A 288,358-nucleotide genomic window follows, 5' to 3' on the forward strand; every position below is an offset into this window, starting at 1 on the left:
GGCTGCATCCTCCTGAGGATGCATTTGTAGGCCGATTACATCACAGCAACGCGCCGAATGCTGTCCAAATTCGTAGACTCCTCCGAATGCAGCCGACAAATGCGTCCTCCTTTTCCCCGAATTTGAAGGATGGGTCGGGTGTGTCCTTCGTGGCCCACCATATCCCAGAATTCATAGCACAGCCCAGCCAAACTCCAGTTTACATGGCGGCCGCTACTAAGTTTTAAAATTACTGTTATTAATCTTTCTGGGTCACAAAATAAACTTTTAACATATTTTCAGGCGAGAATGTGAGTGTGTAAACTTCAAATATCTGCTCGGTCAAGATATCGCATATTTGCAAAAGTGCTACAGCGTTTTCGGAGACGACCAGCTCGACAGCTAGCCAGGAGCTCGAGGGTCACTGAAGCCGCCGAGAACGGCACAACTCCCGGCACATCATTTTCAGATCACCGCGGACTTTCACTACTCAGGTTAAACGTAATATATAAGTCACTTATTTTATTGTTTGGCTTTTTTCAGTGTTTTATTTGTTTGTGAGTAAATCGGTTTGGCTGAGATTAAAGGTATTAGATTAGATTAGATAAAATGAAACTTTATTAATCCCCCGGGTGGTTTTCACACAGCTGAATAAACGTCAAACAGAAAACTGATTAAACAGAACTGTAAGATGGTCGAGAATTTACGCCAGTGTCCTGTTATATTTTAGATAGCAAGGAGCAGACGGCTGAGTTTATTAAACTCCACCGAGACAGTGGTGACGCTAATCAGAAGGCTAGACCGTCCACAGCCGTTTACTTCCGGCCTACCCAACCATCTGAGGACCCGGCCCACGTAGACCGCGAAGGCCGGGTCCTCAGGAGGATGCAGCCCATGAATTTGGACATGACCAATGACATTAAGGACACTGACTTAAAAAAAGGGCTACTGTCATGGAAGTCTTGCAATCTCAGCAGCCATCTTGGAAGTGATGGTTCGTGGGTATTCTCAGACACCTGTCGAAATTAATACAAAGAGAACTGTAAGTGTAATTAGTTTAATTAGTGTCACGTGGACATAAAAACAGCATGAAGAGGATTGGCAGTCAACTCTTTTGCTTCTAAAGTTTTTGTTTCCACAAACAATTCATGCTTTCACAGTATTACAACTTCATTAATAAACTCCCAGAGAGCAGCCATTTGGCTTTTCTACCTATAAAACCCGGAGAGCAGCCAAATGGCTGGTAGGCTTTTAGCTAAGCTTTAGCTTCAGCCAAGTGGAAGCTAAATTGGCTAGTCATTCATATGTATATTAGGTTGTTACCTGGGAATTCTGGAGGGAGGGGAGTGGGGGTGTGTGATTGAGGGGGTGGGGGAGCTGCTAAAAGCTGTGCACTTCCTTTTGTGTTTCGATCGTGGCTCAAGAGTTAGGAGTTCGCCTTGTAATCGGAAGGTTGCCGGTTCGAGCCCCGGCTCGGACAGTCTCGGTCGTTGTGTCCTTGGGCAAGACACTTCACCTGTTGCCTACTGGTGGTGGTCAGAGGGCCCGGTGGCGCCAGTGTCCGGCAGCCTCGCCTCTGTCAGTGCGCCCCAGGGTGGCTGTGGTTACAATGTAGCTTGCCATCACCAGTGTGCGAATGTGTGTGTGAATGGGTGGATGACTGGATATGTAAAGCGCTTTGGGGTCCTTAGGGACTAGTAAAGCGCTATATAAATACAGGCCATTTACCATTTTTACCATTTCATCTTGATGCATTCTCAATCATCCAGGGAAATAAATCTCCAAAAGTCACCAACTTGGAGTGTTTCAGTTTGCCATCTTAGGGAGAAATCAACACACATGGGTGTAGGTCCTTTGTTGCTGAGATTTATTGATGAAAACTGTACAAAAAACCAACCATTTGTACACATATTTACAAATGGCCTGCTGAGTGGTGCACGGGGCATGTTCATTGGTTCATGGACCTCCCTGAACTAATGGCATTTATTGCAATTGTCATCTTGCGGGGGGTTAACAGGGTTCCATCTCTAAATGACTGCTGGTCAGCAAACCTGGGAAACCCACAGATAATTGGAACTATGGCACGAAACCGCTTCCAAGACATCACGCTAAAGCGTAGGTGTTGCATGATGTCTTTCTGTGGCTGTGGATAATGGCTTGGTGTTGTCTGCTCAAAGGACATCGCTCCAAATGTCGTATTGTCTGTTCAAGTCCAGCTTTGCGACTCTAAACTGTTCTTTCTAGACAGAAAAGGCTTTCTCCCAGCAACTCTTCAAAACAAGTCATATTTGTTCAGTCTTTTCCTAATTGTACTGTCATGAACTTTGACTTTTAACATACCACCTGAGGCCTGTAGAGATATAACTCACAGCATCCAATATAAACAATACCTGTATCCCTCATTTTAAGAGGAACTCAGTCTTTCAACATACAATATTGCTGCAGCTGGTGCATCAAGACATCAACGGTAAAAGAAAGTTTTAGCCATTGAAATGCTTATGAATGACATATCTGATGCTCATGTCACTGGTTGCATCTTGAGGCTTCAAAACAGAATTTAAGAAAGCATTGTGTTATGTTCATCTTGCTAAAAGACAACTTGCTCAGATCACTGCGAAGTCAGCAGCATTTCACAGATAACCTTGATGTGTCTAAGGTTACAAAATACACCTATCTAGCCCTGGCAGAGGCTCATTTCCTTGTAGCAATAAAGGCTGCATCTGCCATTTAGACATTTTCCTCTCCAGCCCTATCTAACTGAATCAACACCAGATGTAAACCCAAACCATGAAACATTTTACAACTCCTTTGATGAAGAGAAAGAAGTCCATAGATAACAAGTCCATAGTACAGAGCCTTTACCTTGGCTGTGAGGATCCTCTTGATGCTCTCTCCATTGAGAACATTTTGCAGTTTTCATTTTTAGACTGCATACTCAATAACAGCCGCAGAAACTATCGTGGGAATCTTTTCATATTTCATGAGCACTCTTGCTGGAAATCAAGTTGTAATCCAGCTGCCTGCGAAAGAAATACAACTACTGTTGTTGCTTCCTTTATTTTCTTCCTCCAAGGCTTACAAAAAGGTGTTATTTCATCAGTGCCATTTTTTTTGTAAACACAGGTTTGTCTGAACCCCAGCACACCACCTCCACCACCGTGGTTGCCACACTGACTGATTTCTTTTGTCTTCCCAACAATACCGCCTTTGGCATTTTGATCAGAGCTTCAAGGTCCCTGATGCCCGGGCTTATGTTAAAAGCAGCAAGAGAAAGGAAGTCCAATTAGTTTTCCTTTCTCTTCTCATAATTCATTTTCAATCAAACAAAAGACTCTGTATAAAAAAGAAGAGGATAACATCAGATTATGTACAGCTGCAGCTGAATAAGTTTGTGAAGCCTTTAGAAGAAACCAGGATTTCTGCATTGATTCCTCGTATAATGTGGTGTGATATTAACAACAGCAGACAAACGATCTGACTAAATAATGACACAAACTGTGAAACCCACTGAGTAATCAAAGTGCCAGATGGAAAAAGTAACAACTTCCATCAGAAACTGGAGACTTGCACAAAAAGATTTCATTTTTTTTGTATCATTCCTCCAAAAACTGTTTCAGCTCTTCAGCATTTTGTTTTAGTGATTTGATTGTAAAGCCCTCGTCAGAAGCCTGTATTTCGATGAAGCAGGATTTAGGCTTATTCAGGTAACATTAGGGTTAACCCTGCTTTCTCAGTATTACAAGTTCAACCTGCTCCCAAACAGGTAAGCTTCAAGATTAGCCACAAAATCACCATCTACTGACCGGTCAGTTTTCCAGAAAAAAGTGTCAGTATTGTTGGATGATCCCTCAGACCTCTGTGCATGGATAATGTACATTTCAGGTTATTTTTTTTAATGATTAAAATGCCTTTCTATTTCCCTGATGAATATAAGCAATAAATATAGATTCTTATAGATGCAAACTATTTTATAGCAATTTTAAAGCACTATATGTATTCATATCAATTGTACAACAGAGCAGCTACACTCACTGGATACAAGTGACACCTTGTTACTACCTAGTTTGTTGAGTTTTACCTTGAGAACTGCCTTAATTATTCATAGTATAGATTCAAAAAGGTGCTGGAAACATTCCTTTGAGACTTTAGTTCATATTGACATGAAGCCATCATACAGTTGCTGTCGATTTGTTGGTTGCACATTTGTGATGAGTATTCCATAACATTCTATGGAGGTCGTTTGAGTACAGGGAATTTCTTTAATAGTTTAAGAAACCAGTTTGAGATGATTTGAGCTCCATGCTTTCATGAAATTCGTGCCAAATTTTGACTCTACCATCATAAAGTTGCAGAAAAAAGAAAAACCGAGATTCATCAGATCAGATAATGTTTTTGGTGAGCCTACGCCATCTCGAGCATCAGTCTTCTGTTCTTACCTGACAGAAGTCTGGTCTTCAGCTGCCTCACCCCTCTGACATCAACAAGGCATTTTCATCCACGGAACTACCGCCGACTGCAAGTGTTCATTTTTTACAATAAATTTTGATTTATATTTAATCATAGTCTCTTGACACTATACGTTTATATTTTTTAGTTTTAGTAGACTAAATCTGAAGTTGATTAAGTTCACTAAAAGTAAAGTGTTTGGTGTGTTTTTACCTGTGAGAGTTGTTCCACAGTTTCCAAATATATTTTGCTTGACATCAAATGCGAAATGTGTCCACGTGTCTAATCTTCTCTCCCTTCAAACCTTTAACATGTTTTCGTATTTTCATGAGAAACAGGGAGCATGGAAGCTAGCTGCATTGCTTGCAGGGTGCAGATTAAATGTGCACATCTAACCCTACTGCACAATGAGATTACTTGGATCACTTCCTAACTTGTACCATTTTCCACAAAATTTAATTAGTTCTGATTGGATCTCCTTTCACCTGAATGTTCTCACTCAAGTGTCAATACATTTCATCATAGTTTTTGTCCGTGTTCGTCAGTTTTTATTTGGGTATCATTTTCTTTTCATCAGAAAAACGAAGATTGTTGACAAAAACTATGACAAAAATTATTGTTCGACAAAATTAATACTGCTGTTAACCATGGAGATGGTTCTAGGTGTATGTGGAAAATCCCAGCAGATCAGTGGCAGATGGCCGCGCCTCCCTGAGCCTGGTTCTGCTGGAGGTTTCTTCCTGTTAAAAGATTTTTCCTTCCAACTGTCGCCAAAGTGCTTGCTCATAGGGGGTCATATGATTGTTGGGTTTTTCTCTGTATGTATTATTGTAAGGTCTACCTCTATAAAGCACCTTTAGGTGACTGATGTTGTGATTTGGTGCTGTATAAATAAAACTGAATTAAACTGAATCAGCAGTTTTTGAAATACTCACATCAGCCCGTCTGGCACCATGTTCAAAGACACTTAAATTGCCTTTTTTCCGATTTTATGATGGTACTTAAATTGAATTGTCCTGCAATGTGATTGGCTAGTAAAACATTTGAAAAGTTAAACACATATAATAACGTGTCTGATGAGTTTATTTGTACTTAAATCACATTTGCACAACCTACCTTTGAATTCTCTGATTATATTTATTCATTACTTGCTCTCAGACTGTTAAATGTTACCAAGGCTGCAGCTGTAAGAAAAAAACTGAAACTGTCTTGGACATTAAATGAATATTTTCCCCATTATAGTCCTTCAGCTTCTCCTGAGTCTCAAACAGAGCTGTGATACTGACTCTTTCCTTTCACGTTGGGTATTTTTGCCTAGTTTCCTTCCTAGCTTCACACTAAACTTTATTAACATATTAGGTCTTTTCCCATCTTACTGACTAAATGTTTTTAAACCACACGCACATATTGATACAACACTTTAGCATGTATAAACTACTGTTCAGTCTTTTCCCTAACACACAAACTTGCACTCTTAAGCTCTTCTTATTTTTTTTTTTCTTTTTAGAGTTTTTATCTTCCTTTGTAAAAACCAGCTGGTCCGCTCTCAGGATACTCACCAGACAAAACAACTAAAGGCAAACATTTATTAGGCCAGTGGCAAAAATCCTAAAAGGCTGAATGAAGCCCCAAAGAAATTAAAAAAAAAAAAGAAAAAAGAAACACAATTCAAAAGAAGAGGCACAATAAACGAGAGGTGGGCTACAGGAACACAATGAGAAAGTACAACAGACAAGACAAACACAGGAGGGGAAGCAGGAATTCATGGAATACTAATTAGGGGAACAAGATGGACGTGAGGACAAAAACACAGCAGGAAACCTAACAGCAGGTGAAAACTACAATATCTGGGAAGAACAGGACATCACAGAGGAGGGAAAGGCAGAAACCAGAACTAGTAAGCAAAGGACAAATAACACAAATACACTACATCTTCTGTTTACTGTTGTTGTATTTATATTTATTCTTATTTTATGTTCAGCACTGCTTGGCTGAGTTAACCTTCTGTCACAGCGGGGCGCACCGATTGTGTTTACGTGAGGACGCAGACGCTGACAGAGGAATGCAGTTTGAACAAAAAGCGATCCTTTAGTTGGATGATGGCAGGAGTTAAACATGAAACACTGTGAAACAAACACTATGAAACTCTATGACTGACTCTGACTATGGCGGAGAGAACAGACAACCTGACGATGACATACAGAGAACACAGGACTTAAATTCACACAGGAGGCGATCAGGGGAAGTGGGAACACAATAAGTGGGGAAACAGCTGATTGACATGAACCTAATGACAGGACAGGGGAAGTGAAACTAAATACAATGAACAAATAACACAAGACTGCTTCACAATAAAACAGGAAACATGGAGAAAAATACAATAATCAATGAAATAAAACTAAAAAACACACAACACTGGGTCGCAAACCCAGTACCATGACACCCAGTTGATCGTTTGCTCTGGTCCGAATGAGTTGATGAGTTTGGAAACTTGTAGCTTTCCCTGTGATTAGTTTCTAAACCCAAGTAAACTCCTAGCGAAACAAAATGCAAACCAGTGGCTCATTGGCCAGATGTGCCTGGGTGGGACCAACAACAGCTGCTGTGTTCTGGACTCTGGATAAAAAGAACTGAAGCTCATCATGACCCTCATTAAAATTAAATCAAAACAGAAATAATCCAAACTTAAAGGCCACAAAGAAAAGAAAAATGTGACACTGACCTCTGGTAAGAGTGAAGTTCTACACTTGTCTTTTCCTGTGTTTAAAAAAATAAAAGAAATGACTGATAGAATTTTGAATTCATTGTTCCTTCAGAAAGTCCAGATTGAGACTGGAAAGAGGCCCAAACTTGCCAACAGTGTTCTAAATGTTCCCTCATCTGTCCTTTGATTTCACCTTGATTGGTAAGATTGCACTCTCTGTGTGATCTTTCAAGGATACTTACTCACAGGAAGAGCAGCAATAATCCTGAATTCCCTCCATTTGTAGAAATTTTACCCTATTTGAAATTTAGTACTAAGGTCTTTGGAGATGCTTCTGTAGCCTCTCTTTCATATTTCATACAAAGACTGCACTCCTTTTGTGCACACTTTGTATGCGTGTTATTTATAGGGAGGCCACCTCAGTAACACACACTTCCACTCTTATTTTCTTAACTTGAACATCTGCCCCCAAGTAAATTTCGAAAAAGTCATTAGCTTAACAGGTTGTACATTTTTCATCCTGGACTCTGAATGATTACTCAATTTGTGAAATAAAGATATAAAAGTTGCCGCTGTTAATGAGGCACTGAAATCCGGGCAATATCAAACCTTTTCTTACATTTGTATGTGACTATAGCCCATCCCAGCTCTAAAATGACTTGCACTGACACCTGCAGTGAGGAGCTCTGTGTTGGTATTATTTCACAGCATTACTATTTGTTGCAATTTATCGGTCTACTGTGTAGTGGGGGGTTGCTTTTCCCCCACAGGAAGCCTGGGGATTTCTACACTGAACAAATTACATTAAAGAACTCAGTTATTTTTTGCTAAAGCTTTTAAATACAGGAATTTGAGCCAGATAATAATTTCCCCAGGAGCCTGGATCAAATCCAACTTTAAAACAATAGAAGACACACTTGTGTAACTGCACAGAGAGGTTAAATGCATTTATAGAAAAGTGCTATATTTTTGAAGTTTGGATTTGATTGCTGCAAAGCAACAGGTTTCAGCTGGCCTGCATCATTTGTGTGCCTCTTTCAGGCACTTTGAATTATGAAAGACTTATATTGACTTAGATGTTGAAAACTGGTAAGATGGAAATGTTATCAGCCGTTCCACCGTGATGAATGTGTGTGAGTGTTATTATTTTTTATTGAATACAACGCAACATATTAATTTGCAGCTGCAATATGGTTTTAGCAGGGTTTACAATCCAGGATGTATTTGCAGGTTATTTTAATGAGGATAAAAATTCAATCATGACTTCTTATAGTGAAAATACAGGAGCACGCTGGACAAACATATGCTGAGTAAAAAAAACAAAGTGCAACAATCCCGTCTTTTATGAATTTGCATTGTAAATATGTTCCTTTCAGTCCTTAAAAACATGAAATCTTCAAAGGAAGATGAAATTAAAGTGCTCTTTTTGGCTCAGTTAAGCTTAACAATTATTTAGAGATGGAAGCACAAACTTCGCATGCACTTTCTTGACTTCTCTAATTGAAGGAGAGAAATTGGCTTGTTATGATTCAGTGCAAAGAGTAGACCCAACAAAAGAAAGACTAAACAGAACTTAATGGCAACAGAAAGTACAGCATGAAACTGGCAAGACAGTCCCAAACTGAAATAATTCACAAAAACTAAAAGAAGCACCAAAAACAGCAAGCTTACAAAAGCACTGGGAGTACATGAATTTAACAGGATGTTAAACAGAGGAGGAGACACAGGTGGGAACAATTAAGGTAAACCAGATGATCAGAAAAAGGTGGATAAGGAAAAAAGGCAGGAAGTAAAAAAGAAAAAGAAAATAGAAAATAAAAAAAACATTCACAGTAGACGTGCCAAACAGAAAGACATGAGAACAGAGGGCAGCAGAAAAGTGAAAAAGTAGAAACAAAAGAGGTACTTGCTCAGGAGAGTGATTGGCTTGCTGAATACAGGTCTGTATAAACCTGATATAAATCTGCCCACTTGTAGATGTGCTCAGTCTTCTGTGAAAATGCAATGACAAACCAGAAAATGAGGCGCTGTCCTTCGAGGTTGAAGTTGTCAAAGTAATTGTTCAGCTGGTTTTCTCTGAAGCTAGCATGAGAAGAAGCTCTGAAATTGTTTTATTGCGGGAAAATGAGTACAGTCCTCTTGATCTTCCACGTTATAAAAGTCTCCAACTCCTGCTGGACAGACTTGAACAGTTGTTACAAAATAATCCCACACAGAGTCCACTCATTTTAAGCAAACGGCAATCTCCGGTTCAAGGTGTTGACCAAAACGTTATTTTATAAACAGCCTTTAATTAGCAGTGATAGCATGGCAACCTACTGTACCATAATATCCTTTTTTTTTTCCATCTTTCAGAAACGGATGTAACTGGCCTCATGGTTCGTCTGTTGTGCCAAGAATATTTTTTATTTTTCGTTTAATGTTGCAGTGCAAACGTAAGTCTTTAAAACTGCATCAACTTCTGTCGGGAATTCTTAAAGCAGGCAATGCTGATGGGATAAGGAAGTGGATATGTTTCATCACTGAATTTATTACCTCTCCATGTTGGAGAATAGGGGTAGATTACACTGATGGATAATACATCTGGGTTATCCTGTCTTATAAGATGCACCTCTTTTCTTTTCCTGTTATCGGAAGGTCTTTCAGGATCCCGTATACTCTTGAGTGTTCCACTCCCACTCATGTGTGTTGGAAGTGCTGTGTCCTCAGTGAAGCATTTCATCTAATATACAACAAAAGCTGAGCATTGTCATTAGTTGATTCATCGGCCTCCAGAGCTATGTAAGGTGCACTCTAAAAAGCATCATCAAGCAATGGCTGCACATCCTGTGCTGATATTTTTGTTCTTTTTGTGGCTGAAATGGGGATTTTGTTAATGTTTTCACAGTTCATATCTTTTCTGTTTTTCATAACAGTCTCCAAGCACTGCTTTACTATTTCCCTATCAGTAAAGGTCTTCTTATATAGTCCTAAAATTCATGTTATTTGCAGCAGACACTTGTGTGTTTGTCCTGTGAGGGAAAAATTGTGGCCCTTTGAAGAAGACTCACATTGGCCTTGGAAGCAGCTGAAGATTCACTTACAGACTCACTTTTAACCAGTTTGATGGTGCATGATATATGTATTCTGTTTCATGCTTTTGTCTTCTGTGTTTTCTTTCACGCTGGTTTTTACTGTAGAGCATTTTGTGTGGGGTTTTTTTTCACCTATGAAAAATGCTGCATAAGTAAAATAAACTTTATAATTTATTTTTTGACTGTTGCCCTTCAGTTTCTTCAAAGTATCTATGTCTAGCCTCAGTGTGAAAATTATTATTTGCACAATTACAAACAAGCATTTCGTTCTCATAGAGTGCAGAAGGAATAAATGTTTCTTTTTTTCTCTGTTTATCTTACATACAGTTGTTAATAACTGCACATGTTTTCATGTTTAGTTACTTTTTCTCATACTACAATATGCACAGGACACGACACTGCAGAGAGGGAAGCATTTACAGTGGCTATAAAACATTGTTGCAATGTCAAAGTACAGTAATATCCTCATCACTGGTACACTTCACATTTAAGCTTCCTTTCAAATTACTATGATTTACTTGGTCCCAAACAAAGTCCAGCTGTTCTCAGCTGACCTTTATGACAGCTAATACATAATACAGTTAACTTGATCATAAACACACCAGTTTAACAGATTCTTAAACAAAGGTGACTTCTTTATCTTCAAAGAAAGGAAATTCTGCTAAAAACTCACCAAGAGTTTGTCCACATTGCTAAATTTTGGGGATAATATTTCAGTACAACACAATATAATACCCCCCCACCCCCAAAAAAAAACAAAAAAACCCCAGCATAATAATTACAAACTTAACAACCAAAACTGATCGTTAATAACCTTCATCTCTGCAAGATTTATTGCATGCTCGCCATATTAGACAGCATTTGTTTCAGTTAGCTGAACATAATAAAGTGGAAACTCTCTTTAAGCCTTAAAGCTGCACTGATCAATATATAATATTAACAAACTGACTGATAGGTATGAGTAATGTTAAAGAGTTGCTCGTAGTGTGAAACCCACAGGGGATTATCAATAGACCTCACAGTGTGGAGCAACATTAAGGCTTATTATTTTGGTTTCCTCACCAAACTTATTGGAGCTTCACAAACAAAAAATAAACAAAACATACAACTAAAGGGAAAGTAAGTCCCTAAATCAAATCTATAAATGTACCTTTGTATTAGTCATCCTTTCATCCATCCATCCATCCATTCATTCATCTAGATGAATTTGGTGTGAGTTATATGATTTTGGAGATAATGCAACCACTCCCAACAATTATGTAATCACCACACATGGAGGATGTTTATTCATTTTTTAAACCTTTGTTTTTTTGGTGATTCATACTTTTCCCAGCAGCTGAAGCCATAATGTCAGCATCTTCAGTGTCTCAGCATCCTATTTTACTCAATAAATAAAAAAAACAAGAGCAGCAGATCTAGACCGAGATATCTTTGAATGCCTGAGCTCCTCTCTCTAAGTCTGATCCAAGAGGAAACTCTCCCAAACCTTACCCGTTACCCTTAATTTCATGACCATTGGTCATGTATCTGGGATCTAGATGGACTGGTAAATCAAGAGCTTTACCTCACCTTCGGCTCAGCTCTCTCTTCACCATGGCAGTCTGGCACAACACCCACATTACTGCTAACACCGTCCCAGTCTGACAGTACTCACGATACAATTTCCTATCAGTTATGAAAAACTTCCCAAGATACTTGGGAGCCCACAGGAGTGAATCCAAACATTTACATACCATTTATTAGCTTTATGTATAAAAATACAGAAGTGTGGTAAAATCCTAATGTATCCTGTGGTGTGTTTATAGCTATTTCTACAGCCCCCAAAACATCAATTAATCGACCTTTAATAGTTTCTTATTGAACAGTAGCATTCAGAACTGGCATCACATATTTGTAAGAAGTGGAATTACCTTCTGAAGTCATTCCCACTAGTGTGCAAAATTCCCCCTAAGGGCCAAATAAACTCATCTGGAATATCTCTGTAGAAAACTTGGCAATTGCTACATACAACAGACTATATAAAGAACAGCTTCTGAGGGTCCCTCAGTATTTAGATTATTGTATTTTGGTCTGCTTTTATTAATTACCACACCATTTCACAGTACTTGTTCTCCCCATTCGCTGTATAATAAACATCATCCATTTGAATTTCTCTTCTCCTCACAGTTGCACCCTAAGTCTATCTTCTTATCATGTTTGGAGAGGGAGAAAGATAGCAGGCTGAAAAGTCTAAGCCAATCAGTGTTACTCGGTTCCTTGCAGGATGTTCACTACAAGGTAGCCCGGAAAGCTGACAGAGCCAATCATCGCCAAAAGACCACGCATACCGCCGGAAACTTCCCCCTCCCTATTTTGAAGCAGGCACCTCGTCATCTCATATTAGCCCCCTGCAAGGAGCAAAGACGTGCACGCACGCACCCCCAACCCGGAGTCATCTGGCATCAAGCTCTATCTGAGAGCTTTCATGAGCCAAATCAACACGCCGCACCTCTTCAGCCCCGGAGGCGAATACTGTACCTCCTCTGAATTACTTTGTCAGATGTTCATACTGCCTCAGAACAGGTAATGTCACTCCTGAGATCATCCAGCAAGTCTTTCATGTCATCATGATTTGTTGTTTGGAAAAAACTGAATTCAAATACCTAACTTGATGTTATGTTTGCAACCCACAAATTTGAAAATCAAAAATGTTTGTTTGCACTTTTTTTTTGTTCAGTTTTATAAGAAAACCAGGGAAGCTTTGCAGCTCTTTATGGCTGCTTTAAACTGCTATAGTTGAAAATATTCTTCAGGGAACAGAAAGCGTTTCCACGCAAGATGCTCAAGGAAATTCAACTTTTTCTCATGATTTACTTAGATAAGAAAACAGTGATTCATTGATAGCTGTTAGTACATCTAATGGTAAATTGCAAAAAAAGAAGTCTTGAGAGTGGATTCTGAATTTTCCGAAATGTCACCTGACTCATCCTGCAGCCCTCAGTGTAGCTCGCAGCATCCACGGCAGCACCATACATCCAGTTGCGTTTAAAGGTTTACAAGATTGAAGCCCACTAATGTGACACAAAAATAAAAGCATTTGATATTCAAGTTCATATCCATTTAATGAAATCATTGCATTAATTATTTAAAGATCTCTTTTTGAGTCTGACTGGAAGTGAACACATAAATTAGTTGCTGTCGGGAATCGACATTTTGCTAACTGCATTAAGGAGATCAATTCAGGGATACTTGCTGTCCGACCTTATCATCCTCCATATTTATCCAACGAGGCCAAGTTACTTACAGTCTTGATGTTCGTTTTGTTTTTTTTACACTGTTCCCTCTTAAATAACCCAACAAGCCACAACATCACCTTGACTATCACCTGGTTTAAATTTGAATTCGATTTGGCTAATTTTTTTGGTGAACGTGTTGGTCATGACATTAAGAATACACCGGCTCACTGACAGCACAACACATAAGATAAAATAAATACTGTATTTATCACAGAACATGAAAAACAACCAACACCTCAGAAATGTAAGAAAACACATTAAAATGAAGCAAGCATTACCTGTAAACCACTTTTGACAAACAGGAGTCACAAAGTGGTTGCACAAAAAATATAAGATAAAAGTTAAAACAGATAAAAGCTAAACACAAATGTAGAAAATGTATGAACGTAATTATTAAAAATGATTAAAAGCAGTATGAGAATCAAAGTCAGCATGTAAACTGTGCAAAGGCAGAACTGGCATAGAGTGTTTTACTGAGAGGCCTGAGTAAACAGATACGTCTTTAGCTGGCTTTTAAAAGATTTCACGGGATCAGCAAACCTCACCGGAACAATTAGAGTGTTCCTCAGCTCAGGCACCATTGCCTCAAAGGTTCTTTTACCAAAGGTCCTTAGACAAGTGAGCTGAACAAACAGTTTGCAAGTGAACCCGAAGAAGCAAAAAACAAAACAAAACAAAAACACATCACATAAATTAATTTGAATGTTCTTGAATGAAATAAGTATTTGATCCCTGAGCAAAACGTGACTTTGAACTTGATGGAAAACCCTTGTTGGTAATCACAGCTGTAAGGTGTTTCTTGCAGGTCGCCACCAGGCTTGCCAACGTCTCCGACAGGATTTTGGCTCAGTCCACCGTAAAGAAACTGGCAACTTGAAGCTTCCGCTCCCACACTGGATTTTCTCTAGGACTGAGATGTGGAGACTTACTAGGCCACTCAATGACCTTAATGTGCATCTTCTTTAGCCACTCCTTCAGTGCCTTTGCTGCTATTTTGAGTCGCTGCCATGATGGAAGACCCATCAGTGACCAGTCTTTCTTCCCTCAGTGTTCTGGCTGAGGGAAGAAAATTGCCCATCCATTGGCCCCTCAATGCAGTGAAGACATCCTGTCCCTTAGCAGAAAAACACCCACAAACCACAATGTTTCCACCTCTGTGCTTGACTGTGGGGATGGTGTTCTTCGGCTCAGCATTCCTCTTGTTTCAAACACGACATGTTGAGTAGGGCTGGGTATCGTCACTGATTTCTAGAATCGATTCTGATTCACAAGGTCCCGAATCGATTCGATCCATGATTCAATTCAATTCGATTCGATTTAAATCTGGGAAATTTTGCCTCAGACAGTCAGAAGTATTATAATTCAGATCAGTACATTTACATATTTTTGTATCTATAAAAAGGAAGCTGACACTCGCAAGACTTTATCAAAGGTGCAAGCATCACAGCAGATGCCTTTGTGTCAAAGCAGCTGAAGATAAAACAGAAAAACATGAAGGTGATTTTCCTGGCCTGGGATTTTATAAAAATATTCTGCAGTACATCAAAAATGAAAGAAAACCATTAATCAACTTATGAACATTACCTCTGAAGTTACAGCGGTTTTATTAGAGACACAGCTAAGCATTTTGCATTTTGCATGATTTTAAAAAGTTTACATTTGTTCAGAAGCCCATTGAACGGCAGAAATGAGTCTTTCTTTTTGGAAGTAAGTAAAAGGGGAAAAAACAGCGGCCGACAGCGCTGTAAGAACGGTAGACTTGTGCGTAACAAGCAAGAAAATAATGCAGAAAACAGATTTTTAGATGGGAAACTGTTCTTGAAGTATACAGAGAGAGAGAGAGAGAGCTGTGCATGAAGAGTGGTGGCAGCAAAACCGCAAAAGTCAGAGTGAATTCATGACGATGTTTTTGTGAAACGTAGTTTGGATCTTCTTTTGCTGCTGGTTCGGTCAATAATGTTTGGAGAGAGATAAAACTAACAGCTTTAGGATCAGCGAAAAAATGACGTAAACACAAAGCGCGGAGCCGCCGAAACATCAGAATCAGTGAGCTGTCGGCTTTCAGCCCCGACCGTGTCCGTGCCGTCGGGTGAGAAAGGCGACCTGCTCTCATTTACTGTTTTAGCTGTTTGGTGGTTGTTGAAATTTTGTGAGGTTTAACCTGAGATTCTGGCCTTTCGGGCAAAATAAATTAATATTAAAAAAAAATCGATTCAGGATTTTAATGAATTGATATCACGTTATCCAAGCCAGAATCAATTTAAATCGATAAATCGATTATCAAAACCCATCCTTAATGTTGAGTTTATGCTGGAAAGCTATACTTTGGTTTCATCTGACCACAGCACTTTCTCCCAAGACTGAATCATTTAGATCTTCACTGGCAAACTTAAGAAAGGCCCAGATATTTGTCTTGTTGCCTTGTTTTGTTTTGGGATTTTTTGTGTGGGGATTATAGTAAGTGAGAAAATGTATAAATTCTGCAGGGGATCAAATAATTATTTCCCCCACTGTAGGTAAAGATGAGGATTTAAAACTGGATCCTAAATGTTGCAGACAGCCGGTGTGGGATGATATGAGACTGTTTGATCTAGCGAGCAGCAACATTTTGAGTTACCTGCAGTTGGTGCAGGTCAGATTTACTCAGTGTGAAGAAAACTATGAATTACAGAAGTTTATACGAGAATAGAAGTAAGCACAGTGATGCAAATTTCCAGCTACTCTTCATATGTGTTGGAGCAGCTTCCTGTGTGGAGTTTGTATGTTCTCACCGTGCCTGTGTAGGTTCTCTCTGGATACTCTGACTTCCTCTCACACTCGAAATCCATTGTGTACCCGAGCCTCTCACCTAATGATAGCTAGGAGAGGCTCCAGACTGAATTGGATAACCAGAAGAAAATGGGGATGAATGAATATGAAGAGCTATTTGTAAGATGGGTATGAAAGTGATAGCTTAAAGATAACCCCTAGATTAGATGACAAGCAGAGGACAGAGGAACTATATTTTTCTATATGATCTATATGAGAATCTCAGTCTTATAAGTTCTAAAGTGGGGAATTTGTCACTGTCCAGTCCCTGACATTAAGGTGAATTAGCCTAGAGAACTTCTAAACCTCGACTGGTGTGAAAGAGAATAAACCTGGATACCATCAGCAAATAACTGGCACCACCAAGCTGTCCAAATAGTCCAAATAGATATAAAGCCACCAGTACAGATAGTGAAGCTAATGCAATTAAAAGGCTTGAGTCTGAGGAGCTTGATAAACAGTTCTTAATAGTTTGACTTTTTAAACTAGGTCAAAGCACTTTAGTTAAGTTTTATTGCCAAAAGGTGAAAAAATGGGGAAAAATGAAGGTAAAAACCTTCCATCCACACCTGAATGACAACACTTTTACATGCTGCTTATTTCTTTTTTTAAATCTCTATTCATCTTTTAATCAGTGGAAAAAACTTTTCATTTTCCACTTACAGTATTTCACATAACATGGGCTCCAAAGAGAAGTGTTTTCTTTTTTTATCTGGCTCTTTCAGCAGCTAAAACAAATACATGTTTGTTGTTTTACCTCATTTCACACTTTCTGAGGAGAGTTGAAGTATCTGTTAATAAGTAAGACAAGCGGCGGGTAAAATTCCGCCTGTGTTTCTTCTTTTGTTTGTTTTAGGGAAACATTGTTATTGTGATGTCTCTACGGTGAATTGGGAAAGCATATCGAAGACAGGTCACAGCTCTCCTTGTATTTGCACATTAAAAAGGCTTGCGGTTTCTTCTCATTATTATTCTTTTTTTTCCTCCTGTATAACAGTGAAAAAGGTCCCTCGGCTTTCATGGCAAAAGCTATCTGACTGATACAAGGAAATGTCAGCCGAATCCAAAAGTTAAAAAAAAAGAAAAAAACAACCTGATTATTCCTTCCCGTGAAAGGTCAGCGGCGACATGGGATCTCAGAAATGTAAGATAAATTTGTGCAACATTAGGTGTACCGAGCCAAACCTGAGCTGGTTATATGTGTCTGTCCTCACCCCCTTTTTTTCATTTGTTTATGAAATCTATGGGTTTCTGATAAACTCCACGCAGCTTGACAGCATCTGCAGCTCATCTCGGGACTTCTGTTTTGCCTTCACAGTGAGCGGACACAGTTTATAGCAGCTGACACAATCTGACGTCTCCATCAGGCTGATAGTTCGCATGCAGTCATTCTGTTTTCTTCCACAGGTGACCGCTTTGCTCGCTCACACAGGCAGTGGAAGATGTAAGAAGCTTGCTTTTTATGGATTGCATTCTTAACAGTTGGGAGTGTTTTTTTTTTTCCTCTTTCCTTTTTTTGGATGCTCTTTGCAAAAACACAAAAACACAGTGGGTGATGGAAAATGTTTTGAGCTGTGCATCACTTGAGGAGCTTTTAAAAAGGTTCTCCTCTGATGGCCAAAGGCAATTTCAAGTGGCATATGCAACCACCTTATATTATCATGCGTATTTTTTAACAGTGTTCTCTACTCTGGGTAATAACAGAAAACAATCTAGGACCAGAGCAGGTAGATGAGAGTGTCTCGTGTCACTCCCTGTTGAGGATCTTCACAAATTTCCACTGGAACTTGGCACAGCATGCCTTTGCTCTTGCCTAATGATGCAAATTATTAAAATGCTTTCTCTCCACAACCTGTTTCATCGCGTTTCCTTCCAGAAATAATTGAGGAATCTTTTTATGTTTTCAATTAGCTGCTTCACCCTCCTCTCTCCCCGTTCTTCCTCGCCAGTTGACATTCCTTCTAATTGCCAAAGATTCAGGCTTTTCTTGGAAATGTTGCGGGGCATCACAATAGCAGTCGCTTTATTTTCCCCGTCAATCTTCTACAATGGAAAGGAGGAGTGAGAAGGAGTTTACATATAATTACTTGAAGAATAAAAGCTTTAATTTTTTCCCCTTTCTGCATCAAAAATAGTGCATACATATTCCTCTCAGGGAGTAATTACACTGAATGTTGACACAGTTATATTTTTGTTGTTTTCATATATCACTGGGAATCCTGCCGAGAGCCTCCTAAAATAATCCCTCATGTTAGCTTTTCATAAGTTAAAGTTTGATACCTAGCAATAGACTTATTCTGGGGAGTTACATAATGCTGTTTAGATCAATGCTGTCTGTGTCTCATCATGTGACAGACAGCCACAAGGCGGTTTGGGGTTTGTTTTTGTTTTTTTTGTTTCTTTTGGCACTGATGCCTTGGTGCTCTGGCTGAGAGATAATGGCACCGTTTTATAGCCCTAAAAAGTCCATGTTCCATAGATTGGTGGAATGAAGATGGCATCAGATGTTTTCCTCACTCACTGATTAGGTTAAGGCACTAAAAGCTACTTAGTTTGGGTTATCAAAAGATTTTGGTTTGGGGCATTGACAGTGGTGTTTCCCTCATACATCAGGGGCCAGCACAACAGGCTTCCTTGTGTATAACTGGCATGTCTCAGTTATGCACAATTTGCCTGAATTCGCCCTCTTCTAATTAAAACTTGCGTTTAACTTCTCTAAGGACCTCATTTTTTCCCCAACTTGCATTCTTGGAAGATCCAGCCCTCCCCTGCCTCTGTTTGTCTCTAATACAGTATCATCTCCCTCATATGCAGCTTAGCCATAATGCAGTAGGGAGTAGGGCAGATTTTCCATAACTTAAACGTTGCTTGTTTGGCCTCTGAGGAGTATTTCCCATCTATCATAACAGCTCTGAGTGAGATAGATCCATCTCCTCTACCTGGATATTGAATTTGACTGACAGGTTTCCCCACCATTCACCAAATCAAAGATGGAAGCAGCTACTATGACATCACCCATGAGTTTGTGAAGTCTTGTTATAAAGTCTTGAGATGAATGTTTTTGTCGTTAGCATCTTTGTGTTTTGAAAACAAATTTGCTTGCAGAGCAGTCTATGTACTCATTCTTAAACAGCATAGCTCAGATAATCCTCATTTATGACACGTAAAATAATGAAATAGAAATAATGAAACAAACAAAGTCCCAACATTTGTCAGGAAACCGTTGATAGAGGTCAGGGGCAAGGGCTTTTCCCCCATAGACTCCTGTAAGGCCCTAAACCACAGGTATCGCCCTCTGGTGGACGCTGAAAAGAAGCTTCTATGTTGGCTTAACTTTTCAGACTCAGAGGCCATCGTTCATACCTCTATGATCTCCCAATCGAGGGCCATTCTAACTTTATCTTAATGAAAACTAAATCTGTCAGAAATTATATTACACATTAGATATGCACATGCACCGAGCCTGTTTTCTGTGAATCCCTCTTCACACAAATCTAATCTCCCTCATGTGAAAGAATGGTTAGTTCTGCCAGTGACAATTAAAACTCAAACCCAAATACCCTGAATGGCATTTGCAGAAGTGTCGACTATAAATTCTATCAAAAAATGTTTTATATATTAACAAACTTGCAAATTATAACTTGTAAAAAGCTGTTTAGCATTTCCAAGACACCATGCAGACTGCCATTCATTCATTCAATTATTTGTTTCCCCCCAATCCTCCCTCAGATGAAGACTTATTGGATAATTTAAATGTTCCTGCTGCTGCCCCAGTGCTGATAACGAAATTAACCACTCTGGATGGACAGTGGGCTCGTGTCACTGTAAAATAGCCTTTGTAGACCCTGTGTACGGGCTCCATAATATTGTGTCTTTATAGAAAAGTAAGACAACTCTAATAAAACCTTTTTACGGGGTTGCTCACTGCACTGGGGTTGATCTGTGATTTCTTCCACGGTTGGAGGCTTTAAATCTGCACTCTGCGACTGCAACAATTTGTTTGAACCCTTGTGGAAAGAAGAAACAACTTGTAACACTACACAGACAGATTAACACATTAAATTGATTGTGGACTCATTCAGCAGTTGTGGAGCAACATAATCAATGTTTTGTTCCATTAGTATATCCAGTATATGCATCTATATGATTATTGCCTTTAAAATCTGTGACTACTCTAATGGTGTTTTTCTTCCAGCTTTTCTCTTTAGTGCCTGCTGTAGTTGATTATCTGCCTCCGTCTCACCCTATTGCCAGCATGCTGCTCTATCACACCATCTCTTTGCATGTCCTCCTTTACTACATCCATCAACTTCCTCTAAGGGTTTCCTCTTTTCCTTCTGCCTGACAGCTCTATATTCAACATCCTTTGTCCAGTATATTCACTATCCCTCCTCTGCACATGCCTCTCTAAGTTTGTCTCCAAACTTCTCAACCTGAGCCGTCCCTCTGATGAGCTCATTCCTAATCCTGTCCATCCTGATCACTCATAATGAAAATCAGCTCTGCCACCTCTGGGTCAGCCTGCTGTCTTTTTGTTAGTGCCACCATCTCCAAACCATACATCATAGTAGGTCTCACTACCACTCTGTGAACCTTCCCACTTGCTCTTGTTGGTATCCTGCTGTCACAAGTCACCACTGACACTCATCTCCAGCCTCTCCACCCTGCCTGCACTCTCTCTCTCTTCACCTCCTCTGTGCACAGTCCATTGCTTTGGATAAAAACACAGTATTTATTTAAAAAGAAAGGATAATAATCTGACAAAAATATATAGATAAAATAAAGGCTACACACGGGGCACAAGAAAGTCAGATTTACACAAGAAACAATAATAAAACACCAACCACTGGTTGCTGTTTGCTTGTGTGTTTGCTTAGCAGATAATTTGCCTGTAAATAATAAAGTACAGAACCAGTATCCCACTGAAGCTGTGCACTAGTTGTTATCAAATGTTTGCAAAATATGTCGATGATAACAGCATCCAACAACCAATCCAGTTATGTTCACAAGGAAAGCAAAGGAGCGTTACAGTATGCTGGAAGAGCATGAAAAACTAGCGTTACCTCATTCTTACAGTGCGTACAGAAAGTATTCACAGCCCTTCTTGTCCACATTTTGTCATGTTACAGGCTTATTGCAAAATAAATTAAATTCTTTTTACGCCTCAAAATTCGACACACAATACTCCTTAATGACAAAATGAAAAAAGGTTTGCTTGAATTACCTGCAAATTAATTAATTCAAAATAAAAAACAAATATATATCATGTACATAAGCCTTTGCCTTGACACTCAAAATTGAGCTCAGGTGCATCGTCTGTCAGATAGCTTGATTAGAATCCATCTGTGGTAAATCCAGTTCACTAGACATGATTGGGAAAGGCTCACAGCTGCCTATAAAAGGTCACATAGTTGAAGTCTAATTGTCTGTAGACCTCCAAGACAGGATTGTATGGAGGCACAGATCTGGTGAAAGGTACAGAAAAACTTTTGCAGCATTGAAGATCTCAATGAGTACAGTAGCCTCCATCATCTGTAAATGAAAACGTTTGGAAACCACTTGGACTCTTCATAGAACTGGCTGCCTGGCCAATCTGAATGACTGGGATTAGAGAGCCTCAGTCAGGGAGGTAACCAAGAACCTGATGGTCACTCTGACAAAGGTGTCAGATTGCTCTTCAGAGAGGGAAACCTAACCTTTGCCAGATGGAAGACAGTCCACTTGGAATTTGCCAAAAGGCACCTGAAGGATTCTTGCACCACGAGAAACCAAATATCTAGTTTGATGAAACAAAGACTGAACTCTTTGGCACAAATGCCAAACATCATGTCTGGAGACCAGGTACCGTATCATCACCTGACCACTTCCATTCCTTCATCCATCCATGTTGTGGGGATGTTTTTCATCCTGGAAGATTGATCAGGCTCAAGTTAAAGATGAATGCAGCAACATTCTTAATGATAACCCGCTCCAGAGCACTCTGAACCCAGGACAGCAACTGAAAGCACACAGCCAAGATAACAAAGGAATGGCTTCATGACCACTCTGTAAATGTCCTTGAGTGGCCCAGCCAGAGCCCAGATCTGAACCCAATTGAACATCCCTGGAGAGCTCTGAAAATGGCTGTGCACCGATGCTCCCCATCCAAGCATATGGAGCTTCTGCAAAGAAGAATCAGAGAGACTGCACACAAACAGGTGTGCTAAGCTTGTAGCATCATGCTCAAAAAGACTTCAGGCTATATTTGCTGTCAAAGGTGCTTCAGAAAAGTAACGAGCAAAGGCTGTGGATACGTATGTACTATGTTATATTTTTATTTTTCATTTTTTAAAAACTTAGAAGAATTTTAAATGATTTCTACTTTGTCATTATGGGATATTGAGTAAAAGTTTGAAGTAAAAAACGAATATGATCCATTTTGGAACAAGGCCTTAACATGACAAAATGTGGATCAAATGAAGCACTGTGAATGCTTTCCGGATGCACTGAACTTCCCCTGGCTTTTGTTTAATTGCATCCTGTGCTACTCTTCACTGGGCATCTTTCTTCTCCCGCTCATCTTTTTCTATTCTTAAGTCAAGCAGGCTGAGCAGGGATGACAACTGCTGACTGAAACATTCATAATAAGAAAGAAGCAGTTAGAACATTATAAATCTCTTTGACTTCAAGTTCACCACACCAGTCTGTTCCTGCCGACTCTGTGGCATCAGTGCTGCAATGCAACTAAGAAAGCTACTAAAATAAAATGAAAGGTATTTTTATATGTCTGCTTTATTATATTTGAGAGGAAAATGTAAATAAGTTTTTTAACCAATTAAAATTCATTAGCTTATTCATAATATAGTATTTTTGTCTCATTTTTAGCTTGGAGATGCTGCTTTCCTTCTTTTATTATTGAAGACAGTAGTTAAACACTTTAATAAACTGTAACATTTCCTGACAGAATGCTAACACTAACTGTAAAGCTTAATAAAGATGAAGGAAACCGTAGTAAGTAGCAGTAGTAAAAACATCAGTTATAGCAGTCTAATTTTAGGCAAACCAACAGGCCCTGAAGTAAAAACTGTATTTGTGACTGTAATTAATAAAGCAAACACATATAGAATCCTAGTGGGAAAAGCACTGAGCTACACGTGCCATAATGAAATCTAACTAAGAGTAGTTTACTGTACATCCTCTATAGTCCCAGTTGGTGAGAATAAATTCACCCTTCTGTCTCCTGCAGTGTCCTGATGGAGGTGAAAACTAGGCTAACCTTCCTGGCACTATCCCCTGGGAGGAAGTGGCAGATGTACAGAACCCTACTTGCCCTCCCCAGCACAAATGAAGCACACATACACACTCACACACTTCTAACCCAAAAGCTCTCCAGGGTTCTGTCTCAAGCCGAGCCAAATACCCAAGCTAGGGTAATCCCAAGGGAGCTCAACTCCACCAGCGGCTCTCCCTTCAAATCCGTGTGGGTCAGAAAATCCAAAGAGCAACTGCTGAACCTCTGGAGAAAGGGGGTGAGGGTGGGGGGGGGGGGGGGGCTTTTGCTTTGTTCACCCTCCTATGTAGCACTGCTACTCCTGAGGAGAAAGTAAGGATAGCAGAGGGAGCCTGGCCAGCTATGTGCACCCTTTGAAAAAGCACACATATTGAATATACAGGCCTCTGTGGCCTCTCTCCTGGGGTTCAGCAGCACATCACAGATGTTTACCATTAGAGATCCATCAGTCATGATTATGCCACACAAGTGAACTGGAAGGAAAATCAACACTCACAGCATCCTGGAAGTACAACAATCAATTACACACTAATCCCATAAATCGCTCCAGTCTTCTGATCAGAAACAAGGCTTCAAGGTTCGCTTTTAAACATGGCAGCATTGTGCTGGATGCCACATCAATGAGCCATAATGTTAAACAGCTGTCAAAGAAACTAAAATGGAAGAAGTCAGAGTTACAATTGCAATCAGCCAAGCTGGTCCCCACCCCCAAACCGTCCTTCAAAGCAAAATCATCAGGATTATGGTAAAGATATTTTGGACTTTTTAAAAAAGTATTTATTCATGCAGTGACTATCATCCATCCTTCCATCCATTTTCTGGTGCATATCCAGGATGTTGCAGCAGCAGCCTTGAGCAGATATGCCCAGGTCAGTGCGGCCATCTCATCCAGCTCTTCTGGTGGGACACAGAGAACACTAGGAGGAAGTCAGGTCCCTGAACCACCTCAACTGGCTCATTTCAATGTGGAGGTGAATGGCTCTACTTTAAAGGGGGCATGAGACGCAACACATATAAAGGCTAATTTACAGCTTTGAGCCCTGCTCTCAAAAACTGACATAGATCTAACTCTGTCTGCGAAGCTGGATTTAAGAAATAAGTGCTTAAAATTGAAGTTTTAAAAACATGTTTAGTGCCATCTTCTATCGGTACAGAACGTGACGTCATGTGGTTGGTTGGAGCTAATAGACTTACTTTAGTTAGCTAACTAATGACAGAATTGATAACTCAGAGGAAAACAACGACACTAAAACTAAAAATCTGTTTAAGAAGGTCACTTTTGGGCTGTCCCTGGCTGCAACAATGAGTTTTATGTTAACACGCAAGCATATACTGTCCACTTTCACTCTCTGTGTCTTTAGCAGTAAGTCGCTGTTCGTTTGGCTAGATGCACTCAAACAGGAAAATGTAGCTGTTAGTCATAATGTTTGGGTTTGTAAAGCACTTAATAAATGAGGACTGTGAATAGCTGTATATTAGCCTTTATTTGTGTAGCATTTCATGTCCCCTTCAATTATTTTGGTCACTACCCAGCGCTCGTGACCATAGGTGTAGGTGGGGATATAGTTTGACTGATAAATTGACAGATCACTGTTGAAGTTTGGTGCAAATATTCAGAGCACTGCAGATAGTGCAGCAATCTGTTTGTATCCAGGTCCCTTCTTCCCCCAGATACTTAAACACCTCCACTTGGGCAGAAACTCATTCTCAACTCAATGTGGGCAAAGTCAGAACCACGGCCTCAGACTCGGAAGTGCTAATTCTTATCTCAGCAGCTTCACACTTGGCTGCAAACCTTGATGAAGCCAACAGAACAGCAACAAGAGTTAGATCCTAAGACCAACAAACCCTCGACTTTAGACATTCTGTCCATCAATATTATGAATAGAATTAATGAAAAAGGGCAACCCTGCATAAAATCAGTTTTTGTTTACCAAAATATCCTGAAGTAACAGGAGAATATTTTCCTTATCAAGAAAACCACTGTAAAGGCACTGTAGAAGGAATCAGAAAAAAATAGCTCAGAAGTCAACACATGTAGACATGTTAAATTTGTGTTTTGCGGTGCATAACACAGAAATAATTTTTGGTTGAATATAAAAAGAGTAAAGCGATTTTATTCCTTGTACCTCATCCCATATTTTGATCGGTTCCTGGACAGGATCATTCTGACCAACAATGCAGCAATAATGTTTAAAATTTACAGGGATATTAAAAGTAAAAGCCTTCATACACCAAAGAAAATTAGGCTCCCAAAATGGAAATATGCATGACTGAGTCAGCTTTCGGGAGTAGCTCCTAAAGACTGAGTCAATATGGTTTGCAGTCATGAAATATTTACATCCAATATCCACATACAAGCTGTGAACTGATGGAGTGGCCTAATAACACCTCATTCCCCGATCCCCCTGTGCAAAGCAGCCAAAGGTCAACATCTGCTCTCACCAGTTTGGAAAACACTGGGATGCACAGGATGACTGGGAGGAGGGAATGCTGTCATTAACTGGAAACCAGAATCAGAATTGTAATCGCTTCATTTGAGCGCTGTGGCAAATGGATCGATGTCAGTGGTGGGGATAGTGTTGCAGGGATACATGAACAATATGCAGATGGATACTTAATGTATAGCGTGCTTATCAACAATCCTGCAGGATCATACTATCTAAATCTTAATAAACTGACATTAGATCTACGGAAATAAAACATTTGCTATAAATTTCATCAATATTTGTTTACTGAAATGAGCAAATCACATCACATTATCCTAAAAATGGTGAGTGAAACCTACATTCTTTTAATCCAAAACACTGGTCACACATTTTCAAGTAACATTAAGTCACATTTTTTTGCTCATTTTTCTCCATTTTTCTCTTTCCAGTAATGAAATGTAAAACTTGCTTTATTCTTAACAAAAAAAAATAAAATCTCTTCCCTTTCTGGTTAAGAATGTCTAATATATATCACCAGTTGAATAGAAAATTACATCTTCCTCTTCAAATCAACTCCATATTGGTAAAGAATGTCTTTGAAACTAATTTCATTGCAATGAACAAAAATGCTACTTTAAAGAAGAACTGTAAAAAAAAATAATGAAATGTACAAATATTTGTATACAAGGTTAGCGGTACTATGAAACTCAGTCTACATATTTTTAACAGTATGCACGTCTAAAGAGATATTATGAGTAACAGCACTGTTTCAGCCTCAGCTCATTATCAGATGTCACTCATATGGCCAGTCTGTGAGGCCTTGTAACAAATGAAAGCGATGTCTAAGATACACTCATAAGATCGAGGTTTATTTTTACAGGCAAATCTTTTCCTTTGTTTCCCCCATCTGCCTGGGTTGGCAGTTGTATTCAGTAAGTCTGATCCACCATGTAACATTTATTCCAGTACAATTTTAGATATTGGATTTGATTTGCATCCTCATGTGCGCAGCATGTATGGATCAGTCTGCGTGGCATCTCGCATTTCACACATCTCATCTTTGTGGAGGAGAGAGACGGTCCCCGCGGTGAGACGCAGCAGCTTCTGCCAGGGGTCCACACACCCGTATCATAAATACACAAACACACCCGAGCACAAACACACAATCGCTCAGTCACGCTGAGATACGTGGAGCAGACTGACGGTGTTTAGCTAAGGAAGAAAAAAGGCCATTCAGATTATTTGCTTGTTGATTGACAGGTTGTTGCATATCAGTTCTGTGGTGCTGACAGCTAAACACCAGCAGACTAACAGTAGAAACGGGTTATGATCAAAGCCTAAAAATCTCAGCTTGTGCCATATCAAGTCTGATCTCTTCTGATTCGTCACCTGCAGGACCAACGCAGAACTCCTCTCTGAGCATTATTCATCGCACCAACACCAGACGATCCACTGGAAAATGGGAACCAAGAGAATGGTAACTAACTGTCAAGAAAGAAATTTGTGCAACCCTTTTTTCTCTCTCCTCAAGCTGAAAAACAAACCAACACATCAATCTTGCATGTGTTGCTGACGGATTTTGGACACCTTTTCAGGGAGATTTTGTTTGTCATTTGAATTTGTGCCATTGTTGTTTTACAGCCGGACCTTATCAACAATTTACAGCGCCTCTGCGGGTCTCTTTTCTCTTCTCTCTTCAAACTATGACAAACTTCATGTGACAGTTGTGTTTGCAGTGCAACACTGATCCAATATAGAAAAGTGTGAGGCTTCCAAACCTAATTTGCTGTATATGTTACCCTGGTGGCTCACTTGTTTCTTGTGCTAACTGACGATTTTGATTTATTTTCTGGCTACACAGCCACGACTCACATTTCACACCACAAATTTCAAATTTTCCTTAAACTGTGAAAGCAAGATGGGCTTTACGTCTACCAACAACTGCTCACACTGCCAAACCAATTCACCGGACAATTATATCCACGCTCTTTGGTTCTGTCCACCAGTTCAGAAGTTTTGGCGCGAGATATCAATCAATCAATCAATCTTTATTTATAAAGCACTTTTCATACAGAAAAAATGTAGCACAAAGTGCTTTACATACAGTGGGGCAAAAAAGTATTTAGTCAGCCACCGATTGTGCAAGTTCCCCCACCTAAAATGATGACAGAGGTCAGTAATTTGCACCAGAGGTACACTTCAACTGTGAGAGACAGAATGTGAAAAAAAAAATCCATGAATCCACATGGTAGGATTTGTAAAGAATTTATTCGTAAATCAGGGTGGAAAATAAGTATTTGGTCAATAACAAAAATACAACTCAATACTTTGTAACATAACCTTTGTTGGCAATAACAGAGGTCAAACGTTTACTATAGGTCTTTACCAGGTTTGCACACACAGTAGCTGGTATTTTGGCCCATTCCTCCATGCAGATCTTCTCGAGAGCAGTGATGTTTTGGGGCTGTTGCCGAGCAACACGGACTTTCAACTCCCGCCACAGATTTTCTATGGGGTTGAGGTCTGGAGACTGGCTAGGCCACTCCAGGACTTTCAAATGCTTCTTACGGAGCCACTCCTTTGTTGCCCGGGCGGTGTGTTTTGGATCATTGTCATGTTGGAAGACCCAGCCTCGTTTCATCTTCAAAGTTCTCACTGATGGAAGGAGGTTTTGGCTCAAAATCTCACGATACATGGCCCCATTCATTCTGTCCTTAACACGGATCAGTCGTCCTGTCCCCTTGACAGAAAAACAGCCCCATAGCATGATGTTTCCACCCCCATGCTTCACAGTAGGTATGGTGTTCTTGGGATGCAACTCAGTATTCTTCTTCCTCCAAACACGACGAGTTGAGTTTATACCAAAAAGTTCTACTTTGGTTTCATCTGACCACATGACATTCTCCCAATCCTCTGCTGTATCATCCATGTGCTCTCTGGCAAACTTCAGACGGGCCTGGACATGCACTGGCTTCAGCAGCGGAACACGTCTGGCACTGCGGGATTTGATTCCCTGCCGTTGTAGTGTGTTACTGATGGTGACCTTTGTTACTTTGGTCCCAGCTCTCTGCAGGTCATTCACCAGGTCCCCCCGTGTGGTTCTGGGATCTTTGCTCACCGTTCTCATGATCATTTTGACCCCACGGGATGAGATCTTGCGTGGAGCCCCAGATCGAGGGAGATTATCAGTGGTCTTGTATGTCTTCCATTTTCTGATGATTGCTCCCACAGTTGATTTCTTCACACCAAGCTGCTTGCCTATTGTAGATTCACTCTTCCCAGTCTGGTGCAGGTCTACAATACTTTTCCTGGTGTCCTTCGAAAGCTCTTTGGTCTTGGCCATGGCGGAGTTTGGAGTCTGACTGTTTGAGGCTGTGGACAGGTGTCTTTTATACAGATGATGAGTTCAAACAGGTGCCATTCATACAGGTAACGAGTGGGGGACAGAAAAGCTTCTTACAGAAGACGTTACAGGTCTGTGAGAGCCAGAGATTTTCCTTGTTTGAGGTGACCAAATACTTATTTTCCACCCTGATTTACGAATAAATTCTTTACAAATCCTACCATGTGGATTCATGGATTTTTTTTTCACATTCTGTCTCTCACAGTTGAAGTGTACCCCTGGTGCAAATTACTGACCTCTGTCATCATTTTAGGTGGGGGAACTTGCACAATCGGTGGCTGACTAAATACTTTTTTGCCCCACTGTAGTTAAAAGCAGCCCACCCCACCCTCCAACTCACTCCCCACACTCTCAATACACATATATCCCCCCCCCCCCCCCCCCCACCCCCACACACACATACACACACGCGCACACTTAAAGAGTAAAAATTGGGCTGGGCTCGCATGAGCCAAGTGAGGAAACATTATAACAGAGAGCCGTCTGCACCGGGAGCCGGTCACAGACCGCAGCCTCCGGGCTGGGCACACAGCAGGAGGGAGGCCAAGGAGCCCCCCAACCAGGCTGAGAGGACCCCAGAGACCCAGCAGCCACGGTCAATAACAGCCCCGGTGCAGAGAGCGCCCTCCGAGGAAACACTGGAGATATGACGCAATACGATATATACAGGGTAAAATGATAAAATAAATAAGAACAGGATACAATATAAATATAAATATAAATATAAATAGAGTAAGAAGATTAAAAAATGAATAAGAATAAAATCAAAAAATATTAGGTAAATCCTAAATTAATAATAGAATAACAGGATAGAATAAATAAGCATAAAATAAATAAACGCTAAGTAAAAGCTAAATTAAAAAGGTGGGTCTTGAGCCTGTTCTTAAAAACATGTACGTTCTCTGCGGCCCTGAGCTCCTCCGGCAGGCTGTTCCACAGACGAGGACCATACCACTGAAAAGCTGCCTCTCCGTGAGTATGTGTCCTGACTTTAGGGGCAATCAAAAGGCCAGTACCAGAGGACCTGGGCCAATGGCACTGGGTTAAATAAATGATCTATGGTGGAAAAGAGGACCTTGGGATTATTTTTGTTATTACTGATTATTTTGGCGAAGTATGAATTTCTTGACTTCCTTAATGTATTATTGTACATTTTAAGTTGCTCGGAAAATATTTGATGGTTGATATTATTTTTATTTTTCCTCCATCTCCTTTCTGCTGCCCTGCAATTTCTTTTGAGTTTTTTGACTTCTTCGTTTCTCCAGGGTGATGCATGTTTTACGTTAATCTTTTTGGTGGTGAGTGGAGCAACGGAGTCAAGGCTTTTCTTCAGTTTGCTGTTAAAATAACTAAAAATCAAATCGCAGGGTGCAGGTAAAATCACAGGGGGGCATTTGACTAAAACCCTGGTAAAATTTGCAGCCACTTCAGAGGTTAGATAGCGCCTCCTCACAGTTCGCACTGAGGTCTTCCGCTGAATAAAACCGGTGATGTTAAAAAACACACAGTAGTGGTCAGAGACAGCCAAGTCAACAACAGAGGACACGCTGGTGGACAGCCCATGGGTGATGACCAGGTCCAGAGTGTGTCCTCTGTTGTGAGTCGGCTGCGTGACGTGCTGGATAAAATCCAAACAGTGAAGAATGTTTAAGAATTCTTTTGTTGCAGGGTCAGAAGGATTATCTATGTGCAGGTTAAAATCACCAGTTAAAATTATCATATTATATTTTGAATGTATGTTTGTTAAAAATTCTGAGAATTCCTTGATAAAAGCAGCGCTGTCTTTAGGTGGTCTATAAATTGTGACAGATAAAACTGGAGGGCTGCTGAAAACAATAGCATGGAATTCAAAAGTGGTAAAATGATCAAATAAAATTTGTTTGGTGGTGAGTGTGTTGTTGGCTAAAGATGCAGTCCCACCACCTCTCTTACCACTTCTAATAGAAAAAGAGAAATTAAAATTTGGTGGGGAGGCCTCAGTGAGAACAACTGGTGCATCCGAACCCAGCCATGTTTCAGTTAAAAATAAACAGTCAAGTTTATTATCTAAAATTAAATCATTAATAATAAAAGACTTGTTCGACAGAGAGCGTACATTTAAAAGTGCCATACTGATTGAGACTGGTGGATTATTGACAATAGAGTTGAATGGATGTTGATATTTTTGAAGAGGCCGGAGGTTATTAATGTTTTGGGAGTTACTGGATTTATGATAATTCTGTTGCTCTCTGTTTGTGATTATGACGGGTATTGTGTTGACTGTGGGAGAGAAAGGTCCTAGTCCAGAGTTTTGTGTATTACTGTTAAAAGTGGAACAAATATAGGAGCTGGGACCAGGAGGACATCAGTCAGTGGCAGACAGTGGCGATGTGCGGGAGTGCTGTACGCCAAATGCCAAATTGGCGGACAGCAAACGGCGTCCCCAGGCGTTGAGGTGGAGCCCGTCTGCCCCCAAAAGATGCCTCCTCTCCCAGAAGGCATCAAAGTTGTTAATAAAACCCACGCCGTGGGAGACACAGGCAGAGGAAAGCCAGGTGTTAAGGCTGAGCAGCCGGCTGAAACGGCCTATCCCTCTGCCACAGGTGGGGGTGGGCCCAGAGATAAAAGCACTCACCTGCAACTGACCAAGGAGGCTGAAGAGTTCGAGGAAGTCCAACTTCAGCAGCTCAGATTGCTGTTTGGGGATGTCATTGGTGCCGATGTGGATGATGAGCCGGTTAACCTGTGGGTGGGAAGCCAGAATGTTGGGAATTCTGTCCACTATGTCAACAACAGTGGCTCCCGGGAACGACAGCGTGAGCGCCCCCCTCATCCGCATGTTCCTGACGATGGAATCCCCGAGGACCAGCGTGGAGAGAGGAGGTGCCACCGAGGGCTGTTGGCCATCTGAGACGCCCGCGCCGCGACACCGGGGGTGTTCAGATGGAGATGCGCCAGCCGGACTGCGTGAGTGACTCCCAGGTAGCCGCGCCGTGGGTCCTCTTCTCCGAGGAGCCGGGGTAAAGCACAGCTCTCCGCGGTGGGTTTGCACCACAGCGTCGGGTTGCCCGCCGCGGCTCCGGGGGCGTAGTGGTGGAGATGGCGCAGACCTCAGCGACACAGCGGGATGCGAGGGCTAGCGGTCAGAGGAGGAAAGTCCACAGGATCCAGGACATTGAATTTATTCTCCAATACTACCGCACCGGAGGGGTAAGGGTGCAAGAGACGGATCCTCCTGCCCCCTCTGCAGCCACCACGCGTCTCAACCATGGTCCATGGCGCTGGTTGGAGTGGAGTGGAGCTGACCAGAGCCTTGGGTCTGGCCCCTAGCTGAAACCAGGAGTTCTCGTCCTTGGCAGAAGCACCAGCGACGCAAGTTGAGAGCCTGTGTTGACTGTTGGCGGGATCTTGGGACACAGCAGCTGGATGGTGCACTGTGTCGGCTAGCTCAGCGCTAGTAGCGGTGGTTTGAGCTTTGCCAAGGAGGATCGTGTCAAGTTCGCATTCAGCCCCCTGGATTTGGTATAGCGTGGATATCCTTTGTTCCAGCTCGATCACTTTTTGGCTCAGGTTGATGCAGCTTTCACAGCTGGATGTTGAGGTAAGTGGTGCCATTCCGGAATCTCGTACCGGCGACAGCGTCAAAAACAAAAACAGACACTGCCACTTTAGCTTACGTTAGCTAAAAAGTCAGTTGTGACGCAGCAAGAAAAGAGTTTTCAGATCAATATCCAGCAAATGCAAAACCAAGCTTTCGTCAGCCTTGATAACTTTTAGCCGAGCAAAATATCACAGATCCGCACGGAGGTTACGGTGGAAGTCTACCTCCTCTTCATGTGAAGACTTATCGAAGTGTCTGAAATGTAACATTCCAACTTCCCCCTTAGTGTGTTTCTTGGGCAGCTTAGATAATGTCACTTCAGAAAAGAATATCGCCCATATGGTTTTCACTGCCCTATGCATAGCCAAGAAAACAGTCCTCATGAACTGGAAAAATAAAAATAACCTTAATTCTAACCAATATAGAAATTATCTATTAGATTACATTAGTCTTGATACAGCTTCTGCCACCACATCAGATCAATTGCTCTGGGCTCCTTTGATCAGCTCCATCACCTAGTGGGGGTGGGGGGTCATAGTTTGGTCCCGCCTTCACTGTTGTGATTGGTGTGGGGGTAGGGACAGGCTTAGGGCGTCGGGGGGTTCCCCGGAGGCATCTTCCTTGGGGGGCTCAACCCGGGGTAGCGGTCACGTCCGGTTAGGGGCTCTGTTGGCTCTCAGGTGACTGTTTCCTCGCGGCTGCGTGCAGCGGGGCTAGGGGAGGGTCTGTGCTGACGGACGTGGGTTACTGACCTGGTAGCCTGGCTGCCCCTGGGTGGGTCCGGGATGGGCGTGAGGTTCTGGGGGCGCTCCGTCTCTGGGCTGGGGCCCGGGCCGGGCCTCGGGGGCTTGGGTCCTGGTTGGTGTGTTGCCGGGGTTGTGGGCGGGTGGGTGCATGGGGGCCCAGCCCTGGAGCAGGGTGCCGCCGGTGCATCGAGCCACCTGGGGGGCTCTTCAACTGGTGGGGGAGATTGTCACATCTTGCAGGAGCTTTCCTCTCCTCAGGGGCTCTCTCTGCAGGAGGGGGAGATACAGGAGAGGTGGAAGAAGATCTCAGCCTGGGTGTTTATTGTCTTATGTAGTCTGGAAGAAGAGTGGATGGTGGGGTGGGTGCAGTTTTCTCTGTGGTGGGGTTGGGTGGACTGTCCCGGGCTCTGTGGGGCCGGGAGGCGCTGCTGCGCTGGGCCCCGGTCTGGATGGGCCTGGGCCCCCTTTCCCTGGCGGGTCGCGGAGTATGGGGGTGCCTACTGGGGTAGGCGGGGGAGCTGGCCCCAGGGAGGGGTCAATTGGTGGTTGGTGGTTCTTTGTGTCCGGGGATGGGCGTCCAGGTACACACCGGCTGACTCCTTGGCGGCCGCTTATCGGGGCCTAGGGCCTGGGGCTCGCTCGGGCCACTTCGGAGGTGGGGTGCCCCCGGCCTCTCGGCCTGTGGCTCGGTCACTCAGGCACGGCTGGCTGCCGGCGGAGCTCACGGGCGTGTCACTGCAACTCCCCCTGGCTTCTGCTCCGTGGCTGCTGAGTGAGCCCTCATCTGGGACTCTCCTCAGCTCTTTCTGGGACAGTGGCGCGGCTGCCCCTCTGTTGGTCTTCCTTGGTCTCTTGTGTTCTGGGGGCCTCTGGATGTCTGGAGTTTTGATCTCCTCCATACCTGCTTCATACCCTGGAGGACGGGGCTGTGGCCCCCCCCACACCCTCTAGCAGATTATTACATGAAGGAACCTTTTAAAAAACAAAAAACAAGCGCGTCCATGCTCACAGGTGTACACACGGGTGATCACACCCACAAACTACACCCTTTTTGGCTCCTACCTCAAAGCACACTGTGTTCTGTTGATCTTATGTGCTGCACAATAATGTTTAATATTTAGTATTTACTGTCATATTCCCATATATCATTGTGATGTTGTTTATTCTATTACTCTTGTTCTCTTCTGCTTGTTTTCTTTTTTCTTTCTCAGCAGGTGACCCAGGTGATTGATATATGCATTTTTTTTTCTTCTTTTTTTTTTTCTGCTCATTCTGTTGGTTTTTGTCTTTTGCCCTTCTCCCCTGTCCCTCTTCTCAGCTGTTTCTCTTTCCTTCTTTCTTTCTCCCCTTCTTTCCCCCAGTCAAGTCTGTCCCGTATTCAATAAGTGAAAATAAAATGAACAATAAAAGGTGAATCAAATGGACCATTACGGCAAGGCTGGGATGGTCAATTTGGTAAAGTAAATCCGTTGGGCATCTTTCTTTGCCTTTAGACAAAAATTCTGATGGCAAAAGAGCCAAACGGGACAGGCAAAAAAATAAAAAAATAAAAAAAATAAAAAAAAATAAACTGTGAAAACACTGGATGTTTTTCTGTTTTCATTCATATGTACCTTGAAACTTTTTGTTGTGTATTTTTCAAAGCTTCAACACTCAGTGAACAAGAGCTTGATTTGACGGGTTCTGCACAGAGGCTTCTAACAGTAACAAGGAGCTGAATCAAGAATCAGACAGCCAGGACCGGCAGCCACTGCACATGTCCATCACAGAGAAAATGGCAGCTGGCCCAAAAAGCCGCCGTCAAAACGCCAGCCAGTCCCCAAACATGCAACTGTCACGAGGAAAGAACTACAGCTGACAATTAGGAAGCTATCGTCATTCCCAAATCATTCTTATATGAGATTAGCCAGTGGTCCAGAAACAGAGGATGGATTTTAACCAATCATGTTCAATCATTATCGCTCACTGATGCTTCACAGAAACTTTAACCACCTGTCAATCCCGGAGATTTGGTCATCAACCACGACACCCTAGGGGCATCTGGCACATCCTCAGTGCTTCCTCCATGTGACTTTCAGGGAAACTGCAATGTCCCTGCACAGCGGGCAAACCAGCAGGGAGATGTATGATGTCATTTAATACCAGCCTGATCTCTGCACATCTGCATTAACTCACAGAAGATGTGAGAATTTGAACGAACAGCTTTATGTTGCTCAGCATGTTTTCTGTCTGGATTGATGATGCCCGATGCAGTGTTGTGTCAAAATACTGGATTTTATGGCGACAGTCAACATAAATCTCTACAGTGGAGTGCATCTGCAGCTACTGGTGACGGGTGCCACAGCACACAAGTTGTGGTAGGAGCAGCAAACTTCACAATATTCAAGCCAATCAAAGAAATGTTGATTTAGAGTTTTTAGTTTTCAGTTGTTGCTCATCTGCAAGCTGCTTTGGAATATACCTCCACCCCAGATCCTTCTGCTCACACTGTGCCAGACTTAATTAGTATCATATCTGTTGACAGCAATACCTTCCCTTTTCAGTATGTGAGTTTTGCCTATGCTCTCTGAGCCATAATATAAAATGCAATAAATCAAAATAGCTTTATGTATACAGAACTTCAACAGTAGCTCTGACGACAAAAGCCAGATCACTTTTGTTTGCGAGCTGAGACCTTGGAATAATCAGCAGAGCCCCCTTCACCAATCTAATTAAACACCCAGGCACAAAGGATTTATAAGTTATTTATTTATGGGATAAGCTCATTGAAAGCTTTAAAATTAATTTGTGACAGTTTAAAATCTTAGTGTACGTTTGTCACGGCAGGAGTTATGTGGTGATGTTTCTTGGTGCCAGTTGAAATCTAAACATCTGAATTAGCTGATGTCAGGCAAGTGAGCTTTGACTGATGATGTGGTGAAAATCCTTCCAGGTTGAATGAAGACTGATTGGATGACATTTAAATTTTTTTTATAAACATACAATTTTAAATTACTGGAGAGGAAAACAACAATTTTCTTTTGACTGTAGTAGTCCGGCATGAATACAAGACACACACTACAGTGAATCTTCAGATTCTAATTGATACTCTTTGACCACTACAAAATCTCTGCTCTAATAAAGGCTTTCGGTTGCTTCTGACCTTGTTGCATTGTAAGATCTTAAAATAAATAGAGCATGCAATGTTATGAAAATGTATGAGCTGAGCTGAGAACTTCTTGCATTGTTTTATTCAGAGAAAGTTTGTGAAGCCTGAAGAGGGAACCCTCTCACACAGGACACGAAAGAAAACGAACCTTCAAAGTAAAACTGCAAACAATCAAAAAGACATACTAAGAATGGAGACAAGGAAACACTCAAGGAACAAGGCACAAATCCTATGGAAGATACATTTAGGGAAACACTAAGGGCATTAAATCCACAGGAAATAACAATCTCAAACTGTGGTTTCATGCACTAGAAAACGTAAGATAAACGGTAATTCTAATTCAGTGAGTAGCTTCTGTACAACTGTAACAACCAAATAAATAACCTTGGGCTCTGTGAATAAGACACTTGAGAGTTTTTTTTTTCAAATACATCTTTTTAAATTAGTGAGTAAAAATGAACCTTTTAACAAAGAATCAGTGCCATCAATATTGAACTCGTCCCCTGCAGCTCTACTAAAGTGAAGAACAATTTATAGTAGTTAGTAATAGAAAGCCTCACCAGTGAGTTCACCATGATCGGTCGTTTGGAGTGGAGGTCGTTTGGAGTGGAGGGCCCACTCCTGAAGAAATTCTATGACTCTGTTGTGGCTTCTGCTATCTTTTATGGCGTGGTCTGCTGGGGCGGCAGCATCTCTGCTGGGGACAGGAAGAGACTGAACAGGGTGATCCGAAGGGCCAGCTCTGTTCTAGGATGCCCTCTGGACCCAGTGGAGGTGGTGAGTGACAGGAGAACGGCGGCTAAGCTGTCATCCCTGATGGACAACATCTCCCACCCCATGCAGCAGACTGTGACAGCACTGAGCAGCTCCTTCAGTGGGAGACTGCGGCACCCACGGTGTGGGACGGAGAGATTTCGCAGGTCTTTCCTCCCCACTGCTGTCAGACTCCATAATAAAGACTTTAACTGATCAAGCACACACATCCATACATATGCAATAATACTAAGTGCAATAATCCTTTCTGTCATCGTTGTATTTTTACTCAGTTGTATATAGTATTTGTATTCTATTTTTATCTTATTGTATATTTATTTTATTTTATTCTACTGTATATAGTATTTTATTTTATTCTATTCTGTACAGTTGTGTACTGTATTTATTCTTACTGTATTCTAATTTTTGCCTCATAACTTTTGCACTGTCCACTTCCTGCTGTGACAAAACAAATTTCCCACGTGTGGGACTAATAAAGGTTATCTTATCTTATCTTATCTTATCTTATGATCGGCAACTTTTTCCAAATAGTTTAATATTGAGTTTCAAACAGTGATACAACCTTTTGCAAGGTTAGAGGGTTAAATGAGGTTATATGAGCAAAATAGTGAGGACAGGCACAGGGTGTACCAAGCACACAGAAACAGTTGCAGGGCCTTTTACTGTAGAACGCCAAAACAAAAGCTTGCAAGCAGGAAAAATGAAATGATAAAGTAAAACTGAAACTGCTGGAACAAACAATGCAAAGGCAAAAACCAGGCTGGTGAGAACTGTTTGCTGTATAAGGCAGCAGGTGAAGTGGGTGTGGCAGATGACTACAATGAACGTGCAAACATGTGGTGGAGTGCTGCATGAGCTGAAAGTCAAGCTTACAGAGAAACTGTAGCACATGGTTGGTGTTATCTTACATATTTTTCTTATTGTCAGTAACTGTCATTATATAACAAGAGTGTCATGTAGATTTGGGACTTTCCAAGTCACAAATACAATGTCCTGAAAAGTTTCCATAATATTCAGAACACTGCTGGGAGCAATTCCAAGATAAGAAGATGATGCACTTGATATTTGGCAGCTCAATGAGGTGGTTTTTATTTCTTTTTGGACACTACAGCTCTATTGCATACACATTGGACTAACATAAAGTGGCAGGAGGTTTGTTACCAGGTATTGGTGTGTGATACAGAAGCTTTGTGAATGTGACATGTAAAGCGACATGAGTGCCTGTGTTACACCGCTGAAATGATGGGCCAACTCATCTCCCGTGCAACATATTTATTTTTACAGAAAACTGTGAAGACAGAAAAATGTCTGATTAATCAGTTCTTCCGGCGCGCGGGCCGTACGCTGCCTCTTCACCACTGACACTACTTCTTCTAGTGTAGCTGACATTACTTTATACAAGTAACTTATACAGTTCCATATTGTGTATGATATAGTGTGTGAATGTGTGCGTGAATGGGTGGATGACTGGATATGTAAAGCGCTTTGGGGTCCTTAGGGACTAGTAAAGCGCTATATAAATACAGGCCATTTACCATATTCATATGTACCACTTCTGTAAACTGCTTAAATCACAAAAATACATTTTACTATACACATGAATAACATAGTGAACTCTCATTAGTTTTATCTTGTTTTTACTACTGTTTTAATCTATTTATGAACCTGTCTTATTAACTGTATTTATCCAACTCTATCCCTTTCAAATAAACATTTTTCTTAACATATTTTTACAGCATTCACTTTTCATGAACTAAACATAAAGCAATTCACATTTTCTCTTATTGTGCAAAATATATATCTTGTGGCTTTAACCCAAAAATACACCTGCAATGGACTCACAAGCTTTAGGTACAGTCTAACACTTGGGTCGGCACAGGCTAACAACTGGACCAACTTGGAAATTAGCTCTTTAGCTTAACATTCACCACAAACAAGACATTTATCATTAATCGCCACTGCTGTCTGTCACGTTTAGAACCTCTGTTTTACATTATCAACCACCCAGCTTACCTGTAAAGACAGAAAAATGTCTGATTAATCAGTTCAGCTACCGATGCGTACAGGACTGAGCGCCCTCTGCTGGTGAAACTTAAACCACAGTAAAACTGACATTACAGTGGCCTTACTAAAAGAAAATGTCTCTGAGCATCAAATAAAATGGGGGGCTACTATTTTCATGTCTCTGTCTTTAACATAGTGCCACACCTGATTATCACTAAGAGTAAAAGAAGCACTGGATAAATGCAGTCCATTTATTTGCTAGAAGAATACATGAGTTATTGATTTGTGTCTTTTCATAGGATTTTGTTGACAGCCATATGCTTCAACTGAGAGGGCCTTTGACGTCAGAAAACCAGAGGCTATTAGGCATCTTCAGATCTCATTTACTAAGGTACTGAAATGATAAAACTAAAAAAATAACATTTTGTTACAAGAAACATTCAACACTCGTGTGAAAAATAAAGTATGCTCTGCTTCAAGTCTCAGGTTTTATGTATCAGGACCAGTGTTGGTCAAGTTACTTGAAAAAAGTAATCAGTAACTAATTACTGATTACTCCCCCCAAAAAGTAATCCCGTTACTTTACTGATTACTTATTTTCAAAAGTAATTAATTACTTAGTTACTTAGTTACTTAGTTACTTTTTAAAAACACGATTTACAACCTGAAGAGGTGATAAAGTGATAGATCTTTCAGCCCAATTCTACTTTTTCTACATAATCCATCATACAAAATGTAATCAAATGGAAAAGTCTCTTTTTTTAACTTGTTTTATCAGTTTTAATCTTTTAACTTTATGCATCAAGCAAAACATTTAATTATATGCAACATTCTCTGACTTGAATAAATTAGTTTAACATTTAAACCTATTTTCTACACATTCCAGCACATAAAATAAAATATTTTTTGTGTTTTCACTCACTCTTTCAAACAGATGCAAGTAAAACACAGCAGAAAATAAATAAAGTCAAAGACTCAGCGGTCCTTTTGCTCTATTTTCACCTGTAAAGCAGGAGCAGGGTAGGCGGAGGGTTACCCTGGTGTAGGTGTGCTGCGGTCAGTTGAGGAATCCGCGCGAGTGTCTCTGTGAGTTTCCCATCACGTCGTAGCTACTCGGTGCTTGCTCGGAAGTTTAGGGGTTTTTTTCGCTGTAAAAAGAAGTTTTCTTCCCACGCACGATGGACGCTAATGTTTTTGTCACTTTTTATGGAATCAAACTCAAAGTAAGGTCAGTACTTCCACACTTTAAACGCTGCACGCTCATACTCTCTCCCGCACTCGATATATTATCCATTGTTGATCTGCACACAGCTGCTGTCACCAACGTCGCACTTGCTTACGTCACTGTCATGAGACATTCTCGCAAAAAAAATCACGGTTTTAGTAACGCAGTAACGCAGCGTTCCTACGGGAAAGTAACGGTAATCTAATTACCGATTTTGCAATAGTAATCCCTTACTTTACTCGTTACTTGAAAAAAGTAATCAGATTACAGTAACGCGTTACAAGTAACGCGTTACTGCCCATCTCTGGTCTAGGATATAATAAAAACTGTCATCTGGTCCTTCAGGTTCTAAAATTACTTAAATGCAACCTCAGATGAACAACAACACATGACATATTACACCATGCCATTATTTCTTAACAAAAACGCAGTAGCTAAAATGCAGAAGTGTGAAAAACTAGCTTGTAGAAACACCTTTAGCAGCAATAAATTACAGTGATCACTTTCTGTATGACTTTTTCAGTCTCTCACATTATGGAGGGATTCTAGTCGACTACTTGTCACAATGTTTCTTCAGTTAAGTGAGGTTTGTTTATTGAGTTCATTAAGGCGCTTGTTTATGCACAGCTCTCCTAAGGTTCTTTTCAGTCAGGTTGATGTTTGAACTTTGATGGGGCCACTGCAGCACCTTGAGTCTTTTTTTTTCAGCTCCAAAACAAGCCCAAATCATCACCCGTTGACCACTGTGCTTGACAGCTGGTATTAGGTGTTTGTGCTTATATGTTGATACGAACTGTGGCCAGAACCTCCAACTTGGTCTCATCGTTACAAAGATCATCATTGAAGTCATGTGGTTTATTCAAGTACAGCTTTGCAAACCTAAGTTGTGTTGCTATGTTCTTTTCAAGAGAAGAGCATTTCTCCTAGGAAGCCTTCCAACCAAGCCATCTTTATTTTTTCGTATTATTGTACTGTCATGGACTTTAAGAAGCCAAGTGAGGTTTGTAGAGTTGTGGGGTTTTTGCAGGTTCCCTGAGTATTGCAGAGTCTGACCTTGGGATAAATTTGCCAAGAAGGTTGCCGACTGTCTTGATTATTTTTCACTTAAGAATAATCTTGATGAGCAGCAACAATCATTGTTGTCTGTCCTGTTTTGTTGTTGTTGTTTTGCATTTTGTTGACACATACCTGAATACTCCAGACCTACAAACTGCAAAAACGTCTGATTTTAAAGAGGTGCGCACTCTCGCTGATGATCAGGTGCATTTGATTAGCAGCACCTGGCTGCTACTTTTCAGTCCTATGGAAGCTGTAGGGGTGTATTAAGTTTTACACCCTTTGCTTCCACTTTTGGATTATTTTGCATGAAACAACACTGTTAAATGTCACGTGTTACTATTCATCTGAGATTAAATTATTATAAATCCTATTTAATTATATGCACACAAAAGGTGTACTGTCTTTTTACATCACTCTATATAAATATCAAGTAAAACACACAGTTGTGTATGTATATATATATATATATATATATATATATATATATATATATAAAATATGCTTATTTCACACTTTCTTATTTTGCAGAAAGTCTCTGCCTACCATTTCATATCTAGACTACAGTATTTTGAGACAAGTTAGACAGACTCCACAGGTCAGGGTTAGGAAAAAATGTCAGCAACAGTGTGAGAAAGATATAGAAAATAACCCGCTCTGCCCTATATTTAATGGCTCCTCTCTTTGACACGTTCTGTTTCTGAAACTCTTGACAGCTTGCACCAGCATCATCTTCATTTTGCCTTTTTTCTATTGCCTTTATTCTTTATCCATCTATATATCTATTATCTATCTATCTAGGTCTTACTTCTGTTCCATCGCTGTCTTTGTGTCTTCCACGCTGCTCTAATTGTTTTCCCACCTCACTCTCCGGGGATGTGTAGGCATGGCCTTGTTATCCCGGCTGATCGATGTGATTTATAGGTTTAGGGAGCGAGACATGCAAACTTTCTCATCTCCCGGGGATAAACCGGGGAAATCAATCACATGCTTTCACTTTGTGTGGGCCAATTCAGACCCGAAAACTACTTTCTCCAAAGACTATCAGGGAAGCTTTTCAAATCAAGCTCTTTTCTTATCCCAAATACTCAATTTAATAATCGTACTCTGAGCTGGGTTTTTTTTTCCTTTTTTATCCACATCTGCTAAAAATATATCTTTATTCGCTTATGACTGAAGCACATTTCTTTCCAAACGTACCATTTTGTGATTGTCTCTACAGTTCCGCTGATTAATATCCTCATGCAACTGTACTTTGTGCTAATTTGCTATGATGCAGTTGGCCTTCCTAACATTATCGCTCTGGCCCTCATGAGGACAGCAGAATGTAAAATACTGTAGCTGTGGAGAAATAAATCCACCAAGGTTGGATGATAACTGCTGTCATTTTTTAACAAACATTTTTTTTTCTTTAAGGAGCTCGGCTTCATTAGAGAAAAAAAAAGGAGCATCGCAACTGAGTCAGGCACACATCGACTGTAGATTTGCAGCTTGTTTTTTTTATCGATCTTACACATGACTCAGGCTGATAAAGGCTTCAGGATACAACAGCATTATCACATACTGTATTGGATTAAAGATGGTGGGATTTTTTTTCTTAAGTCTCTCTTGTCCTCGATAATGCATCACACTGAGTACCTGTCAGAAAGGTATGTCAGATAAGCCACTGGATCAATACCAAACAGTTAAGCATTCAGAATCAGCCTTTAGGCTCAGCAGAAGAGTTGTAATGTTTGATGCACGTACTAAAAAAAAGAAAACATCCCCATCAAACTCAGCAAACACTTTAAAGAATATTAGAAAATAGGAGGCAGAAGGATGAATATATGTCAGTCTGATTTCAATCTGCTGTATATTTTATTTTTGTCAATGCTTCTGCAGTAAAACACAGTAAATGTCTCAGTATGGCTTTGCTGAGAAGGAGGAGAGGTGCAGACACCAGCACATAACAGAGCGGGCATCAGAGACCAACAGCCATGATTAAGTCGGGCATTGCATAAAATTTGCCTCCAAATTTGCTTGCAGGCTGTGTGTGCTTAAATACTTGACATTTGCCAATTGGAAGTGTAGAATAACTTTGGCTTTGTGGCCTGCTTAAATTTTTTATCCAGGCTGATTATGCCTCAAATGAGGAGAAAATCTATAATATTCTTTTCACATTTTACTTTTGTGACCATTTGTAAATTTGAAAAATACCAAATATTGACATTCAAGCTTGTCAGAATATAGCCTATGGCTCATGTGTCTATATATAAGCCAGGTTTTAATAATAATAATAATAATAATGATAATAATTTTGGGAACTAAGCAGAGCCGAGACTTTAGTCCTTCCATAAGCAACAAGTACTTGTTTCAGTAATGCTGCTTTATTTGAGCTTTTCCAGGTTTAAAAGAGTGAAATCTAACAACCACACAGCATGAAACAGGAGACACAGTTAAGTGGAATTTATGGTCCAGTGAAGCCAGTGGGCTCGCCGTCCACTCCACTCCAGGGCCTGTCCACCTGCCTGGAGTGAGGTCTGTAGTCAGATGGAGCCAGTGTAGAAGTACGACCGGTCTTTGGGTCACTTTGCTCGAGGTGTAGTTGGTCGTGGAGAATATCGAAATTATAACACACAAAGAGAGCGAAACCGAGAGATAAAAACAATGAAAAGTGTCACTGCAGCTGCTTTCTGTACTCGTCGTGCTTTGCTTTGCTTTATGATCTTTTAAGATATTCAAAGGTGGTGGAGACCAAAATAGAGCAAAACCTAAAGTTTCTATGGGTTTCTGTGTGAACAGAAAATTAGATATTATAAGTTTATAAGATTCTGCTGCCCTGAAGTGAACAAAAATAAATTCTTCTTCAATAAATCAAACACTTTTTGTCATGGGGTATATCTGCTTTTTCAAAATGCTTTCACAATTAACTTTGGTTTTCAAGCCGTCTCCAGCTTGTCGTTTCTCTCTTTTGAGGCATCATTGATTCTCCAACATGCACTTTCACTTTGTTTGTTACATCTGCACGTTGGTGGTAATGGCTTGTTATAATAGCTTTTGATGCCATGCAATTGATCAGTCGAACTAGGATTTATGTCCTATTCAGATCAAGTGGGATGGATGGTAGAGACGGAAAGGATTTCCATGTTGTTTGTCTAAACATTATATACTATGTGTTGTGCACAGACAATACATCAGTTTGGATATACCAACAACAACAAATCTGATGTGAGGCACTCGCAGTGTTTGGTTTCAGGTATTTGCATTGCATTACATGCCACATTGGACACTTTGAAGGAAAAATTTGCTTTTTAACTTAAGGAAACAACATTTACAAGTCAAAACCTGCTGAAACTACCATGACTTCAATGTGCGGTATAAACTTCAGATAATGGTTCCAGGAAGTTATCCATAAAACATGTGGAAAGCAATGCATATAACACGTGAGCTGCAGCAGAACCCTGCAGTGTGTATGTAATTCATTTGCTCCTGCTAGAATTATGTGTCAGAACACCAGTAAGCTTAAATATTGTGAAAATTCCCAGACAATGTGAATAATGTTGATTATCTCTAGAGAATACCAAAGTCAACTTCCTTGTATTAATCTTGTTGTGGGAGAAAAAGTCAGGTTTAAAGGCCTGAAAGTGAAATTTTGATGACCAGACTACTGAGGGAAGCATCTGTGAAACAGGCGAGACTCATGGTGACAGTAGCCCAATGAGAGAAAAACTGATGACAGGGTGTTACAGGACCTAGAGGATTTTCTGCTACCATCTGGTTGACCAACATGACATGGAACACTGCAAATGTTTTGTCAGATGGTGCTGACATCTCATAGATACAACTCATAAGGTGTTCTCTGGCATCTGTCCCTCGACACAACAACCAAAGAAATGTCAAGAAACTGGTCCATTTAAAGGCTGGAGGGGTGGCATTGAAGTAATTTGCATGTTTTGGGTTTTACACTTTTCTTGCTGTTTTCACTTCCCTTTTACTGTCACAGTAAGGGTTAGGCATTAGGCACCAAAAAATTGCTGTAAGTTTTGAAAAGCATTTTGTTTTGTTTTTTTGTTCTCAAACATCCACCCATAGTGATTAAATGTGATGCTAAGAGCTCATTTTTTGTAAACATTGATTTGTGATGAGTTGGGCGTGAGAAATTTATCCCGGTATTACCAAAAACAACATTTAACACTTTAGGGAGGAGGGTGGGCTGGACTGCCAGTTACCACAGGCAATCAATAGGTATTGTTCATTGTCATGTTGGATACTCGTACTACAAGTTTCAAAGAATAAGGTCTCAGATGTATTTTGCCAATACATCTGCAGGAATATATAGTAGATTTGGCAGTGTGGTTCTATTCTGTGGTCTAGCATGGAGCACATGATGCAGGGAGTATGTTGACACCAATAATCCAATTAAACAATGTTAATTCTGTTAATCTGGATGCAATGGTTTCAGTAGGAGAAACATTTTATCACTTGTCCAAGTGACCTCTTCAGTCATCTAGCTTATGGTTACAATCAAAACCAGCACCATTGCATCACCCGTGCTTCTTAAATTGAAACCCATTGCAATACAACCAGCATAACATTGCATGAGGCAGGAAGAGTATCAAAGACCAGATGATGTATCAGAAACCAACAACACTGATGCTGATTAAGTCAGGTGGAGTATGAAAAGAAGAAGGTGAAGGTCAGGTGGGTTGCAAAGTGGCTTGTAGGCAAAGGAAGCTTAACTTGGCCAACCTTCTACATATACGAGCTGAATAAATTTCTGAGACTAGTTTTAGAGTTTGTTTTTTTACACTTGTGTCTATATAATCTCAAAGAGAAAATCCTTAATATGGTCATTCCCAAGCTCCCAAGGAGAAGTGGAGAGGAAGGTCAGCTTAAATAGAAAGGAGCTAAAAGGTCTGGCTTCAGGCAGTTAATCAGCCGATGAACTTCACCAAGGCTTAGTAGACAATAAATACGATAATAAATTATTGTTTTAAGCTGGGACTCGTGCAAAGCCACCCTAGTAGAGACAAAAATATAGACCTAAAAATAAGCAGGTCTCCTTTTTTGTTATACGTAGCTAGTATGGTAATACTGTTTTTGCTGTTGCAGAGAGAAAGAATAATCAAACAGCAAAAATCTAAAGTATAGGATCACGTGTACACATGATGCTTTAAGAACACCTTTAACAATACCTTCGTTTGTTAGTGGGAATGAAAGCTAGGAAGTGTATTTGCTGGAAAGCTAAGTGCAACACAAAGATTTAAAAAGTCCCTATAGATGACAAAAAGGGCAACAATTGCTGCAGCTGCTGCTGTTATTGCTGTGGTATTGGTATCTGAATCTAAAAGGAGGTGTGTTTTCAAGCGATGTATAATATGATGCAGAACGGGCCAATGCCATTCAAAGTACAGCAGCAGAATTGTCAGCGGGGTTAAGGAATTGAAGCTGCACTTATCTCCGGTGACTTGACATAAATTGATGTAAGACTTTAAATCCGGGACTTCTTCAGACTTTGATTCGGAGGCATATGACGAGCTCGGCTTTCATTTGACTCATCGGAAACGCTTCTGAGCCCGCGGGGACATGAGCGGTTTGATTTTTATCTGTTTTCCAATGACTCAATACCTTCAATTAAGCCCAATTAGACTTGTTTAAGGACAGTTAATTATTAATCAGCCAAGGGAGAAGCAAATATTTACTTATTCATCATACATATTTCTTGTTTTGTTCATGATTATTTGATTATGAGTCATGTGTGCTGCATTCTAATGTAACAGGCTGAAGTCTGCTGGGGATGTTCGAGCCGCAATCCTTTAACCAAGCTTCAGACGGTCTGTTGATAAAACCCAGTAAAGAGAAAAGACCACAAAGTTAATAGACTATCACTCCCCCTAAAAAGAACTGATTGTGCTGCTCAGGGGGGTCACATACACAGTGAGAGGGGTTGCAGCCAATGCGAGAACAAAAGAATAAAGTGGGGAAAAGTGAGTGGAGCGAAAGAGTGTATTTTGAGTCCTGCGGGTTAATTCAGTGCCTTTCAGCTACAATTGCCGTGTCTAAACATTCATGAGCCGTACAGGGATGGATGAAGGGAGAGAGGGAGGGAGAAATGAGGGGAATAGATGGAGCAACAGCACAGCGCTCAGACACAAGAGGGAGAGCTGTGTGTGAGCTCATCCACAGCGCTCTGAGCAGGTAGAGCGAGAACAGGACACAGAGAGAGAGCGTGCAGGAGGAGGAAAGTGAAAGAAGGAGAGAGAAAGGGAGTCTGTCTCCTCACCTGAAGATTACTTTGTCTCACACTTCATTCACCCCGAGTGCTGGAAGGAGCAGCGAGGTAGAAGCTGAGTTCATCAGGAGTTGCCAGCGCTTGCTCTCTGGTCTTTTTCTTTTCTTTTTTTTAAATCCCCTCTTGCCTGGTTTTCCCTGCGCAGGGGGTCAGCTGGACTTTTCTCTGCAAGAAAAAACCCACAGTGGAAAGACTGAGATAGAGAAACCAACACGTCGGGAGGGAAAGTGAGAAAATTGCAGTAAATCCCAGTGTCTGCGAAGGAAAAGAAGTTCAGAGAAGCTCCAAAAGGTAAGGATTTTAATTTATTCCTCTCTTTTCCAAATCGTCTAATAAAAACATAATTATCAGAACAACCTGTAACAAGGTAAGTCAAATCCTTGCATTTTAAGAGCTTGTGCAGAGTGTGTCTTTGTGCAGTGGGTGTGTATTACAGCCATCATTTACGGACTTCGAGGAGAAGCAGCAATGTGCACTTGCGGCGGCAGGAAGTTGACTCAGGAGGATGGGTTAATAATACAAGAAAAAGCAGAGGGACAGCTCGAAGTACAGTGACAGAAACAGGGGAAAAATACATGAGTGTGAAGGAGAGTTGAACTGAACGACTGAGAAAGAGAGAGGGGAATAGGAGGAGGAGGGATAGAGTGGAGTGGCGGGGGCTCGCTGGCAGCCAATTCAGTAACCAAGGCAGCTGACATGAGGGAGAGCCAACAGGGGGACAGTGGGATTTCTATTTTTCACCCTTGCTGAGATACGCCGGGGCTCTGCCAAGTCCCCTGCCTCATCCCCCATGGATAAAGATTCCATTGTGTGCTGCTGTGACTGAATTCATTAAGCATCTACATGTACTCTCCTCTGGCCGCACTACTCTCGTACGCTCCTTCCTCTCTCCAGCTTATACTCACTCTACACGACCGCTCCTCCTCTCTCGCTTTCATTGTAGTCTCAATTGGCCCAGCTCAACTTGTGTTGCATCAACAGTTGTATTTTTCCCCCCAATGCTCTGCAGTGGATGATACTGTGAACACAATTTTGCCAAGAATGACCCCAAAGTTTATTTAAGCCTGGCTTCAGGATGCCACATGGGGTCGCTCAATGTAGGTGGGGGGGTGTGGAGTGGGGGGCATGGGAGATTTATTAGATGGCAGCTTGGGAACTTTGCTGGCATTAATAACAAGAGGGGCTGTGAAATCCTGCTAAAACATGAAAGAATTTAACATTACAGTGGCTACCAATTATATCAGTAACACCTTTATACTACAGTGGATCACATAAGTGTGTTTTTGTGTTCCTTGGTCTTATTTAGCTCATGTCCACAAAACTGCTTTTGTTTGCTGTCATCAGTTTTTAGCTTATGTCTCAGGGCAAAAGCACCAAAACGCCACGTGATGAAAATAGCAGATTTACAAGAGCTTATAAATAGATGTAAATGAAAGCTAATGCTGTTCTGTTTTTTTTCTGGGTGTTTGCATTTGCTAACAAACAAATCAGTGTGTTGCTTGCAGCTCGTTTGTGCTGCCCCCAAGTGGACAAAAAGCTTGTTGCTGTAGGTTTCGGTTGGTGTTTTACGTTTTTTGTTTCGTTTTGCTCATTTGTGTGGTCAACTCACACACACACAGAAAAAAACAAAACATTATTTGATAACTGACCTAAAGATTGCTATTGGTTGTCAAGTAATTGGTCCGAAAGAAAAAGATGAGTTTGCCTGCCAGCAAGCTCACGCTAAGGCTAACAAGAAGAAATTCATTAAATTTAGAGAAAAGGTAAAACAATGCACTGAATTAAAATTTATCTAATAAAAAATAGTCAATAACTGAGCTCAGAGCTGTTTTATCATCCCAGAATTGTTTATGGCAGCACATACATTGTGGGCTCTTTTTCTGCCAAGCATGCCATTTATTTTCTTCTACGCACTTAGGCTAGTCCCCCGGAGTTTATGTTAATTTCTCAAACTTTTATTCGACCCCATCTCTGACTTTAGGGAATCTTTAATTAGTTTCTAGAAGCAGTGACACTAGTGATTCTTGACAACATTAATTAAAAATTGTTTTTCTTAAAAAAAAGTCACAATTTATTCAAAAGGTCACGCTGAAAATGAAGGTACTGCTTCATTAAAAAGGAGAACGATTGAAGTAAGAGAAAACACAATTCAGATGTTGTTCACTTTTTGTGCATTAGCCTTTCCCTGCCTTTCTCTCCACACTGAAGACCATGTCATCACCCTTTAGGTAAAAGGCTAGTATAGCCTTTATGGGCTCCTTATTGTTTCCAAGATGTGAGGCGCTTCGCTTGTGGTGAAATCAATAGCCCAGTAAATTCTTAATTGAATGACTGCAGGGCTTGGAGCCTGATGGTGCTTTATGGGCTACCAGAAGGCGCCTTTGAGAACAGACAAAATAACAAGGACCCTGCTGGCATTGTTGTGGTCTGGGAAGCAACGTCATGTCAATCAGCCAGGCCTGGCAGGCAACAGCGGCTGTGGGACGGCGTTAGTGCTTGTACACCTGCCATGTTATGCTTGAGTTGAAGCGGGTGTCACTTTACCTCTAATTAGCTTTTCTTCCTTTGAAATACTTTTTATGGCTCATTTGATCATCACGCAGTACATTTCAGTGCTATTTGACACCGGGGAGCCGTGTCACAGGTACCGCTGCTGTGATCGAAGACAGAAAACCGCCTTTGGGTTTAAAATTTGGAACACGACCAGATATGTTTCGTGCACAGGAAACACCCGTGTGGTATTGTGTGGTGGTGCGGATCCTTTTGTCATCTGTCTGAGCTACGGATGGATTGTCTTGACCTCGGGGCGCTCGCTGCCACTTCAGCAGAAACAAAAGACTACGATGCACACTTTTGGCCAATTTGTTAAATGTCACACTCTTTTAACACTGCAGTTTTTCACCCATCAGTTTGTTAACTAGTTGGGATGAGACAGTTATATGCAATTTTTAATCAAGTCCAAATCTTCAAATATTTTCTTTATTCGGAATAAAAAAGCTGTTTGCTAATTGTTTTTTTATTATCCTCAACAACATCATCATCATCATCATATTGTAACAAAATAATTCCTCAAATCTGGGATAAATATAGTATTGTATAGTTGATGCATTAAGTAATAGCATGAAAACTGGTATTCTCTGAGCCATTCTTGCTCAATGGCGAAGAGCTCTTTTGGCAGAAGAGCTGCTCTGGTAGTCATAGAGTGCTGAAAAGCTTATTTCATGCGGGTCCTGCGTGAGCCAGTTTCTGCAGCTAGTATCCAGCATTAGTTCTCAGCTCTCTCACTCTCAGCTGCAATCGGCCAGCTAGAACAGGTATGAAAACGGGCAGAGCTCCATTTGCTTCTGGTGTTTATTGCTCATTGCTAGTCGTGCTGAATATCAGGTCATGAACAAAAGCTGCAAACTTCAGAGAAACTCTAGGCAGCAGAGTCTGTCACGACACCTCTCCTTCACATATTTAACACACTCCAGCGATGTGCACTAAGTTGCTGGGTGTTATCTTTGAAAGTGAATATTGCCCGTTTTTGTGGGCTGTTTACTGATCTGAACCCAAAAAAGGGAAAATACTAAAACTATTCATTTAAATGTGTTTTATGTTTTGAACCAAATATCCAGAAACCATAAAATGATGAAAACCGATTTGGTAAATGGTGTTAAAACAAGGCTCTTTACTTCATTCTTTAACGGCAGAAACAATAGAGCTCACACCGGTACATTCACATTTGATGCTTTAGGATATATTTGCTAACTTTGTGTTCATTGCACTTACCAGTACATAGCCTTATCCATACCAGCCAAGTGCAATAATATGCAAAAACTGGAAATATCCATAGAAAACAGGCTGATGAAAACCAGTTTCATTCAACAACCTCACACCGGCTGCGATTAAAAGAGAACATTTTATAACAAACTGTAGCAAAGAGCAGGACTACTTATGCTTTGGAATTTGCATTTTCTTTACAAAAACAGTCACAATTTACAGTTTAGACCCTGAACTCTAAAGTAGGCAAAGTTTCTCGATATTTTGTGTCCTCGTTAGCTCGATTGGCACCATGTAAGCAAAGAAATTATGTATTTCTTAAGCCACACTGGTGTGCCTTGACGCACCATTGGGAAGCCACTGCATGAGGGGGCACAGCTCAATTGGAGGTCAATCCATAGCAGGTGTAGCATCTTTTATGTAAGGGATATCATGACAGGAATGCAATAGGAGCTTGGTAGCACCCGCAGCATCCATACGACAAACAGCTACATGAATATATGTGTAAAATGTTAATGCTGTATATATAAAGTATACACATATAGCGTGACTACTCAATGGCACACAGGAAAGCCTGACTTATGTGGCAAACATTTATAATAAAACAACCACGATCAATACTGTAATTTACACCACACACACTTTTTTTAAAGCATACCACTCAACAGCACCGTTATCTGGAAAATCAACAATGATCCAATAACAAGCATACCGCAAAGTAAACAAACACGAGACAACAGCAGCTATGCACTGGCTGTTATGAAAGCCCGATTTAATAAATAGCCATCCATGAAATAGTCTCGAGCTCTACTGATTTGTCTCCCGAATATGATTTCTCATTTGTCCGGTCTCATATGTGCTCATTATCCTTTTCCCTTTATTTATAGGGTGAAAATGGCCACCTTCAAAGGTTGAGGCCTTGGTGGTGGATCTATTTACACCAGAGACTCAAGTTTAAGTCTTCAGATTTCACAGATGTTCACACTCCATTTGCATTGGGTTTTTTTTGTTTGTTTGTTTTTTAAAATATATTACAAAATAAAAATATGTCACTTGGTTAACTTTAGGCATTAAAAACTACAGGGTTAGGTTTAATATAGAAAAACTACCGTATTTTCCGCACTATAAGGAGCACTTAAAAGCCTTTAGTTTTCACAAAAATCGACAGTGCACCTTATGAATGAATTCTGGTTGTGCTTATTGACCTCGAACCAATTTCAGGTGGTACACGGCACTCAAAAATCTGTCAAAAACGTTTCAGTACGACTTTGGTAAGCTATGAAGCCGCACTGCTTGATGGATTGTCAGAACATTACGGCTACCGTAGTCAGGAGCCTCGCGGAGTAATCTGGGTCCAAAACTCCGTCTTCTTCAGGTCCCAAAGTCAAACAAACACTGCGGCATCACTGAGAGGTAAAAACTGCCTAAATTCTTTCATCTTTAACAAAATGATCAGTGTTGCTGCTTTACCAGGTGTAACAATTAAGTTTAACATTCAGGCATCCGTGAAAACAGGATTTATTAAATTTGACGGAGTTAGAAGTTAGCAGGAAGTTAGCTCGCTAGTTTCCACCTAAACATGATATAGCATGTTCTGACTGAGAGATTTCTGAAATAATTAAAACGTACAGCTTTGCTATCACTTCCAACATAAATGAAGACAGAAAACTAAACAGCAGTGACGTTTGTAGGGTTACGGAAGTTGGGCTAGCTGGTATATAATGATGTGCTACCTGATCGCTAGCTAACACAGCTTTGTTAGCATAATATAACCAGTGAAGCTGGAGGATGAATACTAATGCTTGTTTCGCTTAATGCGCCTTATAGTCAAGTGCGCCTTATTGTCTGAACAATACAGTAGTTGGTTGAAAGTCACTAGGGTTGGTTTTGGCACAAAAAATTAGTCGGTTTGGCAATAAAAATGACATGGTTATGTTTAGGCACTGAAACTACCTGGTCAGATTTTGCAATGAAAACTACTTTTGTACAAGAAATTCCTCTGTTTATGCATTACAAGGACGTAGTAGATTTTGCAATTGGAAAAACTTTGCTATTTCTTTACGAAGGTCTTCTTTAAAACCTAACAAAGGTACTTTGGCTGTAATAATGTGGACTAAAAATGGCCCTTTTTTCGCTTCATTGAAAAATCCCAAATCGGCGTTCGGATAGATATTTACAGTTGCACCTAACTAAACCAAAATACAATTTGCACTGTTAAACATCCATCCATCCATTCTTTTCCACTTATCTTTATCAGGGTTGAACCCAGGCTGGAGCCTATCCCAGCGATCACAGGGTGAGAGGCGGGGTACACCTGGTCTGTCGCAAGGCTAACACAGAGAGAGAAACAACTATTTACACTCACATTCACACCATTGGCAATCTAGAATTACCAATATCACTTGACAAACTACATGAAAGTGGTTTTATTCATTGGCTTCTCTGAAATAAGATGTGGATATGTGGTTCTCTTTGATCACTCCACACTCTATGATCACTTCACATCCCCAGAGACTTTGGACAAGTTAAACTTGGTGCTCTTATTCAAGTTAACATTTCCAAGTTCAGTAACTGTCAGCTGACAGGTTGACAGTTGACAAGGTTGTGCTGACGTTGGAAATGTAACTTTGTTGTTGGCTACATGTACTGCTACAGTTTCACAAAGACGTTTTTGTTAGAGTTTCTGCTACAACCAGTTCTGCCCGGGGAGATGCTGTTACTGTTTTAGCCATGATTGCTGGAAGCAGTTGTGCATCTACACCTGCTTATGATTTCAAACAAATAAGCAAAAAAACTTTAGGACCTCTGTTCCTGCACCACATTAGCAGTCAGAACCTGCACATTGCCAGAAGCATCTGTTTAGCGGTTAAAGAAGAGGCACATAGTGAACAAATGGACTCAGGCAGCTAGAAAGTACAACTACAATTTAAACTGTCAGTGCCAACACAGCTAATATAGCTCTGCATCCTTAAAGAACACCTACAGCAAGTAATAAGTCCATTCCCATGGTATTCAGAGTTTTTAAATACAGAAAATATTCTCACTTTCCACCTCAGTGTATATACACTGCTATATTATCCATCGCTTTGTGCCACATGTGTGCACACAGCTGATAGTTTGGTTGTTCATTGGAACAAATTCTTCAATACCTGATCATGCACCAAAAGATGCAGGTTTTCATTTCACTGAGCTGGTCCTGCAGCTCCCTCCAAACTCAGATGGTGAATTATTCCATGCCCTCCTGAGTTAAAGAAAGCAATCATGTTTTTTTTTTTCTTTCTTTTTTTTCTGGGACTGACTCTCAGGCAGTGGATCTATTTAAAATGAGAGTTGCTTACAGTAATAGACAGAAACACCTCATCTTGAAAAATTAATTTGAATTGATTCCCCGTAGTCTTTCCCCCCACTGGTCTGACAGGGTTTTGAGAAGGAAATTTTCAATATTCAAGGCCACATGTAAAAATCAATGTCTAAATGAAGCTGATCGGAGATATGAGCTTTCTCTCTCAGTGGTCCTCACTGGAGCCAGGAGGGAAAACTGAGCACATAAACTTTCCTTAACTGTTACATTGTAGAGCCCGTAGAGCTGTTTTCACAGAGTGCTTGATAGATATTAATCAAACATTTGAGCATTTGTGAACCATATCCAAAGCCCACATATTTAATTCAATTCAGTTCAGTTTTAATTATATAGCACCAAATCATAACAGCAGTGCCTCAAGGTGCTTTATATTAAGTTAGAGACCCTACAGTAATATGTGATGTTCAGTATGTGTGTTTCTGGCTTTAGCTAATATTAGTTGATATTAGTTAACAGTGTTGGTCAAGTTACTTGAAAAAGGTAATCAGTAACTAATTACTGATTACTTGCCCCAAAAAGTAATCCCTTTACTTTACTGGTTACTTATTTTCAAAAGTAATTAATTACTTAGTTACTTAGTTACTTTTTTAAAACGTGATTTACAACCTGAATAGGTAATAAAGCGATAGATCTTGCAGCCCAGTTCTACTTTTTCTGCCTAATCCATCATATAAAATGGAATCAAATGGAAAAGTATCATTTTAAAACTTGTTTTATTAGTTTTAATCTTTTAACTTTATGCATCAAGCAAAAATTAAATTGGATTACTGCCCATCTCTGTTAATATTAAATATGCATGTTTCTAACATTAGCTAAGTTTTGCTAATGATAGTCAAAATGTTTCTGGCAAAATGAACATAACGAAGAAGGGCAATCACTCAAAGTACACCTGACAGAATTGTAATTTAAATGGTGATTTTTGAAATAAAACAAAATGTGAGTAAAAAGAATCTCAACTTCTCAGCTTCTATGTCTATATTTTTATCAGTTCATTCTAATGATGTCTTCTGGAAAACAACATTTTGAGTGGTATTCAGGGTACTACAAATCCCTATGAAAATCCCTATGCAGCTTCCTTTTACCTTTAATTTCAAGGTGAGTGGCAGAATTGGGAAGATAATCATAATATTTCTAAGTCTAGTTAGAAAAACACTGGTGGGGGTTTCAGGCTTAGATCATGGAGTTTACAACACAGGCTGGTTTATGAAGAGCTCTCACAAGGGATAAGAGTCAACAGGATGATGTCAGACTGGCTTACTAATGCCAATAGAGGATTTGAGGAGACCATCACCACAATGAAATTTCACAAGTGTAATTCATGCAACAGGAAATGTGTTCACTGTAAACCTGTTCAAACATCCTATCTGCTCAGTTATCACACTCTGGATTAGATCATCAGGAAACAAATAAAACACCTAAACTATAATCTACAATTTCATCAAAAGCAAACATCCCCTATTTAATTTTTTAACAATCCATCTTACAGGCATAGGGAAAAAATAAACAGCCAGTCGACCTTCAGAGAGGGCCAGAATGATCATCGCATTGCTTTAGGAACATAGTTCGACCTTGGTCCTGGCAGACAGTGATTACATTTTATTGGCCCCGAAAAAAGGAGCCCAATACTCACCAATGTACTCTGGCTGAATAAAATGGAGTGAGATGGCGAATGAATTATAGTCTCTGGAGTTGGTGTGCTCCAGTCAAATTTTTCTCATAGCAGTGGAGGGGATGAGCTACCATAAATCTGACCCAGACATCCATTAGGTTTCTGTACTCTGCAGTTCTCAGCATGGTGCTACTCTCTGTGAATTTCTGGTGCATTTTTCCCATACATGCAGTACGTAGTGTGCTCATATGGCTGTGCTCATTTTGCTAATGAATTACTTGAATTGTTCATTGACCACTTTTTGGATTCAATCCATAGACTCATTTTTACAGAGAGAGAGACTAAAGTAAAAGGAATCCACACTTGGATAATTTTCAAACACAGACCCGTAGAAGACTAAATGCTAACCAGAGTTAGAGCGAGATCTCTAACACTACAAACAGCATGATGCACCACCAATTAGCCAGCATTTGAAAATAGTAACTATTTACTGTGATTTGACACACAGCATGATCAAAACTGATCTAGTCTATTAAAAAAAAAAAAAAAAAAAAAGCAGGGGCATGTTTCACCAAAAAGCAGCAAGAGCAAATTCCTGCTCCTATCATAATGCTTCATTTCTCCAAAATGATTTAAAATGTACTAAAATGTACTGCAATACATGCAATACATTCGAACTTTCAAACATTCACTCAATATGATTTGGATTTTATCAAAAATACATTTAGATGCTGTGTGTATAATTTCCAATGGACTTTTAAAAGCAGGAGCTAAAAATTTCTAGATGACTTGGAGTAATAACCATAAAATAATGGCTTGGGTTTATACCAACTACTGAATGCCTGGCAACCTTGGGGTTAAACTGATCACCCACAAGATATGTTATTTATTTAAGAGTTATTTTTCTATATAGAGAACAAAACACAATAAAGATGTCAACCACAAACATAAAAAATTATGTAGCTTCCAGAGTGAATTCCTTAACCTAAAGGGTTAGAGAGCTGTGATTCTACAGAAACGTGATACTAAATCACATATCTAATTTAGTGAATACATAAATGTTTGTTGTATAACTGGAGATACCAAATTGCATTCACATTGTATTTTTAGCAAAAATTCTGTAAAAGTTCACAAGTTATTAGTGTGCTTTGAGTTGATATAGACGCCCAAAACTACTGAAGTCTTTCTTGGCTCATGGGTGAACTTTTCATTAAACACGAGAGGCAATAAAAAGAAGATTTATTTTCTGAGATACATTGTGCTGCAACTGAAGCTGTTTTCACCTTCTTTTCATGTCCAAGCTTGATGTGAAACTTGTTACTACAGTCCTAAGCATGAGAACATTTCTTTTTGCCCGTCATCTGTTCTCAACTTCACACGTGTGTGTGTGTGTGTGTGTGTGTGTGTGTGTGTGTGTGTGTGTGTGTGTGTGTGTGTGTGTGTGTGTATTTGAATCAGCGCCGATTGCTCATGAAATACGACCTCTGGAAAAGTTTCCTGTCCGCATTCTCCTCTTTGAACTCCAATCCATTATCTCCAGGTATCAAATCCATCCCAACAGGTGTAGTGTGGTAAATGATACGGGCTTGTGGCAGCTTGCCACAGATGCAAGGATGAAAGAGAGGATCGGGTGTCCGGTGTTGGATGCTCACAAGCACACATATACACAAGCATACCGTACACATTTCACAGGGCCCCTATATTGCATTTATCACCCGCATCATCTGTAGTTGTGAGACAAGCGTGTTTTCTTTTTTCTGCAGAATATGTACTCAAGGCTTAAAGATATATATTGTGTTGTATGATAGTTTGCTCTCTGATTGGCTAGAAAGCTTTTATCTGAACTTTCCTCGAACATTGTTTTTCCTTCATATCCCGAAGCTTCCGATCGATACAGCAAGGACCATGCAGACAAAGTCAGAAAACTAGACGCTCACATGTGTTTCTTTCCTGCTGTTTGCAAAGACGAGCTACTTGTTTGAGGTAGAACAATAAATCACTGGAAGTGAAATAGTTGTAGTTCATGCACTCTTCCCAAACTCTGCTATAGCAAATAATATCTGATCACAGTGTTGATCTGTAAGCAGCCCTCAGATATGTAGTCTGAAATTCTCCTGGCTGTGTCTCGTTAAAGCAATAGCTTTTGGGCTTTTAAGCTTTAATACATTTTTTAAAACACGGTGTATTAAATGCAGGCATCTAGCTGGTGAATGTAGTCAAGCATTTAGCAGACAAAGAGACAGATTATTTTTTTTATTTTAAGCCTCTAAATGCACAGCAGAAGACTTCTTTACATCCAGGTCCAGCTAAAATGGTAAGAAAAGATTTACAGAACAGTCCGTAAGAGGTCTGGGAGTCACTGTTAGGCATCATTTGAAGGTGAGACCTCCAACCTTCAATGTTTGTTGGAGGTCTTATTTTAAAAAGCCATGAATCTGAGGAAAAAGTTCCAACTAGAAGTAATAAAATAGTATTTTAACCCTTTCCTTGTAATTTAAGAGAAACAATTTCTCTTGTCTTCTAATCTCTGCCTTACTAGAGCTGCCTTTAAAAAACCTGGAACCTGTTCTTATGGTTGTCAGACAATTATTGATCATCATTAAGGGTATATGGGAGGTTGTCTAGTCTTTTTGAAAGAAAGAGTCAAATATTGCTGAACTCATTTGCACACGGCTAAATAAATGTTGATTCATTTTATGTAACAGGTGTTCTGACTGTACAACCAAGGGTCATTCTAATAATGATTTATAGCGTAGACAAAACAGGGGTCAGTTACATCTTCATGTGTTTTTGCTGGCATTGAAAAATTACATTAGATTTTATTTTACAGAGTGTATAGGTTGCAGTCTCTTTCATCTATAAAAGGTTGCTTCAGCTCATCGAGGTTTTTCGGTATTAATTTATGCACAGCTCCTTTAGGTCCCACCACAGTATTTCAGTTAAGTTTTCAGTTTATTAAGAACCTTGACTGAACCACTGCGCCACCCTTATTCTTTACTATTTCTGCCATTATGTTGAAGCTTGCCAATGGGCTTGGGATCACTGTCTGGTTGCATGGCAAAGTTTAAGCTGTTAGCCAGATGTCCTTACATTTGATCCTGTATGACTTCATGGTCAACTTAGTGAGTGCAATGTCCTATGGCTGCAAAAGAAATCACCCATCCACCAATTTACCCAACAGTTCGTATGTGGTGTTTGTGCTGATTTACTCTGTTTGGTTTTCTCCAACCATGTTGCTGTGCACTATAGCCAAACATCTCCACTCTGGTCTTGTCTGTCCAAAGTGCATTGCTAGATAAGTCTTGTGGTTTGTTCAGAATCAACTTTGCAAACCTAAGATGTGCTGCCATGTTCGTTCTCCCAGAAAGAATATGGCAGAGAGGACGCGTTCTCCTGGCAACCCAAACAACTTCTAATTGTGCTGTCATGAACTTTAGCTTTTCACAAGCTAACTGAGGCCTGTAAAATCTGAGATGTTGCTTTTGGTTTTTTACAGTTTCTCAGTGCATTGCAACCTCTGACCTTGGGTTGAATTTGCTGGAACATCCACTGCTAGTAACCCTGTGGTGTTAGCACACACCTGAATGCTTCAGACCTGTAAACTGTGAAAGCTTCTGATCTCACATAGGCATTCACGTTTGTTGATGATCAGTTAATCAGGTATATTTGATTAGCAGCACCTGGCTGCTACTTACCCTCTTAAATCCTGTGGAAGCATTAAGTGTGTACTTTACAGGTTTTTCACACTGCATCCACATTTTGCCTTAGTTTATGTTAAACAGTGACATGGTGTAATATGTCAAGTTGTTGCTCATCTTATTTTAAGATCTGCTGTGGAGATTATTTTTTTTATTATATTCTGATACGTAAAACCTTAGAACCAAAAGAGAGTGTACTTTCTTTTTCAAATGTACTTTATAAGCTGGTGCAATGTAAATGTTATGTTTGAGGCTGGCTGCCGAGCTTCAAATGAATTAGTTATAGCTCATTTATGCACCTCAGTTCGGCAGCTACATGGAGATTTTTTGGCATCAATAGGTCCCACCAGGTTCAAGAGGTGATTGTCGTTCTGCCTCTGTCCTGTCCTCCATATCCCATCTTCCATTTAATTTAGCTCCTCATCTTTTTAATGCAGCCTGGGGAACATGCCAGAATGATCTATGGGATAATCTGCCATTGCATTTAGCTGTCGAGTTTCCAGAAACTGTGCTTCACATATGTAAACAAACCAGGGTGATTAGGTCCGCTGGCAAGTTGTCCCTTATGGACATCCCTAATTCAGCCAGCAAAATGGCTGTTCCAGGCTGTTAATTTCTTTATTTACTTTCAGTCTCACTCTACGCACCAACACGGATGAGCCGTTTGATCTCACTCCACTCAAGTTAAAAAAAAAATCCCTACCCCTGAACCGCAGGCACACCGCTCCCCTGAAATCACTTCAACACCCATCCCCTCCCTCTCCCTCCTTCCCTCCTCCTGGTATCATTATTCTTCCCTTTGAAATCACATTACCTGTGTTCTCTTTGTGAGCTGAGGAGTGTATGCTAGTAGATGAGACAGAATGGAAAATGTAGAGGAGGAGTGAAGTGAGGAAATAACCACAGCTTGAGTTTTATATCACCCGTCTACAGGAATTCCCAGTCAAGTGGGTGGATCAGTTTCTCGTCTTCTTTTATTCAGGGTCTCATATGTCTCCTGAGGAGACTTATGTCTCGTGTGGTTGCCATGAAATCAAAAGTAAAGGAGAACTCTTTAACATTTCCCAGGAAGCATGGTTTTGATGTCTCACGGGTCAAAAATGTCTAGACATCTAGATTACATCTGGCCCGAATTCAGTTCAAAAGTGGATGTTTGGGGGTTGTTTTTAATACAGTATATATTGAATATATCAATATTTAACGGAAACATCACTTTGTTTTCATTACATGAAATCACCTTATGTAGTCGACATTGCTATCATGGCAGTGAACAGCTGCCTATTCAATCAGACACAACATTAGCAACATTATCATTAAGCTCACTGATTTTCTGCCATTTTAGTGGTAATTTTGGACATTTACTGGTTTAATTTTTAGTCAGTGAAAAAGCTGGTATACACAACACTGTACACCTGACATAGAAGATTAAGAAACTTTTATGCCAGATACAAACCTTACAACATACCCGGGCTTTGTTACATACACCTATCTAATCAGCCAACCACATGGCAGGAATTTAGTACATGAAGGCATGTACACGTGGTCGAGATCACCTCCTGAATTCCCACCTGAACACTGAAATGGAGATGAATGGCGATTTAGGTGAGTTTAATGTGGCATGGTCGTTGGTGCCATGGCTGGTCTTTTTCATAAACTGCTGATCTACTGGGTTTTACCCAAAGAACCATCTCCAGGGTTTATGAGAAAACGTGCACTGAGCTACAGTTCTGCAGGTGAAAATGCCTTGTTGATGCAAGCAGTCGTGACAGAGCACCCAGATTGCATTAAGCTGATAGGAAGCAAACTCAAATAACGCTCGTTACAACCAACGTATGCAGAAGAGCATATCTGAATGCAAAATACAAACTTTGAAGCAGATGGACCAAAGCTACAGAAGACGACAATAAGTGCGACTGCTGTCTGCTAAGAACAGGACATAGAGGCTACAATTCACACGAAAATTAGACAACAGAAGATTGTAAAACTGTTGCCTAGTCGGATGAGTCTTGATTTTTGCTGCAACGTTTACATGGAAGGGTCAGAATTTGGTATAAACAACATAAAAAGCATGGATCCCTCCTGCCTGATATCAGTCAGTGTTTCAAACTAGTGGTGGTGATGTGCTGATGCAGTCGTGTGGGAGATATTTTTTTGGCATCACTTTGGGCCCCTTAGTACCAACTGAGCCAATGCTGATTTTTATAATAATATTAATAAAAAATAATAATAATATTGGATGTAATTACTTTGTACACTTTCAAGGACAGAAGCACAGTGGTTTGGCATCCATTGTTCAGTGAAAAACTCTCATGGCCGTATGTTTGAGTAAGCGTCTGTCTTGTACAACAACCTACAACCACTTCATCAAGTGGAACCAGGATCCATGTTTGCAGTCTCTTCAGTTCTTAAGTCCTACCTTTAAATATTTGAAGAGCCAGACGCAAATTAAGAACAAGGAGATGAGAGGCTTTGCGGTGCACATGCAAGAATAGGACAGCATTCATAATGAATGTGCTTCGGCTCCCGCTCTTGATTTATTTCAAGGCGAACGAGCACGGCAAGTGAATAAACTTGTTTCACACGTTTAACATGCAATGTGAATAGCAATTATTTTTCCTGATCTGGAAATGCAAGGAGTGATGGTTATTTAAAAAAGAAGAATTAAACATTTCATTTGTCAGTGAAGAGTTCAGTAGATTCCAGGTGTGCAGTCTACTATAGTATTTTTGAACTCTTAGCCACTTTCCCCCTCTTCCTGCAGAGTATGTCAACTTGAGTTTGTCATTTCTGACATTTCCCAGAATATGTTTTTGAAAAGTGCCAGACAGCATGCTGCATGCAGTCGGGGGTTACATACAGTCAGGAAAAAAATGGGAGTCGTGTAGTGCGTTCATGTCTTGTAGCTGTATGGCACCATGGTCTGCTGAACCCACTGTTGTTTGAGAAATTGGTCTGTGTCTTACAATAGATTTTTCTCCGTATGATGCTTCAAATGGCTGTCAATAACTCTGAGGGTTGGGGTATTTTACAGATCACAACCCATTTATTTGGAGAATATATGTTAAAAAAAAAAAAGAATACAGCATCACAGATTTTAGGATGGACTTTTCCTGTGGATAACAACATGTCTTTTCAGAGATTAGACATGGAATTATCTGCCTGGCATGCTGGTTACATTTTTCAATCTCCGGTGGTCAAACCAACCAAAAACTAAAACAATAATAATAATAATAATTTCCCCCTTTTTGTGTTTGTTTTGTGATGGGAATTGAACGTGTCTATAATCATGAGAGAGCTGCTATTTTGAAAAGCAGCTCGCAGCCTTCAGAGACGTGTTTTATTGGCTCGGTGGACGCCCTAATCTGTCATTTCACCGACGACAGCTTTACACATTTGGCGTCGCTGGATGGATTTAATGTTTATTTGAGCCCCTGAAGTAAATTACTTCTCAAGGTTTATTTCCTTCTCCAACAATTACCCAGCTTCGTATGCAGCACTTTCTTTGGTTGCACTGCAGCTCTGAAACTATAATCTGCAACTGTACATGATGATCTGTATTCAAAAACACAAGGAATAGAGTGTGTGTGAAAGAGAGAGACTGCAAAATGTGCCAAGAAAAAGTGAGGAACGTTAAGATGGTGTGAGTCAGGAAGAGACAGCAAGACAGAGACAGACATATGTAAACAAAGCAAGCAGAGAAAAAGCGAGGTGGACGCCTGCTGAGTGTTGGACTGTGGAATTGTCTCCTCAGCTGCTGGCTAAGTCTGTCATCTGTTCAATAGTTGACTCAACATCTGGTGAATCCTGCATAAATACAGCTCTCTGAGCCACCGACAGAGAGGCAGCGAAGGATATTTAAAAGCTTATACACTCGACTGTGTGTTGTAAAGCACCTACACAGAACAGCAGAAGCCAATGATGGAGTATTTTCAGTGCATCATAGTCAATTCTGGTGGAAGTAATGCATTATAAAGCTGTAATCTCATTACTCCTTTCTGTAACACAGTAATGCAGGATATTAAAGCTCTAATTTTAGTTATCACATTACATTTACTGATCCTATCGACAGGTCGTGACTCAAATTACACCCACAGCATTGTAAATAATTGTGAAATATCATACCTGTTTAAGTCTTATTCGTTTATGGGAGTCTTTGTTCTCGCCCCTGCATTACAACAAGGAGCACAGAAGTAGAGGATACATGCAGGAAAAATGAGAGGCTAATAGCCAGAGAAACAGATTTAACTTTGTTTTATTGGCTCAATGTGCATTTTGCAGGACTTAAGGACGCTAAATGAGTGAGTGGAGCTTTATGACTTTTTCCGGCTCCTGGTTCATCTGAGATCCAAGTCTGTTTTAGTCCTGGGTTTATTTGTTGAGTTTAAACCATGGATGCTTAGAAACGATGGACAAAGATATCGTAGCATGATCTGGCATAGCAGTTTCACCAGTGAAGGCAGTTCTGACTGAACGTCTTCTTGTTTGTCATCTTTTTTGACACTAATGGGGACAAAATTTTGAAGCAAAGAAAATCATGTTATATCCAATTAGATGTGAGACTAGCAAGTATTACTGTAAACTGTTTTCCAAGGTCACATATCAACAGAATATGAATGGAAATTGAAACAGGACAGTTTTCCCACAGACTTCCACAGCACTGTGCAGAAGTCTTGAGTCACACCTCATTTCTTTAAATTTTGTTTCGTGGTCTTAAGCTACAGTTTTTGAGGTTTTCTGAAGGTCTTTCAAAGTTTTTCTTGGGACATTAAAGGACCCGTCCCGTCTCAGCAACAAACTGTCCCAACTTCTGCAACAGCCAGAAGGTTCCGCACCATCCAGGCTAAAACAAAGAGGCTCAAGAGGAGCTTCTACCCTCAGGCCATCCGAGCCCTAAACTAAAACATGTTTTAGGGCTCAAAACATTTGTACATAATTCACTTACTGTATATAATGTTCTCTTTTTTGCAGAGTCGAGGAGCATTTCAGGACAGATTTCACTGCGTGTTGTACTCGTATAACTATGCATGTGACAAATAAAGAATCTTGAATCTTTTAACCCAGAACAGACAAGCAAGGAAACCAATTCCAAATTCTCTAGTGAGCTTGACAAAGAAGGCAGCTGGACTTTTTTAGGTTTGTGAAGTTCTTTCACAAAATATAAGAAATCAAATTCACTTAACCTGCATTCTCTTTAATTAATGCATTCAGGTTTAAGGCCCAACCCATCATCCTATATGGGATATAGCCACCCATTGGCTTGTCCCTACAAAGCAGAACACCAAACAAATGTTTTATGCCATCTTGGCATTGTGAAATCCAATGCAATAAGCAAGGAGTGAATCAGATTGAGAAACACTGCAGGGGAACACTGCAGACCCTTTGGCTAACAACCTAACAGTCAAGAGTCATAAGCCTTTTAGCAATTACAATCCACACCACAGTTATTTTGACCTGAAAGTAGTGTTCACAGAGATCACAGAAGACGAGATGGCAGGGCCATTTCCTTACAGACGTCTGTATAACTGTAAGTTTTTGGCAACCAAGCCCTTTCAGCTTGCAAGCAGGAAGCTTCAGCAGGCTTTAACAGCTTTCAACCATCACATTATAATTTATCTAGGAATTGCACTCTTCAGTTAATAATTACTTTTTTGTTTGATAAAAGGGTGGCCAATAAATCTGGAGCCAAAGTGAAATCAAAACAATCCACAAATTCGCACTTTAAGTGAGCGAGCAGGCTGTGTTTCATTCAGCCATCAGGGCCATCCTCAATGCATTAGGCTGTCATTCTATTTCTGGGCAGTGGGTAGAGAGAGATGTCCTATATCAGCGCCTGTTCAGGCTGGCTTTATGGGAGACCTCCTCCTCTTGCAGTTCAAGTCAATTGTCAACATGATTTATGGAGATGTGAGCTATCTCTAGACTGGCTCCTCAATCTTCCCCCTGACGAATTGGTACCGTTGGCCCATGCAACTGCCGTTTGTTTTCCTCACTGGCCAATTTTCATCCAAGCTGACAAATTAAATCTGCCATGTTTTTGAGGAAGCTATTTTCCCCTCCCTCCTCCCGTTTTCCATATATGACCTGCTCCACAATTACCAGAGATATGAGATTGACACCAGCGTATAAACTTTCCAGAGCAGTTTAGGAGTCTAACATGAGTAATATCCGCACTTTTAATGGAGGTATAGTGTCATAACGTTTAATGGGAAGGAACGTGGCTAGGATGACATGCATCTCTCAAAGACACGCACCACTTATTGTCCCAATCATCTCATATGGCTCACCAACACCAGTACTGCCTGATTAATGCGACTGGCTTTTATGAGCAGGATAAAAGGCTCTGCATATTACCCAGGCAATTATAATACCTGGGAAAGTCTACTAAAAACAATGGAAAGCTCATGCAATCAACTAAGTGACAGTAACTTTTTAAAAAGTTTGGCTATTTAAGTTTATAATTGACTCCTCTCCACGACCACTAAAAAGGAAATGAGAGTCCAGTGAGCAATCAGCCGTATCTTTATCCTGAACCTTTGTTGCCCTGCTCTGCCCTGACCTGCCTGCAGATTAAGGGAAATTAACAGCCAGTGGCAAGGTGGCTGAAAGGTTGGAGAGAGCTGAAAAGCCAGCAGGTTTGACCCCTGCATCTACAGCCAATGAGAGTCCCCAAAAGTAAATGTCAATATTGCTAAGAGGTTTTAATCCAGACCCAAGTAAACAACATGCTACTCAGTAGTTTAGTAGTGTAAGGGTATGTTCTCAATAGTGTAGCTACATAACCATGTGGCATTTGTGTGGCTTAAGGGGATCATAACGGTATTCATCCAACATTTTTCTCTAAGTTTGTAGTTTCATGGTGGCACTGTACTGTATGTAAATATTCATGTGATCACGGTGGCATCACCTGTTAGTAAAGCCCCTTTGGTTACCTTTGAGGTATCTTGAAACAGATGAATACCGCTCTAAGCCTAGGCCGACCCTAAAACACATCTTGTTTATTGTCCTTTTTGAATCTAAATTTGACCATAGCTTATAAAATAGACATCTTGTTATGTTTAACAAGTAGCTAAAGTTTCCATAGACTTCCATTTTACCAGTTGTGAAACTAGAGCAGTCGACGTATTCTTCTATATCGTTTTCAATGGTGAATCCACAGATTATCCACTGGTTTGTGAAGTCTTTGCTGTTTTGAAACCAGATATGATGATCTGTCACTTCTGACTGGCTAAAGCCTTGTCAGTCACGAATCTTGAGCCAATGAGGATACCAGGAATAGTCCTATTTTCTGAAACTTGAAATTACCAAAATTAGTAAATTGCACTTATTTCTTCCAAAATGAGACACTGGGGCAATAAACTCAACAGGAAATGTTTACAGAGGTCAAGTCTGAAGACATGCTTAAGTATTTTTGCAATCACAATTTAAAAGAATGCAGGGTTCAGGCTATTCTGCATTGGCTTCACTTTTCAAAAAGTTTACACATGAGGTGTTTGGAAAAGTAACCAACTGATCCAATCAAAATCAGGCAGTATGGATCTATGACTCGTATATAACATTTAACAAATATTAGGAAATTGTTTTGTGTGTCTGAAAGAAAAATATATCAGCCAGTATATCAGTTTTTTTTTAAAAATAACCGTATATATGTTTCAAAAGTACTATATCAGTCGGGGTCTAAAATAAGTACACAAGCAAAAAGACAACATTCACGAGACATTCTTGAGAAATGTGTTAAAAAGACCCCCATGCTTACTTTTATACTACAGCTGATTAAAAAGCTATTTTGTGTTTTGTTTTGGGGTTTTTTTTTCTGAACACCCGTTATTCAGGAGAAGAATGGAGTGCCCCCACCAATGGATCTTGGTGGGTGTAACAACCAATGTAGTGACTGACTCTTTTTAGGGATTTTATTAATGTCAGCACAGGAACTTAAAAACAAAGAAACTCCACAATAATAACTTTTGATTTTTTCAATGAAAATGTGTTTAAAGTGTGCAATATATAGAAATTGTTACCTATTCCATGCATAAATGAAATAATATAATTTATTATCATAGCAAAAAACTAATGCAAATATTAAGAACATTTAAATGATACTGCAAGCTCTATGTTTATGTTTTGCTGTTGAAGACATTTACTCAGGGGAAAAGCTGTTTTTCATTCTTCAGTGTGAAAAGCATCTCTTATGAAAACAATGTATGATTCCTGCACAGGCAGAATTATTAAAAATGACTGTTCACTTTGCTCAAAGCCTGCAGATCCACCAGCAAATACTGTCAGACTTAACCAAACAAGATGCTAACTGTCAAAATTTAGGATATTTTGTATGTTACTGCTCACTCCTTCCACTTCTGCATGAGGCACAAACAACACGCACGCATTACGCACAATCCCACTCAGGAGCACCACCATCCACAGCGCCAACTGAGAGGGAAAGGTGGGGCGGCAGTGCTTTCTGATTTAGTCCGCACAATGTGGAGGAGTGATTTTCTCTGAGGCACATTTGTTGCTTCTTTTAACCCTGCGAGGGGGATACACACCCTCCCAAATAAACCCAAGCCCTCCTCCTTCCTTGCTCCAACCTCCTTGCTGCTAAGAAGATTGCCTGAGTTTTTCCCGGTGTGATTGGGGCGATAACCACTAATGGATTTGGAGCCCCGGGCACATTAAAGAGGAGAAGTGTTGGTGAATCTTGTTTTAACTTCAATAAGAAGGAAGCACTGGTAAAAATGTTAATTCAGTGCTGTAAGGTCAATATGATCAAAGCAAGATTTTAAAAAGGTCTTATGGTTTTGCATCTGAGGATCTCTTTTATTTGTGATTTATATCTTCTGTACAAATCCCTTGAATCTTCAGGATAAACAATAGTTAAGCGAGGGAAAACATGAAGATATACAGCCATAAATCTGCATATGCACACGCCGAAGACAACAAATGTGTACAAACACTGGCATGCTTGCACAGTACTATCTGTGTGCAGGCGTATTTCAGCTTGCCCTGGGGTTGGGGAACCCTCATTGTCATGTTTAACAAATGTGCCGTCAAAGATGCACTTTAAAGATGGGACATGTCACAAGGGGCATGAGAGAAGCCCGCTCGCCTGGAGGTAACAGAGACGAGCGGTCTGGAACAGAAGGAAAGGGAGGAGGAAGTAAACACAACAGGCGGCAGCAACAATCCTTGACATTTCGCTATGAGCACATGTCTTAGTTTCTGCAGAATAAATCATCTAAACAGCTGAGGAACGATAAAGATCCTGCAAGGTGGCGAGAGAGAACTTTGGGTTTGGGGTCATGGAGGAAGTAGGTCATTTTACATAGGTCTAAACAGGACAAAACCAGCAAATGCCATGTTAAGGTGATTAATTGGTATTAAACTTGTAATATCTTTGGTTTATGTAAGGCAAAAAAACATAAATTAATTAAGAAATATCTGAAAATTAAAGAAAACTATTCAGAACAAAATGTAAAACTCCTCAAAACTAGAGAAAGCAGCTTGACTCCAAATTCTAGTTATTTTAAACTACAGTAAATAAACCAAAAATAAAGCAGATTTTTGTCTGTGCCTTCTATAATTGTTTGGAAAAGATTGAAGTTTATGGTTGGGATTATACAGCAATCTGAGACTGTGGAAAAGCAGGAAATATATTATCATGTTATTAGTGTTATTTGCATGAGTCTGTGCTGTCATTGTTTCTTTGAATTCAGTGGTAATTTTTCCCTCCCTATCTATTTGTGACCACATCTATCAATCTATCAAGTCAATTTTACTGACAACCACTGTCATCTCAAGTACTTCATACTGTAAGGTCAAGGCCCACAAGACTAGAAAGAAAACCCCAACAATCAGACAATCCCCTATGAGCAATTGGTTGGTGAAAGTGGGAGGGAAGAACTCCCTTTCTATAGGAAAAGACCTGCAACCGAACAAGGCTCAGGTTCCAATATCTCATTGTTGTGATGGGTTGTGAATGAGGGGAAAAACGAGAGAAAAAAGGAGGGCAGTGAGACAAGGACAAAAGACAAACAACATGAGAGAGAAGGCAGAAATTAATGACACACAGTAGTGGCAAATAAGTCCTCAGTGCATGACGGGAAGTCCTCCAGCAGCCAGATGCTATAGCAGTATAACTGAGGGATGGGTCAGGGTCACCTGATCCAGCCCAATCCAATATTGAAAAACTGCTTTACACTGCCGTTCTCTCAGATAACGCTGGCATCACTGACATAAGGAGCTGTTAGGTGTTGTTGCCTTGAAATTCACCGCAATCCTGGATGCTGAATCCTGATAATCCTTTTCCATTACATGAGAAAATTTGGAGGTGGGCATTACCTTTTGTCTGTTACAATATGTCATCATACTTCATTACCTGAACCGCGCTAGTATTGGGTTACACCCCTTTTGCTTTCAGAACTGCCTCACTTCTTTGTGACATAAATTCAACAAGGTGCTGGAAACATTCCTCAGAGATTTGGTCCATATTGACATGATAGCATCACACAGTTGCTGCAGATTTGTTGGCTGCACATCTGTGATGCAAATCTCCCAGGGGCCTAAAGTGTGCCAAGAAAATATCCTTCACACAATTACACCACCGCCGTCAGCCTAAACTGTTGGTACAAGGCAGGATGGATTCATGTTTTCATGTTGTTCTGACCCCATAATCCAAATGATAGATAGATAGATAGATAGATAGATAGATAGATAGATAGATAGATAGTAGTTGATGGAAGTAGGCGTGGTCTTCTTTTGTTGTTGCCCATTTGCTTCAAGGTACAGTGTGTTCTGCATTCTGATATGCTCTTCTTCATACTTGTTGCTACAAGTGGTTATTTGGATGTTCTTCTCTGACCTCTGGCATCAACAAGGCACTTTTACTAGGAGAACTGATGCTCATGGGATATTTTCTCTGTAAACCAATGATATGGTTCTGTGGGAAAATCCCAGTAGATCAGCTGTTTCTGAAATACTCAGACCAACCCACATTCAAAGTCACTTAAATGACCTTTCTTTCTCATTCTGATGCTCAGTTTGAACTTCAGCAGGTCGTCTTGACCATGTCTACATGCTTCAATGCACCGAGTTTCTGTAATGCTATTGGCTCAAACCTATATAAAGCTGGCATAGAAACACACTTGGACTCTGTTAAAAATAGTAATTCAGATTAAAAAAAATTCAATCGATGACAAATACACAATAAAAACACTGGATTTTATTCATTCCATTGTCTTTAATCTGAATCCACAATTCCCTCAAATATCTCCTCATATTGCCTCAAGACAAGTTTCTGAGTAAATATTTTCCTCCTCGGTCCATCCCTCACACAGTGAGATCTCCAAACTTTCCAGCCTCGACTCCTCTGCTGATGTGAGGCTCAGGCTTTGAGTAAAATTAGCATAATTTAGAGCGATTGTGCCTTCCCCACAAACTTCTTCCCAACGTGCTCCAGCGAGCCCCCTCTCGCCCTGGCTTGCTCTGATCCGACGTGTATACAAAGCACAATGTTTCGGAGGCTTGTTTTTCTTGTTCTTGAGCTCCACAGAGGAAAAAAAGATGAAGAGGAGGCAGGGCAGATGTCAGAAACTTATCCAAACATCATTGATTTCCATGGGTTCTTGCTGGAGCTGGCACAGGTTGGTTTCCCGATCCGATGCCGAGGTATTTGACAGAACAACCAGGAAACCTGTCAGGATGATTAAAAATGATATGAAGGCGCAAAAAGTTGTCCGCCCACACCTTTCCAGCTTGCTAACACATATTTCCGTTCAGTCCAAAAGCCTTTAACAAGAGAGAGGTACTTTGATGCAGGACTCTCTGGAGTGTTTGTACACGTGAAGAAGAAGAAAAGGAAAGAAGCAGGCATAGGCCAGAGGAAAGAAATAATTGGCCACACTGGTCGTGTGTCCAGCTCTAGACCCTGTGTTGACTACACTCCTGCTTCTGTAAGTGTTTGACCTATCTGCCCGTTTGAAAAGCTCTATCTAGGTATATGTGCACCTACTGAAGCATGAAAGCCCTCAGAGGCAGCGTGTTAGACAGCCTGAATGGAGAGAGGTGCAAAGGGGGCATACGAATAGGATAACAGGAGGAGACCTGTCGAAGAAAATACCCATCTGGACAAACAGTTCAATCTAGCAGCAAACTTTTCCAAAAACAAGTGAAATAATCAGACGCTCGAATGAGATAATATCACTGCTTCATGGTTCGAGGAGAATCAAATGATGCAATCTTGACGCCACAGTGATATAATGTCACTTGTTTCCAGAAAACAACTGGTGCTGCATTTAAAAGCAGTCTCAACCCCCTGACTGATTGTTTTACTCCTTTTTTAAAAAAGGATGCAGGCTCTGCTGTCTGATTTCACTAAATGACCCTAAATGAACCAACAAGTGCTTTGCCAGGTGTTGAGATCAGCGACTCCCCACCAGCCTCCTTGTATTTTGAAGTGTTCAACAAAAGAGGCAGGTGCTTTTGTGCTGCAACAGATGTCAACGACATTTTATTTGCAAGCCAAAAAAACAAATGAGACAAATGCTGTTTTACAGCTGCCTCCATGATCACAGATTTTTGCTGTAATTCTGCTGCATCTCTGCTTTAATTATAGACTATATTAATCTGTCAAGGAGTCGACATGCATTTGGTCACTGGAAGATGGAAATTGAAGTTAAAAGCATGTTTTTAAAGGAATTTAAATGTTAAAAAAGGGGGGTCTGTTATGCTTTATTTTCTCTCATAGATACCCCGTTAAGATGGTGGACATTCGTATTAAACACAAAGTAAATTTCCAACAATGAGCTCGCTGAATGTGTGAGAGATCCCTGACTTCAGACTGCTCCAAACAGCTTTTTTTAAACTCATGAATCCGTATGATCAAAGAGAAAGGACTTCCTTATTTGATCTGAAGCACATTCTATCCTCCCACCTACTAGAGCCAATGATACCATATTACACAGATTCTTAACTCAGAGAAGACACTTAACCTGTGGAAGATATATTGTGAAATATTGCGAAAAATTGAGAATTCTGCAAATCATGTTCCGAAAGGTAAACGCTGTCAATATTTGTAATGTTAATTAGACAAAGTGTGTTCGTCTCACCTCGGCCATTTTTATTGCTCCAAAATAGGATCATAAAGCACACAGGCTGGCCAATAATGTCAGTAAAACCTGTCATAAATGTTGCATGCACCTGGCAAACTGAACTGTTTGTATTGCAGTCTAGCCCAAGTTAACTGAATGCGAGCATGTGGGAATATTGGACTGTAACAGGCATTCTGAACGTGAGAAAGCAAGTCACCAGTGCTCTGAGATAATGAGCTGTTGCACATGAACCCCGCAGCCCGTGACGTTGTCCAGGTGTTGCAAGTTAATGCAACCCTTTCCTCTGTTCGCAAACATTCCTCGACTTTAAGCTTCACTTCTCTGTGAGCCTCGGTACTGTGAAAAAACACTGTAACTGTCTGACATACCTGGGCTTTTGTGTTTTTTAAAAAAACAAGAAAACCCACCATGTCTTTGCACACGAAGGATGTGAGGTGTACGTGATATTGTGCTATCTTCTTTGCTGGTACTGAATTAGGAGATGTGTCCAGTGTTAGTTAGATTTTTGGTTGAGCTGATTTAACATTAGCTTAGCTGAGCCTTATCTCAGGGCAGTGGTGTTCATAGTATTCACAGAGTAGTCTACTTTCAGATGGCACTCCTTCATCCCATCCCATCCGCTGTTGACTTCACTAGGAAAAGAAGAAAAAAACCTCACAGTGCCAAAGTGAGATGGGTCTCACTTCTTACTTATCTTCACGCCCTCATCCAGGAACACTGACTTCATTTTATATTGCTGAGCATATTTCAGTTTTTAAATTAAATACTTTATTTTTCTGTAATTTTTGCTCATTTGAATACAGCATAGCTGCACTGATTTATTTCTATTGCTATTTCCATGTGTTCCTGTTACTATTATTTAGTAGCAGCGCATTAAGAATCAATCATGTTCACCTTACATCCCAGACAAGTCACGTCTGCTGCTTTTAGAAGTCATTGCCGACAAGGATCAGAGAACATATTGCAGCATTTAAGCACAGAGCGTTCTTTTATTCATCGGCTATCCCTTCAGCCTTGCTTCATTTCGGATGTGCTGAGAAGGGGATTGAGACCCAATATTGGCTCACCCCACCCTCCCTCTACAGTACTTACAGAAGGACAAGAGACATGGCAGGAGGTTGAGGATTGGAAGATTCAGCTGCTGTGTAGCATTAGGACTCACATTCCCAAATAGATTAGAAACAGCATCTGAGGTACACAACAGGCCTCTCAGGGATCGGAAATACCTGGCGTGAAGAGCTGCACTTCAACATTCGAGTGTGTCCGAGAGCTACAGCTGCATATGAGCCTCGTGACCTGTGGCAGATGTGGAATTGGACGTAATGAGGGATGAGAACAACTCAGTGCAGACTGGCTGATGGGCTCGGGGGGCAGTCAGAGTGAAGGATAGCAACCAGAGAAGCAAACGCGTCTCTCAGAGCTCATCAAAACACCAAGTTTCGGATGAGAGATGGAGTATCCTGCTGTTTTTTAACATGGTGACTGTAGTCGTTATACGGATGAGTAGAGCGGGAGGTGGACAGAGGACTAAATGAGGAGTGAAGATGTAATCATGGTTGGACAGCTGTGGAGGATCTGAAGAGGCAGATGACTCTACAGCTGTGCTGTTACAGTACTTCAGCTTCATTTTTTTGAGGTGTGTAGCCAGAGACTGTCAACAACCTTCTCTCAGAGGCAGAGAAAAGTGGTTCTTTGCAAAGTTTAGTTAAAACCACAAAGACAAGATGGGAGCTCCTGTATGACTGGATGAAAGGTGCATGCTGTCTCAAATTGTATGAACATGTTTTGATTTTTCCTGATCCTAATGGCTTCACTGATCACTCAATTTTACACTATATACCAATTTATCAAGTTCGCGCCGAGATAGCAGTGTTATTCACGAGTAGAGATGTTCAAATTGCAGTATTGTCTTTCAGTCTTCCATGTTGTCTTCCCTGCCAGCTGCCTGCACCAGTACCAGTGAGCTCTAATTACATTACTGATAAAACTTAACGTGATGTAGAGATGTTTGAAAAGTGCTCCAACTCATTCCTGAATGTAAACACAGACAAACTAGTCAGAGTATCTCATGACAGAGACGCATGAGCAGGATTATCTGAGAATGATGCAGCAAAATGTTGTTGAGTGAGTGGTTTCTTCACTTACTGTGGATAAGTGCAGGAAACATTTTAACTTTTAATTTGTTTAACTATTTTTTTTCCCCAAATGCTCCAAAAGGTTTCTTTTGTTTTTTGTTTTTGGTGTAAATGTAAAGTTTGCAACTATAGAAAGAAATAATAGCCATGTACTCACATTCCTTATGTTAGTAAGCTCTGTGATGATTAATATAACCAGTAGTATGAATATAACCAGAATCTACTGGTGCTAGCATGCCTACAGGCTGGACGTTTAAGCTTTAATCTGTTTGAACTTTTAGACACAGTCGTAAAGTTTGCATAAGCTTACTCGGGCAGATCGGCAAATACAAATAATGAAAATGAGGCAGACAGTAAAGTTGTAGATTTTCACAGCTGTGCTTTGACCCCACCCTATGGGGAAAAAACACCATTAAGGTGGGGTTTTGCTAGTAATACCTCATTTCATTTGATTTAAAAAAAATATTATTTTTATTCATCATATAGTGAACGACAATATTAACGTTCAGGTATTTGTGTTATATTTGTTTTATTTTAGGAGTATAACATCCGGTCCACTCCTAAACATGTGCTGTGGTAAACCTAAATGTAATTTGCCCTTCCGGTCACATGGAAGTGGTGTTTTACGTCACCAAAAACTGAGCTTTTAAAAATGTCTTCCAAGGTGAAGAAACTCAGTCTCAGCCAACTCAGTTTCTGCTTTTAGATATGTACGAGGAAAAACAACATTTTATCTTAGAAAGTCAGATGTGCGAGTCTCTATCTACATTTGAGACAAACTGTGCCCTTGTATTGTTTGATGGCTTCTGATTGGCCAACAGCTATATGGTTGGAGTTACATAGCAAAAAGCACCTCCCATGGTGTGCTAAACAGGTACAGGCTATATGGCTGGGATTTAATGTAGACAGAGATATTTTTGAAAAGGAAAAGTGGTCAATTTTAAAACATATCCATTCACTTGTAGATTTATCTTTAGGTGCATGTAAATGAGTAAATGAGGAAGGTTGCTGCTTGTGCAGATCAGCCAGGTAACCTCAGATGAACTGAACATAAAGTTCAGAGGGTGGACAACTCAACCAAACAGGCGAAAAGAGAAATATGCAGTGGATTTCAGGCCTGAAGAGCACAGCTGAGGAGGTGAAGGGCTCCACACTGGGGTAGAGCCCAGTGGAAAGTCAAAAAAGAGAGACTGGCTGCAGGTAGACAGCGTGAAATGTTTAGAATAATTAATTTATTAAAATGAGTTCCTTAATTTGTTGGAGCCAACTGTGTGGTGAATTTTAAAGGAAGACTCTTCAATTTGTTCAAGTGAGCACTTTGATTTTTATGCCTTGTTTATTTTTGTTTCACTGAACTTAACTTTTCCATATTTTTGCTGTGTTGCTTGTTGAAACCTTTGATATGCTTTGCTTTTACACCTCTGAAACGAATCTAAAATTTGATGAAAATTAGCAACTTTAAATGGTAAATGGCCTGGTAGGTATTTAGTGCTTTTCTACTCTGATTGAGCACTAAAAGCCCTTTGTGTAAGAGCTTTAAAGCACACAATCACACTCTGATGGATGCATTTGGGCAACTTGGGGTTCAGCATCTCAGCTGAGGACACTTTGACAGGGAGACTAGAGGAGCTGGGGATCAAATAATTGACTTTCTGATTAGTAGATAACCCACGTCCTCATGAGTCACAGCAGAGATTTCCTTTCTTGAAACCTCTTTCTGCTATTGGTGCAGAAGGGAGTCAAAATGATAAGGGGGTAGTAAAACACGCTGTTGGGCTTAGGGGACATGCACAGTTTCATATCTGAAGGGTGGGACATCATAATAAAGTTTAAAAGTAAGAATTAAGATTTGAAGGGAAGCAGAAACAGGAAGTCTTTGGCACCCTATGAGCCTGCTCTGTGCCAGCTCTCACTCGCTTCAGGCTCTATTACAGCCTTGACCAACTCCTTCTGTCAGGCCAGATCCAACCATAATCCCTCTGTGGCACACTGAAGCCAGGAGCTTGGGGCTGGGAGCATGTTTAACATCTCGAGTTCTCTTATTCCACTATGGGGAAAGCCGTCTTGGCATGACTGCGCTCCAAGATCAACACAAGGTTGACGGCCATCTGGTCTACAGCGCTGCAAATCCTCAAATGGCAAATACCACCCACAGCTTGGGCTCTGTCTCCCCAACAAACACAGCAGCAGCAGTAGCAGCTCCAACAATCAGTCAGTCAGGCCGGCGGCCTCAGACCAAACGAGGGAGATTAGATCAAACAAACGCTCCTGTGTGTGGGAAGGTGGCACGTCTCTTTAAACAGAGAGGTGATTGGCTTTGTGTTCTTTTATTTATAGCAGCGTTTATCTGAGGGAGGAATAGACTCAGTGAAGGCCGCGAGGCTCAGTCATCCAAGGGGACAGGGTTTGTGAGGCAGTCAAGGCTCTCCACACCACATGGAAAGGGGCTGTGGGCACAAGGGTACTATTATCCTCCTTCGTCGACATGCCCTCTCTGGATAATCATTTCTACGAGCGCCACTATAAATCACTTTTAGTGCAATGGAAACATCTATTGTGATTGCCTGCCCTTCTATTGGCAAATGTCATCATCATAATAATACCTGGGAGGGTTGGCTTTACTGTGATTATGAGCACCATGCTGATGCGGGTAGGTGCGACACCAAATAAGTGAAGAACATCCTCAGGGGGCGGATGACTTTTATACAGCAGTGACACGCTCATGTGTTCAGTATGAAAAGTTCTGTCGAGTACAAACAGAAGGTAATCCTCAATCATCTGCTTTTACTCAGCCACTGGGATTAAGTTTTGTCACGTTGAGAACATCATTTTACTTTTATGGCTCTGTCACAGTAAATCAGCCACTTAGTGATAAGAAAAGCTTTGGGTCTTTTTAGAGGTTATGAAATAAAACACATTAAATTTTATATAAATTGTATTCAGATAAAATTTTATTATGGCTGTGGTAAGGTGTGAGTAGGGACTGATTGAACCCAAAATTTAACCTTTAACCTCCTAAGACCCGAACTCTTCCACAGCATGCATTTTTAATTTCTCTTTGATATTTGGGCTGATTGGGACCCGATAAATGTAAAAACAAAGAATTACCAGATTTTTTTTTTTGCCTGATTTTTGTTCTAAGAAAAGTTAGGGGCACATATGAGGATATTCGTTTAAAATTTCGATAGAACAGTAGCAGTATAATGTCCTCATAAGTGGATATCAGGCCCCTGTAGAGCAAAATTGAGTATTTTGGTCTAAATAACCCAAAATGTGATGTTCACATATGTGGACGCCAGGTCCTAGGAGGTTAAGCGTGTAAAATGAAGCCACAGGAGATGAAAAAGAAAAGCTGCAGTTCCATTAATGTCCACATGAGGCTGTCTCTAAATTTGAGTCGATCTCCATAGACGCCAGAGTTAAACTGCCAAACTTTACAGGTAAAAAAAAATCATATTTACAGCCTGCAACAAAAAGCAAATGTGCCTATTGTGACCACTTTTATCTTTCTTAAAACGCAACAAATTATATTTTCTTGTATTTATTAATTTTTGGTGCCATTTTTGTCCGATGTCTCGACATACAGAGCTGTAGCTATCCCCCCAGGTCCTGACAGCATTTTTAATCAACAAAAAGCAGACTGCTGGATGGTTGAACTGTCAAAGCACTTTTTTAGGTTTAATTAGCAGGCATCTGTTAGTGTGCATTGCATTTGCACAGTTTATGAATAATAATAACAATAATAATTCTGACTCCAAATAACAAACAATGGCCAAACATAACCCTAACACAATAATGTGTTCACACCAAACATGAAACAAAGGAATTCAATCCCATTAAAAATCGCATGGCACCACCACCTGAAACTGTCAAGCAGATTATATGGATTGTTCAGTCTTTTAAGTTTTCAGTGGCGAGAACAAGCTTACATAATACACATAATTGAAATACCGCAAGACACTGACATAATTAACGAGCTAACCATGCTAACGCGTTGACGCTGTGCAGCCCTCGCACGGGGCGATCCGCGTTAACTCGCTGACGGAGATTTTCCGCATTAATGCGGTTATGGCGTTAACGTCATTTTGACGAGATTAACGCTGACAGCACTAATCCCAACACTAACCGAAAGCCAAGAATTTAAGAAGAACAAAGAACCCCAACCAAAATCGGCCAGTTACCGTGGCACGGACTGCCGGTGGGATGAGGATTTCAGTCAAAAGCTGAAATCAACTACAGAAACATATTTTCAGAAGCAGTCATACAACTTTACTGGCTTTTAGTCAAGCCCTCCTCTGTTTCCCTGATCTGTCAAAGTGCAAACCTGAAAAAGACAGCAATAGCAAAGCTTGTCCTCTATTTTCAACTGTTGGTCTGACCAGGCGAAGGCTGACAAGTTTTTTCAACACAACAGGAAATGTTTAACTTGCATGAACAGTTTGCTTTACCTCACTGGAAAGACTGTATATAATCACACCTTCATGTTTAGTGTGAACTCACCGTAGGGCTTCAAAACTAATCCAAAGCCATCTTTTGTATACATTCTTTGATTGCACCTACTCACCAGAGTCCCTTCTGCTAATGTACAGCAGCATAACTCGGACAAACCACACACAGAACATAGTGAACCAATACTTTTAATTGCAAGTATTTTTCAAGTATGATTATAATTAACACATGTTGTGTTGATTCTTATAAAATAGCATAGGAAAAAAATATTTATACTTTTATGTAAGTAGAGGATAGAATGTGAAGACTGCAATTACAGATTTGAATGTTTTAAATAAACATAGCATCTGTTTCCCAGTATGGAAGTATTGGATAGTTATGTTGCATTTTTTACATTTTGGCAATTAGTTTACCAGAAATCTAAGAGAAGATCAGTTAAACTGCATGGCAAAGAAAAATTGTCCTTAAGGCCTTGTTGCTGCTTTTTCTAGTGCTTTAACTGCATTGAATGACCTTCTGCAGGAGATAGTGTGCTCCTTTCATGGAGATAACCAGCTGTCATTAATGCCTGGATGGGAGACTCAACCCGTGCATTGGTTCATATGTGATTTATTTTTTTTTGTTTCCTCTCTGGTCAGTGCCTCTGACCTGCACTTGCCTGTTAAATTGCTTAGAATTAGCATGTACGACAGAACTGGGACACATAAAAGCTGCTATTTGCTTAAGTCCAATGTGCCGCGTCAAACAGGCAAATCTTATGAGCTGCATGCAAAGAAAAAGAGAGAGAAATATCTAAGTTTGAAACCAGCTCCCAACAGTCTTTTGTAAACAGTATCTTCCAGGACCCTGATGTCAAACATTACCAAGCACAGAACTAACAAAAGGAGTTCTGTTGTTTGGGATCTGGGATGCATCAACTGCGTTATGTGTCAGCTACCAGTGTAGTTTCCTGCTCCCCTATCATCCTCCCCCCCAAACCCATTACACCTATCTTATCGCATTTTCCACTCCCAAAGCTTTGCAGTCACATTTTCTTTACTTGCCTTCCTAAAATTAAGGATCTTGCCTGCCTGCCAGGTTAGCTGCTCGTAGATCAATCCCCTGCCTGTTTAGTTAATTGTCGGCAATTGTGAACTGTGTGTAATTCATCCCTCGACGTAATCCATCAGCTGATCGATCGTATTGACGCACAGGAGTCTTCCTGTTTCGACGTGTGTTTATCACAGCGGTGTGGAGAACACGTGTGGAGAGAGGCTGATGGATGTTTGTCATGTTGATGAATATGAAACAAAGCACTGAAGCAAGGCATACGTTAACATGACTGTGACTTGTGCTCACTGTAATATTATCAATTAAGTTTAGTTTAATTGTTTTTTCTAGGACACTTAATCACACTGAGGCTTATATAAAATATAGATTTTTTTTTTTATCTGCTGACTCAAAATCTTCAATCAAAATCCATGTTAGAAAAGCAATGGACAAACAAATAATTGAAAAAGTATATGCTTTCATTATTTCATATATGAAAAATATTCATATTCACTCATTCTGAATGCCTGATTGTGATTCTTTGCTGTTTTCCTTTTTTTTAGACACCCTGAAGTCACCTGAAGTCGGTTAAGGTTCACATTTCGGACGGCGCCATCTTGAGCTTGACATCTTGAAACCAGGGACACGGCAGACTCATAAGGTAAGGTCGCCACTCCTTAAAACAGCCTTCTTTATTGTCTGTGTTACTCTAAATTGAAAAATAATTTCCAAAATGCACACCGTGATGTGTTAAATAAGGACTGGAATTCATGATTGAGACCATAAATATATTTGTTTAAGTGTGAACGAATGAACATGATAACTGCCATGGTACAGTAATAAAACAGAATACTTTTAATGACGAGTATTTCCAATGCCAGCTACTAAGAGCAGCAATGTTTAAACATATAGTCAAATATTTGCGCACATCCTTAGTTAAAATTGCAACTGATGAAAAAGAGTGGTTCGTGTGCAATAGTAACCAGACCAGCATTATTTGTTGACCTAAGCTAAGAACTTGGGAAGGGATACTTTTATTTTGTGGAACAAGGAATATTATTTATCTGAAAAAAGTCACCATAACAACTGATCACTAAATGAAAATCTGTAGATACCAATTAAGGGGCTTTTTAAATAAAAATATTGTTTGTAATCAGTGATGGGAATAACAGCGTTACAAGTAACGGCGTTACTTTTTTCAGTAACGAGTAATCTAACTAATTACTATTCCTATCGTTACAACGCCGTTACAGTTACTAACAAGAAAATCCGTTACTATTTTACAACAAACAGACGGTTGAAGCTGTGTTCAGTTTACCGCATCTTATCTCAGTTGCAAGGAAGTAGCTGTAAGTAATCTGGACGCTACAGCTTTAAGCAGCTGTGCACTCCCGTGGACGGTGTTGAAAACAAGCAGTTCTTTGAATCTTTGGGCTGAAGGAAGGACAATACTCGGTGTATATATGCTCAATCAACAAACATTTATTTCGGTACAATTCACAACAAGAGCATTACAACGTCCGGACGGGAGAGATGCCACCAGAGGGTCAGGCACACGCCTCAAAATGGTGACGGGTTGCTCAGCTTTTTATAGTCTCTAGTGGCCCCCAGCTAGTCGTAAAAGCCAAAACATCACATTTTTTCTCTGTTACAGCGCCTAAGTTATGACCTCGGCAGTTGTTTCTCTGCTTTCTGTAAGGTGGGGGTGTGGAATGTAGTCTATCTATCTCCCCTGTCTTTAGACACAGAGTCTCCTGCTTACAACCTTCTCTTCATGATTCAACAATTAAGCATGTCAAGAAAACAGTGTAACACATTCCCAGCAGATCAAGGATACAGAGTGATGCACATTTATCCAATGGACTAATATGTGAATATGTTCTGTTAACTCAAAAGTATAATGAGAACTAAACTACATACAGATCACACACTCTATTTTAAAGGGTATAATATGATCTACAGCAGTATTCTAATTCAACTACTTTGATTACATATATAAGGTAACATATAATAACAGAATAATATCACAACGGTAATCACGATCACTGTCTAGCACAACACCTGGAGCTAAGGAGGCAAAACAATGGCATGAGTGCTGCTGTTTGACTGAGGAAGAGTAAAGTAGTCGTGGTAAGCCAATCACATGACCACTTAAAGACAAAGCAACAAGGTGATATATACCAGTTTTTAAATTGTGTTGATAAGCCACGTAAAACCAGAGTCATGATAAACAATATATATGCGGCGTTTTTTCCTGAATAGTTTTGTCACGTTTACTGTCTAAGGACAGCGCAGCGAGACCTCTCTGCTTATGAGCTAAAAGACAAAAAAAAACAGGGGAAGTTTTAGGAGTGACGGCAAGAGAGAGAGAAAGACATTAGAAAAAGAGAGAGAGCAAGTTTTGAGATGTGTGATTTAGCATGTTTGGAGTGTGTAGTTAATGTGTTGTCTTGTGTAGTTAGTGTGTAGTGTTGTGGATAGTTTTGTGTTGTGTGTCAGAACAATGAGGCGACTGCTGTCTCCAGGTAGAAACAGGAGTGATACACCTGCTGCTGTCAGACCTGCAGGTATCAGGCTGTGATGTTCTCCTTTATAGTGGACAGAAATTATTTTTTTGGAGTGGCACAAATAATTTGTGTGGCATCTTATTGAATGCAGAACAGCTGATTGTTCTGTAAATAGTTTGAAATGGTTATTTAAAAAATCAACGTAAACATGTTTGTGGTTCTTACAGTAAAAATATATAACTTTTCTACTCTGATTTTATGTTTTTTGTCTGATTTTAGATCAACTGTGTTAATACAGTATGTCAAAATGAAAACATGACTGTAAATTCAGACACGTTAGATTGTGCTGAAAAGAATGATACCAAACAAGGCAAAGGAAATAGTTTTTAAAGGTAAAATGTTGAGGTAAAATCAAAAGTAGTTAAAAATGGCCAATTATACCCTGGACCCCAGAGGGTTAAACGTTTTTTTAAAGTAACGCAATAGTTACTTATCAAGTAATTACTTTTAGAATCTTGTAACTCAGTTACTAACTCAGTTACTAGTTAGTTCTTCAAAAAAGTAACTATAATTAATTACTTTTTCAAAGTAACTTGCCCAATACTGTTTGTAATAACGTTGAACAAGAAATTTGAATACATCACTTTAGGTTTTGGGAAAGTGAGGACAAGCTATACAAGTTTACAACTGATACTTTAGCAGCAAGTTGATTTTAAAATTCACAACTGTAACAGCACCTGGTTTTCTTTCATGCGGAACGGGTATCGAGACAAATTTGAATTGGATGATCAAGGACAACCAAAGGCCAGTTTTTACAAGTGGTGTCACAAAGCATTTATAATGAATTCTAAGCACCTCAAATGCAGGGTCTGTTCAGTGAATGGGTTTCACAATTCTTAAGTTTAAAATGCTCACACTCTCACATGTGACAGCATCTGTTGTGCCAGTGATACACACAAGCCCACAGCAACAGCTCACGGTGTGAGCAAGGTGATGCCATGCATGCATAAAAACGGAATTGAATAGATTTCCCTGCATTTGCAGCACTGTAATAAAGTATTTATTTAGTATTTTTCTTGATTTCTTTTATTTTTTTTGTCACACTTGTCGCACGTTACAGCGAATAAAACAAGCTTTATATCAGACAAATAAATAAATATATATTTATAGTTTTTTTGTTCATTTCTCAATGATGATTTCATTTATTATTGAGAAAGGGGTTATCCAAACCTGGTTATAAAATGGCCAGCTTCCCCCTCCGGTTAAATCATGAATTCTTTCTAATAACCACATGTTTTAAAAAAAAAAGCTATCATATCAAAGTTTCACCCTCGAAATTCTTCCAGTTGTGACAACCCAATTATTTTCTGACATCTCATAGAAAGAGCACAAAACAGCAATTAACAGAACTAATAAATTTTGATTACTCGATAAGAAAGATGAATATTAGTTGCAAAACTAATCCAGCAGTCCTATTGTATCTTGCTAATGAAAGAAACCTGAGCTCACCTCTCTTGACAGACACACTGTGCTACAGAAAACCTGAAACTGTTCCAAAAATCATTGTGTGAGTAATGAACAGGATAAGGCCTGAGACTCGTTTTTTGATGGAGATGAATTACCGAGAATGAAAGAAAGAAGACAACGAAGGGGAAAAAACCACTACAAAAGCAGCAGAAACACCGACTGACAACCCAGACTCGGCGCTCAGATCTCAGAGTCCAAGTCTCTGACAACACTGATGGCAGTGTCTGCACTGGGTGACAGGCCCGATCCATTTGGCGCAGCGCGTGAAGACACAAACACAAGCTGTCTAAAGAGAGTAAGGTAGACTTCAATCAGCTAAAAGGTGATAAAACATAATTAATTCAATCACCCACTCAGAGGACAGGGAGGGTAGAGGAGAGAGAGAGGCTGAGAGGAAAGCAAAAACCTGGAGGGATGCATTCGCACGGGCACGTTAATGGGAAACTGCACTTACTTTCTTTCAAAGCCCTTTCTACCTATTTATCCACTACTCAATAAGGAGCTTGCATCTGATTCTGTGTGGTTTCACAATACAGCCATTAAACACACAGTCGTTCAGCAGCGCTTGTGCATGCAGATAAAAAAGAGAAGGGATCCATGTTAATATAACTCATACTTAGACACCTTTATTCATTAACAGTAACCCGGATCATGATAAATGACTAACAGAGGGGACGAGTGCATATGTATGCCTGCCTGCGTCGTCCTAAAGCTGCCCGAGAGACCATTAACACCTCGACCAGTCCAGCTTTCTGTATCAGGGTCAAGTAGGCTGCGATTAGTCCACCACAACATGCACCGCACCTCCTCGAAAAGAGCCTGAAAAACAGGTTTCAATAAAAGCAAGAGCATCAGATTCCTTCTTGTCAGCCTGGTGTGAAATATACACCAGGAAAATTAGTAGTTTGTGTGTGAAGGTAGATGACAGTGAGAGACGGAGATCAGAGAAGTGAGAGTGAATCCGTGAGGGGAAGTAGATGTTCATTTCATGAAGTATATTCCTGAGAAATGGCGTACTGGTGAAAGTCGACTCCACTTCCCCAAGGCACACCGGTCTCCCACAAGAGGAAGGTGTGAGGAAGGAGAACAATAGCTCCTCAAAGGCAGAGTCAGGTTTCAGCACAATTGCTGCCCGCAGTTATACAAGGCCGTTACATCCTGTCTCCCATGACAACCAAGCCCCAAGCTCCGGGGATTGACCTCGCCGGTCTTACCTGACCACAGCAGGTAGTCGCTACTAGAGATGAGCTGATGACACAAACAAGCTCCTATTAACAAAACATTTAGCTTTCATTAGTTTGACATTTAAAGTCCTCATACTTCCATAATTTAGCTGCCAGTGGCAGCAGTTTCTTATCAGCATGTTTTGATCCTTTGTAGGTCTCCACAAATCAATATTAATTAAATAAATATTTCATACTCACAGTGAATCAAATAACAAATGTTAAGAAAGGGCTAGTGTGCAGTTGATGAACCCAGAGAAAATTAGGCTATCAGACAGTCTCTGAATTTAACATTGAGAACAAAGTAATTTGATTCCTAAATAAAAACATTAAAGATGCAAAGGAAAACTCCTGTTACCTGTTAGCCCAGTCTAACAGCAAATCATGAAACAATCTGTTCTCGTTCAGTAAGTAATATAATATCATGTACTTTATTGTGTCCTAAGATGAATTTGTTGTGCTGTTACAGAAGTTGCTTTAACACAGAGTCAGTAAACATGGAAAGAAAAGAGAAATTTCAAAGTGCTTTAATTTTGCAAGTTCACCTGCAACAATCGAAACATGAACTGTTTGGAAAAGCGGATTTCAAAATCAGAGAACATCAGGGATAATTATCAAGGAGCACAGAGAAGGAAGACACAGCTTACCAAGGTGACCTGACAATGACTGAGACAGTGTTTAAAAAAGGTATACAAAGCACAGCTGAAGACAACGTAATGAGACGGGTGGAAGGTAAACTTAACACAAGACACAGAGAACAATAGCTACCAAAATAAAACAGAAAGTAAGACACAACTGAAACAAGATTAACTTGAGACAGGAGACACCAAAAGACAAAAATCACAGAGACTGGAACAGAATGGAACAAAAAAGGGAGCAAACTAAGTACTACCTGAAAGTCACAGTAACAGAAGTCTTAACAAGACTAGAAAATAAACCATAAAGAACCCATGAAATACAGAAGATACACAACCACGAGTGAGTAAAAACAACTCTGTTAATAGAAAACTAAATACTGACTAATTAGGACACTCATGTAGTTCTTTATGTTTGAAAAACCCACAAAAAAAGAAAACCTTAATACAAGGCCCAGGGACTAACAAAAAAGCCTCTGTAAGAGCACAAAACGAATTCAAGGAGGCAAAATACCGCACATGTATTGTCACATGGACACAAAAAGCATGCGCTACAATACAATACAAAGTTTTATATGGGTAATGTTTTGTCTAGAAAACTAGTATTATGTGTTACATCCTACAGAGAAACAAGATCTACAAGAAGATTGGGAAAAATACAAGCCGCATAATCCAGACACAAAAATACTCGACTTTCAGAAACGGTGTATTTATAATCTGCTGCTCTTTAGAGCTGATGACTCAGTCTGTTGGCTCAGTTCTAAGGACTTTGAAAATATTTGTCTCTGTCCAATGCCCCTAACTGTCTGCTGCAGCTTTATAAAAGCATAATTAACCTTGTTAGCCATGTCCAAAACCTACAAGCTTACACGAAATCTGCTATTCTGTCTTGTTAAAGTACTAGCAAATGGCACAGATAACCACCTGAATCCACCTTGCCACCTTCAATTTGCAGATGTGGGACTAAAAAGAACATAGAAGTGCTCACGTTGGCATTGTAAATCGTAACAGCTGTGAACTTACTAAATCAATAGTTCATTTGTATTCGCGCACACGTGTTAGCATAAGAGAACTGAGTTCACTTGTTACAGTGTGGTTATCTGTATTTTGGGGTTTTTTTTGTGAAAGCAAATTTTCCTCTGGGATTGTAGATGTTGTCTTTGATATGAGAGCAATTAGATGAAAAAGAAAAATTGAATAAAAATTGAATTGGGTCTTGTGTGGATTGATTTTATGTCACTGATGATTAAATCTTAATATCTAGCGGACTCGTAGATCATTTTAAACTCACTTGACGCAGATTAATGGTGAGGCTTGTTTGATTTTTCTTTTTTTTTGGTGCGACTGAAATAACATGTAAACTGACATCCACTAGATTTACTTTCGACCTGATGGCAGATTACAGCATCGCAGTCCAATGTAACGTAGCTGGCATACAGGACGGCACGCTATAATCCCGTTACAAGCTGGTTTGTTGTTGTTTGTATAAACCCCTTATAATCTTAATATCTGCCGGTCCTGCCATCATAATAAATAGCTCCTATCAAACTGTATCACTTTCTAAAGCTGCTTTGTCTGTTATGAGAATTTTGAAGCCGTAATAAATGGAGATAAGGCGGGCCACATGACAAAAATCCCCATAAATTTGTTTTAGGGACAATTTATATAATGATATGGATGGTTTCCAAAGACGACACACAGCTTTTGTTTCCTTTTGTGCGCCAGTGGATAATGTCGCTCATCAAGAAAAAGACCTGTAAGAAAAGCGAGGAAGCATTATAGTTAAAAAGAGACACAAACAATGAGACAGAGAGCAGAAGGGAAACACAGAGCAGCTTCTGTCTCAATGTGGATAATTACATTTCTACCTTTCTCTGGCAGTTGCATAGCCTTAATGCTCGTAATTAATTTCATTATTTTTGGCCCTGGCTGTTGAGTGCAGATTAGTTCTCTCTGAGTTGTGGGGATAAACACACAGTAATTGCTTATTACTCTCAGAGCCCACATTAGATTATACTAAAGCCAATGAATTAGAAAATATCCAATCACCTTTAGCTAAAATTCAAAACCCGCTTCTGTTATTGCCGGCGCTTGTTTTCATTTGTCCAATACATCCTTCACTGTGTGTGGATCAACCTGTAATGATGCTCCAGGCCCAGATACTCTGAATTACTTCTGTATTTGTTCTTTTAATGTCATCTTTTCCTGGCTTTCCCAAATTTACTGCAAGATTACTCACTTAGAGACTTTCTGCATAGGTCTATATGAGCAAGAATATAGTAGAAATACAGGTTTTGATGGTTTTTTGAAACACTGTTCTCTCGTATAGAGCAGCAGTGTTGGCAAAGATGAAAAGCCTTACTCAAAGTGGACCTCCGTGGTTGTTGCTTATCAGCAGCTCCCAACTGAGATTTTACCAGCTGGACTCGAATTGAGTGCCTACTGCTTTTAATAGTGGCTCCCTGGCATTTGTTTAATATTCACCGGGCTTGTAAAATAAGTTACTCTGTGTTTGTCACTAATTCTTCAGAGAAAACTTTAGGAGGTATTAATAGTGTGAGAGCCAGAGAAGCTTTTTTTTAATCATCCGACTAATTAATTCTCACCAAAGTTCTCGTTAAGTTAAAAATGAATTTATGATTAACCACTTTACACCCACACATCTGTTTTCACTTATGTTGTTTTCCCTTATGTTGCTCTTCCCTGATTAGATCTCACAACTTCAGCATTCCTGTGAGTTTTCTTACACTTCAGAGCAAAACTGGTGGGACTGACAGGGCCATCAGAGCTGTTATTTGTTAATGAAAAGCAAGAGGTGATGGAGATCCTCCAGATCCTCCACTGGTATCCACCGGAGCCAGGTTGAAACCCATGTTGGTGCCATTCCTTTGGACATTCAGAGCCTGGACATGCCACCTGAAAATCCCACCTGGGCTAGCACGTGCAACTTTACACAATGCTATAACAATATGTATTAACAATTAAAAACATGTGGCCCAGCAAGCCATATATTATTATCATTACCTCCTTTATTTAAACAAGTACTCTCATTGTGATCGAGAACTTAAAAGACACCTATACAAATACACATATACAAAAATTGAGACAAACAGCTACATAACAAAAGGACACATATACACAAATGTTTGAATAGCTGCAGATGAACTAATGCAACCTTTAAAATGTTCCAGTGAAGTCAAAGAATACAGCATCACAGCTGTTTCATTTATAGGCAGCACGTTATTTAAATCCAGTTTTTCCCATTTCAGTATGAACAAGAGGTACAGCTAATGTTAAAATGTCCTACAAACTGACATAGTAAGTACTGTATTTAAATTCAAGCAAGGAGTGGAGGTAAGCAGGGAATCTTTGCAGCGAAGGCTTGAAAATAAGCATCATACAATGCTGCTCTTTTCAAGTTACCAGGCGGAACCATCTTTCTTATTCATATAAGATGCAAAGGTGACTAAGAAAAGAATCGCCAGTGATGAATCGTAACGCACTGTGATGCACAGAATCAAACGGCTTCAAGGTGGATATAGAAGCACGAATATAAACAATATCACTCAATATGAGCTCAAGTGCAGACTAAATCGTGGCTTGTACAATGATCTTACGACTAGTGAATGACAAACAGGATTGGGTTCTACATAAAAATCCAGTCTTCATCTTTAGTTTTCTTGAGATTACGCCCACACATGAACAAAGATCAGGCAGCTACGTCATTAACATTATGACACTTTTATTCTAAACTACTGCGTAATCCAAAAGCACATAGTTCTTCTTATAAAGAACAAAAAGACTTAGTTTCGAACATTTTTACCGTCACTACTGCTCACTCTCCTTTTCACTCTCCTAAGAGCCCTAGCTGATATTCCTGGCACTTCCCTCCCTCTTGGTGCGTAGTGGGGAATATTTCATAATTTTATTTTTGTTTTTCTATTTATACACAACTTTTGAAGAAAGTACTTTTTGCATAATTGTTTAAATTAGGTTTTAGACACTCTAAAGCTTTAAGTACTATATTTTTTTTTAAGTATATTTTTGGGGGCTTTTTGCCTTTTTTTTTGATAGCGCAGCAGTGACTAGATCAGAAAGCGGGGAGAAAGAGGGAAGACAGCACAGGGCCTTGGGTTTGAGATTAACCCAGGCTGGTGGATATTTTCCAGGGAAGGTTTGCTGTGGTTCAACCTCAGCCAATGACAAGCTGTTGGTAGTTTCGAAAGAATCAGATCACAATAGAAGCAACTGGAGGGTGCCTGAGCTCCCCCTTAGAGACAAGGTGACGAGTTTGGTTGTTCAGTAAGATAAAGTCACAACTTTTAAACATTAAAAACACCAAGTTGACGTAACTTACTTATTGCCTCCTAAGTGAGGTGTTTTGAGGAGGTCTCAAAGAGACCTCAAGATTATGCCTCTACAGCTGGAACACCTAAGTGTCCTCCCACAAGAGCTGCTGGAGCTGGCTAGGGAGAAGGAAGTCTGGGTATCTTTGCTTGAATTGCCGGCCTCATGACATGACAAAAATGGAGGGATGTTGCCAGTCAATAACAAACTTTGCTTAAAGCTACGTGTTCTGCAGAAAGCTTTATAGCTCTATAGTGCAAAAAGTGGACGTGGAATAAAATACACAAATGAAGCGTGAGTAATTATATCGGTGATGCAAACACGGTTAAACACAGAAATGGAAGGATAAAAGTGATGTGAAGCAACTAAAACCACTGGAGTTAAATACAGGTGTAGGGATCCAAAGTTAAAATTTATCCATAGGAACAAAAGCTAGTAGCAATCCAAAGCAACTCTTTTCTAAATTTCAAAAAGTATCCTAAAATATAACTTTGCAGTCACTAGTGTGGCAACACTTGGACATATCTCTGACTCAGAGCTCAATATGTGGTTACAGAAATGTGCTTATCTGTCACGAACAGGAGAAAATCTACCTGAGAAGCACATCAGAGCACAGGCTGTTATGAATGGGTCATAACTCCTGTAACAAGATCTCTGCAGAGAAACCTTGTGTTCCATCAGGCAGGGTGAGAGTTTGACGGGGACTGAGGACAGGACTTCTGACAGTGCTTCTTTTGATGAAGCCAGTTTTCAGTGTGACTCAGTGAAAAGCCAACATAACGAGATCTAGTAGTTAGGAGGGTAGGTGAGACAGACACCCAATGGAAAAGAGAGGAAAGATGAATCACTGTGGCAACAGAAAAAAATGGTGCTTCAAAGAATATTCACGCGCCTGCTCTCGAGGTCCTCATTTCTGCATCGTCGTGCTTTGTTTGTTCACTTAGGAGCTACTCGCCAGAGATTTTTTTTCCCTGCTCAAGGGTTCTTCAGGGGACTAGAGCAAGATTTTAATGATAGAGGGTGTCCTGTGGTGTGTGCTTGTTAATCTGATGTTGTCTTATGATGATGTGCTGATGACCACAGTTCTAGTCACAACCCTAAAAGGATATTCTGATAGCATAGGTCTAGGTTTAGGATAATCATAGATGGTGACTTAGGTTAAAGTCCAGTTTACTTCACCCTGTTTATTTCCCATTATTGAGTTGACTGTGAACACCTGCAGACATATAAGACCAATTCAAGATGGTTTACCAGCAGCTTATAAACTTTCATGAACAGCCTTTTCTTTCTTAATTCTCTTTTTATAGAGACATTTTCTCCCACGTTCTGTCTTTTAGAGAAACAGGATTTATAATAACTGGGAATTGCAGTGAGACCAGGTGTACCCTGTCTATCATCTATAAGTTTATAGTGGCATAAAATACAGATGCTATTTATTATTTAAATGCTCAAAATCAAGGAGTGGACAGCTGAGGACAAACACGGGGGTTCTGTGAGTTGTCTGTCTACCCAACACCTGACAAGGAGCCACAGCTAGCTTTTATCAGTAAGCAGCTGGACTGTCCTTGAGGTCTTTTGTGGAGACAAAACAGAAGGCACCAAAACAGTCAGGTCATCATGCTTCACGCAGGTTCCACAAGGACTGAGATGTCAACTCCACCTCCCGAAAAATCTAATCTAACTTTGTACTCTCCATCACCTTTGTGAAAAAAGTAAGTCGTAAGTTAGTAACTAGAAGGCAAACTGTTTATGGTCGATCCATATGCATACAATTACACAGTGACCAAAAAAATCAATAAGCACAAGCAGTAATATATGGAAACATAGAAGGCAAACAGATTATCTGACAACTGATGAGGGAAGACGTAAGACTATTTAGAGACAGAGCTGATGAGACATAGGGCAAACCACAGAGTACTTCAGTTGAAGACAACTGGACTTGGAAGTCTTTCTTTCTTCTCCAGAACTGAAGGAACCTTTTATGGGATTGCTCCCATGGAAACAAACCAGCTACTTTAGTATTGGAACTGCCAACATGATTCAGAGACTACTCTCCAACTGGTCAAGGAATATACATTTCTCTGAAGAAATGTGTGTGACGGGTTTCTATAATTTACTACAAAAAACATGACTGAAATTGCACTTGAAAAAAGGGGATTAAATATGTAGCTAAAGTTCTTGGTTTCCTCTAGATTATTAGGGAGAAGTCTAATCTCAGTTCATTTTGAGTTGTATGGAGTTTTAAAGGTTTAAAGTTTGCAAGGTTTTGCATCAGCCACAATACAAAGCAGATAAATGTATTTTTAAAAGGTGCTCATTAGTTAGTTATAGCATCTAGCATGGCTGCATTAATCTGCTACAAGGCCCCAGGGGCAAAGACGAGGTGCTGGTTCTCTCATTAACTGCCCATTACTCCCACTCCGTGCGCAATGTTTTTCAGTAATGGAATACCCCCTGACCCAAGGTTGATGGTCTCTAAACTTGATTTTTGACACGGAGATCTGCTTAAATATGTCAGCTGATACTGCACTTTAAACCTGAAAGTTGATCTTACAGCACAGGTGAACACGTCGGCTAATAGTGGGTTGATTACATATCAAGCGCAGAATGGGCCCCATTATCGTTCATTCGTAAGGAGTCGTGTTTGAGTCCAACATTCACTCTTCTTTTATCACTATCAGATTATAGAACTCCTAAGGGGGATATCTCTCTCTTTAGCTGATAAATGCTCAAATATCTTCAATCTGTTTGGATGCAAGTTTGCTAGCAGTCACTTTAGCAATAGGCATAGTTGTTGAATCTCACTGATGTGACCTTATTAGTAGTTTTTCATTTACAAAAATGAACTGGGAAAGTCTCATACTCCTGGTTTCTTCTTTAATGTTTGTGTTATTCCATATCTTTGTTACTTTCTTCTTCTTCTTTCTTTGCACTTCTGGTTTTTTTTTTGTTTTGTTTTGTTTTTTTACTTTTTCAACTTTTTGTCCATCTCCTGTGACTTGACTTGTTTTCTTTGGGTGCAGTTGAATGCTCGGTTTTGCTTAGGAAGAGTTAGTGAAGTTATCATGGATTTTTGAGTTTCAGTATCCAGCCATAATCACAACTGTATGATATCTAAAAGAAGACTTATTTGGCTTTTGGAATATGTTCTGCAAAGTCTTGACACACAGGATACCAATGATTGACATATGACCTGGTAGTAATTATATTAGAGGGTTACCAACCCAAGTTAGTCTGGAATGAACGATCAGCTTCAAAGCTCTGAGTGTAGATGCAGAGCGAGACCACATTTTCTTATGTATGTAACCCAAACAAATTAAACAAAAGAGATTTTTTTGGAGCAAGTAGAAGTTAAAGTTGAGAGAGAATTGGGTACTTACAAATGGAGGGAGTTTTTTCTTCTTTCCCCATTGTTGCCTTTCCCACTGTTTGTACCCCCGTGCTCATAGGGGCTCATATGATTGTTGAGGTTTCCTCTGTATTTTGTCGGGTCTTTACCTGACAATATAAAGTCCCTTAAGGCACATGTTGTTGTGATTTGGTGCTATATAAATAAAATTTAATTGAAAATTGAATTACAAATAAGCAAGATAATTTCCACTGTTAGCTCCAGCCGATTTTCTTTGTTGGCAGGCTGACCTGTGCTGTTTCTGCTGCTGCTGCTCTGGGGTTTACTAATCCTTGTGGATTCTACAATATATATACTGCATGATGTATGCAGGTGTTACATGAGCAATCACATCTAGTTTCCAGCCCCTGCAGTTCCCAGTAAAAACTAGTATAAAGGTGGACCTTGGCAAGCGTTACTAAAGAACATTGCCAACTTAAATTCAAATTAATGTCCCCTAACAGAGCCCTTCCAGAAGCTACTCTTGTTACTCAGCACCCATACTAAAATGCATTTAAAGCACTAAATTAACTTGCTTTCAGCGGGACATAAAATCTGCATGTGCAGGCCTATCTAGTCAAATCTGATATAAAACGCTTAAAAGTTTGCTGCGAATTAAAGTAACCCCGACCCCTATTAACCTTTAGTTCTCCTTGGAAAATACAGCAACTGTGTCTTTGTTGTGTGCTGAGCTAGCTAGATTCTGAGGTTCTGTGACCACAACTTTCGTTATATTTGCGTCTGCTGACACATGACAGGGATGAGAAGTTAAAAAATGATGTGCAGAGTGTGCAGGTAGGGCCTGGGGTGACATTATTTCCTCCATGGCTCGCTTGACAATGTTTTGTATTAAACTGTCTATCAGATTTAATTACTCATTAACTGAAGGTGATGTTCTGGATCGCTGCAGTCCACTTTAAACCCTCAATCCAGATACAAATACTTGTACAGAATGCATGGAGGCATGTTTAAAAGCCAGACTAAATTTCTTCTGAAGGACTGGAGGAGTTCTGGGCGGCAGCAGCCTGGCCCTGCCACTAAAGGTAATAGGGTCAGACAGCTGCATATTAGCCGCGGATCATCTGCTTTGACACAGCCTTGGATCTAACTGGCGGCAGCAACCCAGATCCCATACCTGTCCCAGCAGGCATATCCCAGAACTCGCTGCATATACAGGGGACTCAGTTGCATGCCTTTTCCTCCCCAGCTTCCCAGGTACACTTCACGCCTCGTGGATTCTCCGTGCGGGCCTCATCTTCGAAGACATCCACACTCTCTTCTTGCGAAGGTTGGCAGATACATGCAAAATGCACCGAAGCAGATGAGTTGCAGAATGTGCTTGCTCTGATATACAGCACCTTCTCTCCAACCACGTGTTTTGTTAGAGGTCCATAAGTCCTGAGGAGATGGGAGGTCTGGCCATTTATTTCACAGACACTAGAGCAGATCAGACTGAGAGAGCTCCCTCTCCCCACGGCCCCTCATTTGAACAAGACAAACACAAAGCCTGTAATTAAAGATGTAACAAAAGCTCTGTCAATTGTTTTTCCTCTCATCTCCGCTGGCGTGTCGCCTTGCATTACGGCACAAAGCTTAGTCTGGCGTGCTCCGGGACTGAAGGCTGCTACGCAAGGTTCAGCTGTCCTCATATCCACTTGACTTAAAAAAAATAGCCCAGTGCCCCTTTGAAACAAGAAACACACATTCATTTGTGTTCTTCTTTTGTTTTAAGCTTCATAATATCAGGGATGGAGATAATGAAATCCTTTGGAGCTCACAGTGATTTATATTGCATGACTGAGCAGTTTGGGATTTGTTGTCTCGCTCAAGGACACTTTGAAAGCACGCATGGTTGTTGATGGACGTATGCTGGCTGTAGAGGGAATTGAACCTATGAGCAAACTTGAGTTTGTTTTTCTGCTTAAAATATTTCTTGACGACAGAGCTGCTCTGAAAGCAGAGATAATCTAATTGATTACTGGACAGAGTCGAAGATCTGCAGTGGTTGTTGAAGTAACAAAAGATACAAAGGGGACAACAAAGACACAATAACTTGCATGTTTTCGTAGGAGACCACTTGGCTTTGATGGAAGGTGCATCATCTCTTACTGTCACTGTCTGTCAAAGGTGTTCATTTGCAATTGGATTTGGAAGGATAGTGTTACTGAACTCCTATAAATCATCTTCACAAAGCACTTATTAAATTAGGATAAAATTCAATGCACTATCCATTGCCAGCTCACATCTCTTACAACATATTAGACAATTCTGAACACCAAATAAATTAAAAACCTAACTACTTCTGTCCTTTTACTCCTGGAACTACACCTGCATGTAATTTCATTGTCACTGCAGCAAGGTGAAAACACTGGAATTCAGCAAAGATTCAACTTTTATTTGCAGAATGTGCAACAGAAAATTACGTTTAATAAGTCCAGTGCATCAGAGTCCAATAAGGGAATTCAAACGCCACAAAGGAATTTGACCAGGAGCAGACGTTGTGACAAAGACAGCACTACATAAACACTGACGATGAACTGGGGATTACACACAGAACAAGACAAAACCTTGTGGTGAAGTCAGCTAGGAAGCAATCTTTTAAAGTAGGATATAACAAGTGTTGTAACTACCCTAGAAAACAAAGGAGTGAAAGAAACCCAAGATAAACTCTTAGGACAGGGTCTTTGATTGATTGATTGATAATACTTTATTCATCCTGAGGGAAATTGGGTTAAGGCTGCCAGCCTTGCCAGCGCCATCTTACCCTTCCGACCATACATACATTACACAAACATCACATGGGGAAGACAGGTCAGAGGGGTATAACAATGGAAAATGCACAACACGAGGAAAGACGGGGAGAAAAAAGAACTCCCCCCAGACTCAGCTCCAACAGGGGGATCAGTTTGAGAACAGAAAAAAACACTTCAGCACATGAATCATCACATCTCACAACATAGAAGACATAAGCTTCGAAGGCATTTGGAGGGGATGGGGGAGTGAGTTTAGGTCTGTGTCAGTGTACATACATATGTGTGTGTGTGTGTGTGTGTTTTGTGTTCAACCGAGAGAAAGTGTCCCTTCACCCGGTTAAGCACAAGTCAACAATCTTCGATCAACGCGGATGGCCTTGAAGGAGGAACAAAGAGTTCTGACAACAATCCTGTTATCATGGAGAATTTTGTTGTTCCAGTCAGCTTCGACCTTGGCAGGCCTTCAGCTGGTGCCAGTGGGATAGCCGCATGAGTGAAGATGGTGAATGTTTGGGTTTAGTGCGAACAACTGCATCCAATTTTTCCAGTTGGTCTAATGTCCAACACTGGTCACCAATTCTCTCAATTCCCGTTGTTCTTCTCCAAGATCTTATCCATATTGCTTTCAAAACACAGTCTGAGTACTCACAGCCCTGCCAATCGTCTATCATGTCAGCCAGCCTTATGAGATTTTGAACAGCTGTAGCCGCTTCTTGTTCTAAGCCAGGTCCGAGCCAGCTCCAGTCAACCAGAACTCTGTTATCGTGGTTCCGAAATGGTAGATGTCGTTCAATGTCTTCCATCGAGAGTGTCGCCAGACACACGACGCAACCGAGCATCGAGTACCCGGCAGCAAACGTCTCCACAGGACAATCGGGCTCTCCCAAGCCCAGGAGGGTGTCAATTCCGTTATGAGACCAGTTGATCAAATCCATAATTCTTCTTTAGGTTTTAGAGAACAAGACTGAGAAACTCTTTGAGGGTTAGAGAATAAGCGAGACTATACAAAAGACATGAGAAGCCAAGCAAGATAAAGATAAGGGAGAGGGAGATGGAGAAAAGTGCGACCGCCTCCATCAAGAGCCAAGAGAGAAAAAAGTAATCTTTGTAATCTTTATACTGCAGAAAAAACTGTCTAGACTAGAGCATGTCATTATAGCAAACCTACAGCTCACTAAAGGGTCAAAGTTCTCACTGCCAGAGTTTAGGTTTGTCATCACCCTTACCTTCTGCCCACTGTCTATCCTCTTTACTATCCTAAAATCCCCAAATAATTCTAAAAAAAAAAGCATCTCTATGAATGAATATCTGCATATATGGTGGAATCAAAGGGAAATGGCCAAGAATTTTAGTTCCCTAAGTTTTCTGATTCCACTTGTAGTCTTTCAATTTGCATTCTTGCAAAAAGAAAAGTGTATTATGAGTGTGAATGTTTTCACCAGAAGCAAATCTCAAAACCACTTGTGTCATCTGATAGTAATTTAGGTTTTTATTAGCTCTTTCATATTTATCTCCATTACTAAGCAAACAGGACGTCTAGAACCTAGATGCCCTGAAAAACGCCGATGCTGCCATGAGTAGGCAGACTAGCTGATGGGCTTCCTGACTGCTCGATTATAAACACAGATGAGTTTTGGAGTTCTTTGAGATTAGATTCGATTGATGCTCCACTGCAGAATAAAGTGCAAAACTTTGATGTGCTTTCTGTGATGCATTTTCTTGATCTGTTTATAGGTAATGAAATTTACCATTACTGAAATAGGTTTAGGAGATGGTTCATGCACTGGGTCACTTTTCCAATGAACTTTAAAGTCCCCTGACACGATTCTGCTCCTAATAGGCCATGTCACACTGACTCCCTGACTTCAGCATCTCTACTAAATTCGAAGATGTCAATTTGGTGAATGTGGAGGTATCATATTATCCCATTTTGTGCACGGGGGATGAATTCTGGATTAATTTTCCTACAGATAATGCCAAGATCAGTCCCAGAAGTGTCACGTTTAAAAAAAACTCATTCATGGCAGCAGCCAAAGTGATGGCAATTAATTCTGACTTTAGGAGCGTAGGCCTGGTTTCTTCCACGTTCGTCAATACCAAATGTTTCCACATCTCAGGATAGTTTTTGTCAGCTCCGTAAATGAGGTATTAAAATTCTTCTTTGCTTTCCGTGGCTGTCTATCCAGCACAAAAAAGACTGTTCTTTAGAAATAACTGATGGTGACGTCTCAGCTACGCCTCCAGATTCAGCAGCCCAGATTCCTACTTCAGTGTAGAGCTGAGCACAGCAGTAGAGTCATTAGAAGAGTCAGAGAGAGATGATTTCAGATCAGTCTGTCACCAACCTCTGGGCTGTCAACCGGGCATGGAGTTAATGGGAACATTATTAAATCAGCTAGAAAAACAGGTGCCAGATTTTTCCACAAATCAAGCAGCACTTCAAACCTTTGTTTTCCTGTGCTCCTTCACTTTTGCCTGTTCACTCCATTTCCATTTTCTCTTTGTAAGAATCAGTGTAACTATACAGTAAATTCATTATTCAGTATGCACTAGACGAAAACCTTTTACTACAACTTGAAACAGACTGCCAAAAACATATTAATTTGTCTTGAAAACACTGAAATAGAAAGAAACTGGCAGCTTTCTTGCCAGTTCAGTTCATTAGTTATTTATATGGCACCAATTCACAACAATAGTCAAGTCAGGGCTTTTTAAAGGGTAAGCTTAAGCCCTACGTTATAGATAGAAACCCAGCAATCCAATAATCCGCTATAAGAAGCACCTAGATCAAAATACATAAAACTACACTGAAAAATGAAATAGTCCTGATTAAATTTGTCCTTGTATAACTTTTTTTCTTTTTTAGCCAAAGTAGCTTCTCAAGCAATGAAAATGTTATCCTTTCAGACATTTAGCCCACAACCTTCAGACATTCATGTTTCCCAGAGGGTGAACCCTAACAAGTGCTGTAATCCTAAAACATTTTCCCTAAAGCCACCGTGAGGTTGACATTTGCCATGAATAGAAAGGTCAACTTTCTAATAGATAACCATGACATCTGGTGCAGGCATTCATGTTCCCCTGAGGGTGAACCCTAATGATTTTGGTTATTAGTGATTTCCCAATCACACAATTATAGGTTTCAGGTTTGAAGAGAAATGCCTCAGCAACTGTTAAGTGACTTGCTATGATATCTGCTTCAGACATTCATGTTCCCCAGAGGATAAATTTGAGTGACTATTGTTTTGTCTGATTTTGTTTTACTTGATAACCATAAAATGTTATATCTATTCATGTCCCTTTCCGGATTAGGGTTGTTTTGTTAATTTGAGAATAAACATCCAAATTTTAGGATGATTTAGTTATGATTACGAGTATAAAAACAATTTTACTACAGACAGTAAAAATAGTGGATGTAGCGTAAAAAACAGGAAGTCATTAGCAAAGGTGAGGGTAGAATCCTTGATTTTTCAGTCAGATTCACCCCTTTTATCATCACATTGTGCATCCATTCAAATATAGTTTCACTATAGCATGTATCCCAATCTACAATTGCGTCGCTACCCCTTTATGGCAAGCAGTGATATTCTCTGATTCCATTGTTAGTCGCTTCAGTCACTCACTTCATAGTTGAGTTCAGCTTAGGGCTTGCCCACTTTGTGCTATTCAGCTAAATTTTAGGGTCTCTTAGTAGGCTACCTAATTAACGAAATTTTTAGCTCATCCAGCCAAATGGCTGATGAGCACTTATGATGTTGAGGCATCATTTCTCCGTCCACAATTCACAAAACATTACTTCTCCCACAGGATTGGTAAGAATTTCACACTTATACACAATGATCATCTAATGGGTCTTCAAAGTCGCATTTGTTACTTTCATGGGCACTTTCTCATGTTCCAGGTAATTGCTACTTCTTATACATTATTGGTCAGACTTTAGTGAAACAAGATGAATTTGTACCGGATTTGACTGTGTGGGTGCTTCCTTGACTTCTCAGTGGATTTTAATTCCTATTCGTTTGTGCAATACTGCCAACCCATGACAACAAAATCCATCACTTTCTTTCTGTACATCACAGATTACATTAACCTGTGACTTGAGTTGGACTGTGAGTCAGACATTTCTGGTATTTTTAGCCTGAGCATGTCAGCATGCTCACATTAGTGTTACCTTTAAGCTCCAAATGTGACTGTTGTAAACTGGTAGCTCATTTACAATTTTGAAAACGTATCTGTATGAGGGTTTTTGACTTCACTATATGCAAGCTGAAATGATTATCCCTTAATTTATAGCTGATTATTATATTCAGCTCCCTGATGCATCACTATTTACTGTTATCTGTGCTTTACCTCTTTCTGTGTCTTGTTATTCCCCCCTTTTCGTGCAGGAAGTTTGACACTAATGCCGTTTGGCGTACACTGCAAGGCTGCACAGAGGCTGGTTGTTGCTTATGAAGCTACACGAAACCAGACACACATATAAAATATGCGAGTACCTTTTTATTCCGTAGCAACTTGAAAAGTCACCAAAATGGGATTGTTCAACTTAATTGTTAAGTGCACTGATGAAAAAGTCATGTTCTTTGGTAAAAGGGTTCACTGCTGCAGCCCAAGAATCTCTGACCTCCAGACAGTCTGTTTGCTAGAATAAAGCAGCAGGCACAGCTCGGGTTTTTTGGGTCGTAGACCTTCTGAGATGAACGGGTCCTTTGAAGCTTTTAGTTGCCAGGTGACAGGGGTAAAAAATGTTATGCTGTGACAGACCTCACGAGTTAGACTTCAGCGAGGACTTCATAACCAACCTAATTGTTTTCATTTTTTCCGACTAACGAGGAGTCAGCCAAGACTGGGCAGCACGAGTTTTAGAAGATGATTCTCTGTTCTTCTTTTTGGATTCATCACATTTATTTTGCCGAAAAACTTTTCATGCACAAAGCTTTGAAAGGAATCACTATGATAAGCAGAGTTTGTTTCAAGGCGGAAGAAAGTGGCGGATGGTGTTGTTTAAACCCCCGCTGAACTATTTCTTTTTCTCTGATTAGTGGATCAGTGTGGAACTACAAACACACAGAAACCTACAAAAGAAGGCATTTGTCATGTGTGTCGCTGCCTCTGGCATACCTAACATGTAATGGAGCGCGCACACCTAATTGTTATTTTGTTTACTCTAGGAAGGGGAGATCAGGACTCAGACTCAGTCAAACATGCTTATATCAGCGTCGTGAGAATTTCTTAACCAGAGATGTGTGTCTATTACTTCCACTAAGTCCTGAAGAAAATATTTTTTATGCTTATGCAAAAGTTACCAGATGCTGCCAGCGTGTGATTTAAAATACTGTTGAACAGGATGCTATTTTTCATTTGGAGAAGCATGTATTCCTTTCTTCTTTCTATATTCATTTTGTTGGCTTCGTGTAAATAATTAAGCAGGAGTAGCATTGCAGACTGGATACATTCATAATTCAGGCATTTCATGTTTTGCACGCATTCGCGTTTGTTGCTTGCATCAGTCACAACGCATGTGCTCATCCTTAATTCCTACTTCAAAAAGTTGCTCCAGTCTTTCAAATTCAGCCTCGCAGACAGGGTCACAGGGACAGAGCGCAGAGTAGGGGTTATGGGGAATGACAGAACTAGGAGGGGTAAATATCAGAGCAAGACACACTGTTCCTGAGGTTTGTGGTCCTGCTGCTTCGAGGCCCCCATGTCTCCTCAGCTCCTGTCAGCTCATCAAGGCCAAGTCGCTGCCTATTCCCGCTGGAATACCTCATCAAACAGCCCGGGGAGCCTTTTATCCCAAACAGAATGCCGCCTCTTGTCACAGCGGAGTCTCTGCAACAAGGCGTACACGGATGGTGAAGTTTAACACGGTGGAGTGAAAGTCAATACCCTGCTGAGGTGGCGTAGCTCAGACACGAGAGGGGGAAATGGTGAAAAGGTCACCGGGAAAATGGGATCTGGAAAGAGGCAGCTTATCTGAGACAATAGCACGAGAAGCAGGAAGCCAGATGAAGCCAGGCAGGCAGGCACTTAATGTCACGGTTCACTCTTTCAACCCCGTGCCAGTTCTGATGCCTCACAATTAAGGCCAAACATCTTATTTTTGTCTTTTCTACCAATTACTGTAAAGGTTACCGCATCTTGGCTTGCGTACACAAATCCTCCTTCACATGTGTGTGTGTGTCTCTCTCTACAAAGACACAATGACTTCCCCGTCTAATTTCCCTTTGTTTCGACCCGTAGCCAAAATCAGACATGAAAAGGCTTGACTGTGCACCCCAAAGACACAGAAGAGCTCTTTGTACTCAGGCTTGTTCTGCTCCATGCCATTTCTAATCTCGGGCAGAAGGGAAGAGAGCTGCTCCTCTTATCTTAGATGACATGGAGGCTTTGCTCCCTCTCTCTGGAGCTCTCTCATCTTGTTCTTCTGAAACCTAACCCTCTTTCATGCTTTCTCCTTGTGGTGGTTGTGGTGGCAAAGCGATACGCTGAGTGAGACTGGCTGAATTTTGTTTAGGTTATTCCGTCTGAAAGCTGTTACATGATAAGTGAGAGTAAAGAAGCCGGGTTTTACCTTCCCGGGATGGTTTTTTTTCCATCACTTCTTTGGACCTTAGCTTTGTCATTATTTTTTAATCGGCTCTCTGAAGCATGGCAGTATTGAGAGCCGTTTGAATGTGGAAGACTAGGGTTTATCAAGTGTAGGTTTCTCTACTTTCCCTTCTAGAAGGGTGGCCTTGTGAATGTCTGTCTCCCAGCCAACCGAAGGCTTTTTCTGAGAAACAATATTTGGGCTATCTGAAAAGTTGTTTTCAGAACTCTTCAGCTTACACAAAAGATAGTGCTGTGTGGATGCAGTCGGAGAGATGGATGCAGCCAATTTCTCCTGGAGAGCACTTTTACTAAAGCAACAAAAAGAACCCCCTATGGCTCCAACCCTTTCACTAATAGATCACTATTAAAACCAAACAGTAATTTTTAACTTAGAGAAATTTGGTTTTATTTATTTATTTATTTTGGTTGTTTTGTGTCATCACAATGTGGTGTTCAATTGCAGTCAACCTAATCACTATCCCGTGAGTGCTCATAATATCTCCTTGTATTATCTAATATATTTAGTTGTTTTCTTGTTTGCACAATAATTACAGAAACATGAAGTGCGACATGTGACTGCGTGGTAAATACATGAGAGATGGCGCCTGCAGACCAGCCATTAGATACAAAGTGATGCGCAGCAAGCAAACAGCTTCCTGTGTGGACGGGGCTTTACGTTGCATACCTTTAATACTTGATCGAATTTAAACTGGATGAATAAGAAAATCAGCCCAGAAAGTTTTTTTTACAGTGGAATATTAGCTAGCATAGGTGTCAGGGGTTGACTCACTTTTGAAAGCAGCTCCTGGTGGCCAATTGATGAACTGCATTTTATAATTTTGGGGGTTGTCACTCATTGCAACATCAGTCAGGTGATTGTAAAATGTTGTAATCAAGAACAAAGCTAGTGTGACTGTTTCATGTCATTGTGTGTAAGACAAACAAAAGGCAAGCAACAAAAGGAGGAATCAATAATGCAGCTTTGTTTTGAGTTGCTTCTCTAAAGATTGGCGAAAGACTGAAAAACAATCAAACAATCAAAGCGATTAGTGGTGTGGTACCAAAACCTTTAACTTCTCTGCAAGTCTAACAACCATGACATCCGCTTTCCTCACGGACGCCTCCGTTTATTGTAAGTTGTGGCAAAAGGTGCACTGAGGTGACACAGCACGTCACGGCTTTTAAAAACGTTTAGAGAAGGCGTACTTTATCCGATGCATGAAAAGCAGCGTATCCTTATAACATCCCGCATATCACAACAGAACCAAAGTCTGGCAACATGCAGAACATAGCTGTATCCAATCTATTTAAACAGCAGGTCTGGGCCATTGTGACGGGTGCCCAAAGGGACCTGTTCTCCAGACGTCCACCAACACAGACAGAGGCCCTTCCATAAGTCCTATAGGTTCAATTTGTTCTGCCAATTATTATCCTCTGCTCTGCCACAGTGATGGAAGGTGTTGTTCAGTGTGCCTGAATGCCACCCTCTCCAACAAAGAGGGAGCCCCTGCCTTTTTTCCGGGGGTCCAGTCAAGCATTCGCTAACAGATTGGCCGGGGCGCTAACCAGTCAGGTCTTCAAAGAGACAAAGACGACGGGGAGGGCAGCAAAGGAGGGGAGAGGGGTCGGTGGTGAAGAAGAATGACCTGCCAAATGAGAAAGAAGACATATTGAAAGGGACAGAGTGGGAGAGAGAAAAAACATATTGAACCGATGGAGAAGTGCAACCTTTTGACCATCTGGCTCGGTGGGTGACAACAGCCTTCATCTGTATTTTTAGAGCTGTACAACACACCAAATTACTCTGTCAGGAAGATTAAGGAGAGTCAAAGGGCTGTCGAGTGGAAAAAAAAAGAGCAAAGTTGTCCCAGAGGGAACAGTGGATAAACTTTGCTCCATCACTTTACTTTGTCTGTAAATACAATATGTAAACAGTTCAAACTGTGTAATGAAAGAGGAAAATAGGAAGCCAAGCAGCTGCCTAGAACACTTTCTGTGCAATATATTCTCATTTCTGTTTAAACATGGTTGAGTACATCTCCAATATGATTTCACTTTCGCTGTCCTCCTCCTGAGGAGAAATATGCAAGAGACCCGACTCCGAGAACCTCTGCATTAATTCCATGATTGCTTAAATGAAACGCTGCTATTTTCTCTCTGTCGGCGCTAAACAGGGATCAGATCTCCGTGACCATGACTAATCTTCCGCTGCGCTTATTGTGTGTATTGGTGTGCGCCCGATTTTTTTCTGGCTCTTTTTGCCAATTTGGAAAACTAATTGCTTTGATTCTGACCGCGCGAGCAGCGGAATATAATGCAGTGTAAAGCTTCATCTTTCATGCCCATAAATCCCTCTACAGATCCAGCGGTGTACAACACCGGCTCATTAAAATGCATTAGGGCAGGTTTGCCGGCATTTTCCTCTTTGTCCTCCATCCTTTTTCTGCTTCTAGTCGGTGATCTTGCACCCCTGGCAGTTGCCACACTTAGCCCATGTTGTTCCACTCCACACTGGCCACTTTATTCACTTGCAAATACCCCGAAATGAAATGGGTTGCACGCCCCTCCACAGCATACTATCTACCACCTACCTCATGCCTCTCTCGTCTCATTCCTTCATCCTTTGCTTGCTTGATTTTGCACCCCCCCCGCTGTAATTTCACCCCTGTCCTGCTCTCAGAGCCCCCACCGCTCCCGTCCTCTTTCTCCACCTCTTCTCTACCCACTGACCAAGGTTGTAGATTGCTGGATTACGCTGGAGCCGGGGGGAGGTCGTCCCACTGATTGTAAAGAGAGGGACAATTGGTCCTTTAGTCTGATTGGGTTCCCAGATAAGCAACACCCGGGATGAGAGTGTGCAGACAGGCATGAGAGGCAGAAAGCAGTGGAGACGGAGTACACAGGCAGCACCAGAAGATCTATATTTATTTATATATACGGATGGAGAGAAGGGAAACTTTACAAAGAGGCCAGTGAGAGACGGAGTGTGGACTCGGGGTGACTTTAGGGAAGCTGATTCACTGCAGGCAAAAGCTCTCACAACTTTTACAAGGCAAATTTAGCAAGCGCGCAGGGAAAAGAAGAACAAAGAGATAAAAGGAGGAGAAAAACGAGCAGAAGGAAGAATAAAGTTAAAAAGGTAAGGCATAGATTTTAGTGTGTGTGTGTGTATGTGTGTGTGACTTTCACCGGTCACGTTTTGAACTGTGCCAGTAACACTTTCAAGCTGTAAACAGGGTACAGTTAGGGATGGTGTAGGTGCCACTGGGGATTCCTCAGCGATAACTGCACCCTCCGATCAATAGTTGGAATTTCTTTTGGTATGCATTAATTAATAGGGAGTGCTTAGAGAAACACGCATGTGGCTGTCAAAAGTAGGTCGTGGTGAGTATTTTTTTAGCAGAGGAGGGGGCACAACAAACTTTCCGTAGCTCCAATTCTCAGCACGTCTGTGCTGTCGCTGCTTCAAACAAGTCATGCCGAAGGAGAGGAATGCCTATCTGCTTTTAAAGGACCACTGTTTGGCATTCAGACCTCATTCGACAGCCTGAGTCGAGGTTCTAGTTTCTCAAGATGCGGGCTTTTTTTCCCTCCCCACTATCAAACCCATTAAGCTATCGCCTCTCTTGTAAGGCCCACAAATAAGATACTAGATTGGCAGGTGCGTCCTCGCAGGAGCTGACCGGCTTTTCTTGCCATTATCAGAAGCAGGATTCTCTGAAAGATGAGCATCGAGCGCTGGAATCCAAATTCACAACACCGTTCAGGTTTCTCAAATTACATTTCCAGCACAGGAAATGGGCCTAACGAGGAGCGGGGGCTTCTCCAGCTGCTAATTTGAAAGGATCCGTCCCCAAGACGCCGCGGTTTAATTTGTGACACTGATTGCAAACTTTTCCAGATGACGCTTATGAACTGTGACATCATTTCCATGCACCAGTGCCCGGGATGAATGCCAGTTTGTGTGATTTAATTTCTCAATAAATGACAAGGCTCCTTTTATGGCCTCTACTGAGCGATGAATGAACTGAATGTGCATCGAAGGAGGAGATAGAGGCTAAAACTACAGTAGAGATGGAATGAAAGAGCCTTACGGAAAGTTAAAAATAAGCTGGAGCGGTACAGTAGCACAGATGTTCAAAAAGAGGGAAGAATGATGAAAGGGTGAATGGATTAGTTTTGTTACCAAGCTTCTGAAGCTCAGCCAGAACACAAAGAGAAGCAGAGTGTGGAGGGAGGGAGGAGTAATTAAAAACACCTTACAGTAAATGAGCTGCAGGGAGGGAGACGCTCGTTGCGGCGCAGCGGTGGCGGCGTGCACAGCTGCACGGGCCGAGCATCCCACAATTAAAGAAGCGGGTTCAAAGCCGGGCCCACGCCAGCATCTGTGTCCTGAGGGGGTCCAAGGTTGGAGGAAGGAAGGCGAATACAGGGTAGCAGCCTGATGGGCACACACACACACAGGCATGCTGTGAACTTATATTCATACCAGCACACAAACAACTGTGTGATCTTGAGAGAGTTCGGCCAGATTGCACACACCCCCCCTCTCTTAGCTCGATGCTGCCTTTGAAGGCTCACCCTGTGAGCCAGCTCAGGAAACTGGGTCTTTGCTCCAGGCAGTGACGGTATAGAAACCACAAGAAGTGGTCAGCTTTATCCACACACATACAAACCACACCAGAGGCCACGCTGAAGTAAAGGCCTGTTTATTAAAAGTTAGCGCACGCAGCAGCCGAGTCTCCGTTTAATTACACGTAAATCAGTAAATAAACATTCAGAAATATACAAAAAACGACACTTCTATAGGGAATACAGCCCGTCACGCTCGGCCCTGGAAGTGAAATTAGATTCAGAAAGCCCTTCTGCATTTTGTAACAGCAGCCGCTCGGCTTATTGTGTTCGGCTTAGTGAAAGACACTTTCTCATGCCGGTTCTGCATCTCAAAAAAGTGCATCAAGGCAGCAACCTCGCCTGGGTCGGCGATATTCAGACCTTCCACATGACCATCGCTCTTCACCATGCAAAATCAATTGTGGTTAACAAATTGGCCGTGACGTTTTGCCCTGCCGGGGTGGGTGGATCCCTTTTTCATGGGTCCACCCAGTTTTTAAGAACCTTTTTCCACAGTCTGGGAGGCCTCTTTTTAAAGCTGAGGTGAGTGGAGCAAAGACATGGCCACTGTGAAATTAACACTTAATAATGCTCCACATAACACTTGAACAGGGTGAACCCATACTAATGTGCCACACACTGAGCTGGCCCCTGGTAACCTCACAAAGTAAAGGGTTTGAAGAATTGAAACGTTTCTGGAAAGTATTTAATAGCATTTAAAATCAAATTAGCCACATCTTTTTTATTATCGACGAATAACTGGCCTATAAAATAAATAAATATATGAAAAATGAAAAAGATGACTTTCGAAATGTTTTTAATATTGCTTGTTTTTTACATAATGTAAAGTTTAGATCCCAAAAACAAGTTAACTTTTTGGAACTTTCCCTCAAAAATAATGAGGTTCCAAACTTGGAATGTCATGCTGTCCGAGCTTTGTTACAGGCATAACCAACTATGTGCTAACTTAGTGACTAAATAGTAGCTTTGTTGTACTTAGTTGTGTAGTATGTTCTATTTTGACAGGGTTGAGTCAAAGTGAACACAGTGTGTTGTGTACTTGCCAGAAGAAACTTTTGCAAACATTTGACTGTGACCGTCACGCTCGGTACTACCTTTTATAAGCTTTTGCAGCTTGTTGTGTCTCTCTGAACACTATATTATTCTATATATCAATATAGATGAACATTTAATACAAAACAACACGAAACAACACATGTAATGTGCAGTCTGTAATTCCTGAAACTACTTGTAGGTAATGAAGCATGCAATTTGGTATGGTTGCTATGGGCTCAGCATCTGCAAGCCTCTAGCGCAAATTTTGTCATGCACAGTATCCGTGTCAGAAAAGCTATGCAGATGCTTGATTTTTGTTCTGTAAACTTTTCACTGCTGCGATTTCCAGAGGGTGGGCCACGGCCCCCTGGAGTACTGTGAAGGTACTGCAGATGGGCAAAGAGTGGCCATTTACAATAAATATGTATTGTTTAAAGTCTGTTCACTGAAAAAAAGAAGCTTTTAGTCTATATGCAGAAGTGCAGAGGTAGTTTTTAGACAACGTTTTTTCCACCTAGATCGTTTAACTGATTGTTAACTGGTAAAAAAAGAAAGAAAGAAAAAGGACACTGAGTTACCTCCAACAGCAGTGTACCATTCAGTTTATATGCTCTTAAAAGAGTAGCATGAAGTAAAAATGTAACTTATTTAATCCTATTCATTCATTTTGAGAAACCTCTGTGCACAGGAAAATAAAAACGAATGTCAAGAGGATGCCAAAGCAACAGGTGTATAGAAATGTTGAACAATCAGAAACCTGCAAATAATAACCCTATGAAGTCTGACATCATGAAAGGAGTTAAAGACGCACGCGTTTGAGGCAGCGAGACAACCTTCAGTTTCAGCTTCGTTACTGAAACTTTACAGAGTTCTCAGTGACCTAAAAGGCGGCTTACATGCGGACGAAAAGACAAAACATGGAAAAGACTATATGGTTTAGCAAAATACCAAATACATATGGACACGGCCTGTAAGGTAAAACTCTGAGGAATCAAATAAATTCTTCTATTAAAGATTTCTTGTGGAATCCTAAAAGACTTTTGACTAGAAAGAACTTAACTTGGGAAATAAAGCTATGTCCTCTTCACCTGCTTCTGTTAATTTTCTCTGGGGTCTTCCTCTTTTCCTGCTCCATGGCAGCTCCATCTTTAACTTCCTTTGTGTAATAAATCCACTATCCCTTCTCTGGACATAACCAAACCATCTCAGCCTTGCCTCTCTAACTCTGCCTTCAAACAGCTCAACCTAAGCTGTCCCTCTGAAAAGTGTGTTGATTCAAACCGGATTGAAACAGCATTGATGGAAGCTAGCAGTTCAATGGTCAGGCCTCAGAAGCATTCCTTCACAGTAAGTCTGTGATTAGACTAGTTTTCAATTACAGCTAGTGCAGTTCCTCCATATCTCTTCTTACCTCTCAGATTTATCTGGTACAAATTTACATGCACTGTATTTCAGGTGTTTTCTGCCTGCTGACACTGAAACCTTTGCACAAGTACCCAAAATGACCCTAAAAGTGTCTCCAAAAGCCTCTCGTAACTAACTTTCGGGACTTCTTAACTTTATGATGGCTCAGTCGGGTTTAACACCCACTCCTATGAGCACAAGTTCCACCAGTTATTTCACCTGGATGGAGGTGCTTTCTGAGTGTATTCAAGCAGCAGTGACTCAGTATGAACAGGTGGAGGTACAGATTCTGTCCGTCAGTCATACCGCAGCAGTTTGTTTTCCTCCATTGGAAGAAATCACTCACCTCACTCCCTCACGCAGGAACAGTTTGATATAGTCTGTTGTTGTCAGATCGCAGCTAATGGAGCAGCAGGTGGACTCTGAGTACGATGATACGACAATATGGTCTATCATTTTCTCACACCAGCTGCTCCCTCTGACAATCACTGTCACTCATTTTCTTCCTCCAACCCTTCCTTCCAATGCTTTCTTTCATTTTAAGACAAACACTGGACAAATTGGATGTTTCTGTAGCTTCTTTTCTATTTTGATTTGTTATTTTTCTTTTGAATACAAAGGCAGATTTTTCCACTTGGAGGAATGCTTCAGCCCGGTGGGAAAATACCTCTTTGCCTTAAGTCTTGCAAAGCTTTTTCATATGATTGCTCTGCCGCCCTCCGCCTAGCTCCTCATCCCCTCAACCCTTCATCTTCCCATCCCCTTCTATCCGCTGTTCACACCAGCTGCCGTTTTGCTTAAACAGGTGAAATGCCATAAGATTAACAGAACAGAGATGTGAAGAATGTTTTGCCAGCACAATTGCGTAGCATGTCACCTCATTAGGCACGACAAAATGGAGCAAAATGCCCGGGTGCAAGCTGCGACCTTTGAGGGGAGGAGCCGAAAGGGGAGGAAGGTCTGGGAGCTAATTTGACTTCATAATGGCAACCAGTCGGCTTGAATAGGCAGAAAAGAGAGGAGCAGCGAGGTCAAGTGTCAGTCGTCCTGCCAAGCGGCCCTCGCGGGGATTGTCTTAACACACACACACACACACACACACACAGCTCAGCCTCCCGCTGACAATGCAGCCACGCCTCCCACCCTTCCCTGCCTTTTGTGCCTCTTCAACAATGATTAACTGAGTTTGGCGATTCAGGGACTCCACGGCAGCACAATGCACTCTCTCTTACAAAACATAATGGAGTCAACCAATGAGTCAAACAGTCTCTCTTTCTTCCGTTGCTGCAAACTTTCTGCTAACAGCCTCCTCTCTTCTTGCTTTTCTTTTCCTTTTATCCCCTCCCCTCCTCGCTCCCTTTTTCTACTTTCAGACCTTAAATCTGCCTATTTTCCCCTGAGCTCATTAATGCAGGAAGATGCGGGCAGATGCAGCCGTCCTCCTAATACATAAAACCAGGATGCAGATGGGAAGAGGCAGCGTAGGTGCCATGCGCTGCATGTGAAAAGGTATTGATTAACTCAGATCAATACCTTAAAAAGCATCTCCTGCAAAAATTCACAGACGTGACCTCGCTGATCTTAAGGATTCCTGTGATGCTCGTATCAAAAAGAGCAACATGGAGGAAGATGGTATTTAGAGGCATGAAATCCTGCAACCAGGCAGCACCATAGGGGCATTCAAAACCTGCGATATGGAAGGAAGAAGAAAAAAAAAAACGTACACAGCACACTTGTAATGAACGGTGTGCAGCGCTGAAGGGAGCTTGTTGAACACGGTGTGAGTAGAGCTGAGCAGGGGTGTTAACAGAAACACTACAATCTCAGAACATCACACCCCCGGGTCTTTTACAGGAGGTGTGAAGGAGCTCACCTCTCCTCATGACAGGAAGAGGAGGAAGGAAGAGAAAGAGTGTGCTTACACTTGCTGATGTTTTGTGTCCCGAGCTGGAGGGAAAGAAGCTGGAGCTGGTGCTTCATTATTTCTGTTATCTCCTCCAGGCTCCAAAACCTTACATTGCTTTAACATTTTTAGGGGAAGTTTGGGCAATGTAATATGAAATGTGCAGGCTTTTGTATGACTATATAATATGAGATAAAAGATGAAATGCCTGCATATAAAAGATGGAATTAGCCACCATTAGCAACAAATTAGCTTTTTAGGTGACTCCATCTTGGGTTTTTGTAGCCAAAAATAACCTTGTTTGTAAGAGAGGGTGGAGTGCTACAGCTACTGTATCACACAAACACAGATACCTGCTAATTGCTGCTAAGAAACAAAAATAAAGAAGTACGATTGATGGACAGATAAATGGATTAACCGTGCAGTTCCTGAGTCCTTTTCCTTAGTTGGATGCTGTGTAGCTAAGAGTGCTAATCAGTATTAATTGAAGCACGGATTAAGTTAACGATAGAAAGCAGTAGTCTTTGTTCAATAATTACAATAACAATGAAGTGGAAAATGAAGCCAGCGACAGAAACTGCAGTTCTAGTGTTTGCCCAACTGGAAAGTAAACTAAACTTCTGAATAGCATGAGTAGGGTGAAACTTTTTCTCACTCATCCACCTGCATGAGTGTAGCTGCTGTTACTGACAGGAATCCTGGCATCTGCTTGGGCCCATCCACTAATATTGTACTGGCTCATCGTGGCTCAAGAGTTGGGAGTTCGCCTTGTAATCGGAAGGTTGCTGGTTCGAGCCCCGGCTCGGACAGTCTCGATCGTTGTGTCCTTGGGCAAGACACTTCACCCGTTGCCTACTGGTGGTGGTCAGAGGGCTCGGTGGCGCCAGTGTCCGGCAGCCTCGCCTCTGTCAGTGCGCCCCAGGGTGGCTGTGGCTACAATGTAGCTTGCCATCACCAGTGTGTGAATGTGTGCGTGAATGGGTGGATGACTGGATATGTAAAGCGCTTTGGGGTCCTTAGGGACTAGAAAAGCGCTATATAAATACAGGCCATTTACCATTTACTGGACCTCTCCACGGTGTGTTTGTGCTGTTGGTGCCTTTTCGACCATTTTATGTGACTAATATTGCGGCTTGCTGTGTCGTGCAGACCATCCAAGAGGTCTGTGCATTAACTGAAATGAAACGTTTATGGAGGTTGCTTTGTGGAGGAAGCTGATAAATTAGGCTGACTAATTTTTGCTGCCAGCCTCAAGTGGCCATAAGAGGAACTACAGTTTTAGTGACTTCATCTTGTTGTCATGACTATTAAAGCTGGTTGGCTGTTGGCCTAGCTTGGTACTGGTTGCCTTACTATTAAAATTTAAAAATGCACCTGCCAGTGCTTCTGATGCTCCCTACTTTATATAATACATTCAAGTAGAAATGACAAACAGTGGTTTGGAAGTTACATTAGTCTGTTCAGTTCCTGAATTTTGTACACCTACGGACAGATTTGATGTACTTAAATGACCCATAAAAACCACAAAAGGTCATCTTCATTCTAAGGCAATCCTCACTAGAGATGTTATAGTTACACATACCTGTGACATCAACAGTCTTTTTGTTTTCATTTTATAACTTTTAAAAAGAAAAAATACAGCACAACGTTTATTTGGTTTACCTAAAAGCAACAAAAAAAAATCTGAAGAACATGTACCCATTCTCCTCATTTCTTTTCAACTCCACATTGCCAGTACAAGAGGAACCCTCTCATTCAGCCGTTATAAGGCTCACACAGATACACAGCTCATCATAAATCTACAAAAGCTCAGTAGTAGAGAAATAATCTGGAGTCAGTGGAAATGTCCTTGTTGTATCCCGTGGCACTGTTGGAGACCTGTGGATGACACATATTAACAGAAATGAATGTGTCCAGAATCTGAGACTCATCTGTGCTCTTCCTTTTTTCTCTTCCAGCAGCCACAAAGACGAGACCCAGGAAATAGCTCCACTTGTCAAGAAAAAGGGAAAAGTCTTTTCAAATACTACTCCGTGTTTCACGATGGGAGACCGAGTGCATCTTCCAGCAGTTGCGTGGACCTTGCTCCCCGTGGCTCTTGGCATTTTGACCCTTCTGCCTCATAGCCTTCTGGGTACGCCGGCAGAGGAGGAACATGTAGGGAGCTCAGCACTGCTGCAACGGGCAAAGCGAAGCTGGGTGTGGAATCAGTTCTTTGTCCTGGAGGAGTATACTGGACTGGAACCACTTTATATTGGAAAGGTCAGTCTTCACTATAAGTTGCACTTTACATGTGGAGGTATAAGATGCAAAGAGTGTGGGTTTCTAGCCTTGCAGAGAGCATGGTTTCTAAGTAACCTTTGAACTGATAGGTGCTGCAAAGTGAATTTAACTCCAACTCCTTCAAACAGAGCAAACTAAAAGATCTATAGGGGAGCTCTACTGCTGGAGGTCATCAGCAGCTTGGCTAGAGCTGAGCACATGAATACAAAAAGAGAAGATCATGGGTGGGCAAAGGCAAGCTTCAATAAACACAAGAAGAAGAAAAAAGAAAAAGAAATTCCAAATTTAATCCCTGGATGCACTGAGTTCTTCTGAGAGACAGCCTCTCTTCTGTCCACTTTGAACCAGAGCCAGACAGCAGTGATTGAGTTAATTGACTCGAACCGAAGCTTCAGTCGGTCTCCGTTTCTCAGAAGTGGACGGCACATCTGCAGCACCGCTGACATGCTCTCACAAGAGCAGAGGAGAGGTGCTCACAATGGAGCACTTTGATTGCTCGCTTGCTAAAGTGAATTGAACATTTGATCAATAGTTGTAATTCTAGTCATCATCGGCAGAGAGAAGCATCATTTCTGCAAGCTCAAACTTAAAAAAGAAATGCCATTATATCACTAAAAAAGATTTCTCTGGAAAGAGAGAAAGCAAAAAAATAATTTAGTGTCAAGTGCCTGCACAAATCTGAGTCGATTTAGGAGCCATTTCACTGAGTATTACTCTCACAGTATAGAAATTGTCTGCAGGAGCACATGTTTTCTTTTAGTTTCAACAAATACAGAAGTAATAATGTATCTAAATTTAAACAAAATGCTCAAGCCTGCTATTTTTTCTTACTGTGAAGCCAATTTTATCCAATTTACGAGCAACAAACAAGTATTATCAGTGCAGCTAACACCACAGACACTATGAAAGATGGATGTGAAGCCAGTGCTTATTGAAGTCTTTCTTTTTTCTGAACTCAACCACCAGGTTTGGGTCATTCTGAGTAAAATATTAACTCAATTGTGGAAGTTTTGGTCTTTCTGAGAATGCTGATTGGCTAATGACTTGTGATTGATGAATCACTCACTTATCACAGCTGGTTTCAAAACACCAAGAAAATGCTTTTTGCTATTCCTGAATAGCTAAAAGTATAAAGCCCCGATTTCAGAACTACCACTCCCTCAATATCCCTCATCAGCTTTTAAAGCACTGCAGTATTAACTGCTCATCCTCAGAAATCACCCTTTGGGAGTGATGCAAACCTGCTTTAATTAGTCTTCTGGAATAATTTCACTACCACCGCTTGGGAATACTGAGGAAAATGTCAGATTCCTAAAAGCCATGTGCTTATGCAGACAGAGAGATCTGCAGGAAAAATATTACTTCCACTTAAATATGGCGTGAAAAATTTCCATACCGTGTTTCTCCTCATCTCTAATTTTTTCACACTGAATGGATAAAGTGATTCAAGTCCGGGGCAAAGCAGAAGATGTATTGCAGCCTCCGTCCTTAGTTTGCTTCTCCTCAGTTCTCCCTACCTCTGCTGAGGAACTTTGTATTCAGAGCCGCTGGGTTGTTGGAGGTTTGGGGGTTTGGGCCAAAGCTGAGAAGGAGCAGGTAATTGATAGCCCGAGTGTCAAACTTGCTACTTTCAAAGGCTTTGAAGGAAAGGAGGCACTGGAGCCGGAGAAGGTGGATAAGCAGAGGAAAGCTGAGCCTGTGATATATCACTACCAGACACAGGGCTAAAGTCCACAATGAGGTGCTGATTAGGAAATCTATTCTGGGCTGAGCTGGGCTTTGCAGGAGAGCGTGCAGGTGGGCATGTTGTCGGCAGTGATAGGAAAAGCTGTATTGTCTGCTTCTCGGCAATGAAAGATATTGTAAAAACTACTAGTGCATTATCACTGGCATAACAAGTAGCAAAACTTTTAGCCGTTCAACCACCTCGGCTCAGCCCCAGATGAGAAAAACAGCCAAAGGAAGTGTGTCTTGAAAGGAGTGTTTGCAGATTTAGTGCTGTGTTGTGGCCTGGCTGCACACCTGTTGATTATATATGAGACAGACTGGGGGGCATTTAATTTCACTCCGCTAGTGTGATGGCAGCAAGCACTCATCATACGCAGAGGCCCTTTAAGTACAAAGTAAAGTCTGATTGCAGATCAACAGGATGACATTTGCTCTTAGAGGCTACAAAAGGCTTCTGATTGCACTGCAGGGTCTCGGGCAACAGGCTGTAAGCTGTGATTACATGTCTACTTCCAGCAACAATATTAAGAACAACACATAAGCACACACCATCCCTGGAGGTCAAGAATTTTACAATTTTGGGGGACTCAAATCAGTTTGACAGTAATGCATTAATTTATCATAAGGACATTTCATGTTTTTCCAGATTATTTAGACTACAACGTAAAAACCATTAACAATGAGCCCTGGTGAGGTCAAAATTAGTTAATTGCTAATCACATTACATCAAATTACATCAGGAAAAGCTTAGATCCATGTGCCAAAATCATCACATACCCACTGATCTGAAGTGGGCCAGACTGGGAACTCTATTGGTACATATCCTACATATCGCAGAAAACATTCAGTGAAAAGAAGTTTAACTACAAATTGTAGTGCAGCGCAAACCCACCAGCATAGCTCGACATGCTTGTCAACACAACAAATTACAGGACAATGTTAATTTGCAAAAAAGTGCTGAATTTATATATCTATTTGTTTATTTGTTTTCTTTTTTGTTTTTCTTTTACTGTGACAAAAACTGGAAATTTTCTGTTATTTAATGTAATACGAACAATAATAAGCAATTTAACTACAACCAAAGTACTTTGATGCAGTACAACGAGCAACGTGAGGTCTTTGCCAGTGAGACATTCTGGCCCCACCCGGGTCTTAGGTTTGACACCCCTGGCTGAAGCCGTGGAGTAACCTCTGGGGCTGAAAAAAGATGAAAAAAAACTGATAAAGCGACATCACTTGAATTATGTTCTTCTGATTTTATTTTACCTACTTTTGATTCAGAGCGTATCTTATATTCCATTACTGACGAGAGAAGAGGGAGTAAAACGGAGCAGGTGGTCAAATGAAAGCTGTTAATGAAGAATCATCTTCAGCAAGCAAATCATCAGAAGATCAAAATGAATCCCTGACAAAGGCAAAGATACTTTAATTCATCTTGTTCTCTTGAATCAAAGGTTTGAGTGCGCTGCAGCAGATTTTAGATAACAAATTACTTACCCAAATTTGACAATATCCATGAAGCATCACCTTAACCATTGTCAACAATGCCAGCATATGCATTGATTTTTTTTTAACCTACTCAACCTACTTGCTATTCAAACCGTCTCTTTGTTAGGGCCAGTCAATAAGACTAAAGCTGTTTACAGGGGGAGGGGCTTAAATGGCTTGTTTCAGACAGAGAATCCAAAGCCCCTGACAGAGCCCTTCTAATAAAAGCCCCAAATAAAAATATGGAGCTGGAAAGGAGCACAACAAGTCCACTTTAAGAAAGTTACCCTGTAGCTGTGTTGTGCACACTGAATCTTGGCTACTCTTACACTCCTAACAGTCAGGTTGCAAAAATGTGAAATAGCAAATTTTCATCACATACTTTACTGTTCTTTGATAACTTGACTAATTCCCTTAATAGGGAGCCACGTTGTTCCAGGCATGTACTACAGCCTCTTTTCTTGTGTATCCTCATTTCTGGGTGTGTGGTTTTTTTCTGCAGCAACTATAACACATGTTTAGTTGGACTGAGATCATGAGGTTGACTTGGACGTTGCTTCATTTGTCCCAGTAAAGCTGTTTGTTTGTCATTTCTGTATGCTTAGGATCGCTGTGCTGTTGCATTTTTCTAAAATTGGAAGATACGACCTAATTATCATTCCCAAAACATGTCAATGCCCTAATACTTTTGGACTGCACCATTTGTCTGTTGTACTGTCAACTTATGACTGGTCTTTCATGCTGGTCATGAGAATTTCACTTTTAACTAACAACTCTGAACCGCACAGCTCCACTCAGACATGGACAAAGGTGATGGCTCCATTAAGTACATCCTCACGGGGGAAGGGGCGGGCACCACGTTCACCATCGATGACAGCACGGGGGACATCCACGCAATCCAGAGGCTGGACCGAGAGGTGAAGGCTCAGTACATACTCCGTGCACAGGCCCGCAACCGCCTCACGGACAGGCCCCTAGAGCCCGAGTCCGAGTTCATCGTCAAGATCCAGGACATCAACGACAACGAGCCGAGATTTCTAGATGGCCCATACCAGGCGACTGTGCCTGAGATGTCCAAAATAGGTAAGCAGAAGGAAAAGGAAAGGCGGGCGCATGGTAGGAGACAGAAACAAAAATGTTCTCTGTGCATGTTTGTCCATGTTTGCAGCCATGGCGAACAATAACAAAGTGCATAAAAGCCCTTCAGAGTTGACGCTGTTGCTTGTTCTTACAGCCTCGTTTCCATCTGCTTCATTCACAATTCATAAAGATACTTTTAAAGTAAATAAGCACAGTTAGTTTGTGTCTACAGATGGAGAAATCTCCACCTAAGAGAATGCTTCCTATTTATAACTGCATCATCTCCCGCTAACCTCTGCTTCCAGGAACATCTGTGATCCAGCTGACCGCTACAGATGCTGACGACCCCACATATGGCAACAGCGCACGTGTGGTCTACAGCATACTGGAGGGCCAGCCTTATTTCTCTGTAGATGCCAAGACTGGTACGAAGCTGCAAAACCACTCATTGCATGCAGAAGCTGGAAATTTCAAGCTTCACCAGCTACTAACTATTTTATGAGCTCCATATGAATTTGTAATTACTCGGAATGATGTCAGATGACCCGATAAAGTCCACAAACTTCCTTAAGATTTATTAACAGGCACCTACCACCTCTTTTTTAACACTATATCACACTGATTTTGTCTGATTTTAGCAGTCCACACCCCTGTGTATACCAAACCGACTTTGAATGTAGGAAGCTCAGCATGGTTCCTGTTGTTGCTATGAGACTACCGAACACTTGTCTGAAACGCGACGCAACTTGCCACGTCTCTAAATCCTGGCACCCGACAAAAAAAGAGCTCAAAGTGTGACTTTTCTGTTGAAAATGAGGACAGAATAAGACAGACGGCGCCTCATAGCATGGAGAGCAAACGCTTGGAGAAATATAAAATTAAATACTATGTATTTTGCAGTATACTTTTAACCATCTTGCTGGTTTCTTCTCACCTGCTTTCTCTTTTTTATCTCTTTCCAAGCAGCAGTTGAGTCCCAGTTACCGGCTTATATTTTGAGTATTTTCTTCTGAGATGATGAATCCATCAATGGTGACAGAAACATACAATTATTTATTTTTTAAGTCATTTTATTAGTAAAGGACTATTTGAAGTTTTTGAGAAACCTGCTTTAACCCGCATCCTGTTAGCCTAGCTTAGCATAAAGACTGGATCAAGAAACAAACAGCATACTTGGCTTTGTATTATGTATTTCTTGCAAATGCTTTTGATCACACAGCTTGACCTTCTTCATTTCAATCAGTACCAGAAGTAATTAAAAATAATTATTAGTATACAGTAGATAATAAAAGAAAGTGTTGCACCCTGTACTTAAAGCTAAATGATATAGGCTACTACATTTGACAAAAGTCAGGGCCCCAAACTTATGTGTGGCGTACTCCCTTTGGTTGTAGCGAAGATTAAAAAAAAAAGAAGCAGTTTTTGGTTTACGGGCAAAAACTGAGTCACTCCCCCGAGACTCTCACATTAAAATGTCTGGCTTTATAGCAGAAATAAATACGTTTACAGCTTGCTACAACCTGTCTGTATATTTAGGATAATTGTGCTGTTGTCTTGATTTAAAACTGCAACCTAAGCACCTGGGTTTTTTCAGGCTTTAAGTTTTCTATTATTGCTGTGGCGACCTTGACTTGCAGCTGGAAGCCACAGCTTCACTTTCTCTAATTTGAGTCACTGAACTAGATTTTGTGTCTTTTTTTAGTGATGTTAGTGCCTTTTACCAACTAATATTCCATTATGTTGCATCCAGTTAACTAATTAAATGTTGTCAAGTATGCAACTACACCATTTTAACACTCCTAGTGTCACACATACATTCATACAGTGTTTTTATCTAGACATAACATTACACACATGAAGCACTGGGGTAACTAGCTGGTTCAGCATCTTACTCAATGGTGCTTCAGACCATTGATGGGAGGAGCCAAGTATCCAACCATCCAACCAGCCACAGCTGCCCCCAAAAGACAGGAAGAATAATGCACGAATACTAACTGCAGATAAGAAACAGAGTACAGCAACATGGAGACTAACCAGGGACCTCAGGATGACAACAGACGATCCCAAAAAGGGAGACAGGAATATTTACACACTGAGGGTGTTTAAAAAAGTGGAGACATTTTTGGTAGTGCACTTCCACCTTTGTGTATTTATCATTTTCCTGTTTCAACATGACAGTGCTTCAGTGCGTGAAGCCAGCGTACAGCATGGTGTGGAAAAAAACTGGACTTGTTCAGACAAAGCTCTGACTTTGACCATCTAACAGCTTTGGGATGAACTAAATTATCAACCCACAAGCGTGAGAGACCTCTCCAATACTCTTGGGTCTGAATTAGATCAAACTACTGCAGCCAGGTATCTTTTCAAAGAAGAAGAATAAAGATTATTGGTTGGCCAGCGTGTTTTACAAAATAACAGCATATAAAAATAAGGTAAACATAACTTGTAAAAGAGGAAGATTTCTTTAAACCTGTAGCTTTCTAGGATGTGGTTAAAGGATTTACTACCATGTCCAAAAATCCATTAGTACCTCTGGCCAGTGTTTAACACAGCTGTCCCGTTTCTTTGTCAGCACAGAATCTGTTGCCAAACCGCTGAGGGTGCACTGCCCATCAACAGCCAGTCAGACTACTGCTACCGCTGCTGCTGTAGGTCGGCTCTGCAGCCATCAATCAGCCTCACTGCCTCGACTATAGGCACAGCTTTTATTGGTGCTGCCACAATGTACAACTTAAACACAGACAGCCTTGGAGCTGCCCGCAACTTGAACTCCTTTTCTGATTCTGTAGCACAAAACTTTTACCTTGCATGAATTGTGCTGCAGATTTAAAATAAAAGCAATTGAAAAAAGCACGCAAATGTGATTCAGAGAAATTAGGCTGTAAGCCAATAGTGAGGTTGCAGGGTTGAGGTTGGTTACGTGCACTTTAACTGTGCAGCTATGCAAAAAAATACCTTATTTAATCCTCTAGAAGCAACAATTTCTTACTTTTCTTTGCTCTCATTTTCAGTTCGAACTAAAGTAAATGTGATTATTTCCACTTCTTGATTAGGACACTGAGTGATAACTTCATTAGGAACACCTGTGCATCTGTGTAATTATGTGCTCATCTGATCACGCAATCATGTGTTTGCAGAGCAAAACATTAAAGTCTGCAGATAAGTCCGAATGCTTACTTAATCTAAACATAAAACATCAGAATCAGGAGTAATGTGGTTTTTCTCCAACTGCTGATATTGTGAGATTTCCACCACAGCTGCTTCTGGAGTTCAGTTAGGTGAGAGGTCAGCTGGCAGACCGGTTGGAGCTGGCAGACAGTAGCATAGATAACCAATCTTCACGTCCGTGCTGAGAAAGAAAGCATTTGAGTCAGAGGTGGACAGGCTACAACAGCAAAGGACCACATTGAGTCTGACTGAGGCAGCAGAGGTCACAGACTCACTAAAACTGGACAAAAATGTATCTTGGTCTGATTAGTCTCCTTTTTGTCCTAAAGCTGCAGATAGCAGGCTCAAATCTATGGTCAGAGATGATGTTTTCAGTACCACAGTTGACCTTTTCTAGAAGCAAGTCACGTTAAGTCAGGTACTGCAAAATTATTTTGAAGTCCACTAAATATGAAGCCACAAAGTTTGATTCTTTTGACTCAAAATAGAATCTAAAAAGGACATTATTACATCTTCATGACCACCACCACATTGTTGTTATATTTTTTTTCAAAGTCATGGTAGTCTTAGGTGCTTGAAGGCAACTCTTTTTTTAGGTCCTTGAAAATGATATCATCGATCAGTCGCCTACAGATATATTTTGAGATCCCATCTGTTTCAACTCCCATTCACATCTAGATGCATCTGACCCTAATAACTCTCATGATAACAGCATAAGTCAAACCTCAGGTCTACTTCCAAGGTGACAACTCCACCAGGGTTTAACTGGCTGAGAATCCCATCAGCTGTTAAAACCTAAAACCTCTTGGATGAGAAATTGGCAAATTGTATGAGTGCAACACCTATACCTGCTAATTAGTGCTAATTAACTAGATTTTCTCACCCAAACTGAAACAAAAGCTTCTTGGGCAGGCTGTTTTTAGCAGCGGCCAATATTATTTGTCAGGTAATTCAATTAGGCGGTTCAGAGGTCCAGTTCGTTGACTCCCATTAGCAGAGGTGAAGTCTACCAACTACCAAAGACAGAATAAACAGGAACATAGGAACATGATGCGTCTCACTGGTTGGTGAAGTCACGCTATAAATAAATCAAAATCAATTAGCAAGTGAACGAGTGAGCATCACCAGGATAACAGTCCTTTCTGACCAATTTTTAATTTGGCTACATCGTATGTACTGTCTATGGCAAATACCTGTGCATTCATCTGCTTGTGCCAGACAACTAACTCATCCAGGTTGATGATTCAAAACGTAGTGCCCTTTGTAGAGAAACTATCCGTAAAGGCCAGAAAAAATTTTTTATATCAGGCTATAAAGATGTTTTTGAAAGCTGCAGCTTTTTGCACATCTGTGCTAACTTGGTCAGTGTCTGCTTGTCCCACAAAAGCTCTGGACAAATGCAATCTAAAGTCATGCTATGGCTACAACAGCAAAGCAAAAAGAATGCTTATCAACATTTCTACCACATTAACAAGTAGATATGTCTGCTGCTGCACAATTAAAATTGTCCCAAACCTCTGCTCTGTGCATGTCTCAGTGCAACAAGATGATTGGCTTTCATATTTCTCAGCTTGGGCGTTGATTGACTCTTTGTGGTCTGGGACATTTGCCTGTAGATTTTGATTCATTATTATCTGAATACCATGTCTCCCCTTAAACGTTCCTGGTCATTCGCATGGTTTACAATCTCCTAATGACTGCTCTCAGCATGATAATGCACCATGTCACAAAGCCAAAAAAGTAATTTGAACCTGGTTTCATTAACATGACAATGAGATTATTGGGCTTAAGTGGCATCCACTGTAACGATGCACAGATTGCACATATGTCCGCAGGCACAGTGGTTAATCTGCATAAAAATTAACATTCTGAAAAACAGAGGATGGTTTGTGAGATGCATCATTAATGAGGAAAATATTAATTATGATTTCTAAAAAAAACATTTTTCATTTTTCATCAGGCATAAACTAGACTGCCATTCTGCTAGCTTGCACAATTTATAATTTAAAAACAGTGTACAGTTGCCATAACATCATATCATACTAACATATTGGATATCCAAATGAGAAATAACAGTAATGTGTGTTTGGGTGGGGGACTCTAAATTAGAGAAACTAATTAGTTGTGGTGTGTGGTGCGAGGATGATTTATGCATGCATGTGTATTAGGATGACACTGGACTTCTCTCAAGCCCCCCAGGCACCAGCAGATCACCTTTTGTATGTAGCAGAATGCACATTTACTGTCGACTTTATTTGGTACACCTTGCTAGCGATGGGTTTGAACTCTTTTTGCCTTCATGACTTGCGTAAATCTTCATGCACAGATTCAACGAGATGCTGGAAAAATCCCTCATGAACAGACAGAGATCAATATAAAATCAGTTGATCATCAAGGTTTTACGTTCATTTCAGGACACCATCCTTTGGCTGTTTCACCTCAGTCTGTGTCAACTGACCTTTAATTTGCCTCTCTGTTTTTAGGCGTGGTCCGTGTGTCCCTGGCAGACATGGACCGCGAGACCAGAGAAAACTACACTGTGGTCATCCAGGCGAAGGACATGGGCGGGCAGCTGGGGGGGCTAGCCGGCACCACTACTGTCAACATCACGCTCAGCGACATCAACGACAACCCGCCCATGTTTGACCAAAGTAAGCAACCCTCTGCAGATGTTTTTCTTAGTTTTATTGATTTTCTACCTGAACCCATATCAGCCTCGAGGAGGAGCAACATGTACTTTGTCTCAGCAGCTATGAAACAGCAGCGTGTGATATACTGCAGGAAAACTTCGAAAAGAAAAAGAAAAAGCCTCTGAGTATATACAAACTGTGCAGCTTTGAGCTATGACTCCCTGAGGTAATGAGGGCTGAAACAAAGCATTACTTTAAATGTCAGAAGATATTCTTCCAGTGAGCTGATTTGTCCAACCAGCAGTCCACAAATTAGCTCTTAATTTTTATCAGACAAATGACTGAACTAAAAGGAAAAACAAACAACCATTTAACTTCTACTGCAGTAAACACTTTTTTTAATCTTCATAAGAAGTCCTCTTTTCAAAGTTAAGTTTTGGAGTCTCTGGAGAAAGCTCAGATGTCGTTCTTTAGGAAGACCTTATCATGCAGTTTTGTATATTTTTATGGTTCAGCATAATACTGATACTGTTTTATTATTTTTGGTAAGAAGTAGGATTAAGTCTCGATTTTGAGCCAGTTGGTGTTTTTGCTTTCTGGAAGCTTGGCCTTAAAATGATGCTGACTTTACACTGAACTCTGCCTTGTGCATTATAGTACAGCCTGAGCGTGCTGCAGCTGAGACAGGCCAGGAACCCAAACTCAGAGCCCTGAAATGGCCCTGAGATCACTGTTTAGTTTCAGGGTTGACACCTCACTCGTGGTGTGCTTTGTGTATTTTTAAAACTGCCCCCAATAAGAACTGTGCAAAACTATTCATCTCTACATCTATCCACTTCATTTCTCTGGAGAACCCAAGCCATTAGCCCCTCTGTCCACTTCTAGCCACCAATCCCCAGTCATTTACCCTCTGGCCTCCTCCCTCCCTCCCTCTTCTCCTTCTTCCCAGCCACCAGACGCCCCATGCTGTCTCTTTCAATATACCAATTTCTACTTCTCTCATTAGGTCAGGGGTTTGTCTAACTGTCTGCGGTCATCTCGGCTTGGCCGACCGGTGGCTTCGCTCTTAGACAAAGAAAACACCCAGCGCCCACTTCCTCCTCCATCACCAGTCCCCAAACCAATTAACGCCATCACTCTGATGGAACTTTGATCGGTTGTGAAGAGCTTCAGGGATTCCCCGTCCGACAAACACAATGTGCAAGCGTTTCGCTTTAAGGCTGCGGGGAGCTCCACAAATTGGGCAGCTGTCACCTCTTCTTTGAGGTTAAACGGTAGATGAAATTCAAGCCGACCCATGAGACAGTAGATAACCCAATTGTGAGGCGTTCATGGAGCCATTTATTTCATCCGGCTTGAGATGTGGTTTGGAGACAAGAGGAGCCGAAGAGGTTTGGCTCCCTCTAGAGGACTGAAAAGTGAACCCGTTTGATTACACTCATGTTAATCTGTGTCTTCAGGGCTGTACCAGATGAGCATTCCTGAGTCGGCTCCTGTGGGGTCGGTGGTGGGACGCATCTGGGCGAAGGACAGGGACATTGGGGTCAATGCTGAGATGAAGTACAGCATCATCGATGGGGATGGAAGGGACACCTTTGACATCAGCACCGACCCTACAAACCTCTTTGGCATCATCACAGTGAAAAAGGTACAGACTAAAGATCTGTGATAGAGATAAAGATGCTATTATGATATAGATATTAACTATCCAATTTCTTTTTTTTTTTTTAAAAAGAAACAGTCCATTTTTTATCATTTACAAAAGGCTGAAAGCCTTCTTTGTCCTACACTCAAAAGTCCCTTCAGGAATCTATCAATTTAATTTCACCTTGAGTGAGGGAAAGATCACATTCTTTTTGCAGCATCTCTTCAGTAAATTCAGCACTGAAATAAATACTTAATATTTATTTTTTTATTTTGAGCTGGACAGTTCCTAGCAGATAGGCCCAGCGTTTGCTGATTTTACCATGAAATACCAGCAGTTTAACCTTTTAATCTCAATCAACGTCTTAACCCCAGAGTTCTTTTTTAAAGGTTTAAAATCTTTTTGTGTGTTACCCCATCAGCCGCTAAACTTTGAGATCAAGCCAAGCTACACTCTAAAGGTGGAGGGAGCCAACACCCACTTGGATCCGGCCTTTCGCCACCGCGGGCCCTTCAAGGACGTCACCATCGTGCACGTGAGCATAGAGGACGTGGACGAGCCCCCGCTGTTCGACTCGCCGGCATACTACGTCGAGCTGCCAGAGGACGCAGAGATCGGGACTATGGTGAAGACCGTGTCAGCGAGGGATCCGGATGCTGCCAACAACACTGTGAGGTGAGGATGACAAATAAACCACTCCAGATTTTGTGTGCTTCAGTAGTTTTGCAGTTTTACTGCAAACATGCTTACTGTGCAAGAGTTTAGTCTACATTTTAAGCATTTAAATAGGTCAATAAATACCCTTGATACGACAAAAAAAACCACCTCAAAGGCAAAGTTTCTATTTTTTGTGATAATGCTCCAGTTATGTGCTTCGTATGGTTTGATTTAGCAGAATTTCTGTGCAGATGTGTGACAGAAACAATCTGCTGAAAGTCCTCTTTGTTGTTTCTACTGGCTTCAGATTTTATGCACCAACACTGTAATATATGTAGATACAAGATGCTTGATATAAGGTGTGGCCTTATCTGGATGTGATGCTAGCAGTCACTGTCTAAACATGGACTGCACAATCTGTATCTGAGGATTTTTTCTCCATTCTTGGATAAGTGTAGCCTTCAGTGGGTGCAAAGGTCACTGATTGAGCCTGATGAAGGCATCAACCCAACATGTTCAGAGACACAGGGACTAAATGGTGGCTAGAGAAGTCTGTATATGGCACAAGCTTAGGTTGGAATGCCTCATCTCGGTAGCTCAGATTCCACCAGAAACAATCAGATCAGGTATGGTGCTCTCATGGATATGCATGCCAACATCCTGCATGCCAACAGCCCAGCCTCGATCAGCTTCTGAGACCACTGGCTTCAGAAGCAGTAAACTGAACCAATTCTGAGATGCATCAATGAGTTAATTTGTGTTCGGCAAACAAATTATCCATCCCACCATTGACTAAAACCAGTCAACTGGAACCAAGACAGACTCACAGAATGTGTTTGGGTTCTCTCAGAGATTAAACTTATGCACTGAGAGGTGAATTTAAAACAGAAGTTAAAAAAAAATTCCCACTCTTCACCTTTAAATATGGATATTTTTTAAGCAACTCTTCTATAAGCTTGGAAACTTATAAACCAAAATGTATTTAAAATATGTCGGTAATTTTCATTAATTTCATCACAATTTTACAAGCGTTGTCAATTCATTAATTTAATAATGTAATAACTGCAGTCTATCTGGAGCATCATATTTAGTTAAATCTGCATTTTCATTAGTTTAAAGTAAAATAAGAGTAAAGTAACCTGTTTACCAGCAGGGGGCAGCATCACAACACAACTCACAGCTGGCTGCAGCTGCAGGCTGATATGACTGAGCTCCCATTTATCCACATGTATGTTCAGAGCAGGACAGCTGACACGAGATAGAGGACTAATCTGTGTAACAACCAAAGACCACGCAGAAGTAGAGACGCTGACGACGTATGTCATTTATTTCAGTCTGGTTTGTGCTCAGGTAGAACAGATGTTGCGTGGTGCGTTGATCGTCCAGACTGCACCTTTCATAAACTAATTAGACATAAAGCCTTTTAATTAGGCTATTAATCATCTGAAGGAATGAGCGGCTGCGGGGGTGACTGAGTGCTTCACACAAGCTGCACCTCGTCCCAGCTTTCCCTTTTTTCCACCTCGATCAGGGTGAAAAGTAAAGATGTAGATGACTCCTGTGTGTGTTTGCTGCTCACTTCATCCGTCTGCACGGACACTCAGCAGTTTAACCCGAGTGCTGTGTCAGGGTTTTCGTCCTCTTTCACTCATAGATATTGACTTCTATTGTTTCCCCCTTCACTGACAGGTAACACGTCATGCAACTCACCTGTATAACAGTACTGCAAGTCTTAAGTCATCCCCCATTTCTTCATATTTTGCTAGTGAGATGAGGAAATAGGTGATTTATTTAAACATGTCCAAATGTACATGGACATACATGTGCATACCTGCAACACATGCAAAACAAAACACAGAAAATATTTACAGAAACAGTTTTGAGGATCCTAATGAGCTTGAGAGTCGATTTCTGGTAGGAGCACCTTTATTTTTCAACACAGCCTGAACTGTCTTAGGAAAGCTTCCTTATCATTTATTTAAGTAGTCTTTAGGAACAATTCTCCAACCTTCTTGAAGGAAAAGCTCATCTTTGGATGTTAGCTACCTTCAGATGACCCCAAACTTCTTCTGTAATGTGGAGGTCCGAGCTCTGAGGAGGACAATCTACGACTGATTGTGTTTTTCTACCCGGGTATGATTTTACTGCACTGGCAATGTGTTTGAAATCATTGTCATGCTGAAAGATTTAGCCATTACTAATGAGATAGATTCCAGATGGTGTTACATGTTGGATACAAATCTGACTGTACTTCTTTGTGTTCATAATTTGATCAATTTTGACAATTTCTCCTGTCTGTAAAGTGGGCTCAAACCACCGTGTTTTACAGATGGCTGTGAATGTGTATGAATGTTAGACAGAAAGCACTTAAGGACAGAAAAAAGTGTCTGTATGAATAGGTGAATGTGGCAATGAGCCATTTCTTCCTTTGTCCTTCATTTTCACAATCTTTTAAGGACACTGCCATGCTTAGATATATCAGGTTTTCAGCTAAAAGCTCTTCAAGAATCATCTTGTTGGTAGAAAAATTCTATTTGACAGTTTGACATCTTTCATACATTCAACTAAAGAAATGGGGAAATATGTTTATGCGTTTTTGCAACAGGCTGGTAGTGAAAAAGTGGCTAAGGAGGTGGTGGTTCTTTGCTAAGTGCTCTGTTATGTGTAGATGCAACACTGGTTCATCCCTTCAGTTAGATGCCTTTTTATCCTTGAATGACTCATAGGTCAGGATTATATGGTTTTAAAATATTCTTGCAAGGACTGGACAGAAAACAAGTGAAAAAGCAGCCAATGTCCAAAGAAAAGCCTGGAGAACTATTGTTCAGGACACATTAAAAAATACTCTCTTGGCCTAGAGAATGTGTTTTATTTTTGGTTTTTTTAAATGAACCTCATAGCAGAAAACAGATTTTTTTCTCCCCCCCATTTCCCTAAAAACAGCCCTTTTGTTTGCTGTTGAAGACTGAGGCTTCTTAAAATCACAAGATGCAGCCAACGCTCATCAATGAGGTTACCATGTACTGCTGCGACTGAAGTGGCTGCGGTATTCTGGAAGTTCTTAGTACAAGTTCAAATGCATCATTCTTTACTGACTCACTGTTATAAAAGCCTGCTATTTATTGACAGTAAAAGTTGTTTTTCTTATTATGGCCTAGTAATGAGGACCAGGAGACTTCTCGCACATGTCTGTCTATGATCAGTAAAAGCTGAGCTTGTTCACTTGAAGTTCTGAAGCTGTTGAAGAAGCTTGTCTCCAAAGAAAAGAACAGAACAAACAGTCCATCTTCTTTTTAATCAGCTTCTTTTTAACACTTCAAAACAGGAAAGAAAAATTTGTGAAACTTCACAATCATTGGTTAATGATTTGTGTTCAACTCTAACACTGGATAATCCTCCTTAATGACTTTTAGAGTAAGAATTTGAAAATGAGCTCAATGTTTTATTTTATATGGGCTGACACAAGTGGCCGAGTTTATAAAGTAATCCTCGTTTACTGATGTGACAGAGAGACTAGCAAAAGTAACTCTAAGACTATTTTTTTGCTATGGGAGATCTACAGGTAGTCATCCAAGGTTTTGATGATTAATAAAAGACCCAATCACGACCATCAGCAGAAAACTGATTTCTAATATCTGGAAGCAACAGGATTCAGAGCAGCTGAAGTTGCAGTCTGAAAATGTCGTGTCACTAAAATCTTCAGGGCTGGACGAGCGTCAGTGAGAGATTTTCAAAAAGCGAGTTTTGGCAATGGGAGCTGCAGATAACTGAGGAATCGGCTGTTGCAGCAACAGCAACATCAGATGGCAGATAACAACAAGCAGCAGGTGACCTTCAGTGTCTCTGTCTGCCTCATCTGTCATCTCTCCGTCCTTTCTGCGCTGCAGCGTGACTGGCAGATACATCTGTATGCACTCACCTCACACTTTTTCACCTGCTTTTTCACACACACTGCCCCCTCCCCCCCTCCTCAGGACTGTGGACCAGTGATATTAATAGAGATCCTTCAGGGAGATCCTCGCCAGCGGCAGACATGCCAATCACGACCGTTTCCTGTCGGCAGTCAGTCAAAAACGCGCACAGCGAGCAAGTCTGCAAGCACAGTCTGCTGCTAATGCCTCAGTGTGCCAGCAACAGACTTTTATTAAACATTTGATATCTGCATCTGGTGATGATCACAACAGCATGTGTGTTAATTAGTCATTTAAAGGCAAAAATATTTCTTCCTTCAGTATGTTGCCTGTGTCAGTATGATGTGATGCATTTAATGCGCTTCTACGAGACAAATAAAACTGGTCATATTTATTAAAAGAGAAGACTTAACCAGGGCAAGTTCAGACTAAAATATCAGGATTTGCAGCAGTGAAAAACAAAGCATATGACAGGTTACATGAGGAGGAACTGTGGTACTACATGAAGAAGTTATGAGTGGGAGAGAAAGTGGTGCTAGACATGAACATGGACAACGAGAGAGTGATAAGATGTGCAGTACGAGTGACAGATGGGTTCAAGGTGGGGGTAGGATTACATATATAGATATCTGGTCTGAGCCCCTTATTGTTTGACAGGTTGACAGATAAGGTCAGATACAAGTCTACGGTGAAGACTGGTGTTTGCAGATGACACTGTGATCTGTAGTGAAAGTAAGAGAGCTGCAGAGGTGGAGGTATGGTCTGGAGAAAAGAGGAATGAATGTCAATGGAAGCAAGACACAATACATGTGTGTGATGTACAGTTAGTGAAGGTACCCGAGTTTAAAAACCTCTGGTAAATGTAGCCGCTAAGACTGGTGGACCTAAATCTTCACCACCACGTCTGGTATACATACAAGCGAAAAAGGGGAGTGGGTGGGTCAGCGCTCAGGGCACAGAAACTAAGCTGGCTTCAAACACCATTTATTTCCATAATAAAAAAAACACAGCCAGAGTCACAAATACAAGACAAAATTCCCCATATACAATAAAAGTAGTGTTGCAACCCGCTAAAAACCCTGCCGGCAGAAATAACTATACAATATTAAAACAAGGCTAAAACATGTTTTCCATATACTAAAATTACTCTCCCATAGTCCCATAATCCCACAGTCCAGCCACACATGGGCGAATGGTCCTTATATGAAGGAGACAGGAGAGGAACTTCTCTTCCAGTATGGCAAAACTCGTCAGCAACAGACCAGGGAGGGGGCTCCTATCGCAGACCTGTCTCCTCCTGACAGCGCGTCGCCGCACAGTCCCGCCCCACTCCACACCTGAACACGGCCTCCCTCGTCTCACCGTCAGATGCAGGCAGAGGGGCATCCCTGCCCTGTTGTGCATTGCAGCCATCGCCACCCACTGTTGCCGTTCCTGCCGTTAGGACTGGATCGCCGAACAACTCGCGGCGCCCCACAGTCAGGCAGCAGTTCGTTCCACACACATGCGGGGTTGCACGTGTTCCTTTTTCGCCTCCTCACCCTTCGTGCGTCACTCCTCTCTCCTTTGTCTCTGCGCTCACCATCCCCTTTAACAGGGCAACCTGGCGGCTGATAGGCCACCTTGGGGAACGCCCCCGCCTCACAGGTGCCTACAATTATCTGTTTAGTCCACAGTGGGTTAAAGGAACATGGTACAACATTAACACCAATATAAATATGAGGATAAAACCATGCAGTATAAATATCAATAAACAAACATGCAATATAAATATCACTATAAAATCATGCAAATAAAATCAACACTATGTACCAATACACAGATTGATAAAACATAAAAACACAAATTTCCGCTGTGTGACATAAACAATCCAAAACAATGGACGATGCACAAAAGTGATGAAGGAGAGGGTGCTGGCAGGGTGGTGTGGGTGGAAATGAGTGTCAGGAGTGATTTCTGACTAAAGGTTAGCAGCAAGAGTGAAACAAGCAGATAGAAGGTCGAGCTGGAGGTGGCAGAGCTGAAGATGCTAAAACTTTTATTTGGAGGATGTTGAAGATGGAGCTGCCAGACAGGAGGAAAAGAAGAAGGCCTCGGAGGAGGTTCGTGGATGCAGTGAAGGAGAAGATGTGTTATATCTGCGTGAATGCATTGCTCTCAAATCAAATTATAAAAGTTCAAAATAGCACAAAAGTGGGTTTTTCATAAGCTATTATTGATCATCTGTGCATGCTAGTCTTGCCTCAGCATATGAGAGATTTTCTGCTCAATAAGTGCTGTCTAGTATTCACTGCTCCAATATAACTGCAGAAGAAAATCTTACGTCACTGACGCTCTGTTATACCATCATTTTAACGTTCCTTTAAGGAATTTAACAGAATACAGTTTACTTTCCTTTTTTTCCTTATGTTTGGAAAAAATGAAAGTGCAACAACATGCAAGTTATCATCAGATCACAGATTTACACACATATGCTTGTTTCCTGGTTGAAACACACATTTGCGGCTCTTCCAGGTGAGAGGAGAGCATGGCAGTGACAGGTGAGCTCCATCTCTGTGTGAATAAACTGGTTTATGCTCCACAGCCTGGAAGAGGATGCGCTCTTCATCCCTCTCCTCCTGTGTGTGTGAGTGTGGCCGGTTGTTGTTGTTGTTGCTGCGTGTCTCTCTCAAAAGAGCGTTTCTGGAAAATGGCCCACGGTGGCAGGAAACGAGCCAGGGCGGCACTCTGCAGGTCTCCATGTCCCAACATGTTGGAAGTTTGGCAGAGGATGCAGATACTCTGATTAAGTCTTATCTGGAGCCTCTTCTCATAGTTCCCTCAGGAGTTTCCAGCCTGCATCTTATCACACACATCCACGCGTGGGTCACGCACTGGATTATGTGTGCTTGCATGCATTACCCTATGAACCACTTAAAATTACACAATGGTGCATTTTATTTATCACTGTTGTCATTATGTCATCATCTTGTGTCACCAGGTACTCCATCGACAGATCCAGTGACCCCGACAAGTACTTCTACATCGAAATCACCTCCGGGTCACTGATGACGGTGCGCTCGCTAGACCGAGAGGAAGTCGGCTGGCACAACATCACCATCCTCGCCATGGAGATGAGTACGTCTTATACACATGCAAATAAAGACACATCTGGCTGTAACTGAGTTCTGCTTTTGCTGCTTTTATGCCATTACAGTGTAGTCTCTATTTAAAGACTAAAGTAGTTTTTGAACAGCATGTGCATCCATAGGTGGTATGGGAGCACTACGTGACACAGATTAGTGCTAACATTTCAAAAATATAGAAATCAATCATGCATACAGTTATCATAACCTGTAAAACTGCAGCTCAAATTTAAATAACTGTTTGAATTTAAGGACTTAACAGCAGAAAACTGTGAGATTCATTCAGCGGCTTTATGCAGAAAACAGAAACAAACAGGTGGATGGAGTAAACTTGAATGAACGCAGACTGACTGATTTTTGAGAACAGCTCTTGCAGAGTTATGTAACGCTGAGCAGGAGATGCCCCGCAGAGCCGCACACAGCTGGTAGCCCCGAAAGTCACCTTCACCCCTCCTCCCTTTGCTTTGTTTGTCTGTTTGTGCCTTTGTTTGGTAGACACACCTTAAAGGAGATGGTAATTGAATTAATGACTAATTAAAGAACTTCCCGCATGGTGGCTAATTAAAGATGTGACGGAGACGGAAAGAGCACAGAGAGGAAGAGGGAAAAAATTTCAATGTACCGGAACAAAGCAAAGCTGACGATAAAAAACTTTCTCTCTACTTCACAGTCCTTATTTTCACTTCATACTTTAAAAATGAGTAGCTTTTTATATGTTGCTGTAAATTCAAGAGCAAAAATAACGAGGAACTCACATGAAATTGTAACTTTATAGTTGTGATATAAGTATTTTTAGACCTGTGGACATAAGATTACTGAGATTGAGCCATGTTTGTGAAAGGTATGTGTGTTATGATGTGTCAACAATTTTACATTAGCTTCTTAATGACAAACTTGTGTTACTTGTAATAATGTAATTGAGTCCAAAAACTGCTAAATGTCCTAAATTAAACACAAAAAGCAGTCGGACACTAACAATACTAGTAATTAAAAAGGTGATTATGTGAGAACTGAAAGCATTAAGTGAAATTTTTTTTAAGAATTTTCACAATGTGTTTAGGATAGAGTCAACACTTTGTTACCAAAAGTGATAATTAATTTGGAGATTGTGTCAGAACTTTAATTTGTTACACAGTGTAGTTCAATTTGAACTAAACTAATTCGTAGATTATTAATTTACCAAATCTTCAACTTCAGCAAAGTTGGAGCACGCTCACTGCAGTGAATATTAAAGCACAGTAAGACCACGTGGAGCTTTGACCTCGAGAGCTAATCTCACACCTCTGATGGATGGATCATGTGATGAAAACTGAGAAAGTAGTTACTTTGCACTAATTGTGTTTTCACAGCTTATTACACAGCTGGTTAGGGTATGCAAATGGCAGGCTGTAATGGGGAATAACAGGACTGTAATCTGTGAGGATCCTGCTGAGCTCCTCCGTAAATCTTTTACAGCAAACATGCTGCACCTTAGGATTTCTCAGAGTCATTTATCTCCGTCCATCAGCCTCTGACCAGTTTGCGTTTCCCTGCAGATAACCCCACACAGATCGCAAGTGTGTCGGTGGCTGTGAGGGTCCTGGATGTGAATGATAATCCTCCGTCGCTGATGCACTACCTGGAGGCGTATGTGTGTGAAAATGCCAAAGCAGGGCAGGTACGGAGACACCAGTTTGCATCAGTGTTTGGAATAAGTCCCTGTAAGTCATTAATGATGATAAAATACTTGTATAATTTATATTCTGGTGCTCTTAGAGTAAAATCTGAGACACATTTTATACCACCCTTACCTGTACTCCAGAAAAACACATTTTTCTCCACTACATAACATCTGTTCGACTATCATTTCTTGCTGAAAGTGAAATAAGCCATTAGCAGATTTTAAATATGACTTTCATGTCTGTAATCCAGCTGATCCAGACCGTGACAGCAGTAGATCCAGACGAGCCGCTTGGTGGGCAGCACTTCTACTACAGCTTGGCTCCAGAGGCCGTCAACAACCCTAACTTCACCCTGAAAGATAACCAAGGTACACGTTCGGTCACGGTTCTGTGTCATGCACGAGTTTTCCATGCAGGCTAATTTGATTTCTAGTGAGTTGGACCAGTAAAATAAGATCGCTGTTTCTCCTTATCTATGGAAGAGCAGCATCCACAGTAAAATATGTAGTATGGAAGTATGCAGCCCAGCAGTAAATATTCATGGTTTTTACATTTTAATGCAGTCGTGGTAAAAAGCAAGTACAGCTTCCTTCTGTTCTAAGGTCTTATGAATCAGGACATAATTAAAAATAATCTGCAAGTCAAAATTTTTAAATTATTATTAAAATACAACCTCAAATGAACTGCAGCATGTGTGTTTTTTTTAACAAAAACTACACTGTATCACCGCTTCTTTTTTCGGCCAGTCTGTTGTAGAGTTGCTGCTGTATTTGGGATCATTGTCCTGTTGCATGATTCAGTTTCGATGAAGCTGCCAGACATATGGTCTCAAAACTGGCTCTAGAATACTTGGAAGTGGAGGCAGATACTCTGGAGTTCATGGTCAAGTCAAGTACTGTAAGGTGGCCAGGTCCTGTGCCTGTGCCAAATCATCACCCCTTCACCACTTGGTATGGGGCGTTAGTGCTGGCATGCTGTGATTGGTACTTGCTGTACATTATAGCAGACATCTCCACTTTGGTCTTTTCTGTCCAGAGGACATTAATGCAGAAGTCTCGTGGTTTGTTCAGATGCAATTTTGCAAACCTAAGCCATGCTGCCATGTTGTTTTTTAGAGAGAACAGGCCTATACCTGGCAACCCTGGCAAACTAACCATCTTCCGTCTTCTCCTAGTTGTAACAGAATTTTAACATATAGCATGTTAACTGACACCTGTACAAATTGTTAAAAACCCATCTCAATTTCATTGAGCATTGCACAGTCTGACCTTGGGTTGAGTTTGCTGGGATGTCCACTCCTGGCAACTTCCACTTATGAAGAATCTCTCATTGCAGAATGACTTCAGATTGTTTGAAAAAGATTGTGTAACTTTTCCAGACTAATGTCCAGCGATAGTTGCTTCTATAAGATCATTGCAGATGTCTTTCCTCTTTGGGTATACTTAGTATTCACCACACATGCTGTGTTTTGGCTTCATTTTTCCTAAATCAGTTATGCAAATATGAAGTGTCATTTGTATTTATCAAATTTTAGAACTTGCTAAGGACTTTTAATTCCTTTCATTAAAACACACAATTCACATTCTTATGAATCTTCATGTTCTTGATATTGTTAAAGATGATTCTTCTCAAATATCTTCATTTACTTAATAAAAAATATAATGAAGGATTCAGTGTTTCTCCATTATAATTACATTCTAGGGGCGTGGGGAAGGGAATGCAAAGCAGAATTATATTTATAGTAATTTAGAACAATCAGATAATTTTGCTAACTTTTTCTCCCTCAGGCTAGACAGAAATATTGCACTAAAGGATATTTTAATACATAATTTTAACTACAGTAACAGCTGTAGAAACCGTGGGAGATGATCAAATGTATGTGAGGCTATTAACTCATTCACTGCCAGCGATTGGCAGTGAATGAGTTAAACCCATTGACTCATTCACTGCAATTGACGGCTATAGACGTCAATGGCAGTGAATGAGTTAAAACTCTTTTTTCCTGCTATATATTGACAGTAAAGATCAGTGTCTTGAAATAAGCCTCTGTGAGTAATAGGTGTGATATTTAGTAGCTTCAGTCGACATTTCCTCTTCACAGCTGTGCTCGTCTTCAATTCTCACCACCATCCCATGACTCCTCCGCGTGTTCAGTTACCCTGAACGCAGCACATACATGAAACCCTGCTGCTATCAGCTACCTCACACTAAGCATCTTATTGTTGTATTTCTGAACACTAACTTGATCTTTTTGTGACCTCTGTGTTCGCTTCCAGACAACACAGCGTGGATCCTGACACGCCGTGGCGGTTGGTCACAGCAAGACCAGACCGTCTTCTATTTGCCCATTTTCATCTCGGACAGTGAGCAGCCGGTTCAGAGTAGCACCAGCACGCTGACTATACGTGTGTGTAGCTGCGACCAGGAGGGCAACGTCATGTCATGCAACGCTGAGGCCTACAGCCTGCCCGCCAGCCTCAGCAGGGGGGCTCTGATCGCCATCCTGGCCTGCATTTTCGTCTTGCTGGGTGAGCTGCTGTTACGATGATGTGCAAATAACCGTGTCAGCTAAAAGCTCACAAAGCCTAAGTTTAGGTGACACACATAAGTGCTGCTGCCCTACATGGTTTATTATTCTTACATATTAAAGGGAACGAACGTTTGAGTTTTAATATAAAGAGAGTGCCAAAAACTGCAGTTCCTGCAATGGCCACTTGAGGCTGGCTCCATGAGACAAGAACCAATGCCCTTAGACTTCCATGCTAACATGCCAAATTTTAAGCATATTTACAGTCTGCTACAAAACAAGATTTTATTATCTATAGTGAATTCAGATTAATGACCTAAACCTACCTGAAATTAAAGGACAAAGCACTGAGAATCTGTAGTAAAACCTTCCACTATACTTACCCTGAAGTGTCCTGTGTAACAAGTGAGATTTAAAGGGATAAGGGTTAGGCATGTTTAATATTTGTGAATATTTATAAAATGTTGCGTTTGGTCTCCATTTTGTGGTTTTATCCTTGAGTCCTGCAATCGCTGTTTTAAAAAAGAAAAACATTGGTGAAACAGTTGTCCCTGATTTGTCCAATCATGCTCTGCACAAACTGTGAATGTCATGTTGGAAACCCAGCACGACGAGAACCTTTTTCTGCACCGAAATCTTCACGGTTCGTCTCATTTTGGACGCCTGTCTGATTGACAGGTCAAACGTGAAGTGCACAAATGCAGAAAGACATCATGCAGCTGCCGTAAACTGCTGGAATATGTGGCTGGAAAACATTTTCCAAGTCAGACCACATTTTAATCTCCTGTTGTAGGATGTGAAAGAACCAGCTGAGGGCGAGCCTCAGGGGTAGGAGCGGGCCGTGATTAAAATCACTGCCGCACTTTGTTTTACACCCTGACCTTTCAGCGAGTCGGTGTGCTACTTTAAATATTTGTGATACCCCCTCTGAAGAAGGTAATCAACCCTGAAGCTGAACTTAAAAAGCAAAGTGCGCAAAATATGCAGCCTGCCGAGAGATCTTAGATCACCCAAGACGTGACACAACACAACAGCCGAAGGCTAAAAAGTCTGTTTGCAAAAAAGGAGGCATCTCCCAGTGTGACATCAGCATTGTAGGATTAAATATGGATTTATTTTCTCACCCTCGCAGAAAGTCTAGCATTCATTAGCACCAGCTGCCCTGTAGCATCACACTTTCAGTTCCCCAGGGGACGATACGGACCCGCTTTATCTCTCCCTGCAGACCTGTAGCTGCGGGTAGGAGGGCTCAGCAGGTTGACTCGCTCTGCTGCTCTGACAGGCAGCAGTAAATTTTCTTAAAACATCCTTGCTCGCCTTCTTGTGAATTTTATTTTTTTCCTCGTAGATGCAGTAATTTTGGTTTTGATGGCACAAGCGTTTCTTCTTGAACACTGTTGATGTATTTGAGCTGAAGGGTTATGAAATAGTGTTTTCTAAAAATATCTTTATTTGAGCTTTGTATCAGTTGGTAATGTTTTTATACTTGCTCCTATTCCCAGAGTTAGTTAATTATTCATAGATATGAATAAGTAAGTTGAGTCCTTATTATAAAAGTTAAAAATCTATGCACTCCTTCAAATATTCCAAAGCCATCCAGCGGCCCCATTGGAGCCTTTCTGGACCCCCGGCCTTATGTTTGAAAACCCCGGTCTTGACCTTTTGCCATGAGCTATAATAGACTGTATATAAAAGATGGGAGTCTATAGAGCCACTAGAACTTCAATTGTTGGTTTGTAGCTGCAGAGGTCGAGGCTTGGTTTTACATTTTAACATTAAAACACCAAGAATTTTAAAAATGAATAACCGTGTCTGTCACAGCATTTACTTAAACCACTGATTCCTTATGGCCTCTATACTCATTCATTTTTTCCCTTTATAACAGTGATGATCCTGCTCATGCTTTCCCTGCGGACCCATCGTAAGAAGCCCTACCTGTGTGACGAGGAGGAGAACGTGCATGAAAACATCGTGCGCTATGATGATGAAGGCGGTGGCGAAGAAGACACCGAGGCCTTCGACATCGCCGCCATGTGGAACCCTCGTGAGGCGCACCACCATCCGGGCAAGATGAGACAGGACATGCTGCCGGAGATCGAAAGCCTGTCCCGATACGTCCCTCAGGCATGTGTCATGGGCGGCGGCAGCGGGGACAGCAATGTTCACGGATACGTGCTGGCGAAGCTCCTGGAAGCCGACATGGACCCGTGCGCCCCGCCTTACGACTCCCTGCAGACGTACGCTTACGAGGGGGAAGGCTCTGTCGCGGAGTCCCTCAGCTCGTTGCAATCTGGAACCTCAAACACCGACCATGAGTACGACTACCTGAATGACTGGGGGCCTCGCTTTAAAAAACTTGCTGAGATGTACGGCGTGCTGGAGACAAACAGTCCTCCACTGTGGTAGGACGACGGGGCCTTTTCCTTTACAAACGGACGTATGAAAAGATTTTTTTTTTTAAAAGACACAGAAACAACCAAGAAGTGACAACAACAAAGCTGAGATGTACTCATGGCCACATCCATGACTGTTAGAAATCAAAATCCTGCCGAAGCCTCTATTCTCCACAGCCTTGAAGGCCTGCAGCAGGTTTTAAATCTACCCCAGAGACGGGCTTCACAGGCAGGCCGAATCTGGCAGCCTCTTGGGGGCCAAGCTGAGGAACGGCTTCAAAGCACACGCCAACTTCAACTGCCTGACCCAGCCACAGGCAGAGCCCCTTCGATTCAAGACGCCGAGCAATTTATGCCAGAGATGGGCTTGAAGAATCAAAGCGAGGAGTCGTTGCTGCAGTCGTGTTTTTGTTCCATCCGTGGCAGGTCTTAATTTATTTCTTTGTTCCACTTGCTGTATTTATATGTTCTGCTAAGTTATTTGGGTCCTTCAAGCCGAGACTGTACTTTAAGCCTCTGCCATGCGAGGAAATCTTCAAAAGATCACGCATACGTTGTAACATACATGATGTAACTGCCTTTGTTTTCAATCCGTGTGAGAAGCTGCATCTCTAAATGTCATATGACGTGCTGCGGAGACGGCGATGTCGTAGTCCCATGTGGGGTTTCAGAGTTAATATGTTTACTGTATTATTGTTTTTGTACCATTTTTAAGCTCTTTGTATTGTAACTCCAAAACATAAAGCAGGTATCCATTCATTAGGATGAGAGGGAAGCATTTTATTAAAAAAATGAAATAAAATCTTGGATTTGTCTTAGTGGATGTTTAAATCTCATCTGAGACATGTGGCACAGCGGAAAGGACTACATGTGGACAAACGCCCGACCGAGTCGCCTTTCATTTTGGATCCACCGCCGTGCCAGCCGGAGTCTGGTGGCAACGAGGCTTGATCTGTCCTGTTAGAGATACCGTGTTGCTTTTCTGTCCCCACACAAATGTGGCTTAATCCTCCGATCCTGTGGACTACAGAGACATTGAGAACCTGCATCAAGTGCCAACTGTAAAAAGGACAAATGAAAGACATTTTAGAAGAAGGAAAGAATAAAAAAAAAACGTAAATCACACACAAACACCAAAAGGATTTTCCAAACTGGGAGAGATGTGGAGGTAGATTTTGATAATTCAATTGGATGGAGTTTACTTGAAATCTATGTTGTGAGTCATGCTACAGTAAGTGGTATGTGAATGTAGATATATTTTGTATTCTTGGTAATAAAAAGTCAAAAATGGGTGTTGCCTGCCTTCTGGTCTTCATGTTTCTTTGTTTCTGTGCACTGAGGCTCAGTGGGTAATTCTGACTTGCACAATCTCCCATTATGCAGTGCAGAGTCCAATAAATGAAGAGTTGCATGACTAAAGGCAGAACGTTCTGTCTAGTCTCTGCAAGTCCTGGTCTGGACTCTTCCATGTGCACATTTGAAAAGAAAACCTGTGGAACAAACAAGCGTCAGCTAATCTTTCATGGGTCTCTTAAAAAACGGTGGAAGTATCCACCATGATGTCATTCACTGGTGTGTCAAGTCCCATTCTGAACATCTGACATCACCATCTTAGCTCTTTTAAAAGGGGCGTATCAAATGAGGGCTGTCTTTTTCTCCTAAATCTCCCACTTTTTTCACAAAGTTGCCTGTGTCTCCCTTGGGAAATTGCCACTCTTCTCATTTTCTAGTCAGGTTCAAATTTTGAGGGAGGGGGTTCTGCATCCTCATACATTTTCAATGTTTTCCTTGTATATTTGTCAGTTTTTGCATCAAATGCCTTTGCTGCTTTCTTCTTGTTGTCATTTGCTTCCATCACTATAAAGTTGCCACATTTCTCTATCATAATTTGAAGGGTTTTTTTCTCATAAAGTTGCAGTTTTTTTCCTCACATATTTTTCTCTTCCTTTAAAGTCACTTTTTTTTCCCTCTCATAATTTGACATAAAGTTTTTTTCTTGTAAATCCATCACTCCATTGTCCAGCAATTTTCTGGTTTCTGGATTGAAACCATTAACCAAGTGGCTGGGTGGGGTCATTTAGGATTTAAGCTATATTTCTGTGTACTATTGTGAAATTAATTGCAATAATCTTTTACTAAATCAGTCTTTTTTCCCTACAACTATTTTTGTGTTGTTCTAATTTGTAATCACTATATTTTCACGGCCAAGAACACTAGAATCAATTTCAGAGATACCCTTAAATAAAACTAAAGCAGGCATGCAGGACAGGCTACTTTAAGGGATTTTAAGGGCACAATGTTTGAGGCCCAATTACCCTCTGATGCTGATCTCTGTGACTGTTTGATTGGACAAACAGTTGGTAACTTTTGGAGGAAGGTCCACTTTCAGTCAAGTTTGGTATAAAGATCTAGCAGAATGCTAAAAATGATTAAAAGCTATAATTAATTAAATTACAATAATTTAGATAGTAGAGGTAGTATAGTCTAAATACTAATAGAGACATTTGAAAGCATATTAGAGCATAGTAAATGACCCTGATGTGTAATTTCTGTCAATAAAATAGTTTGGTTGGTTGACAGTTAATGTACTAAAGAATCTGAGAAGCGACTTCCAATGAAAACTTTCTAAACTGTGACATCATGCTGGAGTGCAGTGGCATACAGGTTTCTGACCAGCCTCTTTCCTTGTGTTTTTCTGTAGTCATCTTTGCAGGTGTAGGTTCAATATCTGAGATAGTTAGGTCACCTGCAGATGGCTGCCTCCTTCCTCTATCACATATGTTGGGTCTGTGGGTTTCTCCTCTACAACATTTTTGCATACTTTCAATTCCAATTTACCTTGAGATGACACAGTTTAAATAAAACTGAATTGAGCCCAGCCCGGGCAGCACGGTGGCACAGTGGTTAGCATGTTAGTTTGCTCGTTCTCCTCATGGTTCCAGGGTTCTGTCTGGTTCTTTCTGCCCAGGGTGTACCCCGTCTCTTAGCCTATGGTAGCTGAGAAACGACCACACGACCACGATAAGGATAAGCAGAAGAGAAAAAACAGATGAATCCAGTCCACATCATAAATACGCTTGTGCCAGTGGTCAGAACAAGACTTGCAGGGAGCAATCTTTTTGTAAACATGCCCCGTGAAGCGACGATAACAGTGGAATGAGGAAGACAACAAAAAGTTCCTCTCTGAGCATCTTTGTCAGCGTAATTTGGAATAATAAACTGCTTCTTTGGGCGGCGAGGAGCATTATGCAGTCCCCCGAAGTGTGACAGAAGTGTAAGTCCCTGAGAAGATAAAGCAGCTATTTAAAGTTGCAATCATATGCTAAATTGTCCTCTAAAGTGTTGCTGCAGATGATTCGCTTTTCATTACAGTTTCTCTCAAAGCGCTTAATTTGCTTGACTTATTTTGTTTTGCAGCGATAATGCTCGGCACTGATTAAAAGCTCATCCCACACACCGCCTGCTGTACCTGAGCCTCCAGCCTCAAAAATCGTTCCATCTGATTGCTCTCACTGTAACGTTTACATGAACCAATGGAATATTTGCCAATGGGAAATCAATCAATTATAAACAAGAGGCTCCACTGAATTGCTAATGTCAATCAAAATGAAGAGAAAGGAGAAGCAAAACTAAAGAGGAGGGAGGAAGATGAAGGGAAATCAAGAAGTGGACGTTGAGAGAAAGGAGAAAGTGATAATCTACACCTCAAGGTATTTTCCACTACTTTAAAATTTCCATTTGTGTTGTCAAAACAAATAACAGAAATAACTGAAATCAGTGGCTCTGGCTTACCTGCTGGGTGGCACTCAACAGTGAAATTGCACAGCAGATGAGCCTGCAATATTTCTCGGATTTAAATTTAAACTTGAATGAATTCATATCCTCTTCACACTGAGCAGAATGCTTCAATTACACAGCGGGGGTTTTCTCTAATTTGTCACTCTTTGTTTCAGCATTCAGCACTCAACAAAGGGTTTCCAAATTTTTTGTTCTTTCCCTATCTTGCATCATATCTCTGCTTCAAAATAAGTGTTTTAAACTATCGCGACAATCCAGTGCAGACTTTGAGGTAGTGGCTAAATAGCTGCCGCATACAGAAATAATTAGCAAGCATTGAAAGTGGATGAAAAAATGTAAACAACACCAAATCGAGGTTATAACTCTAATACGCCAAAGCTACTCAAGATTCAGATTTAATGACAGAAACAGACATTTGTGGCAAAAATAATAACAGATTATTAAGGGACTCCCCGAGGAGGGGTAAATTGACAGGAACAAAATTCAAAATTTTCTCTTTTGTTTTTTTTTATTTGAGAAAAAGTGGCAAACATATAGAAATAAAGTAACAAATTTACTGTCTAGTAAAGCTAGCTACTCTATTACCACACAACTTATCAAAATCCAATCACTTCTGGCGTCAAGAATTTAAGAAAACAATAACATCTTTCAGAGGTAAGGGGCTTTGTAAATTCTGGCATGTATTTTCAAAGACAAGAAGGACGCTCCATCACTTCTCACTATAAATATGCAGTCAAAAACATCTGTCAGCACATAAAACTCATGTCTTCCAGTCTCTTTCCTCCTCAGTGCCCTCCTCTACACTTTGCCTTGTTCTGCAGCATAAATTAAACTAACAATCCCTCCAGCCTCTCCCATTCACAGGCCGCCTCCTCCTTCCCATTTGCCCCACTGCCAGCCTCTCCCAAGGCCATTTCCAGGCCGAAGTCATGCCATCCGAAAGACACTGAGGGGGTAATTTGTCTTAAGCTCCACTGCTCTTTCTAACAGACGACAGAGCTCAAACGGTGGAAGATAATAAGATGGCTTCCAGCTCTAATCCTGCCGAGGGTAAACTGCAGCAGACCCACTGAATCATCCCCTATTGCAAAGTTTAAAAAAAACCCACCACACACACACACACACACACACACACACACACACACACACACACACTACGCTCTGCTGGAAATTAAGGGGCGGAAAGAAAGGCAAACTCCAGGCCCCTGGAGAGAAAAGCAGGTCCGACCCATTTGACATGTAGAGTCAGAGAGCGAAACATATACAGACCCAATCGCTGCCGGGCTGCCTCCCTCTGATCCCCTTATCTCTGCATCTCCACCTCCTTTATTCACCCACAAGTTCAACTCTTAATCTTTCTTTCACTCAAAAGTCCTACATGTTTTCCATTACCTTTTTTCTCCCCCTCTTTCTACATCTTTGTCTCCCTTCCTCGGCCCAGCGATGGGTTATTTCCACTTTATCTCTTTAAGCTGCAGCAGAACATGAGCTTTTGCCGTCAGGGTGTTTTGCTCCTGAGCGGCACATCATCGCCGTCTCAGAGGTTTAGAGGAACTTCACACTCAGCTGAGGATGCTTGCACATAGTTTTACTTCCAAGCAACAACCTGCTGATTCCTCGTAGCTTTTATTTTTCTAGCTGTTTTTCTCACATTAAGTTTGTGGAGTTTATTGGCCATTACCACAGGGCCTGCTCCCACCCTTCACATAGACAGCTACATTAACTTTAACATTCAGCATGTTGCTGGTGAACCATGCAGGACTAAATCATGTGCTAAATAAGTATGGTTTGGGGAACCAAATGTTTCTCACCCTATGATGGCAAACAGTGAGGTAAATGTGAACTAAACCCTGCTGCTGGCCTGGGGCTTGCACCAAATAGGGTGAACGTACTTCAACATATTCAGGATATATTTATCCAGCTTCATTTATCCTATCAGCCGAAATCAGGCTGAGCATAAAGGTCGTTTCCCCAACGTTCATCAATTTAGCTACCCGTATGTTTACATGAAAAAGTAGCCACAGGAGCAGCTGACCAACGGGAAACATCTAGCAAACATTTAATACAACATAATATAAGTAAAAGCAACACAGCTGCTGCAGTCTGAATGTCTTTGAGAAGAATAGTATTAAGTGCTGTTTAAATATGTGTGACCTTTAAGCAAAAGCTACTATATCAATAAAGTTGAGACTATTTGAAGCCAAACAAGAAATCTATCCACCCACATTGGCAGTAGGCTAAAGCACAGTATTCCAGGCGTTCTTCTCCCTGCAATCCTTTCTAGTTCCTTGTGGGAGGTCCTGAGGTGTTCACAGGTCAGATGATATATGCATACATATAATTTCTCCAGTGCATTCTGGGTCTACTCCAGGGATTCCTAGGAGCTGAGTATCCCTGCAAAACCTCTGAAGGGAGACAAGTGCCGCTTAGTCTTCCTGTCATTTCCCCAGATCTCATAACCACGGATGAGGGTTGGAATGTAGATGGATTTCACCTTTCAGATCATCTCTCATTTTAGTATGACAGTCTGGTACAATGCCTGCATCAGTGCTTCAGTTTAGTTCACTGGTCTAAGATATACTCCACCTAAGATCCCAAGACCCTCAACCCAGAGGAATGTGATCCCACAGTTCCCAGTTACAAATCCTCTCCACTGAACTTGGATTCAAGTGTTAGAGCAATCGACCAGAAAAGGGTTTTTCCTAATCAATATCCCCCGATCTTTTAAGACATCCTGGTCTGGAGAAGTAAGCTTTGGTAGGAAGTGAAACACCTTGGTAATACTGAGTTACCTCAATAACGCAAAGCCTGCCTCATATTACAGGCCACTGGAGAACATTTGTAAGTATTTTTGAATTTTAGAAAGTCTAGCCATACAACACCACATTGAATACTCATTACATTAAAAGATACATTTTTAAAATAAGAATTTGTCTTTTGCTGGATGCTAGACTAAAGCCATTATTGATTGAAACATCAGTCTGATAACACGAGCAGCTTTTTTAAGACCAGCTCAAAGTGAAAGCTTAAGCTTTAGTGTCTTGCATCTTAGAACCAGAGATGGGCAGTAACGCGTTACTTGTAACGCGTTACTGTAATCTGATTACTTTTTTCAAGTAACGAGTAAAGTAAGGGATTACTATTGCAAAATCGGTAATTAGATTACCGTTACTTTCCCGTAGGAACGCTGCGTTACTGCGTTACTAAAACCGTGATTTTTTTTGCGAGAATGTCTCATGACAGTGACGTAAGCAAGTGCGACGTTGGTGACAGCAGCTGTGTGCAGATCAACAATGGATAATATATCGAGTGCGGGAGAGAGTATGAGCGTGCAGCGTTTAAAGTGTGGAAGTACTGACCTTACTTTGAGTTTGATTCCATAAAAAGTGACAAAAACATTAGCGTCCATCGTGCGTGGGAAGAAAACTTCTTTTTACAGCGAAAAAAACCCCTAAACTTCCGAGCAAGCACCGAGTAGCTACGACGTGATGGGAAACTCACAGAGACACTCGCGCGGATTCCTCAACTGACCGCAGCACACCTACACCAGGGTAACCCTCCGCCTACCCTGCTCCTGCTTTACAGGTGAAAATAGAGCAAAAGGACCGCTGAGTCTTTGACTTTATTTATTTTCTGCTGTGTTTTACTTGCATCTGTTTGAAAGAGTGAGTGAAAACACAAAAAATATTTTATTTTATGTGCTGGAATGTGTAGAAAATAGGTTTAAATGTTAAACTAATTTATTCAAGTCAGAGAATGTTGCATATAATTAAATGTTTTGCTTGATGCATAAAGTTAAAAGATTAAAACTGATAAAACAAGTTTTAAAAAGAGACTTTTCCATTTGATTACATTTTGTATGATGGATTATGTAGAAAAAGTAGAATTGGGCTGAAAGATCTATCACTTTATCACCTCTTCAGGTTGTAAATCGTGTTTTTAAAAAGTAACTAAGTAACTAAGTAACTAAGTAATTAATTACTTTTGAAAATAAGTAATCAGTAAAGTAACGGGATTACTTTTTGGGGGGAGTAATCAGTAATTAGTTACTGATTACTTTTTTCAAGTAACTTGACCAACACTGCTTAGAACTAAGTCGAAACCCCGAATTGTGTCCTGATTTGAGGAACATTAGGTTAGAGCAGCCAGACACTGTGGGAGCTGTTACAGAGTCGCCGATAGCAATGCCAGAAAATAATGCCAAATAATCTCAGGAGCTCCTCTTGTTGACGTAACCTCGAGAGAAGCACTGGGCCACAGCCAGTGAGAGCAGCAGGCTATACGAAACACAGCTTTTACATGCATTTTCATTAATATTGTAAGACAAATAATCACCAGTGCAACTTCTTTGTAGCTAAAGGAGCCATTAAGGGAATTGGGCACTTGACTATGAAGCCATCCATGGACCATTTTCCTAACCATTTATCCAACATGGGGTCACGAGGGCCTGGAATCAATCTCAACTGTCACTGGGCAAGAGATGAGTATGCCTTTTAACAAGCTACACCATTAAACGTACAAGTGCATCATACAAATATTTGCCGAATAAATTGTTATGTGTCAGGTAAAATCCCTCAGCCTTACAAACATGGTTGAGATGTCTAGTTCAGTGACTGGAATTAGTGGTGATTAGATCTAATAGTTAGCTAATAGCACCAGCTCCGTGTGTCTGCAAGCTCTCACATTTTGCAAAATGTTTACCTTCATAGCAGACCAGTAACTTTAAGCCAAAATAGGGTGTAAATGTGCTTTTTTATGCTGTTAGGATAGACATTTTCACATGGGAGTGTATAGGGATTAGCTCACTTCTGGAAGCAGCCTTAAGTGGCTATTAGAGAAACTTCACACTCGGCTGCAGACACTCGCACTAGCTTTACTTTCAAGCAACAATCTGCTTGATTCCTCTCAGCCTTGTATTTTGTTCCTCTGGGTGTTTTTTCTCCCATTAGATTTTTGGTGTTTATTAGCCATTATTGCAGAGCCACCTCAAATCCTCCACGTAGACAGCCGGCGTCACAACATAAACATCTAACAGGTTGCTGCTGAATTATTTAGGATTAGACTGCATTTTAGCTACTTGACAAACAAGCATGGGTTTAGGAACTGAAATATGTTATCTTTCAAATCAAAATCCTCACTTTTTGATACTTATTAGATGAACTGCAGTTTTTGGCTTTTTTTCCCCTGACAAGCATGTCTTTGAACCATAGGAGGAAACCCACACAGAAGGGAACCAACCAAGCAGAAGGTCTGTATCCAGAACCTTTGAGCTGTGAGGCAAAGGGACTACCTACCGCACCACAGTGCTCTCTGAAGGCAGATACAAAGAAAACTAAACTTGAGACTTTCTGGGCTTTGTTGTTGCAGAAATAAAAGAATCTGAGGCCTCTTGGTGTGCCTGAAAATTGCAGTCAATATCAAAGTGCATATTGGATTAATCTGCAGTTCACATCAGCGAACTTCAGTTCACATTAGTTTCAGTTTGCTGCTCAAGGCCAATTTCTCCTACATTTATTACTTTTAATGATCAGAAGAAAGTGCTGCTCTCACAAAAACTCAGTGTACAGGATCCATTCTCAGCTTAGAATAAAATCTCTCTATGACAGTTTAGGACATAGGTCATGACTGGTTGTGCTGATCTAATAGACCTATCGCTAAATTATTTCTGCATAGAGCATGAAGTGAATATTAAATAGAAGATTTCAGAACTCTATCAGCTGCTATGCTGGAATCTTACTGACATTTATTGTTGTCTAAATTTAAAACAAAAGCAATATTAATATTTTAATCACTGTAAAAATATTTCACAACATTTTTTTTTCTGTTGATATCTGAATTAAGACCAGTTAATCTGTGTAAGAACATCATGAGCACACTGACATCTGCACTTTGACATCCTGCAAAAAGTTCCAGGACTAAAAGTGAAACCACTGGAGAAAATTCATGACCCTTTACGCTAAGAATAAAAGTGGTACTAAATTATAGTAATCTCAGACACTTATGGCCAATTCATATTTTCTATCTTTGTCAATGTGACGTCAGCTTTCTTAAGTGCCCATGTCTGCATGCAATACAGAGTTAGTCACAATGAAGACGGCCTTCACACTGGAATATTTCTAACATTTTGAGTTATTTTCCAGTGTTAGAAAATCAGCACTGCTCAGTGTTAGCCATTGTTAATCTTCAAAACTGACTAGGTTACTTTTAAACATATAACACTGTCAAAAGTGTTAATTTAACACTCAACAGTGTTGTATTTAACACTCAGAGGTGTGGACCCATATAGACACTCTCTAGTGTTAATTTAACACTGGAGATTTTGCTGTGTGGTTATGCTAGAAAATATTTTTTTTGTTAATAATTTAGTTGATGTTTTAATTGCCAGTGTCACGCAGGTAGAAAAGTTAATATTTTAGATTTTTGGAAAATGACATGTATTTTCTGGAGCATCCTTGTGTGGTCTTTGTCATTTCAAAGAGCCTGTGAGAAATCAACCACCAAAATCTAATTTACTGTTCTTTTTGACACTAATTTACATGACTGGGAAATGAGAACGTGCATAGCTCCATAGTCTAGTGCATAACACGTTTTGCCTGGCAAGACTGATGGTTTGTTTTCCGACTGAGACATAAGCCCAAAGGCGACGTGTCAAACATCTGGTTGTGTAAAACTGCCAAATCAAGCCTGTTTAGCTATGCGCATCACAAGGGAGGAGGACAGAACAAAGAAAAAGAAAACGAGACAGCCACAAATCCAAAACCATTTGAAAATGGAAACCTGAGGAGTATTATTGAGTAAATGCTTGAACATTTGATTAAAGAAAAAGACAGTCTTGCAGGAGAAAAAAAGGAAGCTGTACTGAGTGGACAGGTGAGTCATTAGCAGATAGAGAAGAAAACACAGACGAGACTAATCAGGTAGGATGGTTAATGGTTATCACGGAGAGAAAACTTAACAAAACTGATATAAATGACCTTCCTTCATGACAGTAAAAATGCTGAGTTTGGAGTGACAGACTCAGCTCATGCCCGATGCCTCATCCACTACCAGAGGACACCTTGTGCAGAGCTGCTTTTGAGAAAAAGCACTTTCGATGACTTTGGAATGAGGACAAATGAGTAATGTCAAACACAAGCTCGAAGCTTAAACACTCTGCATTAGGTCACTTGAATGTCACTGTATTTAGATAAAAACTCTAAAACATACATACAGAGGAGCCAAAACTGCCAAGCAGCATCAAAGCATCCGTCCCGCTTCTTGAATAAAAAAGGAGAGACAGCAGCAAAGTCCTCACACACAAGAATGTATAGGAAAGATGTCACGGATGGCGGCTATCCTCCAGGTAGAGATGACAGAAACATGACAGAGGAAGTCATGCGTGTTTTGTTTTTTCCTTTATATTATAAACTCTAAAAAAAAATTCATGACAGAAACAAGAATTTCACTCTGCACTTCAAACTGTTTTGATCCTGCATTCGCCCCCGCCTGCTTTGCACGTTTTGCTATTAATGGTGCTGACAGACACCTTTCATCTCTGAGAGTCGGTGGGAGGCGAGCCATGACCCAGGAGGTGTAGCTCGATCTATCAAAGGCAATGATTAGAAGAAGCGATACTTCCTCTTTTCATTTTGCCTCGCAGTGTCCAGTTTGTTTGCTTCCATCATCCCTGTGGATCCACAAACAGGATCTGACAAATTGGACTTGGTACACAGTGTGCTGGGTATCTGGGACCTTCACAATGAATGCTTGTTTGTACAAAGAGGAAAACAGCAAGAGGACTGGAAGGAATATGGAGTGTTTGTAAAGCTGGCCCCAAGACGATAAAGATGATGATCTTTTGGGCTGATTTGTTTACCAGCCGTCTTCCTTCTGTCTGATAGCAAAGATGAACCATTTGTGAATGTGACTTTCTTCAGAAAATATTGCTGGTTTAACAAACAAGCAGCCTCTTTTTTAGCATCTCACTAACTCACCATCATAATTTGCTTTCTCTGTAGTTTCAGATTAGGACTTAAATAAATACTGCATGTGCAAATCACCAAACCTATCTTGCACTGGGATCACTGGGACAAATCTTCTGCCACCCACCCAAACTTTAATGACAGCTCTAAGCATTACATGAGCCTGAGATGAAGTATTTCATTCTTTGTGTCTTCTGATTCACAGCTGTCTTGATGAGTTCTCCATCTCCATCACTAGGCTCAAAAATAGGCCAGGATATAAATGAAAACATTTAATCAATTGTTCTATTGTGATTTAATTTCTTAATATGTATTTTATGGTCTCTTAACACAAATAAAAAACAACAAACTTGTTTGTAAATACAGAAATCAGTGGAAACGTGTCACCTACAATCATGGGGGTTAAGCTGTATAACTTAATAATTAATCTAAAGAAAAAGGGCCAAAAAATGCAGTTCCTCTAGTGGCCACTTGAAAGTGGCTCATGGTGTAAAACACGGACTTAACTTCCAGGTCAAGGAGAAAATAAGCCAATAAGGAAATGCCTAAAACCTAATGCATTCACTCTGAAGGCCACCGGATAGGAAGAAGACTTCTGGCCTTGTGGAGTTTTGCAGATGTGGCCACTAACAACGTGACTCATATTTTAGAGAGTGGTACTCGACGAAATGGCAAACGCTAGCTGTGACGACAAAATCAGTATTCGCTGACTGGGTGTGGTTGCTGGAGGTTGATGGCACTTGCAGGAAACTGATTGCAAGTGTATACAAGCTGTTGCTAGGAAAAAAGTATATTCCCCAAACAAAATCTCTGGAAAAAAAAAAATTGTTTTAATTGCTTTGGTTTCTAGAGTATTTGGGGGGGGAGGCAGGAAAGCAGGGAAAGAAGATGAAGACACACAGCAAAGGGCCACGGATAAGATTCAAATCCAGGCTGCTGCCTTCTGGCCATGTCCCATACGGCTGCCTGCTCACCCACTAAACTAAACTGGTACTGTTTTGAGTCACATTTGATGAAGTTTAACTAACACTGTTAGTTGGCAAGTATTTGCAGACAAACAAGGAAAAACTACAGACAACTATGGAAATCTGTAAGCAAAGTCTGTTGTCCAGTACTTCCTTTGCAATCCAGTTTATCATGGCCAGCAATGTCCAGTAATCACCGGTCAGAACACACATATTTCCCAAGCATCCAGTGGTAGCATCAAATCCAATATGGTAGACAAGTCGTGAGAAATGTGTGCATGACTTCACAAAAGAGGCCCCAGTAGAAGTCCATGGGAAAGAGATTTGACTAATTTGTGATTGACCTCTGTGAAAATTCTCTTTGTTTGTGATCTCAGTGAGGGATTTGGAGTCATATACAATAGTAAAAAGAGTATTTAGTAAAGCACTGTATCATGTTTCAAAACGGAGGATAAGCTGTAGTATAACCAGATGCTCATTGGCTAATGACTTGTCAATCACAAGCTTTCAGGGGTTTTCTTTGGTTTAGTTTTTTTGGTTCTGTTTTTTTGGGAGGGTTTTGCAACCAACATGGTGACAGGGTAAACACTCAACTTGAAGCTTCAAAATGGGACAGCAGAAACCAGCGGGTGATGTCAAAGTAACTACCCCTACCTTTGACAAAGTGAGTCAGTCCTCATAAACCCCATTGTTAATGTGCCTAGTTTGAGCAGTAAAATAAACATGATCAAAGTTTCTGTTCTATTGTATATGGGATGAATTTTTGTGATAACTCAATCTGTATTTTATTGAGGCTCAAAACCAGTGGCACAACAGCTTTTTCTAGACAGCTGTGTAGACATAAGAAGCTTTTGCCTCTACTAAATCAAATCACTGAACCGGACGGTTTATTGATGGACTGTTTTGGTTCCTTCTGGAGCATTTTAAACCTCTGCCACTAACTTCTAACCCTATACCTTCAGAATATTGAAATTTAAGCTTTAGAAATGTCCCCTTTATCCAAACCACCGTGTGAGCTCTCAAAATCTTTAAAGATAGTTTTACTCTTTTTAAGAAAACTGCAACAGTAGCAACTGTTGACTGTGCTTCAACATGGCATGGAGCTGTTCCAATTTAAAAATGTAAGGTTGTAATCATTTTTCCCCCGACATATTTTTTTTGTTGTAGTTGTTGTGTTTGTTTATACTGTCAGTTTTATGAAATGCATCTTAGGTTTTAGACTATGGTGTAAACACAGGTTAACACGGCTTGAGGAAAATTACTATCTGTGTGGAAATGGAGCATAGACAGCAATTTTAACATTACAGCTGATTTCAAAGCCAGTTCACATCAGCAGATGATTCATCTGATTCCCTTCTGTGTATCCTGTTGAAAAATCTGATATGCTAAGAACCCTACATTGCCTGTCCCATAAGTTACTCCTGCCCCTGTGAGCTACTTTGCAACCCACCTCAAAATGGGCTTTCATGCCTGACTTGATATCATGTAGACAGATTTGTCTGCATAAGACTTTTAAAGATGTTTTGACAGTGATAAAAATTCTGGGCACTTTGTGGGCTTGCATAGCTCAAAGGTCATTAATTAAGCACTTTAATGGGAACTACACATAAGCTGTTACACATGCAAAAACTGAATTATGATCATTTTACTTGAGAGCAACTAAAGCACCCAGAAGTTCTGTTTCATTTTGATCTGCAGGTTTTCATTTCAACTTCTCACCTCAGCAGGTGATTCCTCTGAAGAAGATTTGAGATTTGAAATTGAGGGTGTGCAAATCAGTGAAATCAGCAGTGGAGTCTTTGCCCTAAATTAAATCCTGCAGACTCTCAGTGGTGCACGGCTGTCCACCCCAGAGGCCAAAGCCACTGAGCACAGCAGGTTTGATATCAGTTGGCTGAAGATGGATGGAAGACGTGCAACTTGTGTACTTTTGGTCACGCATGGATCTAATTCCAGCTGTGCAAGCACGAGCTGCAGTAAAAGCACATTGTGCATTCGCTGAAGGAGCTGGACTACATCCAAACACATTATGCTTAGGAGAGCACAAGCAAAACCATTGTTAAAATAGTAAACTAGCTGAAAACACAAAGCTTTTTAAATATTCAACTCAGCATCTGAGAAGCAGCTTTTTCTTTCACTTTATCTTCATTTCTTTGTAATATTAAAGTAATCTTAAGTGGCTTTCACTTTGTAAAAGACTCCCAGAACTGTGAGTTCTTGCATATATTCATCACATTTTGTTTGCAAACAAGAGCAAAACACAGAACCATCCATCCATCCATCCATTCGCTTCCGCTTATCCTTTTCAGGGGCGCTGGAGCCTATCCCAGCTGTCATAGGGCGAGAGGCGGGGTACACCCTGGACAGGTCGCCAGTCTGTCGCAGGGCTAACACACAGGGACAGACAACCATTCACGCTGACATTCACTCGCACATTCACACCTAGTGACAATTTAGATTAATCAATTAACCTATCCCCACAAGCTGCATGTCTTTGGACGGTGGGAGGAAGCCGGAGTACCCGGAGAGAACCCACGCAAACACGGGGAGAACATGCAAACTCCACACAGAAAGACCCCGGCCTGATGGAGGAATTGAACTCAGGACCTTCTTGCTGTGCGGCAACAGTGCTAACCACCGTGCCACCGTGCTGCCCAAAAAAAACACAGAACCATATTTGCTGAATTCCTCCAACACTGAACTGATTTTTAAGCAGCTGAGTGTGAGAGTTCAACAAAGGGTAACCTCCATGTTTCAGCTCCCTGTGAAGTGCCACAGATATCCACATTTGAGTCTACATTTTTTATCTTGAGTGCATTGTCTTGCCTTTAATATTCTGCCAGCTCACATTTTCTACATGGAGAGCTAAAAGGTCTTACTTTTAACTCTCCCTTGAAATTCCATGGAGGTGACAGCCACGTCCATTTAACTTTCAGAAGCTGAGCAGCTCATCTCAAAGCACTTGTCTCTAGCTTTTGTAAAGAGGATGTACAAAGGGGGGAAAAAGAGGAATATGAATTGTTGTGCTTCCGGTGGGGAAAAAAAAGAATTGAATCTAAAATGTGAAACATGTTGTGTGGGGCTGAGTTTTATTTGTAGATGCATACAAGGAAGACTGGACACAGGCGAGACTAATGAGGGTGGAGCAGACATTCCCGAAGAAGGGGAGAAAAGCATACATAAACAAGAGAAGTGAATGTTAAAATAAAACAGAGAGAAACACAGAAAACAACAGGAAAACATGAACAATTAGAAACAGAAGAATACGTTTTCAGGACCATGATATATACTGGTTTATGAAAGGTTATCTCAAGTACCAGTTTGAGCTACAGTGAAATATGAAGATCCACATTTGTTAAGGATTTGCTGTGTGGCAGGCAGGATGTAGGACCCAAATGCAGCACTCATAAACGAAAGAGTAAACTAAAAGAGGCAGCTTTATTTTGGCTGTAAATAACTCACTACAAATACAAAACTCAAACTAGAAACCAAACCAGGAACAGTAACTAGGAAATAGTTGGAAACGCAGAGGGAAAACCACAGTATTGTGAAGGTTGATGGTACGACACGAAAACAAACAGGGGAAAGCTGAGGACAAAAATACACAGGCAGGATAATGAGAGGATGAGGAACAGGTGGAAACACAGCTGGGACTAACCAGACATAAAGAGACAAGGGAAGCAAAACTAGATACACTGACGTAGGACAAAGACTATCAAAATAAAACAGGAAGCATGCGACACAAACAGATGACACAGAGACGTGGAACATGACAGGCAAGCACACAGCGCATGGAGACTAAATGAGGAGAACAAGAAACAGGACTAAGCCTTCACTAGAGACAAAACACGAGGAACAGAACATAGAGCACAGAGACAAGGGTAACTAACAGTGATAGGGAGGCATGACTGACTGGGAAGACACAGGGGATGAACAAACACAGAGACTCAAACACAGGCTGAGATAAAACCAAGGGGGAGAGGACTAAGATCTCTGAGAAATAAAGAAACCCCAAAAACATGAACAACAATAATCAAAGAACATAATTACGAACCCAATACCGTGACAATACTCGAAGAACTCAACAATTCGTAAACAGATTGAAGCTTGTGTAAAACAGTTATTTTAAAATGAACTACAGATTCAAACAACCTGATGAGGTGAGGAAGCTGTTCCAAAGTTTGTGAGCGACATCCTCAAAAGCAACGCAAACGGATCAGTTTTCTAATGATGTTGGCTTCAAAGCTGGTCCCTGCTCCAGAAAACAGGCTTAGTGAAAGGCCAGAGATGAGGGAAACTCTGCACCTACTGGCAGGTTGCTGGCAGGTTCTTCTTGGCCTCATCCTGCTTTGTGAAAAGAGAAATGTTGGAAATTTTGTGCACTTTCCTTATTAATCCAGTTGATGTAGAAGTTAATTTGCAGTGCCTTATGTGGTGAGCGGATTTTGAAAACTCCATTGGATGGAGGGGCTCCTGGGCTAGAGTGGGTAGTCTATCACTTAGGAGGTTGATGGGTCAACTTCCGGCCCCCATAGTCTGCATGTTCACATATTCTTAGACAAAATAGTGAACCGAGACCTTCCCAGATGGATCTATCATATTGTACATATGTGTGTGAAAGTTAGTCAAAGGCTTAGATGTAGAAAAAAATCTGTGAATGAGGCACCTTTTTTACTACAAAAGGGCATTTGTGTAGTAAGAAGGCATTTTGTTTGCTCAAGTTGAGTGGAAAAACATAGCATGAGTACAGTCTACTTATATCTACAGTCCCCTGATGATGACTGAATTGAATGCTACCTTTCACTGCCACAAAACATAATTTATCTAAACATTCTCTGGTCATACATTTCCAATAAACACAGCAGACACAGACATCCGAACAAATTCTTTGTGTTGTGTTACTTGTAGATTTATCTGAAATAAAAGAATGTTAATTGACAGTGCACCTACTTCTTATTGCTGATGACTCTGATTCAAGATCTACTCTGATGCTATAAGCATCTTTAAAAAAGAAAACACGTGGGTGAAATCAAATTCAGCATGGTTTAGTTATGTAAAAAAGCAGAATTGTGTGGCCTTTTATGAACATTTCACTGTGTTCGTATGTTTTCACTGTGATTGATCCTTCGCCTTAGACCTCATGAGTTCACAGCTGTGTTTGTCATGATTGTTTAAATCTCACCAGCTGCTGATGCTGGAGGACGACAACATCAGCTCCCTCCAAAACAAGCACCTGGAGGCCTTTTAGGCAGTAGTTGGAGACTTCAGCCACACTGATGTGACGGACATCCTGCCTAAATTTTACCAGCATGGCACCACAGCAACATGGAAAAACAACACATTGGACCGTGTGTGCACAAACATACGAGGTGCATAAAAAGTCACCTCTGACCCCACCTCGACCTCTCTGACCACATCTCAGTCATGCTGGTCTGTGCTTAATGTCGTCTGTTACAGCGCCACAAACTGACTAACACAGAGGACCATCATTATGTGGCCGAGTGACTCTATTCCTGTGTTACAGGACAGTTTTCAATTCACAGAGGTGGAGAGAGGTGGAGCTGATACGTCTCCAAATGTATTACCCATGTCACCACCGCTAAGACCGAAACCATCTACCAGAACCAGAAACTCTGGCTGCATGCAGAGGTCAAGTCTCTGCTGAAAGTCAGGGATGCCACATTCTGCAGACTGCAGCCGTTAGGATGTGTGGATAAAGGCATGCCTTGAGAGACAAAACGTCTTGGCTTCATACTGTCTGGACTTCTATTTTTTAACTAAAATAACCAAGTGAATTAACAAAAAACAACTGTGCTCCACATGTTGTGTCAGCAGGATTTAATTTAGGGCAAAGGCTCCACTGCTGATTTCACTGATTAGCACACCCTCAATTAGAAATCTTCTTCAGAGGAATCACCTGCTGAGGTGACGCGCTGAAAACCTACAGACCAAAATGAAAAACAAGTTATTTTTCTGGGTGCTCTCAAGTAAAATGATCATAATTCCATTTTTGCTGAATTAATATTATATATAGTAAATCATGAAGATGGCAAAACCAACAGAAGATTATGTGTATGGGCATTAATTGCATCACAGACTAGGTCATCAGTGATACATACCCTCACACACCTTGAGACTAAGGACTTGTATGCATGCCTGCTCTTCCTAAATTTCATTTCTGCCTTCAATACAATTATTGCACAGACTGGTGCAAAAACTAGCAATGCTTGGCCTGAACTCCTCACTCTGCTATTGGGTCCTGGTCTTCTTAACCAACAGGGTACAGCCTGTCAAAATTAAGACCAGCTCCTCCTCCCCCATCATCTTCAGCACCGGAGCTCCCCAGGGGGCTGTGCCGAGTCTCCTCCTGTTCATTCTGCTGACATGTGACTGCTCAGCAAAACATCAAAGCTGCCATATTGTGAAGTTTGCAGATGTGGTGGGATGCATCATCAGCAATGATGAGTGTGACTGCAGGCAGGAGGTAGAAAGACTGGAGAGCCGTTGCAGGGACAAGAGTCTCTGCATTAATGTCAAGAAAACAAACTATCTTTTCACCTCATATAACTATCCAGAAATATCAATAAAAAAAAAACCCTTGAATCCTTGTACTGCCTGGCTGTGCTATGATAGAAGACTAGCTATCTTTTACAACATCTCTGGAGCTTTGACAGGCTAATCTAGTCTATATATGAGAAAATCAGAACTTAAATTATTTACTTTACATAAAATGTGAAGTACATGCCTACATTTTTCTTTGAGCACTTGTATCCTGGGGGGTGACTGGCTCAGAAGAGGTCTATCCTGAGATGCTTTCGGCTACTGGGCACTTATTTTGTTCTGTCACTAGTGGTGGTATTGGACCTTGGTACGCCCCTCTACAACCTCTGGTGCAAGAATCTGTAGTTGCTGCCAAGGCTTGTTCCCAATTGTGTACACCTGACAATGTGTGGATACAGGCATACCCTGGGAGAGACCAGTTCTTGGCTTCATGCTGTCTGGGTTTCTTTTTTTTTAAACTGAGATAACCAAGTGAATTAAAAAAAACCCTCTGGTCTCAGTCTCCACTCTATGGAGTGTGAACTTCTCTCTGTGGAGAATTGTGCTTCCTGTGTAAACACATTTGTACTATTAGACCAGATTTAGAAGAACAATAAATTTACTAAATAAAATGAGGTGTAGGTGAGTACATTTCAATGCTGCAGAGACGTGGCCTATATAGATCCGCTACACTGGAACTCATGACCACATGGATGACATTTCATACTTTCTGTCCAATTAGTGCTCAGCAGGGACCTGATGAGAAAATAACTCAATTGCCAGATGCACAACTCTTCTAAGAATCCTATATATCCTTGGCATTTTGAAAAATCTATTACTGAATCTTGTCAGGAAGTGCCCAGCAGCTGTTTCACGCACACGGATTACACAGGCAAGGTTAACTTTCGCCAGGTCTGGCTTTTTCAAGGAACCTTGAGGGTAAGAAGTTGAGCAGCCATTCCCCCTTGGTGCAGAGTTTCAGAGGTCAGTCATGACGAGCGCTGACACCCTCAGGTGCGGGGAGGAGCTGGCAGGGAAGGGCACGCTTCGGGCTACATCTTCAGAGGAGACAGGTGGAGCGTGAGGGCTGTCATCAGTCCAGGATTACTCGATACATCACAGGAGCTGCCAGCTGTATGTCAGTCACTGACACACTTTCATGGAGATCCAGCCACGTGAGTGAAGAGCAGCTGCCTCAGTCTGCACCCACCTGCAGGCGAGTTTATCTACTGAAAACCATCTGTTGAATTCAAGTCTGGATCTCGATCTAACACACAGACTCAACAATGATGTGTTTTAAATAAATATCAAATGTTATAAGGCGTATCTCATATCTGATATTAAACAAGAAAAATGCTCTTAGATATAGTTTTTCTTAAATAATAGAGATGCAACCGTTTGTCATCAGAGTTTTTCATTATTTAAAACATATTTCTAGCTTAGCCTCCTAGGACCCTGCGTCCACATATTTTGGGTTATTTAGACCAAAATACTCAATTTTGCTCTACAGAGGCCTGAAATCCACTTACGAGGACATTATACTGCTACTGTTCTATCAAAATTTTAAACGAATACCCTCATATGTGACTCTCATTTTTCTTAGAAACAAAAATCAGGTAAAAAAAAAATCTTTTCAACGGGTCCCAATATGTCCAAATATCAAAGAGAAGTAAAAAATGCATGCACGTGGAAGAATCTTGGGAGGTTAATATGGAGAGGACCCAAATGCATGATACTGCTGTCATGGTTTGGGCAGGCTCTGGGTTTTTGCTCTTACGTACTCGTGGTTATCAAGCCCTCTTTGTTTGCTGCTGTGTTTTGGGTTTCCATTGACTAACTTTGTTTCACCATCAGTCTTGTAGTTTGTTCCAACTCTGTTCCAACCCTGCTGCACTGAGGAAATCTGTGTTTACCACCATCACTTTAGGAATCTCCTACCCGTAAGGAGAAGGACTTACTTGAACCTTGCCTACCCATTCTCTGTCGTTGCACCACTCACCTTTCCGGAAGCTCACCTATCCTCCACAAACCCCTCCTGAGCCTCAGTCACTCACACTTACAAATAAGGGTTATACTTGATGTCTACGCTTTACTTTTCCTGCCTTGAGACCTAGATCTCGAGTTTCACACTTGCTCAATATTGAGAACTGGTTGCCTTTCAACAAATCCTTTAAATCTGACTTTGGCACCCTGTGTCTGAATCCAGAGTCCTACTTCAGCCCAAAAACAACAACTGCAAATTGAATTCCAAACAAAAAGCCAGGAAAGATGAAAAACGAGGGACGAGGAAGAACAGACAAGGAGCAGTTGTGGCTCAGGTGGTAGAGTTGCAAGTCTGCAGACTACAAACCCAGGAAGTGCCCAGGAGGGATGCTACTAAGGTTGGTGGACCATATGTGAAAGTATCGATGGGCAACCCCAAGTTGCCTCCAATCCATTCATGTGTAATTTTGTGAATAAGACTTGTAATAGAAAGTGCTTTGCATGCTTAAGGATCATGGCGCCTTGAGAGTTAAACCAATTGCCCAGATGCCTTAATAAATATCTTTAAAGAAACTGCAAAAATCAGAAGGTGTACCACCTGTACCTGAGGTACTGAGCTACTTGTGCCTAGCCTGGCTGCAGTGACTCAACAGGATTGTAGCCTAACCAGCTGTCCGCGTAACAGCTGATGACATTCCACCAGCTGTTCATTTCATAGATAAGGATACACTCTCAGAAAATAAGGTAACTTACTGTAACTTGGGCAATGCTGTTGTGTACTTATTTATACCCATGTGGATGATACCTCATGGAGACTAGTCTTGAATTTCTGGTAATGGTATTATGTGCAGAAATGGACCTGAAATGGTGAAAAATCAACACACCCAGAGAAACATTCAAATCTACTCAATATCTAACCTATTTTACTTTTGTTTTGGCAAATATCTTCTAATACTGTATCTTAACAGTGTCAATAAACATTTGTCAATGGTTTCCTTTACACTGGAAAAAAATATTTACCTTTTCTTTTCATATTATTATTAAAGACATTAAGGTCTGATAAGTAGCTCTAGGGGGTATACATTGTTTTGACTTTCCACACACTGAGAGAGACTCTGTGTAACACACTGGACCTAAAGTTGCTCTTTATTGCAGGCTGGAGCCTTGCATTACATCTCCAGATCCCCTGGGCCGAATGTGAGCGAGGTAAATAAAGCAAAAACGCTGCAAAGTGCATTGTGACAGCTATGGTAACCAAAAAAAAGAAGCTATATACAGTGGAGTCAATTTACAAATTTAGCCCAAATTGTTAAGTACTCTGAACGGCTTTTTCTTAGATGTTCTCTTTCCTTTTTCTAACAGTACCCTTCATACTGGCTTGTGCCCTCTTTCTGTCTCCCTCAGTGTAACTACAGTCACACAGACAGACTCTCGCCCTCTTACTGACCTTCTGAGACTCCTTTCTCCCAGTGAGAAACATGAAGTAAAGCTTTTCTCCTCACCTCTGACTCTACACCTCTCCAAGAGCAGCTACGCTAAGTCTCCAAAGAAAAATGTGAGGACAGAGGAGCTGGTGCAGACTTCTCTACAAATACTACACTGAAGTTTTCCATTTCAAAGGAGCAATTTTTGACCTTTATTTTTTGTCATAACACAGACTGAACTCTGCTGCCATTAAGGATCTTGCTCAAGGGCAACACAGCGATTTATATGCCTGGATAACTTTGAAAAGTCCAGTCTGAAGCAGGTCTCTATCCGGTTGGTATGTGTCAAGCTGATGTCAGGATGAAGGTGGATTTAGGCGGATAGGAATCTGCAACGTGAGCAAGCATCTTGTCAGGGCACGGTGCATACAGAGCAGCATGATGCATATTCCCAGGATTGCACACATTTGTTTTGAGTTGAGTATGACCTCCTTTAATCCGTCATGCCGCCTCTGCAGCCTCCCCGGTGCATTCATTAAGGCCGAGAAGCGTAAACAGATCGATAGCTAAAGAACAGGTAGAAATGGAACCTCAAATCGGGTCAAATGCAGTCACTGCTCACATGTAATTTACACTGGAGATAATCACAAATGTCAAAAACTGAAACTGGATCATCCAGACCAAATAAGATATAGGATAAATATGAATTAGTAAATTAAATGTAAAATTGAGCAGGTTCTTAAGCAGTATACCATAGACGGTATAAAAGATGGATATAGGCATTGTGAAGTCCTCTTATGAAGTCTCAAGATGAATTTTTTCTGCTGTCGCCATCTTGGCTTTTTGAAAGCTGATATGATGGGTGGAACTAATGACTTATTAAATCAGAAATCATTAGCTAATAGAGAATTCCCTGCATAATCCTCCTTTCTGCCAACAAACTAAATTTATACAATTGACTTCCTGTTTTATCCATTGACCAAAGTGAGTGAGCCCATAAACAAATACTTACACAGGTAAGGACTAAGGGTTGTTTTTACATCGACTACTTTGATTGCTTTGCTGGCCTGTAGTTTTTCCATGTTTGCCTGCGAATACTTGTCAATTTCTAATCCAGCTCTGGTGAAACATGAATAAATGTGACACAAGAGAGAAATTCCAAAGGTTCACCTTTAAAGTTTGTTTCAACATGTGCAATTTTTACTTTGAAGGCAAACCTTCTTGACTTCCAGTTTGTCTCATAGTTTTTCAAGTTTTACTAGAGCTTAGAGAGCAGCAAGCAACAAGTCCAACACTTCCATACAAAATGCAACCAGAAATATGCTAGAGGCCAGACCAAGGAGGGAATAAATTTTTTACCTAGTGATAGGTGACTGTCAGATGATTACTGACCTGGTCTTACATTATCCTCATGATTGTCACATGTCCAAAATGGCAGACAAGTTTACTACAATCTTGCAATCTGGTGGCCATTTAAAAGAATGGCGGTTCACTTTTCAAACCATATTTTACACATAATGGTTCAGCTGATCTAAACCGAATACATCCATCATCAATATGTTTCATTACGCCTATACATTAGAAATTTTTAAACCTGATATTAAAAAAAGAACCAACACTGTTTGTTGCTCTACTTTGTTCCACTTAATAGCTTTAAACGTTTAAGCGAACCTTTTTTTGGATAAAAATTGTTATATATATATATTTTTAAAGATATTCTTTATAAATCTCTATCAGCCTTTCATCTGATGATGTGTAAACGGTGGTTAAGAAAGAACCACCATCATGACACCAGCTTGTCAAGCCAGCTATTACAACAAAACCTGGCTATGTTAAACTTGCCTCAACATTCATGCACCTTTTATATTTAATTCAGTTCAATTGTATTTATATAGTGCCAAATCACAACAGTTGCCTCAGGACGCTTTATATTAAGTTCAGGGTCCTTCATTAACTGGTGCAAATGTTAACTTGGACTGTTTATCTCCCATCCATCTGTCTTATTAAATGCACATCCAACAGAGGGTTGTGGGGAGGGGCTGGAGAGACAGGGTACACTCTGGACAGATCAGTCTGTCACTGGTTAATTAGCATGCCATTGCTACAAGTCAAAGAATCCCTGATGTTTCATGGCCTCTGATCTCACAGCTAGTGTTTTTTTCCCGTGTTAAGGCCCCAGTAGGCAGGCTTGAACTAAATGTTTCAGATTAAATAAGTTGAGTGTCTTTGTAGAGGAAGTAGAACACCTGACAGCTAAATCAATGGAAACTAAACCTGATTGGGTGAATATTAAGCACATTCAGCAGGACCAATATATGTGGCTAGTATTTGCTCTACTGGTCCTAAATCCTTCTAATGCTGCTTTAAAGTTTGCAGCCCTGCTTATAACTCAGCATGCTGAAGTGTGTGATAGTGCTAATATCGTCTAGCTAATTTAGCTTTTTTTTAAATCTGCTATACCGTATGCTAATTTAACTTAACATCTGTGTTTTAGCACTTTTCATTTTTGCTTCAGTTATTTTTCCAATGCCTTTTCCAGCTGCACTAAAGCTTTTGCTTTTCTGAGCCAGTTATTTTCAGAACCACTTGGTCCTTTATCTTTAAAGCAATGCATGCCCGCTATTAGTTGTATCTGCTCTCTCCTGTTGTGCCATCAGATCTAAGGATAATTACAGGCTTGTTTCACAGTCTTGAAATTCTTGCCTGTGCTCTGATGTGTCTTTTTAAAGGCGGAAACTCGTAAATGCACATTTCCTGCATTCCAGTGGAAAGAGCAGCTCATTTTTGCCCCATTAGGAGAGAAACACAAACACAGATTACAGGTTTTCTATGTTTTACTTTTCCATCTTAAGTATTTATAAAAATTTATCATTTTAGCTGTTTCGTTCTGATGATTCTAGTTATTTTATTAATCCTTTATTTATCCAGGTAAAAAAATCTCATTGAGATTAAAAATCTCATTTCCAAGAGAGACCTGGCATCACGGCAACAAAAGTCACATACCACATAGGTATATAACATTTAAAACAAATACAATATCCCATACAAAGATGTGTAAAATATACAATAACAGATCAAATTAAGAATACATTAAAAACAATCACACTGAGTAAAAGAGCTGTTCTCTCAGTCCTTTAAGACAGACTTAAACTCTCCCAAGGTAACCAATTCTGATCATTTCAGTTCCTTCTGCAGATTATTCCAGGAAGCAGGGGCAGCGTATTTAAAAGCCCTTTTCCCCAATTCTGTTCTGATTTTTGGGACAATCAATTGTATGATTTTGTTCGAACGAAGGTTGTATTGGTTGCGGTTTTTATACATATAAACACATAAATAAGATGGAACCAGCCCAAGGAGAGATTTATAGATAAAGATCAACCAATGGGAGAGTCTGCGAATATGCAAAGATGGACATTTAGCAGCAGCATACAAAGAACAATGATGTACACGATTTCCATAGCCAGTAATAAAACATAAAGCACAATGGTACACAGTATCCAACCTCTTTAGGTAGTGGTCAGGTGCATTCATAAAAAGCAGGTCACCATAATCCAATAAAGGTAAAAAGGTTGCACGAATCAAATGTTTTCTCACTTGGAGGGAGAAACAGGATTGGTTTCTAAAAAAGTAACCTAGTTTTAGTTTTAACTTCGACACAAGCCTTTGAATGTGAGTCTTAAATGACAAATTCTGATCTATAATGATCCCTAGATACTTGTAAGATGTGACCATTTCAATTTCAGATCCTTGAATTGTTTTAATCTTAGGAGACGTAGCTAACAACTCTTTGCCATTTGAGAATAACATGAACTTGGATTTCTCTGGATTTAACACCAACTTAAGTTGAGTTAAATGGGACTGAACGACATCAAAGGCAGACTGCCGAAATTGCAGGGTTTGTGCTACTGAAGGGGATGAACAATAAATAATTGTATCATCTGCATAAAGATGAAATGCTGCATTTGACAAATTATCACAAAGGTTGTTTATGTAAAGAGAAAATAGCAATGGTCCTAATATGGAGCCCTGCGGAACTCCTTTGGATACTGGGAGAAAAGAGGAAGAAGACCCAGCAGCACGGACACACTGTTTTCTTGCTGACAAGTAATTTGAAAACCAACTTACAGCATTTACAGATAGACCAATATTGTATCTGCAATGTATTTTTTACATCTGTGCTCCATAACATATAAATGTTAAAGTACTGAGGTTAGTGGCTTATATTAAGCACTTATATTAGACACGTGCTATTTAATGTATGAGCACAAAGTTTATTTTTGTCCATAATAATGTAGGACATTGAATATAAAATAGTTTCTAAACTCATACGTTTTGTAGCAGATTTACTTGAATTTACACAATCCTTCTTATTACACAGTCCTTTTTGGTTAATAAGCATGTTTTCCACATGTAAGCAAACTAAAGACGCTTGTATCCAAACAGCAGGGGCCCTGCAGAAAGAAGTTACCTTCAACTTGTGCTTTTGGATTCGACTCTAAATCTAAAACATGGGCAGGAAGTTATTTTCAGACCGCGGTTTAGTGACGTCAGAGTCGAGGTATTCGATTCCCCACTGGACCTACTTAAGAGAGAAATACACACACATGCACACACCCAAGACTGGGAGCCATTTTGAATAAAAGCTTTCAATAAATTGCATTTTTAAGGACACACACACAGAGGAAGACTGACAGTTGGTAGCGCTGTGGTCAGGTGGTGTAAATGTCAGAGCGGCCCATTCTCAGGCAGTCGGGTCTGATTAGATCAGAGCTGACAGCATGGGCTGACTGTGGGAGCAGGTGTGTCTTTAAAAATACAGTATCTGTGTATGATTGTGTCTCTCAGGAAATGTATGAGGAGAGTGTGTCCACACTGTAATGCTGTGGGGTCTCATACGTATGGAGTAAAATGATTTTAGAGTGTGTATAAAAAACGATGAGGCAGAGACCTGGACGGATGGGCAGATGCAGTTATTTGGTGTGAATGGATTAAATATAAAGGTAAACGTTTCACATCATAATTATCATAAATTTTAAAAAGTCATTTTATCTTTTGCAACTTAGTATCATATGAAATCAATATCTGGGTTATAAAACCTGCAGGAATAGGCTGGCTAAACCCACTTAAAGTTTGGCAACTTTTCATGCTGAATGTATTTATTTATTTACATATGTAAGGCAAAGTTTGCGGACGACACAACGGTGGTGGGTCTCATTAGCAACAGGGATGAGACCGACTACAGAAGTGAGGTGAGACGCCTGGCCACGTGGTGTGTTGACAACAATCTCTCTCTGAATGTGGAGAAGACGAAGGAGATTGTTGTGGACTTCAGGAGAATGCACACCCAACATGCTCCTCTGACCATTGGAGAGAGTGAGCAGCACCAAGTTCTTGGGTGTGCACATCACAGAGGATCTCTCCTGGACGTACAACACCACAGCACTGGCCAAGAAATCACAGCAGCGTCTCTTCTTTCTCCGCAAACTAAGAAGAGCAGGAGCACCAGCCCCCATCATGTACACTTTCTACAGAGGCACCATCGAGAGCATCCTGTCGAGCTGCATCACTGTGTGGTTTGGAGCCTGCAATGCGTCCTGTCATAGAACCCTCCAACGCATAGTGAGAGCTGCAGAGAGGATCATTGGTGTCTCTCTCCCCTCCCTCCAGGACATTTACAGCACCCGTCTCACTAAAAAAGCCCTTTGCATAGCGGCTGATCCCACGCACCCAATGCAAAGCTTCTTCAAGCTGCTGCCGTCAGGGAGGAGACTGCGGAGTCTCCAGGCCAGGACCAGCAGGCTGAAGGACAGCTTCGTCCATCAGGCTGTCAGGAAGCTTAACTCCCTCCCGATTCTGCCCCCTCTCCCCTCTTCTCCTCCATGGTCTCACTGAACTCTGTCACACACACACACACACACACACACACACACACACACACACACACACACACACACACACACACACACAGACACACTCACTGGCCTGCACCAGTTACCAGTCACTTTGTGGAGCATTGGACTGCCACTACCTCATAAGACTTTGTTGTTATGCTATCTCTTATGTACATTACTTAATCTCCATTTGCACTATTTGCCTATTTGCACTACTCTGCCTGGTTTACACTCAATATCATTTACCCTTACCTGAATACTGTATATTGTATATTGTATAGCTTTCTTGTTAATTTGTATTGTATTTATTTAAATTTTTACTTTTTAATTATTTTATTTGCATTTTTTAATCACTCTCTTATATTTAAATGTTCATTGCTATTTCATCTAGGGTTTGAGAGTAACGAAATTTCTATTCTCTGTATGTCCTGTACATGTGGCAGAATTGACAAATAAAGTTGACTTTGACTTTGAAAAAAAAAAAAAAAAAAAAAAAGACCCTACAATATTTGAGAAAGAACCCCAACAATCAGTGGATCCCTAATGAGCAGCAAGTGGTGATGGCGGGGAGGAAGAACTCCAGCATAACCAGGCTCAGGGAGGGACGGCTTTCTGCTGCGAGTGTTTGGGCGGTGAGGGGAAGTGCATGGAGCAGATCCTCATGTACAAATGAGAAATATGAGAAATAAGAAACCGGGAAGGAAGCTGGGGCATGAAACTGAGAATAAACTGGAAGAGGTTTGTCATATTCAGATAAATGTCAGATAAATTATCTCCAATGTAAAGTGAAAGTTAACATGTACTTTGAATTAATATCTATAAAGATACTTATTTAAGTTTAAATCAAGGATCTTATTATGGAGAAAATACATGGATGTGCTGCAGATACATCAATCCATCCATATTCATTCATTTTCTGACACTCATCTGTGACCTGGTCCCTTTAAGCAGCAGATGCCCAGACTTCCCTCTCGCCAGCCACCAGCTCTTCTGGGGACACATCAATGTGTTCCCAAGTGAGCTAAGGTACATAATCTTTCCAGTATGTCCTGGGTCTGCCCCTGGGGCTCCTCCCAGTTGAACCTGCTTGAAATACTAACCCAGGAAGTGCCCAGGAGGGATGCTAGTCAGCTCCACTGGCTCCTTTTGATGAGGAACAGTGGTTCAAATGACCAGTCACCTCACCCTCTCTCTAAGGCTGACCTCAGACACCCCTCAGAGGAAACAAAACATAATTCCTGTTGAAATTAACTGCAAACTTGTGGGGGTTTGCTATGAAACTGGTCTGAAGGGAACACTGATAATTACTTTACACATGCTAGTAAATACCAGCAGACACAACTGTGGCTGAGCGATTTTTGGAGGCAAGTTTGAGTAAACTAACCCTTTAAAGTCTGGAACAAGTTGAGAATATTTATGGAGCAGTGTTAAGATCTTTCGAGGGGCCTGAAGTGAGGACAAGCAGACAGACAGGCGGGCTGATGACTCTGACAGTGAGGGATTTAGTGAATATGGCTGGCACAGCGTTTTCCCCACAGCTGATGGATTAGACGAGCCAGAATGGGGCCCGTCTCTTAGCGAGCATGCTTCATTTCAGCAAGGAATGAAAGAAACAAGTTTGGTGTGCGTGTCTGTGTATGTTGTGTCAGGGTGGAGCGATGCAGGTGTTTGCCTGAGTGTACGTGCGAGTGTGTGTTTGCATAATTTTGCTTGTCTGCTTTTATGATTGTGAGCATAAAAAATGCACGGCTTGCAGAAATTGGCTCGCAGGCCTGTGTGATGATGGCACAACAAAAGGTTTCTACAGTCAATACTCCAGTGTAGTCCAATAATTCGCACGGGGCCATGCATCGCTGGGAACTATCTGAATCAATAGGAGCGTCAATAAATTAAAGCGGCGATGGGACAGTTGAGGAAATACATCGCCAAGTGGCAAAAATGTCAGTGAAATGGAGAGAGCGAGTGCTTTGCTCCTCCGCTGGCGCAGACAGAATTAATTTCAGTTTATGCCTCTTTGAACTATCTAAACACACACGAGCATGTGGGTAGGGGGGAGAGCAGACAAATCCAGAAGCATATTCCTGATGTAAAAATATGCTAATGAACATCTCTGCCACCTGCAGCTGAGGTCATCTCCGAACAGCATCGATCCCGCCAGCCTGTTTCACAGCCTGTCTCGAGTGACGGCAAATAATCTGCACTGCAAATCTAATTAAGAAATAATCTAATGGAGGGTGAAGTGTTTCACCAGCGGAAGGATTCACCCTCTTGGGACCGGTCAGGATCGATGTTGTCTTTATTGGGTTTTGCTGAATTCAGGAGATTGATATTGCACCTTTTTTGTTTTGGTACGACGTGGGGAGAAAAATCTATAAAGGATGTCTGGTAAAGATATTAGCCAGATGGCTGTGCCTTTCTATCAGTAGATAATCAACACAGGCTCACACGAGATGGGAAACAAAACCCAGTGGGACATCAGGATGAAGATACTGAAAAAGACAAGAGGCTCCATCTGTGGGCCATTTAGGGCAGAGTGGAAGAGCAGTGATTCTAGCCATTACGGGCACAGTGGGAGTTTACCACTCTGAGTGGAGAAAAAGCTGGACAGTACGTCACGTCAGGAGAGGTTACCTGCAGTTTGATGGACTGAGAGTTGAAGAAGAACATCCAGAAAGAAATAAGTAAGTCCCTGCTGGTGTTCAGTGTATTCAGCCACCGTCCAGTCTGCCATGGTGACTGATTATAGGTTTCCAGCCTGCAAAGAAGAAGGCAACACCTCCCCTGGAAGGGAAACACAAACACTGAAAGATAGATGGAGGACTGAAGGGATTATGACAGGTCTACGTGTAATAACCCGCCGTACATGTTGCCACTAGAGCATCATAGAACTTTTAAGAAGCAAAGTCCACTCTCCAGTGTAGTGAATCTGTGAATGTTTCCACGATGAGCCAAAAATAAAGTGTCACAAAGCAAAATATATGATGTAAAGGACAGGCTGTATGAACCCAAGCTGGAGAAGCAGTTAAGAGGATGGATGGATGGATGGATGGATGCATGGATGGATGGATGCATGGATGGATGGATGCATGGATGGATGGATGCATGGATGGGCAGCGTGACAGGATTGTCAGGATTGTCATTTAAAATAAAGCTTTAACTTAAGCTTTCTGCTCCATTAAACAAGCAAACTTTAAACTTTAAGTAGGGGAATGGGATGAAAACTATACATGATTTAAGATAAAAACATTAAGAGTACAAACATTAGAATAAATAAAACTAGAGTATAAACTGAAGAGAACGTGAGACTTACATAAACATAACAATTAGGTAGAAACAGTAGGATTATAATTGGTAAATTATTGGCAAATTATCAAACTCCTGCAGGAACGACTCTATCCGAGGATACTGACATCTGTTGTCTTGTTGCTGTCTTCCAAACAGAAGCCTTTTAAATATAAGAAAACAAATTCACATCATCCCTCAAGGTCTGCCTTTGTTTACTTTTTATCTACTGGGTTTCACTGACTGACAATAAACCCGGTGGAAACACTGCTAGTCGGCAGCTAACGAGATTTTCAAAATAGTCCCCACTGATGTTTGCATAACCTTGAAACAATGCCATTACAATGTATAAAAACAAAGGCTTTGTTTTCCAGTCTTTATTTTTCTCATAGCTCTGTTTTTAATCTTGTATCATAGAAAATAGGCATCACTGACTGAATTTGCCAAATCATTTCGTCTATTTTATTATCCCCTGTCGTCATCTAAAGGCAGAGAGGATTGAAAAGATAAAGTATGAACGGTGTGCCACAAAGACCTGAAGCCAGTCGTCGGTTTATACTCCAAACCACAGAGGTCACACTGACACAAGCTATTCAGCTTTTCTGTGGTTTGCAGTAGTGTGTGCGTGCGTGCATGTGCGTGCGTGCATGTGTGTGTTGCTGGGTTTTTATGCTGGGTTTTTCTTCTGTTCTGACTGAAATATCATCAACTACATCACCAAATGTAACAAGGGCAAGAGAAAATGTAAGAGCTTCAATTAAGAGGTTGCAATAGTCAGTCTGGGCCACGTTCATGAGTTCACAACAGGACTCTATGAAGTCATGTGAAGAACTAAGTACACCCCATGATTCAGTTGCTTGTAGAGCCACCTTTAGCGGCAATAAGTTCAATAACCTGAAGTAATTATTTTCTGTATGACTTCATCAGTCTCTCACATTGCTGTGCAGCAACTTTAGCCTTTACTGGTGTTGGCCAGAGGGGCCGATGGCGCGATATGGCAGCCTCGCTTCTGTCAGTCTGCCCCAGGGCAGCTGTGGCTACAACTGTAGCTGCCTCCACCAGTGTGTGAATGTGAGAGTGAATGAATAGTGGAATTGTGAAGCACTTTGAGGGCCCAGAAAAGCGCTATGTAAATGCAATCCATTATTATTATTTACCTTGGTATTTACAGTGATGATTTAGTTCATTTCATCCTTTTCTTTCTCAGCCATTCAGTTCTAGATTTGCTGCTGTGCATCCTGCTGCATGATCAGATTTTGGCCAGCCTTCAGCTGTTGGGCAAATGGCCTCACGTTTGACTCTAGAATATTTTTGTATAGAGCCACTCTTTAGCAATTTAACAAAATAATCTGGACCAAATTAAAACACTGATGCCCACTTTCCTCGCTGAAGAACTGTAAAAACTATTAAAAATACTGGAAAAAAATTTTGAGCTTAATTGTTTTGCATTTCAGAAGAATAAAAGATGTTATTGAGTGTCCTTCGTTCACAAGTTTAACTTGCGATTTAAAGTTTGTTGTTTTACTTTTTAATTCAGTATTGATCTTTTCATTCTCAGTATAAAGTTCCTGAGTTGTCATGTACAGACTTCTTGCATTATCTGCTCCAACTTGAAAAATAAATGGCACGGTTACTCTTCTATTTAAACAATGCACCTTTTCTAAGTTTGTTTGAAGAAAGGTGTAAATGTCAGAGACAACTCTGCTTAAATTAGGATTGGTTTTTTACTCCGTGTATGATTCTCTTAACCTTTAACTGAATGTGTTCAGGGGGAGGAAGATTTCCAGCTACATGCATAATTATCACGGCAGAAAAAGGAACGAACTTATTTTAGATCGTCACCCGATACAGTTTACAATTACTGCCAAGTATCCACTTTCTGATCATCTAAGACAGGTAAATTAAAAACTAAAAAACTAACTCCTTGCCATCATCAGCGGCCTCTTCCTGAGGGAAAAAAAATTAATATGTGTAAATGAACCTTTTTCACTCCACTGGTCAGCAACCACAGATCACGTCTACATAGATGACAGATTGCTTTCTCTATTACTTCTCTTTGGGACAGTTTATAAGTGGTGGCAGCAAAAACCAATGTCTTCCCATCAACTGTAACAAAAAAATAATAATAATAACAAAAACATTTGACTGTGTTTTAGTAGATAAAGGTGAATGGCTTGGACGTGAGCTGCGATTTGGGGAAGGTCTTGAAGGGGACTGGTGGCAGCTCCCGGGCCTGGCAGATCCCCGTGCACTAAATAGAAGTGAAGAAGTTAAAGAATTGAAAAGGGTGGCAGGGTACGTAAACAAGAACAGCTTGTTGAACATATTTAGATAAGAACTGTAAGGAGCGTGTTTGAAGCCGTGGTCACGCTCCTGAAATTCTGATACTTTATCAATTATTTTTACAGTTTCACACCTATATGAACGTTTTGCATGCTGCCACCAGGATCTGTGGATCCTCCCTCCTTTAACCCATTACACTGCACCTTTCATGCTGTGTTTTTTCTTTATCTTTGATTCATTTATTACTGTATATTGTTTGTGCTTCTCACTTTCTTCCCTGGTTCGGTCCACTTGTCAACCAATCAACATTCGACCGACACTGGAAATAGGTCATTTGCGTCCAGCAATGCACCACTGAGATATTGGAGTACTGCAAGGCAGCACGTTCACAGTTGGTGGAAACCCCTCTGGATACACAGACCAAGCAAAAACCCATATTCCAACAGAATATTATACTAGCACTGAGTGCACGGCTACTCACTGTGGTATTCTTCCAAAAAATAGGTACCTCCACTCAGACAAAATCTCTGCATTGGTGCTTATATAGGAGGATAATAATAATAATAATAATAATAATAATAATAATAATAATACACTTAAAAACAAAGAAATCTGAGAGCTTTTTCCAAACTTTTGTCCTGAAGTTTCATCAGTTTTCAGTTTTTAAAAGTGTAGAAACATCTCATCATGATTAATCTGTGAATCTCTGAGCTTCTGTACTGATACGGTACAGAAGGATCGGATCCTGGGAATACTACGGGCTCAGATGGGCTCTCATAATAGGGCCAGCACGGAAAGATCCTAAAGCCTTTCAATAATTAGAGATTAGATATCAAGAAGCTTCACAGCTGTAACTTAAAAATATTTTGTATTTTCAAATGCATTAATTGAATATTAAAAAACGCTGTTGAATAACTTTCTGCACTACTTGAGACCTAACCCGTACATTCTGTGGTAAGAGGGGGTTTTAAATGTTGCATGAGGAATCCGAGTATTTTAAAGAAGCTAAAGTAGTGGGCTGAGTGAAAGCTTTAAACCCATGGCGACCATCTTGTTCTCTTCCCATCTTCATCCCCAATGATGCTGCCAAGATTTACAGAACTTTCCAACTAAAGGGCCACTTAGGCAAGCAGTGCTCTCGGCTGTCTAAACTCCTTAATTAAGCCTTTAGTCTCTTAACAGGCTTCTCTGCGATCCTTGACACCCCTTCTTAATGATAAAAAGACGCTGATGTGTACACAGGCAGACTAGGAAGGAAAAAGAAACACTGTCTTTCAAACCGGTAATTAAGTCAAAGCTGGGAAGTCAACTGGAGAAGTAAAATCGAGGAGAATCGAGCAAGAATCCCGGAGCAATAAAAGAGGAGAGTGTGAAACGGTGTGATTAAGTCCTTGAAGTGTAATTGCTCGGGGGAATCGGGGCATTGTCAGCGTCAGAGAGGGATTTCCAGGAGTGAAGCAGCAGGGAGGGGACAGAGCTCAGGGAGGAAGGAAGTCAATTTGGGCTTCACTTGAAGTGAACAATACTCGTGTTCAAAGAAAAGCATGAGAGCTGAGTGCTCGCCGGTGATAAAACATGCCATCTGTTCATACCCCATCCTTACCTCGTGGGCATCCTCTGAAGAAAATGAGACAAACACACAGGAGCTGGTATTTCCATTAAAACTTGAATCCCTTTTTTTCTTTTTATGGTCCCCCGATGAGCCCTTTGTTAGCCCTCAAACTTTCAGACACGGTTCTGAATTCTGTTCTAAAGTTAGCAGAAGCTCCAAATAACATCATCTCAACTTGTTTTTCAAGGCAGAAGTGCAAAGCTGCCGAGAGTATGCCATCTCTTCAAAGAATGAAAATTGGAAGCAATCCAGGGTGTGTTTGGCCATCTGCCCTGATTGTGGGAAAGGTCACAGCGAGAGTATGTCTGAGCAAAAGATTTGCTGTAGACCGCAACATGTCGTTCCCAGAACATTCCGAGGAAACAAAGAAGCAGGAATGACGTGGTGATGGTCATTTCCTGAACAGGAAGCTAAATTAAACTAGATAAACATCGGGGTATTGTGGTTTCTATCTAGATCCATAAGTAATACCGTTTTAGTTCAATGCACAAAATACAACAAAGAGATACCAACTTGAGAAATGCAAGTGCAAAGAAGCTGAAGCGAATGCAGCTTCGCTGTGGTTCTTGGTTTTCTTTGGGTTTATATTGACCCCTGGATTTGTGTATTATCTTTTCCTTCGAGTTCCATCTTTGCGTGACAAGTCTCCATCAGTGATGTTTTCTTGTTTGGTTATCTCCTGTTTTATTTTGGTAACTTGTATCTTGCATGTTTGGTATGTAGTTCACTTCCCTAGCCTGGTCTTTCCTGATTAGTTTCAGCTGTGTTTCCTCTCTCCTCATTACCTCTTGTGTTTATTATCACAAGTTTCCCTTCACTGACTTCATAGTTTGACTTTGGAAGTCAAAAAAGAAGCCACAGAAAACCAACTAATACCCCAAACATGGCTGTCCACAGGCAAAGAGACCTTATCTTACAGTTTATTGGCACTGGTTTGTTCAATCTTTCTAGCTGCAGATTGCGATCCATTCAACAATCAAACAAAGTTTTTATCTTTGTAATGACCCTGAACGCGAGCTCTGTCAGTGCCATCTTAAAATGCATTTTTAAATGTCACCCTAAAAGCCAGATATGACACAGAAATGTTTCTGTAAGTACACAGCTCATCTTTTCAGGGATCACAGTGTCAAGTAGCTTCCAATGAATAATGAAGTCATCTAAAGTGATTCCAAAAAAGAAAAATCTGCAGACCCCAAATCCAGTGTGATTTTTAAAAAGCCTTGGTGTCACGGGTCAGTATATAAAACATTAAAATCATTGAGAAATTATGCAAGCAAAGGTCTTCAGCTGACTCATTTCTTTGCTGGCATTCAAGTAAAAACACTTTGGCTTGATGTTCAATCATTTCCTGAGAGTGGGTGTCATTTTTAATTGAATTTGGAAGGAAATCTGTTCATTACTTTCCCCCCTTCTCTTCCCACTTAAATTACCATATAACTAAACTCTGTCCTGATGGTGGGAGTTAAATTCAGCAGGATAAAGTGACCTCGGGGTCTGCCTCTTCAAAGTTAGCTTTAAAAATAAATATTATTAAATTCAAAGCCCAAAGAAATCTAAAACTGCTCCATTAAGAGCCCTCAATCAAGCCTTCAGCTGGCCAGAAAAAGATGAATTTCATGAGATTGATTGGTGAGGCTCTCCTGCATTGTGGATGCTGTCAAAATGCAAATGAGGGGCCATTGTACCCTGAAAAACCCACCAGCCATCAGTTTCTGCTACTACCCCACACAGGCAGACTAATTAACCTGTCATTACCCACACCTGCGCGTGCCAAAGCAACGATCTCATCAGCAACAGAATTGATTTTCTCTCGTCTGTATTTGCTAGCGAAGTGAGGGTCATTTTTCTGAGCCTGTCATTTTTCAATTTGTTTGATCGTCCTCGGCTGGGTCGGGTCAGGTCGGCTGCAGCTTCTCCCGGGTAAAGAAGGAAAGAAAGATCAGATCTGAACTCGCCACAAGACTCTTTTATCAGCAACCAATAAAGAGGAATTCAGCAGAAAAGCCTGCACAGAAATGACCATTAACAGCATTACAATATGTTAAAGTAATTTATAAATGTTGACACAATCGAAATGAACAAATCATATTTAACACACCCAGGATTTCTATTCTATTCTATTCTTATTCTTATTCTAAGAACTGGTCATGCAAAGGTGGTTATCAAATCAGCTAGTCAACCTAGGATTTCCCCATTGAGCTGAGCAGTATCTGACTAATCAGAAGCATGGATGGTTATATCGGCACCAGAGCAGCTGATGTCATGGATTAAGATCAAATTATAATATTAGAAAGTTTTCCACACCATTGTGTGAATGTTTATGAGAAAGAGATGAAAAGTGGTGTACAGGATGGCCAACCACAACGTAGTTAAACCTCATCTGAACTGAGTAAGAGAACCCAGAAGTCAGAACACCAGAAACGATCTGATACCAAAATTCTGTTTGTTTTTCTTTGATATTGTATGTCCCGAGGCGGCAATCATAGCAGGCAGCTTAAAAGTGTTCTAGTGTATCCTAAAGAAGAAAATTGCTTACAAGCTCAGGAAAAACTGCAAACGGTAAAAGTATTTTGGGGTCATGATTTTTATCATTATAAAAAAAAGACTAAATGAGCAGCAAGGCTTTCACTTAGCCCACCTTCTCCCAAATGTAACAATTAAGTTTAACATCTTTTATGTAATATCTAAAAAATGAAATGTACAGCTCTGGTATGACTTTGGATGTTGTTCTCAACTAAGAGAACAACACGAGGTTAATATGTTGCTGCATGGTTTGGATTACTTGCCTTGAAAAACTCCTGATCCTAAGATGAAATCCTAGTGACTGAAATCCTAGTCAACCGGAGAGCGATCCTTTTCTGAAGTGGCTCAATATTTGGTGTCCAGGACACCACAAGCCAATCCAACTGCTGTTTCTATTAGATAAACTTCCATCACGTAAAAACAACGACAGCCTCAATTAATGCAATAGATGCAAGGCTAGTAATAGGCAGATATACCAATATTATAGCCTATATTATACTATATAATATACTATAGTAATGCCTACAACAATTTCTATTTCTTGCAGCCAGTACAAACAAACCGAGGAATAAAGTAAAAATGGACTTTTATAAACAACACTTAAAATCTCCTCACTGAGGGATTTTCTTCCAGGAATGTGATCTGTTATCTGGGGTTACCATGAAAATGTATCCCATCAAAAACACCTTCATAATCTTGAAAACCTAGGATTAAAACTCAGTCTACTGCGATAACCACAAATCCTTCTTTGTATTGTCAACACTGGATGGTATTTGCAGTTAAATCATCACAAGTAACCCTAAAAGAGCCCCCAAAAGGCTTTGTCTGACAGCCAGGTTAATGTCATGGAACAAGGCGCTGTTTAGCACTTAACATCTATGTGACATATACATGAAATTAAAAAGTATCCCTTACTTGAATAATGAAAATTAATTAGATGTTCACTAGGAGTGTTTAAAGCAGAGTTTCTGCTGGTGCATGCTAATCATCATGCATTGTATTTTGCACTTCAGTCACTCAAAAGTTCACCCGTTATCCTCTGCATGTCTTTTAAAACAAACTTCCAGGCCTAAAACATGCACATGATGTACACCTCTGCTTGGGTAACGCAGAACTTTGTCCCTTAATCCTTTCAAATATTTAAGTTTCCAGTTGCCTGACATACTGTAAGAGTGTTCGCTGAAAAATTGATATTGCTTTTATTCACTCTGTTGCACACTGTCACCCAACACTGCCTCCTATAAATGGGAACCATAACTTTTTTTTCTCTTTCCCCAGTGTGAGGAAGAGAAGTCTCATCTTCTGCCAGGCTTAAACGGATGACAGTCTCGCAAGCTTATGCCAAGAATCCATGATACATCCTCGAGAGCGCTCACATAATACAGTGATACAGGAAAGTAGTCCCTGTGACAGACCTTTAACGCTGTGTGCCAGAGATATGACGAAGCTAGAATTTCTCACTTCTGACTCAGAAAAAATGTAAATGAGCAGCCATCCAGGTGAGGATTAGCAAACTTTACCAAGTTACATTTGGATTTCATCTTCAGTTTAATCCTGGTATGCAGCTTATAGCTGTGTAAAATTGCATTCAGTTTCTGTGTTTACATTTAGGATAAGTTGATTTTTGGCTGAAAAAGCATAAAATCATGTATTCCATTACATAAATGCAGAATTTATTTTTTAAAAACAAGTTTAGGAAGGTAGTTGGACCCTTTAAAAATAACATATTTAGTTGTCACAATGGATGTCTTGTAAGATACTATTTAACAGTCCACTTCAGTTCAGTTTTATATGGCACCAAATCACAGCAATTGGTTCAACACACTTTATAATGTAACTTAAAGACCATACAACCATATAGAGAAAACCCAAACAGTCAATGAAACCCTATGAGCTACAGTTTAACCAAAATGTAACCAAATTTCCCCTTGTGGGTCAATTAAAGGATTGTTCAATTCTATTCTATTCTATTCTATTCTATTCTATTCTATTCTATCCTAGTTTACCGACAGTGGGAAGGAAAAACCTCAATTTAACAGCAAGAAACCTCCAGCAAAGCCAGGCTCAGGTGCAGGTTTGAGGTGAGCAGCGAAAGTAGTGTAAACAAGCTGGTTTAAAATACAGTATTGTACCATGCTGGGTATGGGGGGTAATTGGTCACAAATTGAGACTACTGGAGCGGGACAAAAATGAGAGGTGGGAAACTGGTTTTCTGTGTTTCTTGTTTCTCTTTTCAAAGGAAGGCACAGTGGTCAAGGGGAGAAAATAAAAGAAACTATTATAAAGGGACAACTTTGGGCCTCAAAAGTCCAAATAAAACAATCTCAGAAAGAACGTCTAAGGTCAGGCCCTTAATTTTACTATTTTAGAGACAGCAATCCAGAAACTAAACTAAATGGATACGTCTTTTGCATTATTTCACAACTCTACTAAGCCATGAAATTTGGCTTGTTCATTCTGCGTAATCTTGCTCAGACAGATCCATACAGTCAGATTTCATTTTGTTCGTGAGTTTGTGGGAAAATGACCTTCCTCCTCTTTTGATCCATGACCACAGTAAAGACTTTTCTGCTGAGTTTATGTTCAAAAGTATAAAATAGTTTTGAGTCTTACTGAATACAACATAATGTTCATTTTGTGAATTGTAGTTTGAATTAAAGGGAGGATAATTCTGAATAAGCTTTAGGGAGAGACATAGCATCCTACTTCTTTATTATATTTTAACTGCTGTAACAGAGTCTTGGCATAAATAAAGTATCTTTCTATGTATTTGGTGTAATAGAAGCAGCTGTATAATCCACTTTGCTTAAAATAGTTCCAGATCCATTTTTATGAAGGCTGCGCAGAGCAGATGTGGAGGGCAAGACATTAAACCCTGGACTCTGGTTGATGTTCAATATTAAAGATGCTGCCCAGTCACTGCTAGCTGAGCTGGCAGCTCATGTACTGAAGATCCTGCACTGGCCTGGGTCTGAGACTGCCCGAGACCATTTCCAAATCTTTCTTCTTCTTTTGGCTGCTTTCTTTAGGGGTCATCACAGCGGATCACCCTGTCTCTAGCACCCTCCTCTGTCACACAATCCTCCTTCACTATATCCATTAATATTCTTTTCTGTGGTCTGTCCCTTTTCCTCATGCCTGGCAGCTCTATCTTCAACATTTTTGTCCAATATATCCATTATCCCTCCTGCACATGTCTGAACCATCTTAGTGCTTCCCTAACTTTGTCCTATCAAATAAAGGCTAAAAAAAATAATAAAAGACCCAGATACTAAACATTTCACCTTTGAAACTCCAGGCGATTTTTATGTTGCATGAAGGGTGAACACAGTCATCTTGGAGATGTTTACACAAAACAAACTGTGTAATACCCTAAATGAGACTCCTGTTGTGATAAATCGTATCTGCCTGGCATTCATCTCAAAAGTTTTTGTTTAATATTGAATTTGGCAGCATTCCTATAAGTGCAAATCCAAGCACCAGTGACTACTGAACGCTCAAGACAATGCTTGCAATTTCAGATATGCTGCAGGGCGTTTCAGGAATGGTCTCCATGGTGAGACTTAAAAAAAAATTCAGTTGATATTTTACAAAAGTTACATCATGCTGAAAAGGGCAGATGAGGAACGCTGGAAGGGAGACACAGGGAAAACCATCAAGAATCTGGTAAATTTTCCAAAATAAAAGACTCTGATTCAAAACACTTCAAGTGTCATTTGAAACTGTAGAAATTATGTAAAAGAGAAAAAGAACATGTAAAAGACGTGATGTCCACAACCGGTGTGTTTCCAGGGTGACTATAAGTAGGACTCCCATTTAAATTAATTGCATCTGCCTAATGTTCATCATAGAAAATTGTATTGTAGCACAGAGACCTTAATTTTGGTTAAAGAGCAACTTGTGTCATATGTGTACACAGCATCTATCTTATCTGTGGTGCAGAGCAGTTATGCAAATTTACAGAAGCTGTTGGTACGTGATGAATGGGGAAACTTCTTTAAAAAGCTTTAACTTTCTACATAAACAAGATACTGGAAAGATCTTTGAATTTCCATTTTGGCTTCACAGTCTGAATAGCAACAGCCTTCTGCCTGTTTTTCGTGCTGCGTGGGAAGAGTTTATGTGGCATGCCTCTAAATTACAGACCACTTGTATGCATGGGTATAATCAAATTATCGATCTACTGTGGTAAACCACCCTGAGATGCTACCTTGAGACCGTGAGAACATGAACAAGAAGCATCTCCAGAAAACATTACAACGACCATGAAAGTCATTCATTCAAGAATAATGTAATTAGAGATTTAGGAGAGTGGAAATGGATTTGATTTGAAGCAATGGAAAGGTGACAACATTTTATTCTATTCTTAATGTTTCTATTCCTATAGATTGTATAAAACATACTTCTGGAAGTTTTAATCAGTTAGACGATGTTTCTGTTTAAATTAAGGGTATTGAGATATTAGATGTTAGCATGTTTTTCTGGTGCAGAGGACAGGGATCATACCAAGAAACTGGACAATAGGAATTATCAAACCATTATATTGTGGTAAAGGAGTTAACATCTGTACAGACAACTAAAGAGTAATCACACTCCTTAGTTGTATCAGAAAAGGATTTACTTCCGTATTTAAAAAGTGTTTGACTTCTTATTTAACTAAATGGGTTTCCTTGGCGACGACCAAGTTGGTTTTAAGGCAGGTTATTAAACATTAGATCATATGTTTGCTGTACATAATTTAATTAACTTCTATTTGTAGTATAAGATCTGACTGTCTGACACAGATGACACTGTGGTATTGGTGGAGTCAGAAACAGAGCTTGAGAAGACTTTAGATGCAGTAGTGCTGACTGAAAACTAGATCCAAATATTAATACTATGAATTATGAAAATCCCATTTAAATCTAACTCGGGTCAAAGTTGCAAAGATAGAAACAGCTGCCTGTGTACTGTTACTGTTACTTTGAAATATGCATGAGGTAGAAAAGTTGTAGAATTTAAAGAAACAGCACCAAACTGCAAAATTCTGTAAAGAATTATATCCACATCTGGGCGTCTGTAATTTGATATATTCATTTGTTTTCTTTCTGGGGTGTAAATGACCTCCTGCCTTCTCTGTGTATGTTTTCTCTTTTACATCAGAAAGGATCTAATGAGAATAAACAGAACCATTTAAATCTACAGGTTACAGCTCAGTTTTGATTGCACATGACTAATTTTAGTCTAGACACTGTTTTGACTGAAATGCTTCTATGCTTGTTTTCATTTCTGGCTTCATTATGATTTTTTTTAACTCCTTAAATTCTCACAGCGCTGTTTGTGTTGCTCTTCTAGACCACATGTACAAGATAAATATAGCAAACAGGCATGAAAACTGAAACCATTAAGAAAGTCCCTTTATCCTGCATTTTTTCTAATGGCCAGTAGTTCCAGTGGCATGTTCCAAAACGAAGTCTGATTATACAGGAACCAGTGGGAAAATAATCTCCTTTGACCTATGACCTCAATAAACAATTTCGTGATAAATGTACGTGAATTTAAATCTTACTGAATGTAGCATAATATTCATTTTACCAAAAGACATTAGGGTGGTAATAATATGTGAATGACGTGGCACTTGCACACAAGTGTCCTTTGCTTTCTCGGACAGATTTAATAAATTGCATTTTTTGTGAATCCCTATACATTTGTATGCTACCTGAATCCAGCATTTCAATGGAGGACCAGTATAGTCTTGACTGTAAACTGAACTAATACTGCAGAAAATCAATCCAAAGTATTTTGGCTGATGTTTTTCAGCTGTAAAGTCTTCTTCCAGGTCATCCTCCTGCTTTGTCTATTTTTATTATGTGTTTTGGAACTTTTGACTGTAACCAAAGTTATGAAGCTGAAGTTCAAGCTCCACTTTCAGGCCAACAGCTGCCAACCACCAAGTGTAGTTGCCCTATTTTTCCACAACACATGCACCTCCTCTAGCCTGCCTCTTAGTTCCTGTGGGTTAGACAGCTCTTCCTCTCCGGCTGGCTCACTTCTCTTTCTATTAGGATTCATGTCCGAATGATGTCAGATCCATGCGGTTGGCTTCTACTGCTCTCCTGGGTCATGTTGTCATGCATAATGATTGGGATCTAACCTGTGACACTCAAAGTGAGGCACAAATACCCCTGTACAAGAAGTCGAGGTCAGCCAGGTTTCTAGAACATGACTTTAGCAGCAATCCCCAAAAAACTGTGTAAAGCTGCTGTGGAGACAGTCCTAGCTTTATGAAATGCTATTAGTATTTACTCTAGTGGTCAAGAATTAAGCCCCAAGGACTGTTTAATTTCATGGGCTTGTGTAACCTGTTAGAACCATTTAAACTCTACAAAAGTCTCTGTAACTGTGGCCATCATTAGCAGCAGCTGCTGCCTGTAAGAAACAGAGGTGTTTTACTGCAGCAAGGCTGGATGCAGTTGGCCCCTGGGGAGCCTTAATTACCACGGTGCCACTATATCAATAAATAAAAAAAGAAAAGAGGTTCCTGAGGGTAAACAAAAGGGAGTCTGCTCTCCACTGAGTTTACTCAACCATGACATATGGGATTTCAATACATAAAGCAACAGGGAATATGCTTTTGTTTTAAATCTTTTACATGGCTCAATTTCTTTTAATAAAAAAAGTTGATATATCACCAGAAAATAGGTGCAATTGAGGTTTAATTAAAGACAGAGTCCTTGCTTAGATTCAGTGTTTGCTTTAATATTTCACTAAAAACAGCTGCTGCTTGCTTTGTCAGCCATCATCAGAGCTGACACACACAGGAAACTACAACAGGAACTTCACGGCATTGTACAAACACACAGGCACAGAAATGACAAGCCTCCCTCTACACTTCTGTCCTTAAGTTTCTGTTTTTGCTTTGTTTTTTGTTTGTTTGTTTTTTTTAAAGAAAGAAAGAAAACAGGAAGTACAGGGCACATTTTGATTGGAACAGAAATAAAACAATTAACACAGAGAATAAGAAGGAGATTCAGCGATGTGATTTGGTTTCTCTTTCAGTCAGTGGAGGGACTGAAAGAGATGAAATGGTAGTATAATGGGAGGAACAAGACTTTCTTCCAGGTGGATTTCATCCGCTGTCTTTAGCTTACATCACATGAAATGATGGATGGATAAAAGAAAAAGATGGGCTTGTTTTTCATTAACCTGTTTTTCTGCTTTTGAAGTCTTGTTCATGGTGGCCCATTGCTCACTAAACCGTAACATAGATCTTGGCCACACCACAAATTCACATTTTCACAGTTTATATTGGTTTTATTTGGCGTTTTAAATTTATATTCTTCCAGTTTATCACTAAAAATTTATGATTAAAACTAATGTTCTTAGTCTGGATACTGAAACTATTACATACAGACATCACATTTAGAGCTATGAGGTTTGTAGCAAATCAAAAGCTAATGGTCACCAAACACTCAATGGACTGGTGCTGGATCTTATTCATAAGCCTACTACTGGTTCTGGACCATACTACAGGTCTTAGTATGCCATCATCGATGCTTGATATTTATTCAGATTGATGAATACCATGGTATCTCCAGACTCTTTCACGTTTGTCACATGTGCTCAGTGTGAACGAGCTGAATGACGATTGAGGTGAACGGTGCTAGGGTCTGAGCACAGCTCCCTCATAGAGTCTGTTTCAGACTGTTTAGTTAGAAACGTGCGCTTGAGTAAACTTCCTGGAGTAAACAAAAATGCCCCGATGCACAAAACTGGGCCTGCTGCTGGGTTGATGACCTTCTTCAACCCTATCCAACTCATAATTACAGCTCAATGCAAATGTCCACATCACAGATTCATGGATATTGAGGGGCATTACACACATCCCTGGCATCAACAGTGTCAACCAAACAACATCGCTGAAAGCGCAACATGGCATTTTGTGCACTTTGATGTAAAGTTCATCATAAAAGTTGGTAACAGTCCTCTGTTACCAACTTTTTACAAAAATACTATCTAACTAACACTATTCTAAGTGTGGACTAAGTGTGTAGTACTTGACAACAGGTTGGCAGAGTTGGATATTTTTTTGTTTTTGTCTCTTTTAAGCCCAAAGATTCCACAGATATCTGAGACATAGATACAAAAAAAACTTTAGCAGATATATTTGATCTTATGAAGCATGGCTGAATAAACCCATATGGGTTAAGCTGGTCTTTAAGAGCACATCCTTCACTTGTCCCCTTCAGCATTGCTCTTGTGGATTAAAAGTAGCAGTCATGCCACATTATGGTAATAAAACTGTGCATGACATACTTGTAATGCTTTAAACTGACATTTTGACTCAAGTTCCCAGTAGAAATGCTGTGATTCTACATTAGGCATCGAGATATGGGTGTTTTTAAATGTTAACAGTAATAAGAGCTTTGGGTTGCAAGGTCCATTAGAGGATCTTTTTGATGATTTAAAGGCAATGATGACATTTTAAGAAATGAATAACAATTTATTAATGTTTATTAAGCAATTATCTCCAACTAACAGGCATAAATAAAATCCAACTTTTTTTAATCTTGGAGAAAGCTATCTCCCCAAAACACCACTTAAACCCCAAGTGTTGAGAAATTAGAAAGTTCTTTAGAGCATATAGAACACAGAGTGCTAGGAGCTGGAAATATTTCAACTTTGAGCAACTTCAAAAGGACCTTCAGCGCTGTTTCGTAGCAACCAGCACGACACAAACCATTTCAGCTGAACTTAACTCCATCTATCCCTGCATCTGCAGAACAAAACAGCTGCCCCCTCTGCACCCTGAACGCCTTTTCAGGAGAGTGTCGCAGAGCTGAAAGGCAAAATATCTGAAGCACGTTTGATTTAATCTCTAAATTTATTTACTTTGAACAGTTTGGAATTCTTACTTTGGCGGCAGTCGATAAAATCATGCTGATATGAATCCAACCCAATAAATATTGAGTATAAATCAAATAATATTTCTTCTAGTTTGTTTTTCAGGGTAAAAGTCATTTTATAGTTTAGGTGTCTGAAATAAACCTAGAGTATTATATTAAACATTATTTTTCTCATGTTTATCATTGGTGTGGTGAAACAAATCTGCGCGCCCTGAATAACTCATGTTTATTTAAGCTCAAACACACAAAAAAGGCTAAAATATGTCAAAGAAAAAGGAAATGATCAAAAATGACAATTACAATCATTCTGTACATGATGAGACTGCTGTACAAAAGCGTTTACCCTGTTTATGTGTACTGTACATCTACTGATTTACAGTAAGCAGACAAAATGCTTGCCTCAACATACAAAAGTGGGAATAAAATGAGTCCAGAAATATCCACCTCTGCAGTGAAATATTCAAAAGCAGATAAATCAATACAGCCCTCATTAACAGTAACCTTACAGCGGCCTCCCACTCTTGACTTGTTACTCACATACTACATAAACTCATTGTTTTACAGTTCAGCCCATATACAAAGCAGTTTCAGAATTAAGAGGAAGATGAGAAGGTGGAGGAAGATGGCATGTGGGCTGCTGGCGAAGGCCTGGAGGATCTGGCTTTAGAGGATGAAGTCAGTATGAGGCAGGTCAGGATGAAAAAGCAAATGAACAAATTCAATCACATGAATAAATATCAAAAACATAAAAACTGAAAATAATAAAACAGAAGAATGCTGCAATTTTGAAAACTCAAATTTTTATGAGCTTGTTGGCTTCCTTGCAGAGAATTTGATGAGGATAAGCATCACTGTATCTGTCATTTCTCAGCTGGAGCTCAGCTCAAATGGGGAAACCAGCTAGCCTTGGTTGCTTTAAAGTTCAATAATGTGATTTCTTTTTTAATATATCCAAAGTTCTCGAATTACAGAAAAATGTTTTCTGATTATTTTTTTAAAGAAGAACAAATGAAAAAAGAAGAAAAAATATGAATAGAAAATATCAAGCTGTGATTTATTTTTATTTTTTAAACAGGCAGAGATGTAGAAAGCTAGCCAATCAGCTAATTTGAGGGAAAAAATTAAAATTTTGAATATTCATTAACTATTAAAATTAAGTTAACTTTAAAGTTAACAAATATACCCTCACAGGTAAGCTCTATATTGCCACGTCTTGATGTTCAAATGTTTTATTTTTTAGAGCTTCATTTTGAAAGCTAACCTGCTAGCTAGTTACACGGACACAAGAGGAAAGCGTTAGCCTAGTTAACTTCAAAGTGAAGTTCTGATGCTCTAAAGCTAGTGCAACGTGTTTTTCTTGCAAAGATATCCCTTCTCTATAGCTTCAAGACAGATAAGAAGGTGATGCTGAACTTCTCATCCAATTGCCTGAAGCGAAGCTAAATTATTCCTCCAAATGCTCATCATTTTCATTTAAATTAATACCAATTCAAGGTCTTAATTTCTTCATTAAATTGCTTATACCAATTCTCTGTCAATTATGAGTTAATTGGCAATCCTAAGTGACAGCTTTAGATTGTTTTTGTGTGCAAACAACAGGCCAAAGTACAAGAGTATTTATCGTACAGTTATATAAGACAGAAAAACCTGATATATGAGAGGCTGGAACCAATGACAATCAATTCATTTAACATTGTTTATTTCTTAAAGCCCTAATAACACGACTCTGTACTACCTGTGTTTGTATTTCAGCTGGTATGTATGAACATTACAATCCATATTTTTGACAACGCAGCCTTTACTAACTATGTGGAACTATCATCACAGCAACAGTTTGTTCTGCACAGGTTGTGTTTTTGACAAAAAAAAGAAGAAAAAAGAAAATTGATTTTAGCTCCTCAGAATATTCAGGCTGGAGGAGGCAGAAGAAAATCCTGCACAGTTAATTCCTGCAACATCAGGGAACGGTGAGCGGCCAAGTCCGGACTCCCTGTACTGCAGCACCAGCTGGAGACATCGCACTCGGAGCGGGCATTCATCTAAACAACTCTATGATGATGCATTTCTACAAACCACAGACTAAACGGGCAATCCAACCACAGCGAGTGTGAGTGTCAGCACAGCTTCCAGCCAAAAACAAATCGGCGGGCCAGAAACGTATCTGGAGGGATTCCCAAAGCGTTCTTTCAGGAAAAATGGAAGGAATGGAGAAAGGTGGGTGTTTCAACGCCAGCAGAGTGCTGTCCAATGAGAGGAGAGTGAAGATTTAAATGCATATTTCCATTTCAAGGATTAAAAAAAACTCCACAACATTAGACCAGTTTGTGGCTCTCCTTCCTGCCCTCTTCTTCTTTATCATCATCATCACTGTCTCTCTACACTGCACTGTAGTTTCCTTTAATGCCCTCGATGTGAGTTTAGTTCCCTCTCCTTAACAGAGTCCCACCCTGAGGAGAGGCAGGGCTGGTGGGAGGGAATCCTGAGGGGGTCCGCAGCGGCCTCCCTCAGCCGCAGGAAATAACAGTGAAGCGTTTGGAGATGCAGGACATGTTGTGCAGCACGATGCCCAGGAGGAAGAGCAGCACACACGCCACCAGGATCACTGTGCACACTCCAGACCATGTGGAGCCCTTTCCTGCTCCTCCCACTGGACCAGTAACCCTCCTCTCTCCCTCACTTCCCTCCAAACCTACACCGTCTAGACCCATAGCCAGACCCAGTGGCTGCTCCTCGGGCACAGTCACCACTGTCACCCCCTTCTGCTGGCTGCCGGGCAAGAAGCGACATCCCAGCTCCCCTGGCAGGCCCAGTGCCCGGTCTTTAGCGATGGGAAGCATGTAGCAGCCATTGCTGGGGAGGCGAATAAAGACAGGCGTGTGCTCAGAGGTGTGAGGGATGGCGATGACGGTGATGATGTCTGGGTCATCCGGGAGGTGAGACACGGACAGGCCCGGGGGGAGCTTGGTGACGCCACGACACCATGGGCAGCGGATCTCTTTCTGGCTGCTACGCATTTGGGTCAAACACACCGAACAGCATGTGTGTCGGCAATCCAGGAGTTTGGGTCGCCGTCGGGGGCTGTAGTAGTTAAAGCAGATCTGACACTCGAGCATCGAATCCTGGGAAAGAGTCTCCATTTCCAGGAAAAAAGGTATTTTCACAAGAGGGAAAACACAATTTAATTGGCTCTAGAAGAAATGCAGGGGGGGGAAGCAGAGCTGGTTTCGTTCACGACTTCACAGTGATATTACGGCCCTTTGGGGGCAACATGGCCCTTCATCTGCAACAGAAAGAAAAAAAGGAAAAAAAACAACATCAATAAGAATTCAAGGTTTTGTACGCACATTGCAGAACTATCTACTGAGGATCTCTTCTTTTTGATCTTCATCATTTGATATCAAGAGTCTGCAGCATCAGCAGGAACTACAACACTTCTGACTCTGGAGAGAAAAAGGACACAGTGCAGCTGCTGTTTGCTTAAAGTCTTTTCACCAAAAACTCATCTCTCGGTAGCTTGCTCATCATTGAATACTCAAACATCGGCTCCAATATTTACCATTTCTCTGATGCAGAAAAGTCTTGTTTTTTGTGCCCAAACCCAATCTTTCATGACTGCACCGGTGCTTTTGCCTGCAGTTATTGCAGCTTTTAGAAACCGTGCTGCTGAGCTGAGCGGTGTGTGTTTGACCTTTTGAAACAGCAACTAAAAGGTCAACTGACTCACTTGTTCCCAAGCTTTAATCAGCACAGGAAGTAGGTTAAATTTCCATCAGACACCTCTACAGCTTGACCATCTTTTTTTTTATAAAACATCAATTCATTGTTGTAAAATATGAGTGTGCAGGCTGGCTATTTTTACCTGTACAGAAGTTAGAAAGTGGTTACCAGTGATGGTAACATAGGCTGTATATAAAAATGGACATGTCACCTTGATAGTGTCTATTGGTTTGAAGGTTCGGCATTTTGGAGTTCGACATCAAGTGTTTTTTTAATGACAAGTTAGGAGTGGATCTGACTGCGAGAGTGCAGCAGACTCATATTCTAGAAACTTGTCAGTCAAGCATGTAGTGCTTTATCATCTACTTTAAAACTAATAACTGAGAGCATAAACACATGAGACCAGTATTTATAAAAGTTAAGTTGTTGCAAAAGTGGCAAAAAAATTTTGTTCAGAGACTGTCTGCAAAGTGCAACACTAGAAAAACAGATCCTGTTAAACATCAAATTTAGAGACCAGTCCCAGAGTCACACAGGCCTACAGACTGGTCAGTGACTGACTGGTCAGTGACTGGCAATCTGATAGAGACCAATGCAACTGCGATGAGGTTTCCAATGTAGCACCATATTGAGGATTTGCAGACATGTGACCACTAACCACACGATTTGTCTGTAATTTGGGATGTGTGACGTGATAATGTAGAACAAGTGAATAAGGCCCAAGAACTGGAGACTAGACACAACCATATCCATGCAGCCTGTCACCAAGGAAAAATATGTATTTCCCAACTGGCTGGCAAAAGAAAACCTCGTTCTGATTGCTTTGATTTCTAGCGTGTGGCTGCAGACGAAGTTTGAGTCACGTTTTTGGCTACAAACACTATTCAGCTACTCTAAGCACTAGTGAAACACACACTTAAAAATTGTATTTGCTTAATTAGTATTTTCAGAGAAACATGAAAGACTGCAAACGACCATGGCAATTAGCCACAGCAAACACTGAGGTTTTTGATGCAATACTTTCTTTGCAAATTTCCCCCAGCAATGTCCAGAATGACTTTTTTCTCTAACAACTACTGGTTACCAGGGAAAACAAGAACCTTTCCCTGATATAATAACAGCAAAGGCAAGAGGCCTTTTTTCTAAACAGTTATATCATGTCATGTTATGACCTAAATGTTAGCATTTAAAATGTATTGATTTAATGTGTATTAAATACAGTAATATGTATTTTATAATGAGTGCTTTGTTGTGCACCTGTATTGAATGGTTTTATGTGACCTTCATAGGGACTATAGGTTTGAAATCGCAGTTTTGCAAAAATCAGACTTTTTGACACTCAAAACTTATTATAATCTCACGGATGAAGTTAAAATATTGCTTTTATATGTGATTAGTGTTGCTAATGATAAGAGCCATCTTTCATGGTGGTTTAACGTCCACATCCCTGTGCTGAATGTGATTATGCGTTGCTCCAATAAGTGGTTATATATCAGCTTACTCTTCAGTTTCTCGGTCAAAGTATTGCAGAACTGTACTGGACTTTTCACTTTTCTTGTTTACAACTTCCTGTCCCATTAATTAAAAATATGTTTAAATATGATTGGCGCCGATGATTTCAGATATCGAAGCAACATCCAACTTCTTCCTAAATGTTCAATGTCTGTTTAATCTATTTAAAAGTATTAATCTGCTGGATCTAATTTTGAGGAGGTTTGACAGCGCCACGTGCCGTTAAAAATTAACAACCTCCTATCTCATAATTGTCTGTAAACCATGCATGCATTGTGGTTCAGCTAATGAGTACCTCCTGTTCTGGATTTTGCATTCATGTTGACAAAACAAATTGGTTTTGTGCAATCTGCTTGCTACTGCAGCAAAAACAAAATCACAGGGAGAATTAACCAAATGCCATCGTTTGCTGCTCTTATTGGACCTTCAAACTGTGCGTCTGCTGCTTTGTATTAGAGGAGCTTTCAGAACTTGCAAAGATGCTGTAAGAGTCATGTCAAATCACTAAATGCAACATGAGTCAGCAAGAGGAACGGATGTGACTTATGCACAGATAAGAGGCCTAGAAGAAGGGAAGGTACAAGCATAGTGGTCAAAATACAACAATGCATCATGAAGGATGAGGAGTCGTGATATGCAACAGACACTCTACACATCAGCCGGCAGTGGACTGCAGAAGAGGCGAGTTCACAAGACTCGTCGTCGGTATCTTTGTTAACCACGGCTAATTCTTTTCTCCTTCAGGCCACAAACTCCATAAACAGTTTCTTCCTCCTCCTCCTGCATAATCACGTCTCTACTGTGTTAATCCATGCGGAAGCTGTGATAGTTTGCTTTTGCAGATGATTAAACCCTGTCAAAATAGCACCAAGGAAACAATGAATACCAAACAGGGCCCTGCCGACTTTATATTTTATTTTCTCGCTGAAATTGTCAAGTGTGAAAATTGCTGAGGAGGGAAGGGTACATCTATCTTTCTCTACGCTGCCATCTCGGCGCCGTCGGCGTCCGTCCGGGCATGACTGTGGGCCAACGTTGAGGACGAAAAGGGTGGGTGGGTGGGGGTCGGCAAAATAAAGTGTTGACAGAAATGGGGAAAAAGGTGACCACTGATTGCCCTGCAACACTGCGCATCTTACACTGTTATCAAAAACAAGATCTTAGGCAATTAAACTCATCCTCTGGCCCTGTGGGGACATTGATGTAGCAGTGACAGATAAGAATGAGTTCACACTAAGCATCCTTGAAGCACTATATTCAGTCTTCTTTTAGTTTGGTTCACTTGAGTGAAAACAGATGATCACATTCGACCTTGAGTGGCATTAAACAACCACAACAAAAAAAAGGACAGGCTGGTCTGTTTGAAATAATTTCACTGACTGAGTCATCAATATATGCTGTAAGAAAAGCGTAGCCTAAGCACCCTCATGCATAATCACATCCTGCAGCTCTTCCTGGGGGATCCTGCATAGCCAGATGGGAAGCCTAATCCCTCCAGTGTATTCAAGGTTCGCCCTGGGGTTTCCTCCAAATTGCCCTAACCAGAACACCTCCTTAGGGACGCATGCAAGAGGAATCCTGATCAGAGGGCTGAGCCACCTAAACGAACGCTTTCCAGAATAAAGAAGCAACAAAACCCTTCCCTGATTTGCAAGACCGTTAACCTCTTTTCTGAATACTGATTCTATTTAGCTTTAATTTTTAGTCATTCGCCAGTATAGCAATTTGATAGAAGATTGTGAATTCCATGCGCAGATATTTTGAAGGTGAATGTTTTGCACTTTTTTCAGTTTCACTACCACTCAGCAACTAGTCGGCAAGCTTTACATGCAAACAACAGGTGACTGCAGCAATCTGTTAGTGACGTTTTTTGCTGCACACTCTTTACTACTGATTTCACCTAATTGCAGCAAGCAACCATTCACCAACCAGTCAAGGATTGCATTTGATATCCTAGCATGTGGAGGTTACCATGGGGTCACATATTGGTCTGTAAAGCGAGAAAGTGAAACCAAAGCAAAACTAAGAAAAAGGGATACAAAGCAAGCTGGAAAAAGAACAATAACTCTAACACATGAACATGTGATATATATTACATGTAATGTTTTAATTGCAGAGTTCGTGAAAGCATCAGGCTGGGCATTTCAGAGGCTAAAACCCAGAAGGTGATGTATTAATGATCATTTGACTAAATAGTAATATCGCAGCTTTATTAGGCAAGTCCAAGTATGTTGGTACAATGTTGCACTTTCCTTCAGAAAGTTATGATGAGATCTTAAGAGAGTCCTGTCGTGGAGCATCTCTAGTGTCTGTAGTCAGCATCCTCCACTCGGCCGCCCCGCCTCCCTCCCCTGCCTTCAGCACCAGCACCCCCTGAGGCAAAACTCCCTCTCCAGCTGAGTCTGGAGGCTAGACCCTCAATTCCTCCTCCTCCTCACTCTGCACTCCCCAGCTGACCCAGTTTCTCCACACTGAGTCAAAGCTGGGAAAAGGTGCAGAAAATTTCCCCTAGTTCCATGGAAAAGTGAGCAAGAAGAGCAGAGAGAGACGGAGACAGAAACCTGCCCTTGAGGGGGGGGAAAGACAGCCCAGGGTATTACTGAATCCTTCTCCCAAAGATAAGGATTAGCTTTGATCTGACATAAATGCTTTGTGGCTCAATATTCCCATACACCCAGTCGCTCTCCCTCTTTTCTTCCCTCCTGAATGCAAATGCTTTCCTCCTCTGCTTTACATCAGTTCAGGATTTTCACTTTCCAAGTGACTTTTTTGCTCTCCTCCCTTTGGCCTTTTCCTTTCTATGCATTTTGTCAACGCCATTGATGAAAATAAAGCCACATGATATAAAAATACAGCATAGACTTGTAAAATAAGAAAAGTGCACTTTGTTTTAGTTTAATAAAATTGTCAAAAAGACTAATACAATAGCAGGTTTGAATGAATAGCCTGTGCTGTACAGTTGAGTAAGTCATAACCACAAACCCACTCCAAAACCCTACGACGTAACCTGACATCACTCCCCCTGGAAATTTAACTCTCAGGAAATGTTGCATCGACACAACCTGTAACTATTGTGGTTTTTGAGTCCAGTTCTGGCCAACCACAGTGTGTGTGAAAGGTCAGTGGTTGGTGGTTCCTGCAGTCATTTATACGATCTACAATAAATCATTAGATCTATTAATGCAAACAATGAGCCTTATTTATTGCATTTACACTAAACTTTACTACTTTTCCCTGGTGCCTTTTACTTTTTGCTCACACACTTTTTTAATTTAATAACATAATAATAATTATAAGAATAAAAACATATTCTGACTATAGAAACTTCCACACACTCCCACGCTTCATTAATTTCCTTGTGTTGTTATACTGTGTTTAGACCTTAAAGCCACATTACAGATCCACATATAAACAATGTTTGTGTTTTTTTTAAGGGTTAGACAGTAACAGACCGCCATGAACTGCTGTAGTAATTATCGACTTCTGGTGTGTTCGTGTTCAGAGTGCAGTTCAAATGTTAATTAAAGCATTCTTTCTGTAGCTGTGTAAGACATGAAGCCTGGGAAGGGCTAAAAAAAAAATGTAATTTTAATACATAAGTACAAACACTGTTAAGTGCATCTGGTTGCAACAACTAGAAGACTTAGGAGGACATTGGCCCCACTTGGGCTAAGGGGTGACTGCAGTTGGCATCTACCCTGAAGGTTTTGGGTCTAGCCCAGCGGTCCCCAACCTTTTTTGCGCCACGGATTGGTTTATGCCTGACAATATTTTCACAGACCATCTTTTAAGGTATCGCAGATACAACAAAATAAAACCAGTACCGGTACCAAAAAAAGATTTATTTATAACACACAGGAAAAGACACAGGGAAACTGAATTGACTATAAAAATGATTCAAAAAATAATAATAATAATAATAATAATAAAGCTAAAAACCGATAAAAACCCTGAAAACCATCAATTTCACACCCGAGCCTCAACTCTCGCGGCCCGGTACCAAACGACTCAGTCTGTTGGTCTAGCCCAGTCAGGATGTGCGATTTAGCCCTTCTCTTTGTTCTCTTTAGTGATAAAAATGTCGTTCTTCAGATTGTGTAGCTAGCTTTAAAGCTTTAAACGAAATTGCAATTGTAACTGCAAGAGTGAGTGTTTCCATGGACAAAGCAGAGACGAACTGATGTGTGCTCACGCTCAGATCGTTCATCGGAGTGTGGGCATAGTCCAACCGGGGAGTGGGCAGAAGGGGACACTCGGGATTGGATACAGCACAGAGCAACCTCTGTTTGTGACAGAGCGCACAAACTCCTCTTTAAAGTGTTCACAGAGGTCAGCAGAAGGCTCTTTTCCCACAGACCTTTTTGCAACCACAAGTATTGCCCCCTAGTGGTCTTTAACAGAGTGCAGGTTTAACATACTTTGTTAGCTTAACTTTGCAGACCTGAAAGCTTTGTCTATCTTTTACACTGCCTGCAGCATCATTTTTATGTATTATTTGTAATTTTTTTTTAACATTTGTGTGAATAAAGAAAGTAATTAAAGTATTTTTTTAGTTTTAACATGATAGAAGAGAATTGGTTGCAGTTCTGGGAAACAGAAAAAGATTTACAATACCCACACGGGATAAAAGTACACGTGTATCATTATCATTCCCAATGCACTTTATGTACACAACAACCACCACCACGGGGTATTTCTCTGTAAATTATAACTGTCTGCGCATAGTATAATATTTTGCGTACACTACACTAGTTTTCTTATTTATATTTTTTTATATTTTTATTTTTCTAATACATCTCTAATTTTATTCTGTCCCTTGCGGTAATGAGTGAATTTCCCCAGTGTGGGATTAAATAAAGTCAGTGTCTATAATTAGCACAGATTATTTATGTTTTGGATTAATTTTTCAAAATCCATCGCCACCATTTTCCAAAATCTGTCACCATCATCGTCACAATCTGTCATGTCTGGGTTTTAGTTTTTTTGTTGTTGTTCCCTGAAAATGGGGAGGGATGATAATAGAAAATCAGCCACACGGTATCGTTTTCTCAGCCTGTAAGAAAAAAAAAAAAGTCCTTGTCTGCTCTCAAGGAGCGTTGTGAGGCCATGAAATAACAGCAAGGAGCTGGAGGACCAAACGTGGCTGCGACTTAACAATATGATTTATCGATTCAACTGAGCTGTAACCAGGACAACCTGGCTGACCCACTTACTGTCACACCTACATACTGTGGATATGCAACAACGAAATATCCACAAAAGGTCCAACAGGAGCAGCGTTGAACAACAGCAACCTGAGACTGAAGCGCACCTGGAGACGGTTTGTTTGAAGGAAAGTTTACAGCGTGGGAGGAGGGAATGAGGTCCGATTTAGTAACGATGCAGAGTGACCGAGCAGCAGCCTCCGTAGGCCCATCGCGCCTGTGGACCTCTGGGAGTGACCAACAGAAAACAACCCCTCCCCACGGGGCCTCCGCACACAAACGAGGAGGAGGACAGAAAAAGTGTTCCTTCTCGCAGACAGGAGTTAAAAATAACCACAACAGCCACAGCTCCACATGGCCGACATAATAAAGAAGCTGGAAGCAGCATTGGGGAGAGCTTTGCTAATCCGGCGGTTTGCACCCGTGAAATGTCAGTGAGCTGATGATGTACAGTGTGAGCTCGAGGGAGACAAAAGAGCAGAAGACAAAGGAAATTCCTGAAAGGGTTGATAGTTTGTTTTGGCATATTTGGTTTTTTTAAAATACTACAGACAAAAAAACTCAGGTGAGGTCAAAACAAAAGCAACACCTCGACCCACAAGAGCCAACAAGATGCTTCAACTAACAAACTGACACACAAACTTAGTGTTCATGTGTCTAAAGGATCCTATGTCACTGCTAACCAGATCTCTTAGGAACTGAAATGTTCTTCTACACTAACAAAATGACATTTAAAAAAAAAAAAAATTAAATCAATGCTGTCAGCTCAATGTTTTTGTCAGATTTCAACCAGATTTGCCCAGATTGAGGTTGGAAAAAATTAGACCGCAATCAGAAACTGATCTATTTTGAATTTTTCTTTTTACTTTGAAGTTGAGAACAAATAAAACCACAAACATTACTGTCAGGAGGACTGGACACGGGTTCATGTATCTAAAAGTCTAAAAATGAGAAAATTAAAGCACTCACCCGGTACAAGTCGTAATGAAAATTACGACTTGTTAATGTCATATTGAAAACAACGGTGTCCAATAAATTGTTGCACTTGGCCGTCATAATCTTTATGAGAACAGCTGATCATGACTTGTGATTTTCTCACATGTCACTGCTTCCAAGAGGCCAGAATTTAAACAATCTGAAAATATCCTCCACACCATTACACCACCATCACCAGCAGCAGCCTGAACTGTTGAAACAAGGCAGGATGGATTCATGCTTCCATGTTACTTAAGCCACATTCTGAGCCTACCATCATGTTACCACTGTGTTGCAGCAGAGACTCAACAGACCAGACAGCGTGTCTTTAATCCTCTGCTGTCCCGTGTGGGTGAGCCTGTTTGAATTATAGACTCAGTTTGCTGTTCTTAGCTGACAGGAGTGCCATCCAGTGTGGTTTTCTGCTGCTGTAGCTTCAAGCTTTGGTTTGTTGTGCATTCATTGATGTTCTTCTGGATACATTGGATGTAATAAATGGTTGTTTGAGCTACTGTTGCCTTCCTATCCGCTCAAAGCAGTCTGGCCATTCTCTGCTGACCTCTGACATCAACACATTTTCACCCAGAGAAACAACACTCACTGGATATTTTCTCTTTTGTGGGTTAAACCTTAGTTGTGTGAGAAAATCCCAGCAGATCAACAGTTGCTGAAATACTCACACCAGTACTTCTCAACCACATCTGCATGCTAAATTGCTGCCAATCACATATTTGCATCAATGAGGAGTTGCCAGTGAATGTAACTCGTCAGTTTAGTCAGAACAATCTGGAAAACCCTGAAAACGTATTTCTGCAGCAGCTTCCTAACAATAAATTTGCTTCTGATCCACCATCATGAACAAACAACTCAAACCAACATCAAAGAGCTGAAGCACCTGCGTTCTCCCCGGCAAACATCTATGAAATGGCAGTGTTGCCTCCAGGGTCACTGCAATAGGTTACTACTGATTAGTGTGAAAATTGGTGTGGAAATCTGTGCTGTGGCCCTGCTACCATTGTTAAAAAACGATCAATTCAACCTGTGAAAAACCAGTTTCATCCAGTTAACCCACTTATTCATCCACAACTGCATCCAGATTTGCTTTTAATAAACACACAGACAGACGCTGATGTAGCTCACTGCTGGAACTCATCGCTCACCTCCACCCCACTTTGCTTTTTTCACCTGTGTCGCCTTCAGTGTCAAATAAACTGACCAGCATAGCTGCAGAGTGCCAACATCACCGCTTTAATGTATTCCGTGACATGACAGACAAATGGGGATGAAGTGTTGGTTTTACTGCAGCTAATCATCACTAATGTATTCCAATTTTTTTAATCTTTCCATCAACATTCATGTTTTCAGCTGCAGGCTCTTTGCAACAACATAAATGTTATAGTGCGAATAAACATGCCAAATCAAACGTGCTCTCCTCTGCTGTGTGTCAGGACTGCAGGCATTGTGCTGAGGCAGCGTTTGCATAAAGCTGCTGTGTCGATTTTCTCTCCCACACATCACGAGTCTGGATGGGTCTCAACACTTCTCCTCCAGAGTACATTTAACTGAAGGTGAAGTGGTCAAGCAGGAGCTGCTGGGGTTAAGGCTCAAGCAGCTGTGTGTGCGCGCGTATGTGCGTGTGTTTTAATCCAAAACTCATCAATTTCGTTAAACTGCAGCCCATTTTTCATACACATTTCATGTTAACTGCACAGGCGAGAAGGGCAAAGAACAGGCTGTCCTTGAGACGTTACATTTTACAGTACATATGTGACTGTGGGCTCAAGAGTAGAGTACAGAATGAGGACCAGTTTTTGATTTTAGTGGGCATGGAGGCCCACTGTGCATAATGGGCACAGTGCAGAGGTTCAAGTGTTAAGGGACACACACCTGAAAAGTTGTGATGTTCTGTACAGTCCTGTGTGGTATAATTTCATTCATCTTCTTTTGGCTATTCTTTTTAGCGGTCACCACATCTGCCTCCATCTCACCTGTCTTAACAACTGTCTGCATGTCCTCCTTCACTACATCCATAAACCTTTTCTGTGGTCTTTCACTTTTACTCCTGCCAGGAACCTCTATTTTCAACATCCTTTGTTCAATGCATCCACTATCCCTCTTGTGCACTTGTCCAAACTCTTTCCTCTCTAACCTGCTTAACCTGAGCTGATGTGCTTCTTGTTTATCCTGTCCATTCCACTCAATGGAAATCACAATAAAAATCTTATCATCTTCAGTTTGGCCTCCTGTCTTGTCCATGCTACAGTCTCCGAATCTTAGATAAGTCCTGCAAGTAAGTCCTGGTATTATCTTGTAAATGTTCCCTTTCATTCTCTCATTCTTTCATCTCCACCCACTCCACCCTGCCGGCACTCTGTTCTTTGCCTCTCTTCTCCACTGTTTCTTGTATGCAAATTTTATCCACTTTACTCTATTTGCTTCTTATACCCGTCTCCCTCTCATTCATACACATGTATTCTTTCAAGCTTCTACTGACACTCAATCCTTTTTTTTCTACAACATACCTCCACCTCTCCAGGCTCTCTTCCACCTGCTCCCCACCCTTACTACAGATCAATATTATCTGTAAACATCATAGTCCACGGAGACTCCCAGCCAGCCTCATCTAGCAGTCTGTCCACCACCACTGCAAACAAAAAAGTGCTCAGATCTGTGATGTAATCCCACCCCCACCTTGAGCCCATCTGTCACTCCTATCACAAACATCACAACTGTCTCGCTGTCCTCATGCACGTCCTGCACCACCCTCGCTTACCTCTCTGCCTCTCCTGGCTTCGTTATGGTGTACCACAGTTCCTCTCTTGGTAGTTTATCATATGCTTTCTCTAAAGCCACAATAACACCATGAAACTCCTTCTGACCTCTCTACACTTCTCCATCAACAACCTCAAAGGAAACATTGCATCAGTAGTGCTGCTCGCTGATCATCACCTCTCCCCTTAACTTGGCTTCAACAACTCTTTCCCATAGCTTCATGGCATGGCTCATCAGCTTTATTGCTCTGCAGTAGCTACAGCTCTGCATCACCCTTACTCTTGAAAATTGGAATCAGTACTTGTGGGATTTTAGGTTTTGGAGTACTGGTGAACAGAAAAGATAAACTGTGGCTTTTAAAATGTCACGGGCACATTTTATTATTGGTCACTAGTAGCACCGAAAAGAACATTTTTTTTCCTTGTTACACTAAATGATATAAATCATAAACATTCATGCAAAAGAAGAATTAAAAATCTGCAGCTAAGCCTGTTGAACAGACCAAACACAATGACACACACACTGTCACAAGGCATGATGGGTAATGCCAGCTAGCTGCTGGGTTACTGTGCTGCTTTAAACAGTAAAGACAGATACAGTAAAAGAAAGTAGAGAGGCTGTGTGCTTGACTCAGAAAGGGTAAGGTGAGCCAAAGATAACGAGTTACTGAAGACAGAAGAATTTCTACCCCAGAATTGGGAAGAACGACTCCAAGCTGAGTTTGTTTCTAAGCTTCTCGCTGTGATCAAAGTGCAAACTACTGCTTCCCTAATGCTTCTTTACAACAGCAGCTTAACCAAACCTGAGTCCACATTAGTAATCGTACCGTTTTTCTCTGCGTATTTAAGCATATATTACGTGCACACATTAGCTGACACTGTTGTATCTGCGCGTTTCTTTCTGTGCATCACATATAATGTGATAGTGTTGCACTGTGTATATGTGTGTCAGCAGAGCAGACGGAGCGTCTGAAAGAGGCCTGTGCAGCCGACCACTGCAGGATACATTATGGCAATTTCCAGCTTGAGAAGCCAGAGAGAGTCAGAGCTGGCAGAACTGCTGGATGGATTCCCTCCACCAGCACAGGTCTGCCTGTGCAGCACTGTCCGTCACATCAACTCCCGCAATGCTGGGAGGTTACCTGGTGAGAACTGACTTCATCCAGTACCTCTCTCCAGGTACAAAAACAAAGTCTGAACTTAAAATCAGCTATAAAAGCCAGTGAGAATTTAGACAAAACTAATGTCAGCTGCATTTCAGTTTCAACTGTAGTTTAATTATAAAGCATAACAACAATTCATCCCAGGATGATTTACAGTGACTTACAGAGTCCATTATATTACAGATGGATAATTTAACCTTATAAACTTAAAACTGAAACTTTAAATGTATCGCTTTCTCCAATAAATATAAGACCAGAAAGCACACTTCTACTGAAGCCACAGACTGGTTATGAAGACTTGAGTTGACAATCTTTGCAGTCAACAACATGAAACTGGATGCTTTCCCTGGTTTATTAACTTTTCTGACTACAACAACACAATATGTACATCACGTTTTAATGTATGAGACTATAAACTTGCACACTGACCTTGTAAAAGCCTCAAAAATCTTTTTAGTGAAATAAAAGATCGATTGAGCAGAGGACACAACTGCTGCCGGCCATTAAAAAGAAGCCCAGTTTAAGTCGCTTTCAGGATTGGCTTCACGTTTCAGCCCATGAAGCTTCATCCATCCTTTAAACTGCCTATGACTACAGCATGATGCATCCCTTCAACTTTCACAGAGGTCGCAGTAAGTCCAAAAAACTCCCTCTGGACAACTAATCAATGTTCCTCTCTGCTCTTTGATGAGAGGCATCTCTATCCTGAGAAAACATGCAATTTTTAAAGCAGAAAAAGGTCATCGCTGCGACTACAGCAGCCGGAGGCTCGATCTACATCTGCAGATTCAAATAAAGATCCAGGAGCTTGGAGATAAAGGCAAGCGCAGCAGCTCTGGCTAAACTTCAAAACAGCACTGACAGTTTTAATTAAGCTAATCTGCTTACAGAAATTATGTAAATGAGGATCACACAAATTATCAACTGTGGGACAATGGCACTGTTATTATTTTATGTTGTTTCCTGGAAGAAAAAAAAAGTTTGAATAATATTTCAAAAACAAAGAAACTTTCAGAGGTTAATGCAGTCTCCAGATGACTCATAGCTCATAATGTGCTTTTTTCCTCTCATGGCAGAAATCATTTTGTACCATCAGGTCTTCAAATGGAGCACATCTCGCTGCAGAATGAAACACTTCAATTCACTTATTAAATAACGGAGTTCACAGGTGAGGTGATGGCATTTAAGGACAGGCCGTGAGGCTGTGAGAAGACATTTGAGAGAACCAAAAAAAAAAAAAAAAAAAACAGAAACCATAATCACAGGTGTATGAAGAAGAGCTTTTCTCTGTCTCTGTGTGTTTTTGCCCTGATTTGTGGGTTTTAAGCCTGACAGGAAGTGGTAAATAAGACTCTCTGGTACCTGAGATAATGCACCTCGACCCCGATCCCTCAGTATGAGCTCATTCGCACATCAGGAAGCAGCACAGCAGGAATTTGTGTGCGTGTTGGTGTAGGTGTTCGTGTGTGTGCGTCCATTTGCAGCATTTTCACAGCACAAGCTCTAAAAACTCCAAGCTTGAGTGTCTTTTAGAAGCTCGGCAGGAAAACATTCAGGGAAAAAAAAAGAAGAAGAAAAAAAGAACCAGTCGATTAGAGAGTCATCACACGTATCGCCTCCTCTTCAACCTGCACCTTGGCTCGCACATCCATCGACGGCAGCGCTGCCAGCTAACGCTTTCAAGAGTCTGTCAGTCAGTTTGAAGCGCGTTTGGAAACCGTGGCACGTTGTTAGGAGACACGGGTTGTCATATCGTGGATGTTTTGTCAAAGACTCGCTCCGAGGGCGTCGGGGAAACGACCGGCGGTGGGAGAACTGATGAGGTGACAGCGGCATATTTTTAGAGCTGCCCTCAAACCTTTACATGTCACCTTGTCACCATTAACACCTCTATATCGTCGCTGGCGCTTTGACACGTTAATTATGGGCGAACCCAAACAAACGTCGTCTACTCCCACACGCATAAGAAAACCAGAAGAAGGCCTGAGGATTAATTCTGCGTATTTCAGTGTAATTTAATGCTTTGTGACAACTTAATTATTTCACAGAACGTAAACAAATATTTTCTTTTTGTTTTACTCAGCAGTAATTGCTGCAATAAACAAGGTTTACCTTATCACTATGAAGGAAATGGAAATTTTCATTTGGTAGAATAATGACACCAGCAGAGTTTAGACAGGTTTCTTATGATTCTGATTAGAGAAAGACTCTAAATTGAAATCTATGGGAGAAATATGTGGCAAAAAAAAAAAATAGTGGTAAAAGTATTTTGCAGACATGTGACCACTAACCAAATGAAATTACCTTTGGTCATGTGAGAAGAGAATAAAGGCCCAGAGATTAATCCTCAACCAGCAGTTAGCCACCGGTTGTGAGGGGAAAAATTCGCCTGACTGGTTCTGAGTGTTTGCTAAAACTGAGCCACACCAGACCAGTCCGTGATCCTGTGGCAACCAAAACTCACAAGAGAAACATTTATATTCCCAAACTGGTTTTCAAAAGCCTCCCTGTGATTGCGTTGGTTGCTAGCATATTGTTGCAAATGTAGTTGTAGCTTGAATGGAAGTGACTCAGCTGGTAGTTAATGAGATGTTACAGACAAACATGACAAACTACAGGTAACCATAGTTCACCAATTAATGCTTACAGGTACAAGCTTCTTAAAGCCGGTAAGTACGGCAATGTTATGCTCTCCATAACCTTTAATTCATGAACTATAGTTTGACTTTAATGCTTGTTCTCATTAAATGCAGCACTTCCTTCTAAATACTACACAATTTCTGTAGGACAGCAAGTTTTATGGTCAGGTCAAATATAGTCTGTATTTGCAATGTCTGAAATGTCAAATTCACTCTCATACACATCAGCTATCATTTCTAAAAGGGGCAGGATTGTCATGTTGTTCCTTCTGTCTTTTATTCTAAAAGAGAATGAAAGATAAACAAAAGACTAAATATAGTAAAGAGCAGAGCATAAAATTAGTGATTTCAAGTATGTAACTTATGTCTGACATGACCTAATGCAGAGAAAATAAAAAGCAAACCAGAGTCTAACTAGTGTCTTTAGGGTCTCTCGACAGGCAATACAAACTCACCCAGACAGAAGCGGATTCCAACTTATTCCGATCAGTCGTGGTGCCCAAATCACAAATGAATCAGGGCCAAAAGGATCGCTGTTAGGAGAAAAGGACAAAAGACAAACTGTCAGTACTGGCCCCGATTGAAGAGCTGCCTCTATGGAGGCCTGAATAAGTTGAGGGGTTAAAGCCTCAAAAGAGGAGTGAACTGATGATCCACTTCTTTCATATTTTGCTAAAGAATCTCAGGTCAGGCACACCTACAGTTTGAGGGGATCGGCCTCTGATCGCTGAAGAACTGCCAAAAATAACTTATGTCTATTTATGGCTTAATAATATCACTGGTTCCAACCCTGGTGTCCCCTCCCCCTGACATGCTCAGATGTCCAGATCACCAAATCTAGACCACAAACTCCTCAATCTGGGCTGAACCCAGCCACACTAAACACAAACTTTATTGTTTTGGTCTCTAACTAAAGCTCAACACCACTGCTGAGTGTTTGAATATGGATTTGCTATCCAATCACTCTTGATCAAGATCTAGAGACATTTAAACTTTTTTTTGAAAAAGGGAGCAATCCACAATGTTAAAACAAGTTTAATCATGGATGGGTACAGCTTAGCATTAATTATTATTAAAATAAAAACAAAATCATGTTTCAAACTCAACTTCAAACACAAATCTCATCTTTCCAGTAAAATAAGAAAAATATATTAGATCATAGGTGTCGGATAAGAAAATGTGAAACTCATCTTTACATTCATTATTAGCACTCAGACATGCCATTATCTGCTGTGTAATGTCCCCGACTCTTTACTAAGAGGCACTCCACAGATCCTGTGTTATCCAACAGCAAGTTCAACCTTCATGCATTAATTTCCTCTCTATAGTAAGCTGTATTTAAATGGTGGATTATTTTCCTTTTCAGAGTAACGCCCGTCCCATTAGCTGCGATCGTGTCAAACCGCCATTAAAGCAAATGCATAATAGCCAGTTTCCATTCAATGAAATCAAGGTTCAACATGCCAATGAAACACAGGAACATCGTTGTGAATTACATGAAAAGCCTCGAGGAGGATTGAGTGGCCTGAGATGGCGAAGTCGTAGGATGATGGAGTATGTGCTGTTGCCAAGCAATTGGTCCAAAGACAGATGTCAGAAATGAACTGCGTCCTTTACCAATGACAGCTCAGTAATCCATATTGTAAACAGGCATTAAAGTATATCTGATGGTTTGGGAAAATGTGGAAAACATCCCAGTTTTTGTCTTTTCATGCTTTTACTTTCAACACAACATTTATACACGTTTCATTAAAAATAAATAAATAACTTCCTGCCAATCTTACTTCTGAAAAAGCTGTCAGGTTGGGGTTACACGTGTGAACAAGTTGGAATATTTTCTGACACAGGATGAAAAAGAAGCGTGTCCCACTTTGACACTTGCTCGAGGGGTTTTCTGTCTGGCATTGGCAACAACAACAGGTTGTTTTCCCTCCAAGTCCTTGCGGAAACGTGTAATGCGATTTCCAGTTCGGCTCACTTTCCCCTCTTGCTCTCCCCTCAGTAAAATTCAGCATGTGTCGAGTGGGATGGAGGGAAATAACAACAGGAAACTGTGCTCTGAATCCAGCTGTAAAGTGCTGAGAGGACGTTGGTAAATATCACCTTTAATTCCAGTGTTTTAAGGTACTGCAAAAAAAAAAAAAAAAAAAAAAAAGGACTGCAAAATCCTATCTACTGATATGAGCGAACCATGAGTACTGATATGTAAAAGACCCCCCGCTCTTCCATTGGCCATTTTGTTTCTAATTATGATCGCTTAGTCTTTTTTTTTTTTAATCTCTTTCTAGTCAGTCTTCAAGTGAGGTCTTTTTGTATCTCATTATTTTTGTTTTGCATCTTTGTGGTTGTTCTGCATCTCTTCAGGGCTGGATTGCATCTTTATAGTCAGTGACTCATGATTTTCTTTTGTAACATGTTCTTGTTTTGCATCTTTTTATTGTTTCCTTATGTTCCTTTTATTTTTCCATCTTTTTGAGAAAGTTTTGAGGAAGTCTCTTGGAATGGTTTGATTCCTTTTGCAAGTTTGCTTTATATAGTTTACACCTTATGAAAGGGGTTAGTTTCCACAATAAGGCAAAGCTTTTACTTTGAAGGCTAACAGGCTGGAGTGAATCTGAAAAGTGCAATCCAAACCAGAAACTGGAAACAGTGGGTAGCTTGTGAGTGTTTGCAGACAAATCAGTGTGTACCATGCAAACTATTGACAACCAAGCCTAAGCGAAACTGTCTAAATCAACTGCGCCAAGGTCAGCAACCACTTGAAAAATGGTTGGAAATGGGAATGCACATATTTTCCTCGGCCCCCAGAGGTTGCCAGGGGGTCACTGCCTAGATGACTAAGGCATTAGTTTGGTGTGCTCTAGTCTCCCATACTTTCAGCCAGAAAGTGAATAAACTCAGATTATAAAATGCAAAGTTAGACACTGTGAGCAACAATGTCACTTTTGGTAGCACGCATAACATAACTGGCTTATCAAAGCTCTTAAACTGACAGCCCAACAACTCTTATCTTATCTTAAGACTCCAACCTCAAATGATGTGCACTGGCATCACCTACCTCAAGAGAAAATCTTATCAAAGAAGAACCAAAGGCCTTCGTTCCACATTCTGAACCTTAATCACGACTCAAAATTGTTCTTCATAGCAAGTAGGCTCCAGATATGTCAGGGTAAACCTGTCTTTTTGTTTCTGTGTGCTTGAAGATATTTTTCAATAAGCACCAGTCTCAGAAAGCTCTGTTTTCACCACCAATAACATTGACTTTCAGGCAAGATGACGTAACTCTATATTATAATCCTAAATCCTTTGAGTATAAACCAATTAAGACTATTTAATCCTTCTGTTTCAAGTGAAAATTGAAATCTTAAAAACAAGGAAAAGAAGAAACACCAGAACAGAGAGCAGAAATCTTTAAGTAGCAGCTGTGGTGTCTCTGGAAGGACAAAGGAAAGCTGCCTGTGTTGTAAAACTGCAAATGAAACAAAACTCCTCAAACACATTCTACATTAGGGAAAGTAAAGGCTATTGTTTTGAAGGACTATGTGGCCAGTTTATAGATAAAAATGGGAAAAGCAAGTTAAACAGTATTTCATAAATTCGCCGCCTGCTGTGCCACCTGCGAACACAGTTTAGACTTTGAGGAATGGCCGGGATGTTGCCACTCTCCCTCCCCGTTCATCTCTTTTAGTGAGACAGACTGTGTTGAGGCTGAGCACATCTTTGGCACTCAGCCTAGGATAGAAATATTCCACAGAGGCCGATGTCAGCGTGGACACCTTCAGCTGGTGAAAACACAAAGCGAGTCAATACCCTGATTGGCAGGTAGCTCCTGAGTCACAGGTCAGGACAACTACTAATAAATCCATCAGGACGCAGTGCAAACCGATACAGTAACCTCTTAATCTCTTTAACGAGCCTTATCAACAAATAAATGGAAAGATACTGTGTCACCTTTAATCAATGGTAACATTCAGTTCTGTTAGGAAAAGGTGACATTATGGCCTTTTAGACTCATTTTTATTAATAAAAAGTCAATTTTACACATTTGTACTGTTTAATTCACCAAAACTTGTTTTGATTTCTCTAATTTCATCTTCCTTGCAGCCCCGATTTCCCTTTGTCCTCTAACAGCTTTGTTGGGGGCTGTTTAGTTAGTTTAGATTTTATGGCCATTCAGAATAAGAGAAAATGATCAGTGCATATATCTTTACAAAGTACTGTTACTGGAAGTAATGGCTCCAACCTAAGACATCTGATTATAAATATATCATTGTACTAAGAGAAAGGACTCAAATATAAGACACCGGCAGACCACATAACAAAAGATGAGAATCCATCTGAGGTACGAGAAACAAAAAGGGTGCAAACACCCTGTTGATGCCAGATGTCAAAGGGAAGTGACCAGACTGGGTCAAGCTAACAGGACTGCAACAGTAACTTAAATAACCATTAATTTGAACAAAGGTATGCAGAAGAGCATCTCTGAATGCACAACATGTCAAACGTTGAAGCACAGTTTTAGCACAATGTGGTCCTCTTTTGCTATTACACTAGAGGACCACAGTCTGTTTCCTGTTGGGTGCCTCTCCTCTTGGGAAGAACAGAGGCTACAATTCAAAACTGGACAGCAGAAGACTAGACAAATATTGCATAGTCTGATGAATCTCGATTTTTGCTGCAACACCTGGATGGTAGGGTCATTTTTAAGATAAACAACATGGAAGTATAGATCCATTCCGCCTTGTATCAACACTTCAGGCTGGTGTTGGTGGAGCAGCAGTGTGTTTTCTTGACACTTTAGGTCCCCAGGTACCAACTGAGCATCTTTCAGCTGATAGCTGCTCATAGCAGGATAACACACCATGTCACGCAGCTGGTTTCTAGAACATTACAAAGAATTCAACATACACAAATGGCCTCCATAATCACTAGACCTCAATCCAATGTAGCACCTTGGAATGGAATGGAATGAGATATTTTCATCACAGATGTGCAGCAAATAAATCTGCAAATCTGTGAGAGTATCATGTTAATATGGACCAAAATCTTGGAGGAATACATACAACAGCTTGTTGAATCTATGCAATGAAGAATTAAGAAAGCAAAAAGAGATCAAAATTGGTACTACCAAGGTGTAACAAACAAAGTGGACAGTTACTGTGTTTACAAAGTGCACTAATTAGAGAACAAGACAGATACCAGTGCAAGGAAAGAAATAACAGCACGTGAGAACAGTTAACCAGAGGGAAGACAGAGACAGGAAGTAAAAGAGACAGACAGAAAAGTAACTGCGTAAAGAGAAAGGCAAAGGCACAGACATAGAAAAGACCGAGGGAAGCAAAGAAAAAAAATATATATTCACAATCCCTGAGACCATGACAAGATTGCAGCTGATCTCAATGAGTGGGAAGAACTGAAAGCTGTTCTTTCCACTCATCTACTTTCCAGCAGCATCAAGTGATCCTTGATGTTGCTGTGAAGCCTGCACAGAAAGTCCTGAATCGTGTTTTTGGTGAAACTGATAAGAAGAAGTATCTAAAAGAAAAAACACTATCAGATACTGTCAGGGTTGAACTCTGGCACCCTCGCAGTTTATTTGATAGACTAAGGCATACATTGTATCACATTTCTGTAGAAGCGAGCTGCGAAATGAATGCAAGGTTATTACCTTTACATATATGAAATATTAGAACATGTCTGGCCGAGATAACAAGACTTGAGAATATGTTATGATCCCATTAAATCAGCAACCTGTGCCAACCAGAAAGGAAATATATAGTCTTGGTGTTTCCGACCTCAGACAGGGAACTGCGGCTTTGACAACTATTTGCACATCAACACACATCAAGAAAACGAAATGAAAAGAAAAAAACGGCTCAGCCTCGAAGCCTCTCCTTTTTCTGTAGAAGTGAAAACACGGGGCTGGTTTTGAAATAAGAAGCAGTCCTCAGTATGGGGACTGTAAAACAGCTTGCCAGCGCTAAAGAGACTCCTCTCCAGGGGAACCTTGACGTGCATAATTCCCACTTTAAGGGCAGCTTTCATTAGTTTCTGTTGTAGTCAGCCTCCAGAAAATGTCCCCAGATGTTGCCAAATAAAAAGGCTTTGATATTCCTACATGCCTTATCCCTCACTGGCAAGCTCGGTGTGTTTGCTGTGTTTAAAAAGAGCATGGAGTTGATGTGTCGGACAGCTGAGTAGCAACATCAAAGCCCCGCAGCTCTCACATATACAGGTTTGGTTTATACTAACACAGAGGGAAACTTAGAACATATCACTTACGCAATTTTTATACAAGCTAGATTACGAGTCAGATCTCAAACACACTTTTGCTCATTTGGATTACCCCTCGCATCCTATCAGCACTCACTTAAGATAATGGGCCCCGGTGGGGAGGATATAGGATGCACAGTGACTCTGGGAGCTTATGCATGTTAGTGAATGGGCAGGCGAGGCAGATAAAGGGCTTTAGAAAACAGACCAGTGGTGGCAATTTGACAGGATTAAAGCCTGACGGTGTGTTGTTCTCGTGGTGTCAGGTGTTGCTCGTTACACCCGAGCATGTCGGGGAATCGTGGTGTTGATCTGTGAGCATGTCGAGGTCATCTGAAGTCGTGGTTTAATCCTGCACTCTGGCACAAGGCATGTTCGGACCCAACAAAGGCTGCGTTGTTTTTTTTGTTTTTTAATTCATGCCAGTAATCAAAAAGGGAGATTTTGACCATTTCTTGGTGGTAAAAATCTTAAAGAATGTGTTTTAGATCAGATCAGGTCTGTGGCTGCCTGTGATTCATTTAAGTACCACTTAATTTGCACAATAACTACCAGAGAGAAACATGTCAGAGTGACTAATGACTGATTGTCAGGATACAGTTGGCAGAGGTGTGTAAACATAATTTAGTGCAAATGCAAGCTTCAGAATGGAGCTGGAAAAAAAATACAGCAGTAATACAAAGACTCTTCTAACAACAACAGTTAGCTAACTAGCTAAAGATTATATGTCATGATGTTGCAGACACAGAGCACTGCTGTATGTTTAAGTATCCTTGGTAGAAGATGCTGAACCCTGAACTGCCCCTGATGAATCAGAGTGTGAGTGTATAAATAGTTGGTTAAAAGCACTTTAAGTTACCAGATATTGTGGGAAAGCACTACACATGTACCAGTCTATGAAATATTAGCACAGGAAAGATGCTAATCTTTGAAATATCAGCAAAGTTCAAGTATCATCGTATGGTAGGAGAGCATGCTGAAAATGGACCAAACTTCTGCCAAGAGCACGTCTGAGATTGATGACTGTATTGTTTTTAGGAGCTGACAGATGAAGCACTGTGGCACGTTTAATAAATGGCAATTTCATCCATTATAGGAGACACTCAGATGTGGACTCTTAAGCAAATGACTGTTCAGGAGATAAAAGGAAATAATGAAAGTCTCTACTGCAGTAAAAAAAATTCTCTAATAGTCTCAGCTGCTTGTTGTATTCTGGCCTAACGGGAGGTTAATCCGTCTTGTATTACAATCCTTTGCAATGTAACAGAGAGTGGGGGGTAGTTAGTGGGAAAGACAAAGAACAACACTAGAGGCAGAGAGGCTCGTGTCATTGTCTCTACATCCACATGAGCTGAATGACGCACCTTTGACCTGTACAGACATCACACAGATACGACCGCTGACAAACCCCTGATTACCTCCACCTCCAGCACCACTCTCTCCTGTAGATCACCCCTCTCTTTAAAGCAGTGCAACACACAAGAGCCCCGCAGCTGAGTGAGCTACTATTAAAAAAAAAAAAAAAAAGAAAAAAAAAGGCAAATGTCAAACACAAAACACACAGACACACACAAACACACATATTGCACATTCACAGCTGACACGCTTGACCTTCAGTGGTGTCTCCTGAGGCCAAACATGTGAAAGGCTACCTGTGCACACATGCTTTCAAGGTGCCTCTGATGAAATTGGTTCAGCCTCATAGAGCTCCTTTTGTAAAGCCAATTCTCGGGCTTGGCAGTGGACAACCTGGGGAAACAATTGGTTTCCAGAAAGACCTGCAGCTGACAGAGAGAGCTGTGGCTGTAGTGGTCAACAACATGTAGCTTGTATTAAAGAAACACCTCCATGGTAAGAGAAGCCAGGAGAACAGTCCTTTAGCCTGCAGACGTCAGGTGATATGTAAATATTATGTACAAAGATTTCCCTGTGTTTGAGTGCACCACTTTCTCCTATACACTGTGACATCATTGCAGTGGCTTACACCAAAGAGAAACAGTCACAAACCAGCCTGGATGAGATCCTCTAATTTGTCCTACGTATTCTCTCTTTTTTGGGGGGGGTGCAGAAAAATTTGACCCAGTTCAAAATTTAAAGCGCATTTTGTAATTTTAATTGTAGCCCAGTGTAGTATATAATAACTGTATAAAACAGACATGACCTTGTCTGATACAGTAGTAGATAATGTAGTTCTAATAGAAGTGGAGGAGTTTAAGTATCTCGGGGTCTTGTTCATGAGTGGGTGATTGACAAACGGATAGTTTACAGGAACGGTGGTAAAGAGAGCTGCTGACAATTTACCGGTCAATCTATGTGGTCATAGGGTAGTGATGGATGGATGAGCAGTGTATTCCCTGGCATAGAGCAAGAAGAGGCTGTGAGGTAGACCCAGGGCAAACCAGAAAGATTACGTTTTTCCCGTAGACGAGCTGGAGGCAGCTGTTGGTGAGAGGGCGGTCTGGAGTTTTCTGCCAGCTACTGCCGCCATGACCACAACCCAGAAAATCAGTACTAGATGGATGGATGAATGGATGGGTGGATGGATGAACGGATGGGTGAGTGGATGAACGGACGAATTGGTGGATGGATGGGTGGATGGGTGGATTGGTGGATGAATGAATGAATGAATGGATGGGTGGGTGAGTGGGTAGATGGGTGAGTGGATGGATGGATGGATGGGTGAGTAGGTGGATGAGTGAGTGGATGGACGGACGGACGGACGGACGAATAGATGGATGATTGAGTGGATGGATGGATGGATGGATGGACGGACGGACGGATAGATGGATGATTGAGTGGATGAATGGATGGATTGGTGGATGGGTGGGTGAGTGGGTAGATGGGTGAGTGGGAGGATGAGTGAGTGGATGGATGGATGAGTGAGTGGATGGATGGATGGGTGAGTGGGAGGATGAGTGAGTGGATGGATGGATGGATGGATGGATGGATGGATGGATGGATGATTGAGTGGATGGACATACGGATGGACAGATTTCAGCTGGTCATTTAGTTTATTTTAAGAGTTGACTGAAGAGGATTTGCGACCCAAATGCAATCAGCTGATTAACAAAGCATCAGAAAGTGACTCAATCATTAATTTCGTCCTTTGTAAGATGCACAGACTTCAGAGTGTTTGTGATGTGCTGCTTTTCTTTATCACACTTGCACAGCACACGCTGTTCTCGGACAGCAGCACAGGTGTGGATGGACGCTGGTGAGGAAAATGAGCTACATTAACACCTGCTGAGGCATTCTGCGCAGTAACCTAAATGTTAATGACTCGAGCAGTTGGCAAGAAAATGGACGGGATAACAAGCTCTGACGAGGCCTGTCGAGTTAATCAATGGCCATGAAATCCGATGAGACCGTTGCAAAGGACCAGACAAACACACAAAGGTGCAGTCAATGAAGAGCACAATGTCATCTCAGCAAGTGACAGCTCAGCAGCCAGAAGTGAGAAGGAGGAAAACTGTTTTACAGAGTCAATGTCTGATGAAATGCACCACATCCACTCCAAGATTCCTCAAATGGAAGCAGAGTGGAGGGGGGTTTCACAGCAGGAGGATCGGTGTGTTACAGAGCAAATAAATCAGCCACTTGGCATCGAATGTCGTCAGACAGACTGCGGGCATGTTTCAATCAACAGGCCAAGGGACACACTGACAGCATGTGGGGGGGGGGGGGATAAAAAAATATATTAAAAAAAAGAGAGAGTACAACGAGCACGAATGAGATATGAGACGCCGGCAAGAAAGACATACATCAAGCTTGAAAACATCACCGGAGGATGAACTGAGTGAAGACAGTCCCACAAGACATGAATATGGGTCATATTTCTGGAGCTCATATTCGTAGCCATGTTAACTTGCTGTCACGCACACAGTTAAGCACAAAGTCTCATGAATTCTTTCGTATTCCCTTCATATGAACTCCACTACAAAAATGATCTGAAAGCAACTTTTATGGCAGTATGATATAACATAGCATACATGTTATACTGTAAGCTACAGTGCTTTAATATTAAAGAGCATTTAAGTGTCAATACATGGACAGAGATATGTGAAGCCATTTTAATGCAGTTCAATTAGAGGATTGGAGTGAAGAAGCTACTTCAACACAATTATATTCATAAAAAAAAGTTTTAAATGGGGGCCTATTATGCTCATTTTTCATTCGTCTTGGACTCTAGAGTAGCTTTGCATGCTTTACAGTCCAAAGAAATCCTATTCCGTCCTTGACATCATATAAAAAATGTAAAAAATAAAATAAAAAAAAAATTGTGTGAAGCCAAAGCTTTAGGGATTACATCTACATAGGCTTACCTCATTATTTGAAACTTCAACCATGTTGCAGCAGGCCGTGAAGGCTCAAGCCATGTGACACGAGACTCACTGGAGAGCCAGCTGATGGCATCTCCAGTGTGTCCTCCTTACAGTAGCAAAATAGACGAACAGCAAAGGCTTGCTGGTTTCGCAGCGACTAAACTTTTTAACTCTACTGTGGAACATGTTATCAAAATTTGGAAAAATAAAAATAAAAAAAATTCCTAAGAAAATGCATCACCAAATATACCTGTGGAGTCATACCATGTAAAATCTGTGTAGGAAACACTGCATTTCTTTTCACACAGCCAAAAATACAGTCATGTAAGAAAGAAAGACTTCTTCAACAATGTCCTTTGGACAGGCAAGACCAGAGTGAAGATGCTGGGTGATAGTGGACAGCATCACCAACCACATCCTGTCAGTTGAAACACTGCACACCAACTGTCAGCGCTGTGGCTGAGGGGTGATGATTTGGGCCCGTTTTGCAGCCACAGGACCCGGACACTTTGCAGTGACTGAGTCAACCAAGAATTGAGGTGTTGCAATGACCCCGTCAAAGCCAGATATTAAGCTGGTTTAAATGATGTGACAAGATCTTAAGAGAGCTGTTGAAGGTAGTTCTAACAGCTGTTGAATCGTGGGGTGTAGTTGGTTTTTAGGATTATCACAACTTATTATTGTTACATTTAAATTTGAAAAACTCTTTGTGCGGGAAACACTGCATTTCTTTTCAGGGTTGCAGGCACGCAGTATATTCCATGAGTTTGGACTTGTCAGCTGGTATCTCGGAAAATAGAGCTATTAATGTGATTAACGTTGTAACAAAGTCCACTTTACCACAAAAATAATCTAACAACAAATTAGACGAAAGCATAAGCATTGGGAGTTAAACCCCACTCTCCTGGAGTGGATCCTTGTGGATTATTAATGATGTTTTTCTATCACCTGGTGTTCCCATACTTTAATTGTGAAACTCAAACTGAATGAGCTGAAATCTGTGTAACTGGTTGCTCCAGATGGCATTAAAAGAGAATTAACCATGAGTACTAATGGTGCACTCATGGTTAGCAGCTTGGTGGCCTTAAAAACACAGTTGGCCAACAAAAGATTATTACGGGTGAGCCAGCTTTCTCTGCACTGAGAGGAGATTCACTAAATGCATGACTGAACAGAGTAAATCTACAAAGCCATTTGAATTAGAGAAGGCTGGAAACATCTTTTATTCTTTGCTTCCAGTGTTCGATTTAGTTAGAGCTAATGGGCATAATTTATACATGAAACACCTGCCTGGTCCAGCATGAAGTAAACACAATCAGGGGAGGCCACGTAAGGACATCCGTGGATGCCTCCAGGATTTCAAAAACAGCAAGTCCATCTAAATATTTCCTGAGAGGACTTGAGAATTTATCAGTACCACTTACAGATTCAGTGATTATCAGACCTGCAGCTCACAAAATGAAAACTCCACCTGCACATAGTTAGCAACTGTTTTCCACCTGTGATTTTCTTTGTCAGCAAAGCTGAAAACCATTTATTTTCCCAGAAAATCAAGCAGGAAAGCAAGGAGGTGGTTTGTTTGATCTGTCAGCCGGCTCCTGCTTTCATTCAGGCCACCCGAGGAGTGGACAGATTATCATCGGCAGGAAGCAGAGCAGCAGGATCGGTTCTCAACCTGCCGAGTTTAGGCCTCGAGATGTAGGCAAAGCTTTGCTTTCATCAAATACCTCGCAGAGAAAACCAATCCCAAAAGCTGCAGTCTGCCATAGCAGAACTGAAGAACTTATTACTGCAAAATGGTAAAATTATAAGAAATAATGGCAGCAATTTTAAGATATAACCAGTGTCTAGTAAGAATCATGTAGTTGCATGAGTATGAAGATGCTTTCACAGAGAAACTGAGTTCACGTCTCAAAAAGTTGCACTTTCATTTCAGGCTGAATTGAGACTCATCATGATCTCTGTAGCTGAACTTCACATGCCCGCAGCTCCAGACTCCAGTATGAGTCAACTTTAATGCCCAGAGAAATCCTGCAAGGTGACATCAAGTGCACGTGAACACAGCACGCTTACTTTAGCTGTCCCCGCCAGACTGTGAGGCTTTAAATCAAAGAAAACCACAAGCGTGATGCTCGCACAAACCCAAAACCCTGCCAGCACTCACAACTTCTCAAATCCAACTCATCCTTTCCTGCAAGCAAGAATGTGTTTGTACTGTAACACGTGCCAGATTTTTATTTGGAGGGAACCCATGTTGTTGTAGTTAACAAAAAATGAATGACACATCTCATCAGCCTCATTTTGTGATTAAGGCTGATTAGCTCGTTAGATTTTTCCACAGAAAAACAACACAAAAAGGCAAATTAGCTTTTTGTGCAATCAGTCATTTTTGCAATCATATCAGGTACCAGCATGCAGTTTGTACATAACATATTGACACAATATTGGATAAGAACTCTTTTTAAAAGTGAACTTTTAGCTCTTTGTGCAGCTCATCTCATCTTCTGTCAGAAACGAGCAGTTTTCCTGTCTCCTGTTTCTTCAAATCTCCCTCCCTCAGACTCTTTGGAAATCTACTTTGGGGTGGCCCTCCTGCCTTTACTCTGTGGGTGTGTCATGCTTGCAGCATGGCAGATTATATTACAAAATTCAGCACTTGTTATTCAGACAAGTCTATGCAATGTCCATGTGCTCTGCAAGCGTTGCATCATCTCAGTGCAACTTGCCTGTTTATTAAACTTAAAGTGTTATAATGAAACCAAAATTGAGATTTTTTTTTTATTCTTTTTCGCAGTGAATAAATGTTTTTATTTTATTTATTATTTGTTTATTTTGAGTATCGCCATCACAATTCCCCAACTCTCTGTGAATGGTCCTCATGGCCAGTGATTAATTGAGTGGACAATTTCCATATTAATGATCAAAAAAACTGACCTCACAGCCCTTTGTTCTTTAATTGGGCTGGTTTCAGTCATTCTGCAAATGTACTGTTTATAAGCTTGGGGAAACCTGCAGTCAGCTGAAACTGAAGAAGTCACTTGGATGAGCGACAAAACGTTTCTTCCACTGAAAACGCCCCAATGAACAAAATCAACGTTTTAGGATTTACTTACCTGGATGATTGAGCATGCATCAAGAAAAAGATAATAATGAAAACCAAAGGTACACTTGTAAAACTAATGGGAACCATCACTGAAAGTCAATGAAAGAATTGGGAATAAAATAAAATACTTTTTAATATAAAAAGTAGTCCAGTGAAATTAATAGAACCTAAAGGTTATTATGAAATAAGCAGAAATCATCCCTGTTTCTCAAATTTTTTTTAGCATGCTGCATTTCACACATCATAAGTTCACATCTGAAATGCAAAATGTTAATTAACAATTACTAAAAGTTAAAAACACAAGGGCACAAATCTAATTCTACTTAAATAAACTTCACTCACCAGCGTCGTCAGAGTCCTGTGTTTATTTTGTCTGAAAAACAAAGAAACAAAAAAATTCATCTTAGTGTCATTTTTTATATAATCTGCTTCAGGAGCATAAACTGTATATAAAAGACAACATAGCCACCAGGCTGTCACCCTTTGTGTGAGAAGGTAAATTACTATGAATTGCACAGGTACAAAGAACAGACAGGGAAACCTGCAAATTACTGCTAAGTAACAGACCAATAAAATATGAGAATTTCACACATCAAAACTGAAGCACAAACATTTAGGATGGTGTGTATCACACAAACCAACCACAAAATCAGTCAATCCATTAAAAGAGGTCCACAGATTAGTGAGCTGGCAGATACCAGTCAGTCAAATACACCACGTCCCTACCTCCAGCATCAAGATCAGAGTGATCATGAAAAGGGAAACTATCGAAAAACAGTTTTTTGTAACATGCTTTGTCTAAATGTCCAAATTTTAACCTGGGAGTCTCTGGGGATTCACTCACTTTTGGGGCCAGCCTCAGGTGGCCACTAGAGGAACTGAAATTTCTGGTAGGTTCAGGTCTAATTGCTGCTGCTTGTTCAGGAGGTACACGGCTAACCGTCTGGAAAGCAATTCAGACAAGAGTGCTGGCTTAAGGCTCACTAATTAGCATGATTTCTTTTTAGTTTTTATAAGCAGTTAATATAATTTTATTAGTGGGATATAACCTTTTCCCAGGTGTAAATGAGTACCGCCCTCCAAATACCACCTCATCTCTTAGAGAATTTAGCAGGTGGATGTCCTTTCCAGCCACTGTGTGGATTAACAGCACCAGCTGCAAAGTGCTGAATGTGAATGCAGTCCCGCTGAGGAAGCAGCTAGCTCGACAGAGATATCAATATGGACACTTGTGGGCCCTCCTGTTGCCATGACCACCAGCAACAGCTGCAGCAGAGTCACTCTATCGTCACCGGCGGCCGGTGGGGGAATCAGCACTTCCTAAACAAATTAGTCTGAGGAAAACTGCTGAGGCCCGAACCCTTTAATTACATCAACCCCAAACCAAATTATACGCAGACTCTGTAATAACTAATGCACATCAAACAAGCCCTCCTCCTCTTCCTCCTATCCCACTCAAGCTTATGTGTGGAACATTTATATCGAGGTGTTCATTCCCAGAGGAGAGACGCAGAGAAATGTCAAGACAAAGGAGACATGGCTTCTCCTCCCTCCCTGGCCTTTTCGCTTCGCGTTCTATCACTCTCTCCATTCTTTTCGCTCCCCTTCCTCATTCATTCTCCGTCTCCTTCTCCCTTTATCCTGTCATCTACATTGTGGGGAGCGTCTTTCGCTCCTTCGAGCTTTGGCTGTGTAAGCAGAGCTGGCGAGATGAGAAGAAGCAGCGCTGTACTCTGAATAGTGAAGCACAATAGGCGAAGAGGTTTTGCAAGGAGAGAATTAAAATTCTGCCACCGGTGGAGCAAAATAAGATGCCACGTGTGTGTCTGTGAGGGGAGGGGTTTAAAATGAAATGAAATGTGTTTTTGATAGAAGAACTTCACTCTCTTGGAAAGAGAGCTTTCAAAAGTGAACAAACACAAGGTTTAGAGGGAATGGAAAATGAGCTAAAGCAGACCAGACACATTTAAGTCCTTTTTCTCATTGTTTTTTTGTTTTTGTTTTGTTTTTTTTTATAAATACAGCTAAATGTGATCTTAAGAAAAGTGCAAGACAGAAAGGAGGGGGGGAAAAAATCGTTCATCTTTCAGTCCACACTTCATCCATGTTCTCATGGAGAGCACCAGCTATAAAAAGGCCATTCATAAAAAGGCAGGTAAATACCATCAATCAAAGGATGCATGCAAATTAAGGTCAATGAGCTCCTCATATAATGCAAACATCACACTGAGCTCTTACTACTGGGAGCAGAATATTAATAAGTACATGTATAGTGTACACAGGAAAAACCTGCTCACCAAGGATAATAAGGTCTTTAAGGGATGTTAATATAAAACATGTGGCACCTTCATAATAGTCTCAGGTGACTGCCTAGCTTTAAAAACAGTACATCCTACTATAATGGTTAAGTGGACATGTTGTTATGTAGCGCTTTTCGACTCTACCTGAGCACTCAAAGAACTTTGTACAACATGCCACATTCATCCATTCATCCAAGCACTTTTTTTCTATGTTTAAGTTCTTTTTATCTAACATTTACAAACATTCAGCTTGGGGTTGATTTCTTGCCCAAGAATTATTGGCATGGAGACTGGAGGGAGATCGAACAAATAACCTTCTGATTAGTAGACAAGTTATTCTACTTCCATATAGTCATATCATAATCATCATTGTAGTATATGTATGTATGAATATTTGTGTGTCTGTACCTTATGTCCTCCTTAATTCATGGGAAAACTTGCACAAACATCGTCGTAAATACAGAGATTGATACAGTGAAAAACACTATAAATCTCTCTTATTTTATCTTCTCTTTTTAGGACAACTCTATAGAGTTGTTGTTTTTTGGTTTGTTTTTAATAGCTTATCCATTTCAATACTGGAGTTGTTGCTTGGCTGCTTTCAATGACTAGTCTCCCGACCACAGATAGTATAAAGGTCTTTAAAGTGAAGCTACCAGGGGCCAATAACTGTGGTTGTAAAAGGACTTCGGCCCTATAGATGTTTGTGAGAAAATGGTCCTCAACCCCTAGGTCAGTCAAGTCCATGGTGTCAGTCACCAGGATATACTCCTTATCTAATCACCTCTCATCAAGAAGTGGTAACATCCCTCTTTTTATACTACCTGTGATTCCACTGGAGGCCGTTTTTGGCTGCAATTCTAGTATTTTATGCATCTGTTGCTTAGCTAACTAGGAGATATGTACATGGCAGCATTGAAACTGCAAAACATGTTTAACTGATGTGTGGTGTAGAGATGTGGACATCCATATATTACAGTCTGTTTTACACAATGCTGATTTAACCAATAAAAAGAAAGAAAGTAAAGCACCGAATTCTCTGTTTTAAGTATATTGCAACTTTATTTCAACCGAGATTTTTCAATATTGTGCGATTATAACTTCACTGATTATGCTAACTTTGCAAACTCCACCTGTGTTATAAAGATTTGAACGTTGACATTCTATCAGAGCAAGCAAGGCAGGAAGTGCTTGTGCAGTGGACTCTAAATAAATAGGCCTAAATTAAGTGAAAGAAATCTTCTTTCATCTCAAACAGTATTCTGTCATAAAGCTTCTCTCATCCCTCATCGCATCTATCCTTTAGATCTCTGCCATCTTGTGATTGCAGTTGGATATTGTCTCTGGAAGCAAACTTGATTACAGAACTACTAAAATCTCATGGACTTGTCTGTCTCCATCTCCTATTAATAAAAGCTTGATTGCACATGTGAAGTGTGGATAAACCTCTGGTCTGTGACGGGAGACTGTCGGAGATTAGCATGCTAGCTAAGCCACTGCTGGCTCTGCTTTCACTGCTCTCAGATCAGTTACCTTCTGTGCTTTGTGTGAAACAAAGCTAGCATTGGCAAGTAAACAACTGCTTTCATTTATCGTTGTAACAAATGAGCATTCTCTCACTGACCACCTCGGCCAACTTGTATGACGTAACCAACTTAATAACTTGTTATAATTGTTTGATTAGCAGCTGTGAAACCACTTGGTTGGCCAAAATGTACAAAGTTTAACTTAACATGGTTGTTGTTTTTTTTTTCTTTTTAAATAAAGTTATCTGTGTTTCTTAGCTCTCATTGCCTTTCTGTAAAAGGTACCACATGCCTCTGAATTGGTTGTCACAAAAAGGTTCCAAAAACTATCTTTCTAGAAAGCTGGTTTTTACATGATTCCTTGTGTATATTTGCCATTCTGACAGATCCAAAGTAAATACATATATTAGCTGCCTGGGATGGCCATTTTGCTGCCTGCATAAGAGGTCACCGTCTGGGGATACTTCCAAGCAGAGGTGGTAAATGCAAAGTTAGCATGAGCCAAAAGAGCCATTTAATGGGAACTACGTCATAGTGTTTATCTTGAAAACATTACGGCAACATGCAGGCACTAAGGCAATCAATTACTGAATTATACCATGCTGTTGCACAATGAATGCAATAAGCCCTCTGGGCTTTTTTCTCATTACCAGGTACACACTGTCCTACACGGGCGAAGCAGGGGAGGCTTTTAATAACATTTAGTATTCAGATTAAACCGTTGTACGCAGCCAAAGCTACGGCTTCCAGGGTTTTGGCTCCAAAGTAGGATCAATTTACAATCCAATTAATTCAAATTGTGTGGAAACATGCTCACAAGGAGGAAAACAATCGGCTGTCCCATTAAGGCAAAGACAAATGAGGGTTTGGAGCCGAAAGAGAAGAGACACCTGATGCGTTTGACATGCCTGCTTTCATTATTTGGTTTACTTCCAATACAACAGGCTTTTAAAATAATATATGCATAGTAGGAGTACTTTTTTCCTTTTTACCTAAAAGCCACTGATGGGCTCCAGTTGGATTTGATCTGGATTTGAAGTGCGCTTCAAACACAATGTTCAATTTGCCTGTTAAAAATAAATAAATAATTTATTACAGCTCATCAAAGACTTGCAGCAAATAAACCATGATGTTTCCGAGAAAGCGCAAATGATACGCATCTCTCACAGCAGCAAGAGCAACACTGTCTGAATGTTTAAAAGCTGTACACAAAAAAAGACCACAATATAGATCCACTGCCTTCAAAGCAGCTGGTCAATCATGTTTAGCCACTCTTTCCTGCTCTTTAAATGACTTGTCATCCTGTCTTTCAAACCTGCTGTGAGCCACACACAGCTGCAGATCACCAGCATGACCTTTAGAAAGATTCAGGGAAATTCATTAACGAGCCTTTGATTAAGTCGTTTCACGCTGGCAGAGTTTTTCCTTGATGGGAACCTAAATAAATAATATACCACTTCCAGCTGATGTGTCCTTATTAAGCTCAAAATAACACCAACATAGATAACTTAATCAGTGATTTGTGAGCAGATCATCTTAAACTGGTTTCTTGAACATGACAATGAGTTCACTGTTCTCAAATGGCCTCCACAGTTACCAGATCTCAATCCAATAGAGCAGCTTTGGAATGTGGTGCAATGGGAGAGCTTCATCGTGCGTGACTGTGTGACGCTATCATGTATCAAAACCTCCAAGGAACGTTTCCAGCAACTTGTTCAATCTATCCTGTGAAGATTTAAGGCAGCACTCAAGGCAAAAGGGAAGTCCAACAAGGTACTAGCGAGATGCACCTAATGAGGTGGTTGGTGAGTGTATAGATTTACAAAACAGAAAATCATCTTTGAGAAAAAAATAACATGCAAAACCTACAAGCATAGCATTCATATGTTAAAAAAACAACAACAACTTTCTTTCTTTTTTTTACCAATTGCCCAGAGCTGTTCGATATAACGATATATATATCGGATGACGATATAAAGACGTTGACCGTTTGTTTCTTTCATGGTGTCGCAAAATAAACTGTTTACAGCTATATTTTTTCATCGCTTTGACGGTCACTGTAGTAGCTATGTTAATTTCTTAAAGTTCCCCCTTTCTCTTATATTTAAAATAACTACACTACGGACGGACAAACGGCTGTTTTTACGCTTTGTCGTTAGCAACAATGAAGTTAAACCCAGTGTGTGGCTCCGCCTCCGCTTATTTATTTTCCACATAAACCTTTCACAATAAAGCTGAAGATCCTGTTGAGACCCTGTTGAGACAGAAAGACCAGTCAAAACAAATCGAGGACCTTATTCCTAAAGGAGGGGCTATGTATATGTCTTATATTGGTATATGGGATTTTTGTCATATCGCACAGCCCTACAATAGCCACCAAAACCCTTAAAAGGACCTTTTCTACCACCTTAAGCAGTCAACGTTAAAGACTTCCAAAAATGCATACTTGTCTATTTAATTGATTGCGATCTTAACATGTTCATAAAAATGAACGTATTCTGTACACATCTGCAAAAATCTTTGAATCAAAACAACGCTTCAGGATTTTGCTTTTAATCAACTAAAACCTGCATATTTAAATGTATAAAACAAGAAAACTATAACATCTTGACCCACAGCCACACTAAGCTCTATGTTTGTGTGTGTTTAAAGTGGCATAGTGGCATTGTAAAGCGCTTTGGGTGCCTTGAAAAGCGCTATATAAATCTAATCCATTATTATTATTATAAAGTGTGTGCATCAAAAGGGTCATTTCATGCTGCTCCACATGCAACCATCAACCTCCCCATCGGCAAGGTGCTGGGCAAAGCCTCGCCACCCACCATCGTGATCCACAGCCACTGAGACGTCTAATGCAGCAGAAGGGAAGGCGGCTGGGCCCAGTTTGTCATTCTGTTTGAGCGCTGACTCAGACTTAAAAACAGGTAGAGGGAAAAAAAGGAAAAGAGGGATTAAAGTCACTGTAGTGCTTCCTGGCAGCAGTAAAGACACATTAGAGGCCAGGTAGATGATTTTTGCGAGATGGAGTAAAAGACGGTGTAGGAATGCTGCTGCAGACTCCCTGGTTTTCACTGCTTTGCTAGTCATCTTCTGGAGAGCATGTGTGAAATTCTCATAAATGTTCCCTTCCTGTTGTGGACTGCATAAAAAGCAGTACATAATATCAGCATATATGACAGACTAGTCTATTAATACCAAAACCAATCACATGTGTGACATCTAATCTCAGGAATGACTCCTTTCTGGGTGAAAATGAAAGAAAAGAAATAAAAGTTATTCATTTGAACATCCTCTCCACCTCCAACCCTCCACCCATGGCTTGTTTTATGTCCAACAATGATCCGAGGAATGGCTGCCAAGCATATAAATCTGGCTACGAGGACAGGTTCGCTGGCAGAGCTGAACAGAGTGAGCACTGGGGAATCCAAAGACAGTACATCTTTATTACCGTTAAATAGCTGCAGCATAGAAAGACTTGACTCAAAATGTGGAGCAGTGGACTAATGATGAAGGATGGAAGGGAAGGCTGACTGGCATCATCTGGCGCAAAGCTCAGTCACTCATACATGGTGGATTTAAAAATAAAAAATAAAATAAAAAACCTCCAATGAAAACAAATTTTAACATGAAATTTTGAATCATGAAATATTTTATCCCAATATCACACATCACTTGGCAAATCCAGCTGTAAAGCATCAATCTGAACATGTTTGATAGATCTGACTGAGAAACCAAGGACACTAGACACTCGTAGGCTGACAGCCTGTCTGTAACATGGCAAAGCATATCCCGCTTTAAAAACGTGAACATCATGTTGCTTTGACGTTTACTGAGGCCAGGGATCAGTGGAGCCCAAGGACCATTTTTCCCCAAGATTTCTGTAAACCAAAATAACCTTTTGCAGTGGCTGCACCTGCTAGTCATTAGAAAGAAAGCAGATTTATGGCTCTTCTGGATTGCCCTAACCTTTTAGACCCAGAAGACACATCAAATAGTTACAATACAATAAAATTACATGTGTGATTGTACAATACAAATGTCTAACTTCCCAGAAAAACCACAATAATTTCACATCAAACATACAAAGGCGTCTTTACATCCAATCTAATTAATGATTTGTATAAACCACCTGCCTTAATCAGACAGAAATTTCGCTCCAAACAAGTGTGATCAGGTCAGTATCTTCCAACTAGTGTGTTTACATTAAGCTTTTTTTTTGGTCAGGCTTTTGATCTGGTTACTCGTTTCCATGTAAACATGGCTGCTTTTTGTTTTAAAGCTCGCTAGTCAACTAGATGATTAAATATTGCTAAATACTAGTCAGCTAGATATTCATATTTAATGGATGTTTTACACCAGTAAACTGTTGCTTCTAAGTTTTTATAATGCCATTGGCGACTAACAGAGGGATATCCAACAGAAACAAGCTCCCCTCCATCTTTCTGTGAGAGGAAATTGACAGCGAGTTGGAAAATAAACATAGCAGAAGCATGAACCAGCAAGGATCTGCAGTACTAAAATGATGGAATCAGATTTTTACTGATATTTAAACACTCAGTTGGAACAATGTCTATGTGGAGCAATAGAACGTTAGCCACACTCTGCAAACTGATCTAGGACAGTGTGTTTGCAATGCCACCTACGGCAGAAAGTGCAACACATTTTAGCAACTTGATCTGATTATTAAAGAATGTGACTGATGGTTTCAAAGGGCTCAGAAAAATACACAATATTTGTACAGTCAATCTTTCATCTAGTAGCTGAGCTCAATTTTAGCCATTTCGTGGAGATTAGTTGACTTGTCGATTTTTTTCTCCTGTTTTCATGGGCAGTAAAATACCTGCTGTTGTCTATTAGGCTTTTTTTAAAATCAACTTTGATGTCCAAACTACTTTCTTACAACACTGTCACCACTTTCTCTGCTTGGAAATGGGGTTGTATCAGTGTATAAATGGTATGAAAAGTGTATGCAGATTATAGAAATCTGTTGGTTAAAGAGCAAAATAGGCCAGTGTATTTTTTTTTTTCTCCACAATACACGATATATATCATGATATGTTCAAATAACCTCCAAAAACAAATGTTATTCTCAACCATATAATGCCCAAAACTGCACTGGCATCCTCATTCAAATCCAAAATTCAATATTTTTTCCTACTTTGAATTAAAAAAAATAAATAAATCAAAATGAGTTTAAATGTTTTATTTTAACCATTTTGTAACCATCAGCTGCACACAGGGGTTTTCTCAAATTACAATATTGTCACAGTGCATCTCTTTGTGTGGTCAACACTAGACATTTAACAAAAAAATGTTTAAAGCAACAAAAAGTACACCAAGTAAGAATTTAAGAGACAAAATAGAATAATTCAAAATAAAAACATTTGACATTTTCTTTGGTGTGTGGGAAGTTTAAAGCAGGAGCTTAAAGCGGAGTTTAAAGCATTCTTCATTTTGCAGTGGATGACTTTTCAGGTGGTAGAATAAATTCATGGTACTCTTACCTTTAACAAAAATAGTTTTATGGCATTTCTTGAAAATTATTACATTTTGTTCAACATTCTTCTTGTGAAATCCAAACCACTGCCAGATTATTGATCCAGTGCTGTTTCTATTTGGAACTAGCTCATCTGACTCCTCTTCAGTTAGTCTCATTCCCTCGCTCGTCTGAAAGGGCTGTTGTCGCCATTTCCCCCCCCCCTTATCTGGTAAACACGTGTGGCAGGCAGAACATTTTCCGATTAGGCGGGGGGAGGTAGTGATGCCTTCGCAACATGTGGGATTTAAAAAAAAAAAAAAAAAAAAAAAAACCCTCAATGAATTACATGCAGTCCCAAATACATCTAGTAGATACGATATATTGCCCACCCCTAGGCCAGTGTGCACATTTAATAAATCCAATGGTAATTTTACATATGCACTTTTTTGTTTTGCAAGATTTCGATGCACAAGGTCTCCAGGAATAGGGACAGTGTCTCCTACTTTGTCTTACATCAGTTGCCTTTGTATTCATTATGCCCAATTTTACCCTTTCTTATGAAATAATCTGAATTAATGCCAAAAATCACTTTTAAACTGTGCCAACCACCTCTATATTTTTGAGTTAATCTATAGCATTTTGTCTATTAACATTTCTTAAGCCTTACATTGGTAAGCTTGCTGCAAAGAGAGTGAAACATTTAGCATACAGGCTTGACAACATGCCAACAAATCAACATTACAGCTTTTACAGAGCAGCAGGATACAAGAGTTTCTAAAGTTAGAAAGATCCGTGCATTTATGCATTCTGATGAACGAGGACATCGAGGGCAAAATCACTCAGGAGCTAACATTAAACAAGACTGTGAAGGTTACTTTCCTTCACGCTAGACAGGTGAGCTGTCACATGAAGTCACAGTTTATCAGCATCAGTCTTATCCTTTGTTACGGACCATCCTACTGATCATGACAGCTCTCGAGACACTTTTATTTTACTAAATTCAAACCTGGTTATTAAAGTCAAATATTTTGTAGGTTTAGTATGAATATTTTCTCAGCTTCACAGACACAGCAGATTATTACTCTGCAGGCTCGTCACCATGGCATTAACTTTGAAGTAACTTCCAAAATATGGTACCAGGTATCCTAGTAACAAGGAATGGTTCAAAGCTATGGAACCCAGGACCAAAGAGTTTGGCTGATGCCTCAAGCATAATTAAAAATCAAATGCACGCCCCTGCTGCTCATCTACCTTTTATGTGCCCTTCTTCTAAACTTTCCGTTATCACCCATCTTCTCTTCCTCCTCCCTTTGCACCATCAAGCTGCATGCCTTTTGGGGTTTTGTCCTACGTACAAAAAAGAAAGAGGAAAAAAAAAAAAAAAAACTCAATCACGGCAGGAGTGCGTTGTGACTCCTCTACCCTACAGACACAAAACAGCATGCAGCCATTTCCACAGAACGTCCCCCAAAAAGCTCCAAAAGGTTCAAAAGAAGAGGTCACCCTGAAAAAATAAAGCACATTTCCCGGGATAACAACAACATTAACAACTCACCTCCCGGGCCTCAGTTTGCCAGAACCTGGCACAGAATATGAAAAAAAATAAAAAAAAAAATAAAAATACACAGAACAACTGCAGAAGCCTAATTTTTAGCTTCTGTTATGGCTTTCTAATTCAGTCCCCCAGTCAAATAAGATGTGTGTGCAAAGAGATAAAGATAAAGAGAAAAAAATAAACCCTCTGTTTGTTTATTATTTATCTTTTTAGAGCATCTGTAACATCATTTAAGGCACCATATGCTGCTGCTGTTTATATTTCTTCTCTCATGATGCCTTCATGAAGAGCAGCTGTCACAGATTGTGTCACGTCCCCGTAATGAATAACGAAGGCATGCGCGAGGCGTCAAATCGAGGCAGACGGCCCCAGATGTTGGAATAAAAGAAAAGTGGGTCAGGTGTCTAGCTGATGCTGAGCACACGGCTGCGTGACGAGCGAGCCAAGGCTTCAGCCCAACCGGAGAACGGATGGTTGAAATCTGTCAAGCTTTAAATAAAAATGGAAAAACAGGTCACATGACAAGCAGTGGTTACACCTGAGCCGAGCAGGGCATAAACTCGCGAGTCCTTTGGTTGCAGTTCATTAAAAGGTCAAAAAGGTGAGGCGTAGAGTCACATCGCCTGAACTGCCCAATGAACGACTCCCAGGGGCGTCTTGCCAGCTCTCGATACATCACTCGCTGCACAGTGGAGAGTTGTGCGCTCCAGATTTTTCACAGCTCAACAATGCTTCACAGCCTCATACGTCTCCAATACAAAACATCCATCAATCCTCCAACGTCTGCCTCAGACATTGAAATCCCAACCCCGACGCCAGCCGACACCATCTCATCATGCAAATCCCAGCATTCGGGACATACGTCTTTCACCGTAAATCGACCATTTACAGTCCAGCTCATCAATCATATCTGGATCATTTCACAAATCGCACAACACACCCTTGTTTTATTAAAGCTCCTCAATTCAGTCCATTAACAATTACCACCGCAAAGTGAGCTTTGCACACTTAAAAACTTAATTACGCATTTATTAACACCTTATTGACATCAGTTCAACCCTTGCGATGGTATCTTGCTTTTAGCCCTTCGCTCTTTTTTTTAGCACTACAATGACTGCTCTGCAAAGAACATGTGGATACTTTGCATTTAAATGTAAAAAGGGCAAAAAGGAGAAAACAACTACCAAAAAAAAAGAAGAAGTTCTGCATTTTTTGCTGCTGTTACTTTGAAATGCATGACATCTAGTTTGAATAAAATTCAACAGCGGTACACAAAACTCATGGGCTGGTATGTACCTCAATAATATAAAAAGAAGTGCAGAAAAATACTGTGTGGTATAATATTATGTGTGCTGGCTTTAAATCTTGCGTGAGACCACATACTGTACACCAGAGGTCTCAAACTCCAGTCCTCGAGGGCTGTGTCCTAAACATTTCCATGTGTCCTTGTTGCAACACACCTGAATAAAATTAATAGGTCATTAGTAAGACTATAGAACCTGACTGCATGCTTATGTGGCAACCCCTAACTGTACTCAAGTAAATTTAAGGGGGAGGAGTAGAGTTTGAGGCCCCAGCTGTACATAAAAGATGGATGTAGTGACATCACACATGGTGATGTCACCGTTAGCAGGCAAAGTTTCGCTGTGAAGCCTGAAACTGCCTCCATCGCTATCATTTGACCGAGAAACTGAGGAAAACTAGTAAATATTTGCTGAGTTGATCAAACTACAAGACCGAGTAGTCATATTACTATAGACGTCTTTTTGGAATATGAAGTTGCTTTTATATGGTTTTCACTAAAGTGACACTATTGACCTAAAAATAACTGAAGCTCGTGTTCAGAATTACAGACCATATTTTGAATCAGCCCTTGGATGTCTGATTATTATGCAAAGAATCCTTTTTGGCAGATCCCTAATAGTGTCTAATTAAAATGCATTTACAATAATCACCTAAAGCATTTAAACCTAAAGGTTTTGACATGGTTTGGGTTTTACTACAGCTCAGGCCTGTTAAGGCATGGGTGCGATGTCTCTGCTAATCTGCAACATGAATGCCAGCAGTTGATGCATTATAACCAAATAATCAGTAGGTAATAGGTCATTTGGGCCTGACCCCTTTGTCAAATCAGTGAGAAGAAGCCCAGCTTGACTGTTTCTCAGCTGATTAGCAACCCCGCCTACCAAAGTTTGTGACATGCAACGCCACCCACATTATATATAAATGAAGCATTCGCTGCATAATTCCTCAAATAAGCATCTCAAATGCTCACTAGCTCGCTACCTGGGTACACAGAGAAAGGGCAGCAGATATGAATATTTTACTCAGTTACTGCCTGACACTGTGGCTAAATCACTGTGGGAGACCAACTTATTAAAAAAAGCATGGCTGAGTAGGTGGACCTGCCACAGGAACTACAAGGGGGGTATTCAAATAGTGAACAAGCACTATAAAAATCACTTTCTGTGGTCACAATATGGCAGCTCCGTAGAAAAAGTCAGCCCAATCGTTAACTCGACAGTTTAGTCATCCAGCGCTTGCCTGATAAAGCCGTGTGGGTCAACGGACCACCATTACACGAACACAAGTGCCAAATTATCTCTTCGCTAATAATTATCTAAACAAAGTGGCTCTCCTTGGCTAACACAATAGAGAAAGCTGATGATGACTTGTTTAATTATGGGCACCCTGCACTTGTCTTAATGGATATATTGTTATCCATTTAACACTTGAGTCAACAACTCCACAATTCATTCTTAGTGACAGTAAGCTGCATTTGAATGCTTTACCTCTCACCATCTTTCTTTCCAACACGTTCTCACTCCCAAAGCGTAACATTTTACGCTAGGTGACAAATCGTCAACATATTTCGTTTTCGGGTACCCAACACGTTCCTAAATGACGACATCGGAAAAAGGAGAACACATGAGAACTGTTTGGACTCAATCTACACATGTTCGTTCATTTTCTTCAAATCGCTTTGGAAAACACTATTTTACATCATTTAACATCTGGTTAATGTTAGGAATAAGGTTATGGTTATGGTTAGGGATAAGGTTACGGCTGGAACGCCACGGGACGTGACAAAACGTCGCTATGCTACGCCCCAGGAGTGAGAATGGGCTCTTCTTTCACTTTCATTTCCATTACAAAAGAATAAGCACAATGTTCATTGCTTTTCTGTTGTAGAAAAAATGTATTGATTTTTTTTTTTTTTAAAGCTTCTAGATGGATGGGTAATACAGCAGTATGATATCTAGTAAACCCTTTGTTCAAAGAATTCAATGTTGGTTTAAAAAGAAACATCATCAGAAAAAGGTCAAGTACAAGGCCCGGACTTACAATACGTGAAAAAGCAGACAAAGTCCAGGTTAAGATTTTTGCACAGTACTGTACCTTTCACACTCTTCACCTTACCAACAGGAACAACAGCATAAGTTATGGTCTCCAGCTCAGGTTTTTACAGGCTCAAATCTCAACAAGCGAGATTTAGATATCAGATACTTTGTACGCATATTTTTCCTTGCTAGAGTCCAAGACGGAAGTCTACACAACATTCGAGCTGATTAGATGTTGAAGTAGCGTCAGCACAACATTTGTTTTGGAGCCAATTTTCAGCAAAGACTAAATGTAAAGAACCGTCAGCCATCAAACTGCATTTCATACACTGAACTTAATAATGTCTCTGTAAAGCACTTTGAATCACCTTGTTGTTGAATTGTGCTATACAAATAAACTTGCTTTGCCTTGCCTTGCCTTAATGTTCACAATGGCACGCGCAGAATCCACAGATCCCATTCAGTCCATCTTCTGTCAGTGTCAGAGAGAAACCACAGCTGCACATTAGGGCTGGGCGATATGACCCAAAATTCATATCTCGATATTTTTTAGCTGGATGGCGATATAAGATATATATCTCGATATATTTTTTTTAAAGCCATAAAGTAAGAACAAAAAGAGAGTTCTTAGTCAAAGCTGTGTCCCAGATGTCACACAGGCACTTTTATTAACATAGAGCAGATGTACATAAAATTTACTCAAAAATAAATTATGAGCATTTATTAAATAATAATGCTCCATAAATAAAAGAAAACAATGTTGTTTTTGTGCATAACAAAAAGCTCACAAATGTGCAGTCAAAATGTAAACTAAAAGACGAGCACTATAACAAGGACAGATTTCACAGCTGCTCTGTTCCCAACTTGTACTGCGTGACTGACAACCTGGAGTTTGAAATCCGCTTCGCAACCACGTCTCTTAACAGGTGCCATTTATGGTCCTTATACACAGTAAGGTAATATTACGTTGAAGCACAGTACGTATCACTCCGCGAGGCTCAGCCGTAATGCTCCGACAATCCATCAAGCGCTGCAGCTCCGTAGCTTACCAAAGTCGTACTAAAACATTTTTTGACAGATTGCTGAGCGCCGTGTTCCACATAAAATCGGTGCGCGGCCATCAAGCACAACCAGAATTCATACATAAGGCGCGCTGTCAACTTTTGAGAAAATGAAAGGATTTTAGTCCGTGCAGCACCTCTGGGCTGCATGGCGTTAGCGTGGTTAGCTCGTTAGCGTGGTTAGCTAGCTAACACGTTGACGCCGTCCAGCCCCACGCACGGGGCGATGCGCAGTAACTCGTTAACGGATTTGCCGTGTCCATCTTGTCGCTTCCTGCAGGTGAAGCGATGGGGGAGGAGGGGGAGTTGTGTTCAGTGAAGGAGAGGCGAGGCCGAGTAACGTTGCGTAAAGACGAAAGTGGACGAAAGAGAGGCAAACTTGCGGTCACATCCAACTTTTCTTCTTCTCATCGGCTTAATGGATTGTGAAGGCAAGGTAAATGATTCTCCTTGACAACACATGATGCATTAGCCTGCACCATTCGTCACCGTTTACAATGCATCCCGCGAATGGAAATAACTGAATCCATCATTGGCAGAGACACCCACCAAACAACAGGAACACCAGGACAGAGTGTGATTGAATCAAATTGGATCCTTTTCAGGAATCCGTGGCCACAGGTACACAGCACTCCTCCAAAGGGAATAAAATTTTAAAAAAAGCATTAAATGGTGTCATTAAGGATGGATGTACGAGTCTCTATGCATGCATGCAAGTCATTTTAGATTACAGCAGCTAAACAAATCGACTGTCAGGCCGCGGGAAGGAGAAACACGGCGGTATCAGCTCACAAGCCTGGTGCAAGCAATCAAATCGTTGATATCAGGAAAGTAAAAACGATAACGGCATTAAAACATACTGATGTGTGCAATTCTCTGAAAGCGTCTCAATTTGTGGTGCTCTAACAATGTCACTTACTTCTCTCATCTTCCCTCTACTGCCACACACCAGCTCATCATTTCTCTCCTCTTTCCTTTTTCTTTTATGCCAAATTAAATTTACCCAAGCAGTGCACCATTCACCATCTCCTCATGCTATTCACTTTTTTTTTTTTTTTTTTTATAACTTGCAGATATGGAAACCTTCCCTCATTACACAAGGTCAACACTGGCACCCCACCGAGTGTCGGGAAGCTCTCAAAAAGAGCTTGAAATTGATTCATCACTGGCGGCTCTCTCAGAGGGGATGGTGTGATGAACTTTATGAGTAGAAACACACAGATGCAGAGTGATTGAGAGCTCGTCCTGAACAGTCAGAGGTAACGGCAAGAGATGAAAACATACAGTAATCTAATACTTAATCATTATATCAAGGTAATGTAGATCATAAAGTACTGCTGAAATCTCAAAAGGGACACTTCAAAATAAGAAATGAAGGAGGAAATGTTTTAATTTTTCTGTCAGAGAATAAAAGTAAAATCATAAAAAAGGTGCCAAATACGTTCAAAGCAATCAGTTAAGAGACTAAAAGAAAATTACCTGACACAAATGTTTGTTTAGTTGCAAATTAGGTCCATTAAAAACAGACAGTTAAAGGAATATTTAATGAGTGGGCTCTTAAAATCTTTCTATAACCTTAAAGTTCTCCCTAAACGCTTGTTTGGTACTCAGATCCACATTAAATGAAGCTAATTTGTGGCAGGGGTTTATTTCCCTCTTCTTGTTATGCAAATGTCTCCTGAAAACACTTAATCTTGTTCAGTTTTTTTAATAATAACACAAAAACACAAATGCTTTTTCAGTCATTACATTAATAACATGAAGATGCAGAATGTGCAGTGTGAAAAAGGTATTTACACAATAGCAACTCACACTTTCCAATGAAAACTCACATTCAGGGGGTAAAACATGGATTTCATCATTGTGCCTTTGTAATTTTAATAAAATGTCATAAAACTTCACTCTAGCAGGTTTACAGAGACAGGATGTGATACACACATGCTCACAAGTGGGGAAGGAAGGCGACTGATGTATCAGAAGAATACAAACCGACTGCCGTCTCAACCTGTAGCTGATGGTCTCTTTTTTTTTTATCTACCAGATTGAGACACCTGTCAATACTTCCCAGACACGTCATATTTATTATAGTTAGGGAACTTAAAGTTAGTCAACATCATGTGGTTAGCAGTCATATGACTCCAGAATACTGAACAGGAAACCAGTTACTCAGCAAACTTTGTTTGTTGTACTTAAATGTTTGCATCATGGCTGCTGCTATGTGGGTTTTTGGGAGCTAGATGTGCCCCAAGTTATCAGCAAACGCAGCCAACCTGCATTTATCAACTTATAGTTGTAACACACAGAGACGCGGATTAGTAGGATATAAATAAAATACTAGAAATGTACTCGCTAAAACTGAACCACAAACTTACTGGATGTTCTCTACCTCACAGAAAATTATATTACAACTCTTACAAACACTCCATCAGCCAAACACACTGGTTGGCTACAGCTGCCCATGCCCTAAATCAAAGCATCAATCACATTCCTTTTTAAGCTTTAACCACTTTTGTATAAATGGGAGTCTACTGGGATTGACTCCAGTGGCCACTAAAGGAACTACAGTTTTTTGCACTTACATAATGACTGCTTTTTTTGGGGGGGGGGGGGGGCTTGGAGTTTGCAGACTAACTGCACCACACAGCAAACTATATTACTGGTTACATAATTGCAATAAAAACACTTCAAAAGATAGAATACGACAGACATGCTTGATATTCTTACAAACACAGCATCAAGTGGCCCAGATGTTGCACCTTGTCTGCAATAAAACCTTTGAATTAAAACTAAAAATACATGAAATGCAAAATTAGCAAAGTTAATACAGCCGAGAGGCGATGATAGTGAGGGAGAATAGTGGTGCAACGGATCACGGTTGATCCGTAATCCGATCCGATCAATCCGATCACAGCGGAGTGCGATATAATGAGCGGTATGTATTATTGTAGGGTCTACCTTACAATATAAAGCGCCTTGAGGTGACTGTTGTTGTGATTTGGCGCTTTATAAATAAAATTGAATTGAATTGAGTGGTAGATATAAAGCCCTATATTGTACCATTTTTTTTTTTAATAATTGCGTGGAATGAGTCTTGAGTTGAATGTTTTTAACAGGCAAAAAATACTTCAATAACTAAAAAAGTAAATGTTAAATTTTTGTGTTTTTTTTTTGTTTTTTTTTTTGCTGATCCAAAAATTGATCCGATCCGTGACTTAAAACCGTGATCCGATCCAATCCATGAGACTTTTGACCCGTTGCACCGCTAAGGGAGAATATGCCAATAGTCATGCATCCACCAAATCAACAGCTTTGGGGCACAACCACAGAGCATCTCGTCCTTGCCAGGCACCCCATCATTTGGTAAGTTATCACAGAATCTGCAACGCTCCAACTTAACACTGCAGTCAGTCTGTCGCTCGCCCACACTGGCTCATCACTGGCAAATCACAACTCAGCCCAGACACCGCCACCCCTCCCCCTGCCCTCACCCCTCACCATGCTGGTTCTTTGCAGCCCCCTGAGGCTAAACACAGTCATCTCTGTTAATACTGAATGTTAAACTGCTGCAGTAAAGTGCTGTATGGAAGAGAGCCAGCAGTCTCCCGGGCTGCTGTGTGAAATTATGTCCCCGACTTCAGGTAGCTCCGAAGTAAACAAAATGTCCTTTTCATGGCTCTCGCGTGTGTCTCAACAAGCGTTTCAGTGTTTCCTGCCACTTCCTGTTTTGGTTTGCTGGGCCCATGCTAGATCCAACCACTTCCTCCTCTCAGAGTTATCTTTACACAGAGAGAAACTCATGCTGCAGATAAGGATTGTGAAACTATTAACACAGAGGAGCAGCCAAAAATTGAAGCACAAGCCTTGATGTACTTCTCCTCAGAAACAAGTGAAAATAAAGCTTGCAGGTGAACAGTCTTCACTTCTATGAAAGGCAGAGCAGCAGAAAACAGGCAACTCAACACAGAGCTCAGGCAGCATAAAGGAAACAAAAGGAAAGAACTCAATCAATATGGTAAAACTCCTGACACAAATTACCCACCATCCCGTAAAGGCCGCCTTCTCCCAACAGATGGGAACCAATTAGCCACCTGACTCCCAGAAAACACTTGGGCAGCCGTGTGGAGCCAAGATGCAAATGAAGCAGAGGGAAAGGTGGAAGCGGACCTGCCAACGTCCTGGGAGAGGAGAAATTAATGGAGGAGACAGCGGAAGTGCGCTTTTGGAAAATGGAAAGAGAAAAAAGGAGAGAAATGATGTATGGAGGGAGCACAGAGAGCTGGACTGAAGATCCCCAGAGAGCTAACAGAAACAAGGGGGGAAAATATCTGGTTAAGGAGGATGTTTATTAATATTGCATTAGCATCAGGTTGATATATCAAATGCCTCAAATTTGACCTACCTGTCATATTTAACCAACTCAAAATGAATCTTTGCAAACTCCAACTGTGGCTCACCAATCAGTGTAGGTGCAGAAAAAAAATGCAAAGTAAGTTTGTGATTTATGAGTGTTAAAATTTACACGAGAAGGCAGGGCTGCATAACACTGTGAGCTATACAGGATCAAAGATCAGTTGATGTGCTCATGCCTTTGCTCATGGTTTGATGCGTAGGCAATTTGTTGAATTTTTGTGAATGCACACCTCTTCAACTGTTTGTTAAGGCAAATGTCTAATCAACCAATCATGTGGCAGCAATTCAATGCATGGTCAAAATAACCTGTTGAAGAGCAAATTGCGCAGCAGAATATGGAAAAAAAAAATATGTGACTTTGAATGTTGCATGGTTCTTGGTCTGAGTTTTTTCAGAGTCTGCTGATGTACAGGGACGTTCACACAAAACCATCTCCAGAGTTTACAGAGACCGATTTGAAAAAGAGAAAATATCCAGTGAGTGACAGTTCACTGGATGAAAATACCTTACTCATGCTAGAGCTCTGAACATAACAGAAAGCAATGGTAACTCAAATAACACCTCATTATGACCACAGCCTGCAGAAGAGCATCTCTGAGTGCACCTCAAACCTTGAAGCAGATGGGCTACAGCAGCAGAAGACCACTCCTGTCAGCTAAGAAGAATCTGAGGCTGCTGTTCACACAAGTTCATCAAAGTTGGAGAATAGAAAATTGAAATAAACATTGCCTGGTGTGATGAGTCTTGATTTCTGCTCCGACATTCAGATGGTAGCTTCAGGATTTCATATAAACGACATGAAAACATGGATCCATCCTTCCTTGTATGAATGGTTCAGTCTGATCATGGAGGATATTCTCTAGGCACACTCTGGACTCCGCACAAGCTGAGCATCATGACATGATAATGAGTTCACTGTATGACAACCCTCACTTGACCTCCAGTGACCTCCACGGTCACTCATGACCTCAATCCAAAAGAGCATCTTTGGGATGTGGTGGAATGGGGATATCACATCACGGATGTGTAGCAACTGTGTGGCGCTATTCTATCAAATATGAATAAAGAACCTGCGAGGAATCTTTCAGTGAGCATTGGTAAATCTATGCCGTAAATAATTCTGAAGTCAAAAACCCAGCACCGGCAAGCTGTTACAAAAACCTTAACCTGCAGGGTTGAAAAATAATCTCCCCGTTTCAACTGACACTGAATGAACGTGCAACATTTTATGATGTTAAATATCAAACGTCTACCCAAGAGCAGAGAAAGAGACAAGCAGCTGGAATAAGATGCCAGGACGAGTTAAGCTCTCCAGAGGACAGTCTGAAAGCTGTGCATGTTTCTAAGGATCCTTGCCTCAGCAAACTTAAAGGCAGTGTTTACCTTCATTCCCTCTGACTGCTCGCAGAAGGCAGGCAGCTGCTGGATGAAGCCAAGTAAATATTTGTAAGTGTTGGTGATATAAGGCGACATATTCCCCCAGAGATTTAGTCGCACTGGTGCTGAAGTGTGCGACTCTGCATAACCTGGACTTCTAACAAGGACTGCATGGAAATGTAGGGCAGAGATGTTACATTGTTCCCTTGAAAGTCTGTTAAAATTGCTGTGATTTGTTACTAAAAAGAAAGTTGGCTTATAAGGGGGCTGCAACAAGGACCAGAAGAAGACAAATATAGATTAATTTCAACTGTGTGTGTGAAAAGCCACTCTGTGAGAAACAAGGGTGAAAATGCACAGCTGTAAATGAGCAAAGCAAGTCATCTTTAAGGCTTCCCTTTAGTCCAAACTAATATACGTAAAACCTGTCCATATACTTTTGACCATCTAGTATGACCACATAACCAGAGGAGAAAAAAAAAAACCATTCCATTTGCATTACTTCCTAAGATTTATGAGATTTTCACTCTGTGTGTTTATTTCTCACATACAAAGCACTATAAAATTTTGCACGTCTGGTTCCTTGAATTTTTTTTTCTAAAAAAAGATTAATTGCCAAGCCCCACAGGACCCAGGGCAGCCCACCCTACCCCACCGCAGAGGAAACTGTACCCACCCCAACATTCAATCGTCTCCCAGACTATACAAGACAACAGACACCCAGGTTAAGTTTATTCTCCACCTCTCCTATGTCTCTCCCCCACCTGCAGAGTGGACTCCTGCAAGGATGGAACAACCTCCCCGCCAGTTGAAGAGCCCCCCAGTTAGCCGGATGCACCAGAGGCCCCCTGCGCCAGGGCTGAGCCCCCGTGCACCCACCCGCCCACAACCTCGGTGACACACCGACGAGGACCGAAGCCCCCAAGGCCCAGCCAGAGCCCCAGCACGGAGGCGAAGCACCCCCGAACCCCAAACCCCCACACCTGCCCCGGATCCACTCAGGGGCAGCCAGGCCACCAGGCCAGTAACCTACGTCCACCAGTACAGACCATCCTCCAGCCCCGCTGCACGCAGCCACGAGGAGAACAACCTCTAAGAGCAACCAGAGCCACTAACCAGGTTATGAACACAACCCCCGGGTTAAGCCCTCCAGGGATAACGTCTCTAGGGGTCCTCCAGGCGCCCTAAGCCCGTCCCAATTCCACATCAACCACAGTAGCTAAGGCGGGACAAAACCACGACCCCCTACCCCCGCTAGGTGATGGAGCCGATCAAAGGAGCCCAGAGGGATTGATCTAATGTGGTGGCAGAGGCTATATCGAGACTAATGTGATCTATTAGATGGTTTCTATATTGGCTAGAATTAAGATTATTTTTATTTTTCCAGTTCATGAGGACTGTTTTCTTGGCGATGCATAGGGCCGTAAAAACCATGTGGACTGTATTAGTTTCTGTAGTGACCTCATCCAATTTTCCCAACAAGCACACTAAAGGGGAGGTTGGAATTTTACATTTCAGACACTTTGATAAGTCTTCACATATCTCGTGCCAAAACTTCTGCACTGGTGGACAGAACCAAAGAGCGTGGATGTAATTGTCTGGTGTATTGCCTTGACAGTGTGAGCAGTTGTTGGAAGATGTAAAGTCCATCTTGAACATCCGATGACCTGTATAGTGCACTCTATGTAGTGTTTTGTATTGTATTAATTGCAGACTGGGATTTTTAATCAATTTAAAGGTTTTTAAGCAAATCTGAGACCAGAAGTTTTGGTCTAAGCTGACTGATAAATCTGCTTCCCACTTTGCAATAGGAAGGGATATTGATTCATCTAATTTAAAAAGTGTTCTGTATATTTTAGATAATAATTTGGGGGGTTTAAGAGTAAGAAAATGTACCGCACTTGGTGGTGTTTGTAATTCAACTTGACTGAGGTTAAATTTCTTTTTTACTATGGATTTAATTTGTTGATATTCTAAAAATCTTTTCTTGTTGATCCCATATTGTGCAACTAGTCTGTCAAATGGAATAAATTCGTTTCCCTCTAATATATGTTCTAAGTATTTAATTCCTTTACAACTCCATTCTGGGAAATTAATCATATTATTGTTTTGTAATATGTCAGGGTTATTCCAGATAGGTGTACGTTTGCATGGGATTAATGAAGACTCCGTTATTTTTAGAAACTCCCACCATGCTGTCAGAGAAAAGCTGATGTTGATGCTTTTAAAGCATTCATGTCTTTTGATGTTTGAGCTAATAAATGGTAGGTCTGAAATCTCTAGATCATTGCATAGTGCCTGTTCAACATCTAGCCAGGGCTCATCTAAGAAGGTATGTTTTAACCATTCTGAGATTAACTGAAGCCTGTTGGCTAAGAAGTATTGGTGAAAATTAGGCAGATCTAATCCTCCCCTATCCTTGGTTCTTTGTAGCGTTTTTAAGCTGATACGCGGGGGTTTATCTTTCCAAAGGAATTTAGAAATATATGAATCCAGAGATCTGAACAAATCTTGTGATGGTTTGTTAGGGCTCATCAAAAATAAGTAATTTATTTTTGGCAAGATCATCATTTTTATAGTGGCGACCCTTCCCATGAGTGATATGGGTAACGATTTCCATCTAGTCAGATCGCCTTCTACTTTCTTTAGAAGTGGGATGTGGTTTAATTTAGTTAAGTCTGAAAGCTTAGGAGAAACATTAATACCTAAATATTTAATATTTCCAGATTGTAGTGGGGCAGAGGAAGAATTATGGAAGGAGCAGTTAATGGGAAGAACTGTAGATTTTGACCAGTTAATTGAATAATCTGAAACTCTTGAAAACCAGTTTATTAGAGTAATTACCTCAGAGGTTGGTTTGTGTGTTTTGCAGAAAAAGCAACACATCATCCGCATAGAGACTGATTTTATGTTCTATGTTCTTAAATTTTATGCCCTTAATTGTTGTAGCCTGTCTAAATGCTGCTACTAGAGGTTCGATAAAAATTGCAAAAAGTGAAGGGGAGAGTGGTTCCTTGAATTAAGTGATACACCTAAACTGCAGCTCCAGACTTTTGTTCTTCTTGCCTAAAACAAAGACCGCAATGTCTCTGTGAAATACCTCAGCAGCTTTTAAATTACTGCAAGCCCAAATCTGTGAGAGGAGAACATGTACATTTTTTTGGTTTGTTTTTGTTTGGTTTGTTTGGCCAAGCTTGTCAAATCCATCACATTTCAAGTGCAGAGTACAATCAGATTTGTTTTGACTCTCACTGCCAAACTTTCTTTTCAGGCAGGTTGACGGGTTACCACAACTCTTCCCAGTAAACAAGCAACTTATGAATACATGTGGCTTTTGTTTGGAGGAACAACTTCTAATTAGATGGTGTTGACAAAGAAGAAACAAAACTGCAGCAATGTAAAGCTAGTTTGAGCCAATAGATGAAAACTGTGTAACTTGGGGAGATATTTTGTCTTTTAATAATATAAGTGTAAGGTTGTAGCAGGATGACTGCACTGAATGAACTCTTAAAGTTAAACATTTCTCCTGTTGCACTCAGTCTGATATTCTGTCTTTTCTGTACCATGCCTACTTGCTTGCTCTGCAACATCTCCTGATGAGTCACCAACGCCGAACCCTGTTCATTTAAACAGCATTTAATAAACACTGTTAATTCATTTCAATTAATGTCATTAACATTAAATCCTGCCAGTTTGGCAGGTATAACCAGGCAAAAGGCCCTGGGCCTAGCTGCACCAACTGTTTAATAAGCCTGAATTAAGAGAACTTTTGCACACAAAATTAAACCACTCCAACTATTTACGTAAAAACTGCCAGGTAAAAATGTGCTTAACTGAATCAGTTAATGCTAGCTGTTATCTAATAAACATGAACCAACCCAACAATCTACCAAAACTACTGTTATTTCATTAATATTTAATCAAATTAGCATTAGCATTAACTCAACAACCTAAAATTAGCTAACACGTGGCCTATTTAGAGTAGCTAATAAAACTAATATATATATATATATATATTATATATATATATATATATATATATATATATAATATTATATATAGGTATTTCTCCAGCTTCTCGTGTTCCTTCTTCCTGATATTGCTGTCATTCGGAACCGCTACATCGATCACTACGGCCGTCTTCTTCTGTTTGTCTACCACCACTATGTCCGGTTGGTTAGCCACCACCATTTTGTCCGTCTGTATCTGGAAGTCCCACAGGATCTTAGCTCGGTCATTCTCCACCACCCTTGGGGGCATCTCCCATTTTGACCTCGGGACTTCCAGGTTATACTCGGCACAGATGTTCCTGTACACTATGCCGGCCACTTGGTTATGGCGTTCCATGTATGCCTTGCCTGCTAGCATCTTGCACCCTGCTGTTATGTGCTGGATTGTCTCTGGGGCATCTTTACACAGCCTGCACCTGGGGTCTTGCCTGGTGTGATAGACCCCAGCCTCTATGGATCTTGTGCTCAGAGCTTGTTCTTGTGCTGCCATGATTAGTGCCTCTGTGCTGTCTTTCAGTCCAGCTTTGTCCAGCCACTGGTAGGATTTCTGGTATATATATATATATATATATATATATATATATATATATATATATATATATATATATATATATATATATATATATATATATCTCCTGTATAGCAAACCACTGACAAAGCTAACATTTAAGTGCAAATATCTGATCTTTTAAGATAAAGCTAGTTCAAGTGGCTAACTTAGGTTAGCAACTTGCTATTATAGTAACTAATATGTAACTTGTTAGGAGCGAGCCAACTCAACAATCGGATAAATCTAATGCTAGCCTGCAAACATAAGACTTATTTAAAAGTGTGCTAACTCAACCAACTGACATGTGTCACAAGCTAATAGTGATAATAGTAAGCAACACTGCAAACAGACCTGGAGCACTGGTTAGTGGAGTCATGTTTTCAAAGCTTTTTTGCATTCATCCTAGCAATTTGAAACCAGATTGACGAGTGCAGGACAAGAAGCTACGCTCACTGACCTGTCAATGACAAAGTAACCCTCTTCTTAAGAATGCCTTCTGTTCTTCTGCTTTTTTACTCTAATTTGTGACCAAGAATTACAAAATAATCATCACATCATATTAAATAATACGTAAATCCCGTAAAGGAAAGTGGTTAGTCAGGCTCAAGAGGCCTGGGGCTGTTTTCCCATAGATTTCAACAATGGATTAGAAACCAGAGGAGTCACACCCTGCTGGTTATTAGACAATGCAGATTCTTTTCACATCTTTTTTAAATTTAACTTTATATAAAAGGCTACAGTTAACTGTCAACCCTGTGGCCCTTTGAAATGGATCCTTCACTGCCTTACTATGGTGTTCAAACTTCTTGGTATTTTTCAAATAATTAAATTTAGCAGCCAAATTCTCACATTTGGAAGAGCTGACAGACTGTCGCCTGCTGAAAGTGTCTTTTTTTTGTTAAGAAAAGGGGGGGAGGACAGGTTATAAAGCAGTAAACGTTTAATTATTTGCGCAACAGGGAAATAAAACTGTGATAATAGTTCCAGATAATTAAGCTAAAGCCCAAAATTAGGTAGGAGCGCAAACATCCTAAACGCTGCATGAAGTCTGGCAGCTGAAAAAATAAATAAATAAATGACAATGTCATAGGGAAGATTAAGACTGGGTTAGATCAAAGTTTACATTTAGATTAGTGGTAATCACAGTGCACAGTTTCATGAAATGACCCTGTGTCTTCTTGCTGAAAAGGCACAACAAGCGCTGCGTAAAGCACAACATGGATGGCCTGTGGCACAGCTGGGGCGCTTCACTTATTGTAGGTTGTTAAAAACCATTTACAGAATAAAATTCAGGCAGTGTTTGAGGACATCAGCGTTTAAACATGAATTCTCGCAGTCTCAGTAAACACAGCGGGCAGATAAAGCTGAGCAGACCCAATTACCGAAGTGCATACTGGTAAGGGCAGTTTGATGAAGGCGCAGGGATCCTGATAACAACACAAAGGAAGTGCGATAAAGAAACAAAGAGGAAGGTAAATCCGCTCGTACAGGAACTTCTTGTGCTTTTGCAAAAGTGCACACTGCTAAAATACTCATTTTCCTAAAATAAGTACCTAAATAAAGTCACTATCATGCATTCCGTGTTGCGCGAATCTCCGAGCACAATGCGCACGCAAAAGTGAGCAGACAAAGCCAAACAACGGGGATGCTGCTCCTACCTTTGCACGACAAAACAAAGCAATCCTCTCTCTCATGATAACTTGTTTCGTCCGTGTTTCGAACCCCTTAGACCAGGCTTCACTCACCAAATCACCGTTTTAAGAGATAAGAGGAAGAGAGACACGGCGCTTACCTTTTGTTAGTTCCTCTGTCTGCCTGATGTATGACGGCGGATGTCTGCTCTCCACCGCTCCTCTGTAGATTTAAGCAGGGCACCAGCAGCAGCAGCAGAAGAGGTGGTTGCGAAATTGTTGGTACGCGCTTCGGCTTGTTTAGTGGGCGGCGTGGCTCTCCACTGTTTTCATCCCGTGTTTCCAACCAGCCCTCCCACTCCTTGCACTCACGCTGTACTCGCTCAGCCTCCTTCTCAAAGCGGATACGCCCTCTCACTGTCAGGGGAAGACAAAATAATGTGTATAAATAAATACATCACAGGCTGCAGGTATCAGAGTAAAACAGGCTGCGCTGCGATGTGATGCGGGTCCTGCTGCACTCCCGAGCTCCTCTGGGGCTCTAACTGCTCTGCAAAAGGCATGTGCGGTTTTAAAGTGGAAACAGATGCCCGGAGGAGGAGGGGTACAGTCTGTCCTTTTTGACAAGTGCCATTCAGAAAAGCTGGGGTATGTCTACACCCCACGCAACCACCCCCCAGCTCCTTTCATGCCTTATTATATTAATTAATCCGAACCCTAGATACACAAAAACCCACGATGTTTGACCCAGTTTCACCTCTGGTCTCCCATCCAGTCCAGACTTATTTGTGCCCCCTTTTAAGCCCTAACAATCCCCGTGGTTACCCAAGTTCCTTTAACTTGGTTGTCCTACTTTTTAAGTGGCCTCCATTTTACATTTTAAGTGCCTGCCCAGTATCGCCCATTCACGCAGTCATTAATTTCAAGCTAAATCTCCTCCTATATCCATTTCTTCCTAAAGGCTGTTCCCACGTGCATGCCATTTCCATGTATAGCTCCAGCAGGCGGCCTCCTCCAACAACAGGGAAGCTCAGGTCGTTGTCACGCCATATAAGGGCGGCTGTGAAATGTCATAAGTGAGTGAACCTCAACTATAAAAACACTGCCAGCTGTAGTGGCTGACATTCAACTACAAACTATGGATCTACCACCCACCTAAACACTAGGGCTGTTTTGACTGAGCATCCATGATCCCAGGGTTTTGTGGTTCAGATTCTTGTTTGCCATTATGATTTTTTTTTTATTCTTGATTCCTTTTCATGATAATTCTCTTCATGCACTGTAGGTTTTGGTCAAAGTGGTATTTTTAGTTCCCTCAGTGTTTCCCCGCCTGAATCAAATTGTCTGTGTGATCAGTATTTCTCTTTTACTTTCTTCCTGCTTCACTTTGAAAGTTTAGTTTCTTTCCATGTCCTGCTTTAGTTAAAAACACCAGTTCCAAAAAAGGAACAGTTTGCAAATATCATATTTTATTCACAGAATACAACATAGAGAACTTATTAAATGTTTAAACTAAGACATTAAAATATTAGCTTGTTTTGAATTTCATGGCGGTATCAGAACTCATGAATGTTGTAGCAGGGGAAGCAAAGGGTTGGAAATGTAAGTGATACTAAAATAAACAGCTGGAGGAATATTTTGCAACTAATTAGGTTAAATGGGAAGTGGTCAGTTACAGACGGAGTCTAAAAAGAGCATCTTTGAGAGGCAGAGTTTCTCAGAAGTAAAGATGGGCAGAGGTTTACAAAATCAGCAAAACTCCATCTACAAATTGTTGAATCAAGACTTTGAATATCATCCAGAGAGAATATGAAGAAATCTCTGTGTGTAAGGGACAAGGTGGAAAATCAATATTGGATGCTAACAAACACTGCCGTGTTCTCTGCGCCAAAGCCCATTTACGTCTAGCAGCTGTTCAAAATGACCTTCTGTTTTTCAGAAAACTGTACAATTGATATGTACAATTTTTTGAAAATGTATTTTCAGAAAAATTAATCAAATGTGTTTATGAGATTTGCAAATCATCGTATTTGTTTTTAATTACATTTTGTTTTAGTGTCTCCTTGCTTTGAGATTTAACTTCTCTGTCTGAATATCTTCATCACTTTTACTTTTCATTCAGCTACTGCTTCCAATCTAACAATATAGATGTATTAATACAGTCCTGCCTCCATCTTTAGTGCATTGTCTGTTATTTTACCAGCCTGTGCTCCTTGTTTGTTTGTTTTTTGCCACTTCTTCTTCTTCTTTGTGGTTTTAATCAAGGATTGCTCTTTGTGTTTCCTTTTTGGAGTAGGTAGACGGTTCAACTTTATCGCATTCTGTAGATTGGGTCCTCTACACTCTACACCACCACATCATGGGATGTGCCAGCCTGGAAGCCCCACAACTCAAGGACCCAAAGGATTGGCTGCCCTGTCATATTATAGGCAGGATATGTTCACTGCCTGTCCTTCTGATGCCATGTCTACTGGAGCAAGCAAGCTGGAGGCAAGAGCCTGTAAGAAAGTTGGTCTCTGCGGGAGCATAAGGATTCCCAGATCGTGCTGAGGGAGATCGTTTTCTTTTCTAATTGGGAAAGATGAAACATTCTGCAGAAAGCCATGAAGAAACATTCAGAATTGCTTTGTTTCCTGTTGTGACACCTCCACACAAGGCTGCAGTGAGTCAAGCGTGCCTAAAATGCGAGCATTGAATGGTTATGGTTATGCACAAGCAATAACCAATAGATCTGTAATAATCATAGCTTTGGGTGGGTGCTTTTAATATTGTGGCTGATCAGTGTGTTGCAGTTTAAAAGAATAACAAAAGTCTCTTTTAAATAATTGGAGGGAAGGCTGTGGAATTTGGCTTTGAGTTTACTTTCAAGTGATGTCAATTTCATCATTAGACGGTGAGCACAAGGCTCGTGGGGATATCCATATGCCTGCTAGGCTTCTGTGACTGTGCAGATTTGTCCAATAACATTACAGTGCACCAGCTACACATGTATTCTAGGCAGCAGACTTTGTTGTGGACATGGACTGTAAATGATACGATGGCCTGTTCTACTTGTTTGTAATCCACTGAGAGTATAAGCAGAGGCTCAAGTCAGACTTTTTACCCAGAATGTTTGAGTCTCAGTCCAGGTTTATACTTAAGTTTTAGTTTTGCCTTCCCACTTTTATTTTCTGTCACTGTTTGCTTAATTTTATGCAGTAAAACTATTATTATGATTATGGTTTGGATAAGCTCAAATTTCATTGCTTTCTTTCTCCAATGATGATTTTACTGTACCTGTAATTACACCCCCATCTGCACGTCATTTTCTATAAAATCCTTTGTTATCCCCATTTAATACTGATGAGAATGCAAATGACCTATAAATAGGCAAAGGAGTGCATTTTAGTAGCCATACAAATGGAAATGAAAACAACTGGCTTCTTAGCAGGAGCCTGATAGATTAAGCAGTAGGTGGGGGCCCACTGGTCACCAAACACCTCTATTGTTGCTAAACGACCCTGAGGCTAACCTAAACAGCCTAACTGTTGCTGTTGTTTACATATATATATTTGCTGTTTGTTGTATATATATAATTTTGCAGCAGGCGGTTCTGCTCACTAAAGTTGCCTTATTTGAACCAATTGTTACTCAGTCAAATAAAAGCAAAGATGCAGTAAAAACTTTTTTTAATCACAACACAAGGCACTCTAAGAGAGTAAAAGAGGTTTCTATTTAATATAATAGATTGCAGAAGATGAGAATATTGCCATATTCCCTCATAGGGAATTCAAAAACTACCATAATTGTTAAAGTCTGATCCTCTGAGAGTATTATGGGGGTAATATAACCACTTTCTGCCAGTGAAGGAGCTCTGATTTGCTTCAAAAGTGATTTCACCAGCATCAGATTGAACATTAGGATTAAATGTGATGAGTAATTAAAAGTAATGGCAAATGCAGCTCATAAGCGGACAGCTGAGGTAGATGCAGGGAAGTCTCTCAGTTAAATTATTAAAAGGGGGCCTTGGGATGCATTGAAAAAGATCTTAGATATACTGCATGTGTGAATGTGTGTGCTTAAGTTTCTTTGAAGCCACCTGTGATGCAGACCTAAGCCTCGGTCCCTCTAGAGTTCAATGACTGTATTGCTGCAGCCTTTAACACATTTTCTTTAATTATGGAGGATAAGGAGTTTGAATCTGTGATGCATCAAGACTCTGAAATGGCAACCTCCCCCTGGAGTCCACAAATGTCTGACAGAGCTTCGGGCTCCTGGGAAGTTTGGGAACTCTCATGCAAGATTGAGTTAATGAAAACAGATAGGACATCTGAAATGCTAATGCTGACTTTTTGGTGCCTAAATCTGGCTGCAGCCCATGGGACTCACTGGTTCAAATACATGAGTGAGCCTGTGATAGAGACGTGCACTTGTCACGGGAGAGCAAAGCTAAGCATTAGCTTACCCTCACTTAAATGCTGTCCATTCTGCTTTGCACTTACAAACAAAATGCTTGGCAGAAACCAAAAAATTGTCCTCAGGAGACCAACTTATAGAAGAGCGTTCACTTTACTCTGTCAGAGAGCAGTGAAGCTTTACGCTGCCCCAATTTCTTATCCTTTGTTCTACAAAAAATATACGAAGCTTGCTCTCCATTGACATGCACATTCGCTCTGTCCGCCCACATGCAGTTAATTAAAGGAACCACATGCACGGCTCAGCCAGCTTGTCAGACCTGCCAGTCATCAGCGCAGTGTGACAATGATCTGACCATCACTGGCTTAATTGGCATTCGGTAGACACGCTCCCCTCCTTACTGTAGGCTAAATAAACACACAGACAGGCAGGATGCAACCTTCAGTCTTCATCTCTCTTGATCGATAGCCCTGCAGCAGCTCACCGGACACGCGAGCAACCGCTGCGGGAGGATTCCTTAACCTGTAAACTTGGCTTAGAGAAAAACTGCACATGAATAGTGCAAATAAAGCTGGAGAGGCCAACTGAAAAGTTTTGGGAGTTCTTGTCTATTCAGAAAAAGAAATCAAATCACTGGATCAGGTTTAAAAGTTGAGAGCCTCAGCCAGCGCAGGAGACACATGGACAGAAACACATTCAACAAGCAAAGAGAAAAAGCTCTTAAGGTTCCTGGACACTGTCCGTGAGGTTAAACTACCCAGTTTGACTGATAAGATAAGACTGACGTGACTTGACTTGACTAACAGATGACACATCAGATCCCAGTCACAAAGACCTAGAGGCTGGTCTATGATCAACACAAAGTATTAATGGTCGATGGAGGTTGTTGGTGTCGCTAGGTCACAAAGAGGACAGTGCAGGACCAAGAGCCTCCTTTCATTGTTTTGGTCATTTGCACACATTTGCATGGAAGACATCAAGTTGTTAGCGAACACTCGCCAACTATTCTACTCTACTGTGCAAAGTGCAACATAAACAGGAAATAGAGCATTTGGCTTCACAGTAAAACTGTGCATTTTGAAAGATGTTGGTTGCAGTTGTGAGGTACAGTTTTTACTTTGAAAGAGAACCTTTTCCATTTCTGTTGTGCTCTTTTCTCAACTTTTGCAGAAACATCAGCATCTTTGGTGCCAACTACGTGTGATCTGGTTCTTACATAGCACTTTTCTCCTCTGAGCACTCAGTGCTTTATACAACTTGCTTCATTCGTAAAAGCGCTTTTTCTGTGTATGTGCTCTCTAACATTCACACTAAATGGATTAGAAAGCAAATTGGGGTAAGTATCTTGCCCAAGACTATGTGCATGCAGACTGGATCAGCAAGGGATCAAACCACCAACCTTCCAATTAGTAGATGGCCTGCTCTACCTCTGGAGCTACATCCACCTTGTGACTGCTAGCAACCACTCGCCAACTAGTCAGGAAATATACATTTTTTTCCCTGTAACAGGAGGTTGCAGGGGTTCTAGGCCCATGTGGCTGAGGCTTATAATATCCATCATACAAGGCTCAGTCTTTCAAGACTTGATTATTAGGAATCAACAGTGATCAAAAACAAGTTTGTAAATGTACAACGGAAACAATGTTGGAATAGTCTAAAGAGAAAACTAGAAAGCATTGCACCAGTCAAACAACGTCTTGCCCTTTACTATCCTAGGTGGGGAAAGAGCACTTTAAGAAGTTTTCATCACAAAATTCTGACAAACTACTCTTGACATCCTAGATTTAGTAATGATTGTTATTGCCCTTGATCATATCTGGTTATGGTCAACACATGGATCTGTTTTTCTTCCTTTTCTTAACTTGTCCTGGCTCTAATATTTCATTGCAGATAAATCATTTTCCCAGTTTAGCTGACATATAATTCCTTCTGGATCACATCCAGAAGCAGCTTTGATTTAAAATAAATGAGGAGAAGCATTTACAAACTACATCAGTGTCAGAAGGAGGAGGTGGGGGTGGATAGTGGGCGTACAAAGCACTCGACTCTCACACCACAAACTCTAGTATGTGGCTTAAAAAAACAAACAAAAAGAACATTTTGGTCAAGAAAAAGAGGTCATTTTCAAACACTGATTTTTCTTTAATAAAAGCAGCTAATTGCCTTTTTCTAACTCGGTTCTACCAGAACCAAAAAGTGCTAGTGCTTGGACATGCAGAGAAGGAAGAGTGCATATATTGGACTGAGTGGTAAATATGGAGCTGCCAGGCAAGAAAATAAGAGGAAGACCACAGAACATTCATGGATGTAGTGAAGTGAAGCAAGATGCAGGGTAGGGGGTTGGTGTGCTAAGTGAGGATGGTAGGAACAGGATGAGATGTAGACAAATGATGTACTGTGGACCCGTAAAAGCAAACAACCAAAAGTGTAGTGTAGTGGATATTGCAATACAAGCTTGGATGCTCGTGTCTTCCCTGAACATATTGAATGACCATATTTGGAAAACATTAACAACATTTCTTAATTATGTTTGCATAAAACGTAATTTAAACCATTTATATCACTCCCGTAAGGCATTTTTTAAAAAGTTTAGTCTCTTATTGTTTTTGTTCAAGTTATTTTTGGCAATATTTTGCAATAGTTTTTCATTTCTGCCACTTTTACTTCAGTTTCAGACAGTTTTACTGCTCTTTGTTCAGTATCTGCACCACCTTCTTTGTGCATACACCAGTTGTCCACCTCCCACTTGCCAGATTATCTTTGCACTTTGTCAAGTTGACCGTTCCAGCTTTAAGTTTCCATTTTTTTCTGTTTATTATTATTAGTTTATTTTCTCATGCATTCCTGCACTATGAAGCAATTCACCTCACCCAAATTATCATTTCCTTATCCAATCAGAAATATTAGTATGTCCATGGACAGCAGCAGAGCAGCTGATTCACATAAGAAACATAAAAATATGATATCAGAAAAATACGGTTGAAGCCATAATATAGGCTGAAAGCAGCACGTGTGTGTGTGTGCAAGTGTACGTGAGAGTGCACTGAACAAATGTCATACTGTAATTATTATTTCTATAATGTAATATTTAGATGGACACAGGGCTGGTTTAGCTCTTACTCTTTCAGCAGAGGTGTTTAATGGCCTGAAAGCAAGAATTAATCTAGAAATAGAATTCAAACATAGACGTAATCTAGCAATAATAATACTTTTATTTGTAGAGCACTTTTTAAAACATACAGTCACAAAGTGCTTCACAGTCTGATTAAAAACTTCACATTAAGTTTACAGGTTCAACATTCATTCCTGCATACACACTTCTATACACACATGAGCCAAAATAATGGGGGAACAATCAAGAGAAAATTAACCTCTAAAACCGAGTTTTCAACTGTTTTAAAACAAACCACTGAATCAGCCGGCAGTCTATCAGGTAGATCGATTAGACTACGTCAGGCTTCCTCGATCCGTCAGGCTGGTTAGCCTACCTGACGGACTGACGCTTCCAAAGTTTAGCAGCCACAACCTAAAAGCCTGGGATCACCTTTGGTTTTAAAATAGGAGCAGTTAAGAGGCCCTCAGCATGTTTGCTAAAGGCAGGAGCCTGACCATGTGGGACTACATGCAACTTTGATATGAGACAAGAAAACAGATTCTGAATCTAAGAATCATATTTGTTACTGATGCTCATTAGAGAAAGACAAAGACTTCAGACCCTCTTATTGTCAACACACTGATGTCTGAGCATCTTCCAAGACTCGTGATGCTATTTTCCAGAGTATTAATAGGCCAGTAGGCGGTAGGTTTGTCCTTGCACATTTCTTATCTCAAAAACAACCTGCTCTGAACCAGATCTGTAGCATAACTTACACCAGTAAGTGAACCATCATTGTAACAGTGAAAACCCAGAGTTCATCCTAAAAGTTAACCCAAAATTCTGCTTTACAGCGCAATCCTCTGGTTTCCAGTCATTCTGTATCTTTTATCTGCTCTTAAGCCTGGAATAAATATTTGGATTTTACTCTCCCTGCCTCTGGTATAGCTCCTCCTCTCTCTGAAAGCATTACATCAGTGTTAAACATCGTCTGGATTCTGCCACTTCTTTGTGAACGCTTTTCTCTGCATCCTCTCTTTTTTGCAGCTGGATTTCTTTTTAAGCCAGACCTAAGCCAGATCTTAGAAAACTGTCTTGTCCTACAGTATTGACTTTAGAAAAGCAGAAACAATCAAAATGTGGGGCATTGTCTTAATATGTGGGCCAGGAGGACAAGGGCTAAAAATATTGTGCAGTCCTACATAAGGAGGGACATCTGGTTACCCTACACAGCTCTGTTTTAGGGACCTCGCCACTATAAGATAAGAACAGCTGCACCTTGCATAGCTCGAAATATCTGACATTTCCTTCTTGGATGTGCAGAAAAAATCAGATGGCTGGGATTCCTGCTGAACCCTTCCAATATTGATGGAAAGAGCAATAATATTGCAATTGTGTGTTATCGAAGCTGCTGCTAAATTGTCCAGAACTAGCAATCTGGTGTGGTAATTAAGGTTGGATAGAGCAGGGCAGGATCAATTCGGTATTTATCTTAAGAATTATTATCTATTGTGAACATTTCTCCAACCATCAGGCCTTCTCTGAATATCCTTTCCAGTGCTGAAGTGCTGCAGCCTCATCAAGAGCCTCTCCTGAGGACTCATAATGCTACACAAATTATCAGCATCATCTGTGTCAGCAGGATTGTAAGTGTCTTATTTATTGGGCTTCAAAAGCTTGAATTCTCAGCTTCTTCCTGTTTCCTCCATTCAAATGTGCATTTTGTGTCTCCCAGTGTTTCTTAGCCATCATCCATGAATACCAAAAACTTAAGGACGGGTCAAATAATTCTTTACAGTCTTTAAAGTCTAAGTCTATACATTTTGCAGAGTGCCTGGGCAGACTGTCAGTGTTCATTGTTGATGGGGAAGCTGCTGCACCTGGTGTAAAGGTGTAGCATCAGTGTAGGAGGAGAAAGAAAGCAGAACTATTCTGCTCTTCTGCTCAGACTCTATTTGTTCATGGTAAACACACCTATTGTTAGTATTTGCTTAGGTGCTACAGTAGTCAGATTTTTGTGCATAAGTATTCCACATTATGCTATGTTGGTTGGTTTTATCGCTGTCTGACTCACATCAACATCATCAACGGTGTTAGATCTGCTTTTTTGCCTTTAAGTCTTAAAACCAATTATAGCTGATAAATGTCAGCGACCACCTCTGTATTGCTTCTGTCTCTCGTTTCTCGTTGTGGTTTTACCGGCTGCTTTTGTTCTGTTCCCTCTTTTGTTATTGTCTGCGTTGTGTTCATTGCTGCTGCTGTCTCTAATTTCTGTTTGTGTACCTCTCGTTCCCCGAGCTTTTCCTGCTTCTTTTAGACTGCCATTCAGATGGATTCGTTTATTTCCAACAAATAAATGAAAAGATAAAAGTGGAAAACCAAGATACATCAGCGAGGTTGGTATAAAAAAAAAAACTAAATTACAAACTAAACTTTATACAGGCCATAGTTATAGATACACACACATAACAATAATAATGGACAACGGTAATATCTTAATTACCAGAGTGAGAACTCAATAAAAGAGAAAAGCCAAACAACTTATTTGTATTGTTATATAGTGTATATATTTCTGTTATAAGAGCTATGAAAGGTTTGCTTTTTCTTTTTTAACTTCCCTCAGCGTTCTTCACATACAGCCACTCTACAGCACCACAGTATTCACAGCATCAATAGTCAAAATAACTGTTTGACCTGGTTAAAGTAATTGAAACTTTGAGGCAAGACAAAGATGATTTTCTTCTGGTGAATGGCAACAGGAATACACGATCCTTTCATATTTTCTTCCATGCATTTTTCCTGCTTAGCAGGGTTGTCTACAGCCACTTTAGAATAATCAATTAACGTAAAAAGCTGTGGGAGGAAGCCAAAGTACCTGAAGAGAACAGTGTAATCTTCCTCCTTCTGAGACACAGACTGACTTTGTTTTTGTTTGTTCTCTTTTTTTCTTTTTTAAACTTTGAAATTTTAAATATTACTGAATATTCTCTGTTTTATCCTTAGTTTAACTATTGGTCTTATAACGTTAGATTCTTAGTTGTAGTTATTGTTGCCTCAGGTTTTCCCTCCTGTCTCTGTTAGATGCTTCCCTGTTTAGTTACTTCCTGTTTTATTTTGATAGTCTTTGTTTCTTTTGTCCTATATTTAGTCTTGCTTTCCTGCTCTTGTTACCCCTTATTAGTTTCAGCTGTTTCTCCTCATTGTGTCTGGATATATAAAGCCACGCTTTCCCTTTTTCCTGTCTCAGAGTGTCTGTTTATCATCCCCATGTTTTTTCCCCTCCTGTGCTTCAAGGTTATATTTTTAACTCTGTGGGTTGTTCTCGCCCACTCTTAACACACCGGAAGAACATGCAAACTCCACACAAACGGCACCCAGCCAACCGGTGGATTCAAAATCACAATGATGCCCCTTCCTTAAGTCTAGATGCTTGAAGAATAACCAGGAGGAGAGTGTTTTTAAATTGATGGCAAAGCTAAAACAAATACTTGATTATGCATGATTGACTTATTTATGTGCAGTGAATGGCAGGTACAGAAAAGCTGCAGCTGAGATGAGGAGATGTGATATCCTGAGGCAAAGTTAGAAATCTGTGATTTTTAACAACAGCTTCTGTATAAATGATAGAATATTTAACCAGGTGTTCCTGTGAAGTCTAGATGTTTCTTTTTGGTGTTAATTTATGAGGTTTCGATGGTTTCGTGGTATTGGACGTGGCAGTGCACTCTGTAGATTGAGAAAGCTTTTGGACGATTTTAAGTAGCAAAGACAGAAATATCTGCCTGTATATGTGCTAAAGATATTACAATACAGCACACGTAACATTTTCAAATGAACTTATTTTTATATTTGGATGTGGAGAGTTTGTTTATAGATTTATTTATTTGTGTGTGAGTGTGTTTACTTCCTGTGCTGTTGTTCTATATTTTCTCTCTTTTACCCCAGGAGGGGTCCAACATAAATAACTTAAACTTAGCAACTGGAGGGATGGAGACCACTTATGACAGAGTAACAGTCTTGAATGTTTATTACACAGAATTTATGCTCATCTTCGTCAAACAGCAGCATGAAGCCAAAAGTGATGCACAACGGCTGGCATGTAAAAGAACTTTTTTACTGTGTTTCCAAAACATTTCCAGACTAAAGAGCTTTAAACACCGGATGTGTAGAATGCGCAAATATATTATGCATTAAAAGTATTCACTGTTCACACCGATCGCATAATTTTGCAGGAAAAATTTGTGGCATTTTGATCTTTCAAACCTAGCTTGATTTGTTTTGCGTTTTTCCTCTTCTTTGCATGCAATCAGACCAATCAGACGATTGGATCTGGCAACAAGCATGCTCGCAGATCAAAACACACATCAGTACTGAATGTACAATGATATGGAAATAGTGAAATAATACTATTTTATTTCAGACACACAGCTGGACACTGCTTCAGATCAATCAGTTTCTCTGCGTCCTCAGATGTGGTCCCAACTCTGCAGACAAGAGCTCAAGCTGCCCCTCTGACATCCTGAAATATGCATGAAAGCGATCGTGATACAGCTTCAGCTCCTGGATGAAACCGTGAAATTCTCCCTGCTGCTGGCGTCTCGTGAGAACTGGATGAACCCAGAATCTCAGTTACTGTTTAGAAACACGGTGACCAGCTCATCATTGTGTGTTATTGTTGGGTCTGCGCTTCCACAGGTCTGCTAGTTCAGACTTATTCCCGTTAACAAAGCAAGACAGAACAGCTCAACCGGTTTTCACGTGCTAGCAAGGGAAGGATCTCAGAGCAGCCCTTCTGCCTTTGGTGTCAGACCACTTTGAAGAAGCATCACCCCACAGCAGCCTTTTACTTCTGTGACACACAGTTTACAGCAACACCCATTGTAAAAAACTCCTATGGTGCATCATAAACCCTAAGGCATTGAGTGTACAGTGGGGCAAAAAAGTATTTAGTCAGCCACCGATTGTGCAAGTTCCCCCACTTAAAATGATGACACAGGTCAGTAATTTGCACCAGAGGTACACTTCAACTGTGAGAGACAGAATGTGGAAAAAAAATCCATGAATCCACATGGTAGGATTTGTAAAGAATTTATTCGTAAATTAGGGTGGAAAATAAGTATTTGGTCACCTCAAACAAGGAAAATCTCTGGCTCTCACAGACCTGTAACGTCTTCTGTAAGAAGCTTTTCTGTCCCCCACTCGTTACCTGTATGAATGGCACTTGTTTGAACTCATCATCTGTATAAAAGACACCTGTCCACAGCCTCAAACAGTCAGACTCCAAACTCCGCCATGGCCAAGACCAAAGAGCTTTCGAAGGACACCAGGAAAAGTATTGTAGACCTGCACCACACTGGGAAGAGTGAATCTACAATAGGCAAGCAGCTTGGTGTGAAAAAATCAACTGTGGGAGCAATCATCAGAAAATGGAAGACATACAAGACCACTGATAATCTCCCTCGATCTGGGGCTCCACGCAAGATCTCATCCCGTGGGGTCAAAATGATCATGAGAACGGTGAGCAAAGATCCCAGAACCACACGGGGGGACCTGGTGAATGACCTGCAGAGAGCTGGGACCAAAGTAACAAAGGTCACCATCAGTAACACACTACAACGGCAGGGAATCAAATCCCGCAGTGCCAGACGTGTTCCGCTGCTGAAGCCAGTGCATGTCCAGGCCCGTCTGAAGTTTGCCAGAGAGCACATGGATGATACAGCAGAGGATTGGGAGAATGTCATGTGGTCAGATGAAACCAAAGTAGAACTTTTTGGTATAAACTCAACTCGTCGTGTTTGGAGGAAGAAGAATACTGAGTTGCATCCCAAGAACACCATACCTACTGTGAAGCATGGGGGTGGAAACATCATGCTATGGGGCTGTTTTTCTGCCAAGGGGACAGGACGACTGATCCGTGTTAAGGACAGAATGAATGGGGCCATGTATCGTGAGATTTTGAGCCAAAACCTCCTTCCATCAGTGAGAACTTTGAAGATGAAACGAGGCTGGGTCTTCCAACATGACAATGATCCAAAACACACCGCCCGGGCAACAAAGGAGTGGCTCCGTAAGAAGCATTTGAAAGTCCTGGAGTGGCCTAGCCAGTCTCCAGACCTCAACCCCATAGAAAATCTGTGGCGGGAGTTGAAAGTCCGTGCTGCTCGGCGACAGCCCCAAAACATCACTGCTCTCGAGAAGATCTGCATGGAGGAATGGGCCAAAATACCAGCTACTGTGTGTGCAAACCTGGTAAAGACCTATAGTAAACGTTTGACCTCTGTTATTGCCAACAAAGGTTATGTTACAAAGTATTGAGTTGTATTTTTGTTATTGACCAAATACTTATTTTCCACCCTGATTTACGAATAAATTCTTTACAAATCCTACCATGTGGATTCATGGATTTTTTTTTTTTTTCACATTCTGTCTCTCACAGTTGAAGTGTACCTCTGGTGCAAATTACTGACCTGTGTCATCATTTTAGGTGGGGGAACTTGCACAATCGGTGGCTGACTAAATACTTTTTTGCCCCACTGTATATGTATCCATGTGTGTGTGTGCATTTAACAATTTGACTCTAACAGTTATCAATTACAAATTTTGAAATTCAGTTTTTTAACAACAAAGTTTTTAAAAAAACAGCACATTTTTGGTGTTTGTGGATGATACACGACAAGCTTGCATTTGAATTTCGTCTAATTTTGTCGCAAAAGCACTCAGTGTGAAAAGGCCTTAACTGTCTTTGTTACCGTAAAGATGTCAAACTGTCTTCGACTAATTGTGGTTTGGTAACAATGCAAAGAGATAAATACTTCTAACTTCGGAGTAAAAGCTCGACTAGGTTTTGAAGAAACTGCAGATCGATCACATTCTGCACTACTCCATCTGGACTGTGGTGAAAGACGGAGTGTGCATTGGTGAAGTCACCAGCATCACTAAAAGCACAGAGCAATGCTGTTAATTTGGAGCACAAAGTTGCACAGTGCATTCGCAGTTAATGCAATGACAACTGACAAACTGACTAAGCTTTGAGAAATGCAAACAGTTCAGCATTAAGATAACAAACAGTAGAAATACCAGCCACTCTGGTTGTTCTTGATTGGCTGTTTTTGTGCATGTTTGGCCTGCTGTTCCCGCGCTGTGACACACATCAGTGTAGCAGCTCAGAGATCCCCAGACTCCACAGAGGGAGATGCAGGAAAAGTTTGAAGAAGAAAACTTTAACTTCTTCTGTTTCCAGCCCCAGTGCATGACTGCCATCTCATATTAATCTCATTTAATTTACATTTCAAAACTTTGTGCATCATGTTTCTGTTTGGCTGTTTAATATATGGTACGTCACTTATTTTATCTACGTCAATCTGGCTCTCTGGTCAGGCTTTCTTCAATAAAATAAATTACTTTCAGTTCTTCCAGAGGACTTGTGCTTGTTGAACTGACTGTTGCAGCTCTTTATGTTTGTACGCCTGCAAAATGAATATGGAAGCGGGTCAGACCTCTCCCCAGTGCTGTTGCACGATGGATAAGGCGTTTCCCACAGCAAGGTACAAGTGTGACAACACAGATATGTCAGCGTGCATCCAGCCAATTGAAAGGGTATCGATGGGCTTAAAAACAAAGCGTCCACATTCCTGGAAAATTAGGTCAGCTGCTGCCATCTCTAAACGGGACGGCGGCTGAGATGAAAGACGGAAAGCTTCGGCGGAGATTTTCACCGCTCCTGTCGACTTTTACACCACAAAGAATCAAACACCTGCTGCCACTCCAGGCTATAAATGGAGTAATTTAGGGAAGCATGCAGGCTGATGGCGTGTTTGTGAGAAATTTGCGATATCACAGCAGAGCGCGTGGCTGCTGTGTACTTCCCAAACACAAACCCTTCAAGCTCCCGATGTTTCCTACAAGTAAATTAAGGTGAATCTCCTCCTGGCGGGATCAAACTCTTCAAAGGATGCAACATCCAAACAACAACAACCACCCCCTCCTCTTCTACACCCAGTCCTTCCTCTATTTTCCCTTATTAGCTACATCATGTCTCCTCTGCTTCCATGGGAGCTTCTAATTGCCTATTGTGCTCGCAGCTCGGCTGTCTCTGTGATGTGCTGTGACAAGCCGCATCCTCAGAAAAGTAACTCCTGGTCCTTGTCTCCCACACACATCCCCCCCACCCCTCTCCCCGGCGTGTGTCTCTTGTAATGTAATGTACATGTCAAGTGGAAGTGTAATGTATGTCGAGTGGAAAGTGAGCATGCACGCGGCGTTCCCAGGACAACCAGTTTGTCAGCTGCTCTCTTTGCCCGTCCAAAGAAGTTTGTTCAGAGTCACAAGCTGCGAGGCGTTCAGATGGAAAGTCTGGGAACGAAGGACGAGGAGACAGAAGCAGCCTTTTTGAATGCCAATGTACAATCATTTCCACTCTGATAGTTTAGCAGCCTAGAGATGATTTCCACGGCAAACCGAGTATAATACTTCACAGATCCCATTCTTTAAAAGTAAAGTAACATTTCTATATTTGGGAAATTGGCTTTCTGCTGGAAAGAACATCTGGATTTAATGGCAGATAAAAGATAAAAGGTGGATGTAGCTGCATTTTCAAGCCACCATAATGTTGTTTTCTTGGCGCATCAGATATCTTGGATCATCTGCACAACACAGCAAGTCGTATTATTAGTCAAATAACCCAGTTAACTCAATTAACTCAATTCCAAAAACGTAGAAGTGGTAGAAAACATGACTGAGATATTTAGTGCAGCACATTGCCACTTGCATTGGCATCCACTTGTAACTCTGATTTTAAGACTTTGTAAGAAAAAATCTTTGTTGACAGATTTTGTAGTATTGCTTCGGTACATCACTGTTGGATTTTAAATCAAACAATCAACATGTGACTGAAGTGCAGACTTTCAGCTTTAATCCCAAAAAAGTGTTTAGGAATTTCAGCCACTTCTGCACACAGTCTCTCATTTTCAGAGGCTCAAATGTAATTTGAAAAGCTGGCATAATTTTAAATATAACGATTGTTTTTAATGAAAAAACAATCGTTGAAAAATATCTCATTTGTTTAATTTAAAAGACTTTTCAGCCATTATCCTTTGGTGACGTGAAGCACTGTAGGATCAGTTTTGCAGCTTTTCTATGAATCATATTCATCATATCAGGGGGCGACTGTGGCTCAGGGGGTTGGGAAGCGTATCTGTAACCGGAAGGTCGCCGGTTCGATTCCCGGGCTCTCTGTCCTGGTCGTTGTGTCCTTGGGCAAGACGCTTTACCCTGCCGCCTACTGGTGTGGGCCAGAGGGGCCGATGGCGCGATATGGCAGCCTCGCTTCTGTCAGTCTGCCCCAGGGCAGCTGTAGCTACAACCGTAGCTTGCCTCCACCAGTGTGTGAATGTGAGAGTGAATGAATAGTGGCATTGTAAAGCGCTTTGGGTGACTTGTAAAGCGCTTTGGGTGACTTGAAAAGCGCTATATAAATGCAATCCATTATTATATCATGAGCTGTTTCTCATTTTCTCCATGCTTTTCTCTTCCCATTGTTCTGGTTCAAGTTCATCATAGTTTCATCTGTTCAAATATTGTTATTTATTTATGTGCCAGCTCTTCTCGCTGTGTTCTGATGAAGTCTAATCTGACCTTTCTGTTGTTGAGTGTGTTTCTATTAATGAAACTAATTAAGGCATCTCTTCATGTAGACTTTCACAGTGGGACACCTACATCCTTGAAGCTGTTCTTGACTTTGTTAGATGCTGTGGAGGAGGTTTTCTTAACCTTCTTCTTAAGAATTTACCAGATTTTTGATTTGCCGACTCCTGTTTTTTGCTTTATCTCTCAAAGTTTTTGATTTTACCTCATTTATAAAATGACAGTAAAACCTCTTAAGTTTAAGCTGGAAGTATGTGTTTCAATCACACCTTGATCGTTTGATTTAAACTGCAAAAATGATGTATTTTCCCAGCAGGTTATTGACACAACTGTATCGTCTCATCAGTGCACATTAACATTAATGACCTTCAATGCATTTGACTGTAATGAGTCTGTGCTGTTATTTGCAGTAGGGTGCTCCACTTAAATTATCCTTTTCAATTAAGAACTTCAAGCCATTACCCTCCCAAAATGATCTCACAGATGAAAACATCTTAAATTATTATTAATGTTGTTGGGTTCTTTATATTTTATGCTTGTTTTATTCAGTGTGCAGTTTTGGTGCTCAATTTTTATTGTTGCTTACATAATTTGGAAGCTTTTGTTGTGGTAATAGTTTTAACTTAATATCTTAGTTTTACACCTGCTCAGGTGACAGACCAATAAAAATCCAGCCATTATTTTAAAACATATTTTCCGTTGTACATAATTTATTTTTCATGATTTCATTCCTCATTACACTTTTTCTCACCCTTTCCCCATTACGTGTTTGTTCATAAATATTAAATGATGATATATTGGACATGTAGCAAGGTGTAATGGGTCTAATGGGCTCATTTAAAAGTAGATGCAGCATATTACCACACTGTTTAATGTAGATTACGTACTATATTTGTGGCTTTGTTTATATTAAAAGTGGACTTCTGGGCTGAAAATTGGCTCCACTTTGACCCTGATCAGATACATGTGTAGGTTTTTGGCCCTCAAAGATAAAAAATAATTAGTCCTGAGGTGTACATTTTTGAAGATTGTACCCATGAGGGCAGAAATAGATATCCTGCACCTGTGTCCATACACTCAGAGACTCTCATATTTCAAGTTCTGCTGGTAACATCAAAGAGCATGAAAGTCAGCAGCATGACAGAGGCAAAGCAAAAGAAAAAAGAAAAGAAAAGAAAGAAAAGAAAAGAAAAGGAAAGAAAAGAAAAGAAAAGAAAGAAAAGAGGGCTTGTATGACATCCACAAATCCAGCAGACTGAAATGAAGCTCATACTGTTAAATTAGTGTAATCAGTGAACTTCTCTCATCAGAGGGATCTGCTCCGTCCCCATCTGCTCCCTGCCAACCACTGCAGGGCTTCCTCGGCTGATAGCACCCCACGAGCTTGGCACCAGGTTCAGCCACCGTGATGAGGACATTTACATATTAAGCATTTGGCTGCTGCTGGTATCAAGAGTGATTTACAGTTAGCAGGGCCCGTGGGCCGAGGCTGACCTTGTGTGAATCACTGGTGCTCCTTGTTTTATGATCTAAGCTGTGGCAGAGTGTGCACATTCATGTTGTTATCAGCCGTAGTTTTCTCATAACATCATCAGACTATTTCACAAAGGAGCTAAACAGCCTTGAAAACGGAGCACTTACTGACATGTGTGGCTGAGCTCTGACTAATGCACACCCCCGTTAGATGGGTGAGTTAATAATAACTCTATAATAAAAGCTTAACCTGTGCAGCACACAGTTCCAAAGAGGTGTACAGATCCAGATGCAGTGAAGCCAAAAACACTGGAAAACCAGCTGTGGTTTGTTTTAAACCATAGATTCAGTCAAACTGATGAGCCGAGGAAGTCTGCTCTAAAGCAAATTAAAAATCGTCTCTAGATTTAAAAGAAGAGCATGGAACAGTCAGAATACACCGATCAGATGATAATAAAATTAATAAAACAGATTTTAGAACTTAATTCAGTTCAATTTATGAAGCACCAAATCACAAAAGCAGCTGTTTTAAGGCTCAAAGACTTTAAAATAATCATTCAGAACAGCAGTGACATGCAGCACCAGCTTAGATGTGGGCAGGCTTGTATTTTTTTTTCTCCTTCCCTGTCTTCTCTCTCATGCTTTCTTCCATCTTGTTACTTCCTGCTCTCAGGTGAAGATGTGGGCCACTGCTTCCTCGCAGGTCAGCCTGCAGGTGGAATGGTCTTTTCCTGTGTTTTTTCCTCCCACACCTGTAGTTCATTGACTAATCAGCTCATGATATTTAAAAACCAGCTGGTGCTGCTACACTCCACCATCACGGTGGTAAATAGGCCTCCTTTTTTTTTTTTTTAAACTTTCCAGCTCTCATATGTTTCATCCAGTAATTCTCTGCTCTCATTTGTTCTCCAGTTGTCTGCCCGAAGCCTGTGTTACACTTCCAAGTTCACTGACCTGCATAACTTCAAGAAGTTTAATGAGCACAGCCAGTTTAACTTGGCTGAGCCAAACAGCCACTGCAACTACAAAACCAAGGACTTACCTGCAGCTCACCTGCCTGCCCTCTATTGAATCTCTTATTTCCTCACTGGAATTCCCCCCGTCTGTCTGCCTGCTGCCCCTCTGAATCACCTATTCAAGAAAACAGCAAGTAAGGCATCAGAATCATATTAAACTTTGCAAGATGATACCAGTTGCCCACTGTTAACATCTACTCTCCTGTTCAGCAGAAACTCCAGCTCTGCTCCAGCTGTGAATACTCCCTCTAGAGTCAAATACTGGCTCTCTGATTTCTCATTCCACCTTTACAAATAAACCTTTTCAAACAGTTATCAGTTGTATGTATGAGTGTAGTCTTTGGGTCCATATTGCAGTTAAATGTATGACAACTGTGTTCTGAACTAGCTGGAGCCAGTGAGGACTGAGACACTGATGTGAAAAGTGAGTTAGTAAAAAAGGTGTGTGCTAAACAGTTCAAGTTACTGGCTGAAAATGAAAGTTTGCACTGTTTCAAAAGCTGACTTTTAAACATTGCTTAAGATGAAAGAAACAACATTGAATGACCTTTGAGAAATTCGAAATTCAAAACCGAAGAATTAAATTTAAAATATAAAATATATATACAAGTATCCCAAATGTTGTTACACAAAAGCAGCTCAGTTAAATATAATGATAATAAAATAATACAATGCTGGTCAAAAATAAGATTCTTATCACATAGTTTGATGTTACTGATGAGAGTCTTCGTGTAGCCGCTGACCTGCCCAGAGAAGCTGCTGGGACTCAAAATGGTCTGTGTTGGTGAGAGCGTTTAACCAGCTGTCACGGGGAGTGGTGGTAGCATTATGCTCTGAGGCTGTTTTCCACTCAGTGGTGCCGGCTGGTTGAAACTTGAACACAGTCGGGTATTCCAACAGAACAATGATCCGAAACACATATCAGAACTGGTTTTGGAATGGGAACGCCATGACAACGCCTCAGACAAGTTCAAGGAGGTGGTCAGGGAGTGGGAGGTCTGGGCTTCTCTGCTTAGGCTGCTGGCTGGCTGGATGGATGGATGAAGCTTGTTGATGGCTACCAGAATTGTCTGATGGAAGTGTGACTAACCCTGTGTTTATACATTTAACCCTCTGTGTACAGTTAAATGTATAAATAGAGAAAATCCAAGATAAATTCAAACTCATGCACCCAATTCTTGTTTTTTAAAGTCATTTAATACACTGAACAAAAATATAAACGCAACACCTTTGTTACTGCTCCCATTCCCCATGGGATGGACGTAGAGACCTAAAATTCATTCCAGATACACAATATAACCATCCCTCCCAAACAGTGGTCACAAATCAGTCCAAATGTGTGGTAGTGGGCACATCTGCTATATTGAGATAATCCATCCCACCTCACAGGTGTGCCACATCAGGATGCTGATCTGACATCATGAGTAGTGCACAGGTGTACCTCAGACTGCCCACAACAAAAGGCCACCCTGGAATGTGCAGTTTTTTGCGCTATTGGGGGTCTGGGGACCCAGAACCGGTCAGTATCTGGTGTGACCACCATTTGCCTCATGCAGTGCAACATATCGTCGCATGGAGTCTATCAGATTGTCAATTGTGGCCTGTGGAATGTTGGTCCACTCCACTTCAATGGCTGTGCGAGGTTGTTGGATATTCATGGGAACTGGTACACGCTGTCGTATACGCCGGTCAAGCACATCCCGAACATGCTCAATGGGTGACATGTCCGGTGAGTATGCTGGCCATGCAAGAACTGGGACATTCTCAGCTGCCATCTGCCCTGAACAATGTGAACCATGATTCATCCGTGAAGCGCACACCTCTCCAACGTGCCAGACGCCATCGAATGTGAGCATTTGCCCACACAAGTCTGTTACGGCGACGAGCTGGAGTCAGGTCAAGACCCCGATGAGGACGACGGGCATGCAGTTGAGCGTCCCTGAGACGGTTTCTGACAGTTTGTGCAGAAATTGTTTGGTTGTGCAAACCAATTGTTCCAGCAGCTGTCTGGGTGGCTGGTCTCAGACGATCTTGGAGGTGAACCTGCTGGATGTGGAGGTCCTGGGCTGGTGTGGTTACACGAGGTCTGCGGTTGTGAGGCCGGTTGGATGTGCTGCCATATTCTCTGAAACGCCTGTGGAGACGGCTTATGGTTGAGAAATGAACATTCAATGCACGGGCGACAGATCTGGTTGACATTCCTGCTGTCAGCATGCCAATTGCACGCTCCCTCATTGCTTGTGGCATCTGTGGCATTTTGCTGTGAGACAAAACTGCACATTCCAGGGTGGCCTTTTGTTGTGGGCAGTCTGAGGTACACCTGTGCACTACTCATGATGTCAGATCAGCATCCTGATGTGGCACACCTGTGAGGTGGGATGGATTATCTCAATATAGCAGATGTGCCCACTACCACACATTTGGACTGATTTGTGACCACTGTTTGGGAGGGATGGTTATATTGTGTATCTGGAATGAATTTTAGGTCTCTACGTCCATCCCATGGGGAATGGGAGCAGTAACAAAGGTGTTGCGTTTATATTTTGTTCAGTGTATGTATGCTGTGAAATCGTTCCAGCCTGCAAAAAGAACAATTCAAAGAAATCATTAAAAAACCCAAATCCCCATGACATCCATGTAAACTTCAAACGTCCCAACTATACTGTCCACTGCATCATTCACCTGAAGCTGAAGATGAGAAATGGTTGAGGATAAAGAGCATCGTCATACTAAATCGTAACTTTAAAAACGCAACACTTTGATCCTTTATGAGACACTGCCACAGATCATCTTCTGACTGCAAGTGTTACACTTTTTATGCATTTAGTGCTTCGAATTAAAATTTGTTTATTATAAAAATAGAATGAAAATAATAAAATAACCCTTTTTTTTTTTTTAACTACTGGCACAACACGTTTGAAGCCATAACGTATTATCTTTATTCACACAAACCTTCCAGCAAGCAAACCCTCAACTGCACAAAACAGGCTGAAAAGCGATAAGACATCTGCTGACTCACCCCTCGACTGACCACCTGACTGCTCCATTTTGCTTCACACTCCAGCTGGCTTTACTCCCTTGGCCTTACCTTCCCCTAAGCATTTCCTTCTAAAAAAGATAGACGGGGTATGTTGATGATAATTTACCAATATACCCCACCGCCACCACCTTCTGCTTCGGCTGCTATCATCCAATCAAATCCCCCCTTTCAATCTCAACTCGATGAGGAAGAGATAGGAGTTAAGGTGACCTCGTTCTGAAAGAGGCTGGCAAGGCTGTATAATTGGATACTCTGACATGAGATTGAGTTTATCCCAGGTAAAAAAGGCCCCCACTGACCTGCTTTCCCAGAGTGTTTGCGCAGGGATGGATGTTTGTGAATGAGAGTAATCACTTTACAGAGGATGAGATGGGGCCGCTGCTCCTTGAGCCTCTGAAACAACAATCAGTTTATGCTTGCTGAGAGGAAAAAATGCACCAGAGGTCAACTTTAGTTTGCTGCAAAGCATTTGGCCATTGGTACACTCTAAAAAATATTCGTTGTGTTTGTCGGTAGAACTTAACAAAAAAGCATTTTTCTGCTAAAAAAAAAAAAAAAAAAAAAAAAAAAAGTAAGTTGTCTACATGTACACTTTCAGTGAGTTGACTAATCAATGTTAAAAGTCAGTGCAACACAAAAATTAAAAAACAGCTCCTTAACTTAAATGTTTGAATATAAATAAAATACTTTTGTCATCAATCAACAACAGAAAACATTAAGTTTGTGTAACATGTAAAAATGAGTTTCAACATCCTTCCACAGTGGTATTTAAATAGTTTAAAAGAAATTTCTCTCACACGTTTGGATTTGACACCTTATTACAAGTTTAAACTGCAGTCTGTAGATGTAGATTTTAAAATTCGATTTTGTTCAGTCTTTGTGATTCATCTTTTCAGTGTTGCATTGTAGTGTTTTAGAAAGGTTTTAGCTTGTTAACTCAAAAGCTTCAATAATTCTTTGCATTACAAAAGGTTGCAGTAAATTTCAAAATGCATTGGACTTGCAAAATTTGCAAATTTGAAACATCAAGAAGGAATGAGCTCTGAAAGCATTACAGGCTTAGACATAGCCATGGTGGACTGTTTATGCCTTGCCTGTACTGGGATTGTTACTGCTCATTTAAATGTTCATGGAACGTGTTGAACATGTGCTTCTCATAGGAACCGAAAACACGCTCCTCACTCATTGGATGACTTCAAGCCTGAGCTGATACAGAGGTGTGTCAGTCGTTTGAATGCAGGAGATGATCCTCTTGAGGAACATAATGAAAATCCATCGTGTGAAGATGTAGCAAATGCAGAGGATGAAGAAATTGGTGAATTGCCTAATTTAATTGAGAAACATTTAGCCCACCTACTACTAAAACTGGAAAGTATATATAATGTACCTCGCAGGTGTATTGATGAATTCGTTGTTACAGTTACAATTCATTTCTTCCTCTGCTTCAGGTCCTATTCATCAAAAGCACAATTGTGCTGTTGATGAAATTTAGGTTACATTTACTTTTACTCACCTTATCCTACTGCTAGCAAAGTGGGCATTTAAAGCAGGCCAGTGTGTAACAGTTTAAATTGAAGTTACAAAGATTAAATCTTTAATTCTTTTAAAAATATATTTAAAATCAATATTTGGCACAACGCAAGTCACATAAATGTAACAGTTTTGACTTTTCACCTAATAAACTGTAAGTTTAAGTTTTGTTTTGCTTTTTTTTTTTTATTCTCCAGAGTTCGGTGGAAATGAAGAGAGAGGTCGCAATCCGTCGCCTGAAGGTGTATCTGAAAGAGAAGGAAGAGGATCTCTTCAGAGAACAGCTGGTAGGTGAATCTCGCATTCTTTTGTTTTATTTTTTTTTATTTTTTTTTTTTATATTTTTAATAATTGTTTTTTAATGATTTTTTTTTTTTTTTTTTTTTTTTTTTTCCTAAATGACATCAGAAACAGCAGTATGCGACATTACGTGATGGCAGAGCTTCAGTTCATCCTTTGTCATTTTGTCTTTTTTTTTTTTTTTTTTTTTTTTTTAATAAATAGGACAGGGGGAATGAATGAGAGAGAGAGGGGGAGAGAAAGAAAGAAAACCAAAGGGGAGAAGAGACGGTGAGAAGGGGGGGGAAGAGAGAGAAAAAAAAAAAAACAAACTCCTGGGTCACCTGTATGGAGAAAAAAAAAACAAACAAACAAACAAACAAACAAACAAGAACAAACAGAGGAGACAGCAAACAACAAAGAGCAACATAATAATAGAGAAAACAAAGCACCATCACAATAAACTAGCTAGTCATAGATATCAGTATTTACTAAGTAATAAACGATATTGTGCAGCACGCAAGATAGACAGCGCACAATGTGCTTTGAGGCAGCAGCCAAGAAAGCTTTAGTCCGCGTCTGTGAATACCCATGTGTGCATACCTGTGTGGATCAGCATGCTTGCATTCCAAAGGTTTCTCCATGTAATGATCTGCTAGGGAGTGTGGGGGGGCCACAGCCCCATCCTCCAGGGTGTGAAGCGGGTATGGAGGAGATCAAAACTCCAGACATCCAGAGGCCCCCAGAACACAAGAGACCATGGAAGACCAACAGAGGGGCAGCCGCGCCACTGTCCCAGTAAGAGCTGAGGAGAGTCCCAGATAAGGGCTCGCCCAGCAGCCGCGGAGCAGAAGTCAGGGGGAGTTGCAGTGACGCGCCCGTGAGCTCCGCCGGCCCCCAGCTGCGCCTGAGTGACCGAGCCCTAGGCCGAGAGGCCGGGGGCACCCCACCTCCAAAGGGGCCCGAGCGAGCCCCAGGCCCCAGGCCCCGACAAGCGGCCGCCAAGGAGTGAGCCGGTGTGTACCCGGACGCCCATCCCCAGACACAAAGAACCACCAACGCACCGACACCTGAGGGAGTCCGCCACCGGCAGGGGAAGTGGTGGTGGGTGGAGATAGGCCTCCAAACCTTGGAGGGCCTGAGGTGTCCCCAGAGAGGTGGCGTCTGATACCCAACCTGACATATAGACACAGACATACAGGCACACACAGACACAAACATCCATTCCCACCCTCATGCTCTCATATGCACTCACTCCACACTCAACCAACGTGGAGACAGACATAAAGAGACGCTGTATGCACAATCACACTCCCCAAGCGTACTCTACAAACCGGGTCTAGGTACCCTTGCCCCTGGAGGGGGGAATTGCACCCAGACCCAGGTGGTGTTACCCTTTTCCCTGCGGTGGGGAGAGGCAGACCACCCCGACTCCGCAGCAGCAGGGAGGCCCCACACCCCAGACCGCAGTCGGACGGCCAACTCCTCCTACTAGCCCTCCCGCTCCAGCAGGCCGCAGAGAATGGGGGTGGGAGAAGACTCCAAACCTCCCTCCACCCGCTCATTGTAGTGTTGATGCATATGTGTTCTAAGGTGCAATTAAAACCCAGGAGGGCATGGAGCTACCTGCCAAGGAGCAGCAGGTAAGCGCATAGTCCCTCCTGCTAACCCTCAATGACTAAGTGTATTTAAAATTGAGAGGTGGGCAACGACGTCAGGGGTGAGGTATACACCCTGATGGTGATTTGGACTCCGTGATTGTGCCCACCCCCAAGATCCTATATGTATGTGTAATGAGAGTGTGAATAATGTGAATGTCTAAGTTGTGGGATAAAATTGAGGCAGAGGCAGCCAGAAGGGGACAGGGGGGGAGGGGGGGTAGCCTCCTCTGCACCCTGGTGACATACCCCCACTCCAGGGCCCTGCATGTGTGGGTGGTTGTGGAGGAGCGGGAAGAGGGAGGCAGCTGGAGATGGGGAGGGAAGGAAGGGAGGGGCAGGTAACCCCTCCCTGGGGCCAGCTCCCCCGCTGACCCCAGTAGGCACTCCCACCCTCCGCGACCCGCCAGGGAAGGGGGGCCCAGGCCCATCAGACCGGGGCCCAGTGCAGTAGCGCCCCCCGGCTCCACAGAGCCCTGGACAGTCCACCCAACCCCACCACAGAGAAAACTGCACCCACCCCACCAACCACACATCTTCCAGACTACATAAGACGGTAAACGCCCAGGCTGAGATCTTCCTCCACCTCTCCTGTATCTCCCCCTCCTGCAGAGAGTTCCTGAGAGAAGAAAGCTCCTGCAAGATGTGACCATCCCCCCCACCAGTTGAAGAGCCCCCCAGGCGGCTCGATGCACCGGCGGCACCCTGCTCCAGGGCCGGGCCCCCATGCACCCACCCGCCCACAACCCCGGCAACACACCAACCAGGACCCGAGCCCCCGAGGCCCGGCCCGGGCCCCAGCCCAGAGACGGAGCGCCCCCAGAACCTCACGCCCATCCCGGACCCACCCAGGGGCAGCCAGGCTACCAGGTCAGTAACCCACGTCCGTCAGCACAGACCCTCCCCTAGCCCCGCTGCACGCAGCCGCGAGGAAACAGTCACCTGAGAGCCAACAGAGCCCTCAACCGGACGTGACCGCTACCCCGGGTTGAGCCCCCCAAGGAAGATGCCTCCGGGGAACCCCCCGACGCCCTAAGCCTGTCCCTACCCCCTCACCAATCACAACAGTGAAGGCGGGACCAAACTATGACCCCCCACCCCCACTAGGTGATGGAGCTGATAAAAGGGGCCCAGAGCAATTGATCTAATGTGGTGGCAGAGGCTGTGTCAAGACTAATGTAATCTAATAGATAATTTCTATATTGGTTAGAATTAAGATTATTTTTATTTTTCCAGTTCATGAGGACTGTTTTCTTGGCTATGCATAGGGCAGTGAAAACCATATGGGCGATATTCTTTTCTGAAGTGACATTATCTAAGCTGCCCAACAAACACACTAAGGGGGAGGTTGGAATGTTACATTTCAGACATTTTGATAAGTCTTCACATATCTCGCGCCAAAACTTTTGCACTGGTGGACAGAACCAAAGAGCGTGGATGTAATTGTCTGGTGTATTGCCTTGACAGTGTGAGCAGTTGTTGGAAGATGTAAAGCCCATCTTGAACATCCGATGACCTGTATAGTGCACTCTATGAAGTATTTTGTATTGTATTAATTGCAGACTGGGATTTTTAATTAATTTAAAAGTTTTTAAGCAAATCTGAGACCAGAAGTTTTGGTCTAGGTTGACTGATAAATCTGCTTCCCACTTTGCAGTAGGAAGGGATATTGATTCATCTAATTTAGAAAGTGTTCTGTATATTTTAGATAATAATTTGGGGGATTTAAGAGTAAGAAAATGTGCCGCACTTAGTGGTGTTTGTAATTCAACTTGACTGAGGTTAAATTTCTTTTTTACTATGGATTTAATTTGTTGATATTCTAAAAACCTTGTCTTGTTGATCCCATATTGTTCAACTAGTCTGTCAAATGGAATAAATTCTGTTCCCTCTAATATATGTTCTAAGTATTTAATTCCTTTACAACTCCATTCTGGGAAATTAATCATATTATTGTTTTGTAATATGTCAGGGTTATTCCAGATAGGTGTACGTTTGCATGGGATTAATGAAGACTCCGTTATTTTTAGAAACTCCCACCATGCTGTTAGAGAAAAGCTGATGTTGATACTTTTAAAGCATTCATGTCTTTTGATGTTTGAGCTAATAAATGGTAGGTCTGAAATCTCTAGATCCTTGCATAGTGCCTGTTCAACATCTAGCCAGGGCTCAACTAAGAAGGTATGTTTTAACCATTCTGAGATGAACTGAAGCCTGTTGGCTAAGAAGTATTGGTGAAAATTAGGCAGATCTAATCCTCCTCTATCCTTGGTTCTTTGTAGCGTTTTTAAGCTAATACGCGGGGGTTTATCTTTCCAAAGGAATTTGGAAATATATGAATCCAGAGATCTGAACCAATCTTGTGATGGTTTGTTAGGGATCATCAAAAATAAGTAATTTATTCTTGGCAAGATCATCATTTTTATAGTGGCGACCCTTCCCATGAGTGATATGGGTAAAGATTTCCATCTAGTCAGATCGCCTTCTACTTTCTTTAGAAGTGGGATGTGGTTTAGTTTAGTTAAGTCTGAAAGCTTAGAAGAGATATTAATACCTAAATATTTAATATTTCCGGATTGCAGTGGGGCAGAGGAAGAATTATGGAAGGAGCAGTTAATGGGGAGAACTTTTGTTTTATTTTTAAATGGCACATTAAATGGAAACATGTCAGCATTTTAACTACCTACCTGGTAAAAATTCAAAAGTGTTGAAATCATGTGGTATATAGTCCTGTTTCCCCGCTTGCTAATTTCCTAGTTTGTTTGTTTGGTTTTTTACATATTTGTCACACTTAAATGTTTCAAATTGATCAAATTATTTGTAAGCTGTTACGACCTGTCTAGGGCCAGGCAATAACATGAGTGAGGCACTCGCTTCCCCCCCCCCCCCGCCCCCCCCCCCCCCCCCCCCCCCCCCCCCCAACACCCAAGCAGCCACAAGAAACAAATCCGGTAGATACAAGGTGATTTATTTACAATGTGAAATAAAGGAACCAAAACGGGAGTGTCAACACTTCAGGGTGAGCCAAGGCCAAAACAATAAACAAAACAAATCTACACAAATCCCGCACCCCTGACCTTACCAAAACAAAGTCAAAAATAAAGACAGAGTCTGACCTCCTTAACTAACAGGAGAAAACGGGTGATCAAAAGAAACGGCAGCTCACCCCTACCCACTCCACTTCCACAGCTTTTAAGCGCACTGCAGCCAGCGGCTGCCACAGGAATACTGCTGGGTCATGAGGAGACACGCGAGGACCTCTCCCGCTGTAGCACTCCAGCCTCCTTTTAATGGGCGGGTCCTCCAGCTGGAATCAGTCACGTCGGGGCGGTGTATCCACGCACCAATCGGAGCAGGGCCCTGGCACAGCTAAATTAACATAAAAAGACAACACCTGCACAAACAAACACATGGACATGCAAGTTCGTAACAAAGCTTATAAATGATTATTTAATTTATTAGAGGGGGGTCAGTCCACAGAATATTGTTGCAAATATGTTGTGGATCATCAGGATGTTTGTTGGCAAACGCGAGGCGAGTGTTTGTGTTCTTTTTGGTCGACATTGGTTTTCGCCTTGAATCTCTCCCATAGATGGTGTTTTTGCCATTGTTGAATCAGGAATCCTGACCTTAACTGAGGCAAGTGAGGCCTTCAGTGCTTAAGATATTGGTCTGTGTTCTTTTCTGCCCCCCTGACATGGAGCTGATATGCTCATGGAGTAATGTTGGTTGGCCAGGAACTCTTGGGGAGGTTCATCACTGTTCCAAGTTTTCTCTATTTGTCGATAATGGCTATCACTAAGGTTCACTGAATGACAGAGCCAGGCTAAGTTGGATGGTTTTTTAACAATGTGGATTATTTTTAGTTTATATATTTGCACAAATTTGTATTTCAAAATGTTTTCATTTTTGTCTGATTAGATTAGAACCCGAATGAATTTTGTGTCCTGAGCTGCATGATTTTGTCATCATTCACATTAATAAGCTTAAATGGACATTATCACTTTTTCCCACGTGCTCAGATGTGACAGTTTGTTTAATTTCTTTATGTAATGATAGAGCTGCTTGGACTGTTGGACAGCAAACAGCTTCTTACTTTAAGGCACTGTAACTAAGACTTTTTGGTAATTATCTTATGTAACACTGATTTTTTTTTTTTAATTCACATAGTTCACAGAAAGACGTGTAACAGCACAACAGTGCTGCTAATAAAACACTAATTTACACCAATTTAAAATCACAGAGGACTGTCTTTTCCTTGTTGGGTGAACTTCTACATCACAGTCTCTGTCATGCTTTGACTCAGAGTGGACACTCAAATTTTACTGTAACATAAGAGTGACACACATGGCTGTCCCTGCCTGAGCCTGAACCAAATCACAGAGCATTATAGGCCTTTAAACTGCAAATATTACATGTTTTCAATTATTTTCTCAACTCTTCTAAGTCATAAATAACTTCATATTTTGTTGTATTCTAGATGTTTCTATTTTATTTATTTACTTTCTCATCAGAACACCCTGTTGCCTCTCTGTTAACAAACAAAGATAAATTACTGTACCTGAGTATGACGTGGGGAATGGGAATCAGCTTGTGCTTCCAATCTCTTCGATTAAGGGGAATTACAGATGAAAGTAACCAGTCTTTGCCTCGTTATTCTTAAGCATTTAAAATGAACCCTTTAATTGTGTCCTTGTAGATTCCACGCTGGCGTTGCCTCTCAGATACATGCTCTCTGATGCAGTTTAAATCAGCAGAATAGCCTGTAGCATTTCTGCCTTTGAAGCCAAGCTGAGATGAATTTCAGGGATTATTGCAGTAAAGGTCTGATCAAACACCGCCCAAGTAAATCTGAGGTGCAAATTAGCACTGGAAAAGCTGGGAAATGTAGCTTCTTCCACATTAAGATAAAAGGTGAATAAAAGAGATTTAACGCATTTTCAGTTTGTAGGTTTTTTTTTTCTCTTCAAGTTTGATGCTTTGGAGTGCAGTGTCAACCCTCACACAGAAGTTTACTGGAATCCACCAAAATTGATGAAACAACACATTTTGGTTTGTGTGGGAAGCAAGAAAAAAGTATAGCAAAGCAAAATATATTTCAGATTCTTCAAAGCAGACTCCTGCTTTGATAACAGCTTTGCAAACTCTTCATTTTTCTCAAACAGCTTCTTGAAGTCATCACCTGAAGGAGTTTATGCAAATGCTCAGGACTTGATAGGTTGATTTTCTCCCTCTCCGTGCTCCAGTTCTTCCCAAACCAACATGTTTGTGGTGCAGCAGAAGATCTTCCAAGATCTTCTTCCAAGATTGTGACAGTTTGACGGTGTGTTTTTGGTTCATTTACCAATAGCGTGGCATGTCGGAATTCTTTCCTGACATTTAAGATGTTAAAGGTTTGGCAGGTTATCCTGTTTGTTTGTTAGAATTAAGGAAAACAATGCAATTTTCATCTCATGGCATCTAACAGGTGCTGTTGGTGCTTATAGGAGTGGTTGGTGGCATCCAAAAAATAAATAAATAAATATATGTGTGTGTATATATATAGATATAGATAAATGAATTCAGGCTGTTGCAAGATGTCCACCTTAAGAGCTAGCTTATTTACATCAAAATTAACTACTGGATCGATTTCCCAAGTTTTAATGTCATTATAACCAAATATAATGACATTAAAATGCAGCTTCATATGAACTGGAAGATACTGAACCCCCTGATTTATATATATATATATATATATTATATACATACCTGAAGATTTCTAAAGGTGCTATGGACATGAAATTCTCACAGGATTTTGAGAATAATTCATCCAATCAACACATGCAAAAAAATCAAAGCATAGATGTCCATAAATTAAGTTCTGTGTAATAATGAGAACAGGGAAAAAGTATTGACCAGGCTTACTGACATGTACTTAGTACACGTCAGATTCAGGACACGCCCTGTATGGAGAAACGAGTCCATGCACTGCTCAGGTGTGATTTTGACCCATTCTTCCACACACAGTCTTTAAATCCTGAAGGTTCTGTGGGCCTCTCCTATGAACTCTGAGCTTTACTTCTTGCCAAGGATTTTAAATTGGATTCTGGTCAGGTGATCGGCTCGGCCAATATAGCGGCTTTATTTTTCTTTCTCTGAATCCAATTGCAAGTTTCCTTTGCTGTATTTTTGGGATCACTGTCTTGCTGAAACATTCGCCCTCGTTTCATCTTCATCGTCCTGGTAAATGGCAGAAGATTTGTATGAAGAATGTCTCTGTACATTTTTCCATTCATCCTTCCTTCAATTACATGAAGTGTGCCAGGACTGTATACTGAAAACAGCCCCACACTATGATGTTCCTTCATTGTCGTTATGGTACTTATGCAGTGCCTTTTGACTTCCAAACATGGTTTATATTGTCTAAATGTTCTTTAAACACACTTCAGCATGCTTTTGTCTTCAGCAATGGAGTCTTGTGTGGTGAGTGTGCATGCAGGCCATGCTGAGTGTGTTACTTATTGTTTTCTTTGAAACAACTGTACCTGCTGATTCCAGGTCTTGCTGGAGCTCTCCACAAGTGCTCCTTGGCTCTTGGACTCTTCTGATAATTCTTTTTACTCCTCTGTCTGGAATCTTACAGGGAACAACTGGTCATGGCCGTTTTATGGTGAAATTCATTTTTTAATTCATTTTTTGCTCGCTGGAACCTTGAGTAGTTTATAACTCTTCTGCAACCAATACCATCCGTATGTCTTGCAATAAAAAGGTTAGCCAGGTCTTGAAAGAGCTCATTGGTTTTACTCCTCATGGGATGTTTCCTGTGTGACACCTTGGTAATGAGACACCTTTATATAGGCCAGCTGGGACTGAACCAGCTGATATTAATTTGCACTAAGTGGCAGGATTGCCTTCTAATTACTGACAGATTTCAGCTGCTATCATGACTTTCCATGCCTTTTTGCCCCTCCCTTTCTGCACGTGCTCAATACTTTTTCCTCGTGTCGTTTGTCATTATTGCACATAACTGTCAATTTATGGATGTTTCACTAGTTTGGTCCACGTCCTCATCTTAGGATTTGACAGCGTTTTAGTAGGTAAAGGTGAATGCTTGGACATGAACTGAGCTGCGGTTTGGGGAAGGCCTCGAAGGGACTGGCGACGGCTCCCGGGCAGATCCCGATGTACTAAATAGGAGTGAAGAAGTTAAAGACTTGAGAACAAGGAGGGTGGGGCACGTAAACAAGAATGAACAGCTTGCAGAACTGGGGGGAGCCTATATAGATGACAACCGGAAGGAGCGTGTTTGGAGGCGTGGCCCCGCTCCTGAATACATAATCTCCAACTATGGTTTGATTTCTTTGTATGTATGAATTGACTGAGTTGATACAAACATGTTGTGATAATTTTATGTTAATAGCACCTTCAGAAACACATTTACTTAGAAAACTGGTCATGTTTTCGATACTTATTTTTGCCTGCTCTGTTTCAGTTTGTTTGATTATAGATTATTGTTGAAACAGTCTTCCTATTTAATCCGGCTGGCACAGTTGTTGCCAGAGGTGGGACCAAGTCATTGTTTTGCAAGTCTCAAGTAAGTCTCAAGTCTTTATCCTCAAGTCTCAAGTCAAGTCTCAAGTAATGTCAGGCAAGTCAGAGTCGAGTCTCAAGTCACTGGTGTAAAAGTCCGAGTAAAGTCACAAGTCTGAAATTTTGAATTTCAAGTCCTTTCGAGTCTTTAAAAAAAAACGAAAAAATAATGTTGCAGTTATATGCTAAATGTAAATATTAGACCATGTAATTTTTAAATCTGTGTTTTTCTCAACACATGACAAAATAGTGAACTTAGAAAATATACACAAATTGTGAAATTGCACCTCTTTAAAATGCAGCTCAATTAAACCTAGCTCCAAGAATAATTTTCACCGACAGTTCTGAGATAAGCTGCATGTTATTCTTGGATGCGGTTGTAGGACCAGCTTTAAAATCGCATGACAAAAATATCATACACATTAAAAAAACTGCATCACCAACGTAGCCTGGAAAACATTTGCTAGTTAGATGAAGTCAGCTATCTCATCTTAGCATATTTATATGCATATTTATAATCATACGGTTCTTGGAGTGAGTGCATACACTCGTGAAGTTTAGTAACTTCAGGTCACTGCAACAAGCCCAGGTACAGTTTACCGACAGATGGGTGCAGGACCTTGAAATGCACCGTGTAGAACGAAAGACCATCGTACGTATCATAAGTTTACCAGTCTCACAAATCGTCTTCATAAATACACATTCGTTAACCGTTTATTAATATAACCTTTGAGCTCAACGGTAATTAATTAGTAGTGGAAATAATTTCTGGTAGCATCACAGAAATGTAGCAGTGACAATAATACTGTATGCTGTAATCGTACTGGGCAATTAGTGATACAAAAAAACTGCTTTACCCTGTGAATAAAAGTATATGTTTTTGTCAATGTACCATAATAACAGAAGCGAAACGCAATATTGTGTCAGGACAATTCACTATTTATGCACAATAAATAAAGGAGCATAGCGCGACAATTTCTGTTCAGCACCAGACTTGCTTGTAACCTATATCAATAATTATGTTATGAAAATGACGCATTAACTACAACAGCAGACTGACCTTCGTGTAAATGCTTGGAGCAGACTAACCTGTGAGCTGGAGAGTTCTGGGACGTTATATTTGGTCTTTGAATGACTGCAATCCAGGCCATCCGTCGCCTCTTTGTTACTTCGGGAACAATTTCTCTTCAACAACGTATTCCGATAACAACCGATCTCTTTACCCGTCGGCTTCCCGTGGCTGTCATGCGACCGGCTATTGCAGTTAATAATACAACAGCTTCTTGACATTTTTGTGTTTCTTTTTATCGCTGTGTGACTGATTTTAATTGAAAGCCTGCGTGCGGTAGTACCTCTTGCCACGAGTTCCCAGAATCCTTTGCGGTTTTACCCCTGAATGACGTCACATTTTCAATCTCTATATAATATGCATGTTAAATTTTATATTTGGGGTAAAATATCAAGTCTTTTCAAGTAAACCGGTTCAAGTCCAATTCAAGTCCCAGGTCATTGGTGTAAAAGTCCAAGTCAAGTCACAAGTCTTAGAACATTTTTTCAAGTCAAGTCTAAAGTCATAAAATTAATGACTCGAGTCTGACTCGAGTCCAAGTCATGTGACTCGAGTCCACACCTCTGGTTGTTGCTGCGTTGGGACTTCTTAGTTGCAGTGCAGCATGTGACAATTAAAAGATAGATATTAGCAGTGACTCATGGTCGAAGTAGCTATTCAATTTGCTCGAATCCTTGAATTGCCCGTTTCTTAATTATATCCCTCCTTCTTAGTTATGTCCACACTAAACTTTGTTCTACAAGATGCACGACTGCACAGCAAAGGTAAAAGAGGGGCTGGGTGCATTAAGAGATTTGAATGGGTAGTCCAGTGAGTAAATGTATGGTCTGGCAGATTACCAATCCAGCCCCATGAATGCGTTTGTGATTGGCTAAATGAACCTTGTTTTAAAAAGTGCTTTGAGTGCTCAGTTAGACTAGAACACTATATAAATTCCCTCCATTTATCACATATTGTCAAAAAAGTTCTTCGAACTGTGGGTGAGAGTTCAGCAATCCATGAGCGGTGTCAGGATTTCATTTAAGAGACAGCCAAAGTAAAAGCTTATCAAGAGCGTATGGACATCCACTTCTGAAGACTGAATTGAATTGAATTCAGTTTTTTTATATAGCACCAAGTCATAACAACAGTCACCTCGAGGCGCGTTTTATTGTAAAGACTCCACAATGATACAATTATTGGAACATAGCTCTCTGCTGCACTGTTGGGTTTAGGATGGATCATTGTGAACATTAAGTGTTTTGGTTCTTTGTAATGATAAGATAATGGAAAGGCTTCCAAACCTGACAGGAAGTATGTAAAAACAGATGTAAGGTAAAAGTTTGTGAGTGTGAGAATATGCCAACTTCCTGAGGGCTGTTTATGCCAGAGTAAACTCAGTTTGAGCCACCAACAAAGACAAGTAGAAACTGCTTGTTTGTTCATTCATCGGCCAGCACAAGCATTGGTTTCCAAGTATCTGTTGGCGTCCATAAGACTGGCAGAAACATTTTCGACTTCCTGCCTATTCGCACAAAAAACTACATTTCAGAAAAGAAAAAAGCAAACAGAAAAAGAACATCTTCCCCCAGAAAGACTCGAGTTATTGGAGGAGTTGATTGAAAAACAGGATGTTATTTGAGCATGTTCTCATCCCAGCATGTCACGTAATGTTATTTTATCATTGCCTGCATCTCACCATCTCAGCATTACACACTATGTGTCCTTTGGCATCTGTGACGCACCAGTTGTAGCAATAACAATACCCATGAGAGCCATCCGCCTTGGTTTTATGGAACTTGAAGGTGCATATTAATAGAAAGTATCAGCCAGATACTGATTGTACATTTGCTTGCTGTAGAATTAGGGACTAAAAACCTCATTAGTAATCATTAGTCATTTTCTTAGGGCCACATTTGCCTTTAACTAAAAAAAATTGACTCTGGGCTGAGTTTGGTTGTCTCAGCTTGCACACTGGTCCTCTTTATATGAGCCAGATGTCAGATGTGTTGTGGGATTTAGGCCACATCTGGCCAAAATCAATGGTCTCAACCCATCTCAAGCCCAGCTCCTGACCACATCTGGTCCTCTCAGCATTTCCCAGTACTGAAACTGAGCTGAAAGTAGCAAAGATTAAGGTGGAATATATCTGTTCTCTTGGTATTAGGTTATGTTTAGGCACTAAAAGTCATAATGATCATGATCAGATTTTAAAAAAAGAGTGTTAAAATGATGCCGGTATGCATCACATACAGCTAGAAAATGGCATCTTGGTCATACACCAGCAGCTTGGACATTATATTCTGGGACTAAGTACAGGCGACTTATTTTATCAGAGTTATTATCAGTGAGGAGGTGAAAGCTATACATACGTAATTCACTGACCAGGGCTGTCATATTTAACAGGATGACTTAAATGAGGGAGGACGTTACTGGAGCAATTCATTTTACTGAGGTGGGGTTTTGGGAAAAGTTGTTTCCCTTTTCCTTCTGTAGGTATGATTCCAAAGATGGTTTCCAGACAGGCAGAAATACTGATGTCATGATGCCTGTAATTATGGATCCAAAAGCACAACACAAACTAGAAAAACTGTTTATTTACAGGACAGGACCTGGGACTTCTAAACAGGTGAGAGAAGATCAGGTCAGATTTTTTTAGCAGATTGTGAGGATGGAAGGAGGCAGGCCAGAGGAGTTCAAAGGTGAGGGGGGAGTGGGCAAACAGGTGAGTAATGGGTAGGTATTTCTTCCCCCAGCAGGATTAGACCAGCTTGTGAGAGCAGGTGAGTCAAGTTTGCAGAAGTTATCCAAAACCCTTCACTGAGGAACAAAATTCATAGAGGAGTTTCCAGCTGTTTATGGCAATAGCAGTTTTATTTATACAGTACAACACATTTCATTAAAGGTAAACTTAATGTGCTTAACACAGAAGATAAGAGCACCAGGAAATTCACCAGGGAAAAAAGAAAAAGCAAAGTCACAACTGAGGAGGCAACAATCTAGCAGAATGTGGAGGCTTGAGATGGTCTTTAAATACTGCAGGCTTGATGAGCTAATAACAACCAGGTGGGACGGCTGGAGGTACGAAAAGCTGGAGAAAAATCTGCAGAACCAGCCCACTGCTACGCCTGAGAGGCGATAAAGAGTGAGAGGGAGAAAGGAAGGAAAACAAACTCGGGCCTGCCGGGACGGTGACTGCTGGACCACAACAGAGCCCTAACGATTCGCGGAAAAGCCTATCCTTTCATGTGGAGGACGATGATGAGTGTATCAGACATACGTGTTGGAAAATAGGTCTGTGGAAGATCTCTGGTCCCAACAAAACTCACACATTTACACCAGAAACAAGAGTTAAGGATGGAGCGAGAGGAAGAAAAGAAGAACAATGACAAGGGCATGTAATCTAAAAACCACCCCACCTGTCTCAGAGGAATAAATCCCACACAGATCAGGATTAAGACACAATGCTGACAGTATCTGCAGCATGCTGTCCTTTACATGTCATGCAGATTGAGCTTTGTAAGACAGGATGCCCTGATTGTGATAGTGGGACAATCTTCAGATAATAGAGTGCCTGAGGAGCTACATGGAGAGACTCGAGGGGATGACTGTCTCAGCTTGATGGACAACACCAAGAGTCTGGCTGTGGATGTCTTCAAAGAAAAAAAAGCTGTAAATCCACTCGGTTTGTGTTTTTCACTGCATCTCACTCTGCAGACACTGTTAATCTCACGGTGTCGCTCTACTTTCTCACCCAAATTTCCTCTTTCCTGTCCTCCTGCCTGTCTGTCTCACTTTCAGATCTCTGTGTCTAATTAATTCTCGCATATATCTCAGGCTGTGGGTGATCAATGACCTCTCACTAATTTACTTGGCAGCACATACAGTACAAGTCGAGCGCTATCTGGCAGAGCTGCTGGTGGGTACAGTACATGTCAGCAGGCGGCCGTGTGCAAAGTATAAAGTGAACTGGCCTCTGAATATATCGGAGGCTGTATTAACATCTCAGCCTGGAAATGAAGCAGAAATTGAATTTTGAGGCCCACTGCTTCTTATTTCAGAAAACTGACCTTCGGTTCTAATGCTAAGTGGAGATGGATGAATATATTATACACTGTGTACAGAGAACCAGCCCACCAAACAGCTCATATCGTGCAGAGGTTTTTATATGTCAAGGGACCTCAATATAAGAGACAGAAAATTTTAAACCAGACCAATGAGACTGAAAACAAACAAAAAGGTGTAAAACTGATAAAAGGCACAAAAATTCCTACTACGGAGCAACAACAGATACAAGATAGAGGAGCTTCAGTTTTAATGTTAATTGGTGGGAAGTGAAAATTTATTATTAGCTTTAAACTTATTATACTGTAATTTTTTATATAACTAGAAAGAGATGCTATATTAGAGCAATATTATTACAGAGACACAAGAAAAACAAATACGCAAAGTAACCACAAAGATGCAAAATGACTAAAAAAGGACACAAAAGGATTCAACACAATAAGAGAGACACTAGGAAAACAAGAAAAACTACCAAAACTATCACAATAACTTTACACAAACACAAAAAAGACTGCAATGATATGCAAAATCACATTTTGAAGACATGCAAAATAACAGTAAAAACACAAAAAATGACATGCATGCTGCACAGAGGAGGAGGAGGACGCATCTATTATAACAGCATGGCTTCGTAGAACTCGCCTGCCTGCAGCTCAGACCTTTCACCAGCTGTAAACATTTGGAGGACCATGAAACAAAATATACAACAAAGAAGACCCAGCGCTGTTGAGCAACTAGAATCCTATCTCAACCAGGAATGGGTCAACATTCCTCTCCCAGAAGTCCAGCAACTGGTGTCTTCATCTCCCTGATGTTTGTAGACTGTTGTTAAAAGAAGAGAGGCTAAATACATTTTAAAAAATTAATTCAAATACAGTATTTTTAAAAATTAAAAAATAGCTTTAAAAAAGTAGAGAGGAGGCCACATGGTCAACATGGCCTTATGCCAGCTTTTTGGAAATTGTAGTCATCAAATTCAAAACCAGACAATGTTTTTTTCTTAAAATTGTGCAGTTTCTACGTCCTTTTTTATGAATAAAATACGGGTTTAGGGGTTTGAAATTCATTGCAATTGTAGAATAACAATAAAAAACAGCTATTAAAAAATGAAATCGCTAAACAGAGATGCAAAACAATCTCAGAGACTCAAAAACATACAGAATAACTAACAAGACATAAAAAAAATGATAGAAAGGCAAAAACACAGTATAAGAACTGCAAAATGACACACAGTCACTACAAATGATCATTACAAGCAGATGCAAAACAATGTGCACAAACAGAAGCAGAATGACCACAAAGACGTGCAAAGCGAGGTCCAAAATATTCATAAAGATTCTAAATAGTTACAAGGAGACAAATAACTATTCAACAGAGCTGCAAGGAGACTGAAAATCCCTACCAGGAGATGCTAAATGTTAGAGGCGTACTTGTGCAGTGTACTAAATGAACTGGCCTCTGAATATCTGGGAGGCTGTATTAACACCCCTGTCGCAGCCTTGAAATGAATCAGAAATTGAGTTTTGAGGACGACTGCTTCTTATTTCACAAAACTGACCTTCAGCTTTAATACCGGCAGAAATGGGTGAATACATTATGCACCGTGTATAGAAACAGCCCAGCAAACCGCATCCACCACTGCAGAGTTTTTCCCTCCCGCTGTGTCCAGGGGTCTAATGACCTCGTTATGGAACGATCTCCAGGGAGGAAATTTCATGCATTTTGAGATGAACCAAACCATGACGGTAAATGTGTGCACTTTCACACCTGGACGGCGCCTCTGCCCATCGGCTGCATCTCCTCCCCACCTCTGATTCAAATTCAACTCCACTAATCCATGATAGACACGCAGCGGGGTCTCCAGAAATCAGTGACCGGGTCAGCTGTTTCCTATCCACGAG

The 288,358-nt window shown here is 40.8% G+C and overlaps 2 protein-coding genes across 8 annotated transcripts; one reads left to right on the forward strand and one right to left on the reverse strand.

Annotated features, from left to right (window-relative positions):
- Positions 1-48,033: 48,033 nt before the first annotated feature.
- LOC113029391 (cadherin-20) lies at positions 48,034-142,873 on the forward strand. Of its 5 annotated transcripts, XM_026180240.1 has the most exons (14): positions 48,034-48,483; positions 81,899-81,996; positions 112,757-112,892; positions 115,245-115,548; positions 119,574-119,868; positions 120,171-120,290; positions 125,517-125,684; positions 127,124-127,311; positions 127,730-127,983; positions 134,857-134,993; positions 136,537-136,658; positions 136,913-137,030; positions 138,939-139,190; positions 141,075-142,873. In XM_026180240.1, exons 4-14 carry the CDS (start codon positions 115,330-115,332, stop codon positions 141,593-141,595), a joined length of 2,394 nt encoding a protein of 797 aa, XP_026036025.1. In that variant the 5' UTR covers positions 48,034-48,483; positions 81,899-81,996; positions 112,757-112,892; positions 115,245-115,329; the 3' UTR covers positions 141,596-142,873. The 5 variants fall into 5 exon arrangements, with proteins under 5 accessions (XP_026036025.1, XP_026036024.1, XP_026036026.1 ...); XM_026180239.1 differs by lacking the exon at positions 112,757-112,892; XM_026180241.1 differs by lacking the exon at positions 112,757-112,892 and having other exon boundaries at positions 115,248-115,548.
- A 47,538-nt stretch (positions 142,874-190,411) lies between these two features.
- Positions 190,412-248,518, reverse strand: rnf152 (ring finger protein 152). Of its 3 annotated transcripts, none has more exons than XM_026180247.1 (6): positions 248,502-248,518; positions 247,810-248,065; positions 230,965-231,060; positions 220,751-220,781; positions 207,166-207,243; positions 190,412-192,009 (listed from the first exon to the last, which is right to left on the reverse strand). In XM_026180247.1, the coding sequence occupies exon 6, from the start codon at positions 191,864-191,866 to the stop codon at positions 191,234-191,236; it is 633 nt and encodes a 210-aa protein (XP_026036032.1). In that variant the 5' UTR covers positions 191,867-192,009; positions 207,166-207,243; positions 220,751-220,781; positions 230,965-231,060; positions 247,810-248,065; positions 248,502-248,518; the 3' UTR covers positions 190,412-191,233. The 3 variants fall into 3 exon arrangements, with proteins under 3 accessions (XP_026036032.1, XP_026036031.1, XP_026036030.1); XM_026180246.1 differs by lacking the exon at positions 248,502-248,518 and adding an exon at positions 248,406-248,435; XM_026180245.1 differs by lacking the exons at positions 230,965-231,060; positions 248,502-248,518 and having other exon boundaries at positions 247,810-248,211.
- Positions 248,519-288,358: the final 39,840 nt, after the last annotated feature.

The sequence above is a fragment of the Astatotilapia calliptera genome, chromosome 9 (assembly GCF_900246225.1).
Source record: "Astatotilapia calliptera chromosome 9, fAstCal1.2, whole genome shotgun sequence".
NCBI lineage: Eukaryota > Metazoa > Chordata > Actinopteri > Cichliformes > Cichlidae > Astatotilapia > Astatotilapia calliptera.

Bases quoted from the DNA above. Each gene is read 5' to 3' on its own strand.
- LOC113029391 (XM_026180240.1), top strand. From the start codon at position 115,330: ATGGGAGACCGAGTGCATCTTCCAGCAGTTGCGTGGACCTTGCTCCCC. The intron at 125,685-127,123 runs GTAAGCAACCCT...CTGTGTCTTCAG, and splicing joins CCCGCCCATGTTTGACCAAA to GGCTGTACCAGATGAGCATT. The intron at 136,659-136,912 runs GTACGGAGACAC...TCTGTAATCCAG, and splicing joins AAAATGCCAAAGCAGGGCAG to CTGATCCAGACCGTGACAGC.
- rnf152 (XM_026180247.1), bottom strand. From the start codon at position 191,866: ATGGAGACTCTTTCCCAGGATTCGATGCTCGAGTGTCAGATCTGCTTT.